We start from the raw sequence: 246,647 nt of genomic DNA on the forward strand, positions 1-246,647 counted from the left end.
TATTTGTCATTTTTTCATCTTTTTCGAGCGCTGTTTTTGTAGTATGTAGTTTTCAAATTTTATTTTGTCGCTTTTTTGGCTTTTTGTTTTGTAGGATTTTTTTTGGCCCATTTTTTGGGGGGTGTTGTTTTTTTGGATTTTTATTCCCTTTTTTTGTTTCTTTTTTATCGGTTTTTTTTTACTTTTTTGGCGTTTTTTAATTGCCGTTTTTTGTCATTTTTTTCGTTTTTTGCTCTTGTATTATTGTATTTTTTCTTAGTTTTTTCGTCGGTTTTTTATAACTCTTTCGGTTCTTCTTTTGTCGCTTTTTCTGTTGCCTTTTTTGGTGGTCTTTTATTGGCGTCTTTGTGCTGCTTTTTTATTGTCGCTTTTGACTTTTCTTATCGTATTTTTTTCTCCATTTTTCGTCAGATTTTTAATGGCACCTTTTGTGTAGCATCTTGTTGGTAGGTTTTTTGCCTTTTTTATTGTAATTTTTGTGTGTTTTTTGTCCCTTATATTTAGCGTTTTTTTGTCTTTTTTAGGTGTGCTCTTGTCTTCTTATTTTTTCATCGTTTTTTCATCGTTTTTTCATCTTTCTCGGTCGCTGTTTTTGTCGTATTTTGAAAATTTTATTTTGTCGCCTTTTTTGACTTTTTCTTTTCTCTCCATTTTGGGGCATTTTTTGGTAGGTGTCGTGTTTTTTTTTGGGTTTTCGTCCTCCTTTTTTGTCTCATTTTTTCGTTTCCTTTTTTTATCGTTTTTTATTTTTTTTTGACGCCCTTATGTCGCCTTTTTTAATCGTCGTTTTTTTGTCATTTTTGTCGCTTATTTTGGTTTTGATTTTTTTAGTCAATTTTTTTCATTGGTTTTTTGCAACCTTTTTTGGGTGTATTTTTGCTCTTTTTTTATCTTCAGGTTTTTGCCCTTTTCGTCTTTTTTGTCGCTTTTTTGGTGGTCTTTTTTGGCGTCTTTCCTGTTTCTTTTAAGGTCGTTTTCGCTTTTTTTGGTCAGATTTTTTTATTGTTGGTAGGTTTTTTGCCTCTTTGCCGCTTTTTTCATCAGTTTTAATATTTTTTGCCCTTTTGTTTCCGTTGTTTATCCTAGTTTTTCTGTTTTTTTTTACCGTTTTGTTGTTTCGCTTTTATTTTCGGTGGATGTTTTTGTCCTATTTTTTAAATTTTATTTTGTCGCCTTTTTGACTTTTTCTTTTTGTGGACATTTTTGTTCTCCCTTTGTGGCTTTTTTTGGTAGATGTCGTGTTTTTTTGGATTTTTGCCCCTTTTTTTGTCTCATTTTTCCGTTTCCCTTTTTACACTTTTGACATCTATCTGTCGCCTTTTTTAATCGTGATTTTTTGTAGCTTTTGTTGCTTTTTGGCGGTTTTTGTATTGTTTTTTGCTCTTTTTTTTATCTTCAGGTTTTTGTCTTTTTTGTCGCTTTTTTGTGTGTTCAATGACGGCTTTTTGCTGCTTTTTTAAATATCGTGTTCGTCTTTTTTGGTCAGATTTTTTTATTGTCACCTTTTTTGTTGGTAGTTTTTTTTGACTCTTTGGCGCTTTTTTATCAATTTTTTAATAGTTTTTTTGAAGCTTGTTTGTCCCATTTTCAAGCTTAGTTTTTCTGTCTTTTTTGTCGTTTTCTGTTTCCCTTTTCTTTTACGTTTTTTTTTTCTTTTTATAGGCATCCTTTGTCTTGTTAATTTTTGGTCGTTTTTTCATCTTTTTCGGTGTTTTTGTTTTGTCGTTTTTTAAATTTTATTTTGTCGCTTTTTCCCTTTTAGTGGCATTTTTTGCTGGGTGTCGTTTTTTTTTGGATTGTTGTCCCCCTTTTCGTTCCTTTTTTATTTTTTTTATTTTTGTCGCCTTTTTTGATAGTCGTTTTTAATCTTTTATTTTTGGCGTTTCTTTGTTTGGTTTTGTTTTATTGTTTTTTACTGCTTTTTTCGTCGCTTGTTTATAACCTTTTTTGGTGTCTTTTTGCTTTTTTCAATCTTCGGGTTTTTGCCTTTTTTGTCTTTTTTTGTCGTTTTTTTTGGGAGCCCTTTTGCCTTCGTTTTCTATCCTAGTTTTTCTGCCTTTTTTTGTCGTTTTTTTGTTTCCTTTTTATGTTACTTATTTTGTTTTGTGGCCTTTCTCACTTTTTCTTGTGTCGCTTTTTTTGTTGTGTTTTTGCATTTTGTCCCCATTTTTGTTGTCTTCTTGTCTCACTTTCTCATTTCTTTTTTTGTTTTGTTTTTCTATTTTTTGACGTCTTTTGTCGCCTTTTTTAATCACCATTTTTGTCATTCTTGTCGCTTTTTTGATTTTGTTTTATTGTTTTTTTTTTATTTTTTCTTTTTTATCTTCAGGTTTTTGCATTTTTTGTCTTTAATGTCGCTCTTTTTGTTGTATTTTTTGATGGTCTTTATTGGCATCTTTTTGTTGCTCTTTTTATTGTTGTTTTTGCTTTTTTTTGTAGCATTTTTGACTTCTTTTTTCGTCAAATTTTCCATTTTCTATTGCATTTTGTTGTTGTTGAATTGTTTTTTCTTCTTTGTTAGGGCTTTTTTCATCACTTTTTTTAATATTTTTTTTGGGGGCCCTTTTTGTCTACGGTTTTTTTATCGTATTTTTTTTTATATTTTGTCGCTTTTTGTTCCCTTTTATTTTACGTTTTTTTGTCTTTCTTTTAGGCGTCCTCCTATCTTTTTATTATTTGTCGTTTTTCATCTTTTTCGATCGCTGTTTTTGTAGTTTTAAAATTTTATTTTGTCGCTTTTTTGGCTTTTTGTTTTATAGAATTGTTTTGTCCCATTTTTTTGACTAATTTTTTTGGTGGGTGTTGTTTTTTGGATTTTTATCCCTTTTTTTGTCTTTTTTAATCGTTTTTTTACCTTTTTGGCCTTTTTTGGCGTCTTTTTTAATTGCCGTTTTTTTGTCATTTTTGTCGCTTTTTTAGCGTTTTTTGCTCTTGTATTAATGTATTTTTCTTAATTTTTTCGTCGGTTTTTTTATAACTCTTTCGATTCTTTTTTTGTCGCTTTTTATTGTCACCTTTTGTGTAGCATCTTGTTGGTAGGTTTTTCGCCTTTTTGTTAATTTTTTAATTCCCTTTTAAAATTTTTTTTTTTGGGGGGCCTTTTGTCTCCATTTTTTGTCGTAGTTTTTGTGTGTTTTTTTTTGTCCTTTATATTTTAGGTTTTTTTCCTTTTGTAGGTGTCCTCTTGTCGTCGTTTTTTTCATCTTTTTCGGTCGCTGTTTTTGACGCATTTTTTAAATTTTATTTGGTCGCCTTTTTTGACTTTTTTTTCTCCCCATTTTGTGGCATTTTTTGGTAGGTGTCGTGTTTTTTTTTTGGATTTTTGTCTCATTTTTTCGTTTACTTTTTATGTTTTTTTTTTACTTTTTTGGCGTCCTTTTGGCGCCTTTTTTAATCGTCGTTTTTTGTCATTTTTGTCTCTTTGTTTTTTTTTGGTTTTGATTTTTTTGGTTCATTTTTTCGTCGGTTTTCTGCAACCTTTTTTGGGTGTATTTTTGCTCTTTTTTTAATCTTCGTGGTTTTGCCCTTTTCGTCTTTTTTGTCGCTTTTTGGTGGTCTTTCTTGGCGTCTTCTTGCTGTTTTTTTTTAATGTCGTTTTTGCTTTATTTTTGGTCAGATTTTTTGTTGTTGGTTTGCCTCTTTGTCGCTTTTTTCATCAGTTTTTACTATTTTTTTTGAGAGCCCTTTTGTTTCCTTTTTTTATTCTAGTTTTTCGTTTTTTTTGTCGTTTTTTAGTTTCCTTTTTATTTTCGGTGGATGTTTTTGTCGTATTTTTGAAACTTTATTTTGTCGCCTTTTTGATTTTTCTTTTGTTGACTTTTTGTTCTCCCTTTGTGGCATTTGTTATTTTTTTTTTAGTTTTTGTTGCTTTTTGGCGGTTTTTGGTTTTGTTTTTTGCTCTTTTTTTTTGTCGCTTTTTTGGTGGTCTTTTATTTTTTTTTATTGTCACCTTTTGTTACATTTTGTTGATAGTTTTCTTTGCCTTTTTTTCGCTTTTTTCATCAGTTTTTTAATAGGTTTTTTGGAGCTCTTTTGTCTCCACTTTTAACCCTAGTTTTTCGGTCTTTTTTTGTCGTTTTTTGTTTCCCTTTTCTTTTACGTTTTTTTTCTTTTTATAGGCATCCTTTGTCTTGTTAATTTTTGGTCGTTTTTTCATCTTTTTCGGTGTTTTTGTTTTGTCGTTTTTTAAAATTTATTTTGTCGCTTTTTCCCTTTTAGTGGCATTTTTTGCTGGGTGTCGTTTTTTTTTGGATTGTTGTCCCTCTTTTCGTTCCTTTTTTATTTTTTTATTTTTGTCGCCTTTTTTGATAGTCGTTTTTAATCTTTTATTTTTGGCGTTTCTTTGTTTAGTTTTGTTTTATTGTTTTTTACTGCTTTTTTTCGTCGCTTGTTTATAACCTTTTTTGGTGTCTTTTTGCTTTTTTCAATCTTCGGGTTTTTGCCTTTTCTGCCTTTTTTTGTCGTTTTTTTGTTTCCCTTTTATGTTACTTATTTTGTTTTGTGGCCTTTCTGACTTTTTCTTGTGTCGCTTTTTGTGTTGTGTTTTTGCATTTTGTCCCCATTTTTGTTGTCTTCTTGTCTCACTTTCTCATTTCTTTTTTTGTTTTCTTTTTTTATTTTTTGACGTCTTTTTGTCGCCTTTTTTAATCACCGTTTTTGTCATTCTTGTCGCTTTTTTGATTTTGTTTTATTGTTTTTTTTACTTTTTTTTAAATTTTATTTTAATCTTCAGGTTTTTGCATTTTTTGTCTTTAATGTCGCTCTTTTTGTTGTATTTTTTGATGCTCTTTATTGGCATCTTTTTGTTGCTTTTTTTAATGTTGTTTTTGCATTTTTTTGTAGCATTTTTGACTTTTTTTTCGTCAAATTTTCCATTTTGTGTTGCATTTTATTGTTGTTGAATTGTTTTTTCTTCTTTTTTAGGGCTTTTTTCATCACTTTTTTTAATATTTTTTTTGGGGGCCCTTTTTTTGTCTACGGTTTTTTTATCGTAATTTTTTTATATTTTGTCGCTTTTGTTCCCTTTTATTTTACGTTTTTTTGTCTTTCTTTTAGGCGTCCTCCTATCTTTTTATTATTTGTCGTTTTTTCATCTTTTTCGATCGCTGTTTTTGTAGTTTTAAAATTTTATTTTGTCGCTTTTTTGGCTAATTTTTTTGGTGGGTGTTGTTTGTTGGATTTTTATCCTTTTTTTTTTGGTTTTTTTAACCGTTTTTTTTTACCTTTTTGGCCTTTTCTGGCGTCTTTTTTAATTGCCGTTTTTTTGTCATTTTTGTCGCTTTTTTAGCGTTTTTTGCTTTTGTATTAATGTATTTTTCTTAATTTTTTCGTCGGTTTTTTATAACTCTTTCTATTTTTTTTGTTGCTTTTTTTTGTTGCATTTATTGGCGTCTTTGTGCTGCTTTTTTATTGTCGTTTTTGACTTTTTATCGTCAGATTTTTATTGTCATATTTGTGTAGCATCTTGTTGGTAGGTTTTTCGCCTTTTTGTTAATTTTTTAATTCCTTTTTAAAATTTTTTTTTGTGGGGGCCTTTTGTCTCCATTTTTTGTCGTAGTTTTTGTGTGTTTTTTTTGTCCTGTATATCTTTATTTTAGGTTTCTTTCCTTTTGTAGGTGTCCCCTTGTCGTCGTTTTTTTCATCTTTTTCGATCGCTGTTTTTGATGCATTTTTTAAATTTTATTTGGTTACCTATTTTTGACTTTTTCTTCTCCCCATTTTGTAGCATTTTTTCGTAGGTGTCGTGTTTTTTTTTTGAGTTTTGTCTCATTTCTTCGTTTCCTTTTTTTATCGTTTTTTTTGTCATTTTTGTCTCTTTGTTTTTTTTTGGTTTTGATTTTTTTGGTTCATTTTTTCGTCGGTTTTCTGCAACCTTTTTTGGGTGTATTTTTGCTCTTTTTTTAATCTTCAGGTTTTTGCCCTTTTCGTCTTTTTTGTCGCTTTTTTGGTGGTCTTTCTTGGCTTCTTCTTGCTGTTTTTTTTTAATGTCTTCTTGTTGCTTTATTTTTGGTCAGATTTTTTTATTGTTAGTAGGTTTTTTGCCTCTTTGTCGCTTTTTTCATCAGTTTTTAAGATTTTTTTTGAGAGCCCTTTTGTGTCCGTTTTTTATCCTAGTTTTTCTGTTTTTTTGTCGTTTTTTAGTTTCCCTTTTATTTTCGGTGGATGTTTTTGTCCTATTTTTTAAATTTTGTGTTGTCGCCTTTTTAACTTTTTCTTTTGTGGACTTTTTTCTCTCCCCTTTTTTTTCCTCATTTTTCCGTTTCCCTTTTTACACTTTTGACATCCTTTTTTAATCGTAATTTTTTTTAGTTTTTCTTGCTTTTTGGTGGTTTTTGTTTTTTTTGCTCTTTTTTAAATATTCAGGTTTTTGTCTTTTTTGTCGCTTTTTGTGGTCTTTTATGACGATTCTTTGCTGCTTTTTTTAATGTCATGTTTCCATTTTTGGTCAGATTTTTTTTTATTGTCACCTTTTTGTTGGTAGTTTTTTTTCCCTCTTTGTTGATTTTTTGATCAGTTTTATAATAGTTTTTTTTGGAGCTCGTTTGTCTCCATTTTTAACCTTAGTTTTTCTGTCTTTTTTTGTTTCCCCCTTTTCGTTATTTCATTTTATAGGCATCCTTTGTCTTGTTAATTTTTGGTCTTTTTTTCATCTTTTTCGGTGTTTGTTTTGTCGCTTTTTTCCCTTTTAGTGGCATTTTTTTGCTGGGTGTCGTTTTTTTAAGTGTTGTCCCCCTTTTCGTTTTTCTTTTTATCGTTTTTTTTTATTTTTTGGTGCCATTTTGTCGCCTTTTTCGTTAGTCGTTTTAAATCTTTTATTTTTGGCGTTTTTTTGGTTTTGTTTTATTGTTTTTTACTGCTTTTTCCGTCGGTTGTCTATAACCTTTTTGGTGTTTTTTGCTTTTCTTTTTTTTTTCTTCGGGTTTTTGCCTATTTTGGTATTTTTTTGCCGCTTCTTTTGTCTTCCTTTTTTTATTTTTGCTTTTGTTTTTTTATCCCCCTTTTCTGTCGTTTTCCTTGTCCTTGCCAAAAAGTGTATGACGACATTATAAAATTTAGTTGTGCTGTTTTACCTGTAGTTTAAAACTCCAAACGTATCCAAAATTCGTAAAATCAAATTTTATAATTTATCTAGGAACCTGGACTTGTTTCATTGTACTTGAGAAGTGAGGGAATTTCGATCTAAATAACTTTGGACCAATTTATCATACAGCTTTATAAAACTGTGTATAGATATTACGTATCCAACAAATCCAGTTAGAAAAATTTTATCTCGAATTGTTTTCAAAATTGTAGAGTCGAAAGTTCTCGACCTGACATTCAAGTTAAAATTTCCATTTGTATATTTTACCAGACCTCATACTTATCTCGACTCACACAATTCCTTTACTCTAGAATACACACAACAGCCTGATTTATTGTTAGCCAAGCTCAATGTAAACTTTCCCCAAGTAGGTTACTGGTGTAACACAACACTAATAAGAGTTTCCTAGTTTCCACCATTGTGATAACCCTACCAGCATCTATCCATAAATCATGACGACATGGTAATCGTGCACCTATATCCATTTCATTATCAACCATCTATAGCAATAATAATATATAATTGTTGATTCCACGGAAACAATAAATTTTACGCTTCTTAAACGTCCCGAGAAGAATTCCAGCGCCCGATTTATCTCGTCCAAGCTCCATTTAAAAATAAAACTGTGTTTATAAATTGTAGGACAGGCTTTGGTATCTCTCTAAACTCACACGTGCAGTGCTCAAGTTTAACCTATTGACACCGCATCTAGTTACTCATTCGAATAATTAACCTCCTGGTAACAGTTAGCATTGGTCAGTGCACAAATAGCGCAATCTCGTTTATCGATCAGCCTTTTTGCCGAGGTTAACAGTAACTTTAATAACAGTTAACCACACATAATCCCGCAAATGAAAAAACGCCAGATAATTGCGCAACCGCATATTAAATATGCATTTTCGGGAGATCCGCGCGGCTTTTCGTAATTCCAAAGTCGCCTAGTTATGAATGAGCGAAAAATAATTATGCGTGTTGCACCACGCTACGTTCTGCTAATGATGCATTTTGTAACTTTTGCGTAATTAGCCGAACGGTGTCACTGGGTCTGTGCAAACAGTAACAATGTCACATTTTTGAGAGTAAGAGTGGCAAGCCTTGCCACTGAGGAAACCGATTTTTAATCGCCATAAATTAGTCCTTTCAAGGATCCGGACGCGGCAGATCCTTTGCGAAAAAATAAAGCCACAAGTCAAGGAGTCAATAACCTGGATCAGGCGAAGGTGAAGAGAAAAATTGGGAGACAAGACGGGTTGGTGTAGATCCTTGGTTGATGAAAGTGCGGTAATTTGGTCTAATTTCGGTGGAGGATCGAAGCGGCCTTGTTGGATGAGTCATGGGGTTCGGACAAAGATCTAATCTGGGATATCGTGTGGTGCTGCGGTTTAATTAGGATTTGTTTCTTTTGTGGCGATTGCGATTGAGAAGCAAAGTGGTTGTCCTTACTTGAATTCGCTAAGTGCAATGCGGAAGACGCGTTTGAAAAAATTTGCAAAGGCGAAAGGTTGCGCGAACATGAATTGTCGGGTTAGTAGCGAAAACGCGTCGTTGTATGAGGTAGTGCATGGTTTTACTTCCTGATTGTAAGCCAAGGACGTATTGTAAGTGGGTCCATCGGGCGAATTGCTTCTTTTATGTTTTCGCGACGTTTCATGACCCCTAGAGTACGAAAACTGTAGTCTTCCGGTTCCGTGTGTGCATCATCTTGCAATTTAATTGTGAAATCAACATTTTTAATCAAAATATATTTGTTTATCCAGTCTTTCAATTTTGCAATTTTGTAAATTTTTATTTTTGTTCAGTTTAATATCTGTACAATTTTTCGATTTCTCAATTGTCCGATTTTTAATGAATCAATTTTTCAATTATCACATTTTCCAATTTTTCCACTTTTCAATTTTTCGAGTTTTCATTTTTTAATTCCTTGATATTTGATTTTAGAATTTATTTTTTTCAGTTTAAAAGTTTTTAGAATTTTCAATTCGTGATTTTGCAATTTTTTTGTAGTTCTGATTGCTCAGAATTTCAATTTTAATTTCTCTAGTTTTGGATTTTTCAAATTAATTATTTTACGATTTTTCAATTATCCGAATTTTATTGTTTCAATTTTATTCTTAAATTTTTTGTTTTTTAATATTTTAAAATTAAAAATTAAAGTTTGATTTTTCAATTTAATGACTGTAAATTTTTATTTTTAAAATTTAATAAATTTCCGAGTTCACAAGTATCCAAATTTTCAATTTTGTAATTTTACAGTCTTTTAATTTTTTTGATTTTTAAATTCCAGTTGTACAAAATTTCAATTTTAATTTTTCGGTATATTTTACAATTTTTCGTTTTTAAAGGTATCCGATTTTTCAATTTTTCCATTTTACACTTGTTTGATTTTTCAATTTTGGATTTTTAGTGTTTTTGAATTTTTCAATTAATCGGTTTTTTATGCATCAATTTCTCAATTATCAGATTTTCCAGTTTTTCGAATTTTTATTTTTTAATTGCTTGATATTTGAATTTTCGAATCGAATTTTTTCGGTTTCAAAATTTTTGATTTTTCAACTTAATGATGTTTCAATTTTACGATTTTGTAATTTTTCGCTTTCACCACCATTCGATTTTATTTTTTATAATTTTGCAATTTTTCATTTTTTCAATTTTACAATTATCCAATTTTTCAGTTTTATATTTTTACACTTTTTTTTTTAAATTTCAATTGTTTAAAATTTCACTTTCAATTTTTCTAGTTTTTGATTTATCAATTATCCGAATTTCATTGCTTCGATTTTATAATTTTTTGATTTTTAATATTTTAAAATTGGGATTTGCAATTTTCCAAGGTTTTGATTTTTCAATTTCAAAATTTTTGCAATTTTTCTGTCTTTCAATGTTGTAATTTTTTCTATTTCAATTTAATTATTAATTTTTAGGTTACACGATTTTTCAGTTTTGTAATTTTGCAATTTTGTAAATTTTGATTATTGTTCAGTTTAATATCTGTGCAATTTATCGATTTCTCAATTGTCCGATTTTAACGAATCAATTTTTCAATTATCAGATTTTCCAATTTTTCCACTTTTCAATTTTTCGATTTTTCATTTTTTAATTCCTTGATATTGGAATTTTAGAATTGAATTTTTTCGGTTTAAAATTATTTAGAATTTTCAATTTGTGATTTAGCATTTTTTTTTAGTTTTGATTGATCAGAATTTCAATTTTAATTTTTTTAGTTTTGGATTTTTCAAATTAATTATTTTACAATTTTTCAGTTATCCGAATTTCATTGTTTCGATTTTATAAATTTTTTGATTTTTAATATTTTAAAATTTCGATTTGCAATTTTCTAGGTTTTTAATTTTTCAGTTTCATAATTTTGCAGTTTTTCGGTGTTTCAATTTTGTAATTTTTTTCTATTTTACATTTGTTTGATTTTTCAGTTTTTCAAGTTTTGGGTTACACGATTTTTCAGTTTCGTAATTTTACAGTTTTGTGATTTTTTTTTAGTTTTTTTTCGATTTTACGGTTTCACAATTGTCCAGTTTTTCAATGATCAGATTTATCAAATTCTCAATTTTTTGGTTTTGGAATCCTTCAATTCTTCGATTTTTCAAATTAATGATTTTGCAAATTTTTATTTTTACAGTTTAATACATTTTCGACTTCACAAGTATCCAAATTTTCAATTTTGTAATTTTACAGTCTTTTAATTTTTTTATTTTAAATTTTAATTGTACAAAATTTCAATTTTACTGTTTTAGTTTATTTTACAATTTTTCGTTTTTAAAGGTTTCCGATTTTTAAATTTTTCGTTTTTACACTTTTTTGATTTTTCAACTTTACATTTTTAGTATTTTTGAATTTTTAAATTATGCGATTTTTAATGCATCAATTTCTCTTTTTATTTTTTAATTGCTTGATATTTGAATTTTTGATTTGAATTTTTTCGGTTTCAAAATTTTAGATTTTTCAATTTGCGATTTTATAGTTACCGGATTTTTTAATTTTTTGATTTTTCAACTTAATGTTGTTTCAATTTTACGATTTTGTAATTTTTAGCTTTCACCATCATTCGAATTTACTTTTTATAATTTTGTAATTTTTCATTTTTTCAACTTTACAATTATCCAATTTTTCAGTTTTATATTTTTACACTTTTTTTTTTTTTAATTTCAGTTGTATAAAATTTCACTTTTAATTTTTCTGGTTTTTTCAATTATCCGAATTTCATAGATTCGATTTTATAATTTTTTGATTTTTAATATTTTAAAACTGGGATTTGCAATTTTCCATGGTTTTGATTTTTCAATTTCAAAATTTTGCAATTTTTCGGTCTTTCAATGTTGTAATTTTTTCTATTTTAAAATCGTCTGATTTTGTGCAATTTTGTGATTTTTAGTTTTTTTTTTGCAATAATGAATCAGTTTTTCAATGATCAGATTTTCCAATTTTTTCATTTTTTTGTTTTGGAATCCTTCAATTGTTCCATTTTTCAATTTAATGATTTTGAAATTTTTCATTTTTACAGTTTAATAAATTTTCGAGTTTACAAGTATCCAAATTTTCAATTTTGCAATTTTAGATTCTTTCAATTTTTTTATTGTACAAAATTTCAATTTTAATTTTTCATGGTTCTGGTTTTTCAGTTTAATTATTTTACAATTTTTCGTTTTTAAAGAGGTATTCGATTTTTAAATTTTTCAATTTGTATACTTTTTTGATTTTTCAATTTTACATTTTTAGCACTTTTCAATTTTTTAATTTTAATGACTCAGTTTCTCAATTTACAATTTATAATACTTCGTTTTTAAAATTTTTCGTTTTTTCAAATTTCGATTTTGAATCTTTCAGGGTTTTGATTTTTCAATTTGATAATTTTCCAATTTTCCGATTTTTAAATTTTGTAATTTTTCCATTTCACAATTATGTATCTGATTGTTCAATTTTTCGATTTAAAATTGTTTGATTTTCAATTTTATATTTTCGCAGTTTTTCGGATTTACAGTTCGATTTTTCAATTATATACATTTTTTCAATTTTGTGATTTTACAATTTTTTGGTTTTTTCAATTTTACAATAATCCAATTTTTCAGTTTTAAATTTTTACACTTTTTTTTTTAATTTCAATTGTTTAAAATTTCACTTTTAATTTTTCTAGTTTTTGAGTTTTCAATGATCCGAATTTCATTGCTGTGATTTTATAATTTTTTGATTTTTAATATTTTAAAATTGTAATTTGCAATTTTCCAAGGTTTTGATTTTTCAATTTCAAAATGTTACAATTTTTCGGTCTTTCAGTGTTGTAATTTTTTCTATTTTAAAATTGTCTGATTTTTTATTTTTTAAATTTTAGGTTACACGATTTTTCAGTTTTGTAATTGTGCAATTTTGTGATTTTTTAGTTTTTTTTGCAAGTTTTCGCTTTCTGAATTGTCCAGTTTTTAATGAATCAGTTTTTCAATGGTGAGATTTTCCAATTTTTTTAATTTTTTTGTTTTGGAATCCTCCAATTGTTCCATTTTTCAATTTAATGATTTTGCAATTTTTCATTTTTACAGTTTAATAAATTTTCAAGTTTATTTCAGGGTTTTGATTTCTCAATTTCATAATTTTCCAATTTTCCGATTTTTAAATTTTGTAATTTTTCTATTTCACAGTTATGTATCTGATTTTTCAATTTTTCGATTTTAAAATGGTTTAATTTTCAATTTTATATTTTCGCAGTTTTTCGGATTTACAGTTCGATTTTTCAATTATATACATTTTTTCAATTTTGTGATTTCTCAATTTTTTTGTTTTTCAGTTTTAAATTTCTACAAATTTTGGATTTCTCAATTGTCCAATTTTTCAATTTTAAGTTTGATAATTCTTCGTTTTTAAAATTTTCGGTTTTTCAGTTGTTCAATTTTTGATCTTTTAGTTATCCGAATTTCATTTTTTGGATTTTCCAATTTTTGATTTTGAATTTTTCAAAATTTCGATTTTCAATTTTTCAAAGTTTTGATTTTTCAATTTCATAATTTCCCAGTTTCTCGATTTTTAAATTTATGGGATCTTTCTATTTTACTATTACCTGATTTTTCAATGTTTCCGTTTTAAAATTGTTCGATTTTCAATTTTATATTTTTGCAATTTTTGAGATTGAAAGTTTATAATTTTTCAGTTTTAGAATTATATCCAGTTTTTCAATTTTGCAATCGAATAACAATTTTTGGGTTTTCAGTTGTCCAATTTTTCAATTTTCAATTTAATAATTCCTCGTTGTTTCAATTGTTCAGTTTTGATTTCGATTTAAAAATTTTTCAATTTTTAATTTCCTATTTTTGCAAATTTTCAGATTGATGGTTAATAATTTTTTGATTTTACAATTATCCATTTTTTAGTTTTGTAATTTCGCAATTTTTTTGATTTTTCAGTTTTATATTTTTCTCGAGTAAAGTTTCCACCAAATATTTTTACAGTTTTGGATTTCTCACTTGTCCGATTTTTAATCAATTTTTTAATTTTCAATTTTATAATTCGTAGTATAAACTTTCTTTTCAATTGTTCAGTTTTTGATTTCTGAATTATTCGAGATTTTATTTTTTATTTTTTCAAAATTTTGAGGTTTCAATTTTTGATTTTTATTTTAATTTTCCAAAATTTCGACTTTTGATATTTCAGGTTTTTGAATTTTCTATTTCAGAATCTTGTAATTTTTTGGTTTTTAAATTTTGAAATTTTTCTGTTTTACAGTCATCTCATTTTTCAGTTTTTCAGTTTTAAAATCGTTCGATTTTCAATTTTATATTTCTGCAATTTTTCAGATTTACAGTTTAAAAGTGCTTCGATTTTATAATGATCTAATTTTTCAGTTTTGAAATTTTGCAATTTTTTGATTTTTCAGTTTTATATTTTTCTCGAATAAAGTTTCCACCAAATATCTTTACAGTTTTGGATTTTCAGTTGTCTGTTTTTTAATCAATTTTTTTATTTTCAATTTTATAATTTTTAGCTTAATCTTTTTTTCAAATGTTCAATTTTGATTTCTTAATTATTCGAGATTTTAATTTTCACTTTCTCAAAATTTTGATGTTTCAATTTATGATTTTTAATTTTTAAAAATCTCGAATTTCAATATTTTAGGTTTTTGAGTTTTCTATTTCAGAATCTCGCAATTTTTGCGTTTTTAAATTTTGCAATTTTTTGATTTTTCAGTTCTATATTTTTACAATTCTCCGATTTCTTAAATCGTCCGGTTTTTAATGAGACCGAATTTCATTGTTTCGATTTTCCAATTTTTTGATTTTTAATTTTTCAAAATTTCGGCTTTAATTTTTCAAGGTATTGATTTTCAGTTTAATTAGGTATTTTACAATTTTTTGTTTTTAAGGGTAACCGATTTTTCAAATTTTCGATTTTCCCCTTTTTTCATTTTTCAATTTTAGATTTTTAGTGTTTTTGAATTTTTCAATTATTCGCTTTTTCAGTCAATGAATTTCTCAATTTTCAATTGTATAATTATTCGTTTTTGAAATTTTTTGTTTTTTCAATTATTCAATTCTTGATTTTTCAATTAAACGAATTTCATTGTTTCGATTTCTCAGTTGTTTGATTTTCAAAATTTTGATTTTCAGTTTTTCAAGGTTTTTGATTTTTCAATTTCATAATTTTCCAATTTTTCTGATTTTTTAAATTGTCGAATTTAAAATTGTTCGATTTTAAACTTTAAATATTCTTGCAATTTTTTGATTTACAGTTCAATAATGTTTCGATTTTACAATTATATCCAATTGTTCAATCTTCAATTTAATTCGTTTTAAAAATTTTTCCTGTTTTCAATAGTTTAGTTTTTGATTTCAAAATTATCCGAGTTTCATGGTTTCGATTTTCCCATTTATGAATTTTATTTTTTCAAAATTTTGATTTACAATTTTTCAAAGTTTTGTTTTTTCAATTTCATAATTTCCCAATTTTTCGATTTTTAAATTTCTGGAAATTTTCTATTTTACGATTACCTGATTTTTGATTGTTTCGATTTTCAGTTTTATTTTTTTGCAATTTTTCAGATTTACAGTTTCATAATTTTTCGATTTTACAATGATCTAATTTTTCAGTTTTGAAATCTTGATTTTTTTGTATATTTTTTCAAATTTTCGATTTCTCAAATCGTTCGGTTTTTAATGAATCAATTTTTCAGTTATTCAAATTCCATTGTTTGAATTTTTAATTTTTTAAGTTTTTCATTTTTGAATTTAATAGTTTTGCAATTTTTCGAAACTACAATTATCTAGTTCTTCATTTTTGTAATTTTGTAATTTTTTTTAGTTTTATATTTTTTCATTTTTTCAGTTTCTCAGTTTTCGGTTGTTAATTAAACAATTTTCAATTTTTGATATTTCAATTGTCAAATTTTCCAATTTTTGGATTTTTCATCCTTCAATTGTTCGATATTTAAGTTATAGAATTTTTCATAAGTCAAAATTTTTGGATTATGGTTGTAAACAACAGTTGTATAGTTTAGTTTCTTACACTGTTATTGGTATTCTCTATATTTGTTTCAATGTTTAGAGGTTAGAGATTATCATAAATAACCGGGATTTGTTAGCCCAATTCTGAACAAATTCCCTTCTTCCAGGAAATGGTAGCATAATCCACCATGTCCACCAACGAGAATGCAGACACTGAAGACTTAATAGACCTCCACGTAGGCTCGCCCGTCCTCCCCCGAGTCCCCCCCTTCCCATGCCAACCCGACGCCATTTCGGACAACCTACTCGACTCAGAACTTCCAGTCCTCGAGCAAAAACTCCAAACCAGCGCCCACTCTTCCCTCCCTTGTCCCGACCGACGCCACAGCGTCGACGTGGAGGACATCCTCATCACCATAGACGACGACAACGAGTTCACCAGGAGCAGCTCCGTGCGCCGCAGCAACAGCGAAGCCCTCCTGCACCACCCCCCCAAGAACCACCTCGACAAATCCTGGTCGTGCGACAACATCGAGGCCCTCACCGTCCTCAGGAACCTCGACGACATCCTCAACGCCTCCCTCCTCGAGTCCGACAAGATCCTCGCCAACGACGACTCCACCGAGAGCGTCGAAGCGTGCCTGCTCGACCTAGACAACTATCTACAAGCACTCGAACTCGACGATAACGTTAATGACGCATCGCTCGAAACCACCGAGCAACCAAGCATACGAAGTAGCGCGAGTTCGCTACACACCGAGACCGCTAGCTCCGAAGATGTTAGTTTGAGGAATCGACTTCGACAGATGGAGGAGAATTATGCGAGGTTTTTGGCTTCGGGGTGCGTGAACCGCGGGTTTGTTGACAGCGAGCCCCAGGTGTCGGCCACGTTGAGACCGAGGAGTGCGTGTGGGAGGCGCAGCGAAGCGCTGGAACGGAACCACCCGTACCGGGCTACCGTGACGGGCGGGAAGAGGGAGCGCCCGGTACTACCCAGGTACGATATTTTCTATCACCTGCCTTTTTTGTAATCGAGTTTTCATGACCTTTTATGACTCCTAAGTACGAAGAAATAAGTCTCTCATTTCCGTCTGTCTGTCTGTCCGTCCGTCCATAGGCACGCTATATTTTTTAATCAGCACGTGACGATTTATATCTTAGAATTTTTTTCTTAGATTTTTGGAAAATATTTTCCAAAAGCTCATTTTTCGACCATCTCTGAAAATTACCCAAAGAGATTTTGTTGTAAATTTTGACTCCCCAGGCTATTCTGGGCTACAGTTTTTCGAAAAAATTCAGTATGTTCTAAAATCGCTAATAAAAAATTGACGATTTTTGAAAATTAAAAAAATATATATTCCGAAAATTTTGGTCCGGAATTGTTATGTTATTGGAATCAGCACAGCAGGATCTATATCCTAGAATTTTTTGTAGTTTTTTGGACAATATTTTCAGAAAGCACATTTTTTTTAAAACGAACTTATGAAATTTTCGACCATTTTCGAAAAAGATCGAAAGACATTTTGTTGTATATTTGGACCTCCACAAGCTATTTTTAGATTTATTTCTTCGAAAATTGCCACCATTTTTCCCAGAATAGACAATATAAAATTGACGTTTTTTGGGATTTTTAAAAACCATTAATTTTGGTCCCGAATCACAGAGGCGCTATATTTTTTAGAACAGCATGTCGAGATCTATATCGTAGAATTTTGTTGTAGATTTTTGAACAAAATTTTCCAATAGATCAGTTTCTCAATACGAAATTTTGAAATTTTAGACCATTTTTTGACCGCCTTAGAAAATTATCTAACGGTAGTTTGTTGCAGATTTCGACATCCACAAGCTATTTACATTTTGATTTCTTCGAAAATTCGTGTTTTTTCCAAAATGGCCAATATAAAATTGACAATTTTTTGGGATTTTTAAATACAATTAATTTTTCGAGAAACTTGGTCCCGAATCTTAGACGCACTATATTTTTTAAATCAGTAAGTCGATATCCATATCGTAGAATTAACCTGACTCCAGGCAAAGATTTTCGAAATATTAATTTTTTTTATTCACAAAAATTTCCAATTTTATATTGGCGATTCTGGAAAAATAGTAGGAATTTTCGAAGAAACGAAGCCGAAAATAGCTTGTGGAGGTTCAAATCAACAAGAAAATAGTTTTGGGAAATTTTCGAACATGAAAATTTAATGATTTCGTATTAAAAAATTGAGCTTTTCGAAAATATTGTCCAAAAATCTACAAAAAAATCTAGGGTATAGACTTTGACGTGCTGACTTAAAAAATATAGCGTGTCTATGATCCTGGACAAAGATTTTCGAAACATCAAATTTTGTAAAATTTCCCAAAATATTGCCAATTTTATATTGGCGACTGTGGAAAAATAGTATACATTTTTGAAGAAATAAAGTCAAAAATTGCTTGTGAATGTCAAAATCCACAAGAAAATAGCTTTGGGTAATTTTCTAAGGTGATCGAAAAATAGTGCAAAATTTCATTATTTCGTCTGAAAAATTGAGCTTCCAGAAAAATTGTTCAAAAATCTAAACAAAACTATGATTTAAAAAATTGAGTCTGTTTAACCCATTTTAACCATTTTTTTTTTGGTAAAGTCTTAAAAATCATGAACTCGCTTTCACATCAGTTTGAAAAGTCGATAAATTAAAAGTTGGAAGAATCAATCGAAAAATCCAAAACTCAAAAGTCGAGAAACAAGAAATCGAAAAGTCGGAAAATCCAAAATTCGAGAAAGGATAATTTTTCGACGGTCTTCGAAAATTACTCAAAGGCATTTTCTGTGTATTTGGGGATCCACAAGCTATTTTCAGTTTCATTTCTTCGAAAAATCCTGCAATTTTTCCAGAATCACTTTAAAAAACTGACACTTTTTTCTGAATTTTTCAAAAATTTAGTTTTTCGGGAAATCTTGTTCCGAGATCATAGGCACGCTATATTTTTTAATCAGCACGTGGAGATGCATAACTTAGAATTTTATTTAGTTTTTTGAACAATATTTTCCAAAAGCTCATTTTTTCGATGCAAAGTTGCGAAATTTTCGATCATTTTTCGACCATATCTGAAAATTACTCAAAGAAATTTTGTTCTAAATTTTGACTCCACAGGCTATTCTCAGCTACAGTTTTTCGAAAAAATTCAGTATTTTCTAGAATCGCTAATGTAAAATTGACGATTTTTTGAAAATTTAAAAAAAAATATATTTCGAAAATCTTGGTCCGGGATTGTTATGTTATTGGAATCAGCATAGTGAGATCTATATCCTAGAACCTATTGTAGTTTTTTGGACAATATTTTCCGGAAGCACAATTTTTTTAAAACGAAATTATGAAATTTTCGACCATTTTCGAAAATTACCGAAAGATCTTTTGTTGTATATTTGGACCTCCACAAGTTATTTTCGGATTTATTTCTTCGAAAATTGCTATTATTTTTCCTAGAATAGACAATATAAAATTGACGTTTTCTAGGGATTTTTAAAAACCATTAACCTTTCGAAAATCTTGGTCCGGAATCATAGAGGCGCTATATTTTTTAGATCAGCGTGTCGAGATCTATATCGGAGAATTTTGTTGCAGATTTTTGGACAAAATTTTCCAAAAGATCAGTTTCTCAATATGAAATTTTGAAATTTTGGACCATTTTTTGACCGCCTTAGAAAATTATCTAAAGGTAGTTTGTTGCAGATTTCGACATCCACAAGCTATTTTCATTTTGATTTCTTCGAAAATTCGCATTTTTTCCAAGAGCGCCACTATAAAATTGACAATTTTTTGGGATTTTTAAATACAATTAATTTTTCGAGAATCTTGGTCCGGAATCATATAAGCACTATATTTTTTAAATCAGCACGTCGAGATCCATATCGTGGAATTAGCCTGACTCCAGACAAAGATTTTCGAAATATTAATTTTTTAAAATTCCCAAAAACTTGCCAATTTTACATTGGCGATTGTGGAAAAACAGTAGGAATTTTCGAATAAACGAAGCCGAAAATAGCTTGCGTAGGTCCAAATCAACAAGAAAATTGTTTTGGAAAATTTTCGAACATGAAAATTTAATAATTTCGTATTAAAAAATGAGCTTTTCGAAAATATTGTCCAAAAATCTACAAAAAAATCTAGGGTATAGACTTTGACGTGCTGACTTAAAAAATAGCGTGTCTATTATCCTGGACAAAGATTTTCGAAACATCAATTTTTTTAAAATTTCCAAAATATTGCCGATTTTATAATGGCGACTGTGGAAAAATAGTATAAATTTTTGAAGAAATAAAGTCAAAAATTGCTTGCGAAGGTCAAAATCCACAACAAAATACCTTTGGGTAATTTTCAAAGGTGATCGAAAAATCGTGCAAAATTTCATTATTTCGTCTAAAAAATTGAATTTCCAGTTTAAAAATCTAAACAAAATTCTGATTTAAAAAATTGAGCCTGTCGAACCCATTTGAACCATTTTTTTTTGTTAAGTCTTAAATTGTGAACTCGCTTTCACATCATTTTGAAAAGTCGAAAAATTAAAAGTTGGAAGAATCAATCGAAAAATCCAAAACTCAAAAGTCGAGAAACAAGAACTCGAAAAGTCGGAAAATCCACAAATCGAGAAAGGATAATTTTTCGACGGTCTTCGAAAATTACTCAAAGGCATTTTCTGTGTATTTGGGGATCCACAAGCCATTTTCGGCTTGATTTCTTCGAAAAATCCTGCAATTTTTCCAGAATCACTAAAAAAAACTGGCAATTTTTTCTGAATTTTTCAAAAATTTAGTTTTTCGGGAATCTTGTTCCGAGATCATAGGCACGCTATATTTTTTAATCCGCACGTGGAAATGTATATCTTAGAATTTTTTTTAAGTCTTTTGAAAAATATTTTCCAAAAGCTCAATTTTTCGATGTGAAGTTGCGAAGTTTTCGATCATTTTTCGACCATCTCTGAAAATTACCCAAAGAGATTTTGTTGTAAAGTTTGACTCCACAGGATATTCTCGCCTACAGTTTTTTGAAAAAATTCAGTATATTCTAGAATCGCTAATATAAAATTGACGATTTTTTGAAAATTAAAAAAAATTATATTTCGAAAATCTTGGTCCGGGATTGTTATGTTATTGGAATCAGCATAGAGAGATCTATATCCTAGAATTTTTTGTAGTTTTTTGCTCAATATTTTCCGAAAGCACAATTTCTTTAAAACGAAATAATGAAATTTTCGACCATTTTCGAAGATTATCGAAAGATATGTTGTTGTATATTTGGACCTCCACAAGCTATTTTCGGATTTATTTCGTCGAAAATTGCTACTATTTTTCCCAGAAGGGACAATATAAAATTGACGTTTTTGGGATTTTTAAAAACCATTAATCTTTCGAAAATCTTGGTCCGGAATCATAGAGGCGCTATATTTTTTAGATCAGCATGTCGAGATCTATATCGTAGAATTTTGTTGTAGATTTTTGGACAAAATTTTCCAAAAGATCAGTTTCTCAATAGGAAATTTTGAAATTTTGGACCATTTTTTGACCGCCTTAGAAAATTATCTAAAGGTAGTTTGTTGCAGATTTCGACATCCACAAGCCATTTTCATTTTGATTTCTTCGAAAATTCGTATTTTTTCCAAAATCGCCAATATAAAATTGACAATTTTTTGGGATTTTTAAATACAATTAATTTTTCGAGAATCTTGGTCCGGAATCATAGACGCACTATATTTTTTAAATCAGCACGTCGATATCCATATCGTAGAATTAGACTGATTCCAGACAAATATTTTCGAAATATTAATTTTTTTAAATTCCCAAAAACTTTCCAGTTTTATATTGGCGATTCTGGAAAAACAGTAGGAATTTTCGAAGAAACGAAGACGAAAATAGCTTGTGGAGGTCCAAGTCAACACGAAAATAGTTTTGGGAAATTTTCGAACATGAAAATTTAATGATTTCGTATTAAAAAATAGAGCTTTTCGAAAATATTGTCAAAAAATCTACAAAAAAGGCTAGGGAATAGACTTTGACGTGCGGACTTAAAAAATATAGCGTGTCTATGATCCTGGACAAAGATTTTCGAAACATCAATTTTTTTAAAATTCCCAAAATATTGCCAATTTTATATTGGCGACTGTGGAAAAATAGTATGAATTTTTGAGGAAATAAAGTCAAAACTTGCTTGTGAAGGTCAAAATCCACAAGAAAATACCTTTGGGTAATTTTCAAAGGTGATCTAAAAATAGTACAAAATTTCATTATTTCGTCTGAAAAATCGAGCTTCCAGAAAAATTGTTCAAAAATCTAAACAAAACTCTGATTTAAAAAATTGAGCTTGTCTAACCCATTTTAACAATTTTTTTTGGTAAAGTCTTAAAAATTGTGAACTCGCTTTCACGTCAGTTTGAAAAGTCGAAAAATTAAAAGTTGGAAGAATCAATCGAAAAATTCAAAACTCAGAAGTCGTGAAACAAGAAATCGAAAAGTCGGAAAATCCAAAAATCGAGAAAGGATAATTTTTCGACGGACTTCGAAAATTACTCAAAGACATTTTCTTGTGTGTTTGGGGATCCACAAGCTATTTTCGGTTTCATTTCTTCAAAAAATCCTGCAATTTTTCCAGAATCACTAAAAAAAAACTGGCAATTTTCTGAGTTTTTAAAAAATTTAGTTTTTCGGGAAATCTTATTCCGAGATCATAGGCACGCTATATTTTTTAATCCACACGTGAAGATGTATATCTTAGAATTTTTTTTTAGTTTTTTGAACGATATTTTCCAAAAGCTCAATTTTTCAAAGCGAAGTTGCGAAATTTTCGATCATTTTTCGACAATTTCTGAAAATTACCCGAAGAGATTTTGTTGTAAATTTTGACTCCCCAGGCTATTCTGGGCTACAGTTTTTCGAAAAAATTCAGTATGTTCTAAAATCGCTAATAAAAAATTGACGATTTTTGAAAATTAAAAAAATATATATTCCGAAAATTTTGGTCCGGAATTGTTATGTTATTGGAATCAGCACAGCAAGATCTATATCCTAGAATTTTTTGTAGTTTTTTGGACAATATTTTCAGAAAGCACATTTTTTTTAAAACGAACTTATGAAATTTTGGACCATTTTCGAAAATGATCGAAAGACATTTTGTTGTATATTTGGAACTCCACAAGCTATTTTCGGATTTATTTCTTCGAAAATTGCTACAATTTTTCCCAGAATAGACAATATAAAATTGACGTTTTCTTGGGATTTTTAAAAACCATTCATCTTTTGGAAAATCTTGGTCTGGAATCATAGAGGGGCTATATTTTTTAGATTAGCATGTCGAGATCTACATCGTAGAATTTTGTTGTAGATTTTTGGACAAAATTTTCCAAAAGATCAGTTTCTCAATACGAAATTTTGAAATTTTGGACCATTTTTTGACCGCCTTAGAAAATTATCTAACGGTAGTTTGTTGCAGATTTCGACATCCACAAGCTATTTTCAGTTTGATTTCTTCGAAAATTCGTATTTTTCCAAAATCGCCAATATAAAATTGACAATTTTTTGGGATTTTTAAATACAATTAATTTTTCGAGAATCTTGGTCCGGAATCATAGACGCACTATATTTTTTAAATCAGCACGTCGATATCCATATCGCAGAATTAGCCTGATTCCAGACAAAGATTCCCGAAATATTAATTTTTTTAAATTCCCAAAAACTTGCCAATTTTACATTGGCCATTCTGGAAAAACAGTAGGAATTTTCGAATAAACGAAACCGAAAATAGCTTGCGGAGGTCCAAATCAACAAGAAAATAGTTTTGGAAAATTTTCGAACATGAAAATTTAATAATTTCGTATTAAAAAATTGAGCTTTTCGAAAATATTGTCCAAAAATCTACAAAAAAAATCTAGGGTATAGACTTTGACGAGCGGACTTAAAAAATCCTGGACAAAGATTTTCGAAACATCAAATTTTTTAAAATTCCCAAAATATTGCCAATTTTATATTGGCGACTGTGGAAAAATCGTACGAATTTTTGAAGAAATAAAATCAAAAATTGCTTGTGAAACTCAAAATCCACAAGAAAATACCTTTGGTAATTTTCAAAGGTGATCGAAAAATAGTACAAAATTTCATTATTTCGTCTGAAAAATTGAGCTTCCAGTTCAAAAATCTAAACAAAATTCTGATTTAAAAAATTGAGCCTGTCGAACCCATTTGAACCTTTTTTTTTTGTAAAGTCTTAAATTGTGAACTCGCTTTCACGTCAGTTTTGAACGTCGAAAAATTAAAAGTTTGAAGAATCAATCGAAAAATTCAAAACTCAGAAGTCGAGAAACAAGAAATCGAAAAGTCAGAAAATCCAAAAATCGAGAAAGGATAATTTTTCGACGGACTTCGAAAATTACTCAAAGGCATTTTTTGTGTGTTCGGGGATCCACAAGCTGTTTTCGGTTTCATTTCTTGGAAAAATCCTGCAATTTTTCCAGAATCACTAAAAAAACTGGCAATTTTTCTGAATTTTTCAAAAATTTAGTTTTTCGGGAAATGTTGTTCCGAGATCATAGGCACGCTATATTTTTTAATGCGCACGTGGAGATGTTTATCTTAGATGTTTTTTTTTTTCAGTTTTTTTGAACGATATTTTTCAAGAGCTCAATTTTTCAATGCGAAGTTGCGAAATTTTCGATCATTTTTCGACCATGTCTGAAAATTACCCAAAGAGATTTTGCTGTAAATTTTGACTCCACAGGCTATTCTGGGCTACAGTTTTTCGAAAAAATTCAGTATGTTCTAGAATCGCTAATATAAAATTGACGATTTTTTGAAAATTAAAAAAATATATATATTTCGAAAATCTTGGTCGGGGATTGTTATGTTATTGGAATCAGCACAGCGAGATCTATATCCTAGAATTATTTGTAGTTTTTTGGACAATATTTTCAGAAAGCACATTTTTTTAAAACGAAATTATGAAATTTTCGACCATTTTCGAAAAAGATCGAAAGACATTTTGTTGTATATTTGGACCTCCACAAGCTATTTTTAGATTTATTTCTTCGAAAATTGCCACCATTTTTCCCAGAATAGACAATATAAAATTGACGTTTTTTGGGATTTTTAAAAACCATTAATTTTGGTCCGGAATCACAGAGGCGCTATATTTTTTAGATCAGCATGTCGAGATCTATATCGTAGAATTTTGTTGTAGATTTTTGAACAAAATTTTCCAAAAGATCAGTTTCTCAATACGAAATCTTGAAATTTTAGACCATTTTTTGACCGCCTTAGAAAATTATCTAACGGTAGTTTGTTGCAGATGTCGACATCCACAAGCCATTTACATTTTGATTTCTTCGAAAATTCGTATTTTTTCCAAAATCGCCAATATAAAATTGACAATTTTTTGGGATTTTTAAATACAATTAATTTTTCGAGAAACTTGGTCCCGAATCTTAGACGCACTATATTTTTTAAATCAGTAGGTCGATATCCATATCGTAGAATTAACCTGACTCCAGAAAAAGATTTTCGAAATATTAATTTTTTTTATTCACAAAAATTTCCAATTTTATATTGGCGATTCTGAAAAATAGTAGGAATTTTCGAAGAAACGAAGCCGAAAATAGCTTGTGGAGGTTCAAATCAACAAGAAAATAGTTTTGGGAAATTTTCGAACATGAAAATTTAATAATTTCGTATTAAAAAATTGAGCTTTTCGAAAATATTGTCCAAAAATCTACAAAAAAATCTAGGGTATAGACTTTGGCGTGCTGACTTAAAAAATATGGCGTGTCTATGATCCTGGACAAAGATTTTCGAAACATCAAATTTTGTAAAATTTCCCAAAACATTGCCAATTTTATATTGGCGACTGTGGAACAATAGTATGAATTTTTGAGGAAATAAAGTCAAAACTTGCTTGTGAAGGTCAAGGTCCACAAGAAAATACCTTTGGGTAATTTTCAAAGGTGATCGAAAAATAGTGCAAAATTACATTATTTCGTCTGAAAAATTGAGTGTCCCGAAAAATTGTTCAAAAATCTAAACAAAATTCTGATTAAAAAAATTGAGCCTGCCTAACCCATTTTAACCATTTTTTTTTTGGTAGTCTTAAAAATTGTGAACTCGCTTTCACGTCAGTTTGAAAAGTCGAAAAATTAGAAGTTGGAAGAATCAATCGAAAAATTCAAAACTCAGAAGTCGAGAAACAAGAAATCGAAAAGTCGGAAAATCCACAAATCGAGAAAGGATAATTTTCCGACGGTCTTCGAACATTACTCAAAAGCATTTTCTTGTGTGTTTGGGGATCCACAAGTTATTTTCGGCTTCTTTTCTTCGAAAAATCCCGCAATTTTTTCAGAATCACTAAAAAAATTGGCAATTTTTTCTGAATTTTTCAAAAATTTAGTCTCTCGGGAAATCTTGTTCCGAGATCGTAGCACGCTATATTTTTTAATCAGCACGTGGAGATGTATATCTTAGATTTTTTTTTAGTTTTTTCAACGATATTTTCTAAAAGGTCAATTTTACGATGCGAAGTTGCGAAATTTTCGATCATTTTTCGACCATCTCTGAAAATTACCCAAACAGATTTTGTTGTAAATTTTGACTCCACAGGCTATTCTGGGCTACAGTTTTTCGAAAAAATTCACTATGTTCTAGAATCGCTAATATAAAATTGACAATTTTTTGAAAATTAAAAAAAATATATATTTCGAAAATCTTGGTCCGGGATTGTTATGTTATTGGAATCAGCATAGCGAGATCTATATCCTAGAATTTTTTGTAGTTTTTTTGACAATATTTTCCGGAAGCACAATTTTTTTAAAACAAAATTATGAAATTTTCGATTATTTTCGAAAATAATCGAAAGACATTTTGTTGTAGATTTGGACCTACACAAGCTATTTTCGGATTTATTTCTTCGAAAATTGCTACTATTTTTCCCAGAATAGACAATATAAAATTGACGTTTTCTTGGGATTTTTAAAAACCATTAATCTTTCGAAAATCTTGGTCCGGAATCATAGAGGCGCTATTTTTTAGATCAGCATGTCGAGATCTATATCGTAGAATTTTGTTGTAGATTTTTGGACAAAATTTTCCAAAAGATCAGTTTCTCAATAGGAAATTTTCAAATTTTGGACCATTTTTTGACCGCCTTAGAAAATTATCTAAAGGTAGTTTGTTGCAGATTTCGACATCCACAAGCCATTTTCATTTTGATTTCTTCGAAAATTCGTATTTTTTCCAAAATCGCCAATATAAAATTGACAATTTTTTGGGATTTTTAAATACAATTAATTTTTCGAGAATCTTGGTCCGGAATCATAGACGCACTATATTTTTTAAATCAGCACGTCGATATCCATATCGTAGAATTAGCCTGACTCCAGACAAAGATTTTCGAAATATTAATTTTTTAAAATTCCCAAAAACTTGTCAATTTTATATTGGCGATTCTGGAAAAACAGTAGGAATTTTCGAAGAAATGAAGACGAAAATAGCTTGTGGAGGTCCAAGTCAACAAGAAAATAGTTTTGGGAAATTTTCGAACATGAAAATTTAATAATTTCGTATTAAAAAATTGAGCTTTTCGAAAATATTGTCCAAAAATCTACAAAAAATCTAGGGTATAGACTTTGACGTGCTGACTTAAAAAATATAGCGTGTCTATGATCCGGGACAAAGATTTTCGAAACATCAAATTTTTAAAAATTCCCAATATAAAATTGCCAATTTTATATTGGAGACTGTGGAAAAATAGTATGAATTTTTGAAGAAATAAAGTCAAAAAAAGCTTGTGAAGGTCAAAACCCACAAGAAAATACCCATGGGTAATTTTCAAAGGTGATCTAAAATTACTACAAAATTTCATTATTTCGTCTGAAAAATAGAGCTTCCAAAAGAATCATTCAAAAATCTAAACAAAATTGTGATTTAAAAAATTGAGCCCGTCTAACCCATTTTAAGCATTTTTTTTTGTAAAGTCTTAAAAAGTGTGAACTCGCTTTCACGTCAGTTTGAAAAGTCGAAAAATTAAAAGTTGGAAGAATCAATCGAAAAATTCAAAACTCAGAAGTCGAGAAACAAGGAATCGAAAAGTCGGAAAATCGAAAAATCGAGAAAGGATAATTTTTCGACGGTCTTCGAAAATTACTCAAAGGCATTTTTTGTGTGTTCGGAGATCCACAAGCTGTTTTCGGTTTCATTTCTTGGAAAAATCCTGCAATTTTTCCAGAATCACTAAAAAAACTGGCAATTTTTCTGAATTTTTCAAAAATTTAGTTTTTCGGGAAATGTTGTTCCGAGATCATAGGCACGCTATATTTTTTAATCAGCACGTGGAGATGTATGTCTTAGGATTTTTTTTAGTTTTTTGAACGATATTTTCCAAAAGCACAATTTTTCTATGCGAAGTTGCGAAATTTTCGATCATTTTTCGACCATCTTTGAAAATTACCCAAAGAGATTTTTTTAAAACGAAATTATGAAATTTTCGACCATTTTCGAAAATGATCGAAAGATATTTTGTTGTGTATTTGTACCTCTACAACCTATTTTCGGATTTATTTCTTCGAAAATTGCTACTATTTTCTCAGAATAGACAATATAAAATTGACGTTTTCTTGGGATTTTTAAAGACCATTAATCTTTCGAAAATCTTGGTCCGGAATCATAGAGGCGCTATTTTTTAGATCAGCATGTCGAGATCTATATCGTAGAATTTTGTTGTAGATTTTTGGACAAAATTTTCCAAAAGATCAGTTTCTCAATACGAAATTTTGAAATTTTGGACGATTTTTTGACCGCCTTAGAAAAGTATCGAAAGGTAGTTTGTTGCAGATTTCGACATCCACAAGCTATTTTCTTTTTGATTTCTTGGAAAATTCGTATTTTTTTCAAAATCGCCACTATAAAATTGACAATTTTTTTGGAATTTTTAAATACAATTAATTTTTCAAGAATCTTGGTCCGGAATCATAGACGCACTATATTTTTTAAATCAGCACGTCGATATCCATATCGTAGAATTAGCCTGATTCCAGACAAAGATTTTCGAAATATTAATTTTTTTTAAATTCCCCAAAAACTTGCCAATTTTATATTGGCGATTTTGGAAAAACAGTATGAATTTTCGAAGAAATGAAGCCGAAAATAGCTTCTGGAGGTCCAAATCAACAAGAAAATAGTTTTGGGAAATTTTCGAACATGAAAATTTAATAATTTCGTATTAAAAAATTGAGCGTTCGAAAATGTTGTCCAATAATCTACAAAAAAATCTAGGGTATAGACTTTGACGTGCTGACTTAAAAAATATAGCGTGTCTATGATCCTGGACCAAGATTTTCGAAACATCAAATTTTGTAAAATTTCCCAAAATATTGCCAATTTTATATTGGCGACTGTGGAAAAATAGTATGAATTTTTGAAGAAATAAAGTCAAAACTTGCTTGTGAAAGTCAAAATTCACAAGAAAATACCTTTGGGTAATTTTCAAAGGTGATCGAAAAATAGTGCATAAATTTCATTATTTCGTCTGAAAACTGAGCTTCCAGAAAAATTGTTCAAAAATCTAAACAAAACTATGATTTAAAAAATTGAGTCTGTTTAACCCATTTTAACCATTTTTTTTTTTTGGTAAAGCCTTAAAAATCGTGAACTCGCTTTCACGTCAGTTTGAAAAGTCGAAAAATTAAAAGTTGGAAGAATCAATCGAAAAATTCAAAACTCAGAAATCGAGAAACAAGAAATCGAAAAGTCGGAAAATCCACAAATCGAGAAAGGATCATTTTCCGACGGTCTTCGAACATTACTCAAAAGCATTTTCTTGTGTGTTCGGGGATCCACAAGCTATTTTCGGCTTCATTTCATCTAAAAATCCTGCAATTTTTCCAGAATCACTAAAAAAACTGTCAATTTTTTTGTGGATTTTTTAGGCACGCTATATTTTTTAATCAGCACGTGGAGATGTATTTCTTAGGTTATTTTTTAGTTTTTTTGAACAATATTTTCCAAAAGCTCACTTTTTCAATGCGAAGTTGCGAAATTTTCGATCTGAAAATTACTCAAAGAAATTTTGTTCTAAATTTTGACTCCACAGGCTATTCTCAGCTACAGTTTTTCGAAAAAATTCAGTATTTTCTAGAATCGCTAATGTAAAATTGACGATTTTTTGAAAATTAAAAAAAAATATATATTTCGAAAATCTTGGTCCGGGATTGTTATGTTATTGGAATCAGCATAGTGAGATCTATATCCTAGAACCTTTTGTAGTTTTTTGGACAATATTTTCCGGAAGCACAATTTTTTTAAAACGAAATTATGAAATTTTCGACCATTTTCGAAAATTACCGAAAGATCTTTTGTTGTATATTTGGACCTCCACAAGTTATTTTCGGATTTAATTCTTCGAAAATTGCTATTATTTTTCCCAGAATAGACAATATAAAATTGACGTTTTCTAGGGATTTTTAAAAACCATTAACCTTTCGAAAATCTTGGTCCGAAATCATAGAGGCGCTATTTTTTAGATCAGCATGTCGAGATCTAGATCGTAGAATTTTGTATATATACAATATACAAGATAATATCTTTGGATAATTTTCAAAGGTGATCGAAAAATAGTGCAAAATTTTATTATTTCGTCTGAAAAATTGAGCCTCCAGTTCAAGAATCTAAACAAAATTCTGATTTAAAAAATTGAGCCTGTCTAACCCATTTTAACCATTTTTTTTTTGGTAAAGTCTTAAAAATCATGAACTCGCTTTCACGTCAGTTTGAAAAGTCGATAAATTAAAAGTTGGAAGAATCAATCGAAAAATCCAAAACTCAAAAGTCGAGAAACAAGAAATCGAAAAGTCGGAAAATCCAAAATTCGAGAAAGGATAATTTTTCGACGGTCTTCGAAAATTACTCAAAGGCATTTTCTTGTGTGTTCGGGAATCCACAAGCTATTTTCGGCGTCATTTCTTCGAAAAATCCTGCAATTTTTCCAGAATCTAAAAAAAAACTGGCAATTTTTTCTAAATTTTTCAAAAATTTAGTTTTTCGGAAATCTTATTCCGAGATCATAGAGACACTATATTTTTTAATTAGCACGTGGAGATCTATATCTTAGGATTTTTTTTTTTAGTTTTTTGACCAATTTTTTACCATGGGTTTGTTTGTAGGATGGGTGACTCTGAGGTGGACTGGGGGTGGCTGCAGCAGGCGGCGGCGGCTGAGCGACGCGCGCACGCCGCCGCCGACTGTTGCACCGGCAGCGTGGTGGTGGAGCCGCCGAAGGACCGCGCGTGGCTGCGCAGCTCCATGCGTCGGTTGCGCCACTTCCGGCTGCCCAGTGACGCCGCCGACGAGCCTGAGCCGCCGCCGTCGCCGCCACCGCCACCGCCGGAGGCGACGCGGCCCCTCAGCGCTCCGTCGCGCTTGGGGCGCGCGCGCACGAGAGAAGAGGGCGCGGTTCCGCAGGAGCCGGCAGGCCGCACCAGGAGCAGCTCGGCGTCTTCAAGGCGCCCCAGGAGTCTGTCGTCGAGTGTCACCAGCCTGGCGTCCACCGTGGACACGAGTCCTAGTTGCACCTCGGCGCCGACGCCCACACAACAAGACCAGCAGAGGTGAGTTGACCCTCGATTCTTATCAACGGGTACTACCTACGCCAAATCTCCACCACACTTCTTCCAAAAGATTACAATCACCCACGTGGCGATTTATAATCGAAAATTTCGCGTCAAGACGGTCAGTACAACTACGGTTGTTGCGTGCTTCTGATTAACCCCACTTAAGTGACTTAAGTCAGTATACTAAGCGCGGAAGTCGGCCACGCACTCGAGGTAATTAGTTCCGGAAAATTAACATCTCTTTCCGCACCTAAATCTCGCTTCTTTTCATTCACTGATTTCGACAATCGACAGCATCGAAATTTTAGTCTGAGCACTGTTAGTTTCCGCGTTGGCAACCTCTTTTGCATGTCGGGTGTAAGATTTAGATCGCAGATTAGCTGCGGAGCTTCCTTACAAGTGCATTCTTGTGTGTTTCCGTTCGACATAAGGTCGGAAGAGCTTTGCAGTGGTTTCTCCGATGTTTAGGGAGAATCCTGCCAAGTCTGGCCGACGAAATATGAGGAAATTTGCATAACTTCCTGGGCGCTGGAAGCGTATGGTGGCCGTGCGGGTATCCTTAAGTGTGATTGTAAATCGTGAATAAGTTAATGGAATTAGTGTAGTTGTTGGCATTGGATCGAAAACGAATTTGGAGCCCACGTAGTCTGTGGGAGTTGGTAATACGAGAAGTGATCAGGAATTACCGTTAAGGGGGCGTCTGCGCGACGAGTTTGGCACTTAGGAAAGTCTGTTGTAAAGATCCGAGAGGCGCTGTCTCTGGTGGTGAGTTATTAGTCGAATTTTAGTCTATGCGACAAGGTTATGGAGGCAATAAAATAAAATTGTACTCTCAATGTGATTTAACAAATTTTTTTTAACATTATTGACTAAAACCAATTATTCTCAAATTTTATATGTATATTAGAAATATCATTTAGATGGTTAAATACTAACCAAAATTTTGCTAATGGTCCCCACCAACAATTTGATTAAATCATTTCAAAGAATTCTATGAATATTTGATTTAACTGTTAAACAACAATGTAGTCCTATAAGTGTGGTGTATGAATACGCTTTGAGTTTTTCCCTGAACGTCCAAATTTTTCCAAAAACGTAATGCAAGGTATAATAACAGTTTACCATTAGCGTGAGGTATCCCGGTCGTGGACTAGTGGTTACGAGTCACTAACGCGGACCGGACGTCGCGCGTTCGATTCCAAACTTGGCCTTTCATTTTTTTTCTTTCTCTTTTTTTTTGCATTGTGTATTATCTATGTTTATGACGACATAACAAATTTTTTGTTCATGAAATTACCCCACTTTACTTTCTCGGGGGCGCCAAATGTATTTTTTTAAGAATATGAACCCTTCTCGGAGGTCCCAACTGTCTTTTGTAAAAATGTAAAACCTTCTCGGGGGCACCAAATGTTTTTTTTTTTTTTAAATGTGAAACCTTCTCGGGGGCCCCAAATGTATTTTTTAAAAATGTGAAACCTTCTCGGGGGTCCTAACTGTCTTTTTTAAAAATGTAAAACCTTCTCGGTACGCCAAATGTTGTTTTTTTTTATATGTGAAACCTTCTGGGGGGCCCCAAATGTTTTTTTTTTAATGTGAAACCTTCTCAAGGGCCCCAAATGTATTTTTTTAACAATGTGAAACCTTCTCGGGGGTCCCAACTGTCTTTTTTAAAAATGTAAACTTTCTCGGGGGCGCCAAATGTTTTTTTTTTTAAATGTGAAACCTCAAGGGCCCCCCATGTATTTTTTTAACAATGTGAAACTTTCTCGGAGTACTCAACCGTCATATTTAAAAATGTAAAACCTTCTCGGGGACGCCAAATGTCTTTTTTTAAAAATGTAAAACCTTCTCGGGGGCGCCAAATGTATTTTTTTTTATGTAAAACCTTCTCGGGGGCGCTAAATATCTCCTTTTAAGAATGTGAAACCTTCCCAAAATTTTGAATTTACTTTTGTTGTGGTGACCCTCAGTTTAAATTTTCTGAATTTATAACTTTTATTGGTGTTTATTTCTCCCATTGAAAGCCCTTTTTGCTTAAATCTGGACGTTTTCGGCAAAATTTTAATTACTTCAATTTTCTATTTTTCAAGTTCTTAAATATTTAAATTTTCTGTAAATTCTATAAAATACACAAATCGAAAAGAAAATTTTAGAATGTCATGTTAGCCGAGATGAAATTCGTCTTTAATTAGGAGCCAATGAAATTAGTCCTCATTTAATTGGCAGAGACGAAAAGTGGACAAGCAATAGTAAAATAGACTAAAAGGTAAAATTAATCCCTCCCACCTGTATTTGCATTTCATTGGCTTATCTTGTTTATTGGGAGTTGAAAATTGAATACTATTTTGGCAATTGATCGAATCTAATCAAAAAAATTTCAAAGTGGCCCCACCCACCCACACTGTTTTGTTTTTCTCTCTCATTTTATTAGACGAAACGTGAATGTTATATTGAATAACACGGAATCTAGACAAAAAGCTAAAACTAACCTCACCCCCCTCTGCTTTTAGATTTCATTGGCTTATTTATTTACTCGTTGGATGAAAATTGCTTATAAACACTCAAAGTTGCCCCGCCCACCCACCCGGTTTTCTTTCTTATCAGTCATTTTACTGGGCTAAAAGGGGATTTTCTAGTGGTAATCATTGGAATCTAGGCAAAAAAGGTAAAACTAACTCCACCCACCATCGCTTTTGAATTACCTGAAGACTGAATTTTACTGCGTCAAGTGGTGCACTAGTCTTACCCCGCCCACCCACCCGATTTTCTTTTTGGTTACTCACTTTATTGGACGAAAAGTGCATTTTATATTAAACAACAGTGGAATTTAGACAAAAAGCTAAAATTGACCCCACCCATTTGCGGTTTTGAATTTCATTGCCTTATTTAATTACTATATTTAAAAAATTGAAAGTGGCTCCCCCCACCCACCCGGTTTCCTTTCTGATCACTCATTTTATTGAACAAAAAGTGGACTTTACAGTCGAATCTAGACAAAAAGGTAAAACTAACCCCGCCCACCCCCGTTTTTCATTTCATTGATTTTTTTGATTAGATGAAGGTTGAATTTTATTTTGTCGAGTAGCCGAATCTACTAGATTTTCTATTTCTCGATTTTCAAATTTTCGATTACTTAATCTTTCTATGCTTCAGTTTTCTGTGCTTCAGTTTTGAGATTTTTCAATTTTTTGATTTTTAAATATTTTCGATTTTTCGATTAATCGTGTTTTCGATTTCCTAATTTTCCTATTCCTCCTATTGTTTCATTTTTCTCAGATTTTTCAGTTTCCTATTCCTCAAGTTTCGATATTTTAGTTTTAGGATTTTTCAGTTGATTCTTCAATTTTTTGATTTTTCTGATTCGATTTCTGATATTATTTTACTTTTTCCGATTTTTAAGTTTTTTAATTTCTCTATTTTCAAATTTTCGAATACTCCATTTTTCGATGCCTTCAGTTTTGAGATTTTTCAATTTTTCGGTTTTTGAAAATTTTCGATTTTTCAATTAATCGAGTTTTCGTTTTCCTCATTTTCCTATTCCTCGACTCTTTAATGTTTCGATTGCTTGACGTTTTGATTTCTCGATTTTTCAATTTTTCAATTCTCCATTTGTTTGTTCTTTCAATTTTTCGATTATTCATGTTTTTGATTTTTCAGTTTTTTGATTTTTAAAATTTTTGATTTTTCGATTTTCCATTTTTCTCGGATTTTTCACTTTCTCGATTTTTCAGTTTCCTATTCCTCAAGTTTCGACATTTCAGTTTTAGGATTTTTCAGTTGATTCTTCTTTTTTTTTATTTTTCTCTGATTCCATTTTTTACTTTTTCGATTTTTCAGTTTTTCAGTTTCTCGATTTTCAAATTTTCGATTACTTCATTTTTCGATGCCTTCAGTTTTGAGATTTTTCAATTTTTCGATTTTTAAAAATTTTCGATTTTTCGATTAATCGAGTTTTCGATTTCCTCATTTTCCTATTCCTCGACTTTTTGATGTTTCGATTGCTTGAGGTTTTGATTTCTCGATTTTTCAATTTTTCAATTCTCCATTTGTTTGTTCTTTCAATTTTTCAATTTTTCGATTATTCGTGTTTTTGATTTTTCAGTTTTTTGATTTTTAAAATTTTCGATTTTTCGATTTCTCCATCAATCTTTCGATTCTTCCATTTTTCTCAGATTTTTCAGTTTCTCGATTTTTCAGTTTCATATTCCTCAAGTTTCGAAATTTCAGTTTTAGGATTTTTCAGTTGATTCTTCAATTTTTTGACTTTTCTCTGATTCCAATTTTTATTTTTTCGATTTTTCAAATTTTCAGTTTCTCGATTTTCAAATTTTCGATTACTTCATTTTTCGATGCCTTCAGTTTTGAGATTTTTCAATTTTTCGATTTTTGAAAATTTTCGATTTTTCGATTAATCGATTTTTTCATTTCCCCATTTTCCGATTTCTCGACTTTCCGATGTTTCGATTTTTTAATTTTTCAATTCTCCATTTGTTCCTTCTTTCAATTTTTCGATTATTCATGTTTTTGATTTTTCAGTTTTTTGATTTTAAAAATTTTCGATTATTCGATTTCTCCATCAATCTTTCGATTCTTCCATTTTTCTCAGATTTTTCAGTTTCTCGATTTTTCAGTTTCCTATTCCTCAAGTTTCGATATTTCAGTTTTAGGATTTTTCAGTTGATTCTTCAATTTTTTGATTTTTCTCTGATTCCATTTTTTATTTTTTCGATTTTTCAGTTTTTCAATCCTCGATTTTCAAATTTTCGATTACTTCATTTTTCGATGCCTTCAGTTTTGAGATTTTTCAGTTTTTCGATTTTTGAAAATTTTCGATTTTTCGATTAATCGAGTTTTCGATTTCCTCATTTTCCTATTCCTCGGCTTTTTGATGTTTCGATTGCTAGACGTTTTGATTTCTCGATTTTTCAATTTTTCAATTCTCCATTTGTTTGGTTTTTCAACTTTTCGATTATTCATGTTTTTGATTTTTCAGTTTTTTGATTTTTAAAATTTTCGATTTTTCGATTTCTCCATCAATCTTTCGATTTTTCCATTTTTCTCAGATTTCTCAGTGTCCCGATTTTTCAGTTGCCGATTCCTCAAGTTTCGAAATTTTTTTATTTTTCTGATTTCATTTTTTACTTTTTCGATTTTTCAGTTTTTCAATTCTCGATTTTCAAATTTTCGTTTACTTAATTTTTCGGTGCCTTCAGTTTTGAGATTTTTCAGTTTTTCGATTTTTGAAAATTTTCGATTTTTCGATTAATCGAGTTTTCGATTTCTTCATTTTCCTATTCCTGGAATTTTTGATGTTTCGATTGCTTGACGTTTTGATTTCTCGATTTTTCAATTTTTCAATTCTCCATTTGTTTGTTCTTTCAATTTTTCAATTTTTCAATTATTCATGTTTTTGATTTTTCAGTTTTTTGATTTTTAAAATTTTCGATTTCTCCATCAATCTTTTGATTCTTCCATTTTTCTCAGATTTTTAAAGTTTAGAAATTTCAGTTTTAGGATTTTTCAGTTGATTCTTCAATTTTTTTATTTTTCTGATTCCATTTTTTACTTTCTCGATTTTTCAGTTTTTCAATTCTCGATTTTCAAATTTTCGTTTACTTCATTTTTCGATGCCTTCAGTTTTGAGATTTTTCAGTTTTTCGTTTTTTGAAAATTTTCGATTTTTCGATTAATCGAGTTTTCGATTTCTTCATTTTCCTATTCCTGGAATTTTTGATGTTTCGATTGCTTGACGTTTTGATTTCTCGATTTTTCAATTTTTCAATTCTCCATTTGTTTGTTCTTTCAATTTTTCAATTTTTCGATTATTCATGTTTTTGATTTTTAAAATTTTCGTTTTTTCGATTTTTCGATGAATCTTTTGATTGTTCCATTTTTCTCAGATTTTTCAGTTTCCTATTCCTCAAGTTTCGAAATTTCAGTTTTAGGATTTTTCAGTTGATTCTGCAATTTTTTGATTTTTCTGACTCCATTTTTTACTTTTTCGATTTTCAGTTTTTCAATTTTTCGATTTTCAAATTTTCGATTTCTTCATTTTTCGATGACTTCAGTTTTGAGATTTTTCAATTTTTCGATTTTTGAAAATTTTCGATTTTTCGATTAAACGAGTTTTCGATTTCCTCATTTTCCTATTCCTCGACTTTTTGATGTTTCGATTGCTTGACGTTTTGATTTCTCGATTTTTCAATTTTTCAATTCTCCATTTGTTTGTTCTTTCAATTTTTCAATTTTTCGATTAGTCATGTTTTTGATTTTTCAGTTTTTTGATTTTTAAAATTTTCTTTTTTTCGATTTCTCCATCAATCTTTCGATTGTTCCATTTTTGTCAGATTTTTCGGTTTCTCGATTTTTCAGTTTCCTATTCCTCAAGTTTCGATATTTCAGTTTTAGGATTTTTCAGTTGATTCTTCAATTTTATTATTTTTCTCTGATTCCATTTTTTACTTTTTCGATTTTTCAGTTTTTCAATTTCTCGATTTTCAAATTTTCGATTATTATTTCATTTTTCGATGCTTCAGTTTCGAGATTTTTTAATTTTTCGATTTTTTTAAATTTCCGATTTCTCGATTAATCGATTTTTTCATTTCTCCATTTTGCGGTTTCTCGACTTTCCGATGTTTCAATTTTTCGGTTTTTCAATTTTCCATTTGTTCCTTCTTTCAATTTTTCGATTATTCATGTTTTTGATTTTTCAGTTTTTTGATTTTTAAAATTTTCGATTTCTCCGTCAATCTTTCGATTCTTCCATTTTTCTCAGATTTTTCAGTTTCTCGATTTTTCGGTTTCCTATTCCTCAAGTTTCAAAATTTCAGTTTTAGGATTTTTCAGTTGATTCTTCCATTTTTTGATTTTTCTCTGAATCCATTTTTTACTTTTTCGGTTTTTCAGTTTTTCAATTTCTCTATTTTCAAATTTTCGATTTCTTTATTTTTTGATACTTCAGCCTTGAGATTTTTTAATTTTTCGATTTTTTTAAATTTCCGATTTCTCGATTAATCGATTTTTTGATTTCCCCATTTTCCGATTTCTCGACTTTCCGATGTTTGGATTTTTCAATTTTTCAGTTCGCCATTTGTTCCTTTTTTCAATTTTTCGATTATTCATGTTTTTGATTTTTCATTTTTTTGATTTTTAAAATTTTCGATTTTTCGATTTCTCCATCAGTCTTTCGATTATTCCATTTTTCTCAGTTTTTTCAGTTTCTGGATTTTTAAGTTACCTATTCCTCAAGTTTTAGTTTTCAGTTTTAGGATTTTTCAGTTGATTCTTCAATTTTTTTATTTTTCTCTGATTCCATTTTTTACTTTTTCGATTTTTCAGTTTTTCAATTTCTCGATTTTCAAATTTTCGATTTCTTCATTTTTCGATGTTTCAGTTTTGAGATTTTTTAATTTTTCGATTTTTTTAAATTGCCGATTTCTCGATTAATCGATTTTTTGATTTCCCCATTTTCCGGTTTCTCGACTTTCCGATGTTTCGATTTTTCAGTTTTTCAATTCTCCATCTGTTCCTTCTTTCAATTTTTCGATTATTCATGTTTTTGATTTTTCAGTTTTTTGATTTTTAAAATTTTTGATTTCTTCATCAATATTTCGATTATTCCATTTTTCTCAGATTTTTCAGTTTCTCAATTTTTCAGTTTCCTATTCCTCAAGTTTCGAAATCTCAGTTTTAGGATTTTTCAGTTGATTCTTCATTTTTTTTTATTTTTCTCTGAATCCATTTTTTACTTTTTCGATTTTTCAGTTTTTTAATTTCTCGATTTTCAAATTTTCGATTACTTCATTTTTCGATGCTTTCAGTTTTGAGATTTTTTAATTTTTGTATTTTTACAAGTTTCCGATTTCTCGATTAATCGATTTTTTGATTTCTCCATTTTCCGATTTCTCGACTTTCCGATGTTTCGATTTTTCAGTTTTTCAATTCGCCATTTGTTCCTTCTTTCAAGTTTTCGATTATTCATGTTTTTGATTTTTCAGTTTTTTGATTTTTAAAATTTTCGATTTTTCGATTTCTGCATCAATCTTTCGATTGTTCCATTTTTTTCAGATTTTTCAGTTTCTCGATTTTTCAGTTTCCTATTCCTCAAGTTTCTATATTTCAGGATTTCTCAGTTGATGCTTCAATTTTTTCATTTTTCTCTGAATCTATTTTTTACTTTTTCGATTTTTCAGTTTTTCAATTTCTCGATTTCCAAATTTTCGATTACTTCATTTTTCGATGCTTCAGTTTTGGGATTTTTTAATTTTTCGATTTTTTTAAATTGCCGATTTCTCGATTAATCGATTTTTTGATTTCCCCCATTTTCCGATTTCTCGACTTTCCGATGTTTCAATTTTCCGGCTTTTCAATTCTCTATTTGTTCCTTCTTTCAATTTTTCGATTATTCATGTTTTTGATTTTTAAAATTTTCGATTTTTCGATTTCTTCTTCTCGGGGCCCCAAGTGTCTTTTTTTTAAGAATATTAAATATTCTCGGGGCTCCCAATAGTCTTTTTTTAAGAATCTTAAATCTTCTTTTCTTCTATTACTCCGTAGACTAGTATAGTTTCCCCAGTTCTAATTCGGTTTTATAATGTGTCAAAGTTAACTTCCTTAAGAATAAATTACTGCTGTCCGATCACCGGCAGTAGTAATCTATTGTTAAGGAAGTTAACTTTTACACAGTGGGGTACTATCATAAAACCGAATTAGAACTGGGGAAACTATACCTTCTATATTGTTTTCATTCCAAGTAAAAGTCCGCAAAATCGAATTTTATAATCTTATAATTTTCGACTAATTTTTTTAAATGGCACTACCATATAATTAATGTGTTTTTGAATCGAGCTTTTCTTTCTGATTAAACAATAAAAAAAATGAATCATTTTTTTTTCTGAGTTCACGTAGTCTTCTTTTTCCAACAAGAAACTGAAAACGTCTTTAAAATGGTGATTTTTTGTACAGAGATATGGATTTTGCAATTAAGCTCCGCCCCCCGACTCACGACGAATAAGAAAAATCATTACAATCGAGATAGGGCGGGTGGGCGGGCCTTTTTTTTTAATGTAACTACGAAGTCTTCTTTTCACAACAAGAAACTCAAAACTTGTTCAAAATGGTAAATTTTTGTAGGGAAATAGGGATTTTGTAGTTAAGCTCCGCCCCTCGGTCTGATTGCGAATGAAAAATTCATCACAATTTAGATCCGGGCGGGTGGGTGGGGCTTAATTTTTGGACTTTTCAATATTTTTTTCTAATATTTTAAAATAAACGTGAAAAATTATTGTTTATCTCATCTTGGATATTAGCTGTTTTGAAGAATCTAGAAGAAACTAGAAGAATCTGAGAGAATTTAAGGCAGTGTGATAGAATCCGAGAGAATTTGAGAAATTCCGAAAGAATCTGGAAGCATCTGAGAGAATTCGAGGGGGTTTATAAAAATGTGAGAGAATCTCGAAGAATCTAGAAAAATTGGAGAATCTGGAAGAATTTGGAAAAGTCTGCAGGGATCTGAAAAGATTTATAAGGATCTCAAACAATCCGAACAGAATTGAAAATTTTTAAAGAATCTTGAGGTTTCGATTCAAAAGGTAGAACGTAAAGAAAATGAAAGGATTTTGAAAGAATCTGGAGGAATTTGGGGGAATTTGAAAGAATCTGCGAGAATATGGAAGAAATTGGAGGATTCGAAAAGGGAACTTATGAGAATCCGAACGCATTTTGAAGAATTTCGAAGAATTTAGAAAAATCTAAGAGTATCTAACAAAAAGTGGAAGAGTTTGGACGAATATTGAAGAATCTGAGAGAATTTGAGAGAAATTGGGATATTATATGGTGATTTTTTTTACATAGAGATACGGATTTTGCATTTAAGCTCCGCCCTTCTGTCTGACTGCGAATGAAAAATTCATCACAATTTAGATAGGGGCGGGTGGGTGGGGCTTAATTTTTTACTTTTTTTTCTGATATACAGGTCGCTAGAATGTTTGAAAACGGTTAAATATCTTGAGAACCAATTGTATATTATACACACCCTGTATATTGAATATAATTCCCGTGTTAAGTCTTTGTCGAAGCCCCCTCGTACTCGCGCCTGCTCCAATCACCGTTATTATTTATTTCGCGGAAATATCTATCCCGCAATCTAGATCATATTCCGCACTTCCTGGCCGGCACCACATAATCCATAATTATGCAAATCGCACAAATTAGCGACTTTATTTACAATTATCGCTCGGCGATATCTCTCTAACACGATTAATTTACCCAATTTTAGCGAGCATTAGCACTTTTTGCGACCTGCGATCTTTTTGCCTCGTCTTATCTTAATCAGTAGTGCCGCGATAGCCGAACCCATGGAGGTGTATGGCTTCGGTGCCTATTTCCTCCCTTTCGAGCACCACCGAAACTGCTCCCATGCGAGGTACGTTTTAATTGCGTGTGCAATATATATGTTTTGAAAGTGGTCGAGCATTTGGTGCGTATCTAATTAGGAAAACGGCGTTTTTGCAACATCCCGCGGGTGCTTTATTAAAGTACTGAGGCGTCAGATATTGTTTTGCCTAATTTAGATCGGTGCGGATTTACAGTTGCTCAAGATTTCTAGGCTGACCTTTCGGATGGCATTGCACGTTTGGACTTTCTTCACTCACTTTATCTTGATTGGAGAGGTTGTAGAGTATTATCCAGGATATGGGAGTGAGTGGAGTACTTTTAGAGTATGATTCAGTAACATTCAGTAATAGGTGATGGAGGTGGCATTGGTATTTGCGTCGCATTTGTTGTTTATGGTTGGTATTAAGTGAAGAAAGCGGCCGTTGTCTGGGATAAGCGAGGCGAGGTTTGGGGTTTTCCTTGATGGGTTGAGCATTCATACGCAGAAACAGTGGAAAACTTGATTCGAGTGAATTTTTACCATTACTAGGAAGGGTTTCAATTGTTTTAAATAGTTTGAAGGCTAAAATTGTACCGTAAGCAATGGATGCATTTTGTATGGGAGAATTCGCGGCGGTGACCGAATAAATTATCATAAAGTTTTCGTGATTCTGATTCTATTTGTGTTGAAATTTAAAATTACATAGTAAATAGAATTATTTCTCCAATTTTCATGCGAATGGATTCGGCAAAGTTAAGGAATTAATCGGTTCTATCGGGCGACTCGCTACTTTTTATGTCTTCTCGACGTTTCATGACCCCCTAGAATACGAAAACATAAGTTTCTTGTTTCCGTCTGCTTGTCTGTCGTATTCCCGCGTCTGCGTCGATTTCCATTTGATAGATAATTTGACCGAATTTCCCCACCATCATGACGTCATCTCCAACTTTTACAGTAAAAAATGTTTCCTTCGCTTATAGTTTATGAATCCGTGTTGACCCTAAGTGTTCACATTTTTGTAAAAAAAAAAAAAATTATTTGTATAACATTTTACAATTTAACTTTGAAATTGCAGAATCGAATCTTTTGAATTCTTGTAAACGTTTTAATGCTATCGAAATTGATACAATTTTGTCGAATAAGTAATGATAGTGTTGAAAAGTAACATAATCCTGAACTTATGAATCTCTGTTGAATTTTTATCCCAGACATAACATTTTTGTGGAAAAAATCAAAATTTTGTAACTATTTTTCGAATTTTAGATTTTTCGATTTCTCGATTAGTCAATTTTTCGATTTTTTGATTTTTCCATTTCCAGATTTCTCGACTTTTCGATATTTCGATTGCTCGATGTTTTGATTTCTCGATTTTTCAGTATTTTAATTCTCCATTTGTTCGTTCTTTCAATTTTTCAATTACTCATGTTTTTGATTTTTCGAGTGATCGATATTTCAATTTTCTATTTCTCAATTTTCGATATTTCAGGTTTAGGATTGTTCAGTTGATTCCTCAATTTTTTTTTCACTTTTTCAATTTTTCAATTTCTGGTTTTTCAATTTTTCCATTATTTCATTTGCATACGTACTTCAATGTTGGGAATTTTCAGTTTTCCGGTTCTCAACTTCTCGATTTTTTTTAATGATCGGTTTCTCAATTTTTTATGTTTTAATTTCCCAACATTCCGATAGTTCTGTTTCCCGATTCCTCAGTTATTCGATTTTTCAATTTTTTAATTTTTGGCGTTTCTAAATTTTCGATTTCTCGATTAATGGATTTTTCGACCTTTCGATGTCTCGACTTTTTGACTTCCGCTTTCTCAATTTTTCGTTGTTTTAGTTGATTCTTCAATTTTTTGATTTCCCAATTTCTCGAGTTTCAGTTTTTCGATTAGTTCATTTTTCGGATTTTTAAATTTTTCAATACTTCAATTTCTCGTTTTTTTTTTTAAATTCACAAGTGTTCGGTTTTTTATTTTTCGATTTCTCAAGTTTCCGATATTTCAATTATTCGATTTCTCGAATTTTAAATTTTCCATATAGCGATACTTCTATTTTTCGAATTTTCGTTTCGAACTTTTCGATCTTTTTATGTTTCGAATTCTCGATTTCTCAATTTTTCGTTTCTTCCATTTATTGACACTGGTTTTCGATTTTTCAATTTTTCGGCTTTTAGCTTGGCTTAAATTTTTTTATTGTTCCTATGCTATTTCGATTTATTGATTTTTCCGGTTTTTCGTCTTCTCGACTTTTCGATTTCTCAATGTTTCAGTTTTTCGATGTTTCCACTTTTCATTTTTTCGATGTCCTAATTTTTCGATTCTTCAATTTTTCTTCGATTTTTTAGTCTTTCGATTTTCCTACTTCTCAGTTTTCGATATTTTCATTTGATGATCTTTGAGTTTTTCGATTTTTTGATTTTTTGATTTTTCACTTTTTCAGTTTTTCAATATTTCCGTTTTTCGTTTTCAATTTTTGAATTATTTTATTTTTCCATACTTCAATTTTGGCAATTTTCAGTTTTCCGATTCCCAATTGCTCGATTTTTTTTAATTTTCGATTTCTCAAATTTCAATTTTTCATTTCTTCAATTTTTGGCACTGCTGGATTAATTGATTATTATTCGACCTTTCGATATCTTGATTTTTTGACTTTTGGGCTTTTAGATTTTTCGATTACTTTTTGATGTTTGGATTGCTCGACATTTCGATTTCTCGATTTTTCAGTTCTTCAATTTTTCATGTTTTTGATTTTTCAATTTTTCGATTTATGGATCTTTCAGTTTTTCGATTCTTCAGTTTTTTCGTTTTTTCGAGTCACTTTATCAGTTATTCGAAATTTCAGTTTTCCTGATTTTCCCATTTTGCCATTCGTCTATTTTGAGATTTTTCTTTTCCATTTTTTGACATTTCAAGTTCTCGATTTTCCAATTTTTCGATTCTTCAATTTATTGGCGTTTTAGTTTTTGGATTTTCAATTTTTCGGCTTTCAACTTTTTCGATTTTTCAAATTTTTGATTTTTCGATTTACAGATCGATTTTTTTAATTTTAAATTTTATCCTTTTTCGACTTCTCAACTTTTCGATTTCTCCATCTCTTGATGTTTCGATTTTAGTTTTTCGATGTTTCGTTGTCCCAATTTTTTGAGATTTTAGTTTTGTGGTTTTTCAGTTTTTCGATTCCTACAATTTTTCTATTTTTAAAATGCCTACATTTTTCGATTTCTCAATTTTTCAATATTTTAATTTTGGGAATTTGTCACTTTCAAGATTTTTTAATTTTTCGATTTTTCGTCTTTTCGATTTCTCGATCTTACAGTTTTTCGATTCTTCAGTTTATTTCGATTTTTCGACTTATCATTATCAGTTTTTCGAAATTTCAGTTTTTGTAATTTTCCTATTGCGATTTCTCGATTTTTTTACCCTTTCGATTTTTCAGTTTTTCAATGTTTCGGTTTTTTGATGTTTCGGGTTCTCAATTTTCCAATTTTTCGGCTTTTAACTTTTTTTCGATTTTTCAATTTTTTGATTTTTGGATTGTTCTAAATTTTAAATGTTATGCTTTTTCGATTTCTTGATTTTTCGGTTTTTCGACTTCTCGACTTTTCGATTTCTCGATCTTTCGATTTCTCGATGTTTCGATGTCCCAATTTTTTGAGGTTTCAGTTTTTCGATTCTTCAATTTCTCGATTTATACAATTTTTCACTTTCTAGAATTTTCATTTTTTTGATACTTTAATTTTTCAATTTTCTAAATGTTCCATCTTTCTATTTTTCACTTTTTGGATATTTCGGTTTTCAATTTTTAAAAATCTTCGATTTCTCGATTTTTTTTACCTTTTCGATTTTTCATTTTTCCAAGTTTTCGGCTTTTAACTTTTTTCGATTTTTTAATTTTTTGATTTTTGGATTGTTCTACATTTTAAATTTTATGCTTTTTCGATTTCTTGATTTTTCGTCTTTTCGACTTCTCGATTTTTTGATTTCTCGGTGTTTCGATGTCCCAATTTTTTGAGTTTTCACTTTTTTGATTCTTCAATTTTTCGCTTTATTCAATTTTTCAATTTGTAAAACTGCTACATTTTTCGATTTTTCTATTTCTTAATTTTTCGATATTTGAATTTTGGAAAATTTTTCAAGTTCTCCATTTTTCAATTTTCAGATATTTTATTTTAAATTTCCATATTTTTGATGTTTCGATTGCTGTATCATTCTATTTTTCGAGTTTTCGGATATTGCGGTTTTTCAATTTTTGGATTCGTAAAATCTTTGATTTTTCGATTTTTCAGTTTTCCGATTTTTCAATTTTTCGATTTTTCGTCTTTTCGATTTCTCGATCTTTCAGTTTTTCCATTCTTCAGTTTGTTTCGATTTTTCGTCTTATCACTTTATCAGTTTTTCGAAGTTTTAGTTTTTGTAATTTCCCTATTGCGATTTCTCGATTTTTTTACCTTTTCGATTTTTCAGTTTTTCCATGTTTCGGTTTTTTGATGTTTCGGGTTCTCAATTTTCCAATTTTTCGGCTTTTAACTTTTTTTTCGATTTTTCAGTTTTTTGATTTTTGGATTGTTCTAAATTTTAAATTTTATGCTTTTTCGATTTCTTGATTTTTCGGTTTTTCGACTTCTCGACTTTTCAATTTCTCGATCTTTCGATATTTCGATGTCCCAATTTTTTGAGGTTTCAGTTTTTCGATTCTTCAATTTCTCGATTTATACAATTTTTCCCTTTCTAGAATTTTCATTTTTTTGATTTCTAAATGTTCCATCTTTCTATATTTCACTTTTTGGATATTTCGGTTTTCAAATTTTAAAATCTTCGATTTCTCGATTTTTTTTACCTTTTCGATTTTCAGTTTTTCAATGTTTCGGTTTTTTGACGTTTCGGGTTCTCAATTTTCCAATTTTTCGGCTTTTAACTTTTTTCGATTTTTGGATTGTTCTACATTGTAAATTTTATGCTTTTTCGTCTTTTCGACTTCTCGATTTTTCGATTTCTCGATGTTTCGATTTCCCAATTTTTTGAGTTTTCAGTTTTTTGATTCTTTAATTTTTCGATTTATTCAATTTTTCAATTTTTAAAACTGCTGCATTTTTCGATTTTTCTGTTTCTTAATTTTTCGACATTTCAATTTTGGAAAATTTTTCAAGTTCTCGATTTTTCAATTTTCGGATATTTAATTTTTCCATATTTTTGATGTTTCGATTGCTCTTATCTTCCTATTTTTCGGGTTTTCGGATATTGCGGTTTTTCAATTTTTGGATTTGTATAATCTTTGATTTTTCGATTTTTCAGTTTTTCGATTCTTCAATTTTTCGATTTATACAATTTTTCACTTTCAAGATTTTTCAATTTTTCGATTTTTCGTCTTCGATTTCTCGATCTTTCAGTTTTTCCATTCTTCAATTTATTTCGATTTTTCCTCTTATCACTTTATCAGTTTTTCGAAATTTCAGTTTATGTAATTTTCAAATATTGAGAGTTTTCGGTTTTTCGATTTCTCAATTTTAAAATTTTTCGGATTTTAACTTTTTTTTTCGAGTTTTTAATTTTTGATTTTTGGATTGTTCTAAATTTTAAATTTTATGCTTTTTCGATTTCTTGATTTTTCGGTTTTTCGGCTTCTCGACTTTTCGATTTCTCCATCTTTTGATGTTTCGATTTTGTTTTGATTCTTCAATTTTTCAATTTATTCAATTCTTCAATTTTTAAAACTGCTACATTTTTCGATTTTTCTATTTCTTAATTTTTCAGCATTTCAATTTTGGGAAATTTTCAATTCTTAGATTTTTCAATTTTCTAATGTTTTAATTTTGTGATTTTTTAAAATTACTATATTTTGGATGTTTCTATTTTTTGAGTTTTCGAAAATTGCGGTTTTTCAATTTTTGGATTTGTATAATCTTTGATTTTTCGACTTTTCAGTTTTTCGATTCTTCAATTTTTCGATTTATACAATTTTTTACTTTCAAGGTTTTTCAATTTTTCGATTTTTCGTCTTCGATTTCTCGATCTTTCAGTTTTTCCATTCTTCAATTTGTTTCGATTTTTCCTCGTTATCACTTTATCAGTTTTTCGAAATTGCAGTTTTTGTAATTTTCTATTTTTCGGTTTTTCGATTTCTCATTTTCCAATTTTTCGGCTTTTGACTTTTTTTCGATTTTTTAAATTGTTTGATTTTTGGATTGTTCTGAATTTTAAATTTTATGCTTTTGCGATTTCTTGATTTTTCGGTTTTTCGGCTTCTCGACTTTTCGATTTCTCCATTTTTTGATGTTTCGATTTTGTTTTGATTCTTCAATTTTTCGATTTATTCAATTTTTCAATTTTTATAACTGTTACATTTTTCGATTTTTATATTTCTTAATTTTTCAGCATTTCAATTCTTAGATTTTTCAATTTTCCAATATTTTAATTTTGTGATTTTTTAAAATTACTATGTTTTGAATGTTTCTATTTTTCGAGTTTTCGAAAATTGCGGTTTTGCAATTTTTGGATTTGTATAATCTTTGATTTTTCGATTTTTCAGTTTTTCGATTCTTCAATTTTTCGATTTATACAATTTTTCACTTTCAAGATTTTTCAATTTTTCGATTTTTCGTCTTCGATTTCTCGATCTTTCAGTTTTTCCATTCTTCAATTTGTTTCGATTTTTCCTCTTATCACTTTATCAGTTTTTCGAAATTTCAGTTTATGTAATTTTCAAATATTGAGAGTTTTCGGTTTTTCGATTTCTCAATTTTAAAATTTTTCGGATTTTAACTTTTTTTTTCGAGTTTTTAATTTTTGATTTTTGGATTGTTCTAAATTTTAAATTTTATGCTTTTTCGATTTCTTGATTTTTCGGTTTTTCGGCTTCTCGACTTTTCGATTTCTCCATCTTTTGATGTTTCGATTTTATTTTGATTCTTCAATTTTTCGATTTATTCAATTTTTCAATTTTTAAAACTGCTACATTTTTCGATTTTTCTATTTCTTAATTTTTCAGCATTTCAATTTTGGGAAATTTTCAATTCTTAGATTTTTCAATTTTCTAATGTTTTAATTTTGTGATTTTTTAAAATTACTATATTTTGGATGTTTCTATTTTTTGAGTTTTCGAAAATTGCGGTTTTTCAATTTTTGGATTTGTATAATCTTTGATTTTTCGACTTTTCAGTTTTTCGATTCTTCAATTTTTCGATTTATACAATTTTTTACTTTCAAGGTTTTTCAATTTTTCGATTTTTCGTCTTCGATTTCTCGATCTTTCAGTTTTTCCATTCTTCAATTTGTTTCGATTTTTCCTCGTTATCACTTTATCAGTTTTTCGAAATTGCAGTTTTTGTAATTTTCTATTTTTCGGTTTTTCGATTTCTCATTTTCCAATTTTTCGGCTTTTGACTTTTTTTCGATTTTTTAAATTGTTTGATTTTTGGATTGTTCTAAATTTTAAATTTTATGCTTTTGCGATTTCTTGATTTTTCGGTTTTTCGGCTTCTCGACTTTTCGATTTCTCCATTTTTTGATGTTTCGATTTTGTTTTGATTCTTCAATTTTTCGATTTATTCAATTTTTCAATTTTTATAACTGTTACATTTTTCGATTTTTATATTTCTTAATTTTTCAGCATTTCAATTCTTAGATTTTTCAATTTTCCAATATTTTAATTTTGTGATTTTTTAAAATTACTATGTTTTGAATGTTTCTATTTTTCGAGTTTTCGAAAATTGCGGTTTTGCAATTTTTGGATTTGTATAATCTTTGATTTTTCGATTTTTCAGTTTTTCGATTCTTCAATTTTTCGATTTATACAATTTTTCACTTTCAAGATTTTTCAATTTTTCAATTTTTCGTCTTCGATTTCTCGATCTTTCAGTTTTTCCATTCTTCAGTTTGTTTCGATTCTTCGTCTTATCACTTTATCAGTTTTTTGAAATTTCAGTTTTTGTAATTTTCAAATATTGAGGTTTTTCGGTTTTTCGATTTCTCAATTTTCAAATTTTTCGGATTTTCACTTTTTTTCGAGTTTTTAATTTTTGATTTTTGGATTGTTCTAAATTTTAAATTTTACGCTTTTTCGATTTCTTGATTTTTCGGTTTTTCGACTTCTCGACTTTTCGATTTCTCGATTTCTCGATCTTTCGATGTTTCGATGTCCCAATTTTTTGAGGTTTCAGTTTTTCGATTCTTCAATTTCTCGATTTATACAATTTTTCACTTTCTAGAATTTTCATTTTTTTGATACTTTAATTTTTCAATTTTCTAAATGTTCCATCTTTCTATTTTTTCACTTTTTGGATATTTCGGTTTTCAATTTTTAAAATCTTCCATTTCTCGATTTTTTTACCTTTTCGATTTTTCAGTTTTTCAATGTTTCGGTTTTTTGACGTTTCGGGTTCTCAATTTTCCAATTTCTCGGCTTTTAACTTTTTCCGATTTTTTAATTTTTTGATTTTTGGATTGTTCTAAATTTTAAATTTTATGCTTTTTCGACTTCTCGGTTTTTCGATTTCTCGATGTTTCGATGTCCCAATTTTTTGAGTTTTCAGTTTTTTGATTCTTCAATTTTTCGATTTATTCAATTTTTCAATTTTTAAAACTGCTGCATTTTTCGATTTTTCTATTTCTTAATTTTTCGACATTTCAATTTTGGAAAATTTTTCAAGTTCTCGATTTTTCAATTTTCGGATATTTAAATTTTTTTTTTAAATTTCCATATTTTTGATCTTTCAGTTTTTCCATTCTTCAATTTGTTTCGATTTTTCCTCACTTTATCAGTTTTTCGAAATTTCAGTTTTTGTAATTTTCAAATATTGAGATTTTTCGGTTTTTCGATTTCTCAATTTTCAAATTTTTCGGATTTTAACTTTTTTTTTCCAGTTTTTAATTTTTGATTTTTGGATTGTTCTAAATTTTAAATTTTATGCTTCTGCGATTTCTTGATTTTTCGGTTTTTCGACTTCTCGACTTTTCGATTTCTCCATCTTTTGATGTTTCGATTTCCCGATGTTTCAATATCCCAATTTTTTGATTCTTCAATTTTTCAATTTATTCGATTTTTCAATTTTTAAAACTGCTACATTTTTCGATTTTTCTATTTTTTAATTTTTCAGCATTTCAATTTTGGGAAATTTTCAATTTCTAGATTTTTCAAATTTGGGAAGAAACAAAAAAATATTTTTTTTACACTTAAAAACTAAGACAAAATTTTGAATAGTTTTTGAAATATGACGTAATAAAAAATGCAGCTTTAAAATTATGAAAATTTAAGAAATAATTCGATTTACTAAGTATGAAAATTTCATTACTAAGAAAATTCGCCTCGACTCTCCGTCATAATTGGCCTTTAATCCTAAAAATTAGTTCGATGACTAAGTAACTTAAGGTGAAGTGGAGGACGAAGATTAAAAAAAATGATCTAAAGAGTTTAGACAGTATTTCCCTCGACCTCAGAAGCGCCAAAAGCATGTCAGGGTTGTTCATACAAGTTTCTTCGGGAGCTCTACTTTTCCAAATTTTAGAAAACACGAAACGTCAAGAATTAAGCAAACTTCTTCAACAATAAGTAATAATTTTCTCTTGTTTCTTCTATCGTGATTTATGTCAACTAATAAACGGTCTAACGAAAAAACGGGCCATAATTTGCAACCCGATTGCCATAGACGGAAAAAACACGTCATTCTACTCTTTCCTCGAGTTCTACTTTTAAATGATTATTTCTCCACCGGCAAAAACCGTCCTAATGAAGCGAAAACCGACCAAAACACAGAAAAAACGCCCGACATAGCAATTTTTCCACTTTTAATGAGCTTATTAGTTGCATCTGCTCCTGAGAAGTGTGACATCTGGTCAACGCCAAAAAACGTGTATCAATCTACATAGATAAACCCGAGGTCAAGTAGCGAGTCGAGTTGATTAACGGCGAAACAGCTAGACAATTAAACCAAACAATAAAACCCAGTAGGCGTACCGATAACGAAAAATAATCGAAAAACGCAAACTCCTACAAGTTTTCGCGAAAGTTTTCGTGGATTGTGTGGAGTCATTGATTCCGACTTCCTCGTAACGGCGCCTTGTGATCCCACGTCTCGGGCTTTGTTTTCGCCGGTTTACTGTTAGCTCATCGCGCATCCTGCGACCGTGACACTATTCCATATCTGCCCATCGATGGGTCTTTCGATCACCTGTTGGTTTTGGCGGATTTCGTGAGTTTTTGCGCGCAGTGTGCTGCGGAGATCCATACACTCCACCGGGTCAGCGCTCCGCTCGTAACGGTGTGCTTCCTCCAAGAGTCGGCGTCGGTGATGGTAGCAGTGAGGTGCTGTGTCGGGTGTTGAGTGACCGCTGTGAACGAGTGTCCACGGGTGAGTCAAAATTCCCAAAAAAAAACAACAAAAATCGACCTCCAGGTTGTTTATTTACATCCAGACTTACGTGTGAGGTGTCATAAATCAAGATAAAACCCAGACGAGGCTCCGAAAACACCGGAATTAACACTTTTGTGTCACAATTTCGTTTTTCTTCTATGACGTTGGAGTGTTTTGTGTCGGTAACTTCACGCTTTGCTCGTTCATTGTGGTTTTATGATCATTACCTATGATTTCTTTGGACGGCTTTCAAAATCGCGTTTTTAATGGTGGGTATTTTTCTACTTGTTTTGGGAACATCTGTCTCCTGTTTGGTAATTAAGGTATTACTGCACGAAATTCGTCACTGAAATTAGACGAAAACAATTTATCGGCGGCGAATGAATAAGAAAACACTACTTGTTTGGAGATCTATTTTTTAAATTGTTGTTAGCCGTGATAAAAATACGAAAATAAACCAGTCGTGAAAAGTGGATTAGTCATCGATTTTTTCCACCAGTTGGCTGTGTTAAAGCAAAATGTGATTGTCTTTGTGGCTATTAGTAGTTGCTAAAGTGCCGCTTATACAGTTATTTGTTTGGCAAGCAAACGGGAAATTAATTATTCATTCGAACATACTCGATAATTCCGCCAACCGTTCGCGTTTTATTAAATAAACATGTCGTAAATGTTATCGATTGGATTTATTACTGTTCGTCAAGCTTGATTTTACAAAGCCAGAACTGTGTAATTAACTATATTTACGGAATTTTGGCTATAAAATTATTGAAAGATGGGATCCTAGAGTGTAATTTTGGTAGGAATGTTGAAATTAGGAGTGCAGTTATTTAAAATTACTCTTGAGTAACTATTGTGTCTTTTATGAGCGTTAGTTATCCGGTGGTTGTTATTCCGTGCTAAATTAACTTATAATAAGCAAAATCTCACGAAATTAGTACTGAGGTTCCACGATTGTAATTATATCCAGTGAACTAAGGTTATGTCACTTTTTTTGGTTCTGTAGCGTAAGCTAAGAAAGTATTGTAATCGAGTCCATCGGGCGACTGGCTACTGTCGCCTATCAGTATTCAGTGTAATTAAATTTAAATTATGTTATTGAAATAGCATTTGTAGTTTATGAATCCGTGTTGAATAATACTTTTTACAATTTAAATTTTAAATTGCAAAATCGAATGCGTTGAAATCTTGCAAACGTTTTAAGGTTATATGAATTGATGCAATTTTGTCGAATAAATGTTATTTAAATGTTAAAGTGTAACCTGGTCCTGAACTTATGGTTTATGAATCTTTGTTGAATTTTATACTTTCACAATTGTGTATTTTTGATTTTTTACTTTCTTTATTTTCAACTTCTGATTTCTTATTTTTCAGTGTTACGATTTTTCAATTTTTCCATTTTTGGCGATTCTAAATTTTCGATTGCTCTATTAAGCGATTTTTCGACTTTTCTATTTCGCGACTTTTAGGTTCTTCGACTTTTTGATTTTCTCGTTCCCCGATTTCTCAACTTTTCGATTTCCCGATTTTTCAGTTCAATTTTTCGATTTTTCATGTTTTGGGTTTTGCAATTTTTCGATATTTAAATTTTCGGCGTTTCAATTTCTCCATCTTTCAGTTTTTCTATTCATCGAATTTTCTTCAATTATTGATTTTCAAATTTTCGATTACTTAATTTTTCGATACTTCAATTTTGGGATTTTAAAATTTTCGATTCCTCAATTGCCCGATTTTTTTTAACTTTCGGTTTCTCTAATTTTTATTTATCGCTTTCTCAACTTTCCGGTGTTTCAGAATTATGATTTTTCAATTTTTCGATTCTTCAAATTTTTGATTTTTTAATTTTTAAATTTTTGGCGTCTCTAAATTTTCTTTTTCGTTTTCACGACTTTTAGATTTTTCGACTTTTTGATTTTCCCATTTCTTGATTTTTCGAACTTTCGACTACTCAACTTTTTTAACTTTTCCATTTTTCAATTTTTTAATTTTTAAATTTTCCGTTTTTCGTTTTTTCGATCTTCCAATTTTTCAATCCATCAATTTTTCTTGGATTTTTCAATTTTTCTATTTCTCGATTTTCAATTTTTCGATTAATTCATTTTTCGATACTTCGATTTTGGAAATTTTAAAATTTTCGATTTTTCAATTCCCCGATTTTCTTTAACTTTCGATTTTTCTAATTTTTATTTCTCGATTTCTCAACTCTCCGGTGTTTGAGGATTATGATTTTTCAATTTTTCGATTTTTCAACTTTTTGATTTTCCCATTCCTTGATTTCTCGACCTTTTGACTGCTCGACCTTTCGATTCCTCGATTTTTCAGTTGTTCAATGTCTCGATTTCTCAATTTTTCAATTTTTTAAATTTTACGATTTTTCGATCTTCCAGTTTTTCGACTCATCAAATTTTCTTCGATTTTTCAACTTTTCGGTTTTCAATGTTTCCATCACTTCATTTCTCGATACTTTGGAATTTTAAAAAAATTTCGATTCTTTAATTGCCCGATTTTTTTAACTTTTGGTTTCTCTAATTTTTATTTTTCGATTTCTCAACTTTCCGGTATTTCAGTACATATTACGATTTTTCAATTTTTCGATTCTTCAAATTTTCGATTTTTTAATTTAAGTTTTTGAGGTCTCTAAATTTTCTTTTTGATTTTTCCATTCTTCAATTTTTCGATTTTTCGATTGCTTGACATCTCGATTTCTCGTTTTATAAGTTGTTCAATTTTTCGATTTTTCAATTTACAATTTTTCCATTTTGCATGTTTAGATTTCTCGACTTTTCAAATTTTCGACATTTTAATTTTATGATTTTTTTTAATTTTAGATTTTTAGATTTATCAATTTTTCGATTTTTCGGGTCCTGGGTTTTATATTTGTTTTTTTTTTTAATTTTTCGACTTTTAAAGTTTCAAGTTCTTCGATTTTTCAATTTTTCAGCTCTTAAATTTTTCGATTTTTCGATTTGTGGAATTATGGAGGTTTCTGTATTTTGATTTATTAATTGTTCGGTTTTCTGATACATATTTCAGTTTTTCTATTTTTCGAAGTATCGATTTTTTTCAAATTTCAATTTTTTCCATTTTTGGATTTTTTGATTTTATGTAATTCTGATTTCTCGAAATTTTGAGTTTCGATTACTGGATGTTCCAATTTGGGATTTGTAAATTTCTCGATTTTTAAAATTTTTCGATTCTTCAATTTTTCTTTGATTTTTCGGGTTATCGATTTATCAAATTTTCGATATTTCAGTTTTGGGATTTTCCAACATTTTGAATCTTCTATTTTTCGTTTAGATTTTTCGATTTTTACCTTCTCGATTTTTCAATTTTTCGACATTTATTTTTCGAAATTTCAGTTTTGGGATTTTCAATTTCTCGATTTTTCAGTTTTTCGATTCTTCAATTTTTCTTGGAATTTTCGGGTTTTCGATTTCTCAAATTTTCGATATTTCAGTTTTGGGATTTTCCAACATTTCGAATTTTCTCCCTTTCGATTTTTCGTTTAGATTTTTCAATTTTTCGACATTTATTTTTTTAGATTTCTGTTTTGAGATTTTCAATTTCTCAATTTTTCAGTTTTTCGATTCTTGAATTTTTCTTCGATTTTTCGAGTTATCGATTTTATTAATTTTTAGATATTTCAGTTATGGGATTCTTCCAACATTTCGAATCTTCGGTTTTTGGTTTTTTCGTTTTGAGTTAGATTTCTCAATTTTTTACCTTTTCGACTTTCCAATTCTCGATTTTTTATGTTTAGATTTCTCGATTTTTCAATTATTTGATTTTTTAAATTTTAGATTTTTAGATTTCTCAATTTTTCGATTTTTGACTTCTGGGTTTTATATTTGTCGGTTTATTAAATTTTTAAGTTTTTCGATTCTTCAATTTTTCTTCGATTTCTCGAGTTATCGATTTTATCAATTTTTAGATATTTCAGTTATGGGATTTTCCCAACATTTCGAATTTTCTATTTTTTGATTTATCTATTTCTCGATTTTTCGTGTTTTCAATTTTTCCAATTTTTAAATTTAGATCTTTGATGTTTCGATTTCCGAATTTTTCGTGATTTCAGATTTGGGGTTTTTCAATTCCTCGATTTTCCAGTTTTTCGGTTTTTTTGATTTTTTAAAATATTTCGATTTCTGTATTTATCGAGGTTTCGATATTTTAATTTCTTGATTGTGCACTTTCCTGATTTTTCGATATTTCAGTTTTTTGATTTTTCGAATTATCGATTTTTTTCAAATCTCAAATTTTACCATGTTTCAATTTTTCGATGTCTTAGTTTTCCGATTTTTAAGTTTATCTAGTTTCGACTTTTCATTTTATCGATTGATCAATTTTTCGATGTTTCGATTCCCAATTTTTCGAGATTTCATTTTTGGGATTTCTCAATTTCTCGATTTTTTTAAATTTTCGATTCTTCAATTTTTTGTCGATTTATCAAATTGTCGATTTTTCTGTTTTTTCCATTTTTTCTTTTTTCAATTTTTTGGTGTTTTAGATTTGTCGGTTTTTTAGTTTTTTCGATTTTTAAAATTTCAGATTTTTCGATTTTTCAGATTTAAATTTTTCAATTTTCCGATTTCCGGATTTATGGAGGTTTCGATATTTTGATTTCTTGATTGTTCAGTTTGCTGATTTTTCGATTTTTCAATATTTTGATTTTTCGATTTTTTCTATTTTAAAATTTTCCAATTTTTCTATATTTTTTTTATGTTATGTAATTTCGATTTCTCAATCTTTTGAGTTTTGATTTTTCCATGTGTCAATTTTTCGATTTTCCGATTTTGAAGTTTTTCGAGGTTTCACTTCTGGGATTTCTCAATTTCTCGATTTTTTAAACTTTTCGGTTCTTTAATTTTTCTCCGATTTTTTCGAATTACCAATTTATCAAATTTTCGATATTCAGTTTTCGGATTTTCCAACATTTTAGATCTTCTATTTTTTGATTTTTGGTTTCGATTTTTCGATTTCTTAATATTTTTACTTTTTCGATTTTTCACTTTTTCGACATTTGTATTTTTCCGGTTTTTAAATTTTAGATTTTTCGAATTTTTAAATTTAGGTTTTTTATTTTTTTTTTGGCGTTTGGATATTTTGATTTCTCAATGTTTCGATTTTACAATTTTTCGAAATTTTTCATTTTCTCGATTTTTCAGTTTTTCGATTCTTTAATTTTTCTTCGATTTTCCGAATTATCGATTGTTCAGTTTCCTGATTTTTCGATGTTTCTTTTTTTTGATTTTGGTAATTATAGATTTTTTTTTTAATTTCAAATTGTACCATTTTTCGATTTTTTGATTTTATGTAATTTCGATTTCTCGATCTTTTGGGTTTCGATTTCTCGGTGTTTCAATTTTCCGATTTTTAAGTTTTTCGAGCTTCCGGCTTTTCGATTTATCGAGCCTTCAATTTTTCGATGTTTCCACTTCCCAATTTTTCGAGATTTCAGTTTTGAGATTTCTCAATTTCTCAATTTTTTAAAATTCCCGATTCTTCAATTTTTCTTCGTTTTTTGGGTTATCGATTTATCAAATTTTCGATGGGATTTTCCAACATTTCGAATCCTCTATTTTTCGATTTTTCGTTTAGATTTTTCGATTTTTTTATCTCCTCGATTTTTCAATTTTTCAACATTTATTTTTCGAAATTTCCGTTTTGAGATTTTCAATTTCTCGATTTTTTATTTTTTCAATTCTTCAATTTTTCTTGGATTTTTCAAGTTATCGATTTATCAATTTTTCGATTTTTCCTTTTTTCAATTATTCGAATGTTTACATTTAGATTTTTCAACTTTGAGATTTTTCAATTTCTCGTCATCATGAATTTTCGATTTCTTGTTTTTTGATTTTTCGATTTCTCAATTTTTCAACATTTGAATTATGAAATTTTTCAATTTTTCGATATTTTAATTTTTCTATTTTTTAAATTTTAGATTTTTGGACTTTTTATGATTTTTCGACTTTTAAATTCATCAATTTTTCAATTTTTCGAATGATTGATATTTCGATGTTCCTCGATATTTTGATTTTCCAGTTTCAGTTTGCAGAGATTATCAAAAACAAAAATCTCGTTTTTTAAAAATTTTTCTAAGAAGCGGAATTTGTTCGGCTGCATTTCAGGGGCGAGGGAAGTTCTGTCGAAATAACTTTCAACCAATTTTATAATTAAAAATTGTAAAATTTTCTTTTATTAAGAAAAAACTGTGTCAAACACATTAGTTTTTAGTCGAAAATTCCGAAGAGATGACAACTTATGAGTCTCACATCCTGAATCGGCAGGAAGTGGCTATGACGTCACCCCAGATACACCTCCACTTAAAGCTCTCGAACGTGACTCCACATCGAGAAAGTTTTAATTTTAATTATAATATCGTTTTTAAATTTTTAATCGAGCTTGATAGGTCGGTAACAGTAAAAATGAGAAAAATTGTTGCCGCAATTTCAGGCCCGTAATACCCACTTTCGAGCCCTACTTACCTGCCAGTGACTCTGCGTGTTCGAAAAACCTTACTTCTATACATGTTCTCATATATTCGCTATGAACAATTTACAATAAGTATTGTTCTCGGTAATTTTAACAATTAAGTGTGGAAATAACCCCAAATTAAAGACGTCAACGTACATTTAGGAAAGCCGGAAGACGCCACTCTGTTATTCCATCTCGCGACTTTTCCAAAATAGAACGCAAACACCGTAGCTATTTATATCTGCGTTTTAGCATTCTCAACGGTGCATTAGGAAACCAGTGCACACTATATATTATTTATTAGTTACTAATAATAACTGCAAATGTCCGGAATTAAAGAAGGTCACTCCGATTAGAATACTCATAATTGTTGTTACAAAACGCAACGTAACACAACGCACTAATTAATAGTTGCCGCAATTGCAATCCGATTACGCAAGATTTTATTGCTAAAAGGTGCTTCACACTTAATCAGACGCACCGCATCGCAACCGTAACCTAAATTAAATTGGAAAAAATAAACAGCGGAAAAATTCAAGCAATAAAAATATTGCTTTATTACCGTTCATGTTAACAGTGTATTTATTTATAAACCGACGTATTAATAAGAAACCGCTAACATCACGGCATCACGAAACCATGCGTGTTAAAAAATAATCATTAACTTTTCCTCACTTTTATTAATTTAATTGTTTTCGAAACAGATAAGTAGAAACCGAGAGCTAGGTATTATCATTCATCGACCAAATCCAATGTCAGCGAGTCCGTGGTGGTCTTATTTTTTTAAGTTTACGTAATCGCTTCGTCTAAAATAAATCACACTGAGCGTGAAATTATTATTTAAGAATTAATTGTGTGGCGCAGTTCTGTCTGAAATGAATTGTAACATTTTTTGCTGTGGGTGTGTGTTTTTCTCAAATCGATATAGTCGCAGTCGTTAAATCACAATTACGACGAATTTTCCAATTTTACGACACAGTTTTAACGCAGATTGGCTATTAATGGTAACGTAAAGCAATTAATACCGGTTTAGGTGGAGAAGTTTGATGATGGTGTAAGTGGAAAAGTAGCGACCTTGACTGTTAGCACATCGCGTCAACATGGTCATCCACACAATTTCTACCGTGTGTTTACTCTATTTTATCGAATAATAAAAGTCGTACGAAATCAGTAACCGCACTAATCGCAACTGACCTACTATGTTCACGTAAACTCGATAACTTAACCGCCCATAAAAATACTTAAAACTCAAGGTTCACTAACACTTTTTAAACCACATGCGAGCCGTGACTTAAAAGTACTTAAAAAAATTGCGCCATTATCGACTAATTCTAACGCCTAGATTATATATCTTTTTTCGGTTGGAGCGACGTTTTATATTCGCAAAATGAGAACACTGCATAAAGTGGCAATTCAGGGGCTTTTTTGTCGTAATTTTGTGCCGGTGATAGCGTGCTTGGAGTGGTCAGTCAGTCACGCACGAGTTTTCTTCAAAAATCGATTGGCCACAAAGTTCCTTGCAAGGTGAATTTAGCAAAAAATTAAATCGGAGGTAAAAAGCAGACTTGGTCGTGCTTCAGCGGAATAATTTGGTGGTGATATAACCATTAGTTTTGTACGACCGAACGACGGCTGAAGAAGTGGGCTGTGTATGCAAAGGGCGGGGCTGGTGTTCTGTCTTAAGTGGCGCTTGTACAGTTGTTGGTCTAGCGAGCCTGCGGAATAAGTATTAGTATTGTTGGGGTTGATCAACGGGTAAAAATATGGTCTGTGTATGCAAGGGAACGGTGCTGCTTAGGCAATGACCTTGTTTTTGCACGCCATAAAGAAAGAAAAAAAATGTTTACATATGTATGGGTTGTTAGAAGTAGCCGCTGGCAGGAAGTCGACGACATGACCAGTTAGATAAGGCCCCGACTTCCGGAACTTTGACAGAAGATGATAACCTTCGAACTTGTTACCCTATAATTATTTTGTGTTTGTCTAGGATCGAGAAGTTGAAAAATCGAGAAATTTGGAAACTCAGATAATCTAATTTTTTTTTATATTTTACAGTCCGATTTTTTTGATGTTTTGCGATATTTTCAATTTTTTGTATTTTTAGAATTCCTGGATTCTTTGGATTTTTAAATTTTTTAAATTTTTTGGATTTTCGTTTTTTTTTGGAATATTTTTAAAATTTTAGATTTTTTGGAATTTTTTCGATATGTTGGATTTTTGGATCTTTGGATCTTTCGGATCTTTTGGATTTTTTAATTTTTTGGATAGTTTCGATTTTTTTGATCATTGACTTACTTGGATTTCGTGGGATTTTTTGTATTTTTATAATTTTTTTGAATCTTTTTGGACTGTTTGAACTTTTTGGATTGTTTTTATTTTCTGGATTTTTTGGATTTTCTGGATTTTCCAAACTCTGGATTTTCTAGATTTTCTGGATTCTCTGGAGTTCCAGGATTTTCTAGATTTTTGGAATTTTTTGTTTTTTGGGTTTTTGGGATTTTTTTAATTCCCTGGATTTTTTGGATTCTTTTAATTCTCTGAATTCTTTAGATTTTTTAGATTCTTTGGATTCTTTGGGTGCTTTGGATTCTTTGGATTCTTTAGATTCTTTGGAGTCTTTGTATCCTTTGGATTCTTTTTTTGGGATATTTTTAATTTTTTGGATTTTTAGAATTCTTCAATTTTTTGGATTTTTAAAATTCCTTGATTTTTTGGATTTTCGTTTTTCTTGGAATATTTTTAATATTTTAGATTTTTTTGATTATTTGGATTTTTTTTTTGATATGTTGGATCTTTCGGATCTTTTGGATTTTTTGGACGGTTGGAAATTATAGGATTTCTTGGGTTTATTAATTTTTGGTTTTTTAAATTCTTTGATTTTTTGGATTTTCTTATTTTTTTGGATAGTTTCAATTTTTTTGATCGTTGACTTCTCGAGTTACTTGGATTTCGTGGGATTTTTTGTATTTTTATAATGTTTTTGGATTTCTTGAATTTTTTGTATCATTTGCATGTTTTTGAAATTTTTGGATTTCTTTTCTTATGCACTTTTTGGAGTTTTTGAAATTTATGGATTTTTTTTATTTGCTGGATTTTCTAGATGTTTTTTTTTCTTTCGAATTTTTTGGATATTTGGGACTTTTTGGAAGTTTCAAGCATTTTGAACGTTTTTGATTCTTTGGATTTTTCGGATTTCTTGCATTTTTTGTATTTTCTGGATTTTCTGGGTTTTCTGGATTTTCTAGACTCTCTGGATTCTCTGGAGTTCCTGGATTTTCTAGATTTTTGGAATTTTTTGTTTTTTTGGGTTTTTGGGGTTTTTTGAATTCGCTGGATTTTTTGGATTCTTTGAATTCCCTGAATTCTTTGGATTTTTTAGATTCTTTGGTTTCTTTGGATGCTTTGGATTCTTTGGATTCTTTAGATTCTTTGGACTCTTTGTATTCTTTGGATTCTTTTTTTTTTGGGATATTTTTAATTTTTTGGATTTTTAGAATTCTTCAATTTTTTGGATTTTTAAAATTCCTTGATTATTTGGATTTTTTTTGATATGTTGGATCTTTCCGATCTTTTGGATTTTTTGGAGGGTTGGAAATTATAGGATTTCTTTGGTTTATTAATTTTTTCGTTTTTTTGGATTTTCTTATTTTTTTGGATAGTTTCAATTTTTTTGATTATTGACTCCTCGAGTTACTTGGATTTCGTGGGATTTTTTGTATTTTTATAATTTTTTTGGATTTCTTGAATTTTTTGTATCATTTGGATGTTTTTGAAATTTTTGGATTTCTTTTTTTATGCACTTTTTGGAGTTTTTGAAATTTGTGGATTTTTTTTATTTGTTGGATTTTCTAGATGTTTTTTGTCTTTTGGATCTTTTGGACTTTTTGTCAGTTTCTGACATTTTGAATGTTTTCGATTTTTTGGATTTCTAGGATTTCTTGCATTTTTTTAATTTTCTGGATTTTCTGGATTTTCTACTCTCTGGATTTTTTAGATTTTCTGGATTCTCTGGAATTCCTGGATTTTCTAGATTTTTGGAATTTTGGAATTTTTTGAATTTGTTGGATTTTTTGGATTCTTTTGATTCTCTGAATTCTTTGAATTCTTTGGATTCTTTTTTTGGGATATTTTCCATTTTTTGGATTTTTAGAATTCTTGAATTTTTTGGATTTTTAAAGTTCTTTGATTCTTTGGATTTACGTTTTTCTAGGAATATTTTTTAATATTTTGGATTTTTTCGATAATTTGGATTTTTTTTAAATGTTGGATTATTTATTCTTTGGATCTTTTATATCTTTTGGATTTTTTTGACGGTTTAGAATTATAGGATTTCTTGGATTTATTAATTTTTTGGTTTTTTAAATTCTTTAATTTATTTTTGGATTTGCTTAATTTTTTGGATAGTTTCGATTTTTTTGATTGACCTCTTGAGTTACTTGGATTTCGTGTTTTTTTTTGTATTTTCATAATTTTTTGGATCTTTTGAATTTTTTGTATCATTTGGATTTTTAAGTCTTTTGCACTTGTTGACCTTTTGGACTTTTTGAACTTTTTGGATTTTTTTATTTTCTGAATTTTCTAGATGTTTTTTGTTTTTTGGATCTTTGGATTATTTTGGACTTTTTGGAAGTTTCAGACATTTTGAACGTTTTGGATTCTTTGGATTTCTCGGATTTCTTGCATTTTTTGGATTCTTTTGATTCTTTGAATTCTTTGCATGCTTTGGATTCTTTGTATTCTTTGGATTTTTGATTTTTTGGATTTTCGTTTTTCTTGGAATATTTTTAATATTTTGGATTTTTTGAATTTTTGGATTTTTTTTTGATATGTTGGATCTTTTATTCTTTGGATCTTCAGATCTTTTGGATTTTTTGGACGGTTTAGAATTATAGGATTTCTTGGATTTATTAATTTTTGGTTTTTTAAATTCTCTAATTTTTTTTTGTATTTGTTTAATTTTTTAGTGTTTCGATTTTTTTGATTGACTTCTTGAGTTACTTGGATTTCGTGTTTTTTTATTTTTATAATTTTTTTGGATCTTTTGAATTTTTTGTATCATTTGGATTTGTAAGTCTTTTGCACTTTTTGAACTTTTTTTTTATTTTCTGAATTTTCTAGATGTTTTTTGTTTTTTGGATATTTTGAACTTTTTGGAAGTTTCAGACATTTTGAAAGTTTTGGATTCTTTGAATTTCTCGGATTTCTTGCTTTTTTTGAATTTTCTGGATATTTTGGATTTTCTGGATTTTCTAGATTCTCTGGAATTCCTGGATTCTCTAGATTTTTGGAATTTTTAGTTTTTTGGGTTTTTGAGATTTTTTGGATTCTTTCGATTCTCTGAATTACTTGAATTCTTTGGATTTTTTAGATTCTTTGGATTCTTTGGAATACCGAATAATTGGGACATCCAAAAATTGTAAAAATGTAAAGCTGAAAAATTATAAAAGTGTAAAATCGAAAAATTGAAAAATTGGTTACTTTTAAAACGAGAACCTCTAAAATAATTAAAATGAAAAATCAGAAACTTGAAAAATAAAAATTGAAATTTTGAGCAATACAAACTCAAAAATTTAAAAATTTGTGAAATTGTAAACTTGAAAAATTGGATAATTGTATAAACTGAAAAATACAAAAATCACAAAATTTAAAAATAGAAAAATTGCGAAATTATGAAATTGAAAATTAGAAAACTTGAAAAATCGAAAATCGAAATTTTTTAAAACTAAAAAGCCAAAATTGGAAAGTTGAAATAATAAATTGGATTACAATCAAAAATTTAAACGAACAATCAAAGGATTTCAGAACCGAAAAATTGAAAAATCTAGAAACCGGAAAATTTGATAATTGAAAAATATAAAACTATAAAACTAAAAATTTGCAAAATTACAAAACTTAAAAAGCGTATAATTTTAAAATTGAAAAATGAAAAACTGATAAATCGAATACCTTTAAACACGAAAAATTGTAAAATAAACCGAAAAATACAAAGTTTGAAAAATTAAAGTCTAAAATATGGATAATTAAAATTCAAAAAATTGAAAATTTGTGAATTACAAAATTAAAAAAACGGAAAATTGCGACCTATAAAATTCCAAAAAATCAAAAATTTGAAAAATTAAAAATCGATATTTTAATAAATTAAATATCAAAAACTGGAAAATCGAAACAATGAAAGTCGGATAAATGAGAAATAAAAAATGTATTTATTGAAAAAACCAAAAATTTTAGGAACGAAAAATTACACAATTGAAAATTTAGGAGTTGATTCATTAAAAACCGAATACATGACTGAAACATCCAAAAATATTAAAAATATAAAAGCAAAAAAGTATAAAATTGAAAAATTGGATTCCTTTAAAAACGAAACATTATAGTGAAAATTCAAAAACTCGAAAAATTAAAACTAAAATTTTGGACAATTAAAAATCAAAATATTAACTATAAAAATATAGTGTCAACTGAAAAATAAAAAAATTGAAATATTAAAAATCAAAAAATCGAAGCAATCAAATTCGAATAGTACAAAAAACTTTAAAAAAATTTAAAAACGGAGAATTATCGAATTGATAAATTGATTTATTAAAAGACAAACAGTTGAGAAATCGAAAAATTCTAAAACTATTAAACAGAAAAATCAAAAATCGAATCAATGAAAAAAATCAAAAATTGAATAACTGAGAAAACGAAAAACTTTGAAACGAAGAATTATAAAACTGAAAATTGCAAAATTATTTCAATAAACACCGAATAAAAAAATTGGAAATCGAAATTTTGAAATCTGTATTAAAAATCAAAAAAATTAGAAAATCGAAACAATGAAATCCGGATAATTGGAAGATCAAAATCTGAAAAATCGGATACTTTTAAAAACGAAAAATAGTAAAACAATTAAACTGAAAAAGCATAAATTTGAAAAATTAAAACTGAAATTTTGAATAATTAAGTTGAAAAATTTAGAAATTGATCCATTAAAAAACAGACAATTGAGAAATCGAAAAACCTTGGAAATATGAAGCTAAAAAAGCAAAAAATCGGTCTAAAGTTATTTAGACAGAACTTTCCTCGACACTGGAGTACAATACAACAAATCCAGCCTTCTCGAGAAATTATAAGATTTAATTTACCTTCTGCACGAAACCCACAAGACATAACTTTTGACGACAATCGCCCCAGTAGTTTCGGAGCTTATCTATCAAATAAAAACTGACTGCTTATCCTCAGGAAGTAAATAAATTTTTACATATGCATGTGGTTGTTGTGAGTAGCCGCCAGCGGAAGCCGAAGACATGACCAGTTAGATAAAGCTGCGATTTCCGGACTTTGACACAAGTAAACAGCAGATGACAACCTTCGAAATTAAAAAGCAGCGCTCTAAGCCATATTAACATTCATAATAAGTTTTCCATAACAATTACCTCTTTAGTGTGGTGACCTTGTTGTCAACGTTAGATTCACCTGCTAAACCCTTCGTGGCCAAAACTGATTCGTCACCGGTTACCTCACTCTTGCGAAAACACCGACTTAAGTACTTAAGCCTTGTTTTCGCAAGCCATCCCAACAAATTTTTGTTTTTCCAACAATATATCACGCTCGCGCAACAAATAAACAACACACCACGTGGGCCTCAAACAATCATTGTTGTGAGATTGGGACACTTTAAAAGTCCTTCGCTTTGTCTTAACAGTAAGTCTCTTTCCAGACCATGTGAGAGAGCCCGCTCGAGCGACATGCCCGAGTCCGAAAGCCCCATCGGGCAGTGGCCTCACAGCCTCAGCTCCATGATGGCGTGCCTCGGCTGCACCCTCGGCCTCTTCAACATCTCCCGCTTCGCAGTCCTCACCATCCACTTCGGAGCCAACTTCATTTTCCAGTTTTTCCTGCTGTCGGTGGTGTTCGGGCTGCCACTTTTCACCCTCCAACTCTGCTTAGGCCAGCAGCTGGGGGCCGGCGTCATCGACATGTGGCGCATTTCGCCCCTGTTCCAGGGCGTCGGGGTGGCGCTGCTCATCGCCCAGACCCTCCTGGGGCTCTACAGCATAATCGGCGTGTCCTGGATGTTCGTCTTTTTCCGCGACTCGTTCATCACGAAGATGGATAAATACCGGTGGGCGGAGCCTTTCATCCCCTACAGAGGTGGTACGTATTGTATTCGTATTGATTGCGCCAGTATCGACTAAATTTTTTAATTATTCATTGTAGTTCAAGTCCCGGTGAATGGCAGCTGGAAGTTGACGGAGACGGTACCGGATTACTTCAGCGGGGTGGTGCTGCAGAGGCACCATCTAGCGTCGGGGAGCTCCTACGGGACCATCAAGTTCCAGCTGGCTTTCAATTTAGCGGTGGTGTGGATGATCGTGTTCGTGTCGCTGAGCAAGGGATTGAGGTCCTACGGGAAGGTCATCTACATCTTCACGCTGTTGCCCGTTTTTGGGACGTTCGTGCTGTGTGCGAAGATTTTGGGGATGATGCCCACGGAGTCGATTAATATTATTTTTCCGGAGACGACGTGGAACGAGTTCTTCTTGAACCCGAAGGTACGAAATTGAAAGAGTTGAGTTGTGGTGTTGATGGTGAGTTGCAGAGTTGGTTGGCGGCGGCGCAAGAAACCTTCTTCACGTGGGGGATTCTAGGGACCGCGGTTATGCAGATTGCGTCACACAACAAGCACAAACATCTACTTCAAAGAGATTCTAGTCTTGTGGCTGTAATAACTTTCACGATTTTGCTGCTGGTGGCGTTTTTGGCGAATACGTGTGTCCAGATTCTGCGGTACTACAACTACAACTTCATACCGGACTCTTTTGGTGAGTGCATAGTTGAAAATAATTTTAGTGTATGCTATTTCAAAAAACATACAGCTCTAGTAATTGACTTTTTTTCTTAGTATTAAAACTAGAACTAGAGTTAATGAAATATCGAGGTGACGATAATCGACGCGAACTATTGACATGATTGATTATTATAAATCAATTAAATTTTAAGTTTACTAAAAAATAAAGAGATCAAGTAAATGTGAACCAGTGTTTTTTTAAGTTCGTGTAATAAGGTATACGCTCTGTTTCGAATTTCGAAATCACAAACGAAATTGTATAAAATGTCAGTTATTTGTAAATCCGAGATAACTTATGTAATTGTTGATAGGGTTAAAATAATTCTATAAATTAACAGTTCATCTATAAATTAAAATAATTTTTAAATATGTTTCAATATATTGTAGTTTGAGGACACTCTTTGTTTAATTTGAAGATACTTTTTTTAAATGTTTATTTTAATATATTCTTTGGGATCAGAAACATTACAATAATAAACACATTTCTAAAAAAATACGTGATATTTAGCAAAGATTTTTTTCGTGATAATAAATGAGCTTTGGGTGAAATAATTACAAAATTTGTTTTAAAAAATCTGTGTAAAACAAAAATTTTAATGTGAAAAGTAGCCGGGTAAAAATATTTTTAGGGGAAATTCAAAGCGTTTCTAAATTTTTCTGAATATGCACAATACAAAGGGATTTTCTTGTGCATGTTATAGCCTTTCAAAGTTAATTTTTCTTTTCGAAATTTCACTATATTTTATTTCACTATTTTGTGTTGGCGACTTTCATTATCTAAAATAATTTTCGAGGTATCTTGTCTTTATCCATCGTATTGTTCAGTTTACAAATTTTTTGAGGACTTGAGAATTTTGATATTCTGAGGATTTGAGGATTAAGGTGTTCTGAGGATTTAAAGATTCTAGTGTTCTGAGGATTTGAGCATTCTGGTGTTCTGAAAAGTTGAAGATTCTAGTGTTCTGAGGATTTGAAGATTCTGGTGTTCTGAGGATTTGAGGATTCCAGTGTTCGGAGGATTTGAGGATTCTGATATTCCGAAGAATTGAAGATTATGGTGTTCTGAGGATGTGAGGATAATGATGTTTTGAATATTCGAGGATTATGGTGATCTGAGGATTTCAGGATTATGGTGTTCTGAAGATTTTAGGATAATTATGTTTAGAAGATTTAAGGATTATGGTGTTGTGAGGATTTGAAGATCATGGTGTTCTGAGGATTTGAGGATTATGGTGTCTGAGGATTTGAGGATTCTGATGTTCTAAGCAGTTGAGGATCATGGTGTTCTGAGGATTTGAGGATTCTGATGTTCTGAGGATTTGAGGATTATGGTGTTCTGAGGATTTGAGGATTCTAGTTTTCTGAGGATTTGAGGATTCTGGTGTTCTAAGGATGTGAGGATTCTGATGTTCCGAAGAATTGAAGATTATGGTGTTCTGAGGATTTGAGGATTATGGTGTCTGAGGATTTGAGAATTCTGATGCTCTGAGGATTTGAGGATCATGGTGTTCTGAGGATTTGAGGATTATGGTGTTCTGAGGATTTGAGGATTCTAGTTTTCTGAAGATTTAAGGATTCTGGTGTTCTGAGGATGTGAGGAATCTGATGTTCCGAAGAATTGAAGATTATGATGTTCTGAGAATTTGAGGATACTGATGTTTTGAATATTCGAGGATTATGGTGATCTGAGGATTTCAGGATTATGGTGTTCTGAAGATCCTAGGAGGATTATGTTTAGAAGATTTAAGGATTATGGTGTTTTGAGGATTTCAGGATCATGGTGTTCTGAGGATTTGAAGATTCTGATGTTCTGAGGATTTGGGGATTATGGTGTTCTGAGGATTTGAAGATTCTGATGTTCTGAAGATTTGAGGATTATGGTGTTCTGATAATTTGAGAATTCTGGTATTCTGAGGATTTGAGGTTAATGATGTTTTGAATATTCGAGGATTATGGTGTTCTGAAGATTTCAGGATTATGATGTTCTGAAGATTTTAGGATGATTATGTTTAGAAGATTTAAGGATTATGGTGTTTTGAGGATTTGAGGATCATGGTGTTCTGAGGATTTGAAGATTCTGATGTTCTGAGGATTTGAGGATTATGGTGTTCTGAGAATTTGAGGATAATGATGTTTTGAATATTTGAGGATTGTGGTGATCTGAGGATTTTAGGATGATTATGTTTAGAAGATTAAAAGATTATGGTGTTGTGAAAATTTAAGGATCATGGTGTTCTGAGGATGTGAGTATTCTGATGTTCTGAGGATTTGAGGATTACGGTGTTCTGAGGATTTGAGGATAATGGTGTTCTGAGGATTTGAGGATAATGATGTTTTGAATATTTGTGAAAATTTGTGAAGTTATAAAATTGAAAAGTTCGATAATTGTATAATCTGTAAAACTGAAAAATTGCAAAAATATAAAATTCAAAATGGAACAATTTTAAAATCAAAAAATTGAAGAAACAGATTATCGCATAATACAAAAATCTCAAAATTTAAAATTGGAAAAATTGCGAAATTATGAAATTAAAAATCGAAATTTTGCAAAATTAAAAAACAAAAATTTGAAAATTGTAACAATGAAATCTGGATAATTGAAAAATAAAAAATTGAATTATTGAAAAAACAAAGAATTATAAAACTGAGAATTGGGAATTTGATTAATTAAAACCCGAAAAATTGAAAAATCAAACTGTAAAATGAAAAAGTGAAATTTAAGTTTTGAACAATTAAAAATCGAAAAATTTAAAAATCTAGCAACTGGAAAATTTGATAATTGAAAAATTGATTCAAAATACTAGACAATTGAGAAATCGAAAAATTGTAAAAATATACTGCTAAAACTGAAAAATTAAAAATTTGCAAAATTCCAAACTGATAGATCGTATAATTTTAAAATTGAAAAATCAAAAACTACCGATAAACTCGAAAAATTGTAAAATTTAAACTGAAAAATACAAAGTTTGAAAATTAAGTTGAAATTTTGGATAATTAAAATTCGAAAAATTGAAAATTTGTGGCATTTACAAAATTGAAAAAATTGGATAATTGTAGTTAAAATCGAAACATTATTAAGCTGTAAAAATGGGAAGTTGAAAAATCAAATTGAGAAATCGAATAATGGTAAAACCGAAAAAATCGTAAAACTTCATCATTATGTTGAAAAATCAAGGAATTGAACGATCTGGTAACAATAAAATCAAGAATTGATAAATCTAAGAATTTTGAAACCGAAAAAATTCTAAAATTCAAATATCAAAACAACTAAAAAATGAAAAATGGAGAAATCAAAAAATTGCCAAATTCATTGAAACATCCAAAAAATCTAAAATTTGAAAAATTAAAAACCGACCTTTAAAAAAACAAAGTCAAAAACTGAAAAATCAAAACAATGAAAGTCGAATAAATGAGAAATCAAATATTAAATAATTGAAAAAACGAAAAACTACACAATTGAAAATTTCAAAAATTGATTCAGTAAAAAAAGAAAGATGTAAAATTAAAAAAGTATAAAATCGAAAAATTGAAAAATCGGATTCCTTTAAATACGAAAAATTGAAAATAATTAAACCGAAAATTCAAAAACTTGATAAACTAAAACTGAAATTTTGGGCAATTAAAAATCAAAAATTTTAGAAATGGTAAAATTACAAAATTGAAAAGTTGGATAATTGTAAACCTGAAAATTTATTAAACTCTGAAAATGAAAAATTGAGGGAATCCAAAACCATTGCAAAATTACAGAAAAATGAAAAATTGGTTACCTTTGAAAACGGATTAATAAATATAAAATTGAAAATTGAATAATATTAAAATCGGAAAGTTGAAATCATAGGCAACTGTAAAACAGGAAAATTATAACATTGAAATATTGCGATACTATAAAATTCCAAAAAATCCAAAATTTGAAAAATTGAAAATCGATATTTTGAAAAATTAAAAATCAAAAACGAATAATTATACATAACTGAAACATCCAAAAAGATTAAAAACGAAAAATTGTAAAATATTCAAACTGAAAATTCAAAAACTTGAAAAATTAAAGCTGAACTCTGAACAATTAAAAATAAAAAAATTTAGAAATTGTAAAATTACAAAATTGAAAAGTTGAAAATCATAACAATTGCGAAATTACAGAACTGAAAATTTGCATAATTTTAAAAATGCAAAATTGAAAAATCAGACAATTGTAAAATGGAAAAATTATTACAAAATTGGAAAAGCAAGAAACTGCAAAATTATGACATCGAAAAAGCAAAAACTGGAAAATTGGAAATCGAAATTTTGAAATACCTATGTATTAAAAACCAGAAAATTAGAAAATCGAAACAATGAAATCTGGATAATTGGAAAATCAAAACTTGAAAAATCGGATAGCTTTAAAACCGAAAAATTATTAAATAATTCCACCGAAAGCAAAAATTTCAAAAATTAAAAATGAATCTTTGGACAATTAAAATTCAAAAAATTGAAAATTAGAATTATACAATTGAAAAATTGCATAATTGTAGTTAAAATCGAAACATTATTAAGCTGTAAAAATATAAAATTGAAAAATGATCAAACTGGGAAATCGAATAGGTAATGGAAAAATCGAAAAATTACAAAATCGTAAAACTTGAACATGATCAAGTTAAAAAGTCGGGAAATTGAACCGTCTGATATCTATACAATAAAAAAAAAGTTCTAAAATGCCAATATCAAACAACTGAAAAATCGAGAAATTGTAAAATCTGCAAATTGAAAAATTGATTTATTAAAACTCGGACAATTAATTGAGAAAACGAAAAATTGCAAAAATATGAACCTGAAAAATCGTATAATTTTAAAATCAAAAAATTGAAAATTCGAAAAATTGCAGAATTATGAAATTGAAAATAAAAAGAATCAAATTTGAAGAACTGAAAAATCAAAAACTGAAAAATCGATACCTTTAAAACGAAAAATTATAAAAAATCAAATTAAAAAAATCGAAAAATTGAAAAATCGTGTACCTAAAGGGAAAATCTGATATGTAATTGAAAAATTGACTCATTTAAGACTGAAAAATTGCAAAATTACATCATTGAAACATTGGATATTCGTAAAATCAAAAAACTATTAAATTGCATCCTGAAAAATTGCATAAAATATAAAATTGAAAATCGAATATGTAACATTAAATCGAAAAGTTGAAATTACAGATAATTGTAAAACAGAAAAATTACAAAATGAAAAAATCGAAAGATTACGCAACTATAAAATTCCAAAAAGTCAAAAATTTGAAAAATTAAAAATCAAAAACTGGAAAACCGAAACAATGAAAGTCGGATAAATGAGAAATAAAAAATTCAATAATTGAAAAAAAGAAAAATTATGCAATTGATAATTGAGGAATTGATTTATTAAAAATCGAATACATAACTGAAACATCCAAAAATATTAAAAATGAAAATTAAAAATTGTAGAAATTGGAAAAGTGAGAAACTGCAAAAACATGGAAAATTGGAAATCGAAATTTTGAAATATCCATGTATTAAAAACCAAAAAATTTGAAAATGGAGACAATGAAATCCGAATAATTGGAAAATCAAGACTTGAAAAATCGGATACCTTTAAAAACGAAAAATTGTTAAATAATTAAACCGAAAAAGCAAAAACTTCAAAAATCAAAAATTGAAGCTTTGAACACTGAAAAATTGATGAATTAAAAACCGGACAATTTAATAAATCGAAAATTTGTAAAAATATAAAACTAAAAAATCAAAACATTGCAAAATTATAAAATTGAAAAATTGATGGAAAAATGATATGATTTATTAATTTTGTGAATTTTGATTTTTTTTTTTTTGGAAAAAATGGATATCTCGACCATAAACTACGCGTATGGAAGTCTCTTTTGTTCTAAAATTTAAAACACATTTGCTGTGAGGATTTGAGGATTATGGTATTCTGAAGATTTGAGGATTATGGTGTTTTGCGGATTTGAGGATTATCGTCTTCTGAGGATTAAAGGATTATTACTCATGAAAATTTAGAAACGTATTGATTTTCGCCATAAAACTAACTCTTTCACTTTTTTACTCAAAAATCATTTATTTTCACGAAAAAAAAATTATTAGTAAACACATATTATGAAAAAAAATGTCTATTATTGTTTAAACAATATAGATATTAAATATCTACACGCACCCTTTACAATGTTTCTGATTTCAAATAATACATTAATATAAACATTTTCAAAAAAGTTTTATCAACGCTTTCTACTTGTCCTCGATCTTTTTTTTCTTTTTACAAGTAGAACATTGACATAATTTTATTTCTTTGATTCCCACCAAAAACTCGGTAACAACTTTACAAAGAATTATTAATAGTTCAAAAAGCGAGGTTTTAGTTTTTTCTACATTACATAATCCAGCTTCATCACTCGAAATCGCCCGAAACTGGTGGTCGGGAACCACCCGTACACACAAAGACGACAATTCCACAATTTACTTTTAGAACAAAGTTTTTGAGTTGCTATGAATATAAATTAGGAAACTTGTTACAAAACCCATATTTTTACAATGCAATTCATGATTTCTTCTTCAGAATCAACTTCTTCATACTCGTTCCTGCGCGACAAAAAGGACGCGCTGCCTCCATCTTTGGCCAACACCCCCGTCAAGTACATGGTGCATAATTCTTTCTTCTTGGGCGAGAAAGTGGTTCGACCGGGGGCTGACACCACGCGAGAAAGTGGTTATCAGGTTAGACTCTCCTTGGTTACTAGTACAAGTACAAAAACTAAAAACCGTTTTCAGGCTCTCCGTCTAGCCACCGAACTTCTTCCAGCCACTTTCGCTGCTTTAGGGGCCGACCAAGTGTCCCCTTTCTGGGCTGTGCTTTTCTACTTCATTCTAATCCTCTTCGGCATCGCACAACAACTGGCAATCTGGCACTGCGTCATCACCGGAATCATCGCCATCAAAGCTCAAGTTCTGAAGTCCTGGGAGACGACAATAACGTTGTTCAGCTGCATCTGTGGGTTCCTTTTTGGGCTTCCCATGGCTACAGAGGTGAGTGGACCAATTTTTTGGTTTTTGTTGCTATGGATTGATTTTTGGTAGTTCGGCATCTATGTGGTGTACTTCATGGACTATACAGTTGGAGGGATGTGGTGGCTGCTTGTCATTATTCTCCTTCTTATTATCGCGGTGTTCATGGTACGCGGGCGCCCCTATAGTGGGGATACCGTCGTTACGGCCCTGTTCACACCCAACAACCATCCGTGCATACTTAGCTGGGCCCCGGCTTTACTATCCTTCAACTGGAATGTGATTCTTCCAGTAGCCTTGATGGTAAGCCTTCACTCACTGACACAATGTGGTGGTACTAACTCCAATTCCAGACTTTGTGCATCAGTACCTTCAAGAACGGCAACTTCAGAGAAATCTTCATCTGGCACCATGCCCCGGTGGCGGAGTACTGGCCTCTGTGGGCCCGCCAAATCGGTTCAATGCTCCAGCTAGTACCAATCCTTCTAGTTCCTCTAGTTGCAGTAATCCAAAGCTACAGATACTTGAACAACGGGCCCTCTGACATCCTCGAGGTAAGTCCAGCCACCATATAACCCCTAGCAACAATAACAAAGTCGCTTTCATGCTCGCAAGGAGTACGAAGACCCCTCTAACTACGTTAGTACCCACAAAGACCCCAAAACCCGCCTATTCTAACTTTTTTGTTTTGTAGAGGATCCAACTCTTGTATCGTCCTCCAATCGGCGAGCACATGACTGACTTAGCCGTCCATGACGCCGTGGTGTCCAACAACGTCAGCGCCACGCCGCCGAACTCCACGGCCAACGCCGCCACCGAGGACCCGCCCCCTAAGTACACCCCGCCGCCGTCGTACACCACCGCCACCGGCGCCCGCATCGCCAAGTTCCTCCGGCAGAGCATCCGCAGGAGCGTGCGGCGTCTGGCTAACGTTCTAGGTGAGAGTAGTACCACCCGGCAACGAGGAACTCTACCGGCCCCCAGCCAGCCGCCGCCCCCCGACTACAACGCGGTTCTAGTCGAAATGAGCCAAACCAACAGTACTGACGTATCGATCTCGGTTCCCGCTGCCAGTACTAACAGTACTCCGGTCAGGATCTCCACGCTGGAGAGGCTGCGCAATATTCAGCCTACTCCGGGTTCGCCGACTTTGACGGCGGCGGAGGTGGCGTCGATCTTGCGGACTAGCTTCAGGAGGAGTACCGTGCGGGGGAGGAACTTCAACGAGGACGGTACCGCGTCGCTCAGTGCCGAGAACCTGGTGGATTCGGCGGCGCCGATCGGGGAGACGTCGCTGGTTGTGGACCATTTGCCCGAGTCGGGGGCGGCGGATGTGAAGCGCGAAGCTAACTCGTCTGTGATATAAGTTATTGCGAGGTGGTACCGGCTGTATTTATTCGGACCAAGTGCGTTTATGTAAGCGATTCAAATATCTTTTGCGTTTATTAATTTATTATAGTGACCAAAAGATTTTTTTTTACTTTTGTAACAAATCGTTATGATGTAAAGAACTGATAATATAGGTGTACAAAAATAATCGAATTAAAGTGATCAAACTTACAAGTATGCTTATTTAGAGACCTAGTAGCGACCTTTGAAACGGGGGACGTTTGAAAGGGGCTGCTTACAAAATTACAAAATTGTTAAGTGGTTTGAATTACAAGTGCTCTTGTCGATCCCTGAGCTCTCTTCTCGATGTGAAAGTCATCACGAACGGTTATCGGTTGATGTTCGTGTCGATTGCTACGTTGATGACGTCGTTGCCTAGGAAGTAGTCGGTGGCTACGATGTTGACGTCACGGGCCCACTCGTCCCGGAACCACATGGTCAACTTCCGGTTGACGTCGTTGGCGAGTTTTCTGAGGTTGTTAGTCCTGAATAACAGATCTATGGGTTGAGGGGTCAATTCGGCCATTAGGGCGAACATGGGGTTGAGGGTCACTCGGTGCTCTTTGATGGCCTTCGACAGGAAACTCTTGAGGTTGTCGACGTTCTTGGTGTCCGCCCAGTGTTGCTGGAGAGGTTGCCACAACCAATAGTTTTCTACAAAAAATTGAAAACTTGAAAAATTGACAATCGAAATTTTGAAAAATTAAAAATCGAAAATTTGAAATAATGAAATTCGGTAAACTCAGAAATCAAAAATTGAACCAAACAAAGTGAGAAATTAAAAAATTATAAAAATGTAAACGAAAAATCTTGAATCGAAACAATGAAATTCGGATGATTGAAAAATCAAAAACTGAGTAATTGGAAAAACGAAAAATTTAAAAACAGGAAGAATTATAAAATTCAAAATTGAAAATTTGATTCATTAAAAACCGAATTATTGAGAATCCAAAAACAATGAAAATAAAAAAATTGGAAAATCTGTAAATTGAAAAATTGATTACGAGGAAGTCAAAAAATTCTAAAAAAATATAACAAAATTAGAAAAATCGCAAAACTGCAAAATTATCAAACTGAGAAATCAAAAACTTGAAAAATTTAAAATCGAAATTTTGAAAAATTTAAAAATTGACTCATTCAAAACTTCCATTTATTCATTCAAAAACTGGACAAATGAGCAATCGAAAAACTAAAAAGACAAAACTGAAAAATCAAAAAATTATAAAATTACAAAACTGGAAAAACGTATAATGTTAAAATTGAAAAATTGAAAAATCGAAAACTTGGAGAACTAAAAATCGAATTCTTGAAATATTAAAAATCAAAAATTAGAAAATCGAAACAACGAAATTCAGGTAATTGAAAGTAAAAATTGAAAACTGTGATACCTTTAAAAACGAAACATTTTTTCTAAGATAATTAAATTGGAAAATTATAATCGAAATTTTGGATAATTAAAATTCAAGAAATTGAAAATTTGTGAAAATTTTGGACAATCAACATTCAAGAAATTGAAAATTTGTGAAATTATAAAATTGAAAAATTGATTAATTAAAAACGAATCATTGAGAATCCATAAATAGTAAAAATTTAAAATTGAAAAATCAAAAAACTATAAAATCGAAAAATTAAAAAAAATTAAGCTCAAAAATCAAAATCATGAAAATTTATTAAAGTTTAAAAATAGAAAATTACAAAATTATTAAATTGAAACATTGAATAATTCCAAAACTGAAAAATTGAAAAATCAAGAAATTGGAAAATCTGCTAATTGAAAAACTGATTAATTAAAAATTGAACAAGTGAGAAATCAAAATTTTCTAAAAATATAAAACAAAATTATAAAAATCGCAAAACTTCAAAATTATCAAACGGAGGAATCAAAAATTTGTAAAATTTAAAATCGAAATTTTGAAAAATGTGATAATTGAAAAACTGATTCATTCAAAAACTGGATAAATGAGAAATCGAAAAACTGTAAAGAGAAAAAACTGAAAAATCAAAAAATTTTAACATTACAAAACTGAAAAATCGTCTTAATGTTAAAATTGAAAAATCAATTGTAAAATAAAAAATTACAAAATTCAAAAATCGAAAACTTGAATAATTAAAAATTGAAATTTTGAAATATTAAAAATTAAAAATTAGAAAATCGAAAATTCCAAAACTGGAAAAATTGAAAAATCAAAAAATTGGAAAATCTGCTAATTGAAAAACTGATTAATTAAAAATTGGCCAACTGAAAAGTCGAAAAATTATAAAAATATAAAACATAAATTTAGAAAAATCGCAAAATTGCAAAATTATGATATTGAAAAATCAAAAACTTGAAAAATTAAAAAACCGAAATTTTGAAAAATCTGATTATTCAAAAGCTGATTTATTAAAAACTGGATAAATCGAAAAACTTTTAAAATATAAAACTGAAAAATCAAAAATTGTAAAATTACAAGACTGAAAAATCGTATATTACAAAAATTAGAAAATTGAAAAGTGAATTGTTAAATAGAAAAATTACAAATTTGAAAAATTGAAAAATGGCAGTTATGAAATTTGAAAATCAAAAACTTGGAAAATTGAATTGCAAAATTTCAAATATTAATTCAAAAATTAGAAAATCGAAACGACGAAATTCGGATAATAAAAAAATCAAAAATTGAAAACTATGATATCTTTAAAAAAGAAATACTAAATAATAATTTAATAATAATTAAACTGATAAATGGAAAACTTGAAAAATTGCAGTCAAAATTTTGAGTAATTAATTAAAAACCGAATCATTGAGAATTTAAACATTGTAGAAATTTAAAATTCAAAACCAAAAAACTACACAATCCAAAAATTGAGAAATCCGATACTTCTAGAACCAAAAAATTGTAAAATAATTAAGCTGAAAAATTAAAAACTTGAAAATTTATTAAAGTTTAAAAATGAAAACTTGAAAAATCAAGAAATTGGAAAATTGATAATTGGAAAAACTGACTAGTTAACAATTGGCCAATTGAAAAGTAGAAAAATTGTAAAAATATTAAACATAAATTTAGAAAAATCGCAAAATTCAAACTGAAAAACCAAAAACTTGAAAAATAGAAAAGCGACACTGAAAAATTTGACAGTTGAAAAACTGATTCATTCCAAATTGGAAAAACGAGAAATCGAAAAACTGTAAAAGGATAAATTGAAAAATCAAAAAATTGTAAGATTACAAAACTGAAAAATCAAAAAGTGCGAAAGTTGAATAGCGAATTTTTGAAATATCAAAAATCAAAAATTACAAAATCCAAACAACGAAATTCGGGTAATCAAAAATTGAAAACTAATATAGTTTTAAAAACGAAACATTGTAAAATAATTAAAACGAAAAATGGAAAACTTGAAAATTATAATTGAAATTGAAGATCAAGAAGTTGAAAATTGTTGAAATTACAAAATTAAAAAATTGTATAATCGAAAAATTATTAAACTGTTAAACTGAAAATTTTCAAAACTATAAATTGAACATTGAAAACTTGATTAATTAAAAACGGATTATTGAGAATCCGTAAATAGCAAAAATTTAAAATTGAATAATCAAAAAACTATAAAATCGAAAAATTGTAAAATAATTAAGCTCAAAATCCAAAAATTTTAAAATTTATGTAAATTTAAGAATGAAAAATTACAAAATTATTAAATTGATAAATTAAAAAAAAAATCAAGAAATTAGAAAATCTGGTAATTGAAAAACTGATTAATAAAAAATTGGACAACAGAAAAATCGCAAAATTGCAAAATTATGAAACTAAAAAATCAAAAACTTGAAAAATTGAAAATACAAATTTTGAAAAATCTGATAATTCGAAAATTGTAATTCGTTAAAAACTAGAAAAAAACTACAAAAAGATAAAACTGAAATATCAAAAGAATTACGAAACTGAAAAAACGTATATTAAATTTGAAAAATTGGAAAATCAATTGTAACATAGAAAAATTACAAAATTGAAAAATCGAAAACTTTGAAAATTTAATGTCGTAATTTTCAAATATTAATTTAAAAATTAGAAAATAGAAACGACGAAATTCGGGTAATTGAAAAATCAAAAATTAAAAACTATGATATCTTTAAAAACGAAACATTGTAAAATAATCATTAAACTGAAAAATTGAAAACTTGAAAAATTGTAATCGAAATTTTGAGCAATTAAAATTTAAGAAATTGAAAATGTGTTAAATTATAAAATTGAAAAATTGGATATTCTATAACCGAAAAATTATTAAACTATAAAACTAAAAAACTGTAAAAATATAAAATTGAACACTGCAAAATTGATTAATTAAAAACAAAATCATTAAGAATCCAAAAATAGTAAAAATTTAAAATTTCAAAACCAAAAAACTATTAAATTGAAAAATTGGATACTTCTAAAACTGAAAAATTTTAAAATAATTAAGCTCAAAACTCAAAAACTTGAAAAATTGTTAAAGATTAGAAATGAAAAATTACAAAATTTTTAAACTGAAAAATCAAGGAATTGGAAATCTGCTAATTGAAAAAATACTCAAAATTTTATTGGTCAACTGAAAAGTAGAAAAATTCTAAAAATATAAAACATAAATTTAGAAAAATCGCAAAATTGCAAAGATATGAAAATGAAAATTCAAAAACTTGAAAAATAGAAAATTGAAATTTTGAAAAATCTGCTAATTGAAAAACTGATTCATTAAAAACTGGATAAATGAGAAATCGAAAAATTGTAAAAAGATGAAACTGAAAAATTAAAAATTTGTGAAATTACAAAACTGAAAAACTGGACATTGTATAATTAAACTGTAAAATTTGTGAAAATATAAAATTGAAAATCGAACAATTTTAAATTGAAATTTTGAAAAATGGGATGCGTAATTGTAAAATAGAAAAATTACAAAATTGAAAAACTGCGAAATTATGACAGTGGAAAATCGAAAACTTGAAAAATTTAAAATCGAAATTTTGTAAAATTAAAAATCAAAAATTGGAAAATTGAAAAAACGAAAAATTCTAAAATTGAAGGTTGAGAAACTGATTAATCGAACACTGAACGAAAACCGAAACATTGAGACATTCAAAAATTGTAAATATGTAAAATTAAATAATAAAAAAAATTAAACTAAAAACTTAAAAAAGTGAAAATTTTAAACAAATTTTGAACAAATAAAGATAAAAAAATTGAAAAATTGCAAAAACACAAAATGTTAAAAGGTGGATAATTGTAAACTCGGAAATTTATTAAACTGCAAAACAGAAAAATTGCAAATTATTAAATGAAAAATCACGCGTTTGAAAAATGAAAAATCGTAGGATTCCAAAATTGAAAAATCGAAAAATTGTAAAATAATTAAACTGAAAAATCAAAAACTTGATAAATTAAAACTGAAATTTTGAACAATTAAAATCGAAAAATTAGAAAAGTTTAACACCTTTAAGTTGAAAAACAAGAAAATCTGATAACTGTAAAATCAAAAATTGAAAAATTCAAAAATTTTGAAACCAAAAAATTCTTAAAATCAGATATCCAACAATTGAAAAATGGAAAATCAAAATGGGGAAACTTAATAATTGACAAATTGGTCTAAAGATGTTCAGACAGAACTTCCCTCGTCTCTGGAGTACAATACAACAAAGCCACCTTTTTGATATGTGTTTCTATTACAAAATTTTGTGATGACGTCAACATATTTTTTTTTTTCAAATTATAGAACTCAGCACTGATTCATAAACTACACATGTAGGAGCATGTTATGTGACGTCATCACATTGTGGTGGGGATGATTACACAAATGGATCGTACCTCTAGCCACCGCCTTGTCGGCATAACAAATAATGACGTTTTTATTCTGCGCCCAGATTTCGTTAAGCGTGGGACCTTTACCCACTTGAAGACCACCAGGAGGCAGCGCCAAATCCCCCAAATAATCGTACACCAGAGAGACGAACTTCTCGTGCAAAGTCGCGTTAAAATTGGAAGGGTACGGAAACCGATGGAAGTCCACCACGATGATCTCTTTAGGCGCTAGTTGTACGAACTTCCTGATTTCTTTGAAAATCTGGGCCACTTTGGTTATTCTGACTAGGTCGTGGTTGACGTAGAAGCTACAATCCAGACTTGAGTGACGTTAAAAATTGGGTGTAGTACTCACCCATCGCCATCGTAGTACCCTATTCTCAAATCCAGGTACCTTATTCCGTGCACCAGCTGCGTCCAGACGCTCCTATCCTGGTTGAGGATATAGTTTTCCAGGAATTTGGGCACGCCGTTGAAAGCTCCCGAATTGTGCGTCCCTGGGATGAACAGGTTGCCGATTTTCTGCGTCCCTATTTGCAGCCTGGAGACACAGAGGGACATGGTTGGACAATTCGGTCGTGTTTAATTAAGTCTTAGGGTCACATTTTGCTAACTACCTTTCGTAACTACCTATTATCATTCATCCACGTCGGTTGTATCCCTAGACACTTCGTGTCAATTATATTACTTCCTCTGAACGAGGCAATCCAGTAGGGAAAACAGTGAGGGCCTGGGTCTGCCCGGGTCAGGGTTTCCCGGTATTCCCAGTTTCCAGGAAGCCACGGGTGGCCGAACTTGATCTTGGTTTTGTAGTAGCCTGACGAAAAGTCAGAAGCGCGGATTTTGACTAGAGGAGGGGCTTCTTCCTGTGGCGGAAACGTCAAATACAACCAGAAACTTTGGAACGACTTACACTCCTGTCTTTCACGTCGTAGTTGTACAAAGCTACGTAGTCGGGTTTGAGGTTGTCGGGGTGGACACAGTCCGTGATCCAGTTAAGTTCCAGACTGGTGTCCTGTGACGAAGACACCGTCAAATACACCCTCCCGCACCGTCTCAGTCCGGAGTTCGCTAAAACCCAATTCAACCAACCACCACAAACCATCTGGGTCACTCACCGCCAAATTCCATGGGTGAACCTTCCCCAAATGGGACACAAAGGTGCAACAAAACAATAAGAGTGCCAATTCCGCAGTCCATTGTTCTCTTCGCCACTACACTTTCACAATAAAATGAGTCCTGTTTAGCAACACTAACGAGATAATTTCGATCAAAGCTACGTAGAGTTGATACCGAGAATATTCATTTATGAAAACCACACAGGTTGTTGGAGAATTTATGCGTCAGCATATTTGTTATTGACCATCATGAGCGCTCCGTGAGACTGTCGCTGACTGACGTTAGCCATCCGTTCATTTTAAATAAGTTAAATTATGTTAATTAAATACAGAGCAGTCGTCGGGCGAAGATACGAAGATAAAAAATGAAGACGGGTGTTCGGCTCGTGCGTTACGGGGTGTAAGCTGGAATTCCGTTAAAAAATTAAGAAAGATGTGGTGATTACGTGATTAAGGAGCCGACGAACTGTGATGATTAAAACGAAAACGGTTTTGTCGCCGCATTGTCTGAAGCGAAAATTAAATCACTTCTGGTAATTTGCAATTTAGAATAACAATTTGTTATTTCCTGCAATTAAACGAAAATTACTGGCTGACACATCTTGTTGCGGCTTTGTATCGAAATGTGGTGGAAAATTAGTAAATAATTGGTATGAAAAGTGTTATTATTTATTTGTAAGTCGAGGTTATGCTGAATATGTTAGGGAATTTTAATTTTATACAGTCTTTAATTTATTCTACGACGGAAACTCCGGCGTCGTTCATTTGTGTAATTCATCGTAATGCAAAAACTAGCAAAGGTTAATTTCTGCAGCCTTGAATTTTGCATAACCAATTTCGCTGAATAACTGGTTTGTTAATAACATACTCATTGAACGAGTTTGTTTTATTTATTAGAGAAGATGGATAAAACTAAATTAACGACTGAGTTGGCCATGAAAAACAAAGTCGCTGTCAGGAGGTTAACTGTGTTTGAGTTTTCTGGGTGAACTGGTTAACACATGTATGTTTTTATATTGTGTTGTTCGTTCCGCTTTGGGTTGGCAGTGTGCAAAACCAGTGAGCATGCATTGTGTATAAATGTCATTTAAATTTTATAAAACACTCTTCCACTTGTAGTTTATGAATCCGTGTTGAGTTTTACCCTAGCCGTCCTAATCTTTGGATAAAAATCAAAGTTGTGTAACTATTTTTCGAATTTTCGATTTTTCAATATCTCGATTTTTCAAATTCCGATTTCTCGATTGTTCGATATTTGGGTTTTAGGAGTTTGCAGTTGTTTCTCCAATTTTTTGAGTTTCACTTTTTTGATTTTTCAAATTTTCGACTTTTTAATTTTTGACCTTCCTAACTTTTCGATTTTTAGATTTCTAGATTTTTTGACTTTTAGATATTCGGATTTTTCGACTTTTCGATTTCTCGATTTTTCAACTTCCGATTTCTCAATTTTTCAGTTTTTCAGTTACAAGATTTTCCCGATTTCTAGATTATTTATTAACGATTTCTCAACTTTACAGTATTTCTTTACGATTTTTCAACTTTTCGATTTCAAAATTTTCCAATTTTTGGCGTTTCTAAATTTTCGATTTTTCGACTTTTCGATTTTTTAATTTTTGACCTTTCTAAGTTTTCGACTTTTCGATTTCTCGATTTTTCAACTTCTGATTTCCCAATTTTTCAGTTTTTCAGTTACAAGATTTTCTGGATTTCTAGATTATTTATTAACGATTTCTCAACTTTACAGTATTTCTTTACAATTTCTCAATTTTTCGATTTCAAAGTTTTCCAATTTTTGGCGTTTCTAAATTTTCGATTTTTCGATTAATCGATTTTTCGCCTTTCCAATTTTTTAATTTTTGACCTTTCTAAGTTTTCGATTTTTCGATTTTTTGATTTCTAGATTTTTTGACTTTTAGATATTCGGATTTTTCGACTTTTCGATTTCTCGATTTTTCAACTTCCGATTTCTCAATTTTCCAGTTTTTCAGTTACAAGATTTTCCCGATTTCTAGATTATTTATTAACGATTTCTCAACTTTGCAGTATTTCTTTACGATTTTTCAATTTTTCGATTTCAAAATTTCCCAATTTTTGGCGTTTCTAAATTTTCGATTTTTCGATTAATCGATTTTTCGACTTTTCGATTTTTTAATTTTTGACCTTTCTAAGTTTTCGATTTTTCGATTTCTAGATTTTTTGACTTTTAGATATTCGTACTTTTCGACTTTTCGATTTCTCGATTTTTCAACTTCCGATTTCTCAATTTTTCAGTTTTTCAGTTACAAGATTTTCCGGATTTCTAGATTATTTATTAACGATTTCTCAACTTTACAGTATTTCTTTACGATTTTTCAATTTTTCGATTTCAAAGTTTTCCCATTTTTGGCGTTTCTAAATTTTCGATTTTTCGATTAATCGATTTTTCGAATTTTCGATGTCTGTTCTTTCGTGTTTCAATTTTTCAGTTTTCAATTGTTCGCTTTGACAATGCTCAATTTTGCGACTTACTTTCTGGATTTTTCGATATTTCAGTTTTTGAATTTTTTAAGATTGTCATTCTATTTTTCCATTTTTAGATTTTTTAATTTTTCGATTTTTCGATTCTTCAATTTTTCGATATTTTAATCTTGCGATTATTTTAAATTTTAGATTTTTCGATTTTTTATTTCTTCAATTTTCTACTTGCCAATTCAATTTTGATTTTCCAATTTTTGGATTTTCCGATTTCTATGTTTTTCGATGTTTCCATTTTTCCATTTTTCAATTTTTCGTTTTAAGTATAGACTTTTGGATTCATCGAGATTTCAATTTTTTGATTGTTTAGTTTCCTGATTTTTTTCATTTTTTTTTTTGTATTTGTAATACTTCGATTTTTCGGCTTTTAGATTTTTAAAAATATTCGATTTTCCCAGAATTCAACATTTCAATTTTCGGAATTTTTCAATTTCCAAATTTTTCAGTTTTTCGATATTTTAATTTTGCCATTTTTTAAATTTTCAATTTTTTTATTTTTGTGATGTTTCAGTTGCTCGATCTTTGTATTTTACATATTTCAGTTTTACGATTTTTCAAAATTTCGATTTCTCGATTAAGCGATTCTTGATTTCTCGATTTTTTGATTTTTCGATTTTTCATCTTTTTGATGTATCAATTTTTAGATTTTTAAAATTTTCTATCTTCGTATTTCCTATTTTTCAATTTCTCGATTTTTCACTTTTTCTTCGATTTTTCAGTTTGATTTTCCGAGTTACCGATTTATCAGTTTTTCGATATCAGTTTTGTCAATTCAACACTGTGATTTTTCAATTTTTCGATTTTTTGAAGTTTCCATTTCTGGATTTTTCAACTTTTCAATTCCTTTTTCGATAGTTTAATTTTTTGACTTTAGATTTTTAAATTTTTCGATTTTTCGGTTTTTCAATTTTTCGATTATTCTATTTTCGACTGCTGGACGCCCTGATTTTTTAGTTTTTTAGTTCTTCAGTTTTCGATTTTTCAGTATTTCAATTTTTTGATTTTTCATATTTTGGATGTTTCAATTTTTTGATTTTTAAAATTTTCGATTTTTCGACTTTTCGATTTTCAGTTTTGCGATTTTTCACTTTTTCGAATTTTTGAGTTACCGATTTATCAGTTTTGGGATTCTTCAACATTGCGATTCTTCCATTTTTCAATTTTTTGTTTCGATTTTTCAGTTTTTTCAATTTTTCGATTTTTTGAAGTTTCCATTTCTGGATTTTTCAACTTTTCGATTCCTTTTTCGATATTTTTATTTTTTGATTTTTTGATTTTATCTAGATTTTTAGATTTCTCAATTTTTCGATTTTTCATATCTTCAATTTTCTGTTTGTCAGTTCAATTTAGATTTTTCAATTTTTTGATGTTTAAATTTTTCGATTCCTTTTTCGACATTTTAATTTTTCGATTTTTTAAATTTTAGATTTTCAATTTGTTTTCAATTTTCAGTATTTTAAATTTTATATTTTTCAATTTTTTTGATACTTCAATTTCCTGATCCTTTGAGTTTTCGGATTTTCAATTATCAGTTTTTAGATTTTTCGTTTTTCAAAGTTTTTGATTTTTCATATTTCGATACTTCAGTCATGGGATTTTCCGTTTTTCGATTCTTCAGGTTTTCTCGATTTTTTAAAAATTTTGATTTCTCAAATTTGCAATATTTCAGTTTTACAATTTTTCAGTTTTTCGATACAGAAGTTTTCGAATTTGGTGTTTCTAAACTTTCGATTTTTCGATTTCTTTTTTTTTGACTTTTCGAATTTTAGATTTTTCAATTTTTATGTTTTTTCAAGTTTCCATTTCTGGATTTTTCAACTTTTCAATTTCTTATTCGCTGTTTTAATTTTTCGTTTTTTGATTTTTAAAATTTTCGTTTATTCGACTTTTCGATTTTCGGCATTCTTCAACATTGCGATTTTTCGATTTTTCGATTTTTCATTTTCCCAATTCTTCAAGATTTCAACTTTGGGATTTTTTAATTTCTCGATTTTTCAAATTTTCGATTCTGTAATGTTTGGATTTTTCAGTTTTTCGGTTTTTAAAATTTTACATTTTTCGATTTTATAATTTTTTTATGTTTCGATTTAGCTATTTTTTAATTTTGAATACATCAAGTTTTCGATTCTCCAATTTCTCAAGATTTCAATTTTTTAATTTTTCAATTTTTTGATTTTTAAATTTTTAGGCTTTTAGGTTTATCGATTTTTAGTTTTTTCACTTCTTTGAGTTTTCTGTTTTTCAATTTTTCGAATTTTTAAATTTAGATGTTTCAATTTTTTATTTTCCATTTTTCGGCTACTCTGTTTTAGATTTTCGGTTTTTCCATTTTTAGATTTTAATTTTTCGATTACTGGATTTATCGAGATTTCGATGTTTCAATTTTGTGATTGTTCAGTTTCTTGAATTTTCAATTTTTAAATTTTTTGATTTTTTGGAATTATGGATTTTTTAAATTTTATCTTTTTCATTTTTTTTTCATGTTCCAATTTCTTCATCTTTCGATTTTTCGAATTTAGAACTCAGTTTTCCAATTTTTCGTTTTTTATTGAAAGTTTTTTATTTTTCAATTTTCGATTTTTCAGTTTTTATATTTTTTTGATTTGTCATGTTTTTGATGTTTCTATTTTTTGATTTTAAAAGGTTTTTCTGATGTTTCGATTTTTCGATTTTTCAATTTTTCGATTCCGTTTTCGACATTTTAACTTTTCGATTTTTTAAACTTTGGATTTTCCAATTTTTCAATTTATTTTCAATTTTCAATATTTTAAATTTTATATTTTTTCGATTGTTTTTGATGTTTCAATTTCTTCATCCTTCTATTTTTTTTTTCAATTTTTCGTTTTCGAAAGATTTTGAATTTTCAATTTTTGCGATTTTCGATTTTGACTTTCCTTGACTTCATTTTTCGATACTTCAATCATGGGATTTCTCGTTTTTCGATTCTTCAGTTCTGCTCAATTTTTTAAAAATTTCGATTTCTCAAATTTGCGATAATTCAATTTTACTATTTTTCAAGTTTTCAATTTTTCGATTTTTGGTGTTTCTAAATTTTCGATTTTTCGATTTCTCGATCTTCTGACTTCGACTTTTAGATTTTTAGAATTTCCAAATTTTAGATTTTTCAGTTTTTCGATTTTTAGATTTTTCACTACTATAATTTTTCTGTTTTTCAATTTTTCGAATTTTTAAATTTAGATGTTTCAATTTTCGATTTTACATTTTTCGACTTCTTGGTTTCAGATTTTCGGTTTTTCCATTTTAGATTCTTCGATTGCTGGATTTATCGAGGTTTCGATGTTTCAATTTTGTGATTGTTCAGTTTCTTGATTTTTCAACATTTCAATTTTTTGATTTTTTTTGGAATTATCGATTTTTTAAATTTTATCTTTTTCAATTTTTTTCATGTTTCAATTTCATGATCTTTCGATTTTTCGAATTTTGTAATCTCAGTTTTCCAATTTTTCGTTTTTGAAAGTTTTTGATTTTTCAATTTTCGATTTTTCAGTTTTATGATTTATCAATTTTTCGATCCTTCAACTTTTCGATTTTTGGGGTTTCTAAATTTTCGATTTTTCAATTGTTTATTGTTGCTTGCCGTCTCCATTTTTCAGTTTTTCGATTTTTCAGTTACTTTTTTTATTTTTCTTTTTGTTGATTTTTCGACTTTTTGATTTCTCGGTCTTTGAATTTTTTCTTCGATTTTTCAATTTTTCGATTCCGTTTTTGACATTTTAACTTTTGGATTTTTAAACTTTAGACTTTACAATTTTTCAAATTCTTTTTAATTTTCGATATTTTAAATTTTATATTTTTCGATTTTTTTGACGTTTCAATTTCCTTCGAGTTTTCGAATTTTGAATTATGAGTTTTTCAATTTTTCGTTTTTGAGTTTTTGAATTTTCGATTTTTCAGTTTTTCGATTTTTACTTTACTTGACTTCATTTTTCGATTCTTCAATTTTTCGAATTTTGGTGTTTCTAAATATTCGATTTTTCGATTTCTAGATCCTCTGACTTTTCGACTTTTAGATTTTTCGATGTTTCAAATTTTTGTTGTTGCTTGACCTCTTGATTTTTCAGTTTTTCAGTTCTTCAGTTTTTCGATTTTCCACTTTTTATTTTTTTTAATTTTTCATGTTGTCGATTTTAAAAATTTTAGATTTTTCAACTTCGATTTCTCGGTTTTTCAATTTTTCTTCGATTTTTCAGTTTTTCGATCTCTTTTTGTTCTTCAAGATTTTGTCTTCTATATTTTAATTAAAACACTCAAAATATTATCAACAATTTATTTTCTCTTTTACAATAACTCAACTACCTGTAAAACCACACAAAATCACGTATAAAAATTAGTCAACCTTTTAAAATTACTCTCGATTGCCACATTTATTATATCATTACCCGTAAAAAAATCAGTCGCCACTATATTCAAATTAGCCGACCTGTTGTTTTGTCGCACCCAATCAGAGAGCTCCCTGTTCACCATAACAGCCAGATCCTTCAAATTCCGGGTCACGTGTTTCAAAACCGAAACGTAACTCGGCGTCAGTTCGGCCATCAAAACCCTCATGGGATTCCCCGGAGCCGCCGACTCACTCACGTACTTGACATACGTTTCAAGATCTTGAACTTTCTGAACATCCCCCCAGTCTCTGGCCACAGAAGGCCAGAGAAAAGTAGCCACTACCAACCAAACAAATCAACAACAACAACAAAACTAAATTATAGAGCTAGATTACCTCTACTCATTTCTTTATTTCTGTGTGCTATTACGACGCGCTGCTTAGTCAACCAAAATTCCTTCAATTTAGGCCCTCTTGTGTGCGTCATTCTATAGAACGGGTATATCAAGTCCCCAAAAACGCTCTGTATCATCCTTACCACTTCATTGTGATATTGTATTTTAAAATCATTGGGGTAAGGAAATCTGTGGAAGTCCAAAATGATCACTTCTTTGGGTGATTTTCTGATGAAGGTGGCCGCGCTTTGGAGTTCTGGTAGGAGTTCGGTGCACTTGATGAAAGCGTGGTTGATGTACAATCTAGAACTTCCATAGAAGTCAGAATATCGTTTTTTGGGACTTTTATTTACCCGTCTGATGTGTTGCCATAGCGTCCCACTCGTATGTCAAAATATCGAATACCATAGACCAGCTGTTGCCATATACTCTTGTCCTGGTTTAAGACATAGTTCCGGATTAGTAGAGGTGCGCCTTTCCAAGCACCTGAATTGTGAGTCCCTGGTATCATTAAGTCCCCGATTCGTAAGTCCCCGAAGCTATGGTTAATGATTTTAATAGGAGTTTTTGCTGCTTTGTACGTAAATATTAATTACTTTGACATCCACGTCGGCTGAATCGAAAGACATTGAGAGTGAATTATTTTATCACCTTTAGCACTCGCTATGTAATAGTCGAAACACCCAGCGTTTAAATCCGGGTTTGAGTTATCTTCGGTCCAGTTTCCAGGAAAAGGGGCATCTTTGAGGGTGAAGGGCGTCTCGTGGTACCCTCTGAAAACCGATCTGGGAAGAATAGTGTAAAGGACTTGGGCGTTGGGCTAAAACTATATAATTAGAGGTTTGAAACGTCCAGAAGTGACCTACGTTGGTCCTTATGTCATTCAAAGTAAGCAAAATCGTGTCAGGAGGGTCATCACAGTTGAAGTTCCAGTTCAGTTGGATGTTCTTTTTTTTGTTTGGTGATTGGGTTAGGTATAGTTGTCCACAAGGATTAGTATTTTCTGGGTACAAATTTTTTTTTTTTTTTTTTTGGTCAAGGTATAGGTGTGAACTTACCTTTTTGTGTTTGTGAGTTTGCTTGGTCCGCGATTTGAAGAAACAGGATCAGTGGAACGAGTAACATTATTGGTTGGATCACAGCATCGTTATGTCTCTGACTAAGTTTAAATTATTCGTTAAAACTAAATAAAATAGTTACAGCGAAAATTGCTCTTACTTGTTAATTGCTGAAGCGTGTTTCCACAACTGAAACTTTCAATGATCACGCTTTGAATATTTATGCGTTTGTTTGGGCCGAAAAAATGGTCATCAGGGAAATCACGACTGTTCAAATTGGAGATTTACATATTCACAATGAAGTTACATCAATTTGGAGCTGTAACAACAGCTGGAGCGAATATTATATTGTAATTTATTTAAAATTGGGGCTAATTCGTCTGAAAAACGTACCTTCGTGACGAACACGCGCACAATGCCGGGGTTGACACAGTTCACTGAGTTTTAGGTAATTTACGGCGCATTTTCGCAATCTTTAAATATTTACTCGTGTTTTCGTGTCAACTGATTTTAGTGGTTATCTAGTGTGTTTAAGACTAGTTAGAACTTTCACTGTGGCGGCTGGGAGAAAGTTTTGTTTTCGCACAATTAAAAAAGGGACACGGGTAGGTTTGAAGTCGGTGTGTTAAATTTTTGTCGTTCTTTTATTGATTGATAAAATGCTGGTCGTCGAAGTTTTTTTTTACAAAAAAGTTAATCGTGCTGTGTAAAGAAATTAAACCCTGTTCAGTTATTTTAGTCAGTTTTTGATTTTTGTTTTCTACTTCCAGAACAACTAGATACTTTTTAATCAGTTTCAAACCTACTCATCTCGACACTGATAACAACAAACCTTGGAGATCCCTTCTCAGATAAGTCTGATTTTGGCAAATGGATACCTTCTTCAAATTTCGCCGAAATTTTGACATTTTCGAAACCTAACTGAGTACATTTTCTTGTAGATCTCGAGCCCTAGAACTCACTTCCGGCCTCGATTCTTTGATAGCTGCAACCGTTTTTCCAGAATCGACGGTTGAAATTTCGAAATTTTTGAAATTTCGATAAATTATGCATTTCGTACCGATTTCTTCGAAAATGTCGCTCCGCGACCATCAACAGGCTATATTTTTGGAATCAGCACGTCGAAATCTACGTCCCTGAATTTTTTCAGAATTTTTAGACGAGTTTTTTAAAAATGAAAATTTTCCAATGGTCCCCCCTTCTTCAAATTTCGGCGAAATTTTGTCATTTTCGAAACCTAACTGAGTACATTTTCTTGTAGATTTCGAGCCGTAGAACTCACTTCCGGCCTCGATTCTTTGATAGCTGCAACCGTTTTTCCAGAATCGACGGTTGAATTATCGAAATTTTTGAAATTTCGATAAATTAGGCATTTCGTACCGATTTCTTCGAAAATGTCGCTCCGCGACCATTAACAGGCCATATTTTTGGAATCAGCACGTCGAGATCTACGTCCCTGAATTTTTTCAGAATATTTAGACGAGTTTTTTAAAAGTGAAAATTTTCCAATGGTCCCCCCTTCTTCAAATTTCGGCGAAATTTTGACATTTTCGAAACCTAACTGAGTACATTTTCTTGTAGATTTCGAGCCGTAGAACTCACTTCCGGCCTCGATTCTTTGATAGCTGCAACCGTTTTTCCAGAATCGACGGTTGAAATATCGAAATTTTTGAAATTTCGATAAATTAGGCATTTCGTACCGATTTCTTCGAAAATGTCGCTCCGCGACCATTAACAGGCCATATTTTTGGAATCAGCACGTCGAGATCTACGTCCCTGAATTTTTTCAGAATTTTTAGACGAGTTTTTTAAAAGTGAAAATTTTCCAATGGTCCCCCCTTCTTCAAATTTCGGCGAAATTTTGTCATTTTCGAAACCTAACTGAGTACATTTTCTTGTAGATTTCGAGCCGTAGAACTCACTTCCGGCCTCGATTCTTTGATAGCTGCAACCGTTTTTCCAGAATCGACGGTTGAAATATCGAAATTTTTGAAATTTCGATAAATTATGCATTTCGTACCGATTTCTTCGAAAATGTCGCTCCGCGACCATCAACAGGCTATATTTTTGGAATCAGCACGTCGAAATCTACGTCCCTGAATTTTTTCAGAATTTTTAGACGAGTTTTTTAAAAGTGAAAATTTTCCAATGGTCCCCCCTTCTTCAAATTTAGTCGAAATTTTGTCATTTTCGAAACCTAACTGAGTACATTTTCTTGTAGATTTCGAGGCGTAGAACTCACTTCCGGCCTCGATTCTTTGATAGCTGCAACCGTTTTTCCAGAATCGACGGTTGAAATATCGAAATTTTTGAAATTTCGATAAATTAGGCATTTCGTACCGATTTCTTCGAAAATGTCGCTCCGCGACCATCAACAGGCTATATTTTTAGAATCAGCACGTCGAGATCTACGTCCCTGAATTTTTTCAGAATTTTTAGACGAGTTTTTTAAAAGTGAAAATTTTCCAATTTAGTCGAAATTTTGACATTTTCGAAACCTAACTGAGTACATTTTTCTTGTTGATTTCGAGGCGTAGAACTCACTTCCGGCCTCGATTCTTTGATAGCTGCAACCGTTTTTCCAGAATCGACGGTTGAATTATCGAAATTTTTGAAATTTCGATAAATTAGGTATTTCGTACGGATTTTCCCGAAAATGTCGCTCCGCGACCATCAACAGGCTATATTTTTGGAATCAGCACGTCGAGATCTACGTCCCTGAATTTTTTCAGAATTTTTAGACGAGTTTTTTAAAAGTGAAAATTTTCCAATGGTCCCCCCTTCTTCAAATTTCGTCGAAATTTTGAAATTTTCGAAACCTAACTGAGTACATTTTCTTGTAGATTTCGGGGCGTAGAACTCACTTTCGGCCTCGATTCTTTGATAGCTGCAACCGTTTTTCCAGAATCGACAGTTGAAATAACGAAATTTTTGAAATTTCGATAAATTAGGCATTTCGTACCGATTTCTTCGAAAACGTCGCTCCGCGACCATCAACAGGTTATATGTTTGGAATCAGCACGTCGAGATCTACGTCCCTGAATTTTTTCAGAATTTTTTGACGAGTTTTTTAAAAGTGAAAATTTTCCAATGGTCCCCCCTTCTTCAAATTTCGTCGAAATTTTGACATTTTCGAAACCTAACTGAGTACATTTTCTTGTAGATTTCGAGCCGTAGAACTCACTTCCGGCCTCGATTCTTTGATAGCTGCAACCGTTTTTCCAGAATCGACGGTTGAATTATCGAAATTTTTGAAATTTCGATAAATTAGGTATTTCGTACGGATTTTCCCGAAAATGTCGCTCCGCGACCATCAACAGGCTATATTTTTGGAATCAGCACGTCGAGATCTACGTCCCTGAATTTTTTCAGAATTTTTAGACGAGTTTTTTAAAAGTGAAAATTTTCCAATGGTCCCCCCTTCTTCAAATTTAGTCGAAATTTTGACATTTTCGAAACCTAACTGAGTACATTTTCTTGTAGATTTCGGGGCGTAAAACTCACTTCCGGCCTCGATTCTTTGATAGCTGCAACCGTTTTTCCAGAATCGACGGTTGAAATATCGAAATTTTTGAAATTTCGATAAATTAGGCATTTCGTACCGATTTCTTCGAAAATGTCGCTCCGCGACCATCAACAGGCTATATTTTTGGAATCAGCACGTCGAGATCAACGTCCCTGAATTTTTTCAGAATTTTTAGACGAGTTTTTTAAAAGAGAAAATTTTCCAATGGTCCCCCCTTCTTCAAATTTCGTCGAAATTTTAACATTTTCGAAACCTAACTGAGTACATTTTCTTGTAGATTTCGAGCCGTAGAACTCACTTCCGGCCTCGATTCTTTGATAGCTGCAACCGTTTTTCCAGAATCGACGGTTGAAATATCGAAATTTTTGAAATTTCGATAAATTAGGCATTTCGTACCGATTTCTTCGAAAATGTCGCTCCGCGACCATCAACAGGCTATATTTTTGGAATCAGCACGTCGAGATCAACGTCCCTGAATTTTTTCAGAATTTTTAGACGAGTTTTTTAAAAGAGAAAATTTTCCAATGGTCCTCTCTTCTTCAAATTTCGTCGAAATTTTAACATTTTCGAAACCTAACTGAGTACATTTTCTTGTAGATTTCGAGCCGTAGAACTCACTTCCGGCCTCGATTCTTTGATAGCTGCAACCGTTTTTCCAGAATCGACGGTTGAAATATCGAAATTTTTGAAATTTCGAAACATTAGGTATTTCGTACGGATTTTCCCGAAAATGTCGCTCCGCGACCATCAACAGGCTATATTTTTGGAATCAGCACGTCGAGATCTACGTCCCTGAATTTTTTCAGAATTTTTAGACGAGTTTTTTAAAAGTGAAAATTTTCCAATGGTCACCCCTTCTTCAAATTTCGTCGGAATTTTGACATTTTCGAAACCTAACTGAGTACATTTTCTTGTAGATTTCGGGCCGTAGAACTCACTTCCGGCCTCGATTATTTGATAGATGCAACCGTTTTTCCAGAATCGACGGTTGAATTATCGAAATTTTTGAAATTTCGATAAATTAGGCATTTCGTACCGATTTCTTCGAAAATGTCGCACCGCGACCATCAACAGGCTATATTTTTGGAATCAGCACGGTGAGATCTACGTCCCTGAATTTTTTCAGAATTTTTTGACGAGTTTTTTAAAAGTGAAAATTTTCCAATGGTCCCCCCTTCTTCAAATTTCGTCGAAATTTTAACATTTTCGAAACCTAACTGAGTACATTTTCTTGTAGATTTCGAGCCGTAGAACTCACTTCCGGCCTCGATTCTTTGATAGCTGCAACCGTTTTTCCAGAATCGACGGTTGAAATATCGAAATTTTTAAAATTTCGATACATTAGGTTTTTCGTACGGATTTTCCCGAAAATGTCGCTCCGCGACCATCAACAGGCTATATTTTTGGAATCAGCACGTCGAGATCTACGTCCCTGAATTTTTTCAGAATTTTTAGACGAGTTTTTTAAAAGTGAAAATTTTCCAATTTAGTCGAAATTTTGACATTTTCGAAACCTAACTGAGTACATTTTTCTTGTTGATTTCGAGGCGTAGAACTCACTTCCGGCCTCGATTCTTTGATAGCTGCAACCGTTTTTCCAGAATCGACGGTTGAATTATCGAAATTTTTGAAATTTCGATAAATTAGGTATTTCGTACGGATTTTCCCGAAAATGTCGCTCCGCGACCATCAACAGGCTATATTTTTGGAATCAGCACGTCGAGATCTACGTCCCTGAATTTTTTCAGAATTTTTAGACGAGTTTTTTAAAAGTGAAAATTTTCCAATGGTCCCCCCTTCTTCAAATTTCGTCGAAATTTTGAAATTTTCGAAACCTAACTGAGTACATTTTCTTGTAGATTTCGGGGCGTAGAACTCACTTTCGGCCTCGATTCTTTGATAGCTGCAACCGTTTTTCCAGAATCGACAGTTGAAATAACGAAATTTTTGAAATTTCGATAAATTAGGCATTTCGTACCGATTTCTTCGAAAACGTCGCTCCGCGACCATCAACAGGTTATATGTTTGGAATCAGCACGTCGAGATCTACGTCCCTGAATTTTTTCAGAATTTTTTGACGAGTTTTTTAAAAGTGAAAATTTTCCAATGGTCCCCCCTTCTTCAAATTTCGTCGAAATTTTGACATTTTCGAAACCTAACTGAGTACATTTTCTTGTAGATTTCGAGCCGTAGAACTCACTTCCGGCCTCGATTCTTTGATAGCTGCAACCGTTTTTCCAGAATCGACGGTTGAATTATCGAAATTTTTGAAATTTCGATAAATTAGGTATTTCGTACGGATTTTCCCGAAAATGTCGCTCCGCGACCATCAACAGGCTATATTTTTGGAATCAGCACGTCGAGATCTACGTCCCTGAATTTTTTCAGAATTTTTAGACGAGTTTTTTAAAAGTGAAAATTTTCCAATGGTCCCCCCTTCTTCAAATTTAGTCGAAATTTTGACATTTTCGAAACCTAACTGAGTACATTTTCTTGTAGATTTCGGGGCGTAAAACTCACTTCCGGCCTCGATTCTTTGATAGCTGCAACCGTTTTTCCAGAATCGACGGTTGAAATATCGAAATTTTTGAAATTTCGATAAATTAGGCATTTCGTACCGATTTCTTCGAAAATGTCGCTCCGCGACCATCAACAGGCTATATTTTTGGAATCAGCACGTCGAGATCAACGTCCCTGAATTTTTTCAGAATTTTTAGACGAGTTTTTTAAAAGAGAAAATTTTCCAATGGTCCCCCCTTCTTCAAATTTCGTCGAAATTTTAACATTTTCGAAACCTAACTGAGTACATTTTCTTGTAGATTTCGAGCCGTAGAACTCACTTCCGGCCTCGATTCTTTGATAGCTGCAACCGTTTTTCCAGAATCGACGGTTGAAATATCGAAATTTTTGAAATTTCGATAAATTAGGCATTTCGTACCGATTTCTTCGAAAATGTCGCTCCGCGACCATCAACAGGCTATATTTTTGGAATCAGCACGTCGAGATCAACGTCCCTGAATTTTTTCAGAATTTTTAGACGAGTTTTTTAAAAGAGAAAATTTTCCAATGGTCCTCTCTTCTTCAAATTTCGTCGAAATTTTAACATTTTCGAAACCTAACTGAGTACATTTTCTTGTAGATTTCGAGCCGTAGAACTCACTTCCGGCCTCGATTCTTTGATAGCTGCAACCGTTTTTCCAGAATCGACGGTTGAAATATCGAAATTTTTGAAATTTCGAAACATTAGGTATTTCGTACGGATTTTCCCGAAAATGTCGCTCCGCGACCATCAACAGGCTATATTTTTGGAATCAGCACGTCGAGATCTACGTCCCTGAATTTTTTCAGAATTTTTAGACGAGTTTTTTAAAAGTGAAAATTTTCCAATGGTCACCCCTTCTTCAAATTTCGTCGGAATTTTGACATTTTCGAAACCTAACTGAGTACATTTTCTTGTAGATTTCGGGCCGTAGAACTCACTTCCGGCCTCGATTATTTGATAGATGCAACCGTTTTTCCAGAATCGACGGTTGAATTATCGAAATTTTTGAAATTTCGATAAATTAGGCATTTCGTACCGATTTCTTCGAAAATGTCGCACCGCGACCATCAACAGGCTATATTTTTGGAATCAGCACGGTGAGATCTACGTCCCTGAATTTTTTCAGAATTTTTTGACGAGTTTTTTAAAAGTGAAAATTTTCCAATGGTCCCCCCTTCTTCAAATTTCGTCGAAATTTTAACATTTTCGAAACCTAACTGAGTACATTTTCTTGTAGATTTCGAGCCGTAGAACTCACTTCCGGCCTCGATTCTTTGATAGCTGCAACCGTTTTTCCAGAATCGACGGTTGAAATATCGAAATTTTTAAAATTTCGATACATTAGGTTTTTCGTACGGATTTTCCCGAAAATGTCGCTCCGCGACCATCAACAGGCTATATTTTTGGAATCAGCACGTCGAGATCTACGTCCCTGAATTTTTTCAGAATTTTTAGACGAGTTTTTTAAAAGTGAAAATTTTCCAATGGTCCCCCCTTCTTCAAATTTAGTCGAAATTTTGACATTTTCGAAACCTAACTGAGTACATTTTCTTGTAGATTTCGGGGCGTAAAACTCACTTCCGGCCTCGATTCTTTGATAGCTGCAACCGTTTTTCCAGAATCGACGGTTGAAATATCGAAATTTTTGAAATTTCGATAAATTAGGCATTTCGTACCGATTTCTTCGAAAATGTCGCTCCGCGACCATCAACAGGCTATATTTTTGGAATCAGCACGTCGAGATCAACGTCCCTGAATTTTTTCAGAATTTTTAGACGAGTTTTTTAAAAGAGAAAATTTTCCAATGGTCCCCCCTTCTTCAAATTTCGTCGAAATTTTAACATTTTCGAAACCTAACTGAGTACATTTTCTTGTAGATTTCGAGCCGTAGAACTCACTTCCGGCCTCGATTCTTTGATAGCTGCAACCGTTTTTCCAGAATCGACGGTTGAAATATCGAAATTTTTGAAATTTCGATAAATTAGGCATTTCGTACCGATTTCTTCGAAAATGTCGCTCCGCGACCATCAACAGGCTATATTTTTGGAATCAGCACGTCGAGATCAACGTCCCTGAATTTTTTCAGAATTTTTAGACGAGTTTTTTAAAAGAGAAAATTTTCCAATGGTCCTCTCTTCTTCAAATTTCGTCGAAATTTTAACATTTTCGAAACCTAACTGAGTACATTTTCTTGTAGATTTCGAGCCGTAGAACTCACTTCCGGCCTCGATTCTTTGATAGCTGCAACCGTTTTTCCAGAATCGACGGTTGAAATATCGAAATTTTTGAAATTTCGAAACATTAGGTATTTCGTACGGATTTTCCCGAAAATGTCGCTCCGCGACCATCAACAGGCTATATTTTTGGAATCAGCACGTCGAGATCTACGTCCCTGAATTTTTTCAGAATTTTTAGACGAGTTTTTTAAAAGTGAAAATTTTCCAATGGTCACCCCTTCTTCAAATTTCGTCGGAATTTTGACATTTTCGAAACCTAACTGAGTACATTTTCTTGTAGATTTCGGGCCGTAGAACTCACTTCCGGCCTCGATTATTTGATAGATGCAACCGTTTTTCCAGAATCGACGGTTGAATTATCGAAATTTTTGAAATTTCGATAAATTAGGCATTTCGTACCGATTTCTTCGAAAATGTCGCACCGCGACCATCAACAGGCTATATTTTTGGAATCAGCACGGTGAGATCTACGTCCCTGAATTTTTTCAGAATTTTTTGACGAGTTTTTTAAAAGTGAAAATTTTCCAATGGTCCCCCCTTCTTCAAATTTCGTCGAAATTTTAACATTTTCGAAACCTAACTGAGTACATTTTCTTGTAGATTTCGAGCCGTAGAACTCACTTCCGGCCTCGATTCTTTGATAGCTGCAACCGTTTTTCCAGAATCGACGGTTGAAATATCGAAATTTTTAAAATTTCGATACATTAGGTTTTTCGTACGGATTTTCCCGAAAATGTCGCTCCGCGACCATCAACAGGCTATATTTTTGGAATCAGCACGTCGAGATCTACGTCCCTGAATTTTTTCAGAATTTTTAGACGAGTTTTTTAAAAGTTAAAATTTTCCAATGGTCCCCCCTTCTTCAAATTTCGTCGAAATTTTGACATTTTCGAAACCTAACTGAGAACATTTTCTTGTAGATTTCGAGCCGTAGAACTCACTTCCGGCCTCGATTCTTTGATAGATGCAACCGTTTTTCCAGAATCGACGGTTGAAATATCGAAATTTTTGAAATTTCGATAAATTAGGCATTTCGTACCGATTTCTTCGAAAATGTCGCTCCGCGACCATCAACAGGCTATATGTTTGGAATCAGCACGTCGAGATCTACGTCCCTGAATTTTTTCAGAATTTTTTGACGAGTTTTTTAAAAGTGAAAATTTTCCAATGGCGTTCTTCAAATTTCGTCGAAATTTTGACATTTTCGAAACCTAACTGAGTACATTTTCTTGTAGATTTCGAGCCGTAGAACTCACTTCCGGCCTCGATTCTTTGATAGCTGCAACCGTTTTTCCAGAATCGACGGTTGAAATTTCGAAATTTTTGAAATTTCGATAAATTAGGCATTTCGTACCGATTTCTTCGCAAATGTCGCTCCGCGACCATCAACAGGCTATATTTTAGGAATCAGCACGTTGAGATCTACGTCCCTGAATTTTTTCAGAATATTTAGACGAGTTTTTTAAAAGTGAAAATTTTCCAATGGTCCCCCCTTCTTCAAATTTCGTCGAAATTTTAACATTTTCGAAACCTAACTGAGTACATTTTCTTGTAGATTTCGAGCCGTAGAACTCACTTCCGGCCTCGTTTCTTTGATAGCTGCAACCGTTTTTCCAGAATCGACGGTTGAAATATCGAAATTTTTGAAATTTCGATACATTAGGTATTTCGTACGGATTTTCCCGAAAATGTCGCTCCGCGACCATCAACAGGCTATATTTTTGGAATCACCACGTCGAGATCTACGTCCCTGAATTTTTTCAGAATTTTTAGACGAGTTTTTTAAAAGTGAAAATTTTCCAATGGTCCCCCCTTCTTCAAATTTCGTCGGAATTTTGACATTTTCGAAACCTAATTGAGTACATTTTCTTGTAGATTTCGGGCCGTAGAACTCACTTCCGGCCTCGATTATTTGATAGATGCAACCGTTTTTCCAGAATCGACGGTTGAAATATCGAAATTTTTGAAATTTCGATAAATTAGGCATTTCGTACCGATTTCTTCGAAAATGTCGCACCGCGACCATCAACAGGCTATATTTTTGGAATCAGCACGTCGAGATCTACGTCCCTGAATTTTTTCAGAATTTTTAGACGAGTTTTTTAAAAGTGAAAATTTTCTAATGGTCCCCCCTTCTTCAAATTTCGTCGAAATTTTGACATTTTCGAAACCTAATTGAGTACATTTTCTTGTAGATTTCGGGCCGTAGAACTCACTTCCGGCCTCGATTATTTGATAGATGCAACCGTTTTTCCAGAATCGACGGTTGAAATATCGAAATTTTTGAAATTTCGATAAATTAGGCATTTCGTACCGATTTCTTCGAAAATGTCGCACCGCGACCATCAACAGGCTATATTTTTGGAATCAGCACGTCGAGATCTACGTCCCTGAATTTTTTCAGAATTTTTTGACGAGTTTTTTAAAAGTGAAAATTTTCCAATGGTCCCCCCTTCTTCAAATTTCGTCGAAATTTTAACATTTTCGAAACCTAACTGAGTACATTTTCTTGTAGATTTCGAGCCGTAGAACTCACTTCCGGCCTCGATTCTTTGATAGCTGCAACCGTTTTTCCAGAATCGACGGTTGAAATATCGAAATTTTTGAAATTTCGATAAATTAGGCATTTCGTACCGATTTCTTCGAAAATGTCGCACCGCGACCATCAACAGGCTATATTTTTGGAATCAGCACGTCGAGATCTACGTCCCTGAATTTTTTCAGAATTTTTTGACGAGTTTTTTAAAAGTGAAAATTTTCCAATGGTCCCCCCTTCTTCAAATTTCGTCGAAATTTTGACATTTTCGAAACCTAACTGAGTACAGTTTCTTGTAGATTTCGAGCCCTGGAACTCACTTCCGGCCTCGATTCTTTGATAGCTGCAACCGTTTTTCCAGAATCGACGGTTGAAATATCGAAATTTTTGAAATTTCGATAAATTAGGCATTTCGTACCGATTTCTTCGAAAATGTTGCTCCGCGACCATCAACAGGCTATATTTTTGGAATCAGCACGTCGAGATCTACGTCTCTGAATTTTTTCAAAATTTTTAGACGAGTTTTTTAAAAGTGAAAATTTTCCAATGGTCCCCCTTCTTCAAATTTCGCCGAAATTTTGACATTTTCAAAACCATTTTTTCCAATTTCTAAATTTTTCAATTTTTCGATGTTTTTAAATTATATATTTTTAGATTTTTTTTATTTCTCTATTTCTTGATCTTTCGATTTTTCGGATTTTGAAATTTTGGTTTCTTAATTTTTCTCTTTTTAATGAAATTTTCCACTATGTATGCAAATTTTAACCCATTTTTGGCGATTTTCGAAATTTAACTAAACCCATCTTCTTGTAGATTTTGGACCACAGAAGTCATTTCCGGCCTTATTTCTTCGATAACTTTCACTGTTTTTCCAGAATTGTTGATTGATACATGGTAATTTTAAGGCAAAAAAAAAAAACAGAAAAACCGAAAAAACGGGGAAAGAAAAATTCTGTTATTTTACTTAGTTTTTATTTTTTGTTTCTTACTTCTACAACAACTAGACACCAATCTTTTGACCAGTTTCAAACTAATATACAACACAATCACACTCGTCACTGAAAAAATCAAAATAATATCCACCAGAAAATACTGATACCAAGACAAATCAATCCCGGCTATCCTCAAGTGTGGAGCCCCTCCATGTCGTATGACGTACTCAACCCAATACACTGCAGTGTCAAGAGGTTTCGCCATCCGATCGTGGAAAACCTCAGACCTTTTTTTCGCATTGGTAGCATACCTTCAAACATAAAATTAAACAACAACAACAACAACAAAAAATCGTAAACCTACTTCGGATTCGTCAACAACTCATTAATCATTTCAAGCAGAAGCTCCTCTGTAAGATCCGCAAACCTCAACTTTAGCCCAAAACCTTGATTCACTATACGTTCGGCGTTTAGTTTTTGGTCACCGGCTATGGGGATTGCCAAAACCGGTACTCCATGGTAAATGGTTTCGATGGTACTGAGTAGCCCACCATGGGTGATGAAAAGCTTAACGTTGGGATGAGCTAGAATGTCTTGTTGTGGTAACCATTTCCCCAAACGCACATTTGGTGGTTGTCCAGGCAAAACGTCCTCCTCCCATTTCCACAAAACTTTAACTTTGAGTTTAGAGAAAGCGTTCAAAATCGCCTCTCGTTTCTGTTCTGGTAGGAAAACACTCTTCACATTTGAGCCCAAACTAAAATAAATAACCCCTTCTTTCGAATTGTCAAGGAACTTTTGTAAATCATCTGGGAGTTTCTGTGGTGGCTTGACATGAAATCCTCCAATGTCAATCATGTTTGGAACGTAAGGAACCGCCAGATTGGTACTTGGATGAGAATTCAAAAGTACCAACGATGTATTATACATGATATCAACGAGATTCATGTTGTTGGGGAAGTACTTCTTCAATATTTTGTCATGTTGTGGGTACGCATACAGATGACTTATCAGTTGAAAGTAGCTATACGTGAACGCATTGATATACCTTTCATACAACGTCATTTTGCTAGAAAACCCCCGTAGTGGCTCAGGGTCATAAGATACCATTGTTGGGTTACCCACCAGAGGATTAACCCAAGAACTAGCCCCAATGGTACTAAAAACAATCAGAGGAGCATTAAAATGCTTCGCAAATCCTTTATGCGCTTCGTTCATGAACTGTTCAACTATAACAACATCGAATTTTTCTCCAGAGTGGATCAACTTTTGCACTTCTGGTTGACCGAGGGTACGGTCTGTCAAGTCTACCATCGTTGTGAAAAAAAGTGGTCCCATTAGAAGAATATTGGCTTCACCCATATCAAACACATTCATTGTTTTCATTCGTTCTGAACATAAAATCTTGTACGTAAATGTGGGTAGTGGGGTGAAGTACACTTACCTTCGTGTTCTTCTTTGACGCCAGTAAGAACTATATCTCTATAGGAACCATTCTTGGGTGGAGTTTTCTCAGAGAAGGGACTTATCATGGTTACGTCGTGTCCCTTTTCTGCGAGTCCTCGTAGTAGGGTACTGCCCAGGATGTAGTGACTGGGGGCTCCCATAGGAAAGACGGCTAAAATTTTGGCACATTGTGCGCCACTTGTTAGTAGGAGGAGTGTTACGAGTAGAGATAACCGGGAATTCATGGCGACTGAGTAGTTGATGATAAGCCCACTTTATGTAATGTCTGTTATCTGTTAAAATTATTTTTATGTTGAGATAACACTAAAATTGTTTTCTAAATGTAGAAAATCTGTTAATTGATAGTAATTGTTTATTGTCTGGATTATTAATAACAGGAATATTATTTTCAGAAAAACTGAATAATTTAATAATGCCCTATATCGAATGAAAAATTAGCTTTTTCTTTTCTTAATTGTAAGCCCGCCACCCCTTATCCCTATTGTGATGATGTTTTTTATTCGCCCTGAATCAAAATCTTTATTTCTTTACAAAAAATTAAAAACAAGTTTTTGAATATCGTGTTGTTCAAAGTATACTATGTACATTAAGAAAAAAAGACAAAATATAAACCCCGCCCACCCACCCCTTTTCTATTGTGATGATTTTTATTATTCTTAGAAACTTAAAACAGGTTTAAAATGGTAAATTTTTGTGAGGAAATATGGATTTTGCAATTAGGCTCCGCCCCTAGGTCCGCCAACGAATAAAAACTTCATTACTATCTAGATCAGGGCAAATGACATACTCTCTAAGAAAATAGAAGGCGGATGGGTGGGGCTAGTACGTGCCAACATAAGACTGATTTTGGCAAATGACATACCTTGTAAGAAAATAGTGGGTGGGTGGGTGGGGCTAGTATTTGATAAGATAAGACTGATTTTCGCACGTTTGACATATTCGACCACTTTTCTACTGTTTTCGAAAATTTTTTTTCTCTTTTTTACTTTCTTTTTTTTTCAATGTTTATATTTTATAATTTTTCTTTTTTTTATTTTTTTTTATTTTCAACTGTTAGATTTTTTCATTTTTCGTTTTTTCAACTTTTGAATTACAATTTTTCTAGTTTTCATTTCAAATGTGCAACTAACTTAAATCAGTTTCATCTTACCAAGTATTAGTAACGCCCACCCGCCCTCTCTTTTCTTACGGGGTATGTGATTTGCCAAAATCAGTCTTATCTTACCAAGTACTAGCTAAGATAAGACAGATTTTGGCAAATGACATTCTATAAGAAAATAAAGGGCGGGTGGGTGGGCGGGGCCTGTATTTTTAAGATAAGACTGATTTTGGCACATTTGACATATTCGACCACTTTTCAACTATTTTCGAAAATTTTTGTTTGTTTTTTTTTTCTTTTTTCACTGCTTACATTTTATAATTTTTCTTTTTTTTTAATTTTTTAAATTTTCAATTTTTAGATATTTTCATCTTTCGTTTTTTCAACTTTTGAATTAAAATTTTTCTAGTTTTCATTTCAAATGTGCAACTAACTTAAATCAGTCTTAACTTACCAAATACTAACCCCGCCCACCCGCCCTCTCTTTTCTTACGGGGTATGTCATTTGCCAAAATCAGTCTTATCTCACCTAGTACTAGCTAAGATGAGACAGAATTTCAAAATGACATTCTATAAGAAAATAAAGAGCAGGTGGGTGGGCGGGGCCTGTATTTGATAAGATAAGATTGATTTTGGCAAATAACATACCTTGTAAGAAAATACAGGGTGGGTGGGCGGGGCTAGTATTTGATAAGATAGGACTGATTTTGGCACTTTTGACATATTCGACCACTTTCCAACTATTTTAAAAAATTTTTGTTTCTATTTTTTATTTTCTTTTTTTTTTCAGTGTTCATATTTTATATTTTTTCTTTTTTTTCAATTTTTAAATTTTCAACTTTTAGATTTTTCGTTTTTCGTCTTTTCAACTTTTGAATTACAATTTTTCTAGTTTTCATTTCAAATGTGCAACTAACTTAAATCAGTCTCATCTTACCAAATACTAGCCCCGCCCACCCGCCCTCTCTTTTCTTACGGAGTATGTCATTTGCCAAAATCAGTCTTATCTTACCCAGTATTAGCTAAGATAAGACAGATTTTGGCAAGAAAATAAAGGGCGGGTGGGTGGGCGGGGCCTGTATTTGATAAGATAAGACTGATTTTGGCATTGTTGACATATTCGAGAAATTTTCAACTATTTTCTAAAATTTTTGTTTTTGTTTTTTATTCTTTTTGTTTTTCAATGTTTGCATTTTATAATTTTTTTTCAATTTTTTAAATTTTCAACTATTAGATTTTTTAATTTTTCGTTTCTTCAACTTTTAAAATACAATTTTTCTAGTTTTCATTTCGAATGTGCAACTAACTTAAATCAGTTTTACAAGTACTAGCCCCGCCCACCCGCCCTCTCTTTTCTTACCGGGTATGTCATTTGGCAAAATTAGTCTTATCTTACCCAGTACTAAGACAAGACAGATTTTTGCAAATAACATTCTATAAGAAAATAAAGGGCGGGTGGGTGGGCGGGGCCAGTATTTGATAAGATAAGACTGATTTTGGCACTTTTGACACAACCGACCACTTTTCAACCATTTTCGAAAATTTTTGTTTTTGTTTTTTGCTTTCTTTCTTTTTTCAATGTTTATGTTTATAATTTTTCCTTTTTTTTCAATTTTTTAAATTTGCAACTTTTAGATTTTTTCTTTTTTCGTTTCTTCAACTTCTTTCTAGTTTTCATTTCAAATGTGCAACTAACTTAAATCAGTTTTATCTTACGAAGTACTAGCCCCGCCCACCCGCCCTCTCTTTTCTTGCGGGGTATGTTATTTGCCAAAATCATTCTTATCTTACCCAGTACTAGCTAAGACAAGACTGATTTTTGATATTCGACCACTTTTCTATTATTTTCGAAAATTTTTGTTCTGTTTTTTACTTTCTTTCTTTTTTCAATGTTTATATTTTGTAATTTTTCTTTTTTTTCAATTTTTTCAATTTTCAACTATTAGATTTTTTAATTTTCCGTTTCTTCAACTTTTAAATTACAATTTTTCTAGTTTTCATTTCGAATGTGCAACTAACTGAAATCAGTCTCATTTTTACAAATACTAGCCCCGCCCACCCACCCTCTCTTTTCTTACGGGGTATGTCATTTGCCAAAATGCCAAAAATTGGAAAACTGGAAAATTTAAAAAATCGATAATTCAAAAAAGATCAAAAAATTGGAAAATTGAAAAATCCAGAACGTGAACAATAAAAAAATTGAAACATCGAAATTTCGATAAATCTAGTAATCGAAGAATGAAAAATCTAAAAATGGAAAAACCGAAAATCTAAAACGGGAAGTCGAAAACTGGAAAATTAACGACAAAAAAATCTAAAATTAAAAATTTGAAAATTTGAAAACAGAAACATCAAAGAAGTGAAAAATCTAAAATCGAAAAACTGAAACGTCTGGAATTTAGAAAATCGAAAAAATGAAAAATTATAAAAAATTAAAATGTTGAAATATTGACAAATCAAAAACTTGAAAAACTGAGATGTCTAAAAATCGAAAACTCGGGGTATTAAAAATTAAACAATAGCTAAATCGAAATACTCGTATCAACTAGCTAAGAGAAGATAGATTTTGGCAAATGACATTCTATAAGGAAATAAAGGGCGGGTGGGTGGGCGGGGCCAGGATTTGATAAGATAAGACTGACTTTGGCAAATAACAAACCTTGTAAGAAAATAGAGGGTGGGTGGGCGGGGCCAGTATTTGATAAGATAAAACTGATTTTGGCAGTTTTGACATATTTAAGTGGGCGGGGCTAGAATTTGATAAGATAAGACTGACTTTGGCAAATAACATACCTTGTAAGAAAATACAGGGTGGGTGGGCGGGGCTAGTATTTGATAAAATGAGACTGATTTTGGCACTTTTGACATATTCGATCACTTTTCAACTATTTTCAAAAATTTCTGTTTCTCTTTTTTATTTTCTTTCTTTTTTCGATGTTTATATTTTATAATTTTTCTTTTTTTTTCAATTTTTTAAATTGTCAACTTCTAGATTTTTTCATTTTTCGTTTCCTGAACTTTTGAATTACAATTTTTCTAGTTTTCATTTCAAATGCGCAACTAACTTAAATCAGTCTCATCTTACCAAATATTAGCCCCGCCCACCCGCCCTCTCTTTTCTTACGGGGTATGTCATTTGCCAAAATCAGTCTTATCTTACCCAGTACTAGTTAAGATAAGAGAGATTTTGACAAAGGACATTCTATAAGAAAATAAAGGGCGGGTGGGCGGGGCCAGTATTTGATAAGATAAAACTGATATTGGCACTTTTGACATATTCGACCACTTTTCAACTATTTTCAAAAATTTCTGTTTCTCTTTTTTATTTTCTTTCTTTTTTCATGTTCATATTTTATAATTTTTTTTTTCAATTTTTTAAATTTTCAACTTTTAGATTTTTTGTTTTTCGTTTTTTCAACTTTTGAATAACAATTTTTCTAGTTTTGTTTTGAAATGTGCAACTAACTGAAATCAGTCTTATCTTACCAAGTACTAGCCCCGCCCACCCGCCCTTTCCTTTCTTAGAGGGTATGTCATTTGCCAAAATCAGTCTTATCTTACCCAGTACGAGCTAGAATAAGACAGATTTTGGCAAATGACATTCTATAAGAAAATAAAAGGCGGGTGGGTGGGCGGGGCCAGTATTTGATAAGATAAGACTGACTTTGGCAAATAACATACCTTGTAAGAAAATACAGGGTGGGTGGGCGGGGCTAGTATTTGATAAAATGAGACTGATTTTGGCACTTTTGAGATATTCGATCTCTTTTCAACTATTTTTGAGAATTTTTGTTCGTGTTTTTTTTGTTTTTTCAATTTTTTTTTTTTTTCAATTTTTTAAATTGTCAACTTCTAGATTTTTTCATTTTTCGTTTCCTGAACTTTTGAATTACAATTTTTCTAGTTTTCATTTCAAATGTGCAACTAACTTAAATCAGTCTCATCTTACCAAATATTAGCCCCGCCCACCCGCCCTCTCTTTTCTTACGGGGTATGTCATTTGCCAAAATCAGTCTTATCTTACCCAGTACTAGTTAAGATAAGAGAGATTTTGACAAATGACATTCTATAAGAAAATAAAGGGCGGGTGGGCGGGGCCAGTATTTGATAAGATAAAACTGATATTGGCACTTTTGACATATTCGACCACTTTTCAACTATTTTCAAAAATTTCTGTTTCTCTTTTTTATTTTCTTTCTTTTTTCATGTTCATATTTTATAATTTTTTTTTTCAATTTTTTAAATTTTCAACTTTTAGATTTTTTGTTTTTCGTTTTTTCAACTTTTGAATAACAATTTTTCTAGGTTTGTTTTCAAATGTGCAACTAACTGAAATCAGTCTTATCTTACCAAGTACTAGCCCCGCCCACCCGCCCTTTCCTTTCTTAGAGGGTATGTCATTTGCCAAAATCAGTCTTATCTTACCCAGTACGAGCTAGAATAAGACAGATTTTGGCAAATGACATTCTATAAGAAAATAAAGGGCGGGTGGGTGGGCGGGGCCAGTATTTGATAAGATAAGACTGACTTTGGCAATTAACATACTTTGTAAGAAAACAGAGGGTGGGTGGGTGGGGCTAGACTGATTTTGGCACTTTTGACATACTCGACCACTTTTCAACTATTTTCAAAAATTATTATTTCTGTTTTTATTTTCTTTTTTTTTTTTCAATGTTCATAATTTATAGTTTTTCTTTTTTTTCAATTTTTAAAATTTTCAACTTTTAGATTTTTCGCTTTTCGTTTCTTCAACTTTGGAATTACGATTTTTTTAGTTTTCATTTCAATTGTAAAACTAATAATTATAAATTTAAAAAAATTTACTCTTTCAATTTTAGGATCTCGCCCTCTATTTTCTTGGAGGATATGTCATTTGCCAAAATCAGTCTTATCTTACCAAGCACTAGCCCCGCCCACCCGCCCTCTCTTTTCTTAGAAGATATATTATTTGCCAAAATTAGTCTTATCTTACCAAGCACTAGCCCCGCCCACCCACCCTCTCTTTTTTTAAAGGATATGTCATTTGCCAAAATCAGTCTTATCTTACACAGTACTAGCTAAGATAAGAGAGATTTTAGCAAATGACATTCTATAAGAAAATAAAGCGCGGGTGGGTGGGCGGGGTCAGTATTTGATAAGATAAAACTGACTTTGACAAATAACATACCTTGTAAGAAAATAGAGGGTGGGTGGGCGGGGCTAGTATTTGATAAGACTGATTTCGGCACTTTTGACATATTCGACCACTTTTCAACTATTTTCGAAAATTTTTGTTCCTGTTTTTTATTTTCTTTCTTTTTTCAATGTTCATATTTAATAACTTGGGTGGTCGGGGCATATATTTTGCCTTTTTTTCTTAATATGTGTAGACTTATTTCGACAACAAGAAACTAAAAAATGTCTAAAATGGTAAATTTTTGTAGCAATCAACTTAAATCGTCCACTTTTCTTCTACAACGCCTTTAAATACGGCAAAAGTTGAACATCAATGTTATTATCAACGCTAACTTGGTACCGAAGTTTATAAATGACAATTTTCAGCTCTGAAAGTAACGTCAACAGCAAGTTTATAAATCCCACTTAATGGTTTAACGAAAAAGAAAAAAGAAAAGTACAGGGTCAACCTTGGTCAAAAAGGAAAAAAAATCGAAAAAAGTGTTGAAAAAGAAATTCCTTTATTTTTAGTTAGTTTTTATTTTTTGTTTTTTACTTCTACAACAACTAGACACCAATCTCTTAATCAGTTTCAAACTAATATACAACACAATCACACTCGTCACTGAAAAAATCAAGATAACGTCCAACAGGAAATACTGATACCAAGATAGATCAATCCCGGCTATCCGCAAGTGCGGAGCTCCTCCATGTCGTATGACGTACTCAACCCAATACACTGCAGTGTCAAGAGGTTTCGCCATCCGGTCATGGAAAACTTCAGACCTTTTTTTCGCATTTGTAGCATACCTTCAAATACAGAATAAAACAACAACAACAACAAAAATTGGAAACCTACTTCGAATTCGTCAACAATTCGTTAATCGTTTGAAGCAGAAGCTCCTCTGTAAGATCCGCAAACCTCAACTTTAGCCCAAAACCTTGATTCACTATTCGTTCGGCGTTCAAATTTTGGTCAGCGGCTATAGGGATTGCCAAAACCGGGACTCCATGGTAAATGGTTTCGATGGTACTGAGCAGACCGCCATGGGTGATGAAAAGCTTTACGTTGGGATGAGCTAGAACGTCTTGTTGTGGTAACCATTTCCCCAAACGCACATTCGGTGGTTGTCCAGGTAGAACGTCGTCCTCCCACTTCCACAAGACTTTTAGTTTGAGTTTAGAAAAGGCGTTCAAAATCGCCTCTCGTTTCTGTTCTGGTAGGAAAACGCTCTTCACGTTTGAGCCCAAACTAAAATAAATAACTCCTTCTTTCGAATTGTCAAGGAACTGTTTTAAGTCATCTGGGAGTTTCTTTGGTGGCTTGACATGAAAACCTCCAATGTCGATCATGTTTGGAACATAGGGAACGGCGAGGTTGGTACTTGGGTGGGAGTTCAACAGTACCAATGATACGTTGTACATGACATCAGTAAGATTCATGTTGTTGGGGAAGTACTTCTTCAATAGTTTGTCTTGTTGTGGGAAAGCATATACATAATTTATCAGTTGAAAGTAGCTGTACGTGAACGCATTAAGGTACCTCTCGTACAACGTCATATTAGTAGGAAACCCTCGCAGGGGCTCGGAAGCATAAGACACCGCTGTGGGGTTACCAACTAGGGGATTAACCCAAGAACTCGCTCCAATGGTACTAAAAACTATCAAAGGAGCATTAAAATGTTTGGCAAATCCCTTGTGGGCTTCGTTCATGAACTGCTCGACTATAACAACATCGAATTTTTCATCAGAGTAGATCAGTTCTTGCACATTTGGTTGACTTAGGGTACGTTCCGCCAGGTCTACCATCATTGTAGCAAAAAATGGTCCCATGAGGAGCATACTCGCTTCACCCATGTCAAACACATTCAGTGTTTTCATTCGATCTAATAATAAACTAATAAATTGTGGTAGTGGAGGGAACAATTTTACCTTCGTGCTCTTCTTTAAAGCCCTTAAGGACAATGTCTCTGTATGAACCATTCTTGGGTGGATTTTTCTCAGTGAAGGGACTTATAACAGTCACGTCGTGCCCTTTTTCTGCGAGTCCTCTCATCAGGTTGTTGCCTAGGATGTAGTGACTTGGGGCTGCCATGGGAAAAACGCCTAGGATTTTGGCACATTGTGCTCCACTTATTAGGAGGAGTGTTACGGGTAGAGATAACCAGGAATTCATGGTGACTGAGTATTTGATGATAAGCGCGCTTTATGTAATGGTTGTTATCTATTAAAATTATTTTATTGTCGAGATAACAATTACTTCATAGTATTGAACTAGAAGTTGTGTGCAAATTATTTGTACGTTTCAATCCACAACCATGAAACAATACTTTTAAAACGCATGTCATCGTGATTAGGTTATTTACACGAATCAGTTTTATCGGGTTAGTCAGTAATTTTCTTGTGTGATTATTTCCAACTAGAAAGCCAACACTAACCAAAATATGCAAACTTTATTACGTATTAAAAACTGATTAGTCAAGGTACTTTTTGACCTACAAACCTATAGTACAAATTAGGTAACTTATGACTAAACTGTACAACTGAGGTAGAAAAAAAATCAGTCCTATTGTTACTAACGGGCAAACGTCTTTGGAACTCTAACAAAATAAATAAAAGCGTCTCAAATTTGCCCTCGTCGCTCCCTTCCTAACCTTAAAAAAATATAAAAAATAGCTCTCTACAATAAATATCCACTATGTACATCATTTTATAAAGACTCGTCGCTCGAATTAAAGCATTCGGATTTCCAATGGGCTTCAACCTCATGATCAACTCGACTGCTGCGTCAGCAGATTCAGCAGCTCCGAATGGTCCATGTCGTTCAAAGTTTGCATGTCGATTCCCAGAGCTTTGGCCACACTCTCCATATCCAACCCGAACGACTTCAACAACTCGATAAAGTCCATTTCCTCCCCCGTGAAGGGGTTGTGCAGTCGGGGACACGAGTGGTTGCACTGCGGCCACGAGCACCTCTCGAGTCTCCTGTGCACGCACCGACGGGGCTTCTTCGGGGGCGGCAGCGACCGCTGGGGGCGGCGATCCGTCGCGTTGGCGAGACTATCGTCCTCCAGCACCAAATCTGAAACAACCATGTCACCTACGTTCCACTTCATCCTAAATCTTTTTACCTTTCTTTTTCTTGCATTTCCGGTTCTTCCTGTGCTTCCTCTTCCTCTTCTTCTGCTCGTCGCTGGTGTCTGGGTTCATCGTCGAGTTGCTCGCTTCCGCGGTCCGGTTGGACTGTTTTCGTCTCCTCAGGGCTCTGGGCTGGTCGCCGAACATTCGCGCGTTTCGCAGCTTTCGCAGTCTTCTTCTGTGGAGCTTTTGTTCCCAACAATGTAGGGCTTCCGCTATAGATATGTCGTCTATTTTCACGTTTTGCCAGTCGCGTTTTGTTAGGACTGAGTGAGATATGCACGAGGGGGCGAACACGGCGGAAACGTTTTCAAAACTCTGGCGCAGAGCGTCCCCCATTTTGTGAATGTAATCCCACTGCTGTTTTGTGACTGGAGCACCCACGTTATCTGCGTCCATTTGGGCCTCATCAAAGAGCCATTGAAAGACAAAGAGTTCGGCTGAAAGTAATAAAAGGGTTTTAGTGGGTGAACGAACGTGCGGTTTTCGATTGATGTGTGCATGTGGAGCGTCCAAAAGACGGTCTATTATTATTATCATTATTATATTAAAAAAATTTAAATCCCATAGTTGCTAACCAAATTTATAGCTGTTTATTAGACAAAGAAGAAATATATATTTTAAAGTTGGTTGATGAGAAGAATGCTATTAAAAGATTTGCGGATGGTTTACGTAATCAAAAATTAAGTACCATTGTTGGATTTAGAAATGTTTCATCTCTTAATGACGCAATTCGAGTAGCGCAAGAGGAAGAAATATCACGGTTCGGTTCAGAAAATCAAATTATGTCGGCAAATCACAACAAACGAAATTGTAATAACCTTAATACTTAAGAAATACAAGTCGAATCAAAGTTCTGATTATTCACATAAAAATTCGGATTATTTTTTGTTTCATTTAGCGACAAAAATGAATGAGTAACAATCGAAAACATTTGTGCTAAATAGGATGATATACTTATTTCATTTACCAGAAGATAAATCATGAGCAACTAATTTGTATAAACAATCCATTAGACTGAAGGATAATGCAAGTCCTGTTTACGTCAAACCATAAAGAATTCCACAAACGCAAAAATCGGAAATCGAAAAACAAATACGTGAGATGTTAAAAAATGATATAATAATAGAAGAATTTAAAAGTGAATTTTCGTACCACTTGTGTTAGTTTCAAAAAAAGTTGTTTGGGAGAAAAAAGAAATAAGAGTAGTTATTAATTACGGGTTACTTAATCAAAAAATTGAAGACGATAAATTTCCCTTACTAACCATTACACACATTTTCGATTCATTATCAGGACTGATTTATTTTTCTCACTTAGATTTGAGTCAGAGATACTAGCAGATAGATTTAGATGTACAAAGTCGTCTTATACAGGGTTTACTACAAACCAAGGACAATTTCCGATTTGGGGAAAAACGATTACTCAAAGACGAGCACCTTTGTAGGAAAAATTTAGAGAAGAAAGAAGTGATGAATAAAAAAATCGTCACAATTGAGAGCGGGTGGGTGGGTGGGGCTTATATTTCGTACATTTTTTTTAATATACGAAATATTTTTTTTCTCAACAAGAAACTAAAAATATTTAACTATTGTGTTGTTCAAAGAAAACTATATATAACTAAAAAAAGTCCAGATCTCAATTGGGATGAATTTTTTATTCGTTGTCAGACCGAGGAGCGGAGCCAAATTTCAAAATACATATTTCTCTATAAAAATTTTGAACATCTTTTAAGTTTCTTGTTGTGAACATGAGACTATGTATATTAAGAAAAAAAGGGCAAAATATAAGCCCCACCCACCCACCCTATCTCAATTGTAAGGATCTTTTTTATTCGTTGTGAGACCGAGCGGCGGAGTTTAATTGCAAAATCCGTATTTCTGTACAAAATTTTACTCTTTGAAGAACATATTTCACATGGTAATTTTATGTAAAGAAATGTAAAAAAAATCATCACAATTAAGCGGGGGTGGGTGAGCGGGGCTTATATTATGTACATTTTTTCTTAATATACAAAGTCTTCTTTTCGCAACAAGAAACTAAAAATATTTAACTATCGTATTAATTGTGATGAATTTTTTATTCATTCTCAGACCGAGGGGCGGGGCCTAATTGCAAAATACATATGTCTCTACAAAAATTTTGAACATTTTTTAAGTTTCTTGTTGTGAAACTGTGACTATGTATATTAAGAAAAAAGGGCAAAATATGAGCCCTACCCACCCACCCTATTTCAATTGTAATGATTTTTTTTATTCGTTGTCAGACCGAGCGCCGAAGTTTAATTGGAAAATCCGTATTTCTTTACAAAATTTTACTCTTTTATTAAGAACATATTTCGCATGGTAATTTCTTGTAGAGAAATGAGGATTTTGCAACTAAGCTCCGCTCTCGACTCACGGTGAATAAAAAAATCATTACAATTAAGAAGGGGTGGGTGGGCGGGGCTTATATTTTCCACATTCTTCGCTAATATATGACGTCTTCTTTTTCCAACAAGAAACTAAAAACATATTAACTACCGTGTCGTTAAAAACAACGATGTGTAATTAAAAAAGTCCAGATCTCAATTGTGATGAATTTTTTATTCGTTGTCAGACCGAGGGGCGGAGTAAAATTGCAAAATATATATTTCCCTACAAAATTTTGAACATATTTTATGTTTCTTGTGGTGAAAATGAGACTATGTAATATTAAGGAAAAAGGACAAAATATAAGCCCCACCCACCCACCCTATTTCACTTGTAATGATTTTTTTTTATTCGTGGTCAGACCGTGTGGCGGAGTTTAATTGCAAAATCCGTATCTCTTTACAAAATTTTGTTCTTTTGTTAAGAACATATTTCGCATGGTAATTTTTTGTAGGGAAATGAGGATTTTGCAACTAAGCTTCGGCGTCAACTGATAATGAATAAAAAAATCATCACAATTAGGAGGGGGTGGGTGGGCGGGGCTTATATTTTGTATATGTTTTCTTAATATACGAAGTCTTCTTTCGTAACAAGAAACTAAAAACATATTAACTTTCGTGTTGTTAAAAAAAACTATGTGTAATAAAAGAAAGTCCAGATCTCAATTGTGATGAATTTTTATTCGTTGTCATACCGAGGGGCGGAGCCTAATTGCAAAATACATATTTCTCTACAAACATTTTAAACACTTTTTAAGTTTCTTGTTGTGAAAATAAGACTACGTGGTGTATTAATAAGAAAGGGCAAAATATAAGCCTACCCAACCACCCACCCACCCTATCTCAACAGTAATAATCTTTTTTATTCGTTGTCAGATCGAGCGGCGGAGTTTAATTGTAAAATCCGGATTTCTTTACAAAATTTTACTCTTTTAAGAACATATTTCACATGGTAACTTCTTCAAGAGAAATGAGGATTTTGCAACTAAGCTCCTCTCTCGGCTCACGGTGAATGAAAAATTATCACAATTGCGAGGGGGTGGGTGGGAGGGGCCTATATTTTGTACATTTTTTCTTAGTATAGGAAGTCTTTTTACCCAACAAGAAACTAAAAACACATTCAACTATCGTGTTGTAAAAAAAAACATATATAATTAAAAAAGTCCCGATTTCAATAGCAATTAACTTTTTATTCGTTGTCAGACCGAGAGGCAGAGCATAATTGCAAAATACATTCTTCCCTACAAAATTTTTGAACATTTTTTAAGTTTCTTGTTGTAGAAAGAAGACTGGGTATATTAAGAAGAAAGGACAAAATATAAGCCCCACCCACCCACCCTGTCTCAATTGTAATGATCTTTTTTATTCGTTGTCAGACCGAGCAGCGGAGTTTAATTGCAAAATCCGTATTTCTCTACAAAAATTTTGTACATGTTTTAAGTTTCTTGTTCTGAAAAGAATGTATCTTAAGAAGAAAAGGCAAAATATAAGCCCCACCCACCCATCCTATCTCAATTGTAATGATCTTTTTTATTCGTCGTCAGACGGAGCGGCGGAGTTTAATTGCAAAATCCGTATTTCTCTACAAAAATTTTGTACATGTTTTAAGTTTCTTGTTCTGAAAAGAATGTATCTTAAGAAGAAAAGGCAAAATATAAGCCCCACCCACCCACCCTATCTCAATTGTAAGGATCTTTTTTATTCGTTTTCAGACGGAGCGGCGGAGTTTAATTGCAAAATCCGTATTTCTCTAGAAAATTTTACCCTTTTAAGAACATATTTCACATGGTAATTTCTTGTAGAGAGATGAAGATTTTCAACTAAGCTCCTCCCTCGGCTCATGGTGAATAAAAAAATCATCACAATTGCAAGGGGGTGGGTGGGCGGGGCCTATATTTGGTACATTTTTTTCTTAATATACGAAGTCTTTTTTCCCAACAAGAAACTAAAAACACATTGAACTTTCGTGTTGTTCAAAAAAAACTATATGTAATTAAAAAAGTCCCGATTTCAATAGGAATGCATTTTTTATTCTTTGTCAGACCGAGGGACAGAGCATAATTGCAAAATACATTCTTCCCTACAAAAATTTTGAAGATTTTTTAAGTTTCTTGTTGTTAAAATGAGACTATGTATAATAAGAAGAAAGGGCAAAATACAAGCCCCACCCACCCACCCTGTCTCAATTGTAATGATTTTTTTTATTCGTTGTCAAACCGAGCGGCGGAATTTAACTGCAAACCCCGTATTCTCTACAAAATTTTACTCTTTTAAGAACATATTCCACATGGTAATTTCTTGTAGAGAGATGAAGATTTTGCAACTAAGCTCCGCCCTCGACTCACGATGAATAATAAAAAAATCATCACAATTAAGCGGGGGTGGGTGGGCGGGGATTATATTATGTGCATTTTTTCTTAATATACAAAATCTTCTTTTCGCAACAAGAAACTAAAAATATTTAACTATCGTATTAATTGTGATGAATTTTTTATTCATTATCAGACCGAGGGGCGGAGCCTAATTGCAAAAAACATATGTCTCTACAAACATTTTGAACACTTTTTAAGTTTCTTGTTGTGAAACTGTGACTATGTATATTAAGAAAAAAGGGCAAAATATAAGCCCCACCCACCCACCCTATCTCAATTGTAATGATCTTTTTTATTCGTGGTCAGACCGAGCGGGGGAGTTTAATTGCAAAATCCGTATTTCTTCACAAAATTTTACTCTTTTAAGAACATATTTCGCATGGTAATTTCTTGCAGAGAAATGAGGATTTTGCAACTAAGCTCCGCCGTTGGCTCAGGATGAATAAAAAAAATTGTCACAATTGGGAGCGGGTGGGTGGGCGGGGCTTATATTTTGTACGTTTTGTCTTAATATACGAAGTCTTCTTTTCCCAACAAGAAACTAAAAACATATTTAACTAACGTGTTCTTCAAAGAAAACTTCATGTAACTAAAAAAAGTCCTGAACTCAATTGTGATGAATTTTTTATTCGTTGTCAGACCGAGGGGCGGAGCCTAATTGCAAAATACATATTTCCCTATCAAAATTTTTAACACTTTTTAAATTTCTTGTTGTGAAAATGAGATTATGTATATTAAGAAAAAAGGACAAAATATAAGCCGCACCCACCCACCCTATCGCAATTGTAATGATTTTTTTTATTCGTGGTCAGACCGTGTGGCGGAATTTAATTGCAAAATCTGTATTTCTTTACAAAACTTTACTCTTTTGTTAAGAACATATTCGGCATCGTAATTTCTTGTAGAGAAATGAGGATTTTGCAACTAAGCTTCGGCGTCGACTGACAATGAATAAAAAAAATCATCACAATTAGAGGGGGTGGGTGGGCGGGGCTTATATTTTGTACTATTTTTTTTAATATAGGAAGTCTTCTTTTCGTAGTAAGAAACTAAAAACATATTAACTATCGTGTTGTTAAAAAAAAAACTATGTATAATAAAAAAAATCCCGATCTCAATTGAGATGAATTTTTTTATTCGTTGTCATACCGAGGGGCGGAGCATAATTGCAAAATATATATTTCCCTACAAAATTTTGAACATATTCTAAGTTTCGTGTTGTGAAAATGAGACTATGTAATATTATGGTAAAAGGGCAAAATATAAGCCCCACCCACCCACCCTATCGCAATTGTAATGATCTTTTTTATTTGTTGTCAGACCGAGCGGCGGAGTTTAATTGCAAAATCCGTATTTTTTACAAAATTTTATTCTTTTAAGAACATATTTCACATGGTAATCTTGCAGACAAATGAGGAATTTGCAATTATGCTGCGACTTCAATTTACGATGAATAAAAAAATCGTCACAATTGAGAGTGGGTGGGTGGGCGGGGCTTACATTTAGTACATTTTTTCTTAAAATACGAAGTCTTCTTTTGGCAACAAGAACTAAAAACATATTTAACTTTCGTGTTGTTCAAAGAAAACTATATCTAACTAAAAAAAAAGTCCCGATCTCAATTGTGATGAATTTTTTATTCATTCTCAGACCGAGGGGCGGAGCCTAATTGAAAAATACATATGTCTCTACAAAAATTTTAAACACTTTTTAAGTTTCTTGTTGTGAAACTGTGACTATGTATATTAAGAAAAAACGGCAAAATATAAGCCCCACCCACCCACCCTATCTCAATTGTAAGAATCTTTTTTATTCGTTGTCCGACCGAGCAGCGGAGTTTAATTGCAAAATCCGTATTTCTGTACAAAATTTTACTCTTTGAAGAACATATTTCACATGGTAATTTTATGTAAAGAAATGAGGATTTTGCAACTTAGCTCCGCCCTCGGCTCACGATGAATAATAAAAAATCATCACAATTAAACGGGGGTGGGTGGGCGGGGCTTATATTATGTACATTTTTTCTTAATATACAAAGTCTTCTTTTCGCAACAAGAAACTAAAAATATTTAACTATCGTATTAATTGTGGTGAATTTTGTATTCATTCTCAGACCGAGGGGCGGAGCCTAATTGCAAAATACATATGTCTCTACAAAAATTTTGAACATTTTTTAAGTTTCTTGTTGTGAAGCTGTGACTATGTATATTAAGAAAAAAGGGCAAAATATGAGCCCTACCCACCCACCCTATTTCAATTGTAATGATTTTTTTTTATTCGTGGTCAGAGCGTGTGGCGGAGTTTAATTGCAAAATCCGTATCTCTTTACAAAATTTTATTCTTTTGTTAAGAACATATTTCGCATGGTAATTTTTTGTAGGGAAATGAGGATTTTGCAACTAAGCTTCGGCGTCAACTGACAATGAATAAAAAAATCATCACAATTAGGAGAGGGTGGGTGGGCGGGGCTTATATTTTGTACATTTTTTCTTAGTATAGGAAGTCTTTTTACCCAACAAGAAACTAAAAACACATTCAACTATCGTGTTGTAAAAAAAAACATATATAATTAAAAAAGTCCCGATTTCAATAGCAATTAACTTTTTATTCGTTGTCAGACCGAGAGGCAGAGCATAATTGCAAAATACATTCTTCCCTACAAAATTTTTGAACATTTTTTAAGTTTCTTGTTGCAAAAAGAAGACTGGGTATATTAAGAAGAAAGGACAAAATATAAGCCCCACCCACCCACCCTGTCTCAATTGAAATGATCTTTTTTATTCATTGTCAGACGGAGCGAGAAGTTTAATTGCAAAATCGGTATTTCTCTACAAAATTTTGCTCTTTTAAGAATATATTTCACATGATAATTTCATGTAAAGAAATGAGGATTTTGCAACTAAGCTCCGCCCTCGGCTCACGATGCATAAAAAGTCATCACAATTGAGAGGGGGTAAGTGGGCGGGGCTTATATTTGGTACATTTTTTTCTTAATATACGAAGTCTTTTTTCCCAACAAGAAACTAAAAACACATTCAACTTTCGTGTTGTTCAAAAAAAACTATATGTAATTAAAAAAGTCCCGATTTCAATAGGAATGCATTTTTTATTCTTTGTCAGACCGAGGGACAGAGCATAATTGCAAAATACATTCTTCCCTACAAAAATTTTGAACATTTTTTAAGTTTCTTGTTGTGAAAAGAAGACTATGTATATATAAGAAGAAAGGGCAAGATATAAGCCCCACCCACCACCCTATCTCAATTGTAATGATTTTTTTTATTCGTTGTCAGACCGAGCGGCGGAGTTTAACTGCAAACCCCGTATTTCTCTACAAAATTTTACTTTTTTAAGAAGATATTTCATATGGAAATTTCTTGTAGAGAAATGAGGATTTAACTAGCAATTAAGCTTCGCCGTCGGCTCACGATGAATAAAAAAATCATCACAATTAAGAGGGGGTGGGTGGGCGGGGCAAACAATAATGAATCCTAGCACGGATCCCTGAAACACCAGTTGTATGACAAAAATCATTAAGGAAGAATTCATGTATCCAACACTAGAATATGGTGAAATATAGAAATTAAAAGTTAAATTTTGAAGGGCTATATGTTCTACATATGGGTCGAAGAATTTTTTAAATTATTTTTTCTCTGTTCCATGAACAGTTCTCAACAACGTGTCATAGAGTTGGTACGTCATTTTTTCAGGACCCTGTATAGGGGGAGTATATACGTTAACAAAATATAAGTTCCTTGCATTGAAGGTATATTTACAAATACACTAAGTTCAATTAAGGCCATTATATCATCAATGTACGAGGTATTGATAACTTGAACAGTATATCTACTTAGGTGTGTACTTATGTTAACCCCGCCCACCCACCCATTTTCCTTTTCTGGCGATCTGTGATGTACAGATTTGTAAACCCTCGGCGTAAAAAGCGTGAACACAAATTATAAGAAAACTGAGATCACCGATGTAAATAAGTTTTACCTTAGCAAGTACTAGCCCCGCCCACCCGCCCTCTATTTTCTCAGGGGGTATGACGTTTGCCAAAATCACTTTTTTCTGAGAAAGTACTTGCCCCGCCCACCCGCCCCTGTTTTCTCAGCGGATATGTGATTTGCGAAACAAGTTTTACCTTAGCTCCGCCCACCCGAAAAAGAAGTTAGTCAAAGTTGGCCATGCACGAAAAGTCGTTTGTCTTAGTTTAAAATAATTTTTTATTAACCGTCACTCTGGCAAAAGTAATTTGCAATGTTATCAAACGAAATTAAAGCTTTTTTGTTAGAATCTTACTTCAGAAATGGGACGAAATTGGAAAACGCGGTGATTTTGATTCATTTTTATGTGTTTTAAAAGTAGGTGTCATAGTTCTAATTTTAAACTGTCAATTTAACATTTAATAAAAAAAATTAAATTACGACAAACGGCTTGTCGTGCATGGCCAACTTTCACTACTTTCTTTTTCGATCTGTCCGTATCTAACAGAAAAGAGTTAAAATTTAATCCAGAAAATTTTAATTTCGAAAAACGAGAAATAAAAACAATTCCAACCTTCCCTTTCCATAGATTTGTGTAACAACTAACGATAAATGTCAACAATTGTAGACAAAATTATGAAATATGAATCAATTCCGCCTAAATCCTCAACTACATCCAACTTCCGTATTTGCATAAATCTGCAGGCAAAGACACTGTATATGCAATTTTACGTTCCGCCACCGCTCATTCCATCATTTTTAATTCCTTTGTTGTTGCACAACAGTTACCTCGAGGCATGTTATTAAATTCCCATCCCTCCACTCAAACACTTTGTTCTTTTTACGACCAACAATACCGTACTTCCGTACAAAGTAAAACGACTGTTTAATTAAACTTTATTTCACTAAACCCGATATTCAAACTCACTCTGCAGCGTCGGATACAGCCTGTACCCGAAGTAGCACCTCCACGGCTCGTCCGGGTACATCTCCTTGCACCTCCTCGGGACCTGCCCCCTCCACAACGCCATCCCTTTCCGGATGGCCTCCACCGCCGGCTTGAGCGTGGGGGCGTACGGGGTCCTGTCCAGGAACCACCCCGAGTCGCACACCCCCTTCACGGCGATGTGTTTGAGCCCGTGGGTGTCGTGCAGCAGCTCCCGGACCGGGTCCAGGTTGAGCATGACCCCGGTCCCGCCGGCGCTGCTCCCGGTGAGGAAGAGGTCGGTGCCGTTTTCGAGCCCGAAGGACAAGAGGTCTGTGACGACTTGGCGGACGACGGCGGAGCCCATGAAGCTGAAGAGTTCGTCGGGGGAGTGGGGCTTGGAGCCGCTCCAGGAGTCGCTGGTGCAGTAGGGGATGAAGATGTGGTTGGCGTTCCACCAGAAGGGGTTTTCTTCCATGCGGTTGGAGAGGATGCCGCCCACTGGAAGAGAGAGTTTAGAGATTGGGGGGTGTGAGGTGTGGGGGTTACCGTCTCTGGATTCTGACCAGTTGACTGAGGTCATGTAGTGGTGCTGTTTTATCCATCGGTTTCTGCAACTATGGTGGTCATAGCAATACCATCCGCCTTCTAAAAATATAATCCATTTCTTACTGGTATTAGACTTTCTTAGGTAAAATCTATATAAAATAAATAGAGAAATATGTTAAATTGCGTTGCAGGTTTGACTACATAGTTATTCCACAATTTATTTTTTGAGAGTAGTCGGAGCTAAGATACATATATCGGATGTTTCACCTTAATCGATTATTTTAAAACTGCTGTCTGAAATGAATACATTTCTGTATAATTTATAAGAAATCGGTTGAGATGAAACTATGTATTTATTTATATTTTAATAAAATTCATACCAGTGTATCTTTTTATACAGAAAAACATGAATCAAAACAACATATATAAAAATGAGTAAAAACATAACATAAAAAATTGGCTTAATAAATGTTATTTAAATGTTAAAAAATAACATAGTCCCGAATTTGTGGTCTATGAATCCGTGTTGAATTTTTTTCCTAGAATATAAATTTTTGGAACAAAATCAAAATTGTATTGTTTTTTATTTCAGCTTATTGATTTTTCTACTTTCGATTTCTCAATTTTTCGATGTTTCCCTTTTCGATTCATCGATTTTTTTCAGTTTATGACGTCCCTAAATTTTCGAGTTTTCGATTTCTCGATTGCTTGATTTTTCAACTTTTTGATGTTTTGATTTTCCTATTTTCCCATTTTCCCAACATCGAAAAGGCGGAATAGAAAAATAGGAAAATTTCTCGATTTCGGCTTTTCAAAGATTCGAGATGTCGATTTTTCCGTTTTTCAATTTTTCGATTTCTCAATTTTTTACAGTTTTGGAATTTTTCAAGTTATTGTCCAATTTTTCGATTTTTCGACTTTTTTATTTTAAATTTTAGATTTTTTGAGTTTTTGTTTCAATTTCTCGTCATTTTCGATGTTTCAGTTATTCAGTTTTTCGATTTTCTTTTATCGAATTCAACCTTTTCAATTTTGTCAGTTTTTAAATAATAAAATTGAAGAAAAAATAATTCTTTGTTTTTTCAGTTTTTTGAATTTTTCCACTTTGAGGTTTATCGTTTCTTGATTTTTAATTTTTCGATTTGTTGATTTCCGATTTTTTTTTTTAATTTTTAGATTTTTCAGTTTTATAGTTTTTCGATTTCTTAGTCGTAAAATTTTATTATATTTTAATTTTTCGGTTTTTTCAATTTTAAATTTTGAGATTTTTTGATTCATTGTTGAATTTCTTTCTCAATATTTTTACTTTTTGATTTTCCAGCTTTCCAATATTTCAGTTTTACAATTTTTCAATTTTTCAATTTTTTGAGTTTTCAATTTTGCGTTTTTTAGCGTTTCTTAATTTGCCATTGTTCAATTTCTCGATTTTTTGATTTTTTTCAATTTTTGATTTATTCGTATTTTCATATTTCGATTTATCTATTTTCCATTTTTCGGTTTGTAAATTTTTCGACATTTCAGTTTTGAGAATTCTGAATTTCTCACTTCTTCAACTTTTTCGACACTTCGATTTTTTAAATTTTACTTTTTTCGACTTCTTTTTCAGTTTTTCGATGTTTGAATTTTTCTGTTTTTCGTTTTTTTTTTGGTGTATCGATTTCTCGTTGTTTCCGATTTTCCATTTATTCCGTTTGTCGATTTTCGTTTCTGGATTCAATTTGTCCTTTGTACAGTTTTTTTGATTTTTCAAATTACGGTTTTTTTGTTTCTTGATTTCCAGTGTTCGGATTTTTCAGTTTTGGTTTCTTCGATTGAAATGAAATCGAAAAACTACAATCAAGAAACGAAAAATTTTCTAGTTTTCGTTAAAAAAATTTTTGATTTTTCAAGTTTTGAATTTTTCCATTTCCATATTTTTCAATTTCTCAAATTTTTTCATCTTTTGCTGTTTCAACATTACAGTTTTCGATTTAATTTTAATTTTTTTTTGATTTTTTAGTTTTAAATTTTTCCCTTTTATAATTTTTCGATTTGTTGGTAATCGAATTTTACTATACACATTTTAATTTATCGATTTTTTAAATTTCAGATTTTTAGATTTTACCTATTTTTCAAATTTTCGAAAATTTAAAATTCAGATTTTTCAATTTTTTGAGGTTTCGATTCCTCGATTTTTTAATTTTTCGACTCCTCGGTTTAAGCTTTTTCGGTTTTCCAATTTTTCGATTTTAAAATTTTTTTGATTTTTCAATTTTTAAATTTTTCGACTCTTCAGTTTTTCGATTCTTTAATTTTGGATTTCTCGTTTTGTCGTGAGTTGGATGTTTCAATTTTTTGATTGTTCAAAATCTCGATTTTTTTAATTTTCAATTTTTTGATTGTTTTAAAGAAAAATTTTCCGATTTCGGGCTTTTTGAATTTACGACTTTTTGACATTTCGGTTTTGAGATTTTTTAATTTTTGATTTTTCGAATTTGAGACTTTAGATTTTCGATTTTTAAATTTTTCCACTTCCATTTTTCCGATTTTGAGTTACTTCGACTTGTCGGTTTTAGATTTTTCGATTTTTTAAAACTTTGTTTTTAGATTTTCAATTTTTTGATTTTTAAATTTTTCAATTTTTCAATATTTCAATTTTTGACATTTCTTAATGTTCTGTTTCTCAATTTCTCGATTTTTCAGTTTTCAATTCTTCAATTTTTTCGATTTTTAAATTTCCGATTTTTCGGTTTTTCGATTTTTCCATTTTCGTTTTTTCAATTTTTCGAACTTTCAGTTTTTCGATTTTTCTGTGTCGATTCTTCAGTATTTCTTCAATTTTTCAGTTTTTTGATTTTTCAGTTTTATGTGTTTGAATTTTACAGTCTTTCAAATTTTAGAATTTTCGATTTTTCAGTTCTTCGATTTTCTTATTTTTCAATTTTTCGAAAATTTAAATTTCAGATTTTTAAATGTTTTGGTATTTCGATTCCCCGAGTTTTGAATTTTTCGACTCCAGGTGTTTAAATTTTCGATTTAAAAAATTTTTGAATGTCGATTTTTAAATTTTTCGCATTTTCAGTTTTTCGATTTCTCGATTTGTTGTTAGTTGGATGTTTCGATTTTTGGATTGTTTATTTTTTTAATTTTGAGATTTTTGAATTTTCGTCTTTTTGACATTTCGGTTTTGGAATTTTTTAATTTTTGATTTTTCAACTTTACGGATTTAGATTATTCGATTTTTTTTAAGCTTAATTTTTTCGATATTCAATTTTTCAATTTCTTGTAATTTCAGTTTAAGGAATTTTCAGTTTTTCGATTCTTCTAATTTTCGATATATAAAATTTTTGATTTCTCGATTTTTTTATTTTACGATTTCTCTATTTTCCAATATTTCAGTTTTGTAACTTTTCAACTACCGGATTTTTCAATTTTTCAATTTTTGACGTTTCTTAATGTTCTATTTTTGGATTTTTAAGTTTTTTAGTTCTTCATTGTTTCTATTTTTTAAATTTCCGATTTTTCGGCTGTTCAATTTTTCAATCTTTCGTTTTTCCTCAGTTTTGAGATTTTTCAAATTGTCGATTCTTCAGTATTTCTTCGATTTTTCAGTTTTTCAACTTTTCAATTTCTCAATGCTTCGATTTTAAATTTTTCAAATATTCAATTTTTTCATGTTTCGATTTCTCGTTATTTTCGATTTTTCTCGATTTCGTTTCTCGATTCAGTCTGTCGTTTGTTCAATGTTTCGTTTTTGACATTATTTTCAGTATTTTGGGAAAATAAATTTTCCTTTTTTCGTTTTTTTGGATTTTTCAACTTTGGAATTTTTCGTTTCTCGATTTTCAGTTTTTCGATTTTTCAGTTTTGGTTTCTTCGATTGAAAAATTTTCTAGTTTTTGATTTAAATTTTTTCGATTTCTCAAATTTTGAACTTTTTTGATCTAGTGCTGTTCCAACATTATTACAGTTTACAACTGCTTAATTTTAAAATTTTTGGATTTTTCAGTTTTAAATTTTTCCATTTTATAATTTTTCAATTTGTCGGTAGTACAATTTTACTATATTTTAATTTTTCGATTTTTCAAATTTCAAATTTTTCGATTTTCCAGTTCTTCGATTTTTTTTCAATTTTTCGAATTTTTAAATTTAAAATTTTTCAATTCTTCGATTTCTCTGTTTTTCGACTTTTTGGCTTCTCGATTTATCTATTTTCCATATTTCGGTTTGTAAATTTTTCGACATTTCAGTTTTGGAATTTTTCAATTTCCATATTCTTCCATTTTTTCAGTTTTTCCGATTTCTTTTTCAATTTTTCGAATTTTCGAATTTTTGATTTTTCAATTTTTTGACGTTTCGATTTCTCGATTTTTCGACTTCCCGGCTTTAGATTTTTCGATTTTAAAATTTTCCCAGTATTCGGTTTCTCGATTTTTGGTCTTTTTGACTTTCTGATTTTCCAATTTTGGGATTTTTCGACATTGCAGTTTTGGGATTTTTTGATTTTTTTTACTTCTTGAATTTTCTGATTTTTAATTTTTTCAGTTCATTCTTTATGGAGAGATAAACAGAAAACAAAAATCGCAAAAATTTTTAATAATTTTCCAAAGACGCGGATTTGTCGGGGGCGAGGGAAGTTCTGTCGAAAAAACTTTCGACCAATTTTTCAATATGCATAGAAGGTTATAATAATAATAACAACAATAACAGTACCAATAACCTTGGTTTAAGTCGTGGAAGTCCATAGAATCGAGTAGTAGTGCACAAATTATTAAGATGTGTATTATGTGTTGCCTATTCACCAATTAAGAATAAATGAAAGTTTGGGAACACGATGATTTTAGAAGCATTTTTTGTTTTTCACGGCTGTAAAAATTCATCTTTGGAAGAATTCGAGAGTCATCTACATATATATTTATAGGATGCAACTTCATTGGATGTTATTTTAATAAATAACAAGCGGACTTAATTAACAAACAACCTCCACTCCCGCCGCTATAACAGTAATTTTCATCTTTTTCAAAACCGAATGAATGCTAATTCAGATGCACAATTAATTAAATCTGCGCGGATGAACGAGCAAATCATTAAGAGCACGTGTATAGGTATCCATCTCACTAATTAGCCAACTAATTAGCTAACTAATTAGCGTTCAAATTACTCAAGCGTGACAAATGACGCCTAAAACTAGCGACAAACCAGACCTTGTCGTTAGACTCAGCGACTTAAACAATTCTAAACAATAGGGGAGAGTGTCCCAAACTCACCCAGCCGGCGAGCCGTCGTTGCACGTGACGCTCTTATTCGACAGGGCCATCCTCCTCAGCGCCCGGTCCTCCTCGTCCATCGTCGCCTGCCTGTGGACGAACCTCTGTATCTTGTTGCTGTCAACCGGGACGTCCATCTCGTGACCGTTGCTCCTGCTCGTGCTAGGAAAAGCCGCACACAATCCCAGGCACAAAAAAAAGATCTGAAAACGAGCAAACAACAACCTGATTAAGTCGAACTATAATTGATGCTTTGTGATTGAATGATTCATCGCTGGGGCATTCAAAACAATATACAAACGAAATGCCGAACAATGTTTAACTTGTGCCGCCTTTGATGGTGCCAGCGGCTCGATTCGGCCGAACCAGTTCTCTCCAAATACTTCATTTATAAGGAGATATGCGAGGTCTTTAAATCGGGTACTACGAAAATATTAATAACTCGCCTTCGGAGAATATCGATTGGATGGCCGGAACGAGCGAATGACATATTGCGGCTCGTTAGGGGAATTAAGCGAGCGACGAGGCGCCACTGGATTGGGAGGAAGTAGGGCAGGAGCGAGCGCGAGGAATAAAGTTATCTAACAGTTTTTCGTTTTGTTATTGCGTTCCGAGAGCGAATTGAGGAAGTATTGGTTGTTGCTCCCAGGCGAAAATTTGATGACGTTGTTTTACGGGTTTTAGAACTAAGATGTGACAGGTTTTTTTCTGGAATGTTTACATAATTTTGACTTTGGATAGATGGTAAAGTTACAGTAAAATATCGTTATTTTCTCATCTTTTCTCATTGTCAGTTTTTCAAACATCCTGTATAAACAGTTTAAATGAAACTGTATATTTCTAATAAATATTACTGCAACGTTATTAACTTCCTAGAGATGATGAATAAATAGGTTTTAATCGTTGTTTTGTAACCATTAAATGAATATCAGTATCTTGATAAACATTTTTGAGACAGGTACGAATCTTGGGACTCCTGGTGTATTTCTTTACAGAATGTGAAACAATTTTGGAAACCTCTACTATGTTTTTAAAGAAGTGTTATGGTGTTTTGAGTCCTTGTTTTTTTTTAAAGAACGCGAAACTTGCAAGCTCCTAGAGTCTGTTTTAAAAGAACATGGAAACAATTTTGGGAGAAGGTGAAACGATCTTGAAGACCTCTAGAGTATTAAAAAAAAAAGTGAAACACTCTTTGGAGTCCCTATGTCTCTTTAAATGAATGTGAAATAGTCTTGGGAAGCCCTGATCCTTCTTGAAAGGATGTGATCAATCTTAGGAATCCCTAGTGTCCTTTCTAGAAAGATGAAATAAAGTTGGAAGCAACTAGAGTCTTTTTTAACGAATGTGAAATAATTTTAGAGTCAATAATGTCTTTTTTGGGAGCCCCTTCTGTCTTTCTTCAAGAATGTGAAACAATCTATGGTGACTCTAGTGTCTTTTTTAGAAAGGTGAAACAATGTTGGAAGCCCCTAAAGCCTTTTTCACTAGAATGTGAAACGATCTTTAGAGTCCCTGATTTTTTTTTTAAGAAAATGACATTCATGGAAGCCTCTAGAGTCTTTTTGAAATTAATGTGAAACGATCTTTGGAGCATCTAGTGTATTTTTTAGAAAGGTCAAACAATGTTGGAAATCTCTAAAATCTTTTTTTATAGAATGTGAAACAATCTTGGGATTCTTTAGATTATTTTTTTCATTAATCTGAACGAATCTATGGAGCTTCTAGCGTCTTTTTTAGAAAGGCGAAACAGTGTTGGAAGCCCCTAGAGTCTTTTTCAAAAGAATGTGAAACAATCTTGGGAGCCTCTCGTGTCTTTTTGTAACATGGAACAATCTTGGCAGTCCCTAGGGTCTTTTTAGAATTATTGTGAAACAATCTTTAGAGCCTCTAGTACTTTTTTTAGAAATGTGAAATAATGTTGGAAGCAACTAGAGTCATTTTTAACGAATGTGAAATCATTTTAGAGTTAATAATGTATTTTTTTAAGGAGGTAAAACAATCTTGGGAGCCCCTTCTGTTTTTCTTCAAGAATGTGAAACAGTCTTTGGAGCCTCTAGTGTCTTTTTTAGAAAGGTGAAACAATGTTGGAAGCCCCTAGAAAATGTGAAACGATCTTGGGAGTCCCTGATCTTTTCTTTGAGAAAATGACATTCTTGGAAGCCCCTAGAGTCTTTTTGAAATTAATGTGAAACAATCTTTGGCGCCCGTAGTGTCTCTTTTTAGAAAGGTGGAACAATGTTGGAAATCTCTAAAATCTTTTTCAATAGAATGTGAAACAATCTTAGGATTCTTTAGATTATTTTTTCCATTAATGTGAACGAATCTATGGAGCCTCTAGCGACTTTTTTAGAAACGTAAAACAATGTTGGAAGCCCCTAGAGTCTTTTTCAAAAGAATGTGAAACAATCTTGGGAGCCTCTCGTGTCTGTTTTTAACATGGAACAATCTTGGCAGTCTCTAGGGTCGTTTTAAAATTAATGTGAAACAGTATTTAGAGCCTCTAGTACCTTTTTTAGGAAGGTGAAATAATGTTGGAAGCAACTAGAGTCTTTTTTTACGAATGTGAAATCATTTTAAAGTTAATAATGTCTTTTTTTAAGGAGGTAAAACAATCTTGGGATCCCCTTCTGTCTTTCTTCAAGATTGTGAAACAATCTGTGGAGCCTCTACTGTCTTTTTTAGAAAGGTGAAACAATGTTGGAAGCCCCTAGAGAATGTGAAACTATCTTGTGAGTTCCTGATTTTTTTTTAAGAAAATTATACCCTTGGAAGCCCCTAGAGTTTTTTGAAATTAACGTGAAACAATCTTTGGAGCCTCTGGTGTCTTTTTTTAGAAAGGTGAAACCATGTTGGAAATCTCTAGAATCTTTTTCAATAAAATGTGAAACAATCTTGGGATTCTTTAGATTATTTTTTTCATTAATGTGAACGAATCTATGGAGCCTCTAGCGTCTTTTTTAGAAAGGCGAAACAATGTTGGAAGCCCCTAGAGTCTTTTTCAAAAGAATGTGAAACAATCTTGGGAGCCTCTCGTGTCTTTTTTTACCATGGAACAATCTTGGCAGTCTCTAGGGTCGTTTTAAAATTAATGTGAAACAGTATTTAGAGCCTCTAGTACCTCTTTTAGGAAGGTGAAATAATGTTGGAAGCAACTAGAGTCTTTTTTTACGAATGTGAAATCATTTTAAAGTTAATAATGTCTTTTTTTAAGGAGGTAAAACAATCTTGGGATCCCCTTCTGTCTTTCTTCAAGATTGTGAAACAATCTTTGGAGCCTCTACTGTCTTTTTTAGAAAGGTGAAACAATGTTGGAAGCCCCTAGAGAATGTGAAACTATCTTGTGAGTTCCTGATTTTTTTTTAAGAAAATTATACCCTTGGAAGCCCCTAGAGTTTTTTGAAATTAACGTGAAACAATCTTTGGAGCCTCTAGTGTCTTTTTTTAGAAAGGTGAAACAATGTTGGAAATCTCTAGAATCTTTTTCAATAAAATGTGAAACAATCTTGGGATTCTTTAGATTATTTTTTTCATTAATGTGAACGAATCTATGGAGCCTCTAGCGTCTTTTTTATAAAGGCGAAACAATGTTAGAAGCCCCTAGAGTCTTTTTCAAAAGAATGTGAAACAATCTTGGGAGCCTCTCGTGTCTTTATTTAACATGGAACAATCTTGGCAGTCCCTAGGGTCTTTTTAAAATTAATGTGAAACAATCTTTAGAGCCCCTAGTACTTTTTTAGAAAGGTGAAATAATGTTGGAAGCAACTAGAGTCTTTTTTAACGAATGTGAAATCATTTTAGAGTTAATAATGTCGTTTTTTAAGGAGGTAAAACAATCTAGGGAGCCCGTTCTGTCTTTTTTCAAGAATGTGAAACAATCTTTGGAGCCTCTAGTGTCTTTTTGAGAAAGGTGAAACAATGTTGGAAGCCCCTAGAGTCTTTTTCAATAGAATGTGAAACGATCTTGGGAGTTCCTGATTTTTTTTTTAAGAAAATGACATCCTTGGCAGCCCCTAGAGTCTTTTTGAAATTAATGTGAAACAATCACTGTAGCCACTAGTGTCTTTTTTAGAAAGGTGGATCAATGTTGGAAATCTCTAGAATCTTTTTCAATAGAATGTGAAACAATCTTGGGATTCTTTAGATTATATTTTCATTAATGTGAACGAATCCATGGAGCCTCTAGCGTCTTTTTCAAAAGAATATGAAACAATCTTGAGAGCCTCTCGTGTCTTTTTTAACATGGAACAATCTTGGCAATCCCTAGGGTCTTTTTAAAATTAATGTGAAACAATATTTAGAGCCTCTAGTACTTTTTTAGAAAGGTGAAATAATGTTGGAAGCAACTAGAGTATTTTTTAACAAATGTGAAATCATTTTAGAGGTAATAATGTATTTTTAAGGAGGTAAAACAATCTTGGGAGCCCCTTCTGTCGTTATTCAAGAATGTGAAACAGTCTTTGGAGCTTCTAGTGTCTTTTTTAGAAAGGTGAAACAATGTTGGAAGACCCTATAGAATGTGAAACGATCTTGGGAGTCTTTGATTTGTTTTTTAAGAAAATGACATTCTTGGAAGCCCCTAGAGTCTTTTTGAAATTAATGTGAAACAATCTTTGGAGCTTCTAGTGTCTTTTTTAGAAAGGTGAAACAATGTTGGAAGACCCTATAGAATGTGAAACGATCTTGGGAGTCTTTGATTTGTTTTTTAAGAAAATGACATTCTTGGAAGCCCCTAGAATCTTTTTGAAATTAATGTGAAACAATCTTTGGAGCCTCTAGTGTCTTTTTTTTAGAAAGGTGAAACAACGTTGGAAACCTCTAGAATCTTTTTCAATAGAATGTGAAACAATCTTGGGATTCTTTAGATTATTTTTTTCATTAATGTGAACGAATCTATGGAGCCTCTAGCGACTTTTTTAGAAACGCGAAACAATGTTGGAAGTCCCTAGAGTCTTTTTCAAAAGAATGTGAAACAATCTTGGGAGCCTCTCGTGTCTTTTTTTAACATGGAACAATCTTGGCAGTCTCTAGGGTCTTTTTAAAATTAATGCGAAACAGTATCTAGAGCCTCTAGTACTTTTTTTAGGAAGGTGAAATAATGTTGGAAGCAACTATAGTCATTTTTTACGAATGTGAAATCATTTTAAAGTTAATAATGTCTTTTTTAAGGAGATAAAACAATCTTGGGATCTCCTTCTGTCTTTCTTCAAGATTGTGAAACAATCTTTGGAGTCTCTAGTGTCTTTTTTAGAAAGGTGAAACAATGTTAGAAGCCCCTAGAGAATGTGAAACGATCTTGGGAGTCTTTGATTTTTTTTTTAAGAAAATGACATTCTTGGAAGCCCCTAGAATCTTTTTGAAATTAATGTGAAACAATCTTTGGAGCCTCTAGTGTCTTTTTTTTAGAAAGGTGAAAGAACGTTGGAAACTTGTAGAATCTTTTTCAATAGAATGTAAACAATCTTGGGATTCTTTAGATTATTTTTTGCCTCTAGCGTCTTTTTTAGAAAGGCGAAACAATGTTGGAAGCCCCTAAAGTCTTTTTCAAAAGAATGTGAAACAATCTTGGGAGCTTCAAGTGTCTTTTTTTAACATGGAAAAATCTCGGCAGTCTCTAGGGTCTTTTTAAAATTAATGCGAAACAGTATCTAGAGCCTCTAGTACTTTTTTTAGGAAGTTGAAATAATGTTGGAAGCAACTATAGTCTTTTTTTACGAATATGAAATCATTTTAAAGTTAATAATGTCTTTTTTAAGGAGATAAAACAATCTTGGGATCCCCTTCTGTCTTTCTTCAAGATTGTGAAACAATCTTTGGAGCCTCTAGTGTCTTTTTTAGAAAGGTGAAACAATGTTAGAAGCCCCTAGAGAATGTGAAACGATCTTGGGAGTCTTTGATTTGTTTTTTAAGAAAATGACATTCTTGGAAGCCCCTAGAGTCTTTTTGAAATTAATGTGAAACAATCTTTGGAACCTGTAGTGTCTTTTTTTTAGAAAGGTGAAACAACGTTGGAAACCTCTAGAATCTTTTTCAATAGATTGTGAAAAAATCTTGGGATTCTTTAGATTATTTTTTTCATTAATGTGAACGAATCTATGGAGCCTCTAGCGTATTTTTTAGAAAAGCGGAACAATGTTGGAAGCCCCTAGAGTCTTTTTCAAAAGAATGTGAAACAATCTTGGGAGCCTCTCGTGTCTTTTTTTAACATGGAACAATCTTGGCAGTCTCTAGGGTCGTTTTAAAATTAATGTGAAACAGTATTTAGAGCCTCTAGTACTTTTTTTAGGAAGGTGAAATAATGTTGGAAGCAACTAGAGTCTTTTTTTACGAATGTGAAATCATTTTAAAGTTAATAATGTCTTTTTTTAAGGAGGTAAAACAATCTTGGGAGCCCCATCTGTCTTTCTTCAAGAATGTGAAACAGTCTTTGGAGCCTCTAGTGCCTTTTTTAAAAAGGTTAAACAATGTTGAAATACCCTAGAGAATGTGAAACGATCTTGGGAGTCCCTGATATTTTTTTAAGAAAATGACACATTCTTGGAAGCCCCTAGAGTCTTTTTGAAATTAACATGAAACAATCTTTGGAGCCTCTAGTGTATTTTTTAGAAAGATGAAACAATGTTGGAAACCTCTAGAATCTTTTTCAATAGAATGTGAAACAATCTTGGGACTCTTTAGATTATTTTTTTCATTAATGTGAACGAATCTATGGAGCCTCTAGCGTATTTTTTAGAAAAGCGAAACAATGTTGGAAGCCCCTAGAGTCTTTTTCAAAAGAATGTGAAACAATCTTGGGAGCCTCTAGTGTCTTTTTTTAACATGGAACAATCTTAGCAGCCCCTAGAATCTTTTTTAAATTAATGTGAAACAATCTTTAGAGGCTCTAATACTTTTTTTAGAAAGGTGAAATAACGTTGGAAGCAACTAGAGTCTTTTTTAACGAATGTGAAATCATTTTAGAGTCAATAATGTCTTTTTTTAAGGAGGTAAAACAATCTTTGGGGGCCCTTCTGTCTTTCTTCAAGAATGTGAAACAGTCTTTGGAGCCTCTAGTGTCTTTTTTACGAAGGTGAAACAATGTTGGAAGCTCATAGAGAATGTGAAACGATCTTGGGAGTTCCTGATTTTTTTTTTAAGAAAATGACATTCTTGGAAGCCCCTAGCGTCTTTTTGAAATTAACGTGAAACAATCTTTGGAGCCTCTAGTGTCTTTTTTTAGAAAGGTGAAACAATGTTGGAAACCCCTAGAGCCTTTTTCCATAGAATGTGAAGCAATTTTGGAAATCCCTCGTGTCTTTTTTTAAGGAGAAATAATCTTTGGACCTTTGGTGCCTTTTTTTAGAAAGGTGAAACAATGTTGGAAACCCCTAGGATCTCTTTTAAAATGAGATGAAACCATTTTGGGAGCCCCCACTGTTTTTTTAAAGAATCTGAAACAATCTTGGAAGACAATAATATAGTCTTTTTAAAAAGAATGTGGAATAATCTTGAGAATTCCTTGTGTCTTTTTTAAAAGGGTGCAGCAACCTAGAGAACTCCTTTACTTTTTGTAAAGGATATGTGAAACAATTTTTTCAGCCCTTAATGCCTTTTTCTAATGAATCATCAGAAACAATTTTGAGAGCCTTTGCTGTTTCTGAGGGAAAGCGAAAACCTTGTGAAAATTTTGGAAACCTCTAGAGTTTATTTTTTTTTGTGATGTGAAACAATCTTTGGAGTATCTAGTGTCTGTTTTTTAGAAAAGTTAAACAATGTTGAAAGTTTATAGAGCCTTTTTCAATAGAATGTTGGAAATAATGTTGGAAACCCAAAGTCCTTTTCAAAAAAATGTGAAATTATTTCGAAAGCTTCTAGTGTATTTTTTTAGAAAGGTGAAACAATGTTAGAAACCCCTAGAGTCCTTTTTAAAATAATGTGAAACCATTTTTGGAGCCCCTACTGTCTTTTTTTTTAAAGAACCTGAAATAATCTTGGTAGTCCCTAGAGTCTTTTTCAAAAAGTGTGAAGCAACCTTGAGAACCACTTGAGTCTTTTTAAAGAATGTGAAACATTTTTTCAACGCTTACTGTCTTCTCTTATAGAATCTGAAACAATCTTGGCAGCCTCTGGTGTTTTTTTGAGGGAAATCGAAACAATGTTCCTGATATCTTTTTGAAGGAATGTGAAACAATCTTGGAAGCCCCTAGAGGATTTTTTAAATTAACGTGAAACAATTTTTAGAGCCTTCAGTGCCTTTTTCTAGAAAGGTTGGACGGCCTTAGAGTCTTTTTCAATAAAATGTGAAACAATCTTGGGAGCTCCTCGTGTCTTTTTTAAGATGGTGAGACAAGTTGGAAACCTCTAGAATCTTTTTTAAAAGAATGTGAAACAATCTTGAAAGCCTTTAGTAACGTTTTTAATGTAAAACAATATTTCAGCCTCTAGTGTCTTTTTCTTTGTTTTCGTGTTTTGATTTTAAAATTCAGACCAGTTTCTTTCATCAAAATCTCCCGTCAAAGAAACTGTAAATGACTAATAAATTTTCCAAAAGTCAAAATGAAAAAATGGTGTTACATGAATTCAATGACAATAACCCTCATATTTCGCGTCGTACGTTTTCTTGCCTCTTGGCCGCCGTTATAATGAACGGTAGTCAACCGCAATCTCGAATTTTTACAATCCGCCGTCCTCCAGAATAAATCTCGACAGTTAAACCTGCCCGTTCTATTATGTAACTTAATTGTCAATAAATTATTGAAATTGTTGTCCATTATCTAGCAGCTCAAAGAAGCCGCTCTCCATAAGATATATTGGTTGTAAATAAACCCGGCATGGGTCACCCAGAGCGAGACTTTCTAGGGCCGTTTTGGCCGTTTCGGTAATTTTCCGACAATGCGCAGGTGTTCGAGAGACGCAATCCGCAGGTGTGAAGCAAAATACGATAATCGTGCGCCCGGACGCGCATTCCCATTTCGGCGTTCCTCAGGCACCTATTCGAGCGCCGATCTTGCTCGCAGTAAGGTGCGCGTTTTACGGCCGCCTCCCCTAGTTAAAATAATTATTTGTTGTTGTAATTAAATTAATTCCGGAGATTACGGTGACCGTGTCGGATCCCCGGCATACCTCTAAGTGCATTAAATTGGAAATAATGCTAAAGAGGCTACTACGATGGCCACATAAAAATACGCTAGTGAAAGAACGCGCGCGCTGGAGGGGAGCCGAGATCCCTTCTTCTGCCGACAGTAGCAGATAATAAGAGGCTTACCGACCTTTGAAGATGCCGCCGAGCACCTACACTGTTTTTAAATTAAATTACTCATTTCATGTTACCTCGGGTCATTCGATAGCACTCGTCTAAAACCACAGAAATTCAATATGAACCGAACGAGCTTTTCCGGTTATTTTATAATTTGATCAGGGGAATTTTACGCTCCGAAAACCGTAAAAAGTTGCGACAGAGAAACCGCAGGTACGCGTTGCGACGCAGCTTCTAATCGGCGGAAAAGCGGGGGACCGAAAGTGGGCCTTGAGGAACCGCGGATTTTTTTCGATTCTAGAAATTTTTAATTACAAAGGAGCCGATAGACAATTATATAATAACGGAAAATTTTTCGCATACCGTGCCGTATCTATGCTTTTAACGCGGATGGATGTGGCGTCGAGAGTCACGATTGTGGAGATTTTGCCAAATTCTTGGCGGAATATAACTTTTTAAGACAAAAAAAAAAATATTTCAGTGAGCATTTTTTACTTCTAGGGCGTCAGCTAGGGTCATTTTTACGACTAAAGTAATGTTTCCTTGACGTTTCAAATTCCTTCAAAACTAGCTGCATTCAAGGACATAAAATTTAAAAATCGAAAAATCGGACTGAGAAATTAAAAAATTGAAAAATTTAAAATCGAAACTTATACAATTTAAAAGATCGAAAAATTGAAATATTAAAAAAAAATCAAAAACAGAACCATCGAAAAATTTAAAATTCAACAAAATCGAAAAATTGAGAAACTGAACAATCGAAAAATCGGGAAAAGTCGAAAAATTTAAACAGAAAAATTAAAAAAGGAAAATTTCAAAATTAAAAAATCCAAAAAATTGAAAAATTAAACAATCGAAGAATGGAAAAACCGCGAAATCGGAAAGTCTGAAATTGAAAAAATCGAAAAATTTGACATTGGACGACCGAAATATCTAAAAATTTTAAAATGAAGAAATCGAAAAACTGTAAAATTAAAAAAATCGAGGATCATGAAACTGAAAAATTCAAAAGTTAAAAAATCGGAACATTTTAAATCGATAACTAAAAAATATTTCGACTTAAAATTGTTGGTTTCTAGATTTTCAATTTTTCGGTTTAATTTTGGTTTGTTCAGTCTAAGAAACCAAATTTAATTTAAAAATCAAAAAATTGAAAATCAAGAACCGAAAAATTCCAAAGTCGAAGAATCCAAAAAACTGAAAAAACAAAAAATTAAATTATCTAAAAACAATTGTAAAATCGAAAAATTAAGCAAATCGAAAAACGGAATAATTAAAAAATCGGAAATAACAAGACATCGAAAGATCAAAAAATAAAAAAACCTAAATTCAAAATAAAAAAAAATCTAAAATTTAAATAACGACAAAATTAAAAAAGTCGAGAAATCGAAGAAAAATTGAAGAATCAAAAAATCGAAAGAATATTGACCAATCGAAGAACTGAAAAATCCCAAAATTGGAAGATTGAAAAAATGAGAAACCGAAAAGTTGAAAAATCCCAAAACTGAAAGACATCCAAAAAATTGAGAAATTAAAAAATTGGGAAATTGAGAAATTGAAAAACTAAAAAGCAAAGTTGAAAAATCGTAAGCTTAAAAAATCGAGAAATTGAAAAATCAAAAACCTAAAAAAATCGAAAAATTGAAGAATCGAAGAAGTGAAAAATCGAAAAATTTGACATATGAATAATGAAATTGGACGACCGAAATATCGAAAAATTTTAAATTGAAGAAATCGAACAACTGTAAAATTAAAAAAATCGAGGATCATGAAACTGACAAATTCAAAAACTAAAAAATCGGAACGTTTTAAATCGATAACTAAAAAATATTTCGACTTACATTTGTTGGTTTGTTGAGTCTAAGAAACCAAATTTAATTTAAAATCAAAAAATTGAAAATCAAGAACCGAAAAATTCCAAAGTCGAAGAATCTAAAAAAAACTGGAAAAACAAAAAATTAAATTATCTAAAAACAATTGTAAAATCGAAAAATTGAGCAAACGAAAAATTAAAATCGGAAACGAAAAATCGAAAAACGGAATAATTAAAAAATCGGAAATAAGAAGACATCGAAAGATCAAAAAATAAAAAAAACAAAATTTAAAATAAAAAAAAATCTAAAATTTAAAAAAACGACGAAATTAAAAAATCGAGAAATCGAAGAAAAATTGAAGAATCAAAAAATCGAAGAAATATTGATCAATCGAAGAACTGAATAATCCCAAAATTGGAAGATTGAAAAAATGAGAAACCGAAAAGTTGAAAAATCCCAAAACTGAAAGACTTCCAAAAAATTGAGAAATTAAAAAAAATGGGAAATTGAGAAATTGAAAAACTAAAAAGCAAAGTTGAAAAATCGTAAGCTTAAAAAATCGAGAAATTGAAAAATCAAAAACCTAAAAAAATCGAAAAATTGAAGAATCGAAGAAGTGAAAAATCGAAAAATTTGACATATGAATAATGAAATTGGACGACCGAAATATCGAAAAATTTTAAATTGAAGAAATCGAAAAACTGTAAAATTAAAAAAATCGAGGATCATGAAACTGACGAATTCAAAAATTAAAAAATCGGAACGTTTTAAATCGATAACTAAAAAATATTTCGACTTACATTTGTTGGTTTGTTGAGTCTAAGAAACCAAATTTAATTTAAAAATCAAAAAATTGAAAATCAAGAACCGAAAAATTCCAAAGTTGAAGAATCCAAAAAAAACTGGAAAAACAAAAAATTAAATTATCTAAAAACAATTGTAAAATCGAAAAATTGAGCAAACGAAAAATTAAAATCGGAAACGAAAAATCGAAAAACGGAATAATTAAAAAATCGGAAATAAGAAGACATCGAAGGATCAAAGAATAAAAAAACCAAAATTTAAAATAAAAAAAAATCTAAAATTTAAAAAAGCGACAAAATTAAAAATCGTGAAATCGAAGAAAAATTGAAGAATCAAAAAATCGAAGAAATATTGATCAATCGAAGAACTGAATAATCCCAAAATTGGAAGATTGAAAAAATGAGAAACCCAAACGTTGAAAAATCCCAAAACTGAAAGACTTCCAAAAAATTGAGAAATTAAAAAATTGGGAAATTGAGAAATTGAAAAACTAAAAAAGCAAAGTTGAAAAATCGTAAGCTTAAAAAATCGGGAAATTGAAAAATCAAAAACCTAAAAAAATCGAAAAATTGAAGAATCGAAGAAGTGAAAGATCGAAAAATTTGACATATGAATAATGAAATTGGACGACCGAAATATCGAAAAATTTTAAATTGAAGAAATCGAAAAACTGTAAAATTAAAAAAATCGAGGATCATGAAACTGACAAATTCAAAAATTAAAAAATCGGAACGTTTTAAATCGATAACTAAAAAATATTTCGACTTAAAATTGTTGGTTTGTTCAGTCTAAGAAACCAAATTTAATTTAAAATCAAAAAATTGAAAATCAGGAGCCGAAAAATTCCAAAGTCGAAGAATCTAAAAAAAACTGGAAAAACAAAAAATTAAATTATCTAAAAACAATTGTAAAATCGAAAAATCGAGCAAACGAAAAATTAAAATCGGAAACGAAAAATCGAAAAACGGAATAATTAAAAAATCGGAAATAAGAAGACATCGAAAGATCAAAAAATAAAAAAAACAAAATTTAAAATAAAAAAAATCTAAAATTTAAAAAAACGACAAAATTAAAAATCGAGAAATCGAAGAAAAATTGAAGAATCAAAAAATCGAAGAAATATTGATCAATCGAAGAACTGAATAATCCCAAAATTGGAAGATTGAAAAAATGAGAAACCGAAAAGTTAAAAAATCGAACATTAAAAAAATCGAAAAACTAGAAAAAGAAAAATCCGAAAAATAAAAACAAATGAAAGACTGTAAAACCGAAAAATCGAAACGCCGAGAAATCGAAAAATGGAAAAATCAAAAAATTGAATAAAAAAAATCGAGAAATTAGAAATTTGAAAAACAGAGAATTTAAAAAATTGAAAAAACCTAAGGCTGAAATATACACAAATTGAAAGATTAAAAAATCAAGATATTGAGAAATCGATAAATTGAAGAATCAAAAAACTGAAACTTATGGCGAAAAGTTGGGAAGTCTAAAGTTGAAAAATCGAAAAGCCGAAAAATTGAGAAATCGAAAAATTGCTACACAATTTTTGATTTTGTTTCCAAAAAATTCAACAAATAACTGAAATATCGAAAATCTAAAATTTCAAAAAACAAAAAATTAAAATATAATAAAATTGGACGACTGAGAAATCGAAAAATTATACTCCTAAAACTGAAAATGGAAAAAATCGAAACATTTTAAAAGTAAGATATTGAAAAACTGCAACGTTAAAACAACGAAAAATAAATAAAAATGAGGAATTGAAAACCAAGAAACCCAAAATCCTAAAGTTGAAAAATCCAAAAAACTGAAAAAACAAAAAATTAAATTATTTAGAACTCAAAAAATTGTAGAATTGAAAACTGAACAAACGAAAAATTGAAATGGAAAGAACAAACATCGAGAAACGGAATAATTGAAAAATCGGAATTAACGAGAAATTGAACATCAAAACATTTAAAAATTGAAAAATTTAAAATCGAAATATTGAATAATCCAAAACTTGAAGCAGCGAGAAATGGATATCGAAAAATTAGAGAAATATTGAAGAATCGAAAAATTGAGCAAACGAAAAATTAAAATCGGAAACGAAAAATCGAAAAACGGAATAATTAAAAAATCGGAAATAACAAGACATCGAAAGATCAAAAAATAAAAAAAACCTAAATTTAAAATAAAAAAAAATCTAAAATTTAAATAACGACAAAATTAAAAAAGTCGAGAAATCGAAGAAAAATTGAAGAATAAAAAAATCGAATAAATATTGTCCAATCGAAGAACTGAAAAATCCCAAAATGGAAGATTGAAAAAATGAGAAACCGAAAAGTTGAAAAATCATAAAAGTAGAGAAAGAAAAATCCGAAAAATAAAAAAAATTGGAAGACTGTAAAACCGAAAAATCGAAACGCCGAGAAATTGAAAAATGGAAAAATCAAAAAATTGAATAAAAAAAATTGAGAAATTAGAAATTTGAAAAACAGAATTTAAAAAATCGAAAACCTAAGGCTGAAATATACACAAATTGAAAGATTAAAAAATCAAGTTATTGAGAAATCGATAAATTGAAGAATCAAAAAACTGAAACTTCCAGAAACTAAAATGGCGAAAAATTGAGAAGTCGAAAGTGAAAAATCGAAAAGCTGAAAAATTGAGAAATCGAAAAATTGCTACACACTTCCAAAAAATTCAACAAATAACTGAAATATTGAAAATCTAAAATTTCAAAAAACAACAAATTAAAATATAATAAAATTGGACGAAAAATTATACTCCTAAAACTGAAAAATGGAAAAAATCGAAACATTTTAAGAGTAAGATATTGAAAAACTGAAGAACAAAAATCGAGAAACGGAATAAATGAAAAATCGGAATTAACGAGAAATTGAAAATAGAATAGAAATATTGAATAATCGAAAAATTAGAGAAATATTGAAGAATCGAACAATTAAAAAATCCCAAAACTGGAAGACTCAAAAGTTGAGAAACCGGAAAACTGAAAAATTCAAGTCGAAAAATTGAAAATTTAAGAAGTCGCAAAATTGAAAAATGAAAAACCTGAAAAATGAAATAGTTGAAAGACTGAAAAATCGAAACATCGAAAAGCCGAGTAACCGAGAAATGGAAAAATAGAAAAATCGAAAAACCGATAAATTGAGAAATCGAATATTTTGATTTTTTTTCCAAAAAATTCAATAAGGAACTGAAACATCGACAATCTAAAATTTGAAAAAACAAAAATTAACGTGTAATAAAATTTGACGACTGAGAAATCGACTGTAAAATGAAGAAATCGAAAAACTGTAAAGTTAAACAACGAAAAATAAAAAAAAGATAAATTAAAAACCAAGAAACGCAAAATTATAAAGTTAAAAATTCCAAAGAACTTTCATATTCACGCTCTCTATAGACTTATGACGTCATTGCAAATGAAACTGCTTGTACAGGGTGTCTGAAAAAAAACAATTTGTGCATAGATTACAAAACCCATTTTTTCCACCATCCCTTCTCGAGACTGAGCCAACAATAAACCCTCTACGCCTCCAGTGTGTGTTAAATATTCACATCGTTTCGTCAAATCTGTTGCTTTTGCCGAGATTCGCCAGTACTTTGTGCGGAGTTTCATTATATCATTTCGCTGTATCAAGTTGTAAATGAATTTTCTGTGTAAAAGCAGCCGCCCTTTCAGAAATTTCGACAAAGTGGAAATTAATTGGGGCTGAGTTTACATACACTAATGAACTTTGTTCACGCTGTAACAATCATAAAGAAATAATTGGCAATTTTAGGAGGGAAGCGGCAGCCGAACTTTGCATTTTCGGGGATGGCGAAGTTGACTTGTACAAATCTAAAAAGTTTTGCGGGATAATAACATCATTAGCGAAGACTGGCGGTTTGGCAAATCAGAAAAAAAACAAATTCCAGTGTTATCGGATAGATTCGTTGAAGAGTTGAAATTGGCCCGGATGCGCTTAACCGTTGACCCGTTGTCCACGTCACATTCTCCGCCGAAATCTCAGCAGCCGTAAAAAGCGCACAACCATTCGTGTTAATTTTATTCCTCCATCTGGGGCTATAATGATTATTACGCCATGCTAACCATGACAAACATTATGTTTACAGTGGTCGTAAATTGGTTGATTATACAGGGTGAACAATAACCAGATTAGCGGCGGGTGCGTGAGCACTAAACGTGTCACGCACGGTCACACTAAAACAAGGTCACGATCACATACAACACGATCATTTCACAGTCACGCACAAAACTTTTCGGGAATTTAATTACCAGAACGTTTAAATTTCGGGCAAATTGTTGGCGCACAAATTAGATGTTAAGGTGCGCTTACACGGCTGGCGACGGGGAAGCGTCTTAAAACTAACTAATTAGAAGAAAGTGTCTTTTGTTGTAATTTCGGCTCCCTTTCTTAAATTTTCTTTCTTCTAAATTCACCTATTGTCACCCGAGTCCTTTTCAGCGGCGATTTGTGAAATGAATCCATTTAGAACACAATGGGATTTGCCATTAACACAGGTGGATCCCGTCAAAAAAGCGATCGACTAAGTGCTAGTTGATTTACTACAACCTAACCTGCCCCAATGTTCACAGTGTCAGATGTCCAGCTGGTCGTGCTGATTTATAACACCTTTCGGATGACAAGTGGATCATCGCTTTGTGTTTTTTCCACCGGACTCATTCGACTACGACTAAATGTTCCGCGTATTCCGCGTCTACCACGAAAGGGTTTTCGTGTTTCATTGTGTAGGCACAAGATGCGACTTTCCGCACTGTGCACGCACAAATTTTTCTACGACCCGAGCAGCCGCGAACGAATTAAGGCGCCGCCGCTGGCGCGCTTAATCGAATCCGAGTGTACCCCCTAATTTTTTACTGTTGAAAATTAAAGTGGATGGGAGAGATTTAAGAAGGCGCCCATTAAAAATTCATTATGTTTTATGTTAATTCCTAGGATGAAAACATCTGCTCTTTTCAAACTCAGACTCGTTACTGCTGTAATTCTTTTATCCTTCTTTCTCTGATGACCGAGATGTCGGATTCGGCCTTTTAATTCGGTAATTGCTTTTGACAACTCATCGGCGACATAATTCTGCTCCTCCTTGCCGACTCCCATTACGTATTTTTATGTTTATGGTTGCGCTTATTTTTCGAAATACGCAGAATTTTACCATAAACGTCGCGTTAAAGCATCGTTTACACCTGCCGTATAATACAATATGTAATTTCCACGGGCCGTTTAATTTTTTGCCGCTTTTTAATGGGCGCGAGATGGGCATGGGGCGCTGCTTCGTTTTTGCGTTTATCACTGATAAGTGACACTAGGTGGAAAATTAAAAGTCTGCAGGGGCATTAAACGAGCGCTGGGGCTTAACGGTTTTTTGTTTCTCAGAAAATAAAAATGAGGTGAAGAGTTGGGATGGTGGGTTTCGCGCTTTGAAGCGTGAGTAATGTTAATTTCAGGAGTATTTTTGCAGCAATATTTCCTGGCAAAGAAATCTTTGTGAGAAAATATGCGATAAAGCAATTTTAATTTCTTGCATAAATTATAAAATTTGATTCCAATGATTTTAATCTTTCTTATGACATCTTCTGCAAGATGCACATTATGTACATGTTTTCGTTTTTTCAGTATTGCAGTTTTTCAATTTTTGAAGATTTTTGAGTTTTCCGTTTTTATGATTTCTCAATTTTTTTATTTTTATTTTGCAATTTTTCGAGTTTTCAGTTTTAAATGTGTAAAAAACAAATTTATTAAAACTGAAATTTTTGAAAAATCAACGAAATATTGAAACATCGAAACATTGAATAATCGAAAAATTGAGAAATTTGAGAAGCACTTTGAAATTTTTGAAAATTCGAAAATTAAAATACTGAAAAATTATGAAAGAAAAAATTGAAAAAACAAAAAACTGAAGTATTATAAACAGAAATTTTTAAAATTTGAAAAATCGATAGTGGAAATTAAAAAAGCAGTGAAATTAAAAGATTTATTAATAAACGAAAAATTGAAAAATCCAAAAATCGAAGAATTTCAGGTTGAAAACTAAAAAAATTAAATGTCAAAAATTTGTAAAATCGAACAATTAAAATTCTGCAATTGAGAAATCGTAAAATCCGAAAATTTGGGAATTGAATATTAAGAAACTCTAAAGCAAAAATTCAAGAAACTGAAAAATCGGATAATTGAAAAATTGGAAACATTGAAAAATTGAGAAATCGTAAAATCCTTAAGACCTTTTAAAAATTCAAAAATTATAATATTAAACAACTGTGAAAGTTGAAAAACCCCTGAAATTTAAAATTAAACCTAAAAAAAATTAAAATCGAAGAAATAAAGAATTTTTGAAAATTAAAAATTGGAATATTAAAAAACCTTAGTGCTAGAATTGAAATGTTAAAGGCGGTAAAATTGAAAAATCGAAAATTTGAAAAAAAGAAAAATGTATGAAATAAATAAAAAACTCAAAAGTTGAGACATCGCAAAATTGGGAAATAATAAAATCGAAAAAATTAATAAGTTTAAAAAATCAAAAAAATGGAATAGTATATATTAACAAACGTAATGAAGCAAAATCAAAAATTTGAAGGTACCAAAAGTTGATAACTCGAAAATTGAGAAATTGTACAATCGAATTTTGAAAGATCAAAAAATGAAAGTATTGAATAAACTGTGAAATCAAGAAACTGAAGAAACGGAAAACCGAAAAATCAAAAAATTGCAAACTAAAAATTTTTAAAATCGAGAAACTATAAATCTAAATATTGAAAAATTGAAGAATTTTTAGAAATTCAAAAACTAGAATACTAAAAATTTTAAATCAAAAAAGCGAAAATTGCAAAACAGAAAGTTGTAAAATAAAAATCGGAAAACTGAATATCCAAAAAATTGAGAAATCGTAAAATCGAAAAAAAATTGAAATTTTTAAGCATATAAAAACGGAAAGTTGTAAAATCGAAATTGAAGAAAAGAAAAATCGAAACATAAAGAAAAATTGAAATATCTAGGCATAAAGTGAAAAATTCAAACAACGAAAATCGAAAAATTGAGAAATTTTAAATTGGGAGCTTGAAAAATTGCAAATCAAAAAATTCTAAATTAAATGTAGAAAAACTAATAATCGAAAACTTGAGAATTCGCAAAATTAAAAAAATTCCAAATTTCTAAAATTAAAATATTGAAAACTTAATTAATTAAAGCAAAAAATTAAAGAAACCAAAAGCTGAAAAATCGAAAAATTGTGAAAGTGAAAAATTGAAAACACGGAGGAATAAAAAATTCTAAAAACTAAAAAAATACCAACTGAAAATCTATAAAATCGAAAAACTAAATATCTAAAAATTGAGAAATCCTAGAATCTAAAAAACTGAAGAAACGAGAAATAAAAAAATTGAGGAAATGAAAATTAAAGTATGTATAAAAAAAATGAAGCATTAAAATATTTATAACTCGAAAAATTCAAATTTTAAGAAATCTAAATATTGAGAAATTTGAAACTGACAACTGGAAACATTGCAAATAAAAATTAACTAAAAATCGAACAAGTGAGATTTTAAAATCGGCACTTTGAAATTTTAAAAAATTCAAAAATTAAAATATTGAAAAATGTGAAAGAAGTATCAAAAATAGAAATTTCCAAAATTTGAAAAATCGAAAGTGGAAAACTTAAAAACCTTTAAAAATTATAAAAATAGAAAAGTTGTGAAATTGAAAGATTTAATAAACGAAAAATTGAAAAATCCAAAAATCGAAGAATTTCAGGTGGACAACCAAAAAAATTGTGTCGAAAATTTGCAAGATCGAAAAATTAAAGCTCTACGATCGAGAAATCGTGAAATTAAAAAATTATAATATTAAACAACTGTGAAAGCAAAAAATTAAAGAAACGATAAACTAAAAAATCAAAAAACTGAAAAAAAATCAATTTGAAAAATTTTAAACTTGAGAAATCGAAAACTGAGAAATTTTTAATTGAAAATTCGAAAAATTGCAGATCCAAAGACTGTAAAATAAAAATTGAAAAATTTTAAGTTGAAAGATTTGCAATTTTTCGAGTTCGAGAATATAAAAAACTGAAAAATGCAAAGGTTGAAAAATGGGACAAAATTAAGATCTGGAAAAACTTCAAATCGAAAAATTGTGAAACGGAAAAATTGAAAAAGCATAAAATTAAAATATCTATTAAAAATGGGATCTTTCAAAATTTGAAAAATCGGAAAACAAATTTTAATTTGAAAACTCGAAAAATTGTAAATAAAAAATTGCAAAATAGAAATCAAAAATTGAGAAGACATAAAAGTGAAAAACTGAACTATTGGATAAACGAAAAATTGAGAAATCCAAAACTTTACGGAACGAAAAACTGAAAAACCAAAAAAAATCGAAAAACCAAAAATATTTTAAAAAGTAAGAATTTTAAGTTGAAAAACCCAAAAATTGAAAATTGCAATTTTTATTGCAAATCGAAAATTTGTAAAATCGAAAAACTAAAGATGTAAACATTAGGAAATTGTAAAATCGGAGAATTGACGAATTGTTAAAAATAAAAATTCAAAAACTGGAATATTTAAAAAGTGAAAAATCGAAAAACTAACATATCTTTAAATTGAATAATTCATTGCAAATTGCAAATCAAAAAATTATAAAATTAAAAACGTAGTTCTAAGAATCGAAAAATTGTGAAATCAAAAATTTACGAAAGCATAGCCTGGAAAACAAAAAAAAAATAAAAAAATTCTAAAATTTGAATATTTCAAGAGTTGAAAAATCCAAAAATTTAATTTTAAATGGCAAGCTCAAAAAATTGCAAATCCAAAAACCAAAAACTGAAAAATCAAAAAATTGAGGAGGTGAAAAATTCAGAAACTGAAAATCTATAAAATCCAAAAACTAAATATCTAAAAATTGACAAATCCTAGAATCTAAAAACCTGAAGCATTTTTAGAAGTTCAACTGAAATGATTCAGGTAAAACGTAAGAAACGAGAAATCGAAAAATTGAGGAAATCAAAATTAAAGTATGTATAAAAAAAATGAAGCATTAAAATATTTATAAATCGAAAAATCCAAATTTTGAGAAATCTAAATATTGAGAAATTTGAAACTGACAACTGGAAAAATTGCAAATAAAAATTAACTAAAAATCGAACAAGTGAGATTTTAAAATCGGCACTTTGAAATTTTTAAAAATTCAAAAATTAAAATATTGAAAAATGTGAAAGAAGTATCAAAAATAGAAATTTCCAAAATTTGAAAAACCGAAAGTGGAAAACTTAAAAACCTTTAAAAATTATAAAAATAGAAAAGTTGTGAAATTGAAAGATTTAATAAACGAAAAACTGAAAAATCCAAAAATCGAAGAATTTCAGGTGGACAACCAAAAAAATTGTGTCGAAAATTTGCAAGATCGAAAAATTAAAGCTCTAGGATTGAGAAATTAAAAAATTATAATATTAAACAACTGTGAAAGCAAAACATTAAAGAAACGAGAAACTAAAAAATCAAAAAACTGAAAAAAAAATCAATTTGAAAAATTTTAAACTTGAGAAATCGAAAACTGAGAAATTTTAAATTGAAAATTCGAAAAATTGCAGATCCAAAGACTGTAAAACAAAAAAAATAAAATGTCTAAGAAACAAATTTATTAAAACTGAAAATTTAAAAAATTGGAGAAAGGAATAATTGAAAACACGAATCAATTAAATATTTAAACTGAATAATCTACGAATTGAAGAAGTGCAAAAATTGAAAAATCAAAACGTTGACAAAACGAATAAAAAATTCAAATCGAAAAGTTGAAGAAACGGAAAATTGAAAAATTGGATAAATATAGATCAGAACACTAGAAATCGAACAATAATTGAAGAAACGAAAAACTGAATAATCGAAAATTGCAGAAGTTGAAAAATCTAAAATTGAGAAATTTAAAACGGAAAGTACAAAAAATAAAATGTCTAAAAAACTGAAAAATCGAAAATTTGGAAAAACAAAAACATAATTGTAAAATTGAAACGTCGAAAAGTTCTACATTTTTTAGTATTATTATTGTAATGAATAAAATGTAGTAACAAGTATATATAATCATCGACAAAATTTTTGATCCAAACATTAATGTCAACAGACAGTCGACGGCAGCCACGCGACAGTCACACGGAAACTCCGCCCCCCATCCCCCAAGCTCGTGAAAAACCGAATCTCTGCAAGAGCAAGAAATTCATGAGCCGCTCTGAATATTTAACCTGATCGCCACGCACTAAAAGCACGCCGATTTTATTATGAGCTCCATCCGGCAAAGTGAGGCCTCGGAGATAAAAGAAGTTTTTATTTGTGGAACGGCGGTAATTTTTTCACAAAGTCGGCGCAACGCTGAACCGTCGTAGGTATTTTTCCGCCATAAAGCACCCCGATCCGGGAGAAAATCCCGCCGGTCACAAAGCAATTGGCGTCCTTTAATCATAAACTGATCAATCGAACTAATTCCGAAAAAATAAAAGTTCGCAACAGCCGCGCTGTCGGCGAGTCTTTGTGGGATTAAGATGAAAAGTCACGCATCAGATGTGTTTCTATTGAAACGGTCTTTACGCGGCGCTGCATTGCATTGGGCCTTTCTAAACGGAACCGAGCCGAAATCAGTCACTCCTTCGATGGAGATTTAGGGCCGGATCGAGGAGAGGCTGGTGCGTGTGGGAAGCGGGCACAAAGTGGCTTTGATCTCGCCGACAACACCAGTAGCTAATAGAGATTGATTTTTACCTCGCACCCAGCTCTATGCGCCGCTGATGAGATTACGACGGCCTAGTTGCCGCCATTAAGCTAATAATGCATAGATAGCCACAGGTGCCACGGTAATCATAGGAATTTGCGCAACGACGGACAACGCACGACCGTAGACAGATTGAAAAAGGCGTGATTGAACTTTCTTGGGGGCTTTTAGCGGCGAGGAAAGCGAACGCGAACCGGAAAACAGACCGAAACTCGACCGCGATCTTAGCAAAAAAATTATCTGTATCTGTGAAATAAATCGCCATTTTAACATGCCTGCTGGAGTAATCCGTTTTTTTTGTGCATAATTTTATATATTTTATGTCGGGTGATTAATACTGGTTGTAATCGAGTCATCCATGACAGCTTACAAGTATGTCCTCAGTTTACACTTCAGTTTACCGTTTTTTCAATTTTTCAATTTTCAGTGTTTCGTTCTAACAATTTTTCTCTTTTTCAGTTTTTTTATTTTGCCGTTTCCCTATTTGTCATTTTCCGATTGTTCAATTTTTAGAATTGGAATTTTTTTATTTTACAATTATTCGTTACTCCAATTTTTCAAAATTTCAGTTTTAATAAATTGTAAAACGAGTTACTGAAAAAACGATTGAGATATTGAAAAAAATGGCAAATCCTGAAATTGAAAAATATAAGAAAATAAACACTGAAAAATAAAAATTGAATATTTCAAGAGCTGAAAAATACAAAAATTGAATTTTAAATGGCAAGCTCAAAAAATTGCAAATCCAAAAACCAAAAACTGAAAAAAAAATTTTGAGGAGGTAAAAAATTCAGAAACTGAAAATAAAAATGGACAATTCAGATATCATAAAAGTGAAGAACTTAAAGATCTTTAAAATTGAAAAATCGAAATAAACGAAATACGAACAATTGTGAAATCGAAAAATTTAAGAAACGAAAAACTAGAAAATCAAGAAAATCGGAAAAAATACTAAACATTAAACAATTTTAATCTGAAACTCAAATACATTGCAAATTGCAAATCAAAAAATTATAAAATAAAAATTGTAGTTGCAAGAATCGAAAAATTTAAGAAAGGAAAACTTGAAAATCCAAAAATCCAAAAATTTTAATCCGAATACTCAAAAAATTGCAAAACGAAAAATTGTAAATACGTAAAATTCAAAATGTAAAAGTTGAAAAATTCAGAAGTTGGGGCATCGAGCATCTCAAAAAGTTTGCTAAATATAAATTGAAAAACTAAAAATAGAAAAACTAAAAATAGAAAAATTGACAAATCGTAAAACCGGGAAACTTCATGAATTTTTAAAAATTAAAAAATTAAATCGTGAAAGCAAAAAATTGAAGAAACCAAAAGCAGAAAAATCGAAAAATTAAAATAGATGACAATTTTTAAAACTGAGAAATTTTAAACTGAAATTTAAAAAAAACTGCAAACCGAAAAATTATGAAAGTGGAAAATTGAAAAAACAAAATTAAAATATCAAAAATGGAAACTCTCAAAATGTGAAAAATCGAAAAACTGGGAAATTTTAAATTGCAAACTCGATAAATTGCAAATCAAAAAATTAAAATAAAAAATTGAGAAACAAAAATGAAAAACTTAAAAAATCTTGAAAAACCAAAAACATTTTAAAAATTGTAGATTTTCAAAAGCGAAAAACACAAAAATCAAAAAAATTTAAATTGGAAACTCAAAAAATTGCAAATTGAAAGTTTATAAAATCGAGAAACAAAAATTCTAAAAATCGAGAAAGCGTAAAATTGAGGAATCGCTGCAAATTTGAAAACTGGAATATTAAAAAACTAAAAAATTAAGAAATTAAAATTCACTACAAATTGCAAATTAAAAAATTATAAAACAAAAACCGAAAAATTGAGAAGTTGTAAAATCGAATTGAAAAAACAACTTAAAATATCAAAAATGGAAATTTGCGAAAAATTGAAGAATTTTGAATCGCAGATTTGAAAAATCATAAATTGAAAAACTTTAAAATCTTCAAAAATCCAAAAATTTTAAATTGAAAACTCAAAAAATTAAAATGTCTATAAATTGAATAAAGCAGTACAAATTGCAAATCAAAAAATTATAAAATGAAAATCGAAAAACTTTCGAATTTTAAATAATTCAAAAATTAAAATACTAAAAAATTGTGAAAAGAAAAAATTGAGGAACCAAAAACTGAAAAAATCGAAAAAATTTGAAATTGAAATATTGAAAAAAAGAAAACTTAAAATATCAAATATGGAAACTTTCGAAATGCGAAAAAGGGAGAAACTTAAAAAATTTAAATTGAAAATTTGAAATATTGATAAAACCAAAACTTGTGTAATCGAAAAATTTAAGAAACGAAAAATAGAAAAATCGAAAAATTGTGAAAGTTGAAAATTAAACAATGTTCAAATTTTCAAAACTTGGAAATCGAAAAATTGGTAAAATTTTAAAGGAAAACTCGAAAAATTGCGAAATAACAATCGAAAAATTGGGAAGTAAAAGTAATAAATTTAATAATCCTTAAAAATTAAAAAATTGGAATATTGTAGAACCAAAAATCAAAAAAAAAAAATTAAATTCGAACATTTCAAGTTAATAAATCCAAAAATTGAAAAATTTTAAATTGAACAAATCAAAAATTTGGAAATTCGAATAGCTAAACATCTAAAAATTGTGAAGTCGTAAAACGAAAAATAAAGAATTTTTAAATATTCAAAAAGTGAAATATTAAAAAGCGAAAATTAGTAAAATTTAAAAATCGAAGAAACGGAAAATTAGGAAAAAGAAAAATTAAAACATTTAAAAGTTAAAAAATCGAAAAATAGGAAAGTTTTAAATTGAAAACTGAAAAATCAAAAATCAAAAAACAAAAAATAACTAAAATTCTAACATTTCCAAAGTTAATAAAATTAAAAATAGAAAATTTTAAATGGAACACTCAAAAAATTGCAAATCGAAAATTTGGAAAATCGAAAAACTAAAAATCTAAAAATTGTGGAATCGTAAAATCGAAAAATGAAGACTTTTTAAATGCAAATATTAAAAAGCGAAAAACAGTAAATTTAAACAATTCTATGAAATAATCAAATACCATTTCAACAAATCCTATCCATTAATAACAAAGCCTGCCATCCAAAATAAAACAAAAAAAATTAACAACCCATATTTGAAAACGTGGTCAGCATATATACATGATCTATATAAATTATATATAAAAAATAAATCACCACAACTGCTCCAAAAACTTAAACAGGAAAAAAAAGACTTTAAGAATTTTTTAAAAAAAGTAAAACAAGATGAAAATTATAGATTAATTAATGGTTCCACAAATAAATCAAAAACAACGTTTGCTATTTTTAAGAGTATCACACAGCGGGGGTATCGTAAGCACCAATATTCAATCAAAGATAACAATGTCCCAATTTCTGATCCATCAGAATTAGCCAATAGGTTTATGAAAGTATTCCAACCGACTAGGGACAGTAACTCTAGTAGTTCCAATATTAATAATCATTCAGTTAGTAACAAATATGTCAATAATAGCATGTACCTTATGCCGGTGACAGTAGACGAAGTAAAAAAATTGATAACCACGTTACCAAATAAATATTCAAGTGGGATTGATGAAATTCCTATAACCGTAATAAAAAGCGTCAACAATCTTATAAGTGAACCCCTAACTCAAATACTTAATCAATGCTTTTTAGATGGCTACTTTCCAAATGAGTTAAAAGAAGCCAAAGTTATCCCTATTCACAAAAAAGGCAGTAAAGAAAATATTAACAACTATAGGCCAATATCTCTTCTGTCATCAATCTCAAAAATTTTTGAAAAAATTATATATCATAGATTAATTAATTTCCTTCAACGTAACGCTATCATTTCTCAAACACACCATGGTTTTGTACCTAATCGTAACACCGAAACTGCTTTATTTAATTTTATGGACTCATTACTGAATTCTCTTGACGATCATCAAAAATGTGCCGGTGTCTACTTCGATTTGTCAAAGGCATTTGATACAATTAAACACGACATCCTGTTAAATAAAATAGAGAAATATGGTCTTAGGGGGCAAGTAAATAAATTAATAGCATCATATTTAACTGGCAGAACTCAACGAGTTGATGTAACGACTACTATTAACAATATTTTAACAACTAAAAAGTCGTATATTAGTCATATCATGCAAGGGGTACCGCAAGGATCAATTCTTGGCCCTATATTGTTCCTTCTGTATGTAAATGATCTACATGAACACGTGGACATTAAGCACGTTTATCAATTTGCTGACGATACTTCGTGTATGGTGTGCAGTCATAGTCTTAATATGCTTTCTGAAAACATAGTTACGGTCATTAACAAAATGATTACATACTGCAAGCAGAATTGTCTAAAATTAAATGTGGATAAAACAGGATTGCTATTCTTTAAAAATTTTGAAAACATATTTATAAATCATATGCAAATTCAGCAATCTAGTGAAATAAAATTCCTAGGAATTGTCATAGATTACAAACTGCAATTTTCGGAACACATTAAAAATATAATAAGTAAGATAAATACAGCATGCTATGTAGTACGTGTTCTAAAAGAAGAATTACCCATTGCAAGTCTTATGCAATTCTACTACGCTTACGTACAGTCCATTATTTCTTATGGCATTGTTTTCTGGTACATATCGTCTGAGTGGAACAAAGTCTTTATAACCCAGAAGAGATTTTTAAGAATTATACTTGATTTACCAAGTAAAGAATCATGTAGATCTTTTTTTAAAAAACTTGGCATAATGACAGTAACCTCCCTCTATATGTTTAAATTAATAATGTATGTAAGATCTAATGAAACCAGTTTTGAAAAAAACAGGGATCTTTACTCTCGGATGACCACAAGAGGTAATGCTTATCTTAGCGTGCCCAAACATAAAACCCGTTGCTTTGAAAAAGGCCCACATTATAGAGCAATTCTCGCATATAATTCTTTGCCATCAACTATAATAAATATACGCGAAACAAATAAATTCAAATGGGAACTAAAAAAATATTTAATAGATAAAGAGTATTATAGCTTTGATGAGATACTGAATCGATGTTAACGTCTATATTGTACTGTAAAATTGTATGTATGTGTATATATTTGTATGACACTATTGACACTTTTAACTCTTTGTATGTTGTGACAATGCCGATGTCGTATATTCACGATCTTGATGGCTGAATAAAATTTATTATTATTATTATTATTATTATTATTAGTAAAATTTAAAAATTGAAGAAGGAGAAAATAGGAAACAAGAAAAATTAAAATACTTATTTAAACTGAAAAATTCAGAAGTTAAAAAACTGAAAATTTTTAAATCAAAAACTCGAAAAACTGCAAATGAAGAAATGTGAAATAAAGATCGAAAAATTAAGAAATTGAATTTTTAAAAATTCTGAAGTTTTCTGATATTTTAAAAAATACTGAAAAATTCTCAAAGCAAAAAATTGAAGAAACGGAAAACTGAAAAATCCAAAATGAGCAAAAAATTAATTTTTTATTCGTTACTCCAATTTTTCAAAATTTCAGTTTTAATAAATTATTGTAAAGCGAGTTACTTACTGAAAAAAAGATTGAGATGTTGAAAAAATGGAAAGTCCTGAAATTGAAAAATATAAGAAAATTGAAACACTGAAAAATGAAAAATACTAAAAACTGAATATTTGAAAAGTTGAAAAATCCAAAAATTAAATTTTAAATGGCAAATTCAAAAAATTGCAAATACAAAAGCTCCAGATTTTTAAAAAATCAGATATTAAAATATTGAAAAACTGCGAAAGCAAAACATGGAAGAAACCAAAAAATGAAAAATCAAATAATTGGGGAGGTGAAAAACTGAGAAACTGAAAAATTGCAAATCAAGAAACTATAGAATAAAAATGGAAAATTGATATATCATAAAATTGAAAAACTTAAAAATCTGTAAAATTGAAAATTCGAAATAAACGAAATACAAAAAATTGTGAAATCGAAAAATTTAAGAAACGAAAAACTAGAGAATCAAAAAAATCGGAAAAAGAAAACAATCTAAAAATTGAAAATCCAAAAATTAAAGAATTTTAATCTGAAACTCAAAAACGTGCAGATCGAAAATTTGTAAAATCGGAAACAGATTCTGAGTTTCCCATTTTACAAATTTGAACAATAAAGAAGTTTTAAAATTTCGAAAAATTGCAAATCAAAAAATTGGAAAAATAAAAATTGAAAAACTGAAAACAGAAAAATTGTCAAATCCTAAAATCAAGAAATTTTAATCTGAAACTCAAAAACTTGCAGATCGAAAATTTGTAAAATCGGAAACAGATTCAGAGTTTCCGATTTTACAAATTTGAAAAATAAAGAAGTTTTAAATCAAATTTCGAAATATTGCAATTCAAAAAATTTGAAAAATAATAGTTGAAAAATTAAAAATTGAAAAATTGTCAAATCGCAAAACCGAGAAATTTTAGAACATTTTTAAATTCAAAAATTAAAATATTGAAATGCAAATTGAAAAATTGTGAAAGGGAAAAATTGAAAAAGCATAAAATTAAAATATATATTAAAAATGGAATCTTTCAAAGTTTGAAAAATTAAAAAACTAATTTTAATTTGAAAACTCGAAAAATTGTAAATAAAAAATTGCAAAATACAAATCAAAAATTGGGAAAACATAAAAGTGAAAAACTGAACTATTGGATAAACGAAAAACTGAGAAATCGAAAAATTTATGGAACGAAAAACTGAAAAGTCAAAAAAAATTGAAAAAACAAACATTTTAAAAAGTAAGAATTTTAAAAGTTGAAAAACCCAAAAATTGAAAATTGCAAGTTGTAAATTCGAAAAACTAAAGACAAACAAATTGGCAAATTGTAAAATCGGAGAATTGAAGAATTGTTAAAAATTCAAGAACTGGAATTTTTAAAAAGTGAAAAAAATACTAAAAATTGAAAATCCAAAAATCGAAAAATTCAAAATCTAAAAATTGAAAAATTCAGAAGTTGGAGCATCGAACATCCGAAAAATTTTAAATCAAAGACTGAAAAAATTTGCTAAATAAAAATTGAAAAACTAAAAATTGAAAAGTTGAAAAATAGGAAAACTGAGATATTTTAAATTGAAATGTAGAAAACTGCAAATCGAAAAACTGTGAAAGTGGAAAATTGAGAAAACAAAATTAAAATATCTAAAATGGAAACTTTCAAAATTTGAAAAATCGAAAAACTGAGAAATTTTAAATTGAAAACTCGAAAAATTGCAAATCAAAAAATTAAAATGAAAAATTGAGAAAACAACAATGAAAAACTTAAAAAATCTTTAAAATTCGAAAAACTCAACTGTAAGAAAAAATGAAAAATTGTGAAACCGAAAAAAATAAAGAACGCAAAATTGAAAAATCAAAAAACTGTAAAAACCAAAAACATTTTAAAAATTGTAGATTTTAACAGGTGAAAAACACAAAAATCAAAAAATTTTAAATTGGAAACATAAAAATTTGCATTTTTTTTGTAAAATCTAAAAATCGAGGAACCGTAAAATCGGAAAATTGAGGAATTCTTGAAAATTTTTTAAATTGAATAATTCAGTACAAATTGCAAATTAAAAAATTATAAAATAAAAACCGAAAAATTGAGAAGTTGTAAAATCGAAAAATTTTGGAATTTTTGAAAATTCGAAAATTTTATATTCAAAAATTGTGAAAGCAAAAAATTGATGAAACGAAAAACTGAACAATCGAAAAACTGTGAAAGTGAAATATTGAAAAAACAACTTAAAATATCAAAAATTGAAATTTTCGAAAAATTGAAGAATTTTAAATCGCAGATTCGAAAAATCATAAATTGGAAAACTTCAAAATCTTCAAAAATAAAAAATTTTAATTTGAAAACTCAAAAAATTATAAAATTGAAATCGAATTTTTAATAATTCAAAAATTAATATAATAAAAAAATGTGAAAGCAAAAAATTGAGGAAACAAAAACTGAAAAAAATGAGAAATTGTGAAAGTGAAATATTGAAAAAACGAAAACTTAAAATATCAAAAATGGGAACTTTCGAAATTTGAAAGGCCGAAAAACTGAAAAATTTTAGATCGAAAATTTGAAAAATTAAAAAATTGACATATTGAAAAAACCAAAAAAAGTGTAATCGAAAAATTTCAGAAACGAAAAACAGAAAAATTGAAAATTGTGAAAGTGGAAAATTGAGAAGTATAAGTAAAAACTTAACAATCCTTAATAAATAAAAAATTGAAATATTGAAAAAACGAACAATTGCGGAATCCAAAAACTGAAGAAACGAAAAACTGAAAAGTCAAAAATCAAAAACAAAAAATCTAAAAATTGTGGAATCGTAAAATCGAAAATGAAAATTTTTTGAATATCCAAAAAGTGAAATAATAAAAAGCGAAAAATAGTAAAATTAAAAATTGAAGAAACGGAAAATTGGAGAAAAAAAAATTAAAATATCTATTTAAACTGGAAAATTCAGAAGTTAAAAAATTAAGAAATTGTATTCTTAAAATTTCTGAAGTTTTCTGATATTTTAAATAATACTGCAAAATTGTCAAAACAAAAAATTGAAGAAACAGAAAACTGAAAAATCTAAGAATTGAATGAGCAAAAAATTAAAATAATAAAAATTGAAAAATCTCAAGACTGAAAATTGAAAAATTGCGAAATTTTAAACTGATAACACGGAAAAATGTAAAATCAAAATAAAAATCGCAAAATTAAAAAGTCGAAAAATTGAGAATTCTTAAAGTATAAAAATTGAAGAATCTAAAAATTCAAGAACTGAAATCTTGAAAAAATAAAAAATTGACAAATTGAAAACTCGATCCATTTTAAAATCAAAAAGTTGCAAAATAAACATCGAAAAATTGAAGAATCTTTAAAACAACTTTTTTTTACGAAAACTTATTTCCAGTCTTCTTTTTGAACTTAATTATCGTCAAAATTTGTCGTAATGTTTTTATACAAGAGTCGTAACAAACAATACAAGAATTAAATATAGTCAAAAAACCAAGTTTTTCTCGAATAGCTCGGCTATACTGCCACGAGAGAAACAGTGGTTTTATGACTTTGTCTTCGTCTGTGAATAAGATCATCTAAACTAATACCTCTAAAATATAGTAAAGAGCTTCTTTTTAAGTGTGAAATGGCGTCATAAATTTGTATCCAATTAATCTGCACCATTTGTTGACAAAACTAGTGAAGAAGTCAAAGTCGTAAAACCATCACCTCTTTCGTCCCACTATACTTCCGCCATTCCACATTATTTAACCCTCCAACACCCACACTCGTCCCTGCTCGAGCCACATCCTGCAACCAAAAATTCCGCTCTTGTCGACTCTCCATCCGAGCAGGAACGGAAGTATCGGCCCCACGACCGACGACCGACCGGTAGAAGCCCCACAGCGGCATTACTTTGTATCTGTAATGAGGATCGTGGGTCGACGTGTCGCGCTAATTGCGAGATCAAACGGCGCGACACAATACCGAGACTGCAAGCGAGAGTGTAACGAGGTGCTTTACTGCGAATTCTCAATTAGGAAATTGTGAACGCATCCTCGACGCTGATGTGCTCGCTGATGAGAAACCGGAGGGTCAAAGGTGAAGCGGAAATGGAGGGTTGGGGGCGGCGGCGGCCGGGCTTTTGTAGCTCTGGGAGGGTTGTGGGGGTGCGCCATGGCGACGATGATAAGTGTTGAAACGATATATGGGGTTAGGTGGGGTCAGTGGAGGCGATTTGAGGCTTCTGTTGGGGAGTGGACGGGGTCGGGGGTTAAATCGGATCAAAAAGAACGTTTTCTGAAATAAGTCGACTTAATATAAGACGATTTATCATTCAAAGACGATTTCCTTGATGTTATAATTTAAGAACGACGTAAAGTGGAGTCCGCCAAATAGTGAACGTCGACTACGCTATGTTCACTATTTCGCGGACTCTACTTTACTTATCAAACTAAAAATCGGCACACATTTCGCGAATTCATCAGTCCTTTCAGCGCCGAACCAGAGTCCATTTATTTATCCGCCGCAACGAAAAACAATTTGTTTAGTTACTTTTCACACTCGACGTGTTTACCTCCAACATTACTCTCCTGACAGACTTATGTTTTCGCAAACAAACCGTCCATTTACCGAAACCTTTGCCCACCGAAATCCCAATTTCCCCGAACCTCCGCCGCCAATTTCCTGCCCCTTTACAACCTCTCCCAAAAAGTGTTAAGTGTGATAATTGCCTTCGCTCCATCAAACTTCACGTGTATTTATTTGTTCTCGTCAGCCGGAGCGCTAAATCAAACACGGCGCGTGTCCACGGAAAACAGAGCAGTGGCGTAGAGTCGGGACTTTTCGACTGTACTGCTTCGGAGCCGTAGTTTGTGATTTATGAATGCGCTTTGATTTTTTACAATAGACATCCGAATTTTTGCAACAAAATGGAATTGAGATGAAAAGAATACACAAGGTGTTGACAGGTCTCAATAACCGTACTTATCGAAATTTATATACAGGGTGATAAAAAATAACACACTAATCGTGTGACACGGTATTCGAACTGTTTATAGAGCACAAAAAAAAAAATGTAAGAATTTTTAAAAATGCGCAAATTAAAATATTGAAAAATTGTGAAAGCAAAAAATTGAAGACACGTAAAACTGAAAAATCGAAAAATTAGGAAAGTGAAAAACTGAATTATCAAAAATAAAAAAAAAAACAAAAATGGAAATTTTCAAATTTTGAGGAATTAAAAAATCGAGAAATTTTAAACTTATAACTTGAAAAATGGCAAAATAACAATCGAAAAATTGAGAAAAATAAAAAACTTGAAAACAGAAGCAGTTGAAAACTTGAAATACTGAAATACAAGAAATTGTGAAATTAAAAAAATTACGAAACGAAAATTTGAAAAATCAAAAAATCGAAAAAGAAAATGAATGAAAGAATACATTTTCTAAAATTCAAAAAAATGGAATACTTAGAAACGAATAGTTAAATAAAAAAATTGAAGAAAAAATCATAGATGAAGTAAAAAAGTTAAAAATATTTAAAAATGGAAACCTGTCGAAACAACATAAAATTGTGAAACGCAAAAACTTTAGGAAACATAAAAATGAAAATTAAAAAATCGGAAAAAACAAAATTGAAAATTTCAAAAAATCGAAAAAGTTTAAACTGAAAACTTAAAAAATTGCAAATCGAAAATTTGTAAAATAAAAAAACACAATGCAAAATTGGGAAATCTTAAAAATGAAAAATGAAGAATTTTTACAATTGCTGAAACCAAAAATAAAAAAATTTGAATTGAAAATTTGAAACAATGCAAAATAAAAATGGAAAAAAAAATCGTAAAAGTGAAAAAGTTAAAAATCGAAAAAAACTAAATGAAAACGTCAAAAGATGAAAAGTCCAAAATTCGCAAAATTGTAAATTGAAAACCCAAAAAATTTGAAACTGAAATTTGTGAAATCGAAAAAGTAAAAATTTAAAAGTTGAGAAATCGTAAAAACGAAAAAATGAAGAAAGTTTTTAAATTCGAAAAATTGAAAAAAAGCTGAAAAATCGAAAAATTGAGAAATCATATGAAATGAAAAACTTAAAAATATTTAAAAATCGAACCTATCGAAAAAACACAAAATTGTGATTTAGAACAATTTAGGGAACAAAAAATGAAAATTGAAAATCGGAAAAACAAAATTGAAAATTTCAAATTTTGAAAAATCCAAAAATTGAAAAAGTTTAAACTGAAAACTTAAAAAATTGCAAATCAAAAATTTGTAAAAACGAAAAACACAATATAAAAATTGAGAAATCTTAAAAATGAAAAAATGAAGAATTTTTAAAATTTAAAAAATGGAGTATTAAAAAACAAATAGTAAAATCGAAAAATTGCGGAAACCAAAAATAGAAAAATTTTAAATTAAAAATTTGAAAAATTGCAAAATAAAAATCGAAAAAAATGATAAAACTGAAAAACTTCAAAGTATTTAAAAATTGAAAATTTCAAATATTCTAAAAGCGGAAAAGTTAGGAAACGAAAAACTGAAAATTCCAGAAACCTAAAAATCCAAAATTCGCTAAATTGTAAACTGGAGACCCAAAAAAATTTGAAATTGAAAATTTGTGAAGTCGAAAAACTAAAAATTTGAAAATTGAGAAATTGTAAACGCGAAAAAATTAAGAATTTTTAATTTTAAACAAATAGTAAAATCTAAAAATTACAGAAACGAAAAACTGAAAAATTGAGATTTTAAATTAAAAACACGAAAAATTGCAAAATAAAAATTGAAAAATTCAAATATTGAAAAAACAAAAATTTGTGAAAGCGGAAAATTTAAGAAACGAAAAACTGAAAAATCGAAAATAAACCTAAAAATTTAAACCTTCAAATGTTGAAGAATCCAAAATTCCAAAAATTTTAAATCGAAAACTCAAAAAATTGCAAATCGAAAATTTGTAAAATAGAAAAATTAACAATTTAAAAAGTAAGAAATCGTAAAAACGAAAAAATGAAGAATTTGCAGAAACGAAAAATTGAAAAATTGAGAAATTTTAACTTGGAAACACGAAAAATTGCAAGATAAATACGAAAAATTGAGAAATCATAAAGGTGAAAATTTAAAAGAATTTAAAAATTGAAAAATTTAAATATTGGAAAAACAAAAAATTGTTACCGCGAAAAATTGAAATCTTCAAATGTTGAAAATTCCAAAAATTTTAAATCGAAAACTCAAAAAATTGCAAACCGAAAATTAGTAAAACCGAAAAACGAACAGTTTAAAACGTGAGAAATGATAAAAACGAAAAATGAAGAATTTTTTTAAATTCCAAAAATATAATATTAAAAAAAGAATAGTAAAATTGAAAAATTGATAGATTTTAAATAGAAAACTCGAAAAATTGCAAAATAAAAATCGTAAATTTGAGAAACTAAAAATTGAAAAATTGGAGAGTTGAAAAATTCGAAATTCGAAACATTTTAAATCGGAAAACAAAATCTAATACTTAAGGAATCATGAAAACAAAAAAATTTTAAAATTCAGAAATTTAAGAAACGAATAGTAAAATCGAAAAATTGCAGAAACGAGAAATTAAAAAATAGAAATTTTGAAATTTTTAAAATTAAAAACACGAAAAATGGCGAAATAAAAATCGAAGAATTGAAAAATCATAAAAGTGAAAAATTTTAAAATCTTCAAAAACTGAAAAATTGAAATACTGAAAAACTAAAAATGTGTACAAACGAAAATTTTAAGAAACGAAAAACAGAAAAATCGAAAAATTGTGAACGTGAAAAATTGAAAAACGAGAAATTAATGTATTGAGATTTTCACAATTTGGTAAATAGAAAAATTGGAGGAGAATTTTAAGGGAAAACTCGAAAAATTGCAAAATAAAAATCGTAAATATGAGAACTCATAAAAATGAAAATTTAAACACATTTAAAAATTAAAAAATTGAAGTATATTGAAAAAACGAAAAATTGGAAAACTCAAAAATGGGGAAAAAACTAAAAATTGAAAAATTGAAGAGTTGAAAAATTCGAAATTCGAAAAATTTAAAAAAAAAAAACAAAAAAAAAACTAAAATTCCAACATTTCTAAAATTAATATCTCCAAAAATCGAAAAAATTTTAATTGAACACTCAAAACATTGTAAATCGAAAATTTGGAAAATCGAGAAACTAAAAATCTCAAAATTGCCGAATGGTAAAATCGAAAAAATGAGAAATTTTTTATTAAAAATAAGTAGAATATTAAAATAAATGTAAAAGCGAAAAATTTAAGAAACGTAAAACTGAAAAATCAAAAAATTGAAAAATTTTCAAATTGAAAACTCGAAAAAATGCATAACCTATACACATTAAAAATTGAAAAATTGTAATATTGAGAAAACAAAAAATTGTGAAACGGAAAAATAATCAAAAAGTCGGAAAAAAACAAAAAATGGAAAAATTCAAAATTCGAAAAATTGCAAATCGAAAAACTAAGATTCTAAAAAAATGGGAAATGGGAAAATTGAAGAATTGGGAATTTTTAAAAACATATAAAATAGGATATTAAAAAATAAGAAATAGTAAATTCCAAAAATTGAAGAAACAAAATAGAAACATCGAAAAATTAAGAAACTGAACTCGAAAAATTGGAAATCAAAGTATTGTAAAACAAAAATCGAAAAACTAAAGAATTTTATGATAGACTTTAGAAGTAATGTTAATAGTAATAATAGTAGTCTTAAATGGAAACACATTATGAGAAAAGAAAAATTATTCACAAGGTCTTGACAGGTGCCATTAACCGTAGTTGTCCAGCTTGATATACAGGGTCATAAAAATGGCGCACTAACCCCATGACACCTTGCTAGGACTAAGTATTTATTGAACAAAAAAAATAACAATCCAAAAAATGTTAAAAGCATTTGACTTTTCTTTTCGGTATTTCACCATATTTAAATCGCTATTTGGTATTGAGTATATGAAATCGATCAGAATTTTCCTTGACTTTTTAATTTAATATATCACAACACGTTGAAAAATTGTTTAGAAGGAATCTGAATTAAAAAATATGTATGTATTAATGTCAAACAATAATAAATTAATTTCAGACGACAGAATTTCAAAGATTGTAAGTATTAAGAAGGAAAATTTAATTTTTTAGGTTAGGTAGATATGCACTAAGTATTCCTGATTCTCACAGCATTAATTAACCCGCTCCTCACTCCCCCTGGAACACCGCTTACGTCATTCCAACCACTCACCGCCCGATAAATCCGATCTCGCTCCAGCCACCCCGAAAGCTCGAAAACCCGTGCGCTACCGCTCCGGTCCGCAGCGGCGTGCGTCCCGGAAAAGCCGTCAGTGGCGTCCGCGTCCCGGAAAATGCGATCTCTTACCTGTGCGAAGAAGCAGCGCATGTCTGCACGCTGTCGCGTTCTTCACCTGCCAACGGTCACTAACTCACACACTAGCACTGTGCGGTTGACTAACGGCGACTTCTTGGTTCGCTTCTATATAGCGGCCCCACCATGCACCCCCTACCGGGGGTGCGCACCACTAATTATCACCCCCGTGCACTCCAGTGGCGCGCGCTCGCCGCGCTCACGAGCCGCCGATGAGGCGGAATGGAAATGAGGCGGCGGCATCCTCTGTCGGCGAAACTCCACTAGGCGCAGGCTATTTATTTGCTTGTACACATTCGGAATATGTTGATATCTTCGGATAACCGGATTGTTGACCAAATCTGGGTGGAGGTGCGTGGGGATTCGGGGAAAATGGGGCGCTGGGGGGAATTTGGGATGGCGGCAGGAGGGTCAGGTGGTAAGGAAAAATTTATTTTTGTGTGGTGCACTAATCCGGACAAATTTTTATTTTGTGTGTTATCATTTATAAAATTAAATCTGCAAAATCAACTTTCATAATTTCTAGCTGGAATTTGGCGCCAAACGAAATGTAAACAGAAAGTGGTCATTAAAAGTACGAGTCATTAAACAGTAGTTATCTAGGTCTAAAATCCGGCAGTAAATTTACCTGTTTCATCTTTCCGCCAGGTAGCCTGGGTTAGGGAGAGCTAAAGCATATCCAGTATAGGGAAATACATATAAACTTCTGCCCAAATTTTTGCCAAAAGTATACGTCCGATCGTAATAAAGTTCACACCGTTGAAATAAGCGTAAAAAACCCTACCCAGACTGCTTTTCCGTTTTTTAAATTTAGTTGTCGAAAAAAACTACAACGCGTTAAAATTGTGATGAGTATGAAATTATCTGGTTTTCGCTATTTATGGATCAATTTTAAATTTTCAAAAAGTTGCATTAGTAGAAATTGTATTAAAAAATCCATCTTAATAAATAATTGAGTAAACAAAGGCAAAATATTTCAAGTTTGTGGTCAAACAAACTTTAACCATTTTTCTAGTCCACTCAAATCTGTAACAGGTAACCGATAAAGACCGTCCTTTTAAACTCCTCATAATCCGACAATAAAATTTTATGGAGTGTCCACCCTCTAAGGTTTTCTAAATTTAATCTGTAAGTCACAACGCCAAGTAAGAGGCAATTGAAGACACTAACACACAAAAAAAAGAAAGCTGTTCTTTTCAGCAACAAAAAAAAAAAATAGCAAGAAAAATAAAATCAATTCTGTATTCACTACGATTCCATATTATATGGGATGTCGTTTAGAGTGACATTTTTTTTGTGCTTTTTAGTCAACATTAAAAAAAACGGTGCTTGAAGAATACTGCAATTTTTATCGAATTAAATTCTCACCATTTTCTTTAAAATAAATTAATCAAAAGGCATTTTTAAAACCCGTTTGTAATAAACTGATCATAGTTCTGTGTTGTTTTAGTTGTAAGAAAATTGTTGTTTTTTTTTAAGTTGTCCCTTCCTTCAAAGTCTACAAAATCACGTTTGCTGGCATTAAATTATATTTTTGCATGAAACAAAACACTAGATGCCTAGAATTCGATTACATTACAAGCCCTCCAGATTCTATCCTAAATAATACACCAGGAACGTCAAGATTCTTTCATTTTCTTAAAAAAAGATTCTACGGGCAACCAAGATTCTTTCACGTTCCTAAAAAGGACACCAGTTTATTCACATTTTTTTAAAAAAGTCACTAGAGGTCCCCAAGATTTTTTTCAAAACACAAGGGATTCCAGGATTATTTTAGATTCTTAAAAATCATGCAAGGGTTTTTTACGGCAATTTCTTATTTATTCTTAAAAATTGACACATTGGCCTTTGGGCATTCGAGATCATTCCAGATTATTTTCAAAATAAAACACAACTGATTCCCAAGATGCTTAAAAAAACACAATGGCCCTCCTAGGATTATTTCATATTTGAAAAAAATATACATTAAGGACTTTTAAGAATCTTCCAAAAAGAAAACTTCAAAAATTTCCAAAATATTTTAAAATTTGTTTTCATAGTCTTACAAAAACATTCGAAATTTTCAGATTCTTTCCGAAATAAAGCACAAAGGACCTCCAAGAATCTTAGAAAAAACCCCTAAAGTTATTACACATTCTTAAAAAAATACATACTAGTGGCCCCTAAAATTCTTACAAATTCTTTCAGAGAGAAAATATTCGGAACGTCCAAAATCTTTTTAAATTGTTTTTCCTTAAAATTGTCTCACAAAAAAAACACCCGGGGCTCTAAAGGTTCTTTCAGATTCTTACCGAAATAAAACACAAAGGACCTTCCAATATTCTTAAAAAAAGACACCAGGGACCTTAGGGTTATTACACATTTTTAACAATTTATACACTAGGGGCCTTTGAGATTGTTTCAAATTCTTTCAGAGAGAAAACATCAGGAACGTTCAAGACCTTTTAAATTTTTTAAAAATCAAAACACAAGGACCCCTCAAGATTATTTCACATTGAAAAATCTGGGTCTCACAAGGTTTTTTGGAAATTCTTCCTGGAATAAAACAAAAAGGACCTTGAAGATTCCTAAAAAACGACATCAGTGATCTTAAGGTTATTGCACATTCTTAAAAATATATATACTAGGGGCCCTTAAGATTCTCCCAAATTCTTTCAGAGAGAAAACAGCAGGAACCTTCAAGATCTTTTAAATTGTTGAAAAATTAGAATGCAAGTAGCCCTCAAGATCGTTTCAGATTAAAAAAAAATCTGGGGTTACCATAGTTTTTTTCAGATTCTTTCCGAAATAAAGCACAAAGGACCGCCAAGATTCTTAGAAAAAAAAACTTAAAGTTATTACACATTCTTAAAAAAATACATACTAGTGGCCCCTAAGATTCTTACAAATTCTTTCAGAGAGAAAATATTCGGAACGCCCAAGATATTTTTAAATTGTTTTTCCTTAAAATTGTCTCACAAAAAAAACACCCGGGGCTCTTAAGGTTCTTTCTGATTCTTTCCGAAACAAAACACAAAGGACCTTCCAATATCCTTAAAAAAAGACACCAGGGACCTTAAGGTTATTGCACATTCTTGACAATTTATACATCAGGGGCCTTTGAGATTGTTTCAAATTCTTTCAGAGAGAAAACATCAGGAACGTTCAAGATCTTTTAAATTGTTTAAAAATCAAAACACAAGGACCCCTCAAGATTATTTCACATTAAAAAATCTGGGTCTCACAAGGTTTTTTGGAGATTCTTTCTGGAATAAAACACAAAGGACCTTGAAGATTCCTAAAAAATGACACCAGTGATTTTAAGGTTATTGCACATTCTTAAAAACATATGTACTAGGGGCCCTTAAAGTTCTCCCAAATTCTTCCAGAGAGAAAACAGTAGGAACCTTCAAAATCTTTTAATTTATTGAAAAATTAGAATGCAAGCAGCCCTCAAGATCGTTTCAGATAAAAAAAACCTGGGGTTACCATAGTTTTTTTCAGATTCTTTCCAAAGTAAAACATAAAGGGCTGCCAAGATTTAAAAAAAACAGAGACCTTAAGGTTATTGCACATTCTTAAAAATACATACACTAAAGGCCCTTGGGTCTCTTTCAAATTCTTTCAGAGAGAAAATATCAGGAACGTCCATGATCTTTTTAAATTGTTTAAAAATCAGAATGCAAGGAGTCCTCACATTGTTTCACATTAAAAAAAATCTGGGGCTCAGAAGGTTTTTGTGCGATTCTTTTTTAAAATAAAACAGGGGATTTCCAAGATTACTAAAAAAAACATCAGTGACCTTAAGGTTATTGCACATTCTTAAAAATATATATACTAGGGGCCCTTAAGATTCTACCAAATTCTTTCAGACAGAAAACATCAGGAACCTTCAAGATCTTTTAAATTGTTGAAAAATTAGAATACAAGCAGCCCTCAAGATCTTTTCAGTTTAAAAAAAAAATCCTGCGACTACCGTAGTTTTTTTCAAATTTTTTCCAAAATAAAACACAAAGGGCTGCCAAGATTCTTTAAAAAAAATACCAGAGACCTTAAGGTTATTGCACATTCTTAAAAATATTAGGGACCCTTGGGACTCTTTCAAATTCTTCTACAGAGAAAAATTAGGAACGTTCAAGATCTTTTTAAATTGTTTAAAAATGAGAATACAAGGAGCCTTCACATTGTTTCACTTTAAAAAAAACCTGGAGCTCACAAGGTTTTTTTGAGATTCTTTTTTAAAATAAAACCCAAGGGATTTCCAATATTCCTAAAAAAAACATCAGTGATCTTAACGTTTTTGCACATTCTTAAAAATATATATCCTAGGGGCCCTTAAGATTCTACCAAATTCTTTCAGAGAGAAAACATCAGGAACCTTCAAGATTTTTTTAATTATTGAAAAATTAGAACACAAGCAACCCTCAAGATCTTTTCAGATTAAAAAAAAATCCTGGGGCTACCGTAGTTTTTTTCAGATTTTTTCCAAAATAAAACACAAAGGGCTGTCAAGATTCTTAAAAAAAAATGCCAGAGACCTTAAAGTTATTTCACATTCTTAAAAATACTAGGGGCCCGTGGGACTATTTCAAATTCTTTTACAGAGAAAAATCAGGAACGTCAAGATCTTTTTAAATTGTTTAAAAATAAGATACAAGGAGCCCTCACATTGTTTCACATTAAAAAAAAAAACGTGGAGCTCACAAGATCTTTTTGAGATTCATTTTTAAAATAAAACCCAAGGGATTTCCAAGATTCTTAAAAAAAAAACATCAGTGACCTTAAGGTTATTGCACATTCTTAAAAATATATATACAAGGAAGATCTTTAAAATGTTGAAAAATCAGAATATAAGAGGTCCTCAAGATCGTTTCAGATTAAAAAAAACACATGCGACCTTATGGTTATTGCACATTCTTAAAAATATGTATAGTAAGGATTTTGTCAAACTCTTTCACAAAGAAAACATTAGGAAAGTCCAAAATCTTTTTAAATTGTTTAAAAACCAGAATACAAGGATTACTCAAGAGTGTTAAAAAAAAAAAAAACACCCAGGGCTCTCAAGATTCTTTCAGATTTTTTCCGAAGTAGAACACAACTGACCTTCCAAGGTCCTTGAAAAAGGACACCGGGAACCTTAAGGTTATTGCACATTCTTAAAAATATATATACTAGGGGCCCTTAAGATACTACCAAATTCATTCAGAGACATCAGCAACCTTCAAGATCTTTTAAATTGCTTAAAAATCGGAATACAAGGAGCAATCAAGATTATTTCACTTTAGGACTTAAGATTCCTAAAAAAAGACACCATGACCTTAAGGTTATTGCACATTCTTAAAAATATATATACTAGGGGCTCTTAAAATTCTACAAAATTCTTTCAGAGAGAAAACATCAGGAATCTTCAAGATTTTTTAAATTGTTTAAAAATCAGAATACAAGGAGCCCTCAAGATTGTTTCACATTAAAAAAAACACGGTATTTCCAAGCTTTCTTCAGATTCTTTTCGAAATAAAACACAAAGGACTTCTAAGATCTTAAAAAACACCAGAGACCCCAAAGGCTATTTCACATTCTTAAAAAAATATCTAATAATTTGTTAAAAAATTAGAACGCAAGGGGTCCGCAAGATTTTCAAGATCTTTTTAAATTGTTTCAAAATCAAAACCCAAGATTGTCGTCTTCTTAAAACAAAGACATTTAGGATCCCGAGACTAATCCAAGGTTGATTAAAATTTTAGTAAATGTGTAATGACTAATGAGTGTATTAAAAAAAGGTATAAAAAATGTTCAAAGATACGACGTACGTCTGGTTTCATGGCCGGCCTAACTGATATATTTTTTTATGGAAAAAAGCATCGATTTAGTAAATTTAGATTTTTTCAAAACGAATCAGGTTTTCCTTTGTGTCAAAAAATGTCAGAAAGGAGGTTCGAGCATTTCAAGGATGCTTTTTTCTATAATAAACTTTGCAAATAACTGCAGAACATAGAATTGACATTACATTGCATTTTTGCATTCTTAGAAGATCTACAAAATGCAGAAAACCGTCTTTCGATGAAAACTCCGGTGTTATATCATTTTGGTTCGAAGAACGTACATTAAATATATTCATTTTTTATCGTTTTCTAATATTTGCACTTTAGTTATCTGAATAAATATTTCCAGACGTGAAACTGCTTGCTAATATTCGAGTCTGCATAAATAAAACCTTGGTTCAACGTATTTTTTACAAAGAAACATTTTTATATTCCAGGAAACAACAATGTAGGTGACAAAGTCTGCGATCACCATGACCCACAGCAAAACTTGTCTTAAATAACTTAGCAAAAATTTGAATTTCAGTTCTTTGCTGATCTTGACATCACGCAAAAAAATTAAGTGGGTAATTTTGACTCGGCGAAACTAAGTGAAATTATTTTATCTTTGTGGGAAGGATCCAACAATGAATGAGATTCGTACATCGCCATTCATCTGCTTAAGGTAAAAACCCCCGCCGTAAACTAAATGGATATTTAGTACTCCGGTTGTTAGAACTGGTCATTAAAGTCTCATTACGGAGTGAAAACCCCGAACCACTTTACCTCAAAAGCTTGAGATTCTTAATTACCCGGAGTGTATCTAGTTCTAGGAAAGCTCGAGCCTTAATTTACGAATAATGGTAATAGTTGCAGCGAAATCTTAAAGTCGTTCGAAAGAAAAGGAAAACTAGGGATTAACTCGTCCCAGCCCGAGTTAACGACCGATTCAAGCGCAACAGAAAACTAAAAATCTGCAAACCACAAATTTATCGCCCCAGCCCGCCGCAAGTCCCGCACACACGCCCCTACACGCACCCCCCGCCGTCCAGCGATCCCTATCTCTTTCAGAAAATCGGTCCGATGGCGTTCGGTCCTTTTAATTCCGTAGACGTTTGTCACCGTCGCCCCAACAATCCCATTTTTCATCGTGAGCGCGTCCGCAATATAAATATTGTGAGCCGGCCCTAGGAGGCCGAGAGTCGCTGATCGATGGCCTCGTACATGACAATTAATAAAGAGCGCGCCATTATGAGGTGGTGCCTCGAACGCCTCTCAATCATCCGCATCAACATGTCACCGACAAAATTCCGGCGTGACGGTGACAGATCCGAACCGACAGATCAATCTCCGGGGAGCGCGACCCGGCGATCACTCATTGTCGATTCCCAGAAGCCGTTATCGCCGATCTGCAGGTCGCTGGGAGCGGCGACTTCAGACGGGACGACAAAGGCCGCCGAGGGTGAGGGTGTGTGGAGAAAGATACAAAGCGACGGATTTTTAAGGGAGAAATGTGCAAGCAGTAGGTGAATTAATAATATTATTAATAATATCTTCTAAAGAATGAAAAATTATTCTGTCGGAATTTAACTAAGTAATATAGACAAAACTCAATTAACTGGTAGACTTCCAAGTTCACAAGATTTAACAACTTCCTGGTCCAAACTTTGGTCTCAAGAATTTCAATTTAATAAATCTGCCTAGTGGATTCCTCACATATCCAATAACCAATAAACTATCCACAGTTACACCAATGAACGATAATCAAATAGGACATGACGAATTGATAAATGGTTTCAATGGAACACGAAACTGGAAATCACCAGGACCAGACAAAATACATAATTATATTATTATTAACATTTCCAACATTATTATAATATGGTGTAACTTCTAACTTATCTAAAACCTAAAAATAATAACACAACAAATCCATCCAATTCAAACCTACATCAAAAAGGGGCAAAATATAAGCCCCACCCACCCACCCGTAAAATCCGTATTTCTCTACAAAATTTTATTCTTTTAAGAACATATTTCACATGGTAATTTTTTGTCGAGAAATGAGGATTTTGCAACTAAGCTCCGCCCTCGCCGCACGATGAATAAAAAAATCATCACAATTGCGAGGGGGTGGGTGGGTGGGGCATATATTTTCTACATTTTTTGTTAATATACGAAGTCTTCTTTTTCCAACAAGAAACTAAAAACGTATTTAACTATCATGTTGCTCAAAGAAAACTATATGTAACTAAAAAAAATCCAGATCTCAATTGTGCTGAATCTTTTTATTCGTTCGTCAGATCGAGGGGCGGAGCGTAATTGCAAAATACATATTTCTTTACAAAAATTTTGAACACTTTTTAAGTTTCTTGTTGTGAAAATGAGACTATGTATATTAAGAAAAAAGGGCAAAATATAAGCCCCACCCACCCACCCGATCTCAATTGTAAGGATCTTTTTTATTCATTGTCAGACCGAGCGGCGAAATTTAATTGCAAAATCCGTATTTCTCTACAAATTTTACTCGTATTTCGCACGGTAATTTCTTGTAGAGAAATGAGTATTTTTCAACTAAGCTCCGCCCTCGGCTCACGATGAATAAAAAAATCATCACAATTGCGAGGGGGTGGGTGGGTGGGGCTTATATTTTCTACATTTTTTCTTAATATACGAAGTCTTTTTTTTTCCAACAAGAAACTAAAAATATTTAACTATCGTGTTGTTCAAAGAAAAATTATAGGTAACAAAAAAAAGTCCCGATCTCAATCGTGATGAATTTTTTATACGTTGTCAGACCGAGAGGTGGAGCCTTAATGCAAAACACATATTTCCTCACAAAAAATTTGAACATGTTTTAAATTTCTTGTTGCGAAAAGAAGACTATGTATTTTAAGAAGAAAGGGCAATATATAAGCTCCTCCCACCCACCCTATCTCAATTGTAATGATTTTTTTATTCGTTGTGAGACCAACAGGCGGAGTGTAATTACAAAATCCATATTTTTCTATAAAATTTTACTTTTTAAGAAGATATTTCACATGGTAATGTCTTGTAGAGAAATGAAGATTTTGCAACTAAGCCCCGCCCTCGGCTCACGATGAATAAAAAAATCATTACATATTGAGAGCGGGTGGGTGGGCGGGGCTTTTATTTAACACAATTTTTTAATATACGAAATCTTCTTTTCGCAACAAAAAACTAAAAATATTTAACTATCGTGTTCTTCAAAAAAAACTATAGGTAACTAAAAAAAAGTTTCGATCTCAATTGTGATGAATTTTTTATTCGTTCTTCAGACCGAGGGGCGGAGCGTAATTGGAAAATACATATTTCTTTACAAAAATTTTGAATGCTTTTTAAGTTTCTTGTTGTGAAAATGAGACAATGTATATTAAGAAAAAAAGGGCAAAATATAAGCCCCACCCACCCACCCTATCTCAATTGTAATGACTTTTTTATTCGTTCGCGTGTAATTGCAAAATCCATATTTCTCTACAAAATTTTACTCTTTTAAGAAGATATTTCACATGGTAATGTCGTATAGAGAAATGAAAATTTTGCAACTAAGCTCCGTCTTCGACTCACGAGGAATAAAAAAATCGTCACAATTGAGAGCGGGTGGGTGGGCGGGGCTTATATTTTGTACAATTTTTCTTAACATACGAAGTCTTTTTTTCCAACAAGAAACTAAAAACATATTTAACTATCGTGTTGTTCAGAGTAAACTATATTCCTATATTAAGAATAAAAAAAAAACAAAGTTTAAGCACGATCCACTCAAAAAAAAAATCGTATTTCACACACACACACAATTTTTCGAAAATATTTTTTCGTGTCCCTAAACACGCTATATTTTTGGAATCAGCCCGTCAAGATCGATAACCCTGAATTTTTTGAGAATTTTAAGGCAACTTTTTCAAAATGAAATTTTCCACGATACAAATTCCCTTAGATAAATTTCGAGCCAATTTCGACGATTTTATAAATATAATTAAATACACTTTTTGGTAGATTTCGGGTCGAACAAGTCACTTCCGGCCTCATTTCAACGATAACTCCAACCGTTTTCCAGGATCGCCCACTGAAATATCGCAATTTTAAAAAAATTCAAAAATTTCGAATTTCACACCGAATATTCAAATAATGTTGCTCCGTTACCATAAACACGTTATATTTTTGCTGCAATTTCGTTTTCGTCTCATGTTGTAAGTTTCTTGTTGTGAAAAGAAGGCTACGTGTATTAAAAAAAAGGGTTTAATTTGAGCCCCACCCACCCACCCTGTCTCAATTATGATGATTTTTTTTTATTCGTCGTGGGTCGGGAAGGGGAACTGAATTGCAAAATGTTCATTTCTCTACAAGAATTTACCATGTGAAACATGTTCTTAAGTAATCGGGTTGTTCAAAGAAAACTACATGTAAAAAGTAAAAAAGAAAGCTAAAGATAAACTTCACCGATTTTTTTATTCGTAATGAATCGAGTGGGTGGAGCTTAATTGCAAAATCTTCATTTCTCTACAAGAATTTACCATATGAAACATGTTCTTAAATAATCGTGTTGTTAAAAAAAATATATATGTTTTAAGTAAAAAAGGAAGCTAGAAATTAAACCCCGCCTCCGCGATCTCAATTCTAATGAATTTTTCGTTCGTTGCCAGACTGAGGGGCGGAGCAAATTTCGACGCATTTTCGACGATTTTCAAAATTTAACTAAATACATTTTTTTTAGATTTCGGCCGCAGAAGTCACTTCCGGCCTCATTTCTTTGATAACTCTAACCGTTTTTTTCAGAATCTCCTACTGATTTTATCGCAATTTTTAAAAATCTCAAAAAATGCGAATTTCACACAGAATTTTTGAGACTTTTTAGACGACTTTTTCAAAAAAGAAAGAGTTTTCAGCTAAAAAGGAAGCCAAAAATTTAAGCCCCGATCTCGCTCCTGATGAATTTTTCATTCGTTGTCACACCGAAAGGCGGAGCATAATTGCAAAGTCCATATTTCCAGGCAAAAATTTACCATTTTGAACATGTTTTAAGTTTCTTTGTTGTGAAAAGGAGACTACGTATATTAAAAAGAAGGCAATATATTAGCCCCGCCCACCCGTCCTTTTTTAATTGTGATGATTTCTTTATTCGTCGTGAGTCGAGGGGGGGCGGAGCTTAATTACAAAATCTGTATTTTTACACAAGAAATTACCAAGTGCAACATATTCTTAATTAAGTAAAAAAGAAACCTAAAGATTAAACTACACCTAAACCCCCTCCTCGATCTCAATTGTAATGAATTTTTCATTCGTTGACAAACCGAGGGGAGGTCGTAATTGCAAAATCCCTATTTCCCAACAAAATCTTACGATTTTGTTCATGTTCTAAGTTTCTTGTTGTGAAAAAAAGTACTTATATTAAGAAAAAAAAATACAAAATACAAAATGAAATATAAGCCCTGCCCTCCCAACCTATCTCAATTGTGATGATTTTTTTTATTCCTCGTCAGCCAGGGGGCGGAGTTTAATTGCAAAACTCTTATTTTTCGACAAGAAAAGATCCTAAACACGCTATATTTTTGGAATCAGTCTGACCTTGAATTTTTTGAGAATTTTTAGACAAGTGAAATATTTGACTATGTATGTATGTATGGACTATGCTAATTAATTACTGAAATAATAATTGTTTATTTCAGTACTTTGAATCGTACTTATTGGAATGGAAGACTACTTGGGGATGAAAACATAAAAATAAAAAATTTTAAATCTAAATTTAAATTAAATTAATATTTTGATCTCTTTTTTACTTAGTATATAGTTTTTTTTAAATTACATGATGACATAAGAAAATGTTTCACATGGTAATTTTTTGTAGAAAATGAAGGATTTTGCATTTAAGCCCCGCCCCTCAGTCTGACAGCGAATAAAAAATTCATTACAATTGAGATAGGGTGGGTGGGCGGGGCTCATATTAGGTCCTTTTTTTCTATATACTTAGTCTCCTTTTCACAACAAGAAACTTAAAACATGTTCAAAATGGTACATTTTTGTAGGGAAATGGCAATTACGCTCCGCCCCTCCATCTAACAACGAATGATAAATTCTCATTACAGTTGAGATCGCGGGCAGGGGGTATATGGGGCTTAATTTTTAGCTTTCTTTTTTACTTAATGCATACAGACAAAAAAAAAATGAAATAAGGGCGAGTGGGCGGAGTTTATATTTTCTCTTTTTTTACTTAATTTATGTCCCAACAAGGAACTGAAAACGTCTTTAGAAATGGTAATTTTTTTATCTAGAAATATGGATTTTGCCCCTCGGTCTGACTGGGAATGAAAAATTCATTACAATTGAGATTGGGGTGGGTGGGTGGGGCTTAATCTTTAGGACTTTTTTCTAATCTGTGTACTTTCCTTTTAACAATATTTTGGCGCAAAGAACAAGGGATATTATAATAACAAATAACAGTATTGTATTCCCAAAAGAATATATAAAATTTTGTTATAACCGCTGTAAAGTAAAAACCAGAGCCATAAATAACACCCCTTGTCATTCAGTAGTAACAGCAATCTGACGCTCAAGTATTTATTTATTTATGTTTATACATCGAAAGAATGTCACGTAGAAATTAGTTCCATTTGAATGAGTTTGTCTTCGCAAAACAGGACTAAAATTATTAACTAAACCACAATCGAATGAAATGTTCTGAATATTATAATTCTTATTTTATCATTATTGCGTAAATGGTAAACTTTTATCCAGAAACATGGATTTTGAAATTAAGCTCTGCCCCACAATTGAAATCGGTGTGGGTGGGGCGGGGTTTAATCTTTGGAGCTTTTTTTTAATATGTATAATTTTCTTTTAACAATCCAGAGTCACAGAAAAAGGATAATAAATTTCCTCTATCATTTATTATTGAAATTTTGGATTCATTGTCTGGAGCTATGTATTTTTCGCATTTAGGTTTGTCTCAATGTTTTTTCAGACTGAAATCGACTCGGAAAATCGTCCATGGACTGCATTTACTACCGACAGAAGTCATTATCAAATGCAACGTCTTCCAATGGAATTAAAAATTTCACCTTCCAGTTTTTCCAGAGCTATGACAACAGGTACTAAATCACGAAAGTCGTTTTGTATACTTGGACTACTTAATAATCTTGGGCAATAATTTAGCAAATCACGAGGGCATCCATAAACTGGACACTTTTTAAACCGGACCCTCATTATCTGTTCAGGTACCTGTAGTACCTTACCAAAACTGCTCACCACCACGTGAAACAGCTAAATTCTACACAAGCGTGACGAATGTCAACGATTTTGTTACGTAGTCAAAGAAAAATTTGTAGAAAGTTTCAAAATCGATATTTCATTATACAAATTTTCTATGTTTTAAGTTTTATGTTGTGAAAAGAAGTCTACACACATTAAAACAAAAAGGCAAAATGTAAGCCCCGCCCACCCGCCCTGTCTCAATTGTGATGATTTTTTTATTCGCCGTGAACCAAGGGGGCGGAGCTTAACTGCAAAATACTTATTTCCTTACAAGAAATAACAACATGTTTTTGAGTATCGTTTGTTCAAAGAATACTATGTATATTAGGAAGAAACGGCAAAATATAAACCCCGCCCACCCACCCTATCCTAATTGTGGTGATTTTTTTATTCTAAGAAACGTAAAACAAATGTAAAATGGTAAATTTTTGTTAAGAAATATGGATTTTGCAATTAAGCTCCGCCCCTAGGTCTACCAACGAATGAAAACTTCAGTTCTGTTTAGATCCGGGCTTAATTTTTTCTTAATATACATAGTATTCTTTGAATAAATAACAAGATACTCAAAAACGTGTCTTCCTTGGTACTTTCATGTAGAAAAATAATAAGGATTTTGCAATTGAATTCCGCTTCTTTGGTTCTCGACGATTAAAAGAAAATCATCACAATCGAGACAGGGCGGGTGGGCGGGGTGTATATTTTGTCTTTGTTCTTAATATACGTAGTCGTCTCTTCAGAACAAGAAACTAAAACATGTTTAAAATGGTAAATTCTTGTTGACAAATATGGATCTTGCAATCAAGCCCCGCCCCTCGATTAGACAAGGAACAACACGATACTGAAGAACATGTTTTTAATTTGTCGTAGAGAAATAAGGAGTTTGCAGTTAAGCTCCGCCTTTTTGACTCACGACGAATACAAAAAATCATCACAATTGAGACAGGGCGGGTGGGCGGGGCTACATTTTGTCCAACAAGAAACTTAACACATGCAAAGTCCTTAATACCGAAAAATTAAATCAACGGCGTGTCACTACGAAACTGAAATGTATTCTGGGTTGCGTTCCTAAATCCATCGGGCTCGTTATTGGTTCCAGAAAGTAAGAAATCCAAGTCGGGCTCCTGTCGCTCTTCGCGCGAGTCGTCCAGCTCAGCCCGCGGCCGCGTCTCCTTCCGAGGTCAATGTAGGTCATCCCGGCACTTGTTGGTAAACAAGGCCTTAATTGCGAGCCTGCGCGGCGCCGATGCGCAATCAGCCGCGGATCAAAAGGCCCGCGACCACGTGGTGGCGAAGACATGCATGGTCCGCGACCGACCCATGCCATACCATCAGAACTGGGGCAATTGACGCTTTGTGCCGCTCGCACAGGTGCACGGCGAGGGGCGGCGCGGGGCCGGGGCCAGCTGCGGCGGCACCGCTTTGAAGTTCGCGTTGCGCCTGCCTCATATTGTTTCCGGCTGCCGAGGACCTCTATTATGTAAACAACGCGAACGTTTGAAGTCGCCGGTGCTCCCGACCGATCGTAAACTAGCCCGCAAATGAGATGCGGCGCGGTTACGCTGATGATGGAGGCGCAGATACAAAACGGGGTGGCGTGAATTCAAATTCCGATTTTGGACGCGCTGGCGAATTAAGCAAAAACGGCCGGTTATCCACATTTTACTTGTAAATTTACGATTATGTGGGCATTATGGATACGGCGGCTGGTTTAATAGGTCGGAAAGCTTTGCATCAAATGTCACTGCCGATAATTCCCAGAGCACTTTTTAATTAACGCGGGCCCGAAAGTGCGCTGCCGCGAAATTCATTTCGCGCCCCCAATAAATCCAAAACGTACAAACTCGTTAAATTTACGCTTTATAACGAAAAAGTAAAAAATCTCGCAATAAATTTCTTCGTAATAAAGAGAGCTTGTTGCAGCAAATGAAAACTGTGGGTACGGTCCTCGTATAAACTCAAATTTATTGCCGAGTCTTAAAAATAAGACTTTGCCACGTGGTGCCGCATGATTTCATTTCGGTAGCAATTTTTTGCGATTTATGGGGGAAAATGGACGCTTTTTACACGTCTGAGGAGCTGAAAATGAGAGCTCGAGATGCTGTGAAGGTGGTAATTTTCAATTTTTTTCACTTCACTCTCTAAATAAACTCTAGTACAAGTCTGTTCTCTTTGGAATTGGAATTTATTAATTTTTTTTTCAAGAAGACATCAAAAGCCCTTGAAACCTTTTTGAATTTTTCAGCAACAAAACACGAAATCGGTCCTAAGATGTTTTCAAATTCTTTCATAAACAAAACACCAAGGACTCCAAGATTCCTTTCATAGTCTTAAAGAAATTGATTTTAAGTCATTAAGGTGACATTTTAAATAGTATTCAGAATATTTTTAGACAACGTCATCAAAGTTTTGGTGGGGATGTATAGCTAATTTTTGTTGGCGATTTAATCTCTTTCAAAAACTATCTAGGATCCCATCATTCCAGCAGAAACCCTGAGATTATTTCACATTGTTTTAATTCCCGAGCGTAAGCTAGGGAAGTATAGTAATCGAGTCCATCGGACGAATGAGCACTTTTATGTTTCGACGTTTCATGACCCCTACAGTACAAAAAAAGTAGTCTCCCGTCTCCGGCTGTCTGTCTGTCTGTCTGTCTGGTATTAGTATCCATTTTAATTAGACACGTAATCTCCAAAACTGCTGGACCAATTGTTGTCAAATTTTGATGTGTATTAGAAATGTCATGCAGACTTTAAAATTTTTTGAAATGTCAAATTTTGTTAGTCATCCCCACCAACAATTTGATGACGTCAGAATTCTATGTTTATTTAATTTTCATTTTTTAGATTTCATTTTTCGCTTTTCCGTTTCCTTTATTTTTTGATTTTACAATTTTTCGTTTATTCAATTTTTCAAATTTTAAGTATGTATTTGGTTTTCCATTCCTCAATTTTCCTCCGACTTCTTCAATTTTCGATTTTATAACATATATTTTGGTTTTTCGGTTTTTCATTTCCTCAGTTTTTCAAATTCTTCCTTTTTATTTTTGATTTTCCCGATTTTTTTATTTTCATTTTCTCGATTTTATAACACAATTTCTTGTTTTTACAGTTCTTTAATTTTTTCAATGTTATTTTGGAGTTATGTTTTCGTTTATTCAATTATGCAAATTTTCAATATTTGATTTTTCCATTGCTCGGTTTTCCAATTCTTAAATTTTTTCAATTGTGCAATTTTTGGATTTCCAGTTATCCGATTTATCTATTTCTTTAATTTTCAATATTTCGATTTTGAATCAGTTTTTTAAGTTTTTCCTTTTTATTTTTGATTTTCCCGATATTTTTATTTTTATTCTCTCGATTTTGTCACAATTGTTTGATTTTTCATCTCTTTTACTTTTTCCATGTTTCCTGCGATTTTATATTTTTCGTTTATTTAATTTTTCAAATTTTCAATCTTTGATTTTTCAATTTTTCGATTTTACACTTCAAATTTTTCAAATTTGCAGTTTTTGGTTTTTCAGTTATTCGATTTTCCCATTTCTTTAATTTTCAATATTTCGAATTTATATTTACGAAGAACTATCGAATCGAAAAATTGATACATGGAAAAACTAAAACTCGAGAAACGAAAAATTGGACAGAAGAAAAAACGGACCGAAAAATTTTAAAATCAAAACTTATAGAATCGTCAAAATTGTAAAGTTGAAAAATTGTAAAACTGAAAAATCGAAAAATCAAAATAATAAAAATTGAAAAATTGGAAAATGAAATAAGTGAAAAATGGAAAAATTCGAAAATCGCAAAACTGAAAATTTTAAAAATTTGAAAAATCATTACATACTTAGAAAAGTAGACAAACTACAAATCAAAAATTGGAAAACCGAAAAATTTCATGCTGAAAAAATAAAATGAAAGCCCAAAGAGATGCATATCGTACAATTAAAAAAAAACAAAAGTTGTAAAAATAATTAAAATAGCAAACCGAAACGAAAAATCCGAAAACTGGACAGCAGAAAAAACGGACCAAAAAATTGGGAAATCTAAAAATTTTAAAATCGAAAAATTATAGAATCGTCAAAATTGTAAAGTCGAAAAACTGTAATATTGAAAAATCGAAAATTTGAAAAAGTAAATATTGAAAAGTTGAAATGAAAACCCGAAGAGATGCATATAAATGCATGCAGATAAAATTAAAAAAAAAAAAAACAAAAGTTGAAAACATTGAAAAAACAAAAAACTAAGTATAAAATCTAGTATTTGATAAGATAAAACCGATTTTGGCACCTTTGATATTTTCGAACATTTTTCAACTATTTCCGAAAATTAGTCGAAATCTTGTAGATTTTGCTATCCAGAAGTCATTTTCGTGCTTCGTTTCTTTGGAAATTCCTCCAGTTTTTCCACTCCGGCACGACAGAAGAAAACAATTAGCCCCGCCCACCCACCCTGTCTCCTTTTCAGTGATTGATTTTATCCGATCTGAATGAAACGAATGATCTTATAGTGAACAGAAATAAAATTAGTCGTTAGAATGAGGAGAGGGGGAGTGGGCAGAACTAGTACTAGAAAATAGGACAGTTTTTCAAATGATTTATCCTCTAAAAAATAAGGGTGGGTGGGCGGGCCTAGTATTTGATAAGCTGAAACTGATTTTGGCACGTTTGACATTTTCGACCATTTTTCAAATATTTCCGAAAATTAGTCGAAATCTTGTAGATTTCGGTATCCAGAAGTCATATTCGGCTTTGTTTCATCTGAAATTCCTACCATTTTTCCACTCCCACTCGACAGAAGAACATAATTAGCCCCGCCCACCCACCCTGTCTTCTTTTCAGTGATTAATTTTATCGGATCTGAATAAAATGAATTATCTTATTCTGAACAGAAATAAAATTACTCGTTAGAAAGAAAAGAGAAGGGGTGGGCGGGGATAGTATTTGCTAAGGTAGGACTGTTTTTGGCAGATCACATACCATCTAAGAAAACAAAGGGTGGGTGGGCGGGGCTAGTATTTGATAAGATAAGACTGATTTTGGCACCTTTCACATTTTCGACCATTTTTCAACTATTTCCTTAAATTAATTGAAGACTCCATATTCAGAATTCATATTCGGGTTCGTTTCATTGGAAATTCCTACCATTTTTCCACTCCCACTCGACGGAAGAACATAATTAGCCCCGCCCACCCACCCTGTCTTCTTTTCAGTGATTAATTTTATCGGATCTGAATAAAATGAATGATCTTATTCTGAACAGAAATAAAATTACTCGTTAGAAAGAGAAGAGGAGGGGTGGGCGGGGCTAGTATTTGCTAAGATAGGACTGTTTTTGGAAAATCACATACCCTCTAAGAAAACAGCGGGTGGGTGGGCGGGGCTAGTATTTGGTAAGATAAAACTGATTTTGGCACTTTTGACATTTTCGACCATTTTTCAACTATTTCCTTAAATTAATTGAAGACTCCATATTGAGAAGTCTTTTTTGGTTTTGTTTCTTCGGAAATTCTTACTGTTTTTCCACACCCACTTGACGGAAGAACATAATTAGCCCCGCCCACCCACCCCGTCTTCTTTTCAGTGATTAATTTTATCGGATCTGAATAAAATGAATGATCTTATACTGAACAGAAATAAAATTACTTGTTAGAAAGAGAAGAGGAGGCGTGGGCGGGGCTAGTATTTGGTAAGATAGGACTGTTTTTGGCAAATCACATACCCTCTAAGAAAACAGAGGGTGGGTGGGCGGGGCTAGTATTTGATAAGATAAGACTGATTTTGGCATTTTTGACATTTTCGACCATTTTTCAACTATTTCCTTAAATTAATTGAATACTCCATATTGAGAAGTCTTTTTTGGTTTTGTTTCTTCGGAAATTCTTACTGTTTTTCCACTCCCACTCGACGGAAGAACATAATTAGCCCCGCCCACCCACCCTGTTCCTTTTTCATTGATTGATTTTATTCAATCTGAATAAAATGAATGATCTAATAGTGAACAGAAATTAAATCAGTCGCTAGAATGAGAAGAGGGGGAGTGGACGGAATTAGTACTAGAAGTTAGGACAATTTTTCAAATGATTTACCCTCTAAGAAAATAAGGGTGTGTGGGCGGGGTTAGTATCTGATCAGATAAAACTGATTTGGCACTTTTGACATTTTCGACCATTTTTCAACTATTTCCGAAAATTAGTCGAAATCTTGTAGATTTCGGAATCTAGAAGTCATATTCGGGTTCGTTTCTTCGAAAATTCCTACCATTTTTCCACTCCCACTCGACAGAAGACATTATTAGCCCTTCCCACCCCCCTGTCTCCTTTTCAGTGATTGATTGATTTGATTCGAATTGAATAATCTTATAGAGAACCGAAATAAAATCAGTCGTTAGAATGCGAGGAGGGGGGATGGGTGGGGCTAGTACTTGGCAATATAGGACAGTTCTTCGCAAGTGATATACCCTCTAAAAAATAGAGGATGGGTGGGCGGGCCTAGTGTATGAAATGATGAAACTGATTTTGGCACTTTTGACATATTCGATTATTTTTCAACTAATACTTTTCAATATTTTGAATTTACAATAGGTATATATTTACGAAGAACTGAAAAATCGAAAAATTGATACATGGAAAAATTAAAACTCGAGCAACAAAAATTGGAAAATCTAAAAATTTTAAAATCTAAAAATTATAGAATCGTCAAATTTGCAATGTTGAAAAACTGTAACATCGAAATGTCGAAAAATGGAAAAATTAAAAAATTGAAAAATCAAATAAGTGAAATTGCTTTAAAAATATCAACAATTGAAAAATTTAAAAATTTTAAAAATTATAGTGCATAATATGTATTTAGAAAACTAGACAAACTGCAAATCAAAAATTGAAAAAACGAAAAATTATAGAATCCGAACATCGAAAAATCGAAAAATCGTAGAAATAAATAAAATAACAAACCGAATCAAAAAATTGCAAATCGAAAAACTGAAAAGTAAAAAAATAAAAACTGGAGATACTCAAATCAAAAATTGCACAGTCTAAAAATTCAACTCAAACTGAAAAATTCAAAAGTTGGAAAATTGAAAAATGAAAAATTTGGACCTGAAAACTGAAAAATTGCAAATCGAATAAAAAATGTGAAAAACTGCATTTTTTTTATATTTTCTACGAAGCAGTTAAGGTCGAAATAAGCTGCGACCAATTTTTTCAAATTCAAGATTCTTTCAAATTTTAGAAAGTTTAAAATGGGTTTAGTTAAAAGCGGGTGGACAGAATTGTCCAAATTAACGACAGGCTTTCTTATGGCAAAACATGATCAATTTTTCAAGTTCTAGTCCATGTCTGGAGATTTAGAACCAATTCAGAACACGTTTATTTTATAATTTCGTCGTGAATGTCATCCAATTTGACTTACACGTTAAGCGAAAAGCAAAAATCCCGCAATAAATTTCTCCATAATAAAGTGTGCTTGTTGCAGCAAATGAAAACCGTGGCTACGGTCCCCTTATAAACTGAAATTTATCGCTTCGTCTTTTAAAAATAAAGCTTTGCCACGTGGTGCCGCATGATTTCATTTTATTCGCAATTTTTTGCGATTTATGTGCGAAAACGGACGCCTCTAACACGTGAGGATCTCAAAGGTTAGACGTTCGTTTGAGGCAAGAAAAAAAATCTGGAGGTTTTGTGAAGGTGGCAATTTCCAATTACTGTCGTAATTGCGCTTGCTTTATATGCATAATGCTATATTAATGTCGGAAATTATTACTTCCTAAGAGCCTTATCTCCGTTCATGACATTACCTTAGAGAATACTAAACTTGGATCAGTTTAACGATCGTCTGAAACACCTCGTGCTCTTGTATATCTAGAGTGCAGTCATAACAGAGTAATATAAAATTTACTGCTCAATAATCTCCAAGAGCGATTTATGGACTTAAAACAGTCGGATTCGAAAAGCAACAAACCCCACGGAATCAATGCTCGCGGTGATTGTCGCACAGGTATAATTCGTCCCCTCGTATTTCACCCATAAACCAAAAAACGTGGCTTCATGTCGTCCCGAAACCAGAACTGCCTTTTACGTCCCTTTTACGACTCCATCGAATTAACAACGTTAACACTCGGGCACAAATCACACGCCCATTAAAACCTCAAACACTCCAGCCAGCGCCCCCTCAAGACGTCCACTTCCGGCTCATCCGCCAAGGTAAACATTTCGCAAAGTCACAAATCCGAGTTAATGTCTTTGCTAATACCTGACGTTTCGTAAAATATTACTTTGACGTGGTTATCGCCACGGTCCCTCTTCAGACGGAGATGAAAGTCGCCGCCGTCACAAGCGAGGCGACTTTACAACGACGCTTTGGTCAAAGTACTTATCGCTCCTAATCCGACTTAAAAGTGAGATAAGTAGGCCGAGATGGTGTGGGTGGCATTTGGGACCGGGAGATTCGGCCCATGACCGACGTGTGCGGCCACACAAATGAAGAATTACTACTACTTTGGAAAATTTAAATGTTGGCTGCTTATCTGGACGTGGGGAGGACGGGTGTCGTTTGTCAAGACAAACGACACCATCGAGACGTCAAGACGACGGGCGTGGTGGCGGGAAATGTGGCGGCTGGACAATGGGGGGTAATTAAGTCGATTATTAATTAATTTGACCATGTTGTAAATAAAGAACGGATTTGAGGTCCTGAAATAGGACAAGCGCTTTAGGCAAGTTTTAAGAAAAATAAATTTTCAGCAGAAATTTTTCCGTTTTTTCCGTTAGGACATTTTTAAATCTAGAATATTTAAAATTAGAAATTTCAATGGGTTTCATTTTTAAAAGTTTTTCTTCATTTCCGCCTTGTAATATTTGTGGACAAGTTTAAGGTCTGTCGAGTGGGACTGGCAATTAATAATAAATAGAACTTTGAATGTAAAAAAAGTAAAAAAAAGAAGCGCTAATCCTAACTTTTTTTTTGTTATACTATTTGCTATAAAATTTATTTCTTATTTCATCCATCTGACCTGACTTGACCTATCGTGACTTGAGCTAACCTGCCCTGACTTCTCGATTGTTTCAAATAAACAAATTCACAAAGTACATTCTTAAAATAATTGAATTTCTAAAACGAAAATTAATAACAATTTTCCTTTTTTATCAACGTACAAAATTTTTATATCGAACTATTTCGTAGCAACTGAAACAACTGCAATATTTCAATTAGCGATTTTGGAAAAACGGTAGGACTTTCCGAAGAAACAAAGCCGAAAATGACTTCTGGATATCGAAATCTACAAGAAATTTCGGAAATAGTTGAAAACTGATCGAAAATTTCAAAAGTGCTAAAATCAGTCTTATTTTATCAAATACTAGCCCCGCCCACCTACCCTCTGTTTTCTTAGAGGGTATGTCATTTCCCAAAAACAGTCCTATCTTAGAAAATACTAGCCCCACCCATCCCCCTCTCCTCTTTCTGACGAGTACTTTTATTTCTGTTTAGGATAAGATCATTTGTTTTATTCAGATCGGATAAAATCAGTCACTGAAAAGGAGACAGGGTGGGTGGGCGGGGCTAATAAAGTCTTTTGTCGAGTGGGAGTGGAAAAACGGTAGGAATTTCCGAAGAATAAAAGCCGAAAATGACTTCTGGACCCCGAAATCTACAAGATATCGACTAATTTTCGGAAATAGTTGAAAAATGGTTGAAAATGTGAAAAGTGCAAAATCAGTCTTACCTTATCAAATAATAGCCCCGCCCACCCGCCCCCTTCTCATTCTTACGACTAATTTTATTTCAGTTCACTATAAGACCCTTCATTTTAATCAGATCCAATTTAATCAATCACTGAAAAGGAGACAGGGTGGGTGGGCGGAGCTAATTATTTTCTTCTGTCTAGTGGGAGTGGAAAAATGGTAGGAGGTTCCGAAGAAACGAAGCCGAAAATGAATTCTGGATATCGAAATCTACAAGATTTCCACTAATTTTCGGAAATAGTTGAAAACAGGTCGAACATGTCAAAAGTGCCAAAATGAGTCTTATCTTATCAAATACTAGCCCCGCCCACCCACCATCTTCTCATTCAAAGGAGTAATTTTATTTCACATCATTATAAGACCTAGCCCCTCCCACCTACCCTCTTTTCATTCTAACGACTAATTTTATTTCAGATCACTATAAGACCATTCGTTTTAATCAGATCCAATATAATCAATCATTGAAAAGGAGACAGGGTGGGTGGGCGGGGCTAATTATGTTCTTCTGTCGAGTGGGAGTGGAAAAACGGTAGGAATCACCAAAGAAACGAAACCAAAAATGACTTCTTGATATCGAAATCTACAAGATTTCGACTAATTTTCGGAGTTGGTTGAAAAATGTTCGAAAATGTAAAAAGTGCCAAAATCAGCTTTATCTTATCAAATACTAGCCCCGCCCACCCACCCTCTGTTTTCTTAGAAGGTATGTCATCTGCCAAAGTCTGTCCTATCTTAGCAAGTATTAGCCCCGTCTACTGCACATCTTTCAATTCTAACGACTAATTTTATTTCTTTTCACTATAAGATCAGTCATTTTATTCAAATCGGATACAATCAATCACTGAAAAGGAAACAGGGTGGGTGGGCGGGGCTAATTATTTTCTTCTGTCGAGTGGGAGTGGAAAAATGGTAGGAGGTTCCGAAGAAACGAAGCCGAAAATGAATTCTGGATATCGAAATCTACAAGATTTCCACTAATTTTCGGAAACAGTTGAAAACAGGTCGAACATGTCAAAAGTGCCAAAATGAGTCTTATCTTATCAAATACTAGCCCCTCCCACCCACCCTCTTCTCATTCTAACGACTAATTTTATTTCAGTTCACTATAAGACCATTCATTTTAATCAGATCCTATATAATCACTGAAAAGGAGACAGGGTGGGTGGGCGGGGCTAATTATGTTCTTCTGTCTAGTGGGAGTGGAAAACCGATAGGAATTTCTGAAGAAACGAATCCGAAAATGAGTTCAGGATATAGAAATCTACAAGACTTCGACCAATTTTCGGAAATAGTTGAAAAATGTTCAAAAATGTGAACAGTGTCAAAATTAGTCTTATCTTATCAAATACTAACCCCGCTCACCCACCCTCTTCTCATTCTAAAGACTAATTTTATTTTAGTTCACTATAAGATGATTCATTTTATTCAGATCAAAGAAAATCTATCACTGAAAGAAGACAGGGTGGGTGGGCGGGGCTAATAATGTCTCTGTTGAGTGGGAGTGGAAAATGGTAGGAATCTCCGAAGACACGAAGCCAAAAAAGACTTCTGGATATGGAAATCTCCAAAATTTCAACTAATTTTCGGAAATAGTTGAAAAATGGTCGAAAATGTCAAAAGTGTCAAAATCAGTCTTTCCTTGTCATATCTTAGCCCCGCCCACCCACCCTCTGTTTTCTTAAAAAGTGCATCATTTGCCAAAAACTGTCCTATTTTAGCAGATACTAGCCCCGCCCACCCCCCTCTTCTCATTCTAACGACTGATTTAATTTCTGTTCACTATAAGATCATTCATTTTATTCAAATCGAATAAAATCAATCACTGAAAAGGAGACAGGGTGGGTGGGCGGGGCTAATAATGTCTTCTGTCGAGTGGGAGTGGAAAATGGTAGGAATTTCCGAAGACACGAAGCCAAAATAGGCTTCTGGATATGGAAATCAACAAGGTTTCAACTAATTTTTGGAAATAATTGAAAAATGGTCGAAAATGTCAAAAGTGCCGAAATTAGTCTTATCTTATCATATGCTAGCCCCGCCCACCCACCCTCTGTTTTCTTAGAAGGTACATAATTTGCCAAACACTGTCCTATCTTAGCAAATACTAGTCTCGCCCACCCACCTCTCTTTTCATTCTAACGACTAATTTTATTTTTGTTCAGTATAAAATCGTTGATTTCATTCAGATTGGATAAAATCAATCACTGAAAAGAAGGCAGAATGGGTGGGTGGGGCTAATTAGCTTCTTCTGTGGAGTGGGAGTGGAATTACGGTAGGAATTTCCGAAGAAACGAAGCCAAAAATGAGTTCTGGAAGCAGAAATCTACAAGATTTCGACTAAATTTCGGAAATAGTTGAAAAATGGTCGAAAATGTTAAAAATGCCGAAAGCAGTCTTATTTTATCAAATACTAGCCCCGCCCACCCACCTTCTGTTTTCTTGGAGAATATGTTATTTGCTAAAAACTGTCCTATCGTAGCAAGTACTAGCCCCGCCTACCCTCCTCTTCTCATTCTAACTACTAGTCTTATTTCGGTTCACTATAAGATCATTCATTTTATTCAGATCCAATAAAATCAATCATTGAAAGAACGCAGGGTAAGTGGGCGGGGCTAATTAATTTCTTCTGTTGAGTGGGAGTGAAAAATGGGTAGGAATTTCCGAAGAACCGAAGCCGAAAATGAGTTCTGGATATCGGACTAATTTTCGGATATAGTTGAAAAATGATCCAAAAAGTCAAAAGTGGCAAAATCAGTCTTATCTTATCAAACACTAGGCCCGCCCACCCACCCTCTGTTTTCTTTGGGGGTATGTTATTTGCGAAAAACTGTCCTATCGTAGCAAGTACTAGCCCCGCCCACTCCCCTCTTCTAATTCTAACTACTAATTTTATTTCGGTTCACTATAAGATCGTTCATTTTATTCGGATCCAATAAAATCAATCACTGAAAAGAACGCAGGGTGGGTGGGTGGGGCTAATTAATTTCTTCTGTCGAGTCAGAGTTGAAAAACGGTAGGAATTTCCGAAGAAACGAAGCCGAAAATGAGTTCTGGATATCGGGCTAATTTTTGGAAATAGTTGAAAAATGGTCCAAAAAGTCAAAAGTGCCAAAATCAGTATTATGTTATCAAACACTAGCCCCGCCCACCCATCCTCTGTTTTTTTAGAGGGTATGTCATTTGCCAAAAACAGTCCTAGCTTAGCAAATACTGTCCCCGCCCACCCCTCCTCTTCTCTTTCTAACGAATAATTTTATTTCTGTTCAGTATAAGATCATTCATTTTATTCAGATCGGATAAAATCAATCACTGAAAAGGAGACAGGGTGGGTGGGCGGGGCTAATTATGTCCTTCAGTCGAGTGGGAATGGAAAAATGGTAGGAATTTCCGAAGAAACGACGCCGAAAATGACTTCTGGGTATCGAAATCTGCAAGGAAATATCTTCAACTAATTTTCGAAAATAGTTGAAAAATTGTCGAAAATGTCAAAAGTGCCAAATTCAGTCTTATCAGAATGTCATACAAAACTTTCGCCTGTATGTTTTAGAAAAATCCGAGTTTCAAATTTCCAAAAAATTTTCTTCCAATCCGAATTTTGGAAAATCTTAGTCCGTGACCGTCACGCTATTTTTCGACTCAGTTCGTCGGGACGTACATCCCAGAATTTTTTCTGAATTTTTAGGCGACTTTTCCAAAAAGCTTGGATTTTTAATATCGTTATGAAAATTTTTACCTTTTTTCGACCACTTTCGAAAATTACGTGAAGAGGTTTTTGTAGATTTTGGATTACAGTAGTAATTTTCGGCTCCTTTTCTTAAAAAATTTCCATAATTTTTTCAAGATCGTCAGTACGAAATATGATAATTTTTCGAATTTCTAAAAAATTGACTTTCAAACAGAATATTTGAAATGGAAAATCCTGTTCTTCGATTTCAAACTAGGCCTTATGTGAATCTTTTTTTTTCTATATGGACACCTGTCCGGTGCAAAGTAAACCCATTATTATTTATTGTCTTTTTCGGAGTTCCCAACTGTCCTTTTTTAAAGAAGGCGAAACCTTGTCGAGGGCTTGTACTACAGAAAGAGAAAATCTGGTGCTGGCAAGATAATATTCATTTTCTGTTGAAGTACTTCAAGGATCTGTCCGTGATCCAGCAATTTTCTTAGTTTATAGTCGTGACCTCCACAACTTGGAAAAGTTTCGTTCACATTCAAATTTTCAAAAGTATTATGTGTATTAAACTATAAAAAATGCTTTTGTTGGCTGGAAATTATTTATTCTTGTTTATAATTCAGCCACAGGGTCCATGTCGAAAAACACATACAAAATTAAAAAAAAACTGTACACTGGAACAATTATTTAGCACCGTCTTCGCCACCACCGTTAGCAGTAACCGCATTCAGGTTGTAGACAGCTGCAGGATTAGCGGGTTTTTGTCTGCACCATATGTCCATAGCGAACCTCAACTCTTTCAAAAATACTTCCTTGAGTCTCAGCTGAAAATAAATTTTCATAGAAATGTCCTTTTTGTTTCAAAATATACGAACATGTTGACTGACTGCGATTTTTCTCACGTGCCAAAGGAATTCGCAAACCGAGATGATCATGGCAATGCACATGCCTCCGGTGAGAACCACGAAAACCCCTCCGACGTGGGCCAAACTTAGCTCGTTGGCTGAGTCTTTGTCCTTTTTCTCCCTCTAAATAAAAATAAATCAACGAATTAATTTATTAAAATAATTACCAAACACAGAATCAAAAGGCATGCAACCCCGACTCGGTCGAATTTTGTGCTCTTCTTAAAAATTTACACCCGACTTTGTTCCAAACTACCCACATTCCAGCTCGCGACAATCGGGGCTCGTATCAGTTCTCGAAAACTGCCCTCTCCAGTCCCGTTCCGCTCAAACTCTTCGCAAAAATGTTAACTTTACCTCGCAAGTGTTAGCTTTATTCCTCTCCTTCCACCACTTCTTCTTGAGCCGCTGCAGCGTTCCCATTTCTTGCATCTTTAATATCGCCTGATTTATGGAAGTCCTGTAGGGAGCATCTGCAACAGAACCCTCTTTTTGCCAACTCCACTCGTGGAATTAGCGCGAATGCGTTTTCCACGATTTATTAGGTAATTGAGCGCAAGACATTAAGTGTGGTTCCTTAACAAAGAAACCATAAACCGTCGGAACTATTGAAGAGTTACCTCAACTATCGTAAAAGAACCGCGGGGGTCCAATTGTTTCGTATGCAAAGAACCACCGACGGATGCTTTTCATGCCAGAGTATTATACGAGCAGATCTTTATACGCATATGCCGGCCGTCATGTTATAAACAAAAATATGCCCCTACTTTATCAATCTCTTTAATAGTCATCTGACACTCGAGTGGGATGGGGGAGCCTCGGACCGCCAGGTATTCCATTATTTTTGTTTGTTTTGTGGGTTTTCGGGCCGGTGCTCAAAAGACGAAGACGTCTTAGAATTCGAGCTGAGTTTACGTCCGTGGAAGCGATTTCCGCGGTGAGGCGAGGGGAAACTGCTAAAAGGGATTCTCGGCCTGGGAAATTTTTCGAGATGTTGACGTTTTCGCTAAAAGTCGAAATTTTCAAGTATTTGTTTGAACAATTCCTCAGAATTTCTCCACAAGTTATTTTCGGCCTCTTTTTTTCGAAGATTCCTATGAGATTGTCAGAATTAAAAAAAAAAATTGTATAAAATTTTGGAAATTTTTGTCACTTTTTCGGACTTTTTCGAGAATTCCCGAAGTAGTTTTTTTTAATAGATTTCGACCTGCAACAGTTATTTTCGGCTTCATTTTTTTGAAAATTCGCACAATTTTGCCACAATAGTTCAAAATAAAAAATGTCTTAATTTTTGGATTTTTTAAAAACTCAGGTTTTTATACCGAAAATTTCTCAAATCTTGCTCCGAGAACGCGGTTTTTCGAACTTTTCAAAAACCGTAATATTTCAACTCCTTTCCAGTACAAATTTTTTCGACCTCATTTTTGTAAAATTCCTTAATTAAAAAAAAAATATTTTCCTATCGAATATTTCGCAAATCTTGGTCTGGGACCAGGGAATACTATGTTTTTTAAATGTCTCGTCGAGATATTTAAATGCTGAATGTTATAGAGTTTTAGATAAATTTTCCAAAATTTTAGCTTTTCAAAACCCCCCATATAAAATGTTTTACTCTTTTTGGAGTTTGTTGGAGAATTTCCGATTTATTCCAGATTTACAGAAGTTATTTTCGGCTTCATTTTTTTCGAAAATTCGTACGAACGTCTGAATTTTTGGATTCTTATAAAAAAAACAGGTTTTTATACCGAAAATTTCTCAAATCTTGCTCCGAGAACGCGGTTTTTCGAACTTTTCAAAAACCGTAATATTTCAACTCCTTTCCAGTATAAATTTTTTCGACCTCGTTTTTGTAAAATTCCTTAATTAAAAAAAAAAAATATTTTCCTATCGAATATTTCGCAAATCTTGGTCTGGGACCAGGGAATACTATGTTTTTTAAATGTCTCGTCGAGATATTTAAATGCTGAATGTTATAGAATTTTAGATAAATTTTCCAAAATTTTAGCTTTTCAAAACCCCCCATATAAAATTTTTTACTCTTTTTGGAGTTTGTTGGAGAATTTCCGAATTTATTCCAGATTTACAGAAGTTATTTTCGGCTTCATTTTTTTCGAAAATTCGTACGAACGTCTGAATTTTTGGATTCTTACAAAAAAAAAAACAGGTTTTTATACCGAAAATTTCTCAAATCTCGGTCCAAGACCACAAAAACGCTGTTTTTCAAACTTATCAAAAATCTCAGTTTTTTCACCCCTTTCAGTAAAATTTTTCTGAAAATTCGCCATAGAGTTTTATTTTTAATAGATTTCGATCTCCATAAGTTATTTTTTGCCTTATTCTTTCAAAGGTTCCTATGATTTTGTCAGAATTAAAAAAAAATATTTTCGTATCTTATATTTCGCAAATCTTGGTCCGGGACCACGGAGACATTACGGTTTTTAAACATCTCGTCGAGATCTACATTGCAGTATTTTATAGATTTTTAGATAACTTTTCCAAAATTTTAGCTTTTCAAAACCCTCCAGTGTGAAATTTTTACTTTTTTTCGAGTTTCTTGCAGAATTCTCGAAATAGTTTTTTTTTTTAATATATTTCGATCTGCAGAAGTTATTTTCGGCTTGATTTTTTCGAAAATTTGTACGATATTGCCATAATAGTTCAATAAAAAACGTCTGAATTTTTGGATTTTTACAAAAATCAGATTTTCATACCAAAAATTTCTCAAATCTTGGTCCAAGACCACAAAAACGCTGTTTTTCAAAATTATTAAAAATCTCAATTTTTCGACCTCTTTCCAGTAGAAATTTTTTCGAAAATTTGCCAAAAAGTTTTATTTTTAATGGATTTCGATCTCCAGAAGTTATTTTCGCCCTCATTTTTTTCAGATTGCTATGATTTTGTTAGAATTCAAAATAGATATTTTCGTATAGACTATTTCGTAAATCTTGGTCCGGGACCACAAAAACACTGTTTTTTAAAAATCTCGTCGAGATTTAAAAAAAATTATTGCAAAATTTTATAGATTTTTAGATAACTTTTCCAAAATTTTAGATTTTCAAAACACCCAGCATGAAATTTCTCTCGCTCTCTTTTTTGAGCATCTTCGAGAATTTCCGAAATACCTTTTTTTTTTATAGATTTCAATCTCCAGAAGTTATTTTTGGACTTATTTTTTCAAAGATTTCTATGATTTTGTCAGAATTAAAAACAATATATATATCTTGGTCCGGGACCCCGGAAACATGTTTTTCAAACATTTCGCCGAGATCTATATTGCAAAATTTTATAGATTTTTATTTTAGCCTTTCACCCCCCCCCCCCCCCCCATGAAATTTTTGACTCTTTTTCGAGTTTTTATGAGAATTCCCGAAATACTTTTTTTTTTAAATAGATTTCGACCTGCAGAAGTTATTTTCGGCTTCATTTTTTCGAAAATTCGTACGATTTTGCCATAATAGTGCAATAAAAAATGTTTCAAGTTTTGGATTCTTTAAAAAAATCAGGTTTTTATACCGAAAATTTCTCAAATCTTGGTTCGAGGCCACAAAAACGCTGTTTTTCGAACTTTTCAAAAATCTCATTTTTTCGGCCGCTTCTTAGTATACACTTTTTCGAAAATTCGCCAAAGAGTTTTTTTAACAGATTTCGATTTGCAGAAGTTATTTTTGGACTTATTTTTTCAAAGATTTCTATTATTTTGTCAGAATTTAAAAAAAATATTTTTGTATGTAGATATTGATCTTAGTCCGGGACCTGGGAAACATTATGTTTTTCAAACATCTCGCCGAGATCTATATTGCAAAATTTTATAGATTTTTAGATAACTTTTCCAAAATTTTAGCTTTTCAACCCCCCCCCCCCCCCCCTCCCTTCCCATGGAATTTTTGACTCTTTTTCGAGTTTCTTGGAGAATTCCCGAAATAGTTTTTTTTTTAATAGATTTCGACCTACAGAAGTTATTTCCGGCTTCATTTTTTCGAAAATTTATACGATTTTGCCATAATAGTTCAATAAAAAACGTCTGAATTTTTGGATTTTTACAAAAATCAGATTTTCATACCAAAAATTTCTCAAATCTTGGGCCAAGACCACAAAAACGCTGTTTTTCAAAATTATCAAAAATGTCAATTTTTCGACCCCTTTCTAGTACAAATGTTTTCGAAAATTTGCCAAAGTTTTATTTTTAATAGATTTCGATCTCCAGAAGTTATTTTCGGCCTCATTTTTTTCAGATTCCTATGATTTTGTTAGAATTAAAAAAATATATATTTTCGTATCGACTATTTTATAAACCTTGGTCCGGGACCACGAAAACACTATATTTTTTAAAAATCTAGTCTAGATTTTAAAAAAATTATTGCAGAATTTTTTACATTTTTAGGTGACTTTTCAAAAATTTTTGCTTTTGAAATGTTTGAAATTTTTTACTCGCTTCTTTGAGAATTCTCGAAATACTTTCTTTTTTTTATAGATTTCGATTTGCATAAGTTATTTTCAGCTTCATTTTTTCGAAAATTAGTACGATTTTGCCATAATAAGTTAATAAAAAATGTCTTAATTTTTGAATTTAAAAAAAATCAGATTTTCATACGGAAAATTTCATAATTTTGGTCCGAGGCCGCAAAAACGCTGTTCTTCGAACTTTGCAAAAATCTCAATTTTTTTTGTATGAATTTTTTCGAAAATTCGCCATTGAGTTTTTTTTTTAATAGATTTTACGGTCCCATTTTTTCGAAAAATCCTACGATTTGTTAAGACGACCAATGAAAAATATGTTAATTTTTTTTTAAATTAGGTTTTCATAATGAAAATTTTTCATATCTTGACCCAAGACTACAAAAACGCTGTTTTTCGAAATTTCAAAAATCTCAGTTTTTCAACCCATTTCCAGTACAAATTTTACCGAAAATTTGCGGAAGAGTTTTATTTTTAATAGATTTCGATCTCCAGAAGTTATTTTTGGACTTATTTTTTGAAAGATTCCTATGATTTTGTCAGAATTAAAAAAAATATTTTTGTATATAGATATAGATCTTGGTCCGGGACCCTGGAAACATTATGTTTTTCAAACATCTCGCGGAGATCTATATTGCAAAATTTTATAGATTTTAGATAACTTTTCCGACCCCTTTCCAGTACAAATTTTTCCGAAAATTTGCCAAAGAGTTTTATTTTTAATAGATTTCGATCTCCAGAAGTTATTTTCGGCTTCATTTTTTTTAAAGATTCCTATGATTTTGTTAGAAATAAAAAAATATATACTTTCGTATCTACTATTTTGTAAATCTTGGTCCGGGACCACGAAAACACTCGTCGAGATTAAAAAAAAAATTATTGCATAATTTTATACATTTTTAGATAACTTTTCAAAAATTTTTGCATTTGAAATTTTTAAAATTTTTTACTCTTTTTCGAGCTTCTTCGAGAATCCTCGAAACACTTTCTTTTTTTAATAGATTTCGATGTGCAGAAGTTATTTTCAGCTTCATTTTTTCGAAAATTAGTACGATTTTCCCATAATAGTTCAGTAAAAAATGTCTTAATTTTTGGATTAAAAAAAAAAAACAGATTTTCATACGGAAAACTTCACACTCTTGGTCCGAGACCACAAAAACGCTGTTTTTCGAACTTTACAAAAATCTCAATTTTTCCATTCCTTTCCAGTATAAATTTTTTCGAAAATTCGCCATTGAGTTTTATTTTTAATAGATTTAGATCTCCAGATTTATTTACGGCCCCATTTTTTCAAAAAATCCTACGATTTGTTAAAACGACCAATCAAAAATATGTCAGTTTTTCTAAAATCAGGTTTTCATACCGAAAATTTTTCAAATCTTGTTCCGAGACTACAAAAACGTTGTTTTTCGAAGTTTTCAAGACTCTCAATTTTTCCACCCCTTCTCACTACATATAAATTTTTTCGAAAATGCCCCAAAAAGTTTTTTGTTTAATACAATTCGATCTCCACTGGTTATTTAAGGCCCCATTTTATCAAAAATTCCTATAATTTGCAAGAACAACCAATGAGAAATATCTCAAAATTTTGAATTTAAAAAAAATTAGATCGTCATATTGAATATTTCACAAATCTTGGTACGAGACTACAGAAACGCTGTTTAAACATCCCGTCGAGATTTATGTTTCAGAATATACATAAATCATATACATTTTTAAATAACTTTTTCAAATTTTCAATATTTTAAAACTCCTCACATAAAATTTTTGACTCTTTTTCGAGCTCCTACAGAATTTCTCAGAGTTTTGTTTTAATATATACATTTCGATCTCAAAATCTATATTTCAGAATATATGTAGATTATAGAGATCTTGAAATAACTTTTTCAAAATTTCACTTTTTCAAACCTGGTTTTCGAGGAACTTTTGAAAAATCTCAATTTTTCAACCCCTTCTCGCTATACATTTTTTCGATCTCCAGAAATTATTTTCGGCTTTATTTTTTTGAAAATTGTTACGATTTTGCCATAATAGTTCAAAGAAAAATGTCTTAATTTTTTGTATTTTTTCAAAATCAGGTTACCATACCGAAAATTTCTCAAATCTTGGTTGGAGACCACGAAAACGGTGTTTTTCGAATCTGTGACGGACTTGCGGTAAATTTTCAAAAATTTCAATTTTTCCACGCCTTCTTACTACATATAAATTTTTTCGACAATTCGCCAAAAAGTTTTTTTTAATAGATTTCGATCTCCAGAAGTTATTTACGGCCATTTGCTAGAACAACCAATGAGAAATATCTCAAATTTTTGGATTTTTAAGAACTTAGATCTTCATACTGAATATTTCGCAAATCTTGGTCCGAGGCTACAAAAATCTACGAGATCTATATTTCAGAATATATGTAGATTACAGAGATTTTTTTTTCAAAATTCCAATTTTTCAAAATTTTAATTTTTAAAAATTATTTTTCGAGCTCCTTCAGAATTCCTGAAAGAGCTTTTGTTTTAATAAATTTCGATCTCCAGAAGTTAATATTGGCCTCATTTCCTCATTTTTTTGAAATTCCCATGATTTTGTTAGAACGTTCATCAAGAAATATCTCAATTTTTTTTTTAAATAGATTTAGATCTACAGAGAGTCTTTTCGGCTTCATTTTTCGAAAATTCTTACGATTTTGTCATAATAGTTCAACGAAAAATGTTGTAATTTTTTGGATTTTTAAAAAATCACCTGATTTCATACCCAAAATTTCTCAAATCTTGGTTCGAGACCTAAGAAACAATATTTTTCGAATGTATTTGTCGACATCTATGACTCAGAGTTCTTGACGAACTTTCGGTAACTCTTTAAAAATTTAAATTTTTCAACCCCTTCTCAGTATACGTTTTTTCGAAAATTCGTCAATTTTTTTTAAAGAGATTTCGATCTCCAGAAGTTATTTACGGCCTTGTTTTTTAGAAAAATCCTAAGATTTGCTGGGACGACCAATGCGAAATATCTCAATTTATTGTATTTTCAAAAAATTAGATATTCGTACTGAATATTTCGCATATTTTGGTCCAAGACTATAAAAAGGCTATTTTTTTCTCGTCCAGATCTATATATATATTTCAGAATACATATGTAGATTTTTAAATAACTTTTTCAAAATTGTAATTTTTCAAACCTCCCCACATGAAATTTTTGACTTTTTTTCGAGCTCCTTCAGAATTCCACAAGGGTTTTTTAAAACGATCAACGAGAAATATCTCAATTTTTCTTTTTTTTAGTGGATTTCGATCTGTAAAAGTTATTTTTGAATTCATTTTCCCGAAAATTCCTACGATTTTGCCATAATACTTCATTGGAAAATGTCTTATTCTTTTAGATTTTCAAAAAATCAGGTTTTCATACAGAAAATTTCTCAAATCTTGGTCCAAGACCACTGGAACGCTATGTTATTCGAATCTGTTCGTCCACATTCATAACTCAAGAGCTTTTTAGAGATTTTCGGTAGCTTTTCCAAAATCTCAATTTTCAACCCCCAACCAGTATAAATTTTTTCGAAAATTCGTCAACGAATTTTTTTTTAATACATTTTTATCTCCACAAGTTGTATTCGAATTTGCTCGTCGACATCTATGACTATGAGTTCTTCAGGGACTTTAGGTAACTTTTCAAAAATCTCAATTTTTCAACCTCTTCTCAATATAATTTTTTTCGAAAATTCGCCAAAGAGTTTTTTTAAAATAGATTTCGATCCCAGAACTTATTTTTTTGAAAAATCCTATAATTTGCTAGAACGATCAATAAGAAATATCTAAATTTTTTGGATTTTTACAAAACTAGATTTTCATACTGAATATTTTGCAAATCTTGGTCCGAGACTACAGAAACATTATGGTTTTTAAACATTTCATTGAGGTCTATATTTCAGAATATATGTAAATTATCTAGATTTTTAAATAAGTTTTTCAAAATTTCTATTTTTCAAAGTTCCAATTTTTCAAAATTTCAATTTTTGAAAATTTTAATTTTTAAAAATTGTTCTTCGAGCTCTTTCAGAATTCCCCAAAGAGTTTTTTAAAATACATTTCAACCTCTTGAAGTTAATATTGGCATCATTTCTTCATTTTTTCGAAAATTCCTATGATTTTGCTAGAACGATCGATGAGAAATATCTCAATTTTTGTTTTTTTTTTAACAGATTTTCATCTACAGAAAGTAATTTCGGCTTCACTTTTTCGAAAATTCCTAGGATTTTGTTATAGGTAATAGTTCAATGAGAAGTGTCTTAATTTTTTGGATTTTTAAAAAATCTGGTTTTCATACCGAAAATTTCTCAGATCTTGGTTCGAGACCACGGAAACTGTGTTTTTCGTATTTACTTGTCGACATCTATGACTCAGAGTTCTTCACGGACTTTTGGTAACTTTTCAAAAATCTCAAATTTTCAACCCCTTCACAGTATAATTTTACTATTGTTTTTACTATTTTTCCAAGAGTATCGAAAGGTTTAGTATTTTAGTATTTTAAATGGATTCGTCCAGACGTCTGCGACGTTTCATTACTGTATTCTTCTCAAACTATTTTCACTCTACTATATTCTTTTATAAGTTTCAGTTCCGTTGGATTATTATCGGTAAGGTAAATTCTGACTTAAGAGTTTTTTTTGTCTTTTACCTTATATTGTCTGCTTAAACTCCAAGTGTCTCCAACTTTCCAGACTTGTTGTCATGGGGATTCTACTCCCAAGCGATTTTCTTTGTTAAAACAGCTTCCATCAATTTTTTTATTCCTCTTATTTTTCTTTATTGAAAAGTTCTTATAAATTACTCTGGAGACTTGACATTCAAATTCAATGTCCAAAAATAACTTCACGTCTTTTAATTTTTTCTAACTCAGTCATCTCGGAATTTTCCTTTGTACGAGACCTTTTCACCGCATCGCACAAAATTGTTATTTGTCCGCTACGCAAGAAACGGGAAAGCATAACCTCAAAAAATAGACACGCAAATCCCCGGAACATCCTGTGCACTTCCTCCATCTTTTTTATCTTCGAACCATGACCGTTTGTTAAACGAATTGCTCTTAAACCCTACTTCAAATCGACCTCCCTTTATCCGCAGATTTCCCACAATTTTATTTATATCTTCCACTTCTGACTTACTTAATTGACTCTAAATCCGCAATTTATGGAAAAGCAACCTTCATGAACTCTACTTTTTCCACCGAAACATTCAAACCGAAATTAAAAATTAAAAATTTCGTTTAACGAAATGGAATGTACACAGCGCTGCGTCAATAGTTGACTGCATATTTCCCTCGAAATGTTTATTATTAATTTCGCAAAAATGTGCTAAAAAATTCTCCACCCCTTACTTGTCGGCATCGCGATCCCGTATCCCTTCGTATCCAGCCGATTCCCGACTTGCACCAGCTCGCAGTGCTTCTCGATTTCGTACTCGATGGACGAGCTCTCCATCAGGAAGGCGTACGAGCCCTTGCTGGAGATCACCCTCTTGACGCCGTCGTCGTTGGTGGTCTCGAAGACGCTGGGCTCCGCCGTCTCCATGCTCACCCACATCTTGTGGTACGTCGTGACGTTGGTGTCCCTGAAGAACGCCGCCGTGGCGCCGTCTTTGACGCAGCCGTATTTGATCTTGGTCTGGGCCGCCAGGTCCTCGGCGCTCTTGATGGTCGGACCCATGCGCTCCTGGGTGAGGAAGGCCGCCAGGTTGGCGGTGTAGCAGGAGATCATAATGAGGGTGAAAAACCACCACATGCCGGTGACCATCCGGGTGGAGATGCCCCTGCAGATAAATTTATAAACGTTGTTATTGATTTAAAGAGGGGATAGAGAAGGTTTCACATTGTAAAAAAAAACATTTGGCGCTCCGAGAAGGTTTTACATTTAAAAATAAATACAATTGGGACCTCCGAGAAGGTTTCACATTTTCAAAAAAAGACATTAGGCACCCCCGAGAAGGTTTTACATTTTTAAAGATGACGGTTGAGAACTCCGAGAAGGTTTCACATTGTAAAAAAAAACACATTTGGCGCCCCGAGAAGGTTTTACATTTAAAAACAAATACAATTGGGACCTCCGAGAAGGTTTCACATTTTCAAAAAAAGACATTAGGCACCCCCGAGAAGGTTTTACATTTTTAAATATGACGGTTGAGAACTCCGAGAAGATTTCACATTGTAAAAAAAAACATTTGGCGTACCGAGAAGGTTTTACATTTAAAAATAAATGGAATTGGGACCCCCGAGAAGGTTTCACCTTTTCAAAAAAAGACGTTGGGCGTCCCCGAGAAGGTTTTACATTTAAAAACAAATACAATTGGGACCTCCGAGAAGGTTTCACATTTTCAAAAAAAGACATTAGGCACCCCCGAGAAGGTTTTACATTTTTAAATATGACGGTTGAGAACTCCGAGAAGATTTCACATTGTAAAAAAAAACATTTGGCGTACCGAGAAGGTTTTACATTTACAAATAAATGGAATTGGGACCCCCGAGAAGGTTTCACCTTTTCAAAAAAAGACGTTGGGCGTCCCCGAGAAGGTTTTACATTTTTAAATATGACAGTTGAGAACTCCGAGAAGGTTTCACTTTGTAAAAAAAAACATTTGGCTCCCCGAGAAGGTTTTACATTTAAAAATAAATACAATTGGGACCCCCGAGAAGGTTTCACATTTTCAAAAAAAGACATTAGGCGCCCCCGAGAAGGTTGTACATTTTTAAAAAAGACAGTTGGGACATCCGAGAAGGTTTCACATTCTAAAAAAAATACATTTCGCGCCCCGAGAAGCTTTGACAATTAAAAAAAAATAATTGGGACCCCCGAGAAGGTTTCACATTTTTAGATATGACAGTTGAGAACTCCGAGAAGGTTTCACACTGTAAAGAAAACATTTGGCGTCCCGAGAAGGTTTTATATTTAGAAATAAATACAAGTGGGACCCCGAGAAGATTTCATATTCTTAAAAAATATATTTGGCGCCCCCGAGAAGGTTTCACATTTTTGTAAAAGAAATTGGGACCCCTGAAAAAGTTTCACATTCTTAATATTCTTAAAATTTTTAAAACTGAGAAATTTTAAACTGAAATGTAAAAAAACTGCCAACCGAAAAATTGTGAAAGTGGAAAATTGAAAAAACAAAATTAAAATATCAAAAATGGAAACTCTCAAAATGTGAAAAATCGAAACACTGAGAAATTTTAAATTGAAAACTCGATAAATTGCAAATCAAAAAATTAAAATAAAAAATTGAGAAACAAAAATGAAAAACTTAGAAAATCTTTAAAATTCGAAAAACTCAACTGTTGAAAAAATGAAAAATTCTGAAACTGCAAAAAATAAAGAACGAAAAATTGAAAAACCAAAAACATTTTAAAAATTGTAGATTTTCAAAAGCGAAAAACACAAAAATCAAAAAAATTTAAATTGGAAACTCAAAAAATTGCAAATTGAAAGTTTGTAAAATCGAAAAACAAAAAATCTAAAAATCGGGAAACCGTAAAATTGAGGAATTGCTGCAAATTTGAAAACTGGAATATTAAAAAACTAAAAAATTAAGAAATTAAAATTCACTACAAATTGCAAATTAAAAAATTATAAAACAAAAACCGAAAAATTGAGAAGTTGTAAAATCGAATTGAAAAAACAACTTAAAACATCAAAAATGGAAATTTGCGAAAAATTGAAGAATTTTAAATTGCAAATTTGAAAAATCATAAATTGAAAAACTTTAAAATCTTCAAAAACTCAAAAATTTTAAATTGAAAACTCAAAAAATTAAAATGTCTATAAATTGAATAAAGCAGTACAAATTGCAAATCAAAAAATTATAAAATTAAAATCGAAAAACTTTCGAAAAATTTGTGAAAGGAAAACATTGAGGAAACAAAAACTGAAAAAATTGAAAAAATTTGAAATTGAAATATTGAAAAAAAGAAAACTTAAAATATCAAAAATGGAAACTTTCGAAATTTGAAAAAGAGAGAAACTTAAAAAATTTAGATTGAAAATTTGAAATATTGATAAAACCAAAACTTGTGTAATCGAAAAATTTAAGAAGCGAAAAATAGAAAAATCGAAAAATTGTGAAGGTTGAAAATTAAACAATGTTCAAATTTTTAAAACTTGGAAATCGAAAAATTGGAAAATTTTAAAGGAAAACTCAAAAATTGCGAAATAACAATCGAAAAATTGGGAGTAAAAGTAATAAATTTAACAATCCTTAAAAATGAAAAAATTGGAATATTGTAAAACCAAAAATCCAAAAAAAAAAATAAAATTCGAACATTTCAAGTTAATAAATCCAAAAATTGAAAAATTTTAAATTGAACAAATCAAAAATTTGGAAATTCGAATAGCTAAACATCTAAAAATTGTGAAGTCGTAAAATCGAAAAATAAAGATTTTTTAAATATTCAAAAAGTGAAATATTAAAAAGCGAAAATTAGTAAAATTTAAAAATCGAAGAAACGGAAAATTAGAAAAAAGAAAAATTACAACATATTTAAAAGTTAAAAAATCGAAAAATAGGAAAGTTTTAAATTGAAAACTGAAAAATCAAAAATCGAAAACCAAAAAGTAACTAAAATTCTAACATTTCCAAAGTTAATAAAATTAAAAATAGAAAAATTTTAAATGGAACACTCAAAAAATTGCAAATCGAAAATTTGGAAAATCGAAAAACTAAAAATCTAAAAATTGTGGAATCCTAAAATCGAAAAATGAAGACTTTTATGCAAATATTAAAAAGCGAAAAATAGTAAAATTTAAAAATTGAAGAAAGAGCAAATAGGAAACAAGAAAAATTAAAATACTTATTTAAACTGAAAAATTCAGAAGTTAAAAAATTGAAAATTTTTAAATCAAAAACTCGAAACACTGCAAATGAAAAAATGTGAAATAAAGATCGAAAAATTAAGAAAATGTATTTTTAAAAATTCTGAAGTTTTCTGATATTTTTAAAAATACTGAAAAATTGTCAAAGCAAAAAACTGAAGAAACGGAAGACTGAAAAATCCAAAATGAGCAAAAAATTAATTTTTTATTCGTTACTCCAATTTTTCAAAATTTCAGTTTTAATAAATTATTGTAAAGGGAGTTACTTACTGAAAAAACGATTGAGATATTGAAAAAATGGAAAATCCTGAAATTGAAAAATATAAGAAACTTGAAACACTGAAAAATAAAAAATACTAAAAATTGAATATTTCAAAAGTTGAAAAATCCAAAAATTAAATTTTAAATGGCAAACTCAAAATTGCAAATCCAAAAACTCCAGAATTTTTAAAAAATCAGATATTAAAATATTGAAAAACTACGAAAGCAAAACATGGAAGAAACCAAAAACTGAAAAATCAAAAAATTGGGGAGGTGAAAAACTGAGAAACTGAAAACTCGAAAAATTGCAAATCAAGAAACTATAGAATAAAAATGGAAAATTGAGATATCATAAAAATGAAAAACTTAAAAATCTGTCAAATTGAAAATTCGAAATAAACGAAAAAAAAAATTGTGAAATCGAAAAATTTAAGAAACGAAAAACTAGAAAATCAAAAAAATCGGAAAAAGAAAAAAATGCTATAAATTGAAAATCCAAAAATTAAAAAAAATTAATCTAAAACTCAAAACGTGCAGATCGAAACTTTGTAAAATCGGAAACAGATTCTGAGTTTCCCTTTTTACAAATTTGAAAAATAAAGAAGTTTTAAAATTTCGAAAAATTGCAAATCAAAAAATTTGAAAAATAAAAATTGAAAAACTAAAAACAGAAAAATTGTCAAATCGTAAAACCGAGAAATTTTAGATGTTTTTAAATTCAAAAATTGTGAAAGCAAAAAATTGAAGAAACGAAAAACTGAAAAATTGAAAAATTAAAAAATAAAAATATTAAAATATTAAAAACTGAAAAATTCAAAGGGACAAAATTAAAATCTGGAAAAACTGCAAATCAAAAAATTGTGAAAGGGAAAAATTGAAAAAGCATAAAATTAAAATACCTGTCAAAAATGGAATCTTTCAAAATCTGAAAAATCCAAAAACAATAATTTTAAATTGAAAACTATAAACATTGTAAATAAAAAAATTGCAAAATACAAATCAAAAATTGAGAAAACATAAAAGTGAAAACCGATCTATTGGATATACGAAAAATTGAGAAATCGAAAAATTTACGGAACGAAAAACTGAAAAGTCAAAAAAATCGAAAAATTGGAAAATTTTAAAAGAAAACTCGAAAAATTGCGAAATAACAATCGAAAAATTGGGAAGTAAAAGTAATAAATTTAACAATCCTTAAAAATTAAAAAATTGGAATATTGTAAAACCAAAAATCCAAAAAAAAAAAATAAAATTCGAACATTTCAAGTTAATAAATCCAAAAATTGAAAAATTTTAAATTGAACAAATCAAAAATTTGGAAAATCGAATAGCTAAAAGTCAAAAAATTGTGAAGTCGTAAAATCGAAAAATAAAGAATTTTTAAATATTCGAGAATGTTTTATAATTTTAAAAAAGGGAGTTGGGACCTCAGAGAAGGTTTAACATTCTAAAAAAAACATTAGGCGCTCCGAGAAAGTTTTACATTAAAAAAAAAATACATTTGGGACCCCCAAGAAGGTTTCACATTTATAAAAAATACTATTTGGCGCCCCCGAGAAGGTTTAACATTTTTAAAAAGACATTAGGCGCCCCCGAGAAGGTTTTACATTTAGAAATAAATACAATTGGGACCCCGAGAAGATTTCATATTCTTAAAAAATATATTTGGCGCCCCCGAGAAGGTTTAACATTTTTAAAAAAGACAGTTGGGACCTCCGAAAAGGTTTCAAATTCTAAAAAAAAAACATTTCGTGCCCCGAGAAGCTTTGACAATAAAAAAAAAATAATTGGGACCCCCGAGAAGGTTTCACATTTTTAAATATGACAGTTAGGAACTCCGAGAAGGTTTCATACTGTAAAAAAAAACATTTGGCGCCCGAGAAGGTTTTACATTTAAAAATAAATACAATTGGAACCCCCAAGGAGGTTTCACATTCATCAAAAAGTACTATTTGGCGCCCCCGAGAAGGTTTAAAATTTTTAAGAAAGACAGTTGGGACCTCCGAGAAGGTTTCAAGTTCTAAAAAAAAATATTTCGCGCCCCGAGAAGCTTAGGCAATTAAAAAAAAAATAATTGGGATCCCCGAGAAGGTTTCACATTTTTAAATATGACAGCTGAGAACTCCGAGAAGGTTTCACATCGTAAAAAAAAACATTTGGCGCCCGAGGAGGTTTTACATTTAAAAATAAATACAATTGGGACCCCCCGAGAAGGTTTCACATTTTCAAAAAAGACTTTAGGCGCCCCCGAGAAGGCTTTATATTTAAAAATAAATACAATTGGTACCCCGAGAAGATTTCATATTATTAAAAAATATATTTGGCGCCCCCGAAAATGTTTCACATTTTTAAAAAATAAATTGGGATCCTGAGAAAGTTTCACATTCATAATATAAGGCAGTTTGGACCCCCGAGAACGTTTTACAATTTTAAAAAAGGGAGTTGGAACCTCAGAGGTTTAACATTCTAAAAAAAAAATATTAGGCGCTCCGAGAAAGTTTTACATTTAAAAGAAAATACAATTGGGACCCCCAAGAAGGTTTCACATTCATAAAAAAATACTATTTGGCGCCCCCGAGAAGGTTTAACAATTAAAAAAAAATTAATTGGGACCCCCGTGAAGGTTTCACATTCTAAAAAAAAAAAAAACATTTTGCTCTGCCGAGAAGGTTCTTACATTAAAAAAAAAACGGGACCCTCAAGAAGGTTTCACATTGTTAAAAAAATACATTTAGGGCCCCCGAGAAGGTTTAACAATTTTAAAAAAGAGAAAATTTTGACCTTCGAGAGGGTTTCACATTCTAAAAAAAAGAGTGCGTCGACCCAGGGACGCACGACTGGAGTTTAAACTCTGCGTTGTCAGTTTACATAAATTAAATACGTATACGCGGCAAAGTCATTAATTTTCTCTTAAAGAATAATAAAAACCAAAAATATGCATTTGTATTAAAAAAAAATAAATAAAGTACAATGTGTAATTTACCAACTAATTCTCCTGGTTTTTTATTTTTGAGAACTTTAAAGAATATCTGGGTTAATTTATTTTTGGAAGGAAGAGTTAAAGTATCTCTGGGCTACATGGTGGTTTATTTTTTAAATAATGGTAAATATTCTTAGGAACCCCTGCTGCTTTTTTAAGACTTTTGAAGAATCTTGAGGATCCCGGGTTTGTTTTAGAACGAATTTGAAAGAATCTTGGGAGCGACTGGTGTTTATTTCTTGTTTTTGTTCTTAGTACTTAATTTTTGAATGAGAGAATCTTTGGTTTGTTTTTTAAATAATTTTAAAGAATCTCGGATTTGCCAAATATTAACTTTTGAAATAGCTAAAGAATCTCTGAAACAATGTTAAGAGTTGTCTTTTGCAAAATTATTAGCCAAAATAGAGAAGCTACAAAAATCTCAACAAATGATTGGTAATTTTACCTTACTTTACTAACTGTGAAAATTTTGTAAATATTTTGGCGGAACAAAAATTGCAAAAATGTCAGCTTGACCTGGAGGCAATAATATTTCGCATATGCATCTATGAAAAACCTCTAAACTATGTTTCCATGTCAAACTAACTATTTAAACAACAAGCAAAACTGTCACAACATTTCGTCGTTTCCGGCGCTATTTTTTTCCAAGCCGGTGGCTTTTCCCTCACCCCACCTCGCCAAACATTTCAGTTATTTCCACCACAAAGCAAAAAGGCCCCTTCGCACCTCCTAAACTCACTTTTATCCCTACTTTTCCGTTCGCCTGGCGTTTAATTGAAATCCCCTCTCAAAGCCCGCGTGTTCGATTTCATGGAAGCATTTTCGAAGCCATCAATATTAATAAGAGGTAAAATGAGACTGTGTCGGTCGGTCTCGGTTAAACTTCAAAGCAACATTCTGAGAAGCGCGTGCCAACTAGGGTTGGCATGTAGGTACGTAGCCGGTCATAGTTTATGATATTCTGACCACTTCCTTGTACAGCAAAGAGACTCCTGTTCAAAGACACCGCACGTCTCTCATCAAAGCGTCTTAATATCCATATCTGCTTAGAGAGATGTCTAGATTCGAGACGTGAACACTAAACGCACGATAATTTACCCACAATATGTGAAAACTTTTTCCCGCTCGAGATCTCTCCAATTACGATCCCGACGTAAGCCGACACGGGGCCATCAAGAACGGGATTTGTGGAAGCGCACTTGCTCTATTAATAATAACATAAAGAGTGGATTCTAAGGCAAGTGTCTTTTCAGTTTAGTGTAGGCAAATGCATGAAAGTTGTATGTATATATCTCATATGTAATTCTTTTTATATTTTATTCTTTAACTCTTCCACAAATCAAACACTAGAAACCCCAGATATTCTTTAAAATATTCTTAAAAATAGAGATCCCCCAAGATTATTTACAGTTCTTTAAAAAACAAACCACTGGACGCACAAGAGAATCTTTATTATTTCTAAAATTAAACACTGAGAACACCTGATATTCTTCAAAATTTTCTCAAATATAGAATACCTGTAGCTTCGAAATTCTTTCAAATTCCTAAAAAAAAACATAAAAAATGCCTGAGATTGTCTTAAAAAAAATAATGGGGTCTCCCAAAATTAATTAAGGTCAAATTTTAGAAACAAATCACTGGATGCCCCAGAGAGCCCTTAACTCTTTCAAAAATCTTCTCAAAAATAAAACACCAGAAGCGTCTGAGATTCTTTCAAATATTAAAAAAAAAAAACAGAAATCCCGAGATTCTTTAGAAAATTTTGAAAAACAGAACACCCGCAAACCCCAAGATTCTTCAAAATTTTCAAAAAAATAATAGAGGTACCCCCAAGATTATTTAAAATTCTTTAAAATTTAAAAAACAAACCCTTGGATGTTTCAGTATTAGAAATTTACGAAAAACGGAACACCTGGAACCCTCAAGATACTTCAAAAACCTTAAAAAAAATAAAGCGGTTTCCCAAGATCATTTAAAAATCTTTAAAAAACAAACACCGGGTGCCCAGAGAATCTTTACCTTTTTCAGAAATTAAAACACTAAATATTCTTTAAAATCTTTTCAAAAATAAAACACCAGAAACTCCCGAGATTTTGTTAAATATTTAAAAAAAGTCAACAACCTCTGATATTCTTTAGAAATTTTTCAAGAATAAAATACGCGGAACCCTCAAGATTAGTCAATTTTTTAAAAAAATATGAAGGATCCCTCAAGATTATTTACAATTCTTTAAAAAACAAACCACTGGACGTACAAGAGAATATTTAATTCTTTCTAAAATTAAACATTGGGAACACCTGTTATTTTTTAAAATTCTTTCAAAAATAGAAAACCAGGAGCGTCCGAAATTCTTTCAAATTCTTAAAAAAAATCATTAAGAACCCCTGAGATTCTTTATAAATTTACGAAAAATGGAACACCTGGAACACTCAAGATTCTTCAAACGTCTTGAAAAAAATCTTCTTAAAAATAAAACATCGGAAGCTCCCGAGACTTTTTGAAATATTTAAAAAAACATCCGAGATTCTTTAGAAAATTTTCAAAAACAACCCCGGTTAAGACTTCAAAAGTCTTAAAAAAAATAACAGAGATTCCCCCCCAAGATTATTCAAAATTGTTTACAATTTAAAAAACAAACCCCTGGATGTTTTTTTTTTAAATTTTTGAAAAATAGAACACCCAAACCCTTTAAGATTCTTCAAAACGCTTAAGAAATAAGGGGGTCTCCTAAAGATTATTTACAATTTTTTAATAAAGCTCCAGATAATCTTGAATTCTTTCAAAAATTAAACACTAGAAACCACTAGAAAATTCGAAAATAAAATGCAAGAAGCGCTCACGATTCTTTTGAAACACCAGGAGTCCCAGGAGTCTTTTCAGTCGTTAATAAGACAACAGGGATTCTCACAGTATTATTTAAAATTTATGCCAAATTGGATCATTATTAGTTACGAAGACTTTTTCAAAGTGTTTAAAAAACAAAACATTAAGAGTTTTTAAAATTCATTGAAAAACAAATAATCGGATTTCACATTCTTTAAAAAATTGGTTGACGGTTATTTCAACAGAACTTCCCTCGCTCCTGGACTGCAGCCAGATAAATCCCAGTTCTCTGAAAAATTATCTATTTTTTTGCGATTTTTGTTTTCTGATTACCTCTATATTCTATAAAGTAAAAACCAGTGGTGTAAATATTATTTGACTTGAATTTTTTTTTCAATTTTTCATTTTTTGTTCCTTCATTTTTTCGAGTTTTGGAGTTTAAATTTAATTTTTCAATTTTTCAACTTTTCAATTTAATTTCTAGATTTTCCAATTTTTCGATTTGAGTTTCTCGAGTTTTCATTTTTAAATTTTCCAGTTTTCTGGTTAAAATTAGATAATTTCCCGGATTTTACGAATCTGAAATCGCCGTCACCGTATCTCTTTTAATAACCACGAAAAATGCATTCAAAATCTCCAAAAGTTTTCCAAAAAAGTGGTTAAAATTGGTTCGATTCGACCGAAAGTTGGTGTCAAATTGTAGATAATTTCCCGCATTTTGCGAATCTGAAATCGCCGTCACCGTATCTCTTTTAATAACCACGAAATTGAATTCAAAATTTCCAAAAATTTTCCAAAAAAGTGATTAAAATTGGTTCAATCGATCGGAAATTGGTGTCAAATTGTAGATAATTTCCCTCTGGTTACGAATCTGAAATCGCCGTCATGATATCTCTTTCAATTACCACGAAAAGTGAATTCGAAATTTCCAAAAATTTTTCAAAAAAGTGGTTAAAATTGATGCAATCTACCCAAAATTGGTGTCAAATTGTAGATAAATTCGCGTTGGTTACGAATCTGAATTCTTCAATTTATCATTTTTTTGTTTAAATTTAATTTTTCAATTTTTCAACTTTTCACTTCAATTTCTAGATTTTGCAATTTTTCGATTTGAGTTTCTCGACCTTTCAAGTTTTAATTTTTCCTATAAAGTAAAAACCGGTGGTGTGAATAACGTTCCCGGAGCTAATTAGACTTGAATTTTTTCTTCAATTGTCATTTTTTTTGTTCCTTCATTTTTTTGAGTTTTGAAGTTTAAATTTAATTTTTCAATTTTTCAAGCTTTCAATTCAATTTCTAGATTTTGCAATTTTTCGATTTGAGTTTCTCGAGTTTTCACTTTTAATTTTTCAATTTTTCAAGCTTTCAATTCAATTTTTATATTTTGCAGTATTCGATTTGAAATTTCACCAGTTTTCAATTTTTAATTTTTCAAATTTTAGATTTTTTTGATTCACATTAGGAGTACAGTCCAAAATTAGTAAATAATAGACTCACTTTATAATTTTTATTATAATATCTCTTGTTCTTTGCGGCAAAAAATTGTTGATAGAAAACTATGTATATAAAAAAAAACAAAAATTAAGCCCCACCCACTCTCCCCGATCTCTATTGTGATGAGTCATAATCAGACGAGGGGCGGAGTTTAATTGTGACATATTTCTAGAAAATTCTACCCTTTTAAAGACATATTTCATATGGTAATTTCTTGTAGAGAAACGAGAATTTTGCAGCTAAACTCCGCCCCCTTTAACTCACGATGAATAAAACATTCATCAGAATTGCGAAGGGGTGGGTGGGCGGGGTTTATATTTTCCCAATAAGAAACTGACAATATGTTTAACCATTCTGTTGTTGAAAGAAAACTCTATATATTAAAAAAAAAAACAAACAGAAATTGAGCCCCACCCACCCGCCCGATCTCAATTGCGATGAGCTTTTCATTCCTAGTCAGACCGAAGGGCAGAGTTTAATTGTAACATCAATATTTCTCTAAAAAATTCCTTTTACAGATGTTGAAGTATTTTTTGTGATGGCAAAAGTAATTATAAGTCCCGGGAAAGTTTGTAGGCCGAGGGGCGGAGTTTAATTGTGACATATTATTTCTCTAGAAAATTCTACCCTTTTAAAGACATATTTCATATGGTAATTTCTTCTAGAGAAACGAGAATTTTGCAGCTAAACTCCGCCCCCTTTAACTCACGATGAATAAAACATTCATCAGAATAGCGAAGGGGTGGGTGGGCGGGGCTTATATTTTCCCAATAAGAAACTGACAATATGTTTAACCATCCTGTTGTTGAAAGAAAACTCTATATATTAAAAAAAAAAAAAAATTAACCCCCACCTACCCGCCCGATCTCAATTCCGATGAGTTTTTCATTCCTAGTCAGACCGAAGGGCGGAGTTTAATTGTAACATCAATATTTCTCTAAAAAACTCCTTTTACAGATATTGAAGTATTTTTTGTGATGGCAAAGGTAATTATAAGTCCCGCGAAAGTTTGTAGGCCGAGGGGCGGAGTTTAGTTGTGACATATTATTTCTCTAGAAAATTCTACCCTTTTAAAGACATATTTCATATGGTAATTTCTTGTAGAGAAACGAGAATTTTGCAGCTAAACTCCGCCCCCTTTAGCTCACGATGAATAAAACATTCATCAGAATTGCGAAGGGGTGGGTGGGCGGGGCTATATTTTCCCAATAAGAAACTGACAATATGTTTAACCATCCTGTTGTTGAAAGAAAACTCTATATATTAAAAAAAAAACAAACAAAAATTAAGCACCACCCACCCGCCCGATCTCAATTGCGATGAGCTTCTCATTCCTAGTCAGACCGAAGGGCGGAGTTTAATTGTAACATCAATATTTCTCTAAAAAATTCCTTTTACAGATATTGAAGTATTTTTTGTGATGGCAAAAGTAATTATAAGTCCCGGGAAAGTTTGTAGGCCGAGGGGCGGAGTTTAATTGTGACATATTATTTCTCTAGAAAATTATACCCTTTTAAAGACATATTTCATATGGTAATTTTTTGTAGAGAAACGAGAATTTTGCAGCTAAACTCCGCCCCCTTTAACTCACGATGAATAAAACATTTATCAGAATTGCGAAGGGGTGGGTGGGCGGGGCTTATATTTTCCCAATAAGAGACTGACAATATGTTTAACCATCCTGTTGTTGAAAGAAAACTCTATATATTAAAAAAAAAAAAACAAAAATTAAGCCCCACCCACCCGCCTGATCTCAATTGCGATGAGTTTTTCATTCCTAGTCAGACCGAAGGGCGGAGTTTAATTGTAACATCAATATTTCTCTAAAAAATTCCTTTTACAGATATTGAAGTATTTTTTGTGATGGCAAAAGTAATTATAAGTCCCGGGAAAGTTTGTAGGCCGAGGGGCGGAGTTTAATTGTGACATATTATTTCTCTAGAAAATTCTCCCCTTTTAAAGACATATTTCATATGGTAATTTCTTTTAGAGAAACGAGAATTTTGCAGCTAAACTCCGCCTCCTTTAGCTCACGATGAATAAAACATTCATCAGAATTGCGAAGGGGTGGGTGGGCGGGGCTTATATTTTCCCAATAAGAAACTGACAATATGTTTAACCATCCTGTTGTTGAAAGAAAACTCTATATATTAAAAAAAAAACAAACAAACATTAAGCCCCACCCACCCGCCCGATCTCAATTGCGATGAGTTTTACATTCCTAGTCAGACCGAAGGGCGGAGTTTAATTGTAACATCAATATTTCTCTAAAAAATTCCTTTTACAGATATTGAAGTATTTTTTGTGATGGCAAAAGTAATTATAAGTCCCGGGAAAGTTTGTAGGCCGAGGGGCGGAGTTTAATTGTGACATATGATTTCTCTAGAAAATTCTACCCTTTTAAAGACATATTTCATATGGTAATTTCTTGTAGAGAAACGAGAATTTTGCAGCTAAACTCCGCCCCCTTTAACTCACGATGAATAAAACATTCATCAGAATTGCGAAGGGGTGGGTGGGCGGGGCTTATATTTTCCCAATAAGAAACTGATAATATGTTTAACCATCCTGTTGTTGAAAGAAAACTCTATATATTAAAAAAAAAAAAAAAACAAAAATTAAGCCCCACCCACCCGCCCGATCTCAATTGCGATGAGTTTTTCATTCCTAGTCAGACCGAAGGGCGGAGTTTAATTGTAACATCAATATTTCTCTAAAAAATTCCTTTTACAGATATTGAAGTATTTTTTGTGATGGCAAAAGTAATTATAAGTCCCGGGAAAGTTTGTAGGCCGAGGGGCGGAGTTTAATTGTGACATATTATTTCTCTAGAAAATTTTACCCTTTTAAAGACATATTTCATATGGTAATTTCTTGTAGAGAAACGAGAATTTTGCAGCTAAACTCCGCCCCCTTTAACTCACGATGAATAAAACATTCATCAGAATTGCGAAGGGGTGGGTGGGCGGGGCCTATATTTTCCCAATAAGAAACTGACAATATGTTTAACCATCCTGTTGTTGAAAGAAAACTCTATATATTAAAAAAAAATAACAAAGAAAAATTAATTTTAAATTATAAGTATTTTTGCGATGGAAAAAGTAATTATAAGATCCGGGAAAGTTTGTAGGCCGAGGGGCGGAGTTTAATTGTGACATAATATTTCTCTAGAAAATTCTACCCTTTCAAAGACATATTTCATATGGTAATTTCTTGTAGAGAAACGAGAATTTTGCAGCTAAACTCCGCCTCCTTTAGCTCACGATGAATAAAACATTCATCAGAATTGCGAAGGGGTGGGCGGGCGGGGCTTATATTTTCCCAATAAGAAACTGACAATATGTTTAACCATCCTGTTGTTGAAAGAAAACTCTATATATTAAAAAAAAAACAAACGAAAATTAAGCCCCACCCACCCGCCCGATCTCAATTGCGATGAGTTTTTCATTCCTAGTCAGACCGAAGGGCGGAGTTTAATTGTAACATCAATATTTCTCTAAAAAATTCCTTTTACAGATGTTGAAGTATTTTTTGTGATGGCAAAAGTAATTGCAAGTCCCGGGAAAGTTTGTAGGCCGAGGGGCGGAGTTTAATCGTGACATATTATTTCTCTAGAAAATTCTACCCTTTTAAAGACATATTTCATATGGTAATTTCTTGTAGAGAAACGAGAATTTTGCAGCTAAACTCCGCCCCCTTTAGCTCACGATGAATAAAACATTCATCAGAATTGCGAAGGGGTGGGTGGGCGGGGCTTATATTTTCCCAATAAGAAACTGACAATATGTTTAACCATCCTGTTGTTGAAAGAAAACTCTATATATTAAAAAAAAACAAACGAAAATTAAGCCCCACCCACCCGCCCGATCTCAATTGCGATGAGCTTTTCATTCCTAGTCAGACCGAAGGGCGGAGTTTAATTGTAACATCAATATTTCTCTAAAAAATTCCTTTTACAGATATTGAAGTATTTTTTGTGATGGTAAAAGTAATTATAAGTCCCGGGAAAGTTTGTAGGCCGAGGGGCGGAGTTTAATCGTGACATATTATTTCTCTAGAAAATTCTACCCTTTTAAAGACATATTTCATATGGTAATTTCATGTAGAGAAACGAGAATTTTGCAGCTAAACTCCGCCCCCTTTAGCTCACGATGAATAAAACATTCATCAGAATTGCGAAGGGGTGGGTGGGCGGGGCTTATATTTTCCCAATAAGAAACTGACAATATGTTTAACCATCCTGTTGTTGAAAGAAAACTCTATATATTAAAAAAAAATAACAAAGAAAAATTAATTTTAAATTATAAGTATTTTTGCGATGGAAAAAGTAATTATAAGATCCGGGAAAGTTTGTAGGCCGACATCCCCTCTCGGCTCGTCGTTTCTCCATAGCACGCTTTTCCACGTTTCTCGTTAAATTCCTCGTCGTACAAAAAGCATGTATTCCAGCCGCGTGCGAGCTCGGCTCCCCGGAACTACAGCGTCTTTGAAAACTTTCAAATTTCCCCACTCGTGAGAAAAACATCACTTTACCGGCCACACGGCTGACTAACTAGCACCTTACTTCGGCAATATGTCGCACCCCTGCTGCATGATCGATCCCAAGGTCAGCCAGTAGCAATTCCTTATGTTCCAGACGTTCTCCAGTTGTTCGGGACAGGGATTGCAGGGGTGAGGATTCTCCCATTCGTTAGGATTCAACCTGTAATAAATTCGCGTCTGAACTGAATGGGAAAAAAATGATTTAATTTCGCGTTTACGATGCGAATATTGAAATGAAATGTCGCGGTTATAAAAGGAGGGACGCGCCTTTTTACTGCGTGGATTTATTGGAGACGAAATTTTATGGGAAGGAACTTACCTTGCGACGAGAAAAATAATCATGGAAATAACCATATATGCTGTAACCATATAAAGCCAAACGTCGAGAGATAAAGGATTGGTGAAAGCCAGGAGTTCGGGGGGTTCTTTAACGATTTTGGCGTAGAGAATGCTGATGCCTGGAATAAAACGGACGACGAGGAAGATTTAACGCCGGCTGATTAACATATTTCTGGAAATGTAATCTTACACGTTTGTATAAATGCAGATGGGGTTTAAGCGATACGTAAATGAGTTTTAAGGGGATGCTGGGACCTACCGAGGGTCATGAAAGGGTTGGTGAAGTCCACGGCTTTTCTTCGCTCGTAGGTGGTTGTTAAGTCGCATATGGCTAAGTCGGCTTTCTGGAAACGATCCGGCTACTAAATCCCCCAAGCATAAAAAGTCTACTTACTCTATCCAACAAGTGTCTGATTAACCCGTTCCATTCTTTCGTCTTGGGGTCGTACTTTCCGTAATTGTTGTCCGGAACCAACTCAAAAGCGTAATTACATTCGTACAGTTTGCAAATTCCGTCCATCAGGTCCATCGCGTACCCTTCAAACGCATTATTCCCACTCATCACGCTCCCATCAACGCCAGCTTTCCTCGACAAATAAGGCGGATAAATTCTAAAACCCACAACCGTAGAAAAATTTCCACCCCAACTTCGCGCCTCACCTCGACACCACCCTAAACGTCCTCCCCTTCAGTTGCCGGTACATCTCCTTCTCCCTATCTTCGGACGTAATCGTCGAATGGATAACATCCGGATTATTAGAATCCCACGTGCCCGTAACCCTCAAGCGCTGGTTTTTTAATTCCATAACTTCTAATTTAAACGAAATTCGCTGTCCCAGCGAATTAAACACCAGAGGTCCGGACATGGGTCCCGCCAGCATCCCTCGCGACATGTTGCTCTGGAAATTCCTTTTTCAGAACGCACACCGCAGGGATTTCAAATTAATTAGCAAATCGAGTCCAGTTTGTCTAGCTTTGCTGTTTGTACGGTTTAATTGAGTACTTTACCAGCGCAATGAAAGCTGCTAATCGATAACCGTGTGTGGAAATTTCAGTCGTATCGCAGCTGAGCGGCTTCACGAGCAGTTCTTCGGTTTGCTCCAGTTCGGAGTAGGATGTGATGAATAAATTGAGAGCGTCGTACAAGAGAGCCGTCTTTACCTGCAACGGGAAACGCACAGGTGTAGCGAGGGTTGTCTAAGCGCGAGGAAGGTGACGGGGGCTAAGTCTGGGGTGGATGGTGGCGGACTGCAAATTACGCAGAAGATTAGAGTGATTTTAGGGTAAAAAAAAACAAAGTAGGTCGTAAAAGTGGCGATAAAAACGAGGACTTAGGAAAAATAAATTTTACGCAACGTCTGGTTTTCTTTGAGGTGTACATTTATTTTATTATTTTGCATAATCAGCGATCCTAATCTTCGTTAAAATTTGCATAACAGATTGTTTTTAACATTGCTCTACTATACACAATTAAGGTCAGCCTAATGATCTTTAATCTAGTTATGTTTGTTTTTAAAATGGTTAAAATTGGTCCAATCCACCGTAAATTAGTATCAAATTCTAGATAAGCTTCCGTTAGTTACGAATCTGAAATCGGCGTCACCATATCTGGTTCATTAAATTCTAAAAGTGATTCCAAAATTTCCAAATTTTTTCCAAACAAGTGGTTAAAATTTGTTCAATCGACCGAAAATTGGTGTCATAATAGATAATTTCCTGCTGGTTACGAATCTGAAATCGCCGTCACGATATCTCTTTCAATAACCACGAAAAATGAATTAAAATTTCCAAAAATTTTCCAAAAAAGTGGTTAAAATTGGTTTAGCCAACCGAAAATTGGTGTCAAATTGTTGATAATTTCCCGCTGGTTATGAATCTGAAATTGCCGTTACGATATTTCTCTCGATAACCACGAAAAGTGCATTCAAAATTTCCAAAAATTTTCCAAAAAAGTGGTTAAAATTGGTTCAATGGACCGAAAATTGGTGTCAAATTGTAGATAATTTCTCGCTGGTTACGAAACTGAAATCGCCGTCACGATATCTCTTTTAATAACCACGAAAAATGAAGTCAAAGTTTCCAAAAATTTTCCAAAAAAGTGGTTAAAATTGGTTCAAACGACCGAAAATTGGTGTCAAATTGTGGATAATTGTCCGCCGGTTACGAATCTGAAATCGCCGTCAAGATATATCTTTTAATAACCACGCAAAATGAGTTCAAAATTTCCAAAAATTTTCCAAAAAAGTGGTTAAAATTGGTTCAATCGACCGAAAATTGGTGTCAAATTGTAGATAATATTCCGCTGGTTACGAATTTCTAATCGCCGTCACGATCTCTCTTTCAATAACCACGAAAAGTAAATTCAAAATTTCCAAAAATGTTCCAAAAAAGTGGTTAAAGTTGGTTCAATCGACTGGAAATTGGTGTCAAATTGTAGATAATTCAACGCTAATTACGAATCTGAAATCGCCGTTACGATATCTCTTTCAATAACCACGAAAAGTGCATTCAAAATTTTCAAACATTTTCCAAAAAAGTGGTTAAAATTGGTTCGATCGACCTAAAATTGGTGTCAAATTGTAGATAATTTCCCGATGGTTACGAATCTGAAATCGGCGTCACGATATCTTTTTCAATAACCACAAAAAGTGCATTCAAAATTTAAAAAATTTTACAAAAAAGCGGTTAAAATTGGTTCAATCGATTGAAAGTTGGTGTCAAATTGTAGATCATTTATGGCTAATTACGAACCTGGAATCGCCGTCACGATATCTCTTTTAATAACCGCGAAAAATTAATTCAAAATTTACAAAAATTTTCCAAAAAAGTGGTTAAAATTGGTTCAATCGACCGAAAATTAGTCTCAAATTGTAGATTATTTAACGCTAATTACAAATCTGTAATCGCCGTCACGATATCTCTTTCAGTAACCACGAAAAGTACACTCAAAATTTCCAAAAATTTTCCAAAAAAGGGGTCAAAATTGTTTCAATCGACCAAAAATTGGGCTCAAATTGTAGATAATTTCCCACTGGTTACGAATCTGAAATCGCCGTCACCAAATCCCTTTCAATAACCACAAAAGAGGCATTCAAAATTTCCAAAAATTTTCCAAAAAAGTGGTTGAAATTGGTTCAATCGACCGAAAATTGGTGTCAACTTGTAGATAATTTCCCGCTGGTTCCGAATCTGAAATCGCCGTCACCAAATCTCTTTCAATAACCACAAAAGAGGCATTCAAAATTTCCAAAAATTTTCCAAAAAAGTGGTTAAAACTGGTTCAATCGACCGAAAATTGATGTCAGATTGTAGATAATTTCCCGCTTGTTACGAGTCTGAAATCGCCGTCACCAAATCTCTTTCAATAACCACAAAAGAGGCATTCAAAATTTCCAAAAATTTTCCAAAAAAGTGATTAAAATTGGTTCAATTGACCGAAAATTGGTGTCAGATTGTAGATAATTTCCCGCTGGTTACGAAACTGAAATCGCCGTGACGATATCTCTTTTAATAACCACGACAAATGGATTCAAAATTTCCAAAAATTTTTCAAAAAAGTGGTAAAAATTGATTCAATTGACCGAAAATTGGTGTCAAATTATATATAATTTCCCGCTGGTTCCGAATATGAAATCGCCGTCACGATATCTCTTTCAAAAACAACGAAAAATGGGTTTAAAGTTTCCAAAAATTTTACAAAAAAGTGGTTAAAATTAGTTCAATTGACCGAAAATTGGTGTCAAATTGTAGATAATTTTGCGCTAATTACGAATTTGAAATCACCGTCACGACATCTCTTTCAATAACCACGAAAAGTGCATTCAAAATTTCCAAAAATTTTCCGAAAAAATGGTTAAAATTCGTTCAATCGACCGAAAATTGGTGTCAAATTGTAGATAATTACCCGCTGGTTACGAATCTGAAATCGCCGTCTCGATATCTCCTTAAATAACCACGAAAAGTGCATTCAAAATTTCCAAAAATTTTCCAAAAAAGTGGTTAAAATTGGTTCAATCGACCGAAAATTTGTGTCAAATTGTAGATAATTTAACGCTAATTACGAATCTGAAATCGCCGTCACGATATCTCTTTTAATAACCACGAAAAGTGCATTCAAAATTTCCAAAAATTTTCCAAAAAAGTGGTTAAAATTGGTACAATCGACCGAAAATTGGTGTCAAATTGTAGATAAGTTCCCGCTGGTTACGAATCTGAAATCGCCGTCACAATATCTCCTTTAATAACCGCGAAAAATGGATTCAAATTTTCCACAAATTTTCCAAAAAAGTGATTAAAATCGACCGAAAATTGGTGTCAAATTATAGATAATTTCCGGCTGGTTACAAATCTGAAATCACCTTCACGACATCTCTTTTAATAGCCACGAAAAGTGCATTCAAAATTTCAAAAAATTTTCCAAGGAAGTGATTAAAATTGGTTCAACCGACCGAAAATTGGTGTCAAATCGTGGATAATTTCCTGCTGGTTACGAATCTGAAATCGCCGTCACAATTTCTCTTTTAATAACCACGAAAAATGAATTCAAAATTTCCAAAAAGTTTCCAAAAAAGTGGTTAAAATTGGTTCAATCGACCGAAAATTTGTATCAAATTGTAGATAATTTAACGCTAATTAGTAATTACGAATCTGAAATCGTCGTCACAATATCTCTTTCAATAACCACGGAAAGTGCATTCAAAATTTCCAAAAATTTTCCAAAAAAGTGGTTAAAATTGGTTCAATCAGCCGAAAATTGGTTTCAAATTGTAGATAATTTCCCGCTGGTCACGCATCTGAAATCGCCGTCAAGATATCTCCTTTAATAACCACGAAAAATGGATTCCAAATTTCCAAAAAAGAGGTTAAGATTGGTTCAATCGAACGAAAATTGGTGTCAAATTCTTGATAATTTAACGCGAATTACGAACCTGAAATCGCCGTCACCATATCTCTTTCAATAACCACGAAAATTGCATTGTAAATTTCCAAAAATTTTCCAAAAAAATGGTTAAAATAGGTTCAATGGACCGAAAATTGGTGTCTAATTTTAGATAATTTCCTGCTGATTACGAATCTGAAATCGCCGTCACCATATCTCTTTCAATAACCACGAAAAGTGCATTCAAATTTTCCAAAAAAGTGGTTAAAATTGGTTCAATCGACCGAAAATTGGTGTCAAATTGTAGATAATTTCCCGCTGGTTCCAAAAATGAAATCTCCGTCACGATATCTCTTTCAATAACCACGAAAAATGGATTCAAATTTTCCAAACATTTTCCAAAAAAGTGGTTAAAATTAGTTCAATCGACCGAAAATTGGTGTCAAGTTGTAGATAATTTCCCGCTGGTTCCGAGTATGAAATCGTTGTCACGATATTTCTTTCAATAACCACGAAAAATGGATTCCAATCTTCCAAAAATTTTCCAAAAAAGTGGTTAAAATTGGTTCAATCGACCGAAAATTGGTGTCAAATTGTAGATAATTTCCCGCTGGTTCCGAGGATGAAATCGTCGTCACGATATTTCTTTCAATAACCACGAAAAATGGATTCCAATCTTCCAAAAATTTTCCAAAAAAGTGGTTAAAATTGGTCTGATCAGCCGAAAATTGGTTTCAAATTGTAGATAATTTCCCGCTGGTCACGCATCTGAAATCGCCGTCAAGATATCTCCTATAATAACCACGAAAAATGGATTCAGAATTTCCGAAATGAGGTTAAGATTGGTTCAATCGACCGAAAATTGGTGTCAAATTGTAGATAATTTCCCGCTGGTTACGAATCTGAGATGGCCGTCAAGATATCTCTTTTAACAACCACGAAAAATGAATTCAAAATTTCCAAAAATTTTCCAATAAAGCGGTTAAAATTGGTTCAATCGACCGAAAATTGGTGTCAAGTTATAGATAATTTCCCGCTGGTTACGAATCTGAAATCGCCGTCGCAATATCTCTTTCAATAACTACGAAAAGTAAATTAAAAATTTCCAAAAATTTTCCAAAAAAGTGGTTAAAATTGGTTCAATCGGCCGAAAATTGGTGTCAAATTGTAGATAATTTCTCACTGGTTACGAATATGGAATCGCCGGGACGATATCTCTTTTAATAATCACCAAAAATGAAGTCAAATTTTCCAAAAATTTTCCAAAAAAGTGGTTAAAATTGGTTCAATGGACCGAAGATTGTTGTCAAATTATAGATAATTTCCCGCTGGTTACGAATTTGAAATCGCCATCACGATATCTCTTTCAATAACCACGGAAAGTGCATTCAAAATTTCCAAAAATTTTCCAAAAAAGTGATTAAAATTGGTTCAATCGATGGAAAATTAGTGTCAAATTATAGATAATTTCCCGCTGGTTACGGATCTGAAATCACTGTCACGATATCTCCTTTAATAACCACGAAAAATTGATTCAAAATTTCCAAAAATTTTCCAGTAGAGCGGTTAAAATTGGTTCAATCGACCGAAAATTGTTGTCAAATTGTAGATAATCTTTAGCTAGTTACTAATTTGAAATCGCCGTCGCGATATCTGTTTCATTAAACACGAAAAGTGAATTCGAAGTTTTAAAAAAATTTCCAAAAAAGTGGTTAAAATTGGTTCTATCAATCGAAAGTTGTTGTCAAATTTTAGACAATGTCACGCAGAACAGAAGTATAATTTTTTTTTGGTTTGTTATTGGTTAATTTATTTATCGTTTCATATTAATTAAAATTAGTAATTTATTTAAAAATGAAAAGGCATTTGCCCTACAATCCTCTCTTCAGCAATATGTCCTCATTTCAGCCCGCCTCCTTTAAAATCGATTCAATTTTAATCGAACCACCCACCCCATTCAACTTTTTCGCCAATTTAATCAATGTCCCCGCCAGATCTCCCATTAATCCCGCTGCCGACTTTTTAAAGCACTCGTTTGTACTTCCTTAAAAACTACAACTCGAACAAACCTCGGCAATTCCGAAATGAGCTTCGCTATCGCCACAACGCGATCTAATTTTACCTAACTCGTGGTGAAATTGTGCGCGAAATTTATTACCCCGCCTCCGCGGAATTATAAATACATAGTGAGGCGGCTTAACAAATAGTCGCGATTTCGACGAAATATTTACAATTTATAAATAGGCGCGTTTGTAGTGCGAGTTTTATGAGTGCTGGCCACTTTATCTTGTTAAACGTGTGTAAATCTTAGGCGGCAGCCGACATACGTGATGTATCTGTCCCGAGTTAATTCCAGTCGATTAGACTTTCGATCCGGATCAGACGGGATGGTCCCGGAGCCAGCCGATATCAATCACCAAGTTCGCAGGGGAGGTTGCAGGGTAATGTAAATAAATTAATTGTTTGGGAGATGTAAAGGGAGCGAGGCGCGCGATATGGGGCTGTCGGAGACGGTTTAACTTGACGGCTGGGGTGATGGGAGCTGAAGAAGCGGGATTGTGAGTGGTTATGAGTTGGTTCAGGGTAGTGGAAGGTAATTAGATAAAGTGGTGGAACTACTCATAGAGATACTTTTTGAACTTTTAACTCTCTGTTATTTTCGCTTCATACTTTACCGATATCATTTTTGTTTTTTCTCTTACTTTTAATAAACTTGTTGTTTTGCTAGGAATTTTCCTAGCGTATTTTTCCATTATTATAAAATGCAAAAAACTGTCGACGATTGGTATCAGGATTCCACAAAGTAGTACACTTTCCACACATTTGAAAATAGCAGGAATGCGCGTATTCGTTATAATTTTTGTTTTTGATTCTCTAATACTTATCAGCTGAGTACAACTTATTTCTTGTCAACTCTAATTTGTTAACTCTTGGCGCCGACAAGCACCAGTTATTTCAAAAATTAATGCCACCTGTTTTAAAATTAGTCATTATTATCAGCCAGTCCATCAACTTCATTGTTTGCTTTCATCATTAAATATTTGTTGTGGGGAGCTCCCTAAAGAAATTTATTAATTGTTCCCTAAAATCGTTTAATCGCCCATATTTTCTCATATTATTCATGTTTTATGTATCGTTAAAATTAATTTCAATACAATTTTTCATATAAAGAAAAATGGAGATGCTCCACCCACTCATCCAAACTCCGTCTTGATATTATAAGTACCAATAGATTTTTTCACACAGAGAGAAATTAAAAAGATGCCCCGCCCACCTACCCAAACTCCGCCTTAATATATTGCTTATTACCGTCAAAAGTAAATGTGGAATTATCATCTGCTAATAGCAAAACTCAGTGGAACTTTATAAATTTCCACTCCAGAAAAGCACAACCGACTACGAATAGAATTTCCACATAGAGAGAGATTAAAGAGATGCCCCGCCCACCCACCCAAACTCTGTCTTAATATATCCCTCATTAGGAAATTACATACAACTTAATGACGTCTCGATTTGTTGTATTGTATTCCAGAGACGAGGGAAGTTCTGTTTGAATAACTTTATTTTTCAGTTTTGTAATTTTGCAATTTTTTGATTTTGCACTTCTATATTTTTAACATTTTTCGATTTTCAAGTGTTCGCTTTTTTTAATGAATCTATTTTTCAATTGTCAGATTTTCCAATTAATCGATTTTTTAATTTTTTGAGATTTGAATTTTAGTTTTTCGGTTTTAAAATTCTTGGATCTTTCAAGTTTTGACTATTATCAGATTTTTCTTTATTTCACAACTCGATGTTTTCGTTTTACGTTTTTTATTTTTAAAAATTTAAAATTTTTTGACAATCATCCAATACATATTTCAATTTTGCCATTTTACAAATTTTCAATTTTTTGAATTTCAATTGTTTAAAATTTTGACTTTAATTTTTCGGTTTAATTATTTTACAATTCTTCGGTTGAAAATTATCCGATTTTTGATTTTTCAGTTCCCCGAATTTCGTTGCCTCTATTTTCTAATCTTTTGATTTTTAACATTTCAAAATTTTGATTTCTTGATATTTGAATTTTAGAAGTTTTTCGATTTCAAAGTTTTTGGATTTTTCAAGTTTTCAGTCTACAGTCAGATTTTCCAAATTCTTGATTTTTCAATTTGATGTTTCAGTTTTACGTTTTGCGATTTTTCGATATTGCCATTATTCGATTTTTCCGTTTTGCAGTTTTACAAATTTTCGATTTTTTTGGGTTTCAATTGTTAAAAATTTTGAGTTTGATTTTCCAAATTTTTGATTTTTCGGTTTAATTATTTTACCATTTTTCGTTTTTAAAATTATTCGATTCGATTTAGCAATTTCGTTGTTTCCATTTTATATTTTTTTGATTTTTTTCATTTCATATTTCAAAATCTTGATTTCCAATTTTCCGAGTTTTTGATTTATCTGATTCATAATTTTACAATGTTTCAATTTTTCAATTTGGTCATTTTTGTGTTTTACAACTGTCAATTTTTTGATTTTGTAGTTTCATATTTTTCCAATTTCTCGATTTTTAGATTTTCCATTTTTTAATTGCTCGATTTATCATTTTAATAATATTGCAGTTTTTCATTTTTGCAGTTTTATAAATTTTCCAGTTTTCAATTATCCAATTTTTTCAATTGTGTAATTTTTCAATTTTTTTTATTTTTAATAGTTCAAAATTTCAATTTTAGTATTTCAAGTTTTGAACTAAAGTTAAATAATTTTACAATGTCTGGATTATTTAATTATTTTTTTATAATTCTTTGTTTCATAACTTTGTTGTCGATTATTCAATTTTAAATTTTTGAGTTATCCGAATTTCATTGTTTCGATTTTCCAATTTTTGATTATTAATTTTTGAATTTTTTTTTCATTTCTGATTTTTCGAATTTCCCAGTTGTAAAATTGTTTCTTTATAAATTTTATATTTTGCAATTTTACAAATTTTCAATTTTTTGAATTTCGGTTGTTTAAAATTTTGACTTTAATTTTTGAAGTTTTTGATTTTTCGGTTTAATTTTTTATAATTTTTCGTTTTCAAAGTTATCCGATTTTTGATTTTTCTATTCCTCGAATTCCGTTGTTTCCATTTTATATTTTTTTGATTTTTAATATGTATCTCAAAATTTTGATTTCCAATTTTCCAAGTTTTTGATTTATCAGTTTCATAATTTTACAATATCTCGATTTTTAAATTTTTTGAAGTTTGAATTTTGTAAGTTTTTCGGTTTCAAAGTTTTTAGATTTAGAAGTTTTGAGTCTACAGTTAACAGATTTTTTGTTTCTTGATTTTTCAGATATACGTTTTGTAATTTTTCGATATTACCACTATTCGATTTTTCAATTTTATATTTTTACAATTTTTTATTTTTGAAATTTAATTTTTTTTTACAATTGTCCAGTTTTTCAATTTTGGAATTTTACAAATTTTCAGTTTTTTGATTTTCAGCTTAAAATTTTGACTTTAATTTTTCAAGTTTTTGATTTTTCAATCCCCGAATTTTGTTGTTTTGACTTTAATTTTTCAAGTTTTTGATTTTTCAATCCCCGAATTTTGTTGTTTCCATTTTGTAATTTTTTGGTTTTTAATGTTTCAAAATTTTGATTTCCAATTTTCCAAGTTTTTGATTCATCAGTTTCATAATTTTACAATTTCTCGATTTTTCAATTTTTTGACATTTGAATTTCAGAAGTTTTTCTGTCTCAAAGTTTTTAGATGTTTCAAGTTTTCACTCTTCAGTTATCAGATTTTCCAAATTCTTGATTTTTCAAATTAATGTCTCAGTTTATTAATTTGTAATTTGTCGATATTAACATTATTGAATTTTTCAATTCTATACTTGTACAATTTTTTATTTTTGAAAATTAAATTTTTGTACAGTTATCCAATTTTTCAAATTTGGAATTTTACAAAATTTCAATTTTTTGATTTTCAGTTTAAAATTTTGACTTTAATTTTTCAAGTTTTTGATTTTTCAATCACCGAATTTTGTTGTTTCCATTTTGTCATTTTTTGATTTTTACAATTTCAAAATTTTGATTTCCAATTTTCCAAGTTTTTGATTTATTAGTTTCATAATTTTACAATTTCTCGATTTTTCATTTTTTTGACATTTGAATTTTAGAAGTTTTCGGGTTCAAAGTTTTTAGATTTTTCAAGTTTTCACTCTACAGTTATCAGATTTTCCAATTTCTTGATTTTTCAACTTAATGTCTCAGTTTATTGTTTTGTAATTTGTCGATATTAACATTATCGGATTTTTCAATTTTATACTTTTACAATTTTTTGTTTTTGAAATTTAATTTTTTTTATAAATATCCAATTTTTTAATTTTGCAATTTTACAAAATTTCAATTTTTTGATTTTCAGTTTAAAATTTTGACTTTAATTTTTCAAGTTTTTAATTTTTCAATCCCCGAATTTTGTTGTTTCCAAATTGAAATTTTTTGATTTTTAATATTTCAAAATTTTGATTTCCAATTTTCCAATTTTCCAAGTTTTTGATTTATCAGTTTCATAATTTTTCAATTTCTCGATTTTTCAATTTTTGACATTTGAATTTTAGAAGTTTTTCGGTTTTAAACTTCTACAATTCTTTATTTTTGAAATTAATTTTTTTTTACAATTATTTCATTTTTCAGTTTTGCAATTTTACAAATTTTCAATTTTATGGATTTCAATTGTTTAAAATTTTGACTTTAATTTTTCAGGTTTTTGATTTTCTGGTTTAATTATTTTATAATTTTTCATTTTTAAAGTTATTCGATTTTTGTTTTTTCAATTATCCGAATTTCGTTGTTTCCATTTTCTAATGTTTTGATTTTTAATATTTCAAAATTTTGATTTCTAATTTTCTAAGTTTTTGATTTATCAGAAAAATTTTACAATTTCTCAATTTTTAAATTTTTCGATTCTGAAATCCTTAAATTTTTCATTTTTCAATTTTGTAATTTTACAATTTTTTAATTTTTAAAAGTTCAAAATTTCAAGTTTAGTTTTTCAAGTTTTTGAGCCTAAAGTTTAATAATTTTACAATTTTTGGATGTCTTAATTATTTTTTTATAATTGTTTGTTTTTTTAAATTTTTCGTTTTTTCGATTATTCAATTTTGAATTTTTCAGTTATCTGAATTTCATTGTTTCGATTTTCCTATTTTTGATAATTAATTTTGGCGTTTTTCTTTACATTTTCTGATTTTTCCAATTTCTCAGTTTTAAAATTGTTCCATTATGAATTCTATATTTCACAATTTTTCGATTTTGAAATCCTTCGATTTTTCATTTTTTGTTTAATTTTTCATTTTAATAAGACTGCAATTTTTCATTTTTTAAAAATTTTCTAGTTTACAATTATCCAAAAAGTTTCAATTTTGTAATTTTTCAATTTTTTTATTTTTAATATATCGTTTCAATTTCAATTTTAATTTATCAAGTTTTTAAGTCTAAAGTTTAATAATTTTACAATTTTTGGATGTCTTAATTATTTTTGTATAATTCTTTGTTTTTTTTTTAAATTTATCGTTTTTCCGATTATTCAATTTTTAATTTTTAGTTATCCGAATTTCATTGTTTCGATTTTCCAATTTTTGATACTTAATTTTTGTGTTTTTCTTTAAATTTTCTGATTTTTCCAATTTCTCAGTTTTAAAATTGTTCCATTATGAATTCTATATTTTACAATTTTTCGATTTTGAAATCCTTCAAATTTTCATTTTTTGTTTAATTATTCATTTTAATAAAACTGCAATTTTTCATTTTTTAAAAATTTTCTAGTTTACAATTATCCAAAAAGTTTGAATTTTGTAATTTTTCAATTTTTTCATTTTTAATATATCGTTTCAATTTCAAATTTAGTTTATCAAGTTTTTGAGTCTAAAGTTTGATAATTTTACAATTTTTGGATGTCTTAATTATTTTTCCATAATTCTTTGATTTTTTAAATTCCAGTTGCCCGAATTTCATTGTTTCGGTTTTTCAATTTGGTTCTGATTATTTTTTGTATTTTTTTTACATTTTCTGATTTTTCCAATTTCTCAGCTTTAAAATTGTTCCATTATGCATTTTATATTTTACAATTTTTCGATTTTGAAATCCTTGCATTTTTTATAAATTTTCCAGTTTACAATTATCCAGTTTTTCAATTTTCTATTTTTTAAAATTTCAAAATTTCAATTTTAGTTTTTCAAGTTTCTGAGTCTAAGGTTTAATAATTTTACAATTTTTGGATGTCTTGATTATTTTTTATAATTCCTCATTTTTCAACTTTTTCCGTTTTTTCGGTTATTCAGTTTTTTTAATTTTTCAATTTCGAATTTCATAGTTTCCATTTTCAATTAATTTTTGTTTTTTTCTACATTTTCTGATTTTCACAATTTCTCAGCTTTAAAACTGTTCCATTATGGATTTTTTCCAATTTTTTGATTTTTTGTTTTTCAATGTATAAAATGTGATCATAAATAAAATTTCGCAAAATAATTTTTTTTTTAATACGAAACGCGTCCCAACTTTCAAACCTCGATTACTCAGGTCGCTCCAAACTCGACAATAAAGCCACCCGTGCACAAAAACGAAAACAAATGAAGTGTTTTAATTTAACAAACCCACTCCCACTCACTTTTATCTGCTTGGAAGGAATTTTTAGGCGCTTTTCCATGTCGACCAGTTCCCAGTTACTAATCACTTTATCCACCATTTTCGGCTCCAGCATCCGTACGATGGACACATTCGTTTTTATTTCCCCTAAACTGCTGAAATCTATGGTGTAGGCATCCTGAAAAATAATCAACAATAATGTACCTTTTATCTGCTAACTATAATTTAGTCGTTCGAACGAACACATCTCGCAGACAGCTTTATGGTAATGGCAGTTAGGAACGGATTAAGCGACAAAGTGGAAACACGGCTTTATCGAGAAATATTTCCATTGGTTGCTTTAAATCACGTGTTAGTTTAATTAACACGCGTCTGTCTCTCATTGGTGGCCTTACCAGTGACGTGAGCAAATAAGTATGATATTCTTCGAATAGCTTCACCTCTTTGGCTTGCAGCAGAATGTCCACGGTGTGTTCCACGTCACAGTCTAGGACGATCTGTAATGCCCCTGACGCCACGATTTCTTTAAGAATGGGCCTGAAAGCACTTTATAAATTAGATTTTTTCGGGAGAATAATTCCATTGACGTCACAAATCAAATTTCTGGTCCAATAGGTCCCCTCTTGTTGTGACGTTTGATAAACCGTCTCAGACGTCGCATCGGTATAAACAAGATGTGAGTTTTTGTTGCTCGACAAAGCCATTATTATCTGCCAAGTTATTAAGATTTTCGCAAAATTCGCAAACTTTTATAATCGCTTTCGGTTTATAACGTAACTTTTCTCATAATGCTGTTGCTTGATAAAATGTCTTTGCTTTGTGTCGGGGCTTATTGGAGGTGGCGTTTTTGAATACCTGTCAGACTGGCTTGAATGTGAAATTGATCTCGGCTGCAGCGGACTGCACGTTAATGATGATCTAGGCGAAGTGAGTACATAATTAGAAGTTAACAGCGTCGAAACTAGAGATGCTGAATGCAGGGAAGTTCGCAACTTCCGAGTTGGATTGCTGTTTATTGTGAATGAGCGCGAACAAAAAAACCGCTGGAACTATTATCGTCCGAGGAGATAAATCTCGGAGTTGCAGATTAGGAATTTGAATAATTTTAATTAGGTTCTTATTCGGCGACTTGCAGAGGCAGACAGACGCTCCTAATTAAAACGTGATTAAAATTAAACAAATCGTGTTCGTCGTAACTAGGGATTTTAATCTCGGCGCGACTCTTCCGGAAGGTGCAGATTTAATCAGTGTTGTTCCGACGAAAAAATGTTTTTAACTGATTCTGAATTTCGGGCGAATATTTTCGACGTCTGCATGGTTTTTATTATCTGAATGTAAGTTTGGGACGTCTAGAGTACGAAAAAAGTGGTCTAGTGGTAAATTTTCACCCTGTTTTTTTTGTACTTATTTTTTAATTTTTCCAAAATTTCAATTTCTCGACTTCCGTATTTATTTTTCGGTTTTGCGTTTTTCGATTTTCAGTTTGTGAATTTTTAATTTTTTGATTTTTGAATTTTTCAAATTCAATGTTTCGTTTTCCATTTTCTTTGTTTCCTCAATGTTTCTTTTGACTTTATATTTCGTTGATTTTCGATTTTAAAACACATATTTAGTTTTTTAGATTTTGCGCTGTTTTGACTTTGTATTTTTTCGACTTTCAAATTTCTTAATTTTTGATTTCGAATTTTTCGTTTGTTCAATTTTTCAAGTTTTTGATTTCCAATTTTTAGATTTTTCAACGTTTACATTTTATAGTTCTTCGTATTTTCATTTTGGATTTTTTCAGTTTTACAGTTTTGTAATTTTTCCATTTCTTTTTCGAAAAGTTGAAAAATTAAAAAATTAGAAATCGAAAAACTAAAAAACCTAATAGTCGAAAAATTATAACAAATAGTTAAAACTGTAAACTCGAAAAAGTGCAAAATTGCAAATGCAAATTTTTCGTTTTTTCATTTTCTCTAATTTTTCAATTTTTCAGTATTTCGGTTTCGTTATTTTTCGTTTTTTCGACTTTAATTTTTCCAAATTTTCAATTTCTCGACTTGCAGATTTTTCAATTTCTTGATATTTCAATTTTTCAATTTTGTAATTTTTCGATAATACAATTTTGCATTTTTCGATTTTTCGGTTTGTTAATTTTTAATTTTTTAATTTTTCAAATTTTCAATATTTGATTTTCAATTCTTCGAGTTTCCAATTTTTAAGTTTTTCAATTTGGTAATTATTGGATTTCCTGTTATTCGATTTTTAGATTTCTTTGATTTTTGATTTTACGAAACATATTTGGTCTTTTAGAATTTGCGCTTTTTCGATTTTGTATTTTTTCGAATTTTCAGTTTCTCAATTTTTGATTTTGAATTTTTCGTTTGTTTAATTTTTCAAGTTTTTGATTTCCAATTTTTAGATTTTTCAACGTTTACATTTTATAGTTCTTCGTTTTTTCACTTTAGATTTTTTCAGTTTTACAGTTTTGTAATTTTTCCATTTCTTTTTCGAAAAGTTGAGAAATTAAAAAATTAGAAATCGAAAAACTAAAAAACCTAATAGTCGAAAAATTATAACAAATAGTTAAAACTGTAAACTCGAAAAAGAGCAAAATTGCAAATGCAAATTTTTCGTTTTTTCATTTTCTCTAATTTTTCAATTTTTCAATATTTCGGTTTCGTTATTTTTCGTTTTTTCGACTTTATTTCCAAATTCTCAATTTCTCGACTTGCAGTTTTTTTAATTTCTTGATATTTGAATTTTTCAATTTTGTAATTTTTCAATAATACAATTTTGCATTTTTCGATTTTTCGGTTTGTTAATTTTTAATTTTTTAATTTTTCAAATTTTCAATATTTGATTTTCAATTCTTCGAGTTTCCAATTTTTAAGTTTTTCAATTTGGTAATTATTGGATTTCCTGTTATTCGATTTTTAGATTTCTTTGATTTTTGATTTTACGAAACACATTTGGTCTTTTAGAATTTGCGCTTTTTCGATTTTGTATTTTTTCGAATTTTCAGTTTCTCAATTTTTGATTTTGAATTTTTCGTTTGTTTAATTTTTCAAGTTTTTGATTTCCAATTTTTAGATTTTTCAACGTTTACATTTTATAGTTCTCCGTTTTTTCATTTTGGATTTTTTCAGTTTTACAGTTTTGTAATTTTTCCATTTCTTTTTCGAAAAGTTGAGAAATTAAAAAATTAGAAATCGAAAAACTAAAAACCTAATAGTCGAAAAATTATAACAAATAGTTAAAACTGTAAACTCGAAAAAGTGCAAAATTGCAAATGCAAATTTTTCGTTTTTTCATTTTCTCTAATTTTTCAATTTTTCAATTTTTCGGTTTGGTTATTTTTCGTTTTTTCGACTTTAATTTTTCCAAATTTTGAATTTCTCGACTTGCAGATTTTTCAATTTCTTGATATTTCAATTTTTCAATTTTGTAATTTTTCGATAATACAATTTTGCGTTTTTCGATTTTTCGGTTTGTTAATTTTTAATTTTTTAATTTTTCAAATTTTCAATATTTGATTTTCAATTCTTCGAGTTTCCAATGTTCAAGTTTTTCAATTTTGTAATTATTGGATTTCCTGTTATTCGATTTTTAGATTTCTTTGATTTTCGATTTTACGAAACATATTTGGTCTTTTAGAATTTGCGCTTTTTCGATTTTGTATTTTTTCGAATTTTCAGTTTCTCAATTTTTGATTTTGAATTTTTCGTTTGTTTAATTTTTCAAGTTTTTGAGTTCCAATTTTTAGATTTTTCAACGTTTACATTTTATAGTTCTTCGTTTTTTCACTTTGGATTTTTTCAGTTTTACAGTTTTGTAATTTTTCCATTTCTTTTTCGAAAAGTTGAGAAATTAAAAAATTAGAAATCGAAAAACTAAAAAACCTAATAGTCGAAAAATTATAACAAATAGTTAAAACTGTAAACTCGAAAAAGAGCAAAATTGCAAATGCAAATTTTTCGTTTTTTCATTTTCTCTAATTTTTCAATTTTTCAATATTTCGGTTTCGTTATTTTTCGTTTTTTCGACTTTAATTTTTTCAAATTTTCAATTTCTCGACTTGCAGATTTTTCAATTTCTTGATATTTCAATTTTTCAATTTTGTAATTTTTCGATAATACAATTTTGCATTTTTCGATTTTTCGGTTTGTTAATTTTTAATTTTTTAATTTTTCAAATTTTCAATATTTGATTTTCAATTCTTCGAGTTTCCAATGTTCAAGTTTTTCAATTTTGTAATTATTGGATTTCCTGTTATTCGATTTTTAGATTTCTTTGATTTTCGATTTTACGAAACATATTTGGTCTTTTAGAATTTGCGCTTTTTCGATTTTGTATTTTTTCGAATTTTCAGTTTCTCAATTTTTGATTTTGAATTTTTCGTTTGTTTAATTTTTCAAGTTTTTGAGTTCCAATTTTTAGATTTTTCAACGTTTACATTTTATAGTTCTTCGTTTTTTCACTTTGGATTTTTTCAGTTTTACAGTTTTGTAATTTTTCCATTTCTTTTTCGAAAAGTTGAGAAATTAAAAAATTAGAAATCGAAAAACTAAAAAACCTAATAGTCGAAAAATTATAACAAATAGTTAAAACTGTAAACTCGAAAAAGAGCAAAATTGCAAATGCAAATTTTTCGTTTTTTCATTTTCTCTAATTTTTCAATTTTTCAATATTTCGGTTTCGTTATTTTTCGTTTTTTCGACTTTAATTTTTTCAAATTTTCAATTTCTCGACTTGCAGATTTTTCAATTTCTTGATATTTCAATTTTTCAATTTTGTAATTTTTCGATAATACAATTTTGCATTTTTCGATTTTTCGGTTTGTTAATTTTTAATTTTTTAATTTTTCAAATTTTCAATATTTGATTTTCAATTCTTCGAGTTTCCAATTTTTAAGTTTTTCAATTTGGTAATTATTGGATTTCCTGTTATTCGATTTTTAGATTTCTTTGATTTTTGATTTTACGAAACACATTTGGTCTTTTAGAATTTGCGCTTTTTCGATTTTGTATTTTTTCGAATTTTCAGTTTCTCAATTTTTGATTTTGAATTTTTCGTTTGTTTAATTTTTCAAGTTTTTGATTTCCAATTTTTAGATTTTTCAACGTTTACATTTTATAGTTCTTCGTATTTTCATTTTGGATTTTTTCAGTTTTACAGTTTTGTAATTTTTCCATTTCTTTTTCGAAAAGTTGAAAAATTAAAAAATTAGAAATCGAAAAACTAAAAAACCTAATAGTCGAAAAATTATAACATATAGTTAAAACTGTAAACTCGAAAAAGTGCAAAATTGCAAATGCAAATTTTTAGTTTTTTCATTTTCTCTAATTTTTCAATTTTTCAGTATTTCGGTTTCGTTATTTTTCGTTTTTTCGACTTTAATTTTTCCAAATTTTCAATTCTTCGACTTGCAGATTTTTCAATTTCTTGATATTTCCATTTTTCAATTTTGTAATTTTTCGATAATACAATTTTGCATTTTTCGATTTTTCGGTTTGTCAATTTTTAATTTTTCAATTTTTCAAATTTTCAATATTTGATTTTCAATTCTTCGAGTTTCCAATTTTTAAGTTTTTCAATTTGGTAATTATTGGATTTCCTGTTATTCGATTTTTAGATTTCTTTGATTTTTGATTTTACGAAACATATTTGGTCTTTTAAAATTTGCGCTTTTTCGATTTTGTATTTTTTCGAATTTTCAGTTTCTCAATTTTTGATTTTGAATTTTTCGTTTGTTTAATTTTTCAAGTTCTAGATTTCCAATTTTTAGATTTTTCAACGTTTACATTTTATAGTTCTTCGTATTTTCATTTTGGATTTTTTCAGTTTTACAGTTTTGTAATTTTTCCATTTCTTTTTCGAAAAGTTGAAAAATTAAAAAATTAGAAATCGAAACACCAAAAAACCTAAAGATTGTAAAATCGAAAAATTATAATAAACGGTTAAAATTGTAAAGTCGAAAAACTGAAAAATTGAAAAATTAAATATCGAAAAATTGAAGAATTAAAAATCGAATAAATCAAAAAATTTTAAAATGCAGTAATTGAAAAATGGAAAAATTCTAGTTTTTACAGAACAATTCTTTGCTGTCTCAATTTTTCGATTTTCCTTTTTCTGCAATTTTACAATTTTTTATATCAAAATTTTCTTTTTTCATTTTCTTTAATTTTTCCATTTTTCAATATTTCGATTTCGTAATTTTTCGTTTTTGCGACTTTAATTTTTCCAATTTTTCAAATTTTCGACTTCTAGATTTTTCAATTTCTTGTTATTTCAATTTTTCGATTTGTAATTGTTCTATTTTACAATTTTTCGATTTTACAGTTTTTCATTTTCGATTTTTTAGTTTGTGAATTTTTAATTTTTTGATTCTTCAATGTTTCGTCTCCCCAATTTTTCAAATTCAATGTTTCGTTTTTTCATTTTCTTTGTTTTCTCAAGGTTTCTTTTGAGTTTAAAATTTTCCGTTCAGTCAATTTTTCAAATTTTCAATCCTTGATTTTTCAGTTCCTCGAGTTCTTTAAGTTTTGTAATTTTATAATTTTTGGATTTCCCGTTCTTCGATTTTCCGATTTCTTTGATTTTCGATTGTACCATACATATTTCGTTTTTGTCGATTTTGCGCTTTTTTAATTTTGAACTTTTTCGGTTTTTATGTTTCAATTTTTAATCTTACGATTTTTGAATTTTTCGTTTGTTCAATTTTTCAACGTTTTCATTTTATACTTCTTCGTTTTTTAATTTTTGATTTTTTCAATTTTACAATTTTCTAATTTTTCCATTTTTTTTATTCGAAAAGTTGAAAATTAAAAAAAATAGAAATCGAAAAACTGAAAAACCTAAAAATTGTAAAATTGAAAAATTATAATAAAACTGTAAAGTCGAAAAACTAAAAAATTGAATAATTAAATATCGAAAAATCTAAAAATTAAAAATCGAATAAATGAAAAAGTTTTAAAATTCAATAATTAAAAAATAGAAAAATTCTAGAATGGAAGAAGTGAATAATTTTGAAAATCAATTATTATTACATATTTAAATTGAAAAAAGGAGAAATTGAAAACTGAAGAAAATTTATAAATTTGGAAAACTGAAAAACCAAAAATTTTGAAAAAATAGGGAAAATAAAAAACTGGAACGAAAAATGGCAAATCGAAAAGTTGTAAAATACAAAATTCAAAACTAGTGAAATTGCAAATTCACTGAACAAAGTCAAAAAATGAAAAATTAAAAAATTAAAAATCGAAAAATCGAAAAATTAAAAAATCCAAAAACTGAAAAATTTCACATTGAAAAAAAAAAGTAAAGCTGTAAAATTAAAAACCGAAAAATTGAAAAAATAAGGAAAATAAAAGATCTAAACGAAAAATTGCAATTCGAAAAAAATGAAGAAATGAAAAATTGAACAATTAAAATCTGAAAACTCGTCAAATCTAAAAATTGAAACGTCCAACGGTTGGAAAATCGAAAAACTGAAAAATTTAAAAATGGAAACTTGAAGAGTTGTATGTCATAAAATTGAACAAAAAAAAATAAAAAGAAAAACTGCAAAAACCAAAGATTATAATATTGGAGCACTGAAAAATAAAAAAAAAAATTAAAATAAAGAAAAAGTGGAATATTTGAAAAATCATTACTTTTATTAACCATTGAAAACTTGAAAAAATCGAAGAAACGAAAAATTGAAAAATCATTAAACTGAAAAATCTAAAATTGAAAATCGGAAGATTAAAAAATCTAAAAGTTGAAAAATTGAAACAATGATATCCGAAATATTGTAAATCGAAAAATTGAAAGATCCAAAAATTGAAAAAATTACATTGAAAAAAGAAAATTTATAAAAACGGAAAACTGAAAAACCGAAAATTTTGAAAAAATAGGGAAAATAAAAAACGGAAACGAAAAATGGCAAATCGAAAAGTCGAAAAATACAAAATTCAAAACTCGTGAAATTACAGATTCACTGAATAAAGTCAAAAACTGAAAAATTGAAAAATTAAATGAACAAATTTTAAATTGAAAAATGGAAAAATTCTAAATTGAAGAAATGAAGAATTTTAAAAACCATGTCATTATTATTGCATATTACAAATGAAAAAAAAAATATGGAAAATCAAAAATTGAAGTAACGAAAAACGAAAAATCGAAAATTCAAGAAACTGAAAAATCTAAAATTGAATAAACAAAAACATAAAAAATCTAAACTTGGAAAGTCGAAAAATTGAAGAATGAAGAATTGCAAATTGGAAAATTAAAAAATCCTAGAACTGAACAATTTCACATTAAAAAAAAGAAAAGAACATTGAAGAAATAAAGAAAAGAAAAGACCAAAACGAAAAATTGAAAAAATGAAAAACTGAACAACTAATATTTGAAAGCTAAAAATGCAAACGTCCAAAGCAGGAAAATCGAAAAACTGAAAAAATTAAAAATGGAAACTCGACAAGTTGCATGTCATAAAATTGAAGAAAGAAAAAAAAAGAAAAATTGAAAAAACAGAAAATATAATATTGGAACATTGAAAATCAAAAAAATTTAAAAATAAAGAAAAAGTGGAATATTTTAAAAATTATTACTATTATTACATATTTAAAATGAAAACAATGTAGAAAAGTTGCAAATCAAAAATCGAAGAAACGAAAAACTGAAAAATCATTAAACTGAAAAACCTAGAATTGAACATTGAAATCCAAAATATTGTAAATCAAAAAATTGAAAGATTTAAAAATTAAAAAAACTCACATTGAAAAACCGAAAATTTGAAAAAATAAAGAAAATAAAAACCGAATTAAAAATTGAAAAGTCAAGAAACTCAAATAGAAAAATTACAAAATCAAAAAACTGAAACATCGAAAAGTTGAAAAATCCAAAAACTGAAAAATGAAAAGAGTTGCATGTTGCAAAATTGAAAAAACAAAGAAAAATAAAAAATTGAAAGAAATGAAAATTAAAGGAACGAAAAATTAGAGAAACGAAAAATGAAAGAAGCGGAAAATTGAAGAAATAAAAATTGAAGAAACGAAAAATGAAAGAAAACAAAGAATTGAAGAAACGAAAAATTAAGGAAACGAAAAATTGAAAAAGTTGGAAGTGAGAAAAATTGCCAATCGAAGAAATGAAAAAAAAAGAATCGACAAATTGAAAAATTAAAAATTAAAAAGCCGAGAAATTCAAGTTGGAAAATTCCAAAATTTAAACACTGAAGAAACAAGTTTGGTTTGAAGAAACGAAAATTATAACATCGAAAAACTGAAAAATCGAGTAATTGAAGAAATGAAGAAAATAAAAAATCGAAACCAAAAACTGAAAATGAAAATTGGAAAGTTAAAAAATGAAAATTTAGAAACTCAAAGGAAAAAATTACAAAATCAAAAAACTGAAACATCGAAAAGTTGAAAAATCCAAAAACTGAAAAATGAAAACTTGAAGAGTCGCATGTTGCAAAATTGAAAAAACAAAAAAAATGAAAAATTGAATAATTGCAAATCGAAAAATTGAAGAAATGAAAATTAAAGAAACGAAAAATTAGAGAAACGAAAAATGAAATAAACGGAAAATTGAAGAATCAAAAAATTGAAGAAACGAAAAATGAAAGAAACAAAGAATTGAAGAAACGAACAATTAAGGAAACGAAAAATTAAAGAAACGAAAAATTGAAAAAGTTGGAATTGAGAAAAATTGCCAATCGAAGAAATGAAAAAGTAAAGAATCGACAAATTGAAAAATTAAAAATTAAAAAACCGAGAAACTCAAGTTGAAAAATTCCAAAATTTAAACACTGAAGAAACAAGTTTGGATTTGAAAAAACGAAAATTATAAAATCGAAAAATTGAAAAATCGAGTAAGTGAAGAAATTAAGAAAAGTAGAAATGAAAAATTGAGAAAACGAAAAATTGAAGAAACGAAAAATTAAATCAACGAGAAATTGAAGAAACGAAAAATTAAAGAAACGAAAAATTGAAGAAACGAAACATTAAGGAAATGAAAAATTGAAGAAACGAAATACTAAAGAAATGAAAAACTGAAGAAACTAAATAAACATTGAAAAAATTGGAATTGAGAAGAATTGCCAATCGAAAATCTCAAGAAATTAAAAAATAAATAATCGAAAGATTGAAAAATAAAAATTGAAAACTTGAAAAATTTTAATCAAAAAATTCAAAATCTGAAAATTGGAGAAAAAAGTTGTAAAATTGAAAAAAGAAGAACTATAAATATGAAACATTGGAAAATCGTATATAAAAAAAAATAATGAAAACAAAAAACCGAAACGGAAAATTGCAAATCAGAAAATTCAATAATTAAAAATTGAAATATCGAGAAAAGTTGCAAAATCTAAAATTTGAAAAATTCCAAAGTTGGACAATTGAAAACCTGAAAAATTTTAACTTAAAAACTCGAGAAATTGCAAATCGAAAAACTGAATAAACAAAAAAAAAGTCAAAAAACTACAGAACTGTAATTTACGCCGCTGCTTTTCACTTTATAGAGGTTATCAAACAACAAACCACCCAAACAATTTTAATAAATTCTCAAACAAGCAGCACTTATCGGACCACACTTCCCTGCCTCGCCAACTTTTACCGACCTACCCCTCGCCCAATTTTATCTCGCTAAATCCAACATATGTCGTACGAACCTGTGGTCCGGCCCTGGCCCCAGCTTCCTGTACATAACCGGCGGATTATTGGGATTTTGCGCCTTCAGAACTTCTTGAACCCTGACGAGTCCGTCGTCGCTCTCGTAGATGATCGTATAACTTTTCCAGTCGTTTTCGCGGACCAGCGTTTCGAACGCTCTCGAGAGGGTCTTCGGGCTCGGGTATAAGTTGAAGTTAAACACTTCGTGCGTCCTCATTGGCTTGTCAGATTTCGCCAAGTCGGAAAATGTGGCGAAATTAGGATTCCAGAATGTTTGAAATTGCGGAATTTCGAGGATTAAGGATACTGATTGAATTATCTCATTAGCTTCGGCTTGTTCGGGCCCGAAAATTGCCGCGACGCCCTTTTCTAGCATTCCGCAAGCTGGTGGAAAGAGAACTTGCTTACTGAACAGACAAACACACGGAAAAATTTTCTATGTACATGAAAACATTATTAAGAACCGGTGTTTGGGTAATACAAAGACGTGGCTTTAATATCGAGATCGCTGCAGCTCCTTTGTTCCGGGGAAGTTTAAATAGAGTTGAGCTGGAGGCAAAACGATAGGAAAATACATTCAGTTCGTTATCAACTGGAAATTAAAATCTGTCTCGCTTTTCAGACGAAGTTTTAGTTTTTTTGTCTTACCGATATTCCCCACTTCGGAGATTTCGTTTCTCTTAATTTTGTAGATCAAAGGGTTGAGGAAGTATTGGGTGGCGGCGTAATAATTGATAAAGTTTGCAGAACTTTTAATGGCGAGTTCATCTAGAGGCTCGTCCTCGTCGATGAAGAACGCTGCAAAAATTATTGAAACAGCTACAACGACTAAAATTTTAACGAACTCACCTACGTTGATTTGTTTCGTCTTGTATGCTGCAGTTATAACTGGTAAAACTACGAGTAGTAAAAACAGTCCGCTTGAATATTTTACGTTTGAATACGGAATAAAATTCCACGAGAAAATAAACAAACACTTCATTACTGCGTTATTGTTGTTTACATTTTCCACTTCTTGGATATGTTTACGGACGCTTACTCCGACTCGAAGAAGTGATTTGGATTCAAGTCGAGCTTCGACGCTGATGCTCTATTTATAACTAATTTATTTTGGCTGCGTGTCTACGATAAACTCTTAAGTTATAGATAGACTTTATGATGTATGGTGGCTATTCGACGCTAACAATGCCTTTATTCGCCTTTAAAACAAATAAGATACAAATATTGACAACGCGAACGCTTGTATAAAACCCGGAAGTTTTTGCCTCAAGGTTTCAATTTCCCGGATTTTTTCCCGCTGATATTTTAGCAGTTCTGACGTTTGTTATCCTTTGATGTTATTCCTAGCTGGAGCTCCATATTTATTTGAGGGGTTCTATATTTCTTGTTGTTACACTCGGAGTTATGAACTGTTGAACTTTGGAATCAGACTTCTAGAAGACCGAGTTTCTTGTGTACACTGTGATTTCGATAGTGAGATTCTCTTTTGAAATCAACGTTGTTGCTAAAGTTGGCGAAAGCTCGATTGAGGACCTTCAGTAATTTTACTGAAGAACGTGTAAAAGAGTGACCCGTGTGTTACACAATGTTAATATATGTTCCATAAACATGTGTTTGTTTATTTTACAACTTTGGATCAGCTTTACATCCTGACTAACAATACATTTCACGTGTATTAATCCAATTCGGGTTTTGACTTTAACAATATTGATTAATTGGTAGCCAGGTTATTGTTTCTATTATTGTCTAATACGTTGCGGTTTACTCAAACGTGCATAGGTGGATCCTGGCCTAGGGCTAAATCAATGTTTAAACGTCACGTGGTTTCGGGCTAACCTACCAATCATAACTAGCCACTAATTTTAAAAAAGTGGTGCTACAATAACGTATTTCATCACTAAATCTTCCTCATATTCACTGCCACTCTGGTTTTGATTTACGATTTTATTTGATGTGAACTATTCATTCTCGTGTCAGTGTGAAACATTAAAGTGACACTAGAATTACAACTGCGAATATTTAATTCACTTTATTAAAATATTTGCTAGCAAATTTCATATAGTTTGTGGTTGTTGAATAATCATTAATAATAAAATAACGCTACGATAGTCAATATGCGGTTTATTGTATGACGAGTATGATAAACAATGTTTCATGATGCTTGAACTTTGAAAAAATATATTGTTTCCACTGCTGTACTTGTGGTTTATGAATCCGGCTTGTATTTTTAAACACATAGTTTTTGTATTGAGGTTGTTTATGTCAGAAAACTGATATCTAATCTCCTCTGCTACTCAATCAAATCAGTGTGTTAATCAAGTTACGGAACTAAATTAGGATAAATCAATTTGGGTTCGTCTAACTTTAATCACATGGGCTGTGGCACCTGAGAGCTTTAATTATTCTTTTTTTGTTCGAACAACGTTAGATAGATAGAAGTTTGTAAAAATTCGGGTAACAAATCTTTTACATCGAGATTTCAAATTTACCAGATTTTTTAAATTTAAATCAGGGAGAATTGTTGTCTAATATAAATAATCCGTCTGTGTTAAACTAACGATAGTAGTTATATAGTGGGGGTTCTAGTTCACTTATTGCCGCAAAAAATGCCTCGGCCCGAGTTTGCGCATGAATTTAAGATTTTTAGGCAAACAAGGATTTTGCAATTAAGCTCCGCCCCTCTTGCTGACAACGAACAAAGAAAAATCGTCAGAAATGAGACAGGGTGGGTGGGCGGGGCTTATAATTCTTCTTTTTTTTTTCTTTTTAATGTACATATTCTTCATAACAAGAGACTAGGGACATGTTCAAAGTGGCAAATTTTAACCTCCGCACTTCTCCACAAGTTTGACATTTCAAGTTTTCAGTTTCTTGTTGTGAACAAAAAACTACGTACATATATTAAGAAACAAAGGCAAAATATAAACCCCGCCCACCCACCCTCATCTCGATTGTGATGATTTTTACATTCGTCGTGAGTCGAGGGGCGGAGCTTAA

At 31.2% G+C, this 246,647-nt stretch overlaps 7 protein-coding genes across 10 annotated transcripts; 1 reads left to right on the forward strand and 6 right to left on the reverse strand.

Annotated features, from left to right (window-relative positions):
• Positions 1-15,690: 15,690 nt before the first annotated feature.
• On the forward strand, positions 15,691-75,737 carry LOC135142765 (sodium-dependent transporter bedraggled). The gene is made up of 10 exons (XM_064074509.1): positions 15,691-16,516; positions 30,688-31,131; positions 66,025-66,461; positions 66,525-66,859; positions 66,907-67,129; positions 73,729-73,886; positions 73,941-74,195; positions 74,247-74,477; positions 74,528-74,728; positions 74,869-75,737. The coding sequence occupies exons 1-10, from the start codon at positions 15,708-15,710 to the stop codon at positions 75,538-75,540; spliced, it is 3,765 nt and encodes a 1,254-aa protein (XP_063930579.1). The 5' UTR covers positions 15,691-15,707; the 3' UTR covers positions 75,541-75,737.
• A 34-nt stretch (positions 75,738-75,771) lies between these two features.
• Positions 75,772-82,802, reverse strand: LOC135142768 (uncharacterized). The gene is made up of 6 exons (XM_064074511.1): positions 82,483-82,802; positions 82,278-82,435; positions 81,995-82,230; positions 81,720-81,905; positions 81,371-81,672; positions 75,772-76,217 (listed from the first exon to the last, which is right to left on the reverse strand). The coding sequence occupies exons 1-6, from the start codon at positions 82,562-82,564 to the stop codon at positions 75,892-75,894; spliced, it is 1,290 nt and encodes a 429-aa protein (XP_063930581.1). The 5' UTR covers positions 82,565-82,802; the 3' UTR covers positions 75,772-75,891.
• Positions 82,803-89,294: 6,492 nt separating this feature from the next.
• On the reverse strand, positions 89,295-91,305 carry LOC135142819 (PI-PLC X domain-containing protein 1-like). 3 transcript variants are annotated; one of them, XM_064074583.1, is made up of 8 exons: positions 91,185-91,305; positions 90,952-91,110; positions 90,792-90,892; positions 90,600-90,736; positions 90,330-90,553; positions 90,087-90,272; positions 89,735-90,042; positions 89,295-89,678 (listed from the first exon to the last, which is right to left on the reverse strand). In XM_064074583.1, the coding sequence occupies exons 3-8, from the start codon at positions 90,856-90,858 to the stop codon at positions 89,332-89,334; spliced, it is 1,269 nt and encodes a 422-aa protein (XP_063930653.1). In that variant the 5' UTR covers positions 90,859-90,892; positions 90,952-91,110; positions 91,185-91,305; the 3' UTR covers positions 89,295-89,331. The 3 variants fall into 3 exon arrangements, with proteins under 3 accessions (XP_063930653.1, XP_063930654.1, XP_063930652.1); XM_064074584.1 differs by having other exon boundaries at positions 89,735-90,036; positions 90,952-91,122; XM_064074582.1 differs by having other exon boundaries at positions 90,952-91,122.
• An 11,283-nt stretch (positions 91,306-102,588) lies between these two features.
• Positions 102,589-104,265, reverse strand: LOC135142801 (UDP-glycosyltransferase UGT5-like). The gene is made up of 3 exons (XM_064074550.1): positions 104,009-104,265; positions 102,929-103,955; positions 102,589-102,875 (listed from the first exon to the last, which is right to left on the reverse strand). The coding sequence occupies exons 1-3, from the start codon at positions 104,253-104,255 to the stop codon at positions 102,593-102,595; spliced, it is 1,557 nt and encodes a 518-aa protein (XP_063930620.1). The 5' UTR covers positions 104,256-104,265; the 3' UTR covers positions 102,589-102,592.
• A 6,539-nt stretch (positions 104,266-110,804) lies between these two features.
• Positions 110,805-112,455, reverse strand: LOC135142805 (UDP-glycosyltransferase UGT5-like). The gene is made up of 3 exons (XM_064074554.1): positions 112,217-112,455; positions 111,144-112,170; positions 110,805-111,094 (listed from the first exon to the last, which is right to left on the reverse strand). Exons 1-3 carry the CDS (start codon positions 112,377-112,379, stop codon positions 110,812-110,814), a joined length of 1,473 nt encoding a protein of 490 aa, XP_063930624.1. The 5' UTR covers positions 112,380-112,455; the 3' UTR covers positions 110,805-110,811.
• Positions 112,456-112,788: 333 nt separating this feature from the next.
• On the reverse strand, positions 112,789-166,614 carry LOC135142767 (palmitoleoyl-protein carboxylesterase NOTUM). The gene is made up of 6 exons (XM_064074510.1): positions 166,424-166,614; positions 128,911-129,113; positions 123,665-123,813; positions 123,119-123,616; positions 113,416-113,862; positions 112,789-113,366 (listed from the first exon to the last, which is right to left on the reverse strand). Exons 1-6 carry the CDS (start codon positions 166,442-166,444, stop codon positions 113,056-113,058), a joined length of 1,629 nt encoding a protein of 542 aa, XP_063930580.1. The 5' UTR covers positions 166,445-166,614; the 3' UTR covers positions 112,789-113,055.
• Positions 166,615-193,495: 26,881 nt separating this feature from the next.
• LOC135142762 (glutamate receptor ionotropic, kainate 2-like) lies at positions 193,496-244,695 on the reverse strand. 2 transcript variants are annotated; one of them, XM_064074501.1, is made up of 15 exons: positions 244,500-244,695; positions 244,299-244,448; positions 243,650-244,034; positions 233,406-233,547; positions 233,033-233,188; positions 220,530-220,682; positions 220,182-220,420; positions 219,916-220,132; positions 219,781-219,865; positions 219,502-219,640; positions 219,205-219,342; positions 203,602-204,032; positions 194,140-194,255; positions 193,753-193,905; positions 193,496-193,701 (listed from the first exon to the last, which is right to left on the reverse strand). In XM_064074501.1, exons 1-15 carry the CDS (start codon positions 244,630-244,632, stop codon positions 193,561-193,563), a joined length of 2,778 nt encoding a protein of 925 aa, XP_063930571.1. In that variant the 5' UTR covers positions 244,633-244,695; the 3' UTR covers positions 193,496-193,560. The 2 variants fall into 2 exon arrangements, with proteins under 2 accessions (XP_063930571.1, XP_063930572.1); XM_064074502.1 differs by lacking the exon at positions 194,140-194,255 and having other exon boundaries at positions 193,544-193,701.
• Between the last annotated feature and the right edge of the window lie 1,952 nt (positions 244,696-246,647).

The sequence above is a fragment of the Zophobas morio genome, unplaced genomic scaffold (genome assembly GCF_036711695.1).
Source record: "Zophobas morio isolate AGI-343-1 ecotype UQ-CSIRO unplaced genomic scaffold, CSIRO_AGI_Zmor_V1 ptg000054l, whole genome shotgun sequence".
Classification (NCBI taxonomy): domain Eukaryota; kingdom Metazoa; phylum Arthropoda; class Insecta; order Coleoptera; family Tenebrionidae; genus Zophobas; species Zophobas morio.

What these genes read in the sequence shown, in the direction of transcription:
- LOC135142819 (XM_064074583.1), bottom strand. Translation starts at nt 90,858, where the DNA reads ATGTTACTCGTTCCACTGATCCTGTTTCTTCAAATCGCGGACCAAGCA. An exon ending in CAGCCGACGTGGATGTCAAA is followed by an intron (nt 90,273 to 90,329) that starts GTAATTAATATT and finishes CATTAACCATAG; the next exon opens with CTTCGGGGACTTACGAATCG. An exon ending in AAATAAAGAAATGAGTAGAG is followed by an intron (nt 89,679 to 89,734) that starts GTAATCTAGCTC and finishes TTTGGTTGGTAG; the next exon opens with TGGCTACTTTTCTCTGGCCT.
- LOC135142762 (XM_064074501.1), bottom strand. Translation starts at nt 244,632, where the DNA reads ATGAAGTGTTTGTTTATTTTCTCGTGGAATTTTATTCCGTATTCAAAC. An exon ending in ACGTTTAGGGTGGTGTCGAG is followed by an intron (nt 220,133 to 220,181) that starts GTGAGGCGCGAA and finishes TGTGGGTTTTAG; the next exon opens with AATTTATCCGCCTTATTTGT. An exon ending in CAACCCTTTCATGACCCTCG is followed by an intron (nt 219,641 to 219,780) that starts GTAGGTCCCAGC and finishes GTTTTATTCCAG; the next exon opens with GCATCAGCATTCTCTACGCC.
- LOC135142801 (XM_064074550.1), bottom strand. Translation starts at nt 104,255, where the DNA reads ATGAATTCCCGGTTATCTCTACTCGTAACACTCCTCCTACTAACAAGT. An exon ending in CGTCAAAGAAGAACACGAAG is followed by an intron (nt 103,956 to 104,008) that starts GTAAGTGTACTT and finishes TTTTATGTTCAG; the next exon opens with AACGAATGAAAACAATGAAT. An exon ending in GAGTTGTTGACGAATCCGAA is followed by an intron (nt 102,876 to 102,928) that starts GTAGGTTTACGA and finishes TTATGTTTGAAG; the next exon opens with GTATGCTACCAATGCGAAAA.
- LOC135142767 (XM_064074510.1), bottom strand. Translation starts at nt 166,444, where the DNA reads ATGCGCTGCTTCTTCGCACAG. An exon ending in CTGGTCAGAATCCAGAGACG is followed by an intron (nt 123,617 to 123,664) that starts GTAACCCCCACA and finishes TCTCTCTTCCAG; the next exon opens with TGGGCGGCATCCTCTCCAAC. An exon ending in GAAATGCAAGAAAAAGAAAG is followed by an intron (nt 113,367 to 113,415) that starts GTAAAAAGATTT and finishes TGGTTGTTTCAG; the next exon opens with ATTTGGTGCTGGAGGACGAT.
- LOC135142805 (XM_064074554.1), bottom strand. Translation starts at nt 112,379, where the DNA reads ATGGCAGCCCCAAGTCACTACATCCTAGGCAACAACCTGATGAGAGGA. An exon ending in CTTTAAAGAAGAGCACGAAG is followed by an intron (nt 112,171 to 112,216) that starts GTAAAATTGTTC and finishes GTTTATTATTAG; the next exon opens with ATCGAATGAAAACACTGAAT. An exon ending in GAATTGTTGACGAATTCGAA is followed by an intron (nt 111,095 to 111,143) that starts GTAGGTTTCCAA and finishes CTGTATTTGAAG; the next exon opens with GTATGCTACAAATGCGAAAA.
- LOC135142765 (XM_064074509.1), top strand. Translation starts at nt 15,708, where the DNA reads ATGTCCACCAACGAGAATGCAGACACTGAAGACTTAATAGACCTCCAC. An exon ending in TTTCATCCCCTACAGAGGTG is followed by an intron (nt 66,462 to 66,524) that starts GTACGTATTGTA and finishes TATTCATTGTAG; the next exon opens with TTCAAGTCCCGGTGAATGGC. An exon ending in AGTTCTTCTTGAACCCGAAG is followed by an intron (nt 66,860 to 66,906) that starts GTACGAAATTGA and finishes GGTGAGTTGCAG; the next exon opens with AGTTGGTTGGCGGCGGCGCA.
- LOC135142768 (XM_064074511.1), bottom strand. Translation starts at nt 82,564, where the DNA reads ATGGACTGCGGAATTGGCACTCTTATTGTTTTGTTGCACCTTTGTGTC. An exon ending in TTCACCCATGGAATTTGGCG is followed by an intron (nt 82,436 to 82,482) that starts GTGAGTGACCCA and finishes ATTGGGTTTTAG; the next exon opens with CGAACTCCGGACTGAGACGG. An exon ending in ACGACGTGAAAGACAGGAGT is followed by an intron (nt 82,231 to 82,277) that starts GTAAGTCGTTCC and finishes TTTCCGCCACAG; the next exon opens with GAAGAAGCCCCTCCTCTAGT.